The sequence below is a fragment of the Apteryx rowi genome, unplaced genomic scaffold, assembly GCF_003343035.1.
Source record: "Apteryx rowi isolate R43461 unplaced genomic scaffold, aptRow1 scaffold_444, whole genome shotgun sequence".
NCBI classification, from domain to species: Eukaryota; Metazoa; Chordata; class Aves; order Apterygiformes; family Apterygidae; genus Apteryx; species Apteryx rowi.
The window spans coordinates 516,269-781,257 of NW_020450699.1; the positions used below are offsets into that span (position 1 = coordinate 516,269).

Genomic DNA, 264,989 nt, shown 5'->3' on the forward strand with positions numbered 1-264,989 from the left:
CCTCCCAGATTTTCAACAGATTTTGTGAATGACATGTCAACCTCAAGTTGAACATCTTGACCAGAAAGACTTTGGTAACCATAATAGAGAATGACACATCATTTGAAAGGGAATAAGGAGAAGTGAAGGCACACTACAGAGTCCGCATTTGTAGCTGGAGTCCCAGGACTGCACACACACTAGAATAACAGTCCCCAAATTTAGATCTTCAATAGAAACAGATAGGGCTGATAAAAATTTTTTGTCAACAGTTCTAAACAGCAGAAGATATGACTGGCAGCAATAATCTCCAAAAAGATATTTGAATACTTGCTGACAGGACTCAAGGTACAGTTCACACTAGCCAATGCCTAGTACACACATGATTTTTTATATAAGACTTTGAACAACAACAAAATTCATTTTTTGGTGAAAACCATGACCTTGTGCACATAGGGGACAATTTTCAGCCTTGGTATCCTGATGACAATCTTTTGTTTGCTATCATTACTGATTCAGTTACCTGTGTGGGTGGCAATATTTCTTATGCTTGAAACTGAAGATGAGTTTTCTTTCCCCTAAAAAACTTTTCTTCTGATTACATATGAAAGTCCTCTGTCTCCATGAATCAGTAATAATATTGGACAAAATCAGATAAAATAGTGTCAAGATAAGTGACAATATGCATGTATACTTCTCAAATTTAGCAATTTATGGCCTTAACTTCAAAGTCTTAGAGACTTGTATCAGTAGCCAGGCTAAGCAAACTTGTGAAGTCATCTCCAGCTCCTCCAGAGATGCTACATCCTAATCAAGACTGTCATAGAGAGAAGGTTCAGCACTCAGTGGCAATCCTGTCAGCCTAGGCAGGAATATGTCTGTACAGATTTGGATCAAACAGGGGCTTCCCTGAACATTTTAAGAACCACTGTTAGGACACTGAAATGCAGCTGGTAGTTGCAGAATCTGGAGTGAACCACATGTGATCAAAAAACAGCTTTGATTTCTTAGTGTGATTTTTATAGGAATGTGTAGGACATACTAAGAAAGCTACCTTACTCTGATGCCTGAGAAGTCCCCAATTTGTAAAAGCAACATTTCAGGGTAGAGGTATCTCAGCCTGGATCCTACTGAACTACAACAGGAACTGGGTAGTGTAATGCAGGAAGAGTTAAGCTGTCTGCTCAGAAGCCTAGTTTCCAAAGAGAGTAGCAAAACTAAGGGAAGTTGGTCTTCAGAGTGGCTGGGAGTCTAAGATGTGAAGCTGATCAGTATGTCACAATAAAAAGTAGACAGAAAGTTCATGATCTGTTCTGAGTTTGCTGCACTTTCTCACTGCAGAAACAGGCCAGGCAATCAGAACGATGTTAGAAAACCACGAGTCAGAGCCACCTGTTCATCTTGGCAGGTAGACTGAGCCTAAATACTCGCAAGATAAAGGATGATTGTACATTGAGAGCATGTCTACTGAAAGATCTGTGACTCGCATACCTGGGGACTAAAAACAGCAACAATTTTAGAAATTCTTGTTGAAAATGTGTCCCCTATGAAACATATCTCATTGCCTCAAAGATCTAGACAGGAAGTTGGACTGCTCCAAAACTGAAATATTGGAGAGGAGAGGCCACATAAGCAACAGGGAAGAGTAAGCTAGTCAATGTGCTAGTTTCAGGAGCTGAGGCATGAAGCATTCATTCAAAGCTTTTTATCCAAGTACAGGAGACTAAGGAGACTGTCAAATCTGTAACATTTCTCATGGTTATATTCCTACTTGCAGTGCTAGGCCTCAACGCAGCATTTTGCAGTCATCAGTCAGACATTCTTTGAATGCATGGGAAAGATTAGCAGGCTCACAGGAGATGGCCTTGGTCATTTAGATCAAACGGAGTTCACCCATTTTTTGCAGGGTTCCGTTTATACCTCCAAAGGTTCATCTACCAAGTGCTGCTAAAATAAAATTCTCTCCTTTCTGTTCTACATTTGTTTGAAATTACATTAGCCAAGTCAATGTGGACTAAAATACCAACAGTATGCTGAAATCAGTTGCCCATTCAGCACCTTCAGGTTAAATGCAAACAGAACTGGTTCCCAGCTGTCCTAAAGCTTGATTATAATCAACAACTGCACAAAGAACATATGGTTAAGAGTAACTTCTGCGATGATTCTGGTGATATTGGTAGCAAGAATGAAATACACTTGCAAAGTTCCCCTCTGTAGCGTCCTCTGCCTGTAAGAGCACATTTTCCTTAGAAAGATCCATTTAGATCCCTTTCTCTTTCTCGAATGTCCAAACTGCCATAGCGACCAAAAAATGTTCCTTTTCCACACTTTATGTAAGAATTCCCTTCTTTTAGATTCGGACTTAGCCATGGTGACCCCCTGTCACTTCAGGATGAAACTGTAGTAATTATCTTTCTTAGATGTGAAATTTCTAAAAAGTACCCCAACCGAACATCCCTTCCAAGACCCTATGGCTGGTGAAAAGCACAACAGCCTAGTCCCTTTCTAATGTTCTCAGTGTCTCCATGAGAAACACAAAACTGAACTCTCATTCTCTCAGTTTTTATCTTCAAAGACTTCCCGAGAGTTGGCTGAAGGGCCATGAATGAAGGGACATTCTGAAATGTGACCCAAAGTCACCCTGCTGTCCTGTGGCAATGAAATTGCATTGGAACACAAACATGTTAAGGACATAGAGTTTGCTGAGGACTTCCTGGAAAATTGTTTGAAGGAAGTGTTACACTTATCTCCTCGCAGGAGTGTCAGAGAACCAAATGCAAACAAATAGCTCTGCAGTCCAGCATTTTCACTAAACACATTGCACCCATAACAATGTTGATTCTAACAATGAGGATGCAAAGTTTTGTCCCTAAAGATTAGATGGAAGAGGAGGAAAGAAAGAAAGAAAGAAAGAAAGAAAGAAAGAAAGAAAGAAAGAAAGAAAGAAAAGAAAGAGAAAAAAGAAGGAAGGAAGGAAGGAAGGAAAGAAAAAAGAAAGAAAGAAAGAAAGAAATGTTATGTTTCTTATGTTAGCTATCATCATGCAGAGAGATATGGTAATTATCTTTACCACATAAAGACTGGATAAGCTGAAGGATTAAAATGTGATTAATTGATCAGGGAATCAATCCACTTCTTAGGTAAAGTGAGTGAAGGTTTTATAGGCAAGCACTTAGTACTATATTTCAAACCACACTTATAAAGTGACTTGTACCTAGGACCAGAAGAGCTTTCTAGGAGTTATAAACTTTGAATGCATATGTATTATTCTCATCACTGGTCATGGGTGATTTCTGGCCATATTAAGAGAAGGGTATACATTTAGGTACATGTTTATAAAGGTGGGGCTTTTATAAATAATGATTTTAATGATATGTTTTTCAATGCAAGGAAAATAATATAATAGCCAGAGGTATTATAACTGTAATTTTCAAATCATGTTTGAACAAATCTCTTCTGCCAGTCTGGATTACTTCAGGCTTATAGCACATTCACTTCTGGACCAGCAAGTCATTTGGTCATAGCTGGTTTGCAGTGGTGAAAATGGATGCTGAACTTTCCAAGTGTTTCAGAATCTACATTTTCCCCTCTCATCTATTAAATTTTAATAATATCATTTTTGAGAAACTTTTGAATTCATTATGCATCAAAATAAACATAACTGTTTGGTTTTCATGTTTTTCTTCCATGCATTCTGAAATGCCTCAATCATATTTTTAAAATCATAATTCCTATTTGTTGATTGGGCATGATTTAGCACCATAATGAAATAATTATAAAGGACTCCATAAGGACCACATATGGGAAGTTACATCAAAAGACATAATATGGAATTCATAATAGCATATAAAAATATATATATTAGATCAAATAGACTCTTTTCCACGAGGCTTTTACTCTACCACTTACAGTGAATAGATAACATTGAAAGGCTCATTAAATGCTTGATCCTTGAGGCATTAGAAAGAAGTCTCCAAGCAAAAGATGAAGGCATTGCACATTCCCACGCCATAGGAGTAAGAAATCATTCTTCATAAAAATTGTGTAACAGTCATCAAACATTGGATTGTACTAGCATAAGGACATATTTATATTAATATCATAATTTTATTTGTAATGGCTTCTGTTTCAATTTCAGCTGAAGGAAGACTATTGAAAAAAATACCTGTAGTGTTACCTCTTCGTTGCCTCTACTTAAGTAGTGATACGATCTATGTGCATGGTTGTTCTCTACTCCCATGGCTTAGAACTGTTATAATTCTGGACACCTTGATTTGCCCCATGTTACTTTGTCTAATGTCTCTGGAAAGTGGATATTACCTTCAGTATTTCTTTTTTTTTCTCACCAGTTTCATTTATTTCATGCTACTGAAATTCTGGAAGGAAGCACTAGAGGTCTACCTTACAGTTTTGCCAGCACTATGATGGTGTGACTGGAATGATTTTCACGACCGAAAGGGAGTATTTCCTGCTTTGGAATACTGAAAAATAATTTGCATGTAAGATTGTTCATAACCCTACTGCTCATAAACATAGACCCAAAGAGCAAATACGAAATGAAACGGATTGTACCAATGTTTCCTTGACTCCCCAGGTTGCATAAGCCATCCCATCATTTTTAATTACACAGTCGTCATAGAGTAATTTCCAGGAGCAAATATATTGATTAAAAGCATTGTTTAATGGTGAAAAGGTGACAGATACATATAATATTTTCTAGGATGGCTTAGTACTTTGGATGCTAAGCTGGGACTAAAAATATCTTCATGCAATTCTTTGTTCTGCCATTGAATTTCAGTGCAATCTTGGGTGGCTCACTGAGCCTGCATCTGTAATTACCTGTTGGTCTCACATTTCACACTTGTGCACACGGGAGACCCCACCAGAGCACACCACAGATCCTGTGGGCCATCCCTCTGACTCCTTTCTGGGGAACTCAAGGTGTGCAGGAGATGCACACAGGTCTTCCCCAATATTAAGCTGCGATAGAGCTGGATCATGTCCACAAACTCAAAAGTTTGGAAACACTCCAAATTCCTATGTCTGGCATAGCCTGAGCTTATAATCATGTGTCACAGCACAGGAACAGCACATGCTAGCACTCATGCTAACTCCTGAACTCTAACACTTAGCCCAGGCTGCTACGCTTTTTCTCAGCACAATTAATGCACCTGAATGGAGGGTTTCATTCTACTGCTTCTGCTGGCCAAGCTACAGTACTCAGAGGAAGAAGCTTCAGTATTTTGTATGGTAATGTACAGTTTGCCTCTGCTTCAAATGCCTCTTTCTAAAATCTGACTATTATCATTTCTATACCTTATTAGATGTGAGAATATTATTATGGCCCTCTGATGCCATCTATGAAATATTGTGGCACTCCAAAACTGCTGTGGTAGTGATTCTTACCTAAGTACGTAATGTTGCCATAATTGATGTAGGATACAACATTATCTGTCAAGCATGTTTACACTCCATTTTAATCCAGTGCAAAGCATTTTTGCTTGAACTTGAAAAATCAAGACGATGATGTATTCCCCATTTCTCACTTCCTCCATGTTGTTAGCAAAGGCACCAGTCCATATCCAACCTGCCACCAATTACCAATCTTCTGTCGAATTCCAAACTTGCTTTGTAAGTTCTGCAACAAGAAGAGATCCCAAGGAAAGAATATTCTTTGCAGCAATAGTCAGAGAAGAACTACATACTATTCACTGAATAAAGTAGAAGATGAATATGCAAAACTAAATACAAAAAATATATGTGATCATAAAGCTAATGGCTAACACCAATTCTGTCATTTCTTAAGTGTTTAGCTTTGCAGTTCAGCAGTGTTTATGTTGAAGCTGTTATTTCTGTGTATTGTGCCAGCAACCTGAGACGTCAGTCAGGAATTGCATTGTGCTGTGTCTTATATGTACCTAAATATAGCCAGAGGGGACTGGAGCCCTAGAGAGCTGACAATCAACATACCTAAGGAGAAACAACAGACTAAGATAACACTTGTAGTAAGACCATTATTAAAAAAAAGCAGGAAGAGTCACGTCATACTAGTTGTCAAAATGGTTTGTAGGACTTGTGGCAGTGGTAAACTTTAAAGAGAAATTTAATATTGGGAGTTCATCTGACTCAGAAGATGTGGAAAGGCTCAAAGGCCAAACATGTTCAAGGGATCTTTTATGTGATAAGTAGTGAAAGCAGGATCATAAGCAGAGAAGAGGTTAAAATAAACAGCTGAAACAAACACACACAAAGTAGGCATAGCAGAGCTAAGCTATGTATTCAAGGAGAAGAGAAATGGTTTGTTATTGATATATAAGAGCATGGGATCTCATGGATCTTGCAAGCGTCTCCTTGTCACATGACTGTCACATAATGCAGGGAATATATTAATAAATACATAACAGCTATTTGATTGGCACCTGGGGTTTATTTTCTTTTGCTCCTCTTCTTCCTATTGTAAGACCGTTTTATAACCTGACTTCTCTGTGTGCAATGTATATTTGCATAGCATAGGTGATTTCAGCCAAAAATTACTGCCATAGTAAGGAAACTGGTGGTGACTTGGGGAGACTGAGCTGCTGCTGAATATTCCTAATGTTCTGAGACCCATTTTGAAATTTTGGCTGATCACAATTTGAGGAACACTGTGTAAAGGCAAACAAGCCAAGCTCTTCCTGCCTTTGCTCATGAAATAAGTTCTGTGTTCTGTATTCCCCACATCTTCTTAGTAATTCTTCTCAGTCTGTTCAAGTTAAATTAATTTTCTTGAACACAGATGACCAGAATTACTGCATTTTACCTTGTATAGTGGCACAAATACTACTTTACCCATTCACACTGATATGAAAATACATCAATGAGTAGCTGTCAATACCACTTTATTGTTACCAGGAATATATTTTCCACTGAATCCTAGGATTGCATTTGCTGCACTGGAAAGGTGACTCACTGTTGTTCTGTAATCAAATAGCACATTCAGGGTTTTTTCCATCTCTGGACACTGCCCATCATTAGATTTCTAATGGGATTCCCTTTTGTTCGTCCCAGTGATGAGGCTCTGAAGGGTTTCTGTAAATCTAAGAAAGTATGTGGACTGGCTGGGGGAAGGGAAGGGTTGCATCCTCTTCTCAGAATAGTCTTGCTGTGCCATGTATAGCTTCTCTGCAAAGCACATAGCAAGCTAAATATAAACTGAAAGAAGCTCGTACTGTTAATACTTTTCATGGTGTTGGATTTATAAAAGCATGCTACTCTATTGAAGAAACTTGTAAGCAAGGCAACAGCTGAGAGCATGGTAACTAAGCTGTACTGTAGAAATGAAGACTCTGAAGCACAAAGTTGGGGAGAATAAAATGGTGTTCGAGCTTGTGATGTTCTCCTACCCAAATACAGGCACTTGCTGGGGGGCAAGTGGACAAGCCTGGTCCTCCCAAGGTGGGGCTAGAAAAGGAGCAGGTGACTGAGGGCAGACAGCTTTGGATAGCTCTAGTAGATGTCTGTCAAAATACAAGCAAGAAAGCTACGGCTTTTAAACTCTTCAAAGCATGCCCTGGAGAGTATTGCAGAGTCTTATTAGCCAGCCTCAGAGACTACTGGAGAAAATATGTCTGCTAATGAGGATTTTTACTGTTAAGCATAACCTTAAAAACATGGTTTTTTAATATAATGTTATTCTAACATCAATCTACAATTTCAATAAATCATTTTACTTTTAAATCTTTATTGATTTAAACATAGCTCAGTGATTTGGCATGCCAGACATCCCACTCACTCAGGTATGGGGATCCATGGCACAAGGATGGACAAGCAAACTGCACTCTACTACTGAGCCGTGCAGTTGCTAAGAACTTCTTGGCCAACCCGTCACTGAGGACCAAAGACTTATCTGGAGGGTTATGGACAGATGAGTCTTTTAACATTAACCTGAGTCTTTTTTCCAAGAACTTTGGGGTCTCCATTTGGGGAACCCTTCTGGGTTCCCTGTATGCATGACCTTGTTTTTGCACTACTTAGTTTCATCTTCAAGCACATTCAGTGCTTCTCTATGATCTTCTGATCTCCCTAACTCCAGCAGTTTCTGTAAAATCCACCTCTTCCTGTCATACCTGCTGTCCTCTGCCATTAGCATATGATATGTGTCTAGTTCTTTTGTCTACTTTCTTTGTTTAGTCTCGGTTGAACTGTAAATGTTTTGGAGCAGGAAATTACCTACCAGTAAAGCACTTTTATGTCTTCACAAAGCCGTGTCTTCACAAAGCTTTTGAGTGTTTTTAATGCAAACAAATCTGTGGAAATATAAAGTTCTTTAACTGTCTGCATCTATGAAAGTAGCATTTAATTTTGAATAAAATTTGAAAGGAAAGAAATTTGTGTCATGGCATTCCAGCCACTTTACCTTCATTTTTATGCTACTAATTCAGGTAGTTATGCTCAGGAGAATATGTTTTGTTTTGGATTTTTTTTTTGCTATTTTACAAGCATCAATAATTCACTGCTCTTAAAGAATATCAAGTGATTTGTTTTTCATAGCGTTCATCAGTACAAGTCTGAAAACGCATTATCTCAGATGATAAAAAATTATTTACAGAGAAGCAGAATTTATTATTGTGCTCCTGACTGCAAATACATCAGAAGTTCTTTTAAATATGGAAACATTTACAGCAGCATATTACTATTCTCCCTCTTCATAGCCAGAATACTGCTTTGTGAATGACACTTTGACAGCACATCGCTTTTGTTATTCAATTGCTTTGAGTTCAGTACTCAAGTTAACCAGTAGCATTGTCCTGAATAGACCTCTTTCAGTTTTTAAAGTCTCTGCAGGAACTGCTTTGCAGAAAAAAAATCCCTATATTTTTTGCATAAACTTTCAGTGAAATCACTTTGACCTTTTATATGTTACATGAATCTATATTACCTAAAATATTCTCTATTATTACTGTTTTGCTCTCCCATGAGAGTGAAAGAGTTGATTCTCATACCCTGTTCCCCTCAGACCATTTCATTTAAATGAGTCAGACAAAGCATAAAGTATGTTCTTCAGTTCAATAGCTAATACATATTAATAAATTAAATACTGCCAGGGTGCATTTTCTCAGTCTGGGCCATTGGCATAGTCTGGTTATGATCATACTACATAATAATGCTCTGGTACCCAAAATAGCAAACAATTGTCAGTCAACAATACTTCCAGGACTGAGCTTATTCCTAAAACCCACCTGGGAAGTATTTGGGTTGGTACTAGTTGATCCAGACCAAAAACATAGTAGTGATCACTCTAGCAATTTCACCATTTAAACGATGCCTTGACACTGTTTGATTTTCCAGTTTAGACATAGACTACATGGCTGAAGTTTATGGATGCATTGAAACCAACAGCATAAACTTAATGGAATTCGGCAGGGCTGGGATGACAACTCACAAATGTAAGTCGATAACATAAATATAAGTCAACATCTATCACAAAATGCTCATGCTACCAGTTACTTACTATAGTGACTAATAGGTTTGGTTCAAACCTAATTAAACTGACACAAAGTCTTTCTACTAACTTCCACTGGATCGAAAGTAGGCCTTCAGAGTTTCAGTATGTTACCTGTCCACAACATGTCCATCCTCTGTTGTTCTCAAGGATATCTCTGGTCATCTTTAGGTTAGTCTGTTTGATCACTGGGCATCCTTCTGTTCTGCATGCAAAGTCATACTGCTCACGTGAGAGCTCCTCTTTCCACCTCTTTTTCATCTGCCTTTGGCTTTGCTTCTGATGCCTTTACAGATGGCTCATCAGTTGAAGTTTTCAAAATATTAGCTGGGGTTTCAGCCTTTGTTTGCACTGATAAATGGTTTACCAACTGCCATTTCAGAATTCTCCAGTAATACTATCATCCAGAGAATAGCAGTTTCTTTATTTAATACTTATCACAGAGGTTTATTTACCCAGATGATTCAAAATCAGGTGACAGTATTATAATGAAAGACAACTCCAACCCCAGCATTTGTCGTGTGAGTGATATAACGAATGTTTACGCTGGCAGTTAGAGAGCCCCAAAAGGGTGGGTTTAGGGAATGAAACAGTCGGTGCTGAGGAGTTAAAGTCAGTGCTATAGATGTTTTGGAGGTTTCATTTTGAGCTAGTGCTAGTCTGGTTGTGTGGACTGAATGTCCATTTGTGGTTGGAGCAAACTGAATGCACTACAGGATCTTCCAGTTTAATTTCATCCAAAGGAATTCAATTTGTGTGCTCCAAGACCACTCTGTGATGGCAAGTGGAGACAGTTGGGACATTCATTTCAAAGTGCACTCTGGTTCAAACTGAAATGCACCTGTAACACTATTATCTGGGTCAGAAAAAGGTCTGAGGATATTAGTAGAGATTTTATACAGACATTTGACAAATAGTGTCTGGAGCTGAATACAGACAATTCTAAAAACAAGCAAAAGCTTGTAACATTCACCTGAATGCCCAAGTGAACAAATACTCCTGCCTTGAAACACCATTACAAAGTAGAAGATGGGACACTGAAATCAAAACAGCAAAGAAGGAAGAGAGATTCTACAAAAAAGCAAAACATTAGACGAGAAGGAACGTAGATCTGAAGACCAGGAGCTGAGTCTTAAAAGTTCACATATGCTCTGTGTTAAATTATGGTTATGAAACACAGAGATTCAAACAATTTTTTTATAAAGAAACTGTTTCTCATGAGAATTTAATATAAATTTGTGCTTTATTGACTTAGTATATGTATAGCACTGCGGATTACATACAACAGATACAAAACAAAAATAACGAGTCGTTAGCGTCTGTGTCTTCCTTGATCCACTTAATTAGGAAACATCTGTGGTGTAGTCAGTGTTCTTCTCCATAATTGCTTAATGTGGGACAGGATGATATGATGCCAAAATATGTCTTTGAGAGATTTTAGCTCACCAATTTATTGTGCATGTGTTTTAAATAGCTTTAAAAGGTGCATTTTCATCATAGATCATAGAAAGCCACCAAAATATAAGATGTCAACTGCTTTATACTTCAAAAGACAGTCCTCTTCTTGATCTGTTTTGGTTTTTTTTTTAATAATTTTGTTAAGTGAAAATAAAGTTAAGGGATGGCTTACATAGACAAACCCAAGAATTTATTAAAATTAATAAGAGTGGAATTATTTTTCCTTCCTTCCTTTTTGTACCTAGATGTTGTAAAATGTGATTGTTAAATCTCCTGAGTCTGAGAAGAACCATGCTGTCTTAAAGAACAGGAATGTAGATTAGGATCATTTGAAAATTAACCCTGAATTTCATGATTTTTGTCTATTAAATCAGAAACTATATATTTTTAAAAATGCCTTGCTGCTGTGTATTTTTTCTAGTCAGGAAGAGAAATCTATGCAGTACTACTTAATAATGTCCAGCAGCACAAAAATTAAAATGTAGTGCATTTTTGTCTTTCTCTCTCATCCATATTAGTACAAGAGAATAAAAGCAAACCAGAAGGAAAACTTGCTTACGAAGACAAAATGTAAGGAACAAAATTATCAGTGAGTATCCAGACTTGGCCGAAAAATACTGTCAGAAATAAATCTTTTAAAAACAATGGTTTTATTTCTTCCCTATCAACAATTCTTGTTACATTACAAGTTGTTGTTTCATTTGTACTTTTAAGTTTTTAAAAAGTCTTTATAGAAGTTAAATATGCACCTATGACCTAAAATCCCTGTATAGCATGGCAGGTCAACTTTAGGATTTAACAGTCTGTTAGCATGTGTAATTTTGGTTGCCAGATAATTTCTTTGCTTTTATACTTGTTTTCAGCAGACAAAATATGTAGATTAAGGGAGAGTGTTAACCTTTCAGAAGGGAGGGACTGTGAGAATGAGCTTTTATTGCTGTTATTCTCCTCCTGTTTTCTTACAGGCTGGTCTCAAATGTTACTTCCTATCCTCAGTTCTTTATCTGTGGGCAAAATAATCCTCCAAAAAAATGAAGGGTAGTTTGACCTCTCATTTATCTGTGTTCACAAGACACTGTCACTAGACTGTTGAAAAGCTCCCAGAAAAGCGTAGGATGGTGTGGGGGGCAACGAAGGGGGGCAGAGGGAAAGGTGGAGATGGCAAAGAGAGGTAAGGAGTCAGTCAACAGGGCCTGTTAATTTTAAGCTATCTGTCTGGCTGGTTTTGTTTTGGGAGTATAGACTTTCTCACTGTTAAGCGAGCAAATTATTTTTCTTTTTGTCCGGCTTGGACTAGGGAATGATGAGGGCCCCCAGGAGAATAAATTAGAATTTGATGACTGTGGTAACAGACAGGCTGAAAAGTCAATGAGGTTGTTAAAATAAGCCTTTCCTCCCATGCATTGCCATACGTGCCAGCACCAAGTGTTCCTGACAGGAGTGAGAAAATAAGTGAGATAAAATTCCAATTAGATCAACTTAATTCAGTGGTGAAGGTGATGCTCTAAACACCCAGAAAAAGGGGTGAAAGTAAATACCAAAGTTGCCGTAAGACAAACTCCTGATATAATGTGTGGATGATGACATTAAAAAAATCTTCTTGGGTTTTTTACTTTTCCCCTGGTTCACAAGAAGCCACTTTTCTGACATGTTTTGTATTTACAGTCCCCTCAGATTTTAACAATGTTTTCAGCTTGTGCCAGAATTAATTTTGACAGAGTGACAACTTCTGGCACATATAATCAAACGCTACTGTAGGACCAGTAAAATGTTGTGAAGATGTCCAATATATTAGTCAGAAGAGTGTATAAAATTATATCAGTCCATGACAAAAAAGGTCATTGTGAATTTAAGTTAAAATTGGCTTAAATTATCTCTCAATTAAGGAGTGAGTCAATTAAAAAAATAGAAGATGACAAAGTTGGCCACATGAAATTTCACAAACATAGTTAGACAGATCTGATTTTTCTTTTATCAGCATCTTAGAGCTATTTCCCTTCCTCCAGCTACACTGAGCTTGTCTTATTAAGAATTAAAGGGACATGAATAGTTACTGTAGTGCAGGTTTTATTCTGTTTTTGTGAAAGACACCACATCCCACATAGCTAGAATTTCAACTCTTTTTACAGATAAAGAGCTTATCTGAGGCAAAAGTGGGCAGTGTAAATATTTTGTGGTGATATTCTGCTGGTAGAAAGGTCCAATAGAATATATTTAAGGTTAGTCTTTAAGCTTCTCATGCCTGAGTCTGAATCTTCAGCCCATAAATAAAGAAAAAACAAGACAAGAACACATGAGGTTTCTGTACATTATAAACAGGGTAGAGATTTAAAAAGTCTCTGAAAAAGGAAGAAAACCAGATGATTGCTCTCTATTGATTATGCTTACTGCACATTATTTCTGTTTTTATTAACCCAAGACTTCAGATTTTCTCCTGGTCTTCAGCAGGGGCCAAGAAGATAAGCTTCCCTCTCGCTTTCTAGGGGAGAGAGAACAGAAGCAGCCCCTGCTTCTTCCCCCTGGGGCTAATGACCTTCTTTTACAGAGTCAGGAACTGGCCATATTTCAGGTATGTTGGGCAGGGCATGCTTAATGATAATGACATTAAAAATCTCTTGGAGATCAGTTGGACAACTGAAAAGAAATTCTTTCCCCTTGCAAGTCCTTTGACCTTGTCAGTGGTTTTGGTTTCTCCTACTATTTTCCCATGGTATATTACAGCTTTGGATTTTTTTTTTCCTTTGGTCTTCTGTACTATTTGTCTTAAGTTATCAGATACTGTGAAGAGTGCTGTGTTCAGTGTTGTTTAAAGCAGCACAGATATCCTACAAATTTTTTGGATTGTATTGTTACCTGTGATTGTAAGAGTCTGGACTTAATGATCCCAGTGAGTCACATATGGGTCACTAGTTGTGTTCCTAAAAGTTTTTGATCAATTTTCAATAAGAATGGTGATACTGAACACAGAAGAGAGGCAAAATAGCTATGGGAAAGTGGAAAAGGAAATACAACAACTGAAGTGGAAACCAAAAGTCAAAGAGCTTAATGTATTTGAGTTGGGGGAACTAGATAATCTCCTTCTTGCAATACTGCATGAACTGACACATGAAATTGCAGGTCCAGCAGCAGAATTTTTCGATAAATCTGTTTTCAATAAATCAGGGAAGGTATAACTGGAAAACAGTCAACACAGGGTATACACTTAAGAAATAGAGAACAAAAAGTGATCTGGGCAACTACATGATGTGTTTGTCTACCTCAGTAATGTACAAGGCTCTAGAACATATTAAAAATGATTAAAAGTGTAGAAGTAAATGGAAACTAAAATGCATCCTGAATTTACCCTTCTTACACTTTAGTAAACAAATGCATCAACTTTCTTGGATAACTAATTTTCTGAGAGGAGGAGATCAAAATCAATCTCATTTCTCATTTCTTTAAGTCCCTTAAAGGATTTTGCATGACTTCATGTAAAGAATTTAATTAGTTAAGATGGAGACAGTTGGGATCCATTCAAGAACTGTCAGCCTTTACTGACATTCTTTATTCAAAAAGTCCTTATTCAAGACTTTGTTGAATGTTTCCACTAGTGATTTGACACAAAGTGTAGGAGTATGTAATGATAGTTACTAACAAAGTTAAAAAATGTTGTTAATACAAAGAAGGATAAGAATATCTTATGAAGGACTGAATAATCCTGAATGTATGAAAAATGCATATATAATTAATGTAGTATTACAACAGTGGACAGTCACATACTGATGGGCTAACAGGAATTTCTGCTATAATGTTGAACCAGCTGATTGAAACAAAACAGAAGGTGAGAGATCTTGGAGAATTAGCTGATCACAAAGTGAAAATTTGTCTGTAGTATCATGAAGCAAGGAAAAAAAAAGAAAAAACAAAAAAAMCAGCTGTAATCTTAAGCTGCATCTTGTGAAATATTTCCACTGGCCTGGTAATGCCATTCTCAGAGGGTTTTTTGAGTAGGGGGATCTCGGAAGGGCTTCCCAATCTTCTATAGCTGTGCACTGTTCTGCTTATCTGTGTTTAGTGAAGATTAATTCAAGCTGGAATGGGAGCAGAGAAAAGCTACTGGCAGATCAAAGTAATGGAGATTCAACTACATAAGAGGAGGCAAAAAAGGCTTGGCTTGCTTTTTAATGTAGGGAAATGAATGATAAACATAGAGAGAGAAGAGCTATGTAAGCTGAAGGATGTGGTTGGTACCAAAATAATTGGGTATAAAATGGCCAGTAATTCATGTAAGATGGAAGGTTCTTAATCAATGGAAGCTTTCTAGTTCAGTCTTTTTGTATTAACGGGTGAAAAAAACACCTTTGTGGTTTCAAGATGTAACTTGGTAAGTTTGTTAAGAAGATTAACATGCAATGTCTATATGTATTACCTGGAAACTGGAATGCACTATTTGCCCATCAGTCTTGTATTTCTTCAAACACTGGCCTAAAATCATAAGACCTTTAACTTAAAAAAAAAATAATGTGGTGACTTCTCATTTTCTTTTTTCTTTCTAGAGCTATTTTGTTCTCAGACTTTTCTTCCAAAGTCTGAGGGCTGCAATCCTACTTTATTTTCAGATAAAATTCTCGTTTCTCAAATACTAACAGTACTCCAGTGATAGGGCTTAAGAACTGTAAATCTGGCTCATAATAACATCTCAAAAACCAACCAGTTCTGCACTCTGTCAGAAGAGCTGAGAAGCTTCAGTAAGGCAGTTCTCCTCTGAGACCTTCTGATGACAAGGAGTAGACAACAACCAGCGCTTTATTATGCCGTGGCAGAAATCCCTGGCGTGCACACATCTGAACTCATGTGTCCTGTCCCATTTTCCCCTCCCCCATGTCAAGAAGGAAAACTAATGCAGACACAAGTAAATGTTTAGGGAAGGATGCTCAGGGATTTGGAATGGCATCCATACAAAGTACAACAAATCAGGCTAGGACTCTTCAGCCTGGAAGGATGTGATAGATATCTAGGAAGCATAGGGGAAGGTGAGCATGGAAAAATTGTTCACTGCTTCTTTCAGTAAGAGAAAAAAAATACCTCCCCCCCAAACACATCTATGGGATGTTAAATGAGGCTTGAATGTGAAAGGTACTACACGAAGGAGGCTGGTTTATGGATAATGCGGAGTTAAGGTGTGGAGCACCTTGCCTCAGGGTGCTGTTTGTCCTGGCTCCAAAAGTCTCTGAGCCGCATGTTTCTGGGGAGTAGCCAAGTGTCTTGGAGAAGTATGATTAAATCCTTGATCTGTTCTTAGGCTTTTCTAGGCTTTTGGCTACTGCCAGAGTCAGCTGGGCTAATGGAGTTTTGTTTTGATCTGATACTGCTATTCTTATATTAACTCTGATAAATGTTAGAAAGGGTAGTCCAGCTTTGGAGCTTGCAGAGGGAAACATATTCTTGTCCAATCCATGGCCAGTTTGTGTGCTAATATGACCACAGGGCATCTGCAAAGGTTGCGGTAGTTTTTACAGCGGATCTGCCACAGTTGGGCAAAGAAGAGCTGAACTGGAACTCCAGCTACACCATGACACAGGATAGCATCCACAGCTTTGGTATGACTGACTTATGTCAAACTGCACAAATTTCCCTCTCTAAATAGGCTAAAAGTCTTAGGGGCATGAAAGGAAATGACAAGTCATTTATCTTAACATTGATAAAAGCGATGCTTAATGTTTCATTTTCATAAGCAAAATTTTAGTCATGGCACAGTATCAATGGTTCACTGTCAAAACTACGCTGTGGATTAAGAGCAGTCTTGGGTCCGATGCCATTTAATATTTTCATTTGCTGCCTAGATGATGGAGTAGAAAGTATGCTTATTAGTTTTGTAGAAGACATCATACTTTGAGGCACAGTGAGTTCATTGAAGGATAGGATTGTATTTTTTAAGAACAGAGGACTAGAAGAGACCACAAGGGACAAGCAAAACCCCATTCAGAAGACCCAATTATGCATCACAAAAAATAGGGAGCATTTCCATTCTGACTGCCCCATAGGCAACCCGCTGAAGCACAAAACCAGCAGTACAATCTCTTCTCAAAATCATTTTGATAAATTTGGAAATTGGTCTGGAAAATACTGGAATGCAGTTGAACAGGGTCTAGACCAAAGACCAGCCAAGGTCTCTTCCTACCTCCACATATCATTCTATGTAAAAATGGCAATTTTTTACAAATGTGCTCACTGGAGTATTGTCACATTTGCTTCCTCCTCTGGCAAAATCAATTCTACTTGTTGCTTTTTCTCTCCCTCAAGCCCTGCAAGACCAAGTTAAGAGGGAGCTGCAGTGCAGCTAATTGTAAGAGACTGAACAAGATCCCGTTTGTCCTCCTGTTTCATCGCAAATCCCAGTCAGCTACTCCCAAGTAGCATCAGTTTTATTCGTGTGTCAGAGCAGGCTGAGCCTTTAACTGGTGATTATTCACAAGAAACAGAAGGCTTGGCTTGCATTTCAGAGAGCAGGATGCACTTCCAAGGCTTTGTAGGAAGACAAAAAAAATGAACTGTTTACTTGTAAGCTGAGCATACTTTATGTAGAAATTATGGGAAGAAAATCAGTGTGAAATCCTATGGAATGGTTTACAGAACAGAACCACAGTTTTGATTAATTAGGAGAAAGTTCACTGTATTTTTGCTTTATCCTCTGTAACAGCAACACTTTTATGGCTTTCTCAGTATTTTTAAATTTTAGACTTTATGATGTGCTCAGGATTGTTTTGGACATTTTGGTGTTCCTACTCATTATGGAGGAGGAATAGTTTTGATCTTCTTTATCTTCTTTTTCTTTTCATCTTCTCTGTATATCAAGCAATATAAAATAATGACTCAGTGGAAAGATTTATTTATCATATGTCTTCCCATAAATCCAATAAATGTAGTTATAAATGTATACGGAATTTTTGACTTTAAAAATGGCCATCATCTCCAGGAACTGTGAAAAGCACTTCATTAAGTGCCTTTAAGAAATTTCAAAAGCAGATGTGAAGTTTGTATCCTTGTTTTAGTGCTCAACCATTGGACACAGATTGCCACCCTTTTAGTTAAAATTATAGCCGTCAATTTATATAGAAAGTTTTCCTTTTTTGTTATACCATTTGCAGTTGCCAAAATGTACACCTGCTAGTTTGGGCTTGATCCTTGGAGTATAGAAGTTGATTTTCCATGCATGTTTAAAAATTATCAGCTTCAAGACCAAAACTAATCAGGCAACTCTTTTGGTTCCAGTGCACCAAGCCTTCATGGCTATCTGTTATACTACTGTCTTCAAGTGGGACATTTATCCAGCACAGAAATTGGGAGCTACTGTAAAACTGTTCTATCAATAGCAATGTTTGAAATATGTCCTTGGCCTTCTGCCATTCAAGCATTGCAAATTGTCATATTATATGTGACGGACTGATTATGATTTGTCCTTTTTATGACAGCAAAAAGTGTTTTTCCTCACCCTGGGGAAAAAAAAAAAAGCATTCAGCTACATTGAGCGATTGTTCTAATCCCATTTAGCTGTTGTTTTGCAAAAAGTTTGTTTTAACAGGCAGCTATAGAAGTCTCCCAAGATAGTATCCTATAACTGATGCAGGTCTTCCACAGTTAATACAATGTTACATATAAATGTTATAAAAATCCTATAATTACAGATTCTACCTGATGACTAATATTAATGAATGTTTTTGTCTATTAAGTGATAGGAAAATTAAAATACATGGTATGGTTATTGCCTGTGTTGGTGTGCTGAAAAGAAAAGGAGGCTCAGTGAGTGCTGCACAATACCTCACTTCACCTGTAAACGAACAACTGTAGTTGTCAGTGGTGGAAATGCTTATGGTGTGACAGATGAATGAATTATGGGAGTAACTCCAGTGGGAAAGTTTTGAACTATGGGGATAGCTGTGCTGGAGGCATATTTGGGTGTCCCCACTTGTGTATATGCCACATAGGCATCACTTCTTAGGCATGGTTATGTATAATATGGTTTCTGAACTGTATTATACGTGTTAGAAAATATACTTCTCTTTTCAGCAAGGGATAGACAACAACTATTCAAAAGATCCTAAAACAGAACTGGGAGATTATAAAAAAAGAGAAAAGAGCAACAGAGAAACTGCAGTCACAATCTCTCAGTCAAACAGAAAGAAAAAGCATCATTTTCTGCACTGGTTAACTAGTGAAACTGATAGCTAGTGATCCAGTAAAATAAATAGCCAGCTCAAAACCCATTACCCACCATTGTTAGCATGTAGCACAAAAAATAGTAGGTAAGTTGGAACAATATTAAAAATAGGCCCTTCAATTTTTTTTTAAAAAGCATCTGCTCAGGACCACATTTTTAAATAACTCATTGAATTAGCTAACCATACTTTTCCCTGACATCTTAATTAGCTAATTATGTCTCAATTATTCATTGTCCATAATCCACAGCTGCCTGTAAATTGAAACTCAGCAATTGTGGCTAATCACATATTCTGTAATGAATCCTGGGTCAGAGTCAATGGCACTCTGTTGCAAATTGAGCAGTATAAGAGTAATTTGCTCTATAACTAATACCTAATATTTTTATTCTAAAAAGTTTTCAGCATGTTTGTCACTTTTGAGAGCATTAAGATGGATTTCTTAGGGTCAGTTTTACAGGTGGCTCTTTATTTAGATTCATCTATAAGTATGTTCTATATCTATACAAATGGACATATTCATGTATGTGAGAAATATTGCAAAAATTGGCAAAAATGAGAAGGGAAATCTCATGGAAATTTGAGAACAGTACTAGTAATACTGAAAACAAAACATGTTGTTTAGCATGAAACTGTTGTAATTTAGACTTATAAGCTTTTGTCAACAACATGACTTTTTTTTAGTTCTTTAATTTATGAGCATGATATAAATACAGTACACTGTAATTAGTATATATAATATTTTGAGAATGCAAATCTAGCATGCCTCTATTTAGATTACCCTGAGCACTTCATTACCTGGTCATTTGTGAGCTACTAACAATTTTTCCCTTTCTGTGGCTTTTTGGAAACTTTCATTGTCTCACCAAGCTTCCTGTTACAATTTTTGGAGACTAAGCTTGATATTTGACTTACTTCCCCACTCTCCTTGACGTGCTAGGTATTGGACTGTAGCATGCAATGCACCTAATCACCTACCGCAGAGCCAAACGTGCTGTCACTCAGCTCTGAGCAACTGGAAGAAGAACCCCCAGTGTGACTCTCAAACTGCCGTGTGGCATCACTACCCATGTAACAGAGAAATGCTCAGAAACCTTGCTGTCATTTTTTAGCCTTGATATTTGGTCTGCCGCTGAAGAGGGGATTTGATGAGACAATGTGAGACAATTGTAGCAATCCTGCCAGCCCACTGGGGAAGCGCTCTTAGACACTGCTGCGTTTCTGACACTTGCTTTGCCTGCAGTCATCGGCTGAGGGATGCTTCAGTTGACGAGGCGCAGCCTGACCACGCGTAACCACAAGTCAGCGTAGCTTTCTGCTGCTGTCATTTGGAGCACTGTTTGTTAAACTCTTAATTGCAGTGTTGAAAAATGATAGAACTGTACCTAGAGACATACCATGTTCTACACAGAAAATTCGTTTGACCAAGCTTAAATGAAAGTACTTGTAAAGTATACTGCAGCTCATCTTTTAATAGTTTCTGTACAACAACATTTACATCTCATCTATTGTCTAAAAATAACTAACTTCACTCATTCATATCCTCTTACCACTGTTTACTCTTCCTGTCAAGAGTACAAACGCGGTTCTAATCAGTTTGGGTCCTTGTCTGCTTTGGAAAACGTATCAGGCTGAAAAGTGAGCTTTACAATAACCAGCCTGTTCTCTTTTGGAAGAAATCCCAGCTACCTGTATGAGGATATTTTAAGTGTTGATCAGGCCCATAGGGTGTCGATATGGCCTGGAGTGTAGTTCATTTCAGAGAGACGGTGATATAAAAGGTCTGTAAACTTACTGCATGGAAACTCTGCAATGCAATAGCCTTTCAGGTGATAGGGAGAAAAAGTTCCCCTCAAATGGAAAAAATTGCTTGTTCTTTTTCAGGGCAGGTGGTAGGGGATGCACTCAAGGAAATAAAAATGGCTTTTATTTACTTTTCCTATGCAGAAGATCTAAAGAAAAGTAGGCAACCATCAGACTTAATGAGCCTTGTTGAAGAGATGCATTCTGATGGAATTAATGCATCATTTATAAAGTACTTCATAGGAAAATGATACAGCAAATCACATATCACTTTGATGTCTTGCAACACTCCAGCTTATTAATATTTATGCAATGAATTCAGCAGTTACAAATGATAAAATCATGTATGTCAATGGCTGGAAGAACACAGTATGGGATCATCAGTGTGGACTGGTTACAAATAGAAGAGCTGGGCAGAATTAGTACAGAAGACATCAGGTTTCAGAATCTGAGTTCAAATCCTTGACTTGGACCCAAATAAATGCCACTCAGTGTGCTGGAGAGACAGCGCTCTCAAAGTCCCTGGCAAACTCTGCTCAGCTTTTGAATGCTGCTGCGCTCTCTGCTCAATCCAGCTGGGGCTAAAAAGCTCCAAATAGAGACGTATCAAGCCTGCTTTTGTCAGAAGCACAGGTAGTTGCAATGCAGTTCTGCCACAGAAGGAAACAAAGAACTAAATGGTGTCTTTGCACTAGATGTCATTTTGGTGAATGAGTACCCCTGGATTGCCAGTACAATTGCACAGGTGTAGCTGCATGGTCTTTATTTCCCAAGGTTACGTTGTCTTCTGTTCCTGCTTTCTGGGCCTTCTATTACATTGTAGGAAGATGAGAAATGGGTAAGATAGGCTGTAGGATGAGTGAATAAACATAGAGCTTCCCCTTTTGTAGTAGTCAGAGGAGTCTGTCATGTTGAGAGTATTTCTCAGCCAAGATGGAGAATACCTTTTTCTCAGTGAAAAAGTGTCACAGTGTACCACTTTTTTTTTAGTAGACATATCGGTGTTCTCTAAGTGTACCCAACTGCTTAGTCCATCTACTTTTAAGCCAATGTGGATGGGCTGGTCCTGATGCAAGGTCTATAGGTTACCATCAATTAGAGCTGTGTTCTTTAATCTTTCTCTTGAGACACACGGCTCTGGAGAGCTCAGACCTGGCCTCAGGTTTCTCTGGTCTTGTAGCAGCTCCTCTGAGCTCCATCTGCCTCTAGCAACCCTCACTCCTAGTTTATCATCTTCAAACGTAAGTTGGCCAGTAATGAACACAGCCTGATCCAAATAATTTCTTCACCATAGTCACCTTATTTGTAAAAAGGCACAAATGAATCAGAGGGCTCTGAAAAAGCGTACAAGTCCTGAGACAAAGCCATCTTTGACCTATTTTCCGTCTTTCTGTAATTAGCTTTTCAGGCTGGGCAAAGTTACCCTTTCTTTTTCTCTCCCGGCAAATTCTTATCAAGCAATGACGTGGTTTAAGTAGCACCTTTTAAATGTGGCCTCTCTCTCTCTCACTTCCCTAACTCGTCTTTCCATATATATGCTGACTGAGAACCCATATGTCTGTGAGCTGTACTGTTTGGTTCAGCAGTTAGACACAAGCAGACAATTCCCAACTGCTCTGGTGCCATTGCCATTTGCTGAAGCTCTGAGACATTCCTCCTGGTCCAAAAAGCTGTCAGAGGTTTTTCCCAGTGCCTTGCTTTGTCTTAAACTGGACATGAGTTCGCCACATAACAGAAAGAAGTGGAGTTTCTAATTGGACTCCAGGCATATCATAGAGGAAATCCAACATTGGGATGTGTCTGGATACACAATGCTTCCCTGACTTTTGTTCTTGAACCCACAGCTCTTCAACTCTATGCACTCAGACTCTTGTGTAAAACTTAGCTAGCACCAAATCTACTGGCAATCTCAGTCAAACAGCTTCCGAAACTCAGTTTTTAGTAGTACTGAATTGTTTCACCTGCATCAGGGATAGCTTAAGAAGGACTCTTCTGTCTCTTTGTTTTTATACTTTGCCTGAGGATAGAAAAATATTACCTTTTTCCTCCTCCACCAGTGAATATGGGAATTTATATCTTCCTTGGAAGCATCTAGTTGCTGTTGGAGACAGCTTGATAAACATTTCTTCATTTCCTGTGGTCTATACTACATTCCCTAGGAAAAAGGCGAAAGAAAGCTTTCATACTAAAAACTCTAGGTTATTCAGTACAAAAACACAGGGAGATGATTTTCCTTTGCCCCCCCCCCCCCTCCCTGGCAACCAGCTCTTCACTGATTTTGTCATTTTCTGTACCTCTGAGAAATTTTTTCTTTCAACAAGTTAAAAGCTCGCTTGGTTTGCCTGCATGCTCTAGTGAAAAGATAAATATGCCTTCTCTTTTTCCCTAGTATGTAGCATGACAGTAGACAAGATCATTGGGATTTATGTGAACAAATTTGGCTGGCTTCTAATATTGGATTATAAAATGTAATTCAGGATCACTAAGAGCAAATATATTTTTAAATCAGATTAAGAACATATTTTAGAAGGTCAAACATAAAAAGTGATTTTTGAAACTATTTTTTATGTTTTCCTACTTACAGTGTTTGCCATTTAAGAACAAGCAGTTAGTGTACAGAAATGAATTTATCTCATCATGAAATTACATTGCAGGAACAGGAAAACACTAAGATATAAAAAGTCTATAATCTGATACATTTTCTTTTAAAATACTTCTGCAGATTCTGTGTAACTAAGGGCATCTGCACAGAATCCTACTGATTTGGGACATAATATTACACTTCTTCACATAACCCCAGTTCAGGGAGAGTGTTTTAGCTTAAGCATAAATGTACTCTGTTTGATATAACTAGAACTTCTTATGTACTTATATACTTCTGCACACGTTTTTAGTGACTTGCACAGGATTTGAATTTCATCTAAAGCGTACCAGGGAAATACAATACACAATGCTCTGAAATGCCCGAAGTTCAGATTCTCTGAGCTGCCAAAAGATGGATCTAAAGATCTTCAAATGCAGGTAATGCTATGGATCTGTAGCCAGTTCAGACCTAAGAAACAATGGTAAAGCTCTTCTAACTGTTCTTTAGTGTTACACTGGGATATTGCCTGGAAACTATTTTCTCTGACTATTTTCTAATAAGGAATTCAGTTCAGAAGTGATTAGTGCAGAGGCTTGAGTAGAGGTAAATAGTGCTGAATGAGCAAAGCACTGCTCAGTAGGCCTGTCTCTTTCCCCACCGAGAACTTCTGGGTAAACCAAAGAGTACAAAAGAAATTTATTTCAGTATTCCTGACAAGAAGAAACAAGGCATGCCTGAATTGCTGTTGCCTGAGTCATATTACAGATATACTAGAGATACATTAGACACAATGTCCTGTGTGGAGATTAATGATGACTTGTACAAAGGGCTGTTCTCTCCAGTGCACATGAATATGCCTGGGATGCATGAATTCAGTGTGCTATTTGGTTCATCAGTATCCCTGCTAACAACTGCTTTTGTCAGGGAGTTTGACAAGGCTATTGATCTAATGTGCGGGTTATAGATGTTACTTGAAAGCACAGGCACAGCTTTGGCGTTTATAATTCCAAGGCAATGATCAATAATGGAAGATATATATCCAGTTTATGACAATTTCTTTTATTTCCTTGATATACGTCTTATTCCACTGCAACCAGGGAATTCTCTTTCAGCTCCCTATTTTGCTAGACTGCAGTACAGGAAAAATATTTCTAATGTGCATAATAGATCTAGGAACACCAGTAGAATGGAAAGACCATTGCTTAATATGTTTTAGATATTAAGAAATAAGTGATTGTATCTATTTAGAAGTGAGCTTTTTATAAGTTAATTTCAGCAAAGTCTGAATGAACATAGTTTACATAGAATGTCTTCATCATGTAATGTTTCACAGAAAGAGCTGGAAAGAAGTAAATGAGTGTCTTACAATGTAATACAGAAGTGTAACCTGCCATGCTATGACTAAGTGGAGAAGGATTTTGAGACCCTAGTTTCAAGCACTTGTGTTTAAAAGGTCTATTAAAAGCTCTTCACACTTCAGTAAACTTTACACATTGTGGTTTTCATTCATTTCCTGCTTGACAGGTTGAATGGGAATATGCAGTGCAGCTATTGGATGTTTACCTTTACACTTTATTTTTTCTTCAAACACAACATGTATTATTGGCTTTTATTAAGGCTTATAAGTTAGAAAAAATAGATCAGTAAAATTCAGGCAGCACATGAGTATGACACAGATCTCTGAATTCATTCAGAGGTAAAGTACATAAAACTGAGAGCTATTTTAAAATCTGTTTTATGTTAACAATAGCATTCCCAGACAACAGTCATTTGATTATTACATCCAGTTTCTTTCCTCTAAGTAATACAGTGGTTCTTCTTTCACAGAAATGCATCGTGGCATGACACTTCTCAGAACCAAATTGTTCTTTTGCTATTTTGGCTAAGAAAAGATTTTTTTCAGTTGAAAAAATCATTAAATAGTACACAGGTTCTCCCTGTAAGAAAGGAGTAAGTAAAAAAACTGCAGAGCTGAGAAATACATAATGTTTTCATTGTGTGTGAAACTGAATTATATGTTTCCTCTTCTTTGTATTTATGTATTTATTTTGTTTTCTGAGCAGAGACTGGTATATTTTTCAGTAAAAATTTTTACTGAGCTTTTTTAGAGAACTTGTTTCATCTCACTGAAGAATAGTAGTAATTACAAATTTACTTAGTAAATAGTGCATGTAATTGAATTCTGTTATGGCATTTAGAAGAGCTCATGAAGACAACAAATATTTCTGCAGGAAACCCTGGATGTGAAATCCAGTTTGTTTAAGTTTCAACCAACAGAGAATGGGACGCATCTATTTCTCTGTCAACTTTGCTGACATGTATACAGAACAGACATGATAGCATGACAATTGTACCAGATCACTCATGAGAAATGAGAAATGTGGGGGAAGAGGTGATAACAATTACAAAAAGGAAGTGCAGTGATTTAGATTTTTTTTCATTTGGTTTAAGTACTTTCTGGTTGTATGAGAAGATATAAAATTCTACTGAATAAGTTGAAATTTTCATGCTCCCTGTAGAAAATTTTGCTTACATAACAGAGGGCTTAAGTTGAAGAGGTCAATAAATATCGCAGGTACCTTTTCGAGAGGAGATTTTTACCTACTGTATAAAGGCAAACCTGTCACATAAAGCAGCTGTACCTTAATTTCACAGACACCACACATTCATTCAGCCATAGATGCAAATGGAAGGTTCCTTTCAAGTCACATAGATAAGAACGTCTTTACAACCTTAAGATGTATTTATTTCATAAATCTTACTCACACCTTTTCTCCAGCTCTTGCTTCTCACCTATTCTCCTGTACTGATCAGCAATGACCAGAAGCTGTTTCATAAGAAAAAAATAGAAGGCATCCACAATGAAAAATCTAGAAAATTATCTATTTTCAGAAGATTATTTTGGATTTAAACATTATTTTGTTAAGGGCAAGATGGAACTTTCCCAATATTTATTTTGGCTGTTTTATTTAATTAACGAAGCATGTTACCATGTTACCTGACACCAAAAAATACAACTCTTCCCACAGCCAGAATGGAATAAATGATGAAGAAATTGAACGTAAAATGAGAGTCACACTTGGGGCCAAACTCAGAGGCAATGTGTAAATTGGTGTAATCCACACATAGTTAAATTCATCTGTAGTGTCTTATATTGATGAAATCCCTACTCCAAAAAGAGGGATTAGGAAATATGAGGAAGCAAAAATTGAAGTGTGTGGGACTCACTGTCACTGAAGAATCCCCTGCCAATTTTTCCCTGTACAATGGCCTTTCTTTGTCAGGGCAGAACTGAGAGGAGTGGCATCAGACAACTCCCAACATCTGGCGTAGTGGCAGATGACACCCATGTTAGTATGTGGCCAGATTGGCCATGATGGATGTTGCTGCTTCCTGGGGCTTATAAAGGGACTACCAGGAACAGAGTGTGAAGCTAAGCAGCTCTGAGAATATTGCAACTTCTACTAAGACAAGACAGTCCCAGAAAATAGGTCAAGCTAAGGGTGTTTCAACTTCTCTGATATTATTATATTTACTTAGTTATGCATAATTTCCACTTTCCATATCATTGGCTGCTTTACAGTCTCCTGGTATTCAGCTCCCTTCATCTCATGGTGCTCCAGTCCACCTTGATATCCTTGCTGTTGGCCAGAGTCTAGGCCACAGCATCTCTTAGCTACGCTTTCACTCCACACAGAAGGCAAATTGCACAGGACGTCCCTGAGCAAAAGATTGAGCTTCAAGCATTTTATAGCTCCTGTTCAGATTCCCCTGTCCACTTACAGGAATAAAGCTGAGCTTACAGATTTTCCTATGTGTTCCAGTTGCTGGAAGGTAGGGAAGTAGGAGGTTAGGAACGATACCGCTTTTTCATCCCAGCCACCCTGTTTGCATTTTGGCAGAGACCTTCATTTGTATTGCAGTGCAGAGAACTGTCACTGTCTGCTCTAATCCCTTTTATTTTAAAGAAAGAATGAAGGACTTGACTTAAAGTCAAATTCCAGTGTCACCTCCAAGTATCAAAAAATTTCTCTTCCAACTACCAGCAAAGGGTGCCTGTGATTATTTCTGTATTTTTGCAGCAGAGTGCAATGAAATCTGTCTCTCTGGCTTTGACAAGCAATGCTCGTGGCAGCTTCTGCAATGAGACTATACCCTTGTCAGGTTACTCTCTTGGGAACTTTATGACCAATAGATGTTTACAATCACATAGGGCTCCTTTCTAAGACAGCACTTGATTTTTAATTCAGAATACATGGTACTTCTAGCCCCTAGAGTGGAGTCGAACAACAAATCCAATATGCGCATTTGTCAACTGACACTTACTCTCTTCCACTTTTTCACAAGGTGGTTGCTCCACATGTTCCCTTTGGGAGTTTGGCTTCATGCTTGCAGCAAAGACTCCTTGCTTTGCTGTGTAATTCTCAGTCCCATTCACTGCTGCCTCAAGTGCACAGAATTTGCCTTGTGATCTGATACTAATTCTAACTACTTCAGTGCTGACTATATATTGTTTTGTGCTTCATAACAAAAGAAGAACTCACTTACACAAAGTGACAGCATTTCCAATAGACAAATCATTCTAGCTGAAGGTTTAGAGATATAGTATCTCTATTAATAAAGTCACTAAAGAGGATCCTAAAGAAACCTTTTTCTCCCTAGGGTTCCAAATCCACAGATTATTGGTTACAAGGGAAAGAGCTGAAAATGGCAAGAACAAAATTCTTTCTGACTCTGGACTGAAAAAGCATATTCCTTAGCTCTGCCTGTAAGATACTCATCAGTGACTTTTCAGATCTGTGGGGAAACAATAACTTTAGATCTAAGAAGCATGAACACAGTCACTATAAGGACAGTCTTCTTAAACATATGCTGTAATCCTGAACAAATGTGTCTTCTACCCATCTCTCCCCTAGCTCAACTTTCATTTATACGCTACCAGATTTGTACACAGACATTTCAAGCATAATCACAAGCTGGCTAGTATAGCATATATGCTAACTAAATGTGTATACAGCTCTTGGACCACTGACACCGGAAAGGTGTTTGGCAGATTACATTTCTGTAGAACCCTATAGGATTAGAGTAACACTAAATGAAGTAGCTGCTTCCCTGATTTCTTGGGGCAGTTGTGTATGCATACTCCAATCAGATAAGTTATTCTCTATGCATCATGCTCAGTGAGAAAAGACTGGATTACATTTATCTCTTCAAGTTCTACACAACCCTGCTTTGCGAACGTTTTATCCGGGCAGGCTTTGATTGCCTTGTAATAAAATCAGAGTGAATTAAGTCAATGACCAGCTAATTTTACCAGGCTTGAATGCTTACATTTTCTCTCAGTAGACCAAAAGAGTAGATTTACATAGTATAACTGGGGTACTCTAATTCAAAATAATATAAACTACTGCAATATTTTGCATACACAGAAATCCATAATTGCTTTGGAGAAAAAAATGGAGAATCATGCATTTCATTTCTTATAAATGAAGTATTAAATGCATATACTATATACCTAGTATGCATAGTATGCATACACCTAGTATGGTATATACCATAATATAATATTAATTATATTCCTAACTAGCCAGTGCTGTGGCCAATATTTCGCTGCTTCCTTATCATGAAATGCCACCTGTAATTTCATTTGTCCTTGGCTTTATTTCTCAGCCTCTAACTTCTTCAAACAGTTGAAAGTGTGAAGTCTCCTTCAAACTCATGATGCTGAAGCTCAAGTCAAATTGCTTAGTCAGTGTGACATGACACAAACCACTAGGGAACAACCTTTGTTAGATCAAACCTTGCTTTCTTCAAAACCATGTCATGACTGCATATTCTACACAGACCGTCACTGCTGCTCCTTGCTGTACATTGTGACCTGATGCCACCTTTAAAACAAAAGTTATTTATCCCTTCTCCTCTTTGTTCTTTGAAATTAAAGACTTTTTTTTAATTTTGCTTAGATGGGTCTACTAATTTCTCTTCATGACTTTTATGTCATCCATGTATTGACCACCTGTCAATCTTTATGAAATGTATTGTACATGGGACCACTCTCTTTCCTAGAAAAGCAAACTTTCTAGGTGGCACTTCTGCCTATATCATAGTAGCGTTTTTCATCCAAATGTCTAAACAGAAATAATCACATGGATTTTGTTTACATTCTACCTACATTCGAATCATTGCTAACATCTGGAATATGGTAACACTCCCAAACAGAATCTCCAGGGAGAATTCCGTGCTTTTTCTAGGGCTGTCTTTCTCGGTGCAGTGCATCTCCTGATAGTGTGGAAAGTATACCCTCCCATTCCCATTAAGAACATATACCTAGCAAAAGAATATTAAGAAAAGCAAAAGCTTTCTTTTGAAAATATTAGTCTTTTATAGCTATACCGAAAGCTGAAAGACTTCCAAAGACTAAAAAAGGTTTTCTTAAAGCTGAAGTATTGCAAATTCTTCTGAATGACTCAGATCTTTTAAAAAAATTCAGGCAACTTTAATATGTGACAACTTTCTGAAACTTCAGCAAGTTATTTGAAGCAGGTCTCAGTTTCCTCCAGTTTGCTGACTATTGGGATATTTGAAACGTTTAGCTTCTTTCACTGAATTATTTTGCACACCGCAATCCAGATTCTGCAGTATCAACATCTCATCACAAAACAGAGGCAAAGCAGCACCAGGAAATAGCTAAAGCAAGAGAAGAAACAGATTTGTTTCATTTTGTACACATATTCCTTACTAATCAGTGATGATGGTAAAAAAAATCCAAAACAGTTACAAAAATTTACTAAAAATGTTTGGATAAAATATATTTCATATCTGTGAAGCTTTCCAAGGCTTTTAAGGTCTCATTATTAAATTTTGCCAAAACCTTAATTTCAGTCGGTTTAACTCCACTTGACTGATCCCTGAAAGTATTTTTCAAAGAACAGTTTCAGCAGATAGCCAACAATCAGACTTTGAAAGTAGCAGGAATTGTTAAGAAATCAGCATCTTTTCACAGTCTGAGATAGTGTTTCCTTGTCTTTAGAAATGCAGTTAACATCAGTGTTTAAACTTATTAATGATGAATACAGGGAGCGCTTTTATGAGTGTGTTGTGAACATGTGTACACAAGCCTACAAGTACAAATAATTTTGCGTGCAAAATGCCTTCTACCAGGCCTACAAGAACAAAATGCAATCCAGGCGATCTTTGCATTGCAAAGAATCTCACCATTTCAAAGCTCTGTACAGTCATGCACCCTTGTAGGGATACATGTGTAAATGACAGTTTGTACTTTTGTTAGCTCCCAAGGATAAGACAGAAACAATACAAGAGACACAACAGAGATAATATACACAGAACTGCCTTTACTCTTTTTAGCTTGTAATGCTAAAGATTGTAAAACTTAGAATATCGATTGCCTAATCTGCAAAAAAATAAATGTGATTTTACATAAGATATGGGATGATCAGACTCTTACCTTTCTGTTTGGAAAATCCAAAATGCACAATTTTCTCACAGCTGGAGGATCCTTCTCACAGCTGTGGAATGGAAATGTCATCATTGCATGATTTCTCTAGACTTCCTAGAGTTTTTTTATTTTATGTATGTATATCATGAAAGTAGTACATGTCCCTTGTCTGTCCCTCAACTTTCCTTAGAATATCACATGGCTACCATTAAATTAAACCAAGCTGTCTTCAGTTTGAAGCAAGGTAAAAATGGAGAGATATGAGCTTTAGTGTAAGAAAGAAAACACAGGGATTGAAAAGTGTTTAGCATAACTTACTGCCATGTTTGCATGTGTCAAAGAGTGCTAACAGATGGAAATTTTTTTCAATGTTTAAAGACTTTATTGTTCAGGAGGAAGGCATGAAATATTTCCGTGAAGATGTCAGGGGATAGCAGGATGGTCATTAATACCAGTGTTTGGAGTGGGAAGAAAAAGGCAGACTCAGGAACACTTGTAATGCTGCAGTGCAGACATGACCTGGAGAGCAGAGTGCTCTTACTGAAAAGCAACAGGGACTACTGTAGAAACAAGGTGCGAGAGTTAACTCCTTTTTTGCCACCTGGGTCTCTTCCATTTTAAATGTCTTTTACCTCAGTAGGACTGGGAGAAACCAGGGTGTCAACATCGAATACAGGGTCTGAAATATCACAACTGCAGGGAAGGAAACAAATGCTCAGTACCTGGCCAGCTAGTCCAGGGGTGAAGATACACCTGCTCCCACATCTTCTACTGGGCTCTCCTGAATACTAAAGATTTTAAAGAAACAAAGAGATTTACCAACTCTTTCTTCAATGCACCAAAGATAGGTGCAGTCAAGCAGAGTCTAGTATTAACATTTAAACATTGGGAAAGTTTCAGAAATGTGATCTTCAGGGAAGCTGTGTAGCCCAAGAAGCAGTTCCAAAATATCTTCAAGGTGTTCTGGCCTGGCAGACAGCTCCTGTGTGTGAAGTAGGAGTACACAACAACAAAGGCATGTTTTGGTCCTTAGATTAAATAACAGCAGTTACTTCAGCCAAAAGATCTACTTGACACATATACTAAAATATGAAACAGCATTAGTCATAGACTAACAGCCTGACAATTCTACCAAAAAGGAAAAGAAGGGGAAAAAGGTTTTATTCACATTCTACTGTTTTTTGACTTCTCTTACAGACCAGAAAACAGTGAGACATGATCATTTTAAGTTCTAATGAGAAAATGCTGTTTTTAAGGCACTGGCAATCAACTGTTTTGACGTCTGGTAGTTTTTATTATCAGACAGGTATTTCTTGTCTAGACCTTTGTATATGGGTTACAATGGAGCTCTCGTTAACATTATCTCTGAGTGCCTGCCAGTAATACTCTAAGAGACGTGAATGACATCTATCACACTTTTTTCTCTCATCATCTCCCCGGAGAGGAAATTGCTCATAAAGTAAAATTGTTTGGTCTGGTAGATTTTACTTCATCATATATACATGCCGCAATGTGCTTATGTTGAGTAGAAAAAGGTCAAAGAAATGATGGCTCTTAGCTTCTATGGGAGTTCATTTCACTGTCTGGCACCAGAGCCGAAAAACTCTTGTCTCCTGGAAAGACTTTTACCCTTGGGGTAAAGAGCTGTATTACAATTGAGGGTCTGCCAACAGCTTAAGTAGGAAACTACCTGTTTAGTAAGGCCCAACAATTCTTTCTTTTTTTAAATAGAAAAAAATTCCATGAGGATTTTTGCCTTTTGATCAAAGCATCAAAATGACTGGATTCAGAATGATGTGGTGAGATTTTACAACTTTTGTCCCAAATTGTTGTTTAACAACTTGATATTCATTTTGGTTTCCTCTTCACTCTTTTCCAGGACAAAAATGCATCTCCTAAACTGAAAAGACTGAAAGCACTAGAGAAGGGAAGAGTTTTAAGGTTCTAATAAAACAAAGCTGAACAGAAGAAGAAAAAAAAAGTGAATAAACACAACCACAATGGGTCTGCTTTTTGCACCTCTTTTCCTGCTGAGCAGTAGCTTACTTCAGCCTACTTCTATTAATTTACTTACAGCTACTGCACTATGTGAATAAAAATAGAATATTCATTTTCAGCACAAAGTATTTACAGAAATCTATAAATATGGATTTCATATGCTGTTAAGACAATTGTATATTATGTTGAAGAATTAATGAATCACCAAGATTAAGAGCAAAACAATAGAGCAGGTACTGGATCCAAAGTATTGCAACTGTGAAGAAATATTATTGGGATAGACAGACATTAGAGTAATTTTTCAGCTAGTAAAAACTGAGCAATTTCCAAACAATAAGGGAAAGAAAAAGTGTTAACAAGAAAATGTAAGTTAATCCAAGATGGTTGCAATTCATAGCAAATTAGAAGCAGGCAGCGCACACCTAATTCTCTCTCCATTCTTTATATTATTCCAAAACCAAAATTCCAGCCTCCTGAATGTGGGAAGCAGAATGGGGTAAGGAGAATTTGTCTAAATGAAGATATGCTCCTGTACCACCTTTGCTTCCTTCCTCACTTCTTACCTTGCAGTCAGCTTGGATAAGAAGTCTAACCACTGTGCTCTCTTCAGTGTGTGCCCTGTTTAGAAAGAACCTCCACAGTCAAAGCACAGGCTGATCAGGTCTGCTATACTATACTTATACCTCTCACCCCACACATGAAAAATATGGCAGAAGAGTCAGATTTGCTGAGCATGGGCAAAATAACTCTGTGAGACTGTGTGAGATACACGTTAATATGAATGCCATATAGAATCACTCCAGCGTCATAAGAGGTCTTCAATTAAAACTGTGAATCACCTAGATCTACTCTTTTCCCACTCTGGGAAGAGGTTCTTGCTTCGAAGGAATTATACGTTTCCTTTTTATGTATCTCTGAAAATTCATTTTGGAGAATACACACCAAAATAGAAATATATCAGAGGCACATGTAAAACTTGTTAAGAAAGCCTCCTTTTCTTCCAAATATTTCAGTGATTTATGTATTTATAATATTCACACCCAATTTAGACTTTAGGATATGTATTTCTGGATAAATACCAATATTTTACAACCACTGACTCTTAATGATTTTGGTATAGATCAGTTTAATGAAAGATTTAGAGGAAATGAAGTAACAAATATTTCATTTTTCTAAGACTTTAAGTTAGAGATATTTTCTTCATATATGCATGTATGTAATAGTATCACAGTGTCACTATGGACAAAATTGTACTAAGATCAGAGAGTGATCATAATTTCAGTTATATGTGTGATAGGAGTGATACTCCTATCAAAATCTGAGGCCATGTCATAACCAAGCGTAACAGACATATTGTGTTTGCTCAGGAGAAAAAAATAGATGAGCAGAGACTATTTCTGACTGATGTTCTAGGTATGTAAGAGGGGAGGAGGACAAGGACAAGAGACAGGAGAGAAACAAGACAGAAAAAAGTCCCCAAAACCACGGGAGGTATTTTTACCCTCTGTTTTGAGAGATGCCTAGTTAGTGAACATGGAAGGATGGCTCCAGGTGTTACTTCTGTAGCAAAATGAGACACCATCTACTCAGCATACTTAGTGGTTCAGTATACTGTTGACATGCTATTACCTTAGCATTAGGCTGTTTGGATGCTCTCAGGCACACCTGCATATAGTATCTGTAGGCTGCCTGCAAGCATTTCTGCAGTCATACCTGCTGCCTGGGTGTTGTCTGTGTAGACTGGAGGCGAGCAGAACTGGAAATATGCCACGGTTCTGGCTTCTTGGAGACTTCTCTTTAAGACTGGTGTTGACATAACCAGAGAGTCTGGTAACATGATCCTGAAAAAAAAATTCAAATCCCCTAGAGAAAGTATTTGTGTTGGGTGCTGACTGCCAAAAATTTGGTTTAAATGATAAGAGATTTTTAAAGTAAAAATAGATGGGCAAAATAACCTGAAATGAAAGCAAATCTACTTTTAAGACAAATTAATCTGAGACCAGAAAAGAAAAAGAGGAGGAATGTGTGTAAGTACCAGTAAAAGTGGCAGATATAGAGATACAAGTTCTTTGAGGTAATACTTCTTCCTGGGATGTCTCAAAAGCAGGGAGCAATAATAATGTTTAGCTGTCATAAAAAACCCCTCTATATCTGTCTTGTAATGTTCACAGTCTGCAAATCTTTCTACAATTGTGCAAGGAAAGTTATATTCTTAGCAGAGCAATGCTGCTTCATAGTCACCCAGGACCTACAGCCTGGCCCGTGAAACAACCTGGCGCACCTCTCTCCAAGCCTTGCTCCTGCTTGTGGGTTAGCAAAGATGAAGGGGTAGCATTTTCTGTCTTGTGATTTTAAGGCATGCAATTAACCTGCATCTGTTTACTGGATACACAACTGCTCCCATGAGAGTGAACTGTGCTCCTTTGAGGAGTGTAACAAATAAACAAAATGGACTGTCTAATCAACTAATTGCCCTAATGATACCCTCTAAGGCACAAACATTGGTGGGTTTGAGAGAGAGTTCCAATGTTGTTGACTTTCAATCATGTTACAAAGGCCATTTATTTACTCAGATTTCTTCTCAGAGAGGAGCTGAATGGACAGAATTATTTCCTCTAATCACGAAGGAGAGCTTTTGACATTTTGGTTAGCTTGGTTATATTTTATTACTCTGTAGCTTTTTTTTTCTTAGTGCACCTATAAAAATAATGCATTTTAAGATGTATTCCAACTCCCCAGCAAATAAATAATTTGTAAGATCTATGTTCACTTGTTCTGGGTTTAAAGAATTAGTTTGTAAGCAATACTCCAAAGAAGAATTAAATATTAATTCAATGAATTGTCTAATTTCAGATCAGTATAGTGTGTGGAGGACCGTATTGGCAGGACATTCCCTGAGCCAACATAAACTTGTATCTGGCTGTGTTCAAAAGGAGAACTGGAATACTCCCTGAAGGAAAAAAGACTAAATGTTAAAAAATGCATATTTAATTATGAAATTATTATCATACTACATTAAATAAAAGAACTTTTTTTCCAATCTTTGGTCACCCTTGACAAACTTTTTAAACAACACTAAACATAAAGTAAGCAATCCTCAGCAATTATCCATTGGTAACACTGCCGCAGCAGAGACATAAACCCAGAGAAATTATTACTTCACACTAGCAGAATAAACACCAGATTCCTACATCACCCTTCCTTCAAGTACTCACTAGCCTGCACAGGTCTAAAGATTGAAACTAGTCTCTTAAGGCATAAAACTAGAAACTAGCAGGCAGATCATAAAAGACAGATTGAGATGGTTAATGAGTGAAGAGACAGCTTAATAAGACAACTGCCAAAGGTGCACCTACACAAGCTGTTACTCTGTGTACCGCTCACTACCCGCATCCTTTGATAGGCTGTTGCAACATCTACATCTGGAAGATGCGGTACCACTTCCTGGCCATTCAAAGACAAAATACCCTTCCCACTTTTAATATCTCCCTACATTTATGCACAGAAATTATATCTGCTTTCTGACAACGACATAGTCTCCTCCAGTAAGATGTGATCACCCAATCATCCTACTAGTGGCATTTTTTTCAGCCAGAGATGATGAACATGGTAGACAGTATTACAGATCAAGTCTCATGATAATAATTTCCTCTCTTCTTCTGGTACATCCTGTGAGTGCACTTGCTTCTCATAGCTACAATAAGCAGCTCAGTCATCTAGCAAGTCAGTCACATACACTGATCCGTCTTCAGTTTATGAAAAAAAAGCAATGATGTAAACAAGGATATTATCCCCCAAATACCCTTAAGTTGTTTGTCCTTAGACAATCATTGTCACTTTCCTCTTATTTGAAGGGAATATGTCCTGTCAACTCTTCCTCTATCGAGCTTTAAAGCAGCTGTTTTTAATGGGACTGTTCACATGCTTGAAGTAGGCAAACACAGAACACTGGAGTAAATGGACTCTACCTCTCAGCAAGATCCGGACCTAGGACTCTCTCAGCTCCTTGTCATATTGTAATCATTTCCTTACTAGGTGCTAGGATGCAGTACCAAGCTGTATGCTTTCCCCTGCCATCGGTCTTACTCCTTTAGGATTGGGTCCATGTTCACTTTTGATTGCTTCTTTAGTGTTTTCCAATGAATAGCTGATTGTTTCCTCATCTGATGAACTATCCCATATGATTAAAGACTGGGTGATAAATCTGCCTTCCTGGTAAATGGCTGAGCTATCGGTTCATCCAACCAGCTGAACACAGATGCAGAGCCAGGAAAATGTGTCTGTTCTTGGTATAATGCTCCCCCAAACGTGTCTTATTTAGTAAAGAACTGGTAATTTATTAATGATCGCTGTTCATTTTCAGGGCTTATGTAACTCATCACAGAATCCTGAAGTATTATTCACAAATGCACATGAAAGAGAGCATAAATAAGGTCCTTAAATCCAGACTGGGACTAACTCATAGAGGGAGTCCCAAAACTTGATCTCATCAACATTTTTCAGATAATGTGGTGCGAATAAAACAATCCAAACCAGCTGGTTGTCATTGTTTTCAGGCAGTTAAAAACAAATAAAAAATTGAATGGAGGCTTGCTGTAGCTTTTGTAAATGGAGATTTTTCACAGAGTAGCACTCTGTATTAGAGGGTCTGTCTTTTGTGTAAGGAATTCAGTCATGATCTCTTCTGCCTATCCTTGATGGCTATCCAGCAGGGAATAAGTCTGGAATTTGTACTGAGCATTTGCTCAGAAATCCAGTGGCTTTCCCAACATTTCCTCTTTTACTAAAACAAGTTATAATGGCCAAGGTTATGCATAAGCTGTTAATGAGGTCATATAATAGTTGCTGTGTTACTTTCAGACATTACAGGAACCACAGTTCATTCTGTCCTTTTTATAATGCATTTTGTGATAGTTTAACTGTGAAGGCACTATGTCTGACCAAATTTTGCACAGGCATGAGAGAGTTATAAATTACCATAAACATTTGTTTGTAGTAGCAAAATACCGTATGCTGTTCTTTTCGTATAGGATCAGTTGCTTCTTTCAAGAAGTCCTCATGTCTAAAGTGATATATGCTTCATCATCCCTGTTTTTCTTAATTTGCTTATATTTACTTTTATTTACTTTTATTTTAGCATTTGCTGACTGTTCTATTCTAGCAGCAAGTCTTAAATGAAAATGTACAGTCCGAATATCCTGCGAAAGTCTTCACATGAGATGACACGTGTTGTATGGGGAAGCGCTAAAAAGTGGATGATTATTGTTGTTTATAATGTTATAATGGCCTCCATTCCAGAGGATCACAGGAGGTAAAAAGTTTTTTTTTTTTTTTTGCTTTCCAGGGAGGAGATTGCTAACCACTTCAACAATCTTACTGCCTTGTTCAACAACTTGGCACAAACTTCAAGGGGCTATTCCAGCTGCATCTGATCGACCCTTTCCATGAAGAATAGAGAGATGAAATACTCCCTCTAGGATTATGGGTGTCTTTGTCTTCTTTCATTCCTACTGGACGGCACAAGCTGCACTTCACACTGCCTGGTTTTCAAGCATGGAGAGAAAAGGTATGCGGTAATCTATGTATGAAAAGAACTTTTTTGGAACTAAGTGTTTTTATTATAGATGCAGAACAGAAAGATTTAGAAAGAAAAATAAGCAAATACTGTTCTTTTAAGTTATTTTGATCTGTATATCCAAGTATATCCAAGAGAAGCTTTATTTACCTGCATTTATAAACACATTGCTTTGAAAACAACAAAACTAAAGAAATATCCCCAAAATAATATGCCCAGTTGCCACAATCTGTATTTAGGTGTCACTTGAGCTAGACACAGCAAAGGTGTTTTCTGCTTTTTTACATAATTTCTCTCAAGACTCGCTAATGAGTCACATTCATTGCTCTTATTTGTATGTTTTATGACGACTGGTTCAGAGTTCATGTCATACAGAGGGACATACGTAAGCTCACAAATAAGCAGAGGCAGTGCAAATTGGCACCTGTCTGCCAGGAAAAGGCATGTTTGCATAGCATATATAAGTTTATTTACAGTCAACAAAGCAATAAGACCAGAGGTGTCCATTGACTTGAGTAGGATGCTCAAAAATACTTTTACATAATGAAACTGTGTCAGACCGAAGTTCATTTGCGTATGAGATGAGGTTAAGAAACATATTATTGTCTTAATTAAATCCATTAGCAGGACTGGAGGCTCAGAATGTCTGAAAGGCAAACTGGTGCCTAGCAGAAACCCTATTAAGAGGATTTCAAAGAAAGGTTTCTCCCCAGAACTGGATCAATTTTGTAGATGGCAAATCTTTCATTTTGGTATGATAAACTTATTTTGCTTTTATCTTAGGGACTCTCTGATGCTGAGGGAACTTTAGAGTGCTGATGAAGCACAGACATCCCTTTCTCTCAGAAAGGCAAATGCAGCAGAAATGCATATTAATTCTGACAGCTCTCAGGGGAACCATGAAGCCAGATAAGGCAGAAGGGCACCTCAGGATGTCAGAGTATTTCAGCAGTAAGCCTTCTCCACTGTCTTTAGTCTGATGACTGCTCACCTCCCTGTGTCTCCCATATCACTACCCTCTGCTCGCAGTACTCTTGGTTTTCTCTCATGGGCCCGTGTGTACTGCTTCCAGTGTGCTCCTGTCTTTCCTGTCTGCAATGCCTCCTGAGTCTACCATGACCTACTAGACCCATATTTTTGTGTCTCCTAAGATCAGTTTAATTACTTTGGTATCATTATGACTAGCACTACATCAAAATGTCTTTTTTCCATTGATTTCACTTATCTCAGGGTCATATCTTAAAAAAACAGTGGAAGAAGATATGGGGATTTAATCTGCGATGAAGAAGATAAAGAAAAGAAAGTGGTACTAGATAAGATTAAGATTTTGTTATTACTGTTTACTAATTGATCTAAGAGTCTGACCCAAACCTAGCTTTAGAAAAAAGGAGTTCATTCACTGAGTTCACCATGTTAAGATCAGACCTTAAAAACAAGATCTTTTTATTTTTTAGTCTACTATCATATCAATATGAAACCATTCAAAAAACAAATAAGCACTGAGTGTAACTGAGGTATTTCTTCGGAGTCATGTGAAACTAAAATCCAAGAAAGTCTAAACCTTTTTTGTTAGCAAAAGTTTCATGGTTAGCTTTAGAGCATGGCCAGCCTCTTAAATAACATGATTTATGATATGACAAAGTGTAATGTGGGTCCAGTAACATTTGAGATGCCATAGACATCAAAAAAAAAATCTAATGGGTTCTCTCTGGTAGCCTATTGACATTTACAACTACAGTAGGCTACTTAAAGCAAAATCTAAAAGTACTACATACTGTCAATTTACTACAGAAGGGGAGACAATTAATTACAATTAAGTTGTTCCTTCTAAGTTGCTTCATAAGACAAAATCCTCATACTAAAGATAGCACTCTAAGTTTCCTTTTAAATAGGATTACAAATATTTAATTTCAGAAAGCGCCAGAACAAATGTGATTTATCAAATGGGCACATTGCTGATCGGTTGATTTGACTCACATGTTTTCTTTTCTGAAAGAGAAGAGACTGAGGTAAGCCAATCAAACAACCAGTTGCCAGCAGGTGTCCTATACCCTTCAAGAAAACAGCCTGGACAATCAAGCTTTGTCTTAAGAGTTGCAAGACTGACTTTGATATGCTTCTAGTTGGAGGAAATTCCAGTGTCTACAGTCCAATATTGAGAATCAGAACTTTCTGAAAAAATGATTTTTGAATCACTGACAGTTAAAGGAAATAATTAAATTCAGCTTAACTAGAAAAAAGCATCATTATTATTTTTATATTACTTTTGTTTTGGTTCTTGCTGTGCAGTTTCTAGTTATATAATGTAACTTTTGTATTTCAGATCTGATTAAGCATACCCTCTGTCTGACAAAAGGAGAGTGTTTTTTTTCTGAGTCAAGGACTGCTGTTTTCAGACTAAGGACTAAAATAAGTTCTAAAAGAAAAGGAATTTATATTTGAAAAAACTGATATAATTAATTTAAGAAATGACAAATCAATGATATCAGACTTTTTTAAGAGGTAAAGTTGATATTCCTTCACTGCAGAAAATCCAATATACCAAGAAAATTTCAGGTGGTGCTAATTTTTGCTTGTTGAAAAAACAATTTTGTTATAAATTTTGGGCCAGTTCTACTAAAAATCTCCTCCTGAACAAACACAAATTAAGTAATCAAGGCAAGAAACTAATTATCCCAAATGATCACACTTTTGGGGAAGAAGGACAGTATTTGCTAATTATTAGATAATTTACACTTTTAAAAAGACACTCTAGTTCTGCCCAGTCATAAGCTGAAAGACAACATGGAACAGCTGATATGGGTTTTTTCTAAGGTCCATTTAACCTACAGAGTAGAAGGTAGGCACCTCAGAAAGATATATGATAGCTTGGTGTAAGAGGCCAGAGTGCAATTTATGATAATAAGAAATGTAACATGACTCAAGGTGGAACTAAATCCAAGAAGGCACCAATATCGTGAAACTTCTTCATAATTGGAAATAAGTGTCTTTGCCAAAGGACTGGGTTTATAGCCCTTTGCCAAACTCCTAAAATGTTTAAGTGTTTTTAGAACAAACTTGCTTGACAGAAAGATGCTCAGTTCTGAAAGCAGATGGAGGCAGTCTGGGTTAACGACCTGTGGGTCAGATTTAAAACACATTTATGAAGCCACATGTGGAGTCTTGTACTGCACTGTCCCCATTCTCTGGATAATGCAAAATTTCAATCTCTAAGCCTGTTAATTTGGCACTTTTCATGAATTTTATATTGACTTTAAAAAGGAAAAAAAGTAAGAGTAATAGAAACTTTTAGGCAATAAAAATAATTACAGTTCAAGCAAGAACTGTAAAGTCAGTTATTCCTTGGGAAACATGTCTCTGACCATTTAGGTTTTGGCTTTAAACCATATAGGTACTTTGCAAATTGTTCAAGCCTTTATGCACTGGGGCAATTTCAAATGAACCTATTTCCTCTGCTAAAACTAAAGAAAAAGGTCTTGGCAACAAACTAAAAGTTGTTGACACTTTCAGAAAAAAAGTGTCAGCAGCTATTTGAAGTAACTAGTAATTTTTTTTATATAAAGGGCTTACACTGCAGTTCCAAACATTTCCTATGCTTTATTCTCCAATAGAGCTATTTATAATGGGGATGTTTCAGACATTCAGTGCAGATTTTGTTATCGTGTTCACCCAGTTGCTCTGGAGAAGTGAAATTTTGCATCTTCTCCAAAGTCATCCATTGCTAACCTTAAATACTTAAACATTTCCTAGACAGTCTTAGCATTGTGTCAGCTCTAATGCCCCACTTAAAGACAGGAACATTTAAGCTATGATAAGCATAAGAGATATACAAGAAGCATGAGTGATGTAGTGACTCCATCTGAGATTACAGATGATTAAAAATAACAACTTGGATAAAACCTCAGGTAGACTGTCTTTAACGGACCTTTTCTTGTTGAAATCCCCAAACACTACATTACTTTCCTTCCTCCTAATGCTACTTTCCCTTTTTTGCAGTGATATTTGTCATCTAAATTATATTCTTTGAGAACTGGTATTTCCTATGCCTTTACATAGCATCCGTTAAAATTATCCAATTCCCTTGTATTACTTTCATAGTGCAAATTAAGTCTGACAAATAAGACACCGGCACATTTTCATCAGCTAGTCATTTTTACCATCTTGGAGTTATATAGTGATACGGGCTAGAAAACCCCTGAAACTCATTTCCACCTGAAATTACTGTAGTGTTGAATTGTAATACCCTTCAGCCTATTGAGGAAGCACTCCGCAGCCTAAAAGAGAGGCCTTCCCAAGTCTCTCTCTCTCTCTCTTTTTTTTTTTTTTTTTAACTGTATTTTGGTTAGCTAATCATATCTGGTTCCTCTTCGGCCTTCATGTCTTTGAGGAAACTTGAAAGATCATAGGTGTAATTCCAACAGGAATAAAGGAGTCCTAGTATCTTCATGGTATTTTATGTCATTCTAGATCTCAAAGAGGAGAGACCTGAATTTGATAATAGAGCACCAGAGAACTCCCCTGTGAGGTGTCAGATACTCAAATTAGATAAGCAATATAATTCTGTTGTTAATAGGGCTTTTTATAGATTTTTCTGCCTCTGCAATTATTCTCCAAAACATAAAGCGTATATTGTCCAAAATGGCACTTGATTTCTTGTCCTTTAAATTCCAAGAATCCTCTCCTGTTTAAGTGATTTTGTTTTCCAGATGCTTGGCCGTTTGCACATTTTTTGATGAAAATATACAGATGTTTGAAAATACAGTCTTGCTAACTGACAGTCACTTTCATGAACACTAAAATCGTGTTTGAGAAGAGTGGGTGTTTTTCATAGCTAACTTTTGCTGAATGCAATCTAGAAGTTGCTTTGGAACGGTGGATCTTGAAAGATACTACTTTCTTTTTCCTGTGCGCTTTTCTTTCTTGCTCTTTTTTGTTACTTCGGAACACTTAACAGCCTTTTGTACTTTAACCTTGGGTTTATACCTCCAGATAATGTTTTAAGTTTTCCTTCCCTTCACAACCATAACTAATAGCTGAAGCCAGTAAAAAGAGGAAATGGTAATTCAGCTCTATATAAACAGTAGATATTTTAATTAACATTTCCCTCTGAGGGAAAGAAGTGTTTTCACAGCCATCCAAACATCATTCTGTGGCCAGCTCACAATTCCACAGTTAAGTAGATATGACCTTCATGGGATAATGCAGACAGTATTTGAGAAAAGCTTAAACTGTGCTTTTATAAATCCCTTGCTAATTATGTATGTTTAATACCACATAGCATGAACAGAAAAAGGAAGAAATCTCTGTGAGAAGAATTATTGTCTGTATGGTAAACTGTTGTGAACTTCTTGTACTTTTTATAGGTCAATCACATAAAGGTTTTCTCTTGCTAGAGGGTGGATAGCTAATATTCTTTTATTGTTGTCTCGATGATATCAAGCAGAAAGGAGCTATACAAAGTGATGTTATGCAGTGAAATACAAAGATTTATTAAGTGGCCATGTATGAGAAACAGGAAGTAACAAAGCTTCATGAATATCAGAGATTTTGTTACATGACTGGAACACTTTCTGAACTTTGCTTTCTTTGGTTTCATCCAATATTGGATCTAGTGATCAGCTGAAAGAAACCTGGATAGAAATTACTGCACACACAATTATCTCAATATTTTCTGTTCCATTTGAAAATAATATTTCATTTTTATATGCTAAATTTACCAAAAAAATTGCTAAGGTACAGAAACTAATTTTCAGACAATAAAAGCAATTCTCAGTAATTGTGAAGCTAATCAAAGAGGTCATTATTATTGTGTGATTAGTTGTACAGTACAAATAGCAAGTAACAATTCAAAGCCTACAACTAGAGAAGAGACAAATTGACCAATTTCATTTGAAGTTGTGAACATTTTCTTACAGGTAATTTTTTGGGGGTAATTTTATTTGTCTGTGATGAGCTTGTGTTTATGTGACTCTACAACTCATAAAGAGTTGCATATAAAAAAACTCCTTTATAGGAAGGACTTACTTCTCCTTTTTCTGCATCTCCATCTGTTTTTCTCACCTGAATAGGAAAGATTGTGAAGATTACTCTTTCTTTTCATTCCCTTGGTTCTTAGACAGTTTTAGTGTCTCCTTTAGAGTTTAGCAAAAAACAATAGTAAAAAGCACAACCCCCCACCCCTCAACTTAGTGACATTTAATTTGTTTTATTTGGTGCTCAGTGGACGTTCTGAGCTTTCATGAAAAGTGACTTGCTACAGCTGAGTGGGTGAGTGAGCAAGACAGCAGGAAACTCTGTTTTTAAAATATGGGATGAAATACAGATCAAAGAATGTTTAGTATAATGTTAATATTTTAGTTTGAAGCATGCCAGGAATGGTTCTTTTGAGCTGTGGTTAGAAAGGAGGAGGAATCCAGAACCAGTTTAGCTAGGAGAAAAGAGGTTACCCATGAGCAGCAGAAAGACTGTAGAGAAGACAGGCATATATAAAAGATGGGCAGACCTGTTCAGATAAAATAACAGCGAACTTGAGCAGCCATCAGGCAAATTGTTGCTGTATCACATACCTCTCCACCGCTTTCCTTGGAAAGAGCAAAGAGCGGCTGACTAGTTGTTTCCAGAAAAAATCAAAATTCTTTGGTGAATTACAAAACCTAACCCATCTTACTGGGATGCACAACACAAGCAAGATTATGCAGCGGTTCATAGGAACAAGACCCCTGTTTCTGACTCTAGCTTGTATCAAATGCTGTCTGTAACAAAGGATCTTGTTAGCAATGAAATAAAATAGCTTTAAGGAATGTTTCTTCCTGTAGAAATTAGGCTAGAGTTTAGCATCTGTTCTCAAGCAGAAGTTCTATTTACTAGTGGGAAGGCTTGTCTTTTCCTAATTTTTTGTATTTAAGTCAGGAAGTCTTTCATCCACACTTTTCTTTTGAATTTTCTCAAACTTTTCACTTTACCAGTACCCTGTGGCGATAAGTTCTAGTGGATGACAATTTGAAATGTAGAAATTTAATTTTTTTCCTGATTCTGTTTTCTTTGATTTGCTTTAAAAGGATGCCCTTTCATTCCATGGAACTGGGAACTGGGTTGGCTCTGCGCCTCCGTTTAGCCATTAATGATTTTGAATCTCTAACTGAGCCTCTCCTATTTCTCTCCTTTCTAAAATAAAGACACCCCAGGCTTTTCAATCACTTCATATGGAAGTTTTTCTGCACCTCTGACCTCTTCTATCAGGTATCTCTATTAACACAGAATTATGGAATTGCAAGTTTAAACTAGAACTAAAATTTGTGCCTGACTTCTTGCTTCTGAAATGAAGCAAAAAGAATCCCAGATTGCTCAGTCATCTGTGTCCAAATTTTGTTGTTTGCTCACACATTTATTTACTAATTTTCCTCTTTTTTACTGAATCCAACAGCCTCTGTCCTGGGGTGGAATCCCCATTCCCATGCACAACCCAGCTCTGGGCAGATGTTATCAGGATAAACCTAATCTCAAGGGATGATTTTTTTCTTCCCCATATTATTTCTTAGCTGCCATAGCAGCATCGGTGTTTGACAGGTGACATAGGTGTTTTGTTGTTCTCCACTGCAAAGATTACCTGGAAGATCTGTCCAGGCATTGCTGCTTCTCCTCTCCTACCCCTGCCAGCATTTACCATTACAAATGAAAGTCCGTGTGTAATGCCTTTAATGTCCAACATTAGAATTTCCATATATATTATATATATATATAAATTAATATATATATTCCATATATTCATATATATATATACATGTACGTACATACACACACACATACACACACATATATATATATGCATATATTTGTCCTTTGGTAATTGAAGGATGAAACCTTATTCCGTGGAATCTCCTCCTTCTTGCCATGCTGCCAGCATCTTTGTATTTCACCCATTCGTTTAACATTAAAAAGTTAACATGTTAATTCTATAAATCAGGATGCATTATCATTTCTTTCTGCTAATATCATTAAGATGTTATATTCTTCTCTCACAGGAATCTTTTGAGGATTACTGAGTATAAAAAAAGCCACATTTTATTGGAAAATCCCTGAGCTGGAAGTGACTGGAAGCTAGGAGAATATTAGATTTATGGCTATCCTTTTATGCCTGTTCTTGGAGACAGGATACAGAGTGAGGTCTGACTAGATCTATCCAGATCTAACTTTAGTCTGAGCTAGATGGTTTGAGAATGACTGTTATTACGTCTGTTCAGATCTGTGTCATATTTCCCTATATTTTATAGAAAGCCAGTTAATATCAAGTTAGGGGCCAGCAGGGGAGGGAGATAAAAAATGTTCAGATGAACTTGATGAGTCAAAGGGTATGTCTTGAGGTGTGCAATCCAAAGAGTAGGAAATTTCAGCACCACAAAATCCACCTTCTAGCAAAATGCACCTCTGCGAGACGTATTAGCCTCCCTTAGCATACTGGTAACTCAATTAATCAGTTTGTTTTGAACATGAGCCTCAACCACTGCACACTGACCACTCACCAGACCTTGCAAGCCCTTTTTTGGCTTAGGTATGGTTCCTCATAGCTCCGTTCAGCCACACAGGCACACTGGCTTTTAGTAAATGTCTTTGGAGACAACGTGACAGGAAAGGTAGGAACATAGCTTATCTGAGGAATTTCTTGACCACAGTTATATTACTCAGACAAAATAACAGATCCTTACAGATCTTTGCAAAGGAGCAAGAGGTCAAGAAGCCCTTTTCCCTAGGCTGACATCTCCCCTTTGTGAATTTTGCCGTCTTGTACATGGCAACAGAGAGACCCTCTAAGTACTTCTTGTCTGAAGATACTGTCATTACCTTTTTTGTCATGTTGTCAGCTCTCTTTGGGCTGCCATGTAGCTAGTCCATTTTTAAATGGGAATGGACTGGTAACTGAAAGAGGATCCAAGGCCATTATCTTAGGTTGTTGTCAAATACCCTGGACAGGGCAGCAGGCTAGAATACAGTGGAAAAAACTCATTGCAGAAGTTAGTCATAATTTCAGTACATAATTCAAAACGGAAGTCCTAAGCCACAGGGGTGTTTACAAGACAAAATGGAGGTTACAATTCAATGTAGATATAACCTGCACTGTTGTAACGAGCAATGTATTTTCTCAGTTCCTTGAGGACTGAGTCCAAATTTTTCTAAAATACCAGTCAGATTTTCCTTTGACCTAGTGCCTTGCGGATCCAGTCAGTAATGTTAACTGAATATCACCTAGAAAATCTCAGCCCAGCAAGTTTATAAGAAGCACAGTGCTAGCAATTTTCTCCAACGTGAGTGACAGGGACAGCATTCTTGCAGCAAAGGAAAAATGGACATGTTTCACTGCATAGCCAAGATTTTATTTTTTCCCTAATGTCTGCCAAATCATTCAAAACAAAAGGAGGCAGCTGACAGGACTTCAAAAGGAGTTTTGTGGATGAAGTAACTCAAGCTGCACTACTTTACCTGGCTAAGCTCTGGGAGACCAACAAAGATAAAACATATAGCTTTTGGGTCAGCCAGGAATCTCTGTGCAAAATTACAGATGGAAGGTTGCCTGGTCATTGTAATGTAACAAGATATTCAAAAATGATAAAATGGAAAGTACACTGACCTTTGATTTTGTACGCACATTTCTTTAAGAGGTAAATCAAAAGTGTGCTTTAGAAATGAGAAGGAATATCTTAGAGCAGAGCAGAAGAATACACATTCCACATGAATTTTTCCTTGTATAAAATCTGGTTATCAATTTCTTGTGCATTTTGTTCAGCCAATAGTTATTCTTAAGTACCGAAACTAACATCTTAAAAAACCAAGTATCTACGTAATTAAGAACAGATGTGGCTGGTTTCTTTTTCTCAATGCAAAATTTTGAAATTTGATTGTATTCTGTTTTGAACCAAAAAGAGATCTCTGAATGTTTTGAGGCAAAACTTAGGTACTCCCTAATGGACTAAATATGCTCTAAGTGAAGTGTGATGGTAAAATATGAATTGGTTCTGGTGGCATTTAGCCATAATCTATAGCCAGGTAAAAGGAGCAAAATCATTAAGACTAAAAAACGGATGAACTTGGAATGCTCCTGGTAATGTGTCGCCATGGACTACCATTTGGGGCAATGTCTCAGGAGAAGCAAGGATTTAGAGGAAGAAGCCTGAAAGGGATATTATTCCAACTGCAGAAATGACAGAGGACAGCACATGAAACAGTTATTGACAGAAGAGAGAGATTCAAATGCCAGAGCATAAATATAATGCTGACAGGGCCATATTAGGGCAGACTCTTATAAGCAGGAAGGAGAAACTTAAATTTAATTGACAGGTAGAAAGAGCTACTAGAAGAAGTCAAAAGAAAATGTTTTGGAGCAGCAAGATATCGGAAAAGTGATAGTTACTATTACATTTTGGCTGTCTTCTAACAGATGAGGGAAAGCTCCAGGGCCAGAGAAGTTGCAGTAGCAATGCACACGTGCCTATATCTACACACATGCATACTGTGAGCGTACACATGCATACACACACATTTCTTACTTTTCATATTGTCACCTGTGGTCAATTTGATAGCAGTGTTGCAGTACTAATAACGAAAAGCCTCTTGTTACCAAGTCTGCAAACTAGGCCATCTGTAGTTGATTTCTACTAGATGATATTTCTGTGCAAAAATGCTGAGGTGAAGCTATAAAATCAGTTAATCTTATTTATAAATTCTGCTGTGTCATATCTGTAATCTGCAAAAACAGCCCAGATGAGCATTGTAATGAAGTAACAGATCATTTTCTCATCATAAATAAATGTTAACTCATCCAGCACCAAAACTACTTCAAACTTGTTTTATTCTTATGTCTCTTAGAAATGGAATGAACAAACCAAGGATCATAAAATTCTGTCTCAGAATTATGCCCATAACATAATGTGCTCTGCCATATTAAGCAGACTGCCCATAGTGCCTATGTAACTTCTTCAGATTTAGTAATGAACAGTTACTTTTTTGACTGGTTCCTCTGAAAAAATGGTATGCTGAAAAATATACTTTTATTGATAACCTTGCCTATAGGCTCCTTTAGCGCCACATAAATTTTGCGATTGTATAGGATTATTTGACAACAGGAGTTTTCTGCTGAATCACAGTGAGAAGATGATCAGGCTGGTACTGGAAAATAAAATGCTAAAAAAGGCTTTATAAGATTTATGAAAGGAAAGACTACACCGACAGAGAACTCTCTACGTGTCCTTCAACTAGTAGGACAAACTGTGTCAAGATACTTAGTATCTTTCCCACTTGCCTGGGAATAGGACTGGTGGGTCTAATTCATTCAGTAAATCCTCAGCTCTTTGTTGTGTATAGCACTGCAGTCTCTGATGATATAACTGAAATACAGGAAGAGTCAACTGTCAGGGACATTGACTTAGAGGTATTTTACACTCCCTTAAATAGAGATTGAGCACATGGACTCAGAGTTGATTGAAATGAAAATGGAAAACTCTGCAGCTCTTAACATTTTTTTCAAGCACATTTTTTCCAGGGGTGACCTCTTGGGACAAGTGAGAGGTTTTTTTAAAGCAGTATTTTTTAAAGCTGGCATTCTGCCAGCTCCAGAGATGGTTTTCAGAGTCACAGGAAGAAGCTGGTAGGATGTCGGGAAATATTTGGTGAAGCTCACGGGGCTGTACTACAGCAGGTGCTGTGCCTGGGAAGCAAGAGTGACAGACAAGAATCTTTGCACATCTGAGCCAGATCGGAATTAGAGATTTACTATTATTCATCAGCAGCCTGTCAATGTTAAGATGGGGAAAAAAAGTTATACGAGCTATTTTCATCTAATGGTGTTTTTGAAACAAGTCAAAACTCACATAAAACTGTTTCAAATATCAGATTAACTTCTAGCCACAGACTAGAACAGAAATTATGGAGGAAAGTACACACTTCTTCAGAAGGGAATACCTTCACAGACTAAATGCAGATACCTGCTTTGCACATGTTCTCATGCAATAATCGTTATTGAATTATATTTATTGGAAGAATACAAATATGTCTAAAAGTTTCACAAGATGTTTATTCTTTAGCTTCAGAGAATGAAGAAGGTTTAGAAGTATTTTGAGAAGGCAAGAACAGATTAGAAAGCCTAAGGGTGTCTTAGATTTTGTTTAATGGATGCTGTTTGTTATCCATTCTAAACTTTTCACAGGGCATTGCTGTGATCAAAGTCCATAGAGAGGTACCCTTGCTCTGTCAGGGGCTGTGAGCAGTGTAGGTAGCAATGAACAGCTTCTGCACGAACCCTCTCCCTGATCCCTGTGTCCCAGCCGGCACCCTGTTCTGCCTCCTCTCGACTGTTAGCTCTACCCTGGGTCACTGGCTACAGGAGCTGCAGTCACTACAGCTTAGACAGACCCTGCTGACAAATTAAGCCTTATAGAAGATAAAGGATAGGACCAGTATAGCAAATATATTTTTGCAGTGACTAAGGAATCTATTGACATGATGCTCATAGGACTTAATTTTCCAGCATAAATGCTTGCCTTGAAAAGAGTCCAAAAAAGCATCTCAGATACTTGAGAGTATTGGTCTCTGCATTCTCAGATAGAAAAGAGAATACTTTAAAAGAAGGTCAACACATCTGACATGCTCTGTTTCTCTGGGCTTTGGGAAGTAGGTCTGTCATGACACTTTTACAAGGGGGATGAGGATTCATTTTGGACATGCTTTAAATCTAAATATCTCCAGCCTTTTTGTGTATGCTCTCCTGAGAATTAAGTGGTCCATTGAAGTACTGCAGCACTAAACTGGGGTAGGAGAGTGGAAAATCAAGCTCCTTGTTGTAAAAGGGTGACACTGATAGTCAAGGCAATATCATGTATAAATTACGTGTGAGTTATATGTGACCAAGTGCTCTACAGAATGATTTAACTTATTGAGAGACAATGATCCCTCCAAAGTCCTGTAAGTCAGGAAATAGCTATAGCTCAGCTTCCCTCCCAAGGTATCAGAGGAAAACCATGTCTGTGGGAGCTGGGGAAAGGGAATATTTCTTGACTTTACAGCCAGTGTTCACTGAAGTATGTTGGTCCCCAGTATGGGGAATTTTTTCTGTCTTATTTTTGGACAGCATCAATTTATTTTACTGTTATAAATGTCCAACCTTCATGAAAAAGATATTGCTCAGTGCTTACAGTAACAACTCTACCAATAAGCCTGATACAAGCAAATGTTTTTAGCAAGAGAGTGATAGTTGTAACTTTGATCTCCACTGGAGACTCTAAAAACAAATTCCTTAGATTTCAGTTTTACTGGCAGTCTGGCATATCACTGCCATAAGCATTAGGACAAAGAGAAAAGATTTTTTATATGTCTGCATATAGAAGGATATTAATTATATATAATGAGTTGAGACTGCCTGCAGTGCAACTGTGGTTCTTTTAACGAGTATTGTTTTCCAACGGCTGAAATAAAATGTCAAGAGTGCTGGAGATTTGCAATTGCAAAAGCTATACAAGTTATTTATAAAAACAAATCAACTGTAAAAACATATTTGCTTAACATTTCTGGCTTGCAGAAATGCCAGCCATGGTGCAGCCATACACTGAATTTCTTAGTAAAGCATCCATCCTCATCACTGGTATAACCTCCTAAAAGTAATGTATACGCAGTATAGTTGGTGAAGATCAGATTTCTCTCTTCTGTAGCTGGAGAATGTCTCTGTATTTTCTAAAAAAGTACATCCAGCAATAACAACATTGCTGATGTCTGTGAAGGGGTACGTTAGGGGGTGGTAAGCCAGAGGATTCCCTGAAGGTATCATGAAGATGATCAGGATAAAATAGCTTTTGGAGATAAACCCATTTTGATCATTCCAAATTTCACTCAGACCAAATGAGCTCATCTGAAATTACGTAACTTAATGCAAGCTAGCCTGTGTCTGAAAAATGTCAACAAGATAAACCTTGATGTAGAAATAAATCATTTAACTATTGTGTGACACTCAAACTCTGAGAGTGGAGGCTGCGGGCCGCGAAGGAGAGGCAGGAAGCCCTGCGGGGATCGGGAATTGGCTCGGCGCTTACCGCTCAGCGAGATTTGCCCACATTTGGGTGACTGGGGCTGTGTCACCTCCCTGGCAGCCCCCGGTGCTGTGTGTCCCGCCCCGATGCCAGGCTCAGGCTCGCGCCTCGCTGCCCTGCCAGCCTGCCAAGAACTGAGTTTACCTGCTCTTCCTTCATCGTTACACCACTGTTTCAGAAAAAGCCTGAGATTTCTCTCCGAGCTGCAGCAATCTCTCCTGGCRATGTTGTGCATTTTGTAGGCTGAATTGAGCCTGTTCTAAGTGTAGTTTTTATACATCTCATAAGGAATTTCCATGCAAAAAAAAAAAAAAAAAAAGCCATGATGTTAGTTTGTAATTATTAATTATCCAAATGAAAATGAACTTGAAATAACATTTATTATGAGGACAAGAGAGAGGCTGGGAAGGAAGAGGAGCACTGAGGGATTTTTAAAGAATTGAAAGAATTTATTTTCACTGTTGAGGAAATTAAATGTTTCTGCTTTATTTTGGTATGTTTATTTGTTCTTCTCCCAGTAAGTCACCAACAGATAGTTTATGAAGTTAGCCACAGCTCAACACTGTGTTTGTTAGGGAATATTTTTGTTTCAGCATGGATAATACATTAGAAGTGCAGTAAATATTTTAAACTTAGAACTGCAACAGATACAGTAAATCACATGTTGTTTGTGTGCTGGGACAGGAATCCTGGGAGCTGCACTGCCCATGGCAAGCTCACCTTGGGACAATTTCCGAGAGCATCTTCCACTTTTACAAGGCTCCTCTGTTTTTCTTTGTGTTTCTCCTCTGACATGTAGATTGCAGTACTGGCCGATAGGTAAGTCTGGACAGATTTTAGGCACTTGACTTGTGCCAGACTTAATAGGAGAATGAATAAAAGTAAGGTGCTGGGGTCAATAGTCAGTGGAAAGCAAAAGACAAATCCTGAATGTGACTCTTTCCCACAGATCTTGTTCTCAAGGTGGTTATCTGCCTCCAAAGGTTATACAGGGATACTGTGCCCTAATGCAGACACTTCAGTGTGACATCCTCACTTAGGTGAGGTCTATCCTGGCTTTTTTGGCTCAGTGTCCTTTTTCTCTCTGGAAAGTGATTTTTTTTTTTTTCTTGGTTACTTTTCAGCTGAGTTCGTAAACTCAGTTGCTGTAGCTATTACAGAAATATTAGCTGGTTACTGGCAGGATGGGAAGTGGCCCACAGTCATGTGTGGGAGGGATGTGGTCGTCTTTAAGATGTGGTTCACAAAATGGAAAAGTTTACTCAAAGGGAGTTGTCTCCGTTCTACTCTTTTTTGAACAGGTGCCCACATTACAAACACCACCACAATTGGCTGTGTTAGCAGAGAGGTAAACAAATTGGCTATTCCCAGCTATTCTTTCCAAATATCCTTTTACTCTAAAATGTCACAGTGCTGTGCAATGAGAACAATTCAGTAAGGTGGTGGCCTGCCTGTACTGTCACCTGTTCCATGCATAAATCAGGTCCTCACTTCCCTCTCTTTTTGATAGCGTACTTGCTAAGAATTTTAATATTTCCTTCATTTTCTGTATCAAAACCCTTTCTGTAGGCTAAAAATCATTTTTCTTCTTTAAACTCCTTTCTTATCTTTTTGCCTTTTAGCTCATAACAATTAAGAAATGTTTATGGAAAGGCATCTCATCACTAAGTTTTTTTATGACCATTCTGTTTGCCATAATTGTGTCGCACCAAGGGGAGAGGGGAAAGAGGGAACAGTTCTGTGACAAAGACAATTTAATATAGTCATAGCTGTGTAAAGCAGAGCTTGGTAGGAATAAGCACCTCAGAGCTTAAGTGCGTTACTTAATTAAGTTATTAGCAAAACTTTTTAGTAATCTGTAGACCCTGGAAATGAAATAACTGTAAAAAAAGAGCAGAGCATGATCTTTTTTTTTCCCCCTCCAACTCAAAGAAATAATGATCTCCTCTCACTGCTATTCACACACTGAAACTGGAAGTTTCACCCCAGTTTGCTTTCAGGGCTTTTCCCCTGCATTAATCCTAGCCTAGAATTACTGTCTTCATTAATCTGAGCATAATGTTTGTGCAATTTGTGTTGAAATTGGTTACAATTCACATGCATATAGATGAACAGATTTAAGAGTGCAGTTCAATAGGACCCTGTACTTTTGAGTGGTTTACAGAGTGGAAAACATCTTATCTTACTTTTCTGGATAGCTGACCTCAAATGCAAAAGTATTTTCTGGTCATTTGGAGTGCATCCACTCCTACAGTAGAACAGCCTTATATATGTTCATAGCTGGTGCTGATGCCATAAGTATCTAAAGTAGTATTGCTTATCTTTCTTGCAAGAGACAGACATGTCTTAACTGTGAAGGCCATGTATCTTCATATTTCCCTTACTCCAACTAAATTCTGCTCCAATTGTTCTAATTTTGCGTCTGTTGTTATACACATTGCTGAAACACATGAGGTTCAGTGATGCTTTTGGGCTGGCCATGCCCGCCTTTATATTTTTCTCAACAAACACAGCCAGTGCTGTCACACAGATGACACTGTAGCTAGATAAGCATGGGGAACAGAAAAGCAGCTGGCTGAAAATCAGAACTGGCATGATACTATCTAAAGAGGAATGAACTATGAGGAATTTGCCAGGGTGCTGGCCTACCTCCCATTGTAGGTATCAGCTTTCCTGCTGTTAAGGTGGTGTCCAGATTCATGTTGGTCTTTCAGATTCAGAAATTATAGTAACAGTAATAAATGTCTCTCATAATCTCCTAAAGGCCAGGTTCCACTGCCATTTTCTGGACAGATATTTATTCATCTCCAGGTTGAATTATTGCAATGCATTCTGTCTCAGATACGGAAGGTAAAACTAATAAAACTAGTTTATGGAAGGTAGAGCTAATACAGATAAGCCTGGAGTGAACACATCACTCCCATGACAGTACTTTGCAAGTTTTCCTTTCTATTGCTTCTTCAAGCTACGGTTGTGGAAAATATCTTATTGACTTTATTGAATATTAGTTAGCACTTTTTAGGACAATTCAAATAAAAATTTTACCCACTCAATTAAAACAAAACACATTTAATATTTAAACTTTATTTAACATTTAAAATGTGTTTAACATTTAAAATACTTTATTTTCTTAATATAGAGTACAACATATACATTTCATAAGTGTTACCAAGTGTACATGACATTACAGCTATGTGGCAAACGGAGACAGGATATTAGACATAAACACAAAAGTCACACAGCACCGGAAAGAACTGCCAGACACAGCTCTAGCCAGAGAAAGGAATCAGCTGATACTGAAAACAACTGCTGAACCCAGTATCAATATACATTTCAGGCATGAGTAGAATTTTTGGTCATGTGAAAGCAGATGATGATGTAATATATTGGAGAAGAAGGCATCAACGACAAATTAAAGACACCTCAGAGATGTGCCAGTTAAGCTTAGATCACAATAAATCAAAAAATATCCTTGAGGAAGTCAAAAGAGATTGGATTACCTGTACTTCTAAAATGGAGTTCTGGAGGCTAGTAGATGCCAAGCAGGAAAACAAGAAAACATAAAATTAAAATACTGCAACAAAGGTGCCAACGCACCTAGGGAGGCTGTATACAGCTGTCTGGTTTTCAAGAACACACATTTGAGCAGCACATAGTTTCTTGTTTCAAGACAGGCATCGAAGTAGCAATTCTGATACATTAGCAGACATACAGATTGAGGATGTCAATAAATGCAGCAGTCTTTCCATGAGAAGTATTTCTTAAATGTGGCACATTGATTAATATGTTAATTAAATGCTAATGTAAGAAGCAACAGTGATCGAGGTCTTGTCTGTCTCCCATACCCACCATCTCTGTAGCTGGCAGAGCACCCTACAGTACATACTGTTCAAACTGAGAGAAGGATTTTTCTGGCATAGTTACACTGCCTCCCTGAGTGATGTAAGTTAAGCCAATACAAGCTCTCCCCTTTTGGCAAAGCTGCGTCCACACTGGGAGTTCTGCAAACATAGCAATATCTGCTGGAGACATGAATTTTTCACTCCTTGAGCTGACATAGCTGTGTTGGCAAAACATTACGGTTTAGAGCAGCCCTAAAAACCTACATTTATTGCCACATCCTCAGCCACTTGTGAAGCATTAAAAATCTTCTAAATCCTTGACATTCTGATAATGGTTATACATTGCAGATAGAAATTCTTAGAGGTATAGTGTTTTATGTTGTTTAAAAATGCACTGCACCTTAATTCTTAGTGATTTCTGTCATTAAGGTGTCTAGTATCTATGCTGGTTGTACCCAAGCATTTGGAATATTTATAAAAGATGTAAATAACAAAATACAGTTTGACTGCTCTATAGAAGCATGACACTTCAAGTGACAGACCGCCTCTTCTGTCAGAGTGCAATCTGGTTTTCCCAGGCTCAGGCTGAATAGGGTTGAAGGACTGTGTATACAGCCACGGTTCCTGGAACTAGAAGGACTCTCATGCTAGAATTGTGTATGAGTCCTCCTTTTCAGGGTTATGGTCAGTGAACGACTACAGTGAACAAAAGATGGGATTTTTCAAAAGAAAACATTTTTACTTTAAGTGATCTCATTAAATTAAACAAAGTAATGCTTTGTTTTTAAAACAGCCATGGTGATATTTGTACAAAGCTTAGGTAGGCCTAATATGGTTAGACACCTTCAGTTTGGAAAAAGTGCGACCTATTTCCTTGCAGTCTCTAGGTTTCTCTGATCTTTTAGTCCCTATGGTTCATCACTCCCACTTTCCACAGAACACCATGAGGAGAGAGATAAATGTGAATGTCTGCGTTCGTGTTTCTTCTTCTGCTGCAGCCAAGGCAGCCTAAGAAGTTACCACCGACTTGCTCCGTCTGTAAGATAAGAGGTGCCTGAGAGTGTTTTCCGGCCCATTTCAGCCAGAAAGAGACAGGTCAGCAAAAATTCGCTGTTCAAATAGGCTTTAGGTAAGCCGGTTCATTTTAAGCACCAATCCTACCAATAGCTCAGCCAGAGAATCAGGAGTAGAAGGGCGCGCGTGACCTCTAGGAAGAGGGTGGTGACAAGTAGCTGACTGAGGGCTGCATGTGGGAACTACTTGTAATGGCACAACAGCAGCCAGAGGAGACTGTATGACTACAGTCCTGGTCAATATTCCTGGCCACTTGCTAATGGGCTTGATCTGACTGGAAATCTTCTAGACTCCTCGCTTGAAAACTGCCTGCCTGGAACAATGTAACAACGGGGGGAAAAAAAGATGGAATTTCTAACATTCATGACATATTGCATATCCCTCACACAAAGAAGAGAAAGCAAGAAAATTTATTAATCAAAAGGAATAAAGTAAGGGGAAATGTAGGCAGAATATTAAAAAGCATCCCTGCCAGTGAAATCCATTAGCCTTGAAGTAATCTCCTAAGGGAACTGAAGACATTCCCATCACTTGGGATATTTAAAACTAGGTTAGACAAAACACTAGGAAGTGTACAATGGGGGACAATCTAGAATCAGCAGGGAGAGGGATTAAATAGTCTTAATAAGCCTTTAACATAGATTCTGTGATTTCAGTGCCAAGAATTCACAGCTCCCCCCTGCTCTCTCCTCCCTGCAGCTGCCTTAACAGGAGATTATGAAATCACTATAAACGTGGGCAATTAACTATTCTAATAGAATTTGGTAATGTAATGATGAAACGCTATTCTTGCTCTAAGTCTCAACTCAGAAGTCCTCTACAGTGGATTTAAGATGACTTTTAGTAGAACTTTCCCTGTATTACAGTTTTGCGCTAGAGAGACTTAGCAAGATTACTTTGCATTTCTAATAATTGGCTTGTGTTTGAGACAGTGATTTTACTCGTTTTAGTTTAGCCTATCTTTTCTTCCTCAAATTTCAAAATTCTTAAATTGTTTATCTAAAACTTCCAGCATTTACTTTTGCATTTACTCACTCATTATTATTATTCCATATTCTTCTAAATCTGTAGTCTTCTGAGAGTGGAGAAGAGCCAAGGGGTTAGTCTCAGCGAGGTCAATAGATAAAAGGTGTACTTTGCGGGAGAGAGAGAAATTAGTACTTACATCTCAGTTCTGTAAATGTTAGGTTGTTGCTGAAGTATTCTGATCAACAATGTATTGTTTATACATATTGTCTAAGAAGAACTTATCGTTTCATAAATAGCAGTGTTTGCTGTGATCTCTGTAATTTTTCACATTTTCCTGGTGAGCTGAGTTGATAGCGTGTCCTTAGGTGCAGAGAGCTGCTTGAATCACGCTCACATGGGAACAGTGGGTACTCTATTTAGTTTCACTGGGGCAAAAGCCAGTACACTGTGGTTTAGAAAGGTCTTGCCAGTGGAGATAGCCCAGTGAAGCCATGCCTCATGGTGTAAAAGTGACTTGTGGTTGACACAGCCTTTGAAATCATGTCAGTTTAAGCTCTGATGGAATTTGTATGAGGAATTGCTTTCTATGTGCAATTGCAAATAGCTTAAGTCACTTTGTAAAAGAATGAGGTTTGAAAAACATGTTTTATTCTGTGGTTTCTTTGTGTAATCTTGCATGATAAATATTGTGCCTGTAGATCTGCTGCTAGTCAGTTTTGTCTAACAAATTCTTTATGTAACACTTGACCCTTACTTGAATGTAAGACTGTCTTCAGAGAGCAAGAAATTCATAGCTAGAATAAGAAACTTACACTGAAAAATGTTGTTGAAGTCAGAAAAATGATGATTTATAAATGACTTCTTAACAGAGAGGTTTTTGCTGTTCTGTGGGGTTACAGGTGCTAACTTGAATGGCAGATGTAGCACTGAAGAATGAATATAATGATAGGAAAGTGAAGCGGGCTCCATTTTCTCTTTTACACACAAATGGTGCTTACAGGGACAGATTGTGTTCTGTACCATTGTTTTCAATAGGACTGAGCAGATTGTTACCTGCAAAATCTTTAAATGGTACACTCATAAATCTAGAAGAACTCCCCCCATAATTTCATAATCTAGATTGAATTTTCAGGATGTAACATAATTAGAAAGAAAGCTCTTATGCTTGGTAATTGATTTTTTTAATGTCTTGAGAATTAATTTTAACTGGGAAAGTTTACAGTAGCATTTTTACAAATGAAGTAAATAACTATATAATACTGTAGGGGATGGATTCTGACATACCTATCCATCTTAAGAGGAATCATTCTTCAGTTTTTTTCTTCAATTTTAATATAACTTTTTGGATGGCAAAGCTTTCCTCAAAGATTGTAAGAATCTTATTCTATATTACTTGTCAATATTTTTATTATTATTGATCTGACATAAAAAAAGGTCATTAAATTTAGAACAAGGATGAATTTAGCCTTTAAACTGCATCTATAACAATATGATTACCAGTCTGTTTTTCCCTTGGTCTTAAAATTTGGTATAAGTTGATATATTGGTATGAGTACTTACTTTTGTTTTTAACTTTCTGCATCCTATTCCCTTGACAAAGAGAAAAAAGAACACATAGGTTATAGTTATACTAGTAAATTTAAGAGAGCCAGATCATGTTCTTTGGCACTGAAGATGCTGGCACAGAGCATCCCACATCTACCCTATTAAATCACTTTCTGAACGGAGTGGCCACCTGCAAACTGCTTGTTCCTAGACTGTGCTAATTCCCAGGCTCTGGCTAACTGTTAGGTGAATTCAAGCTGCCCCAGGTTGAAAGCAGTGCAAGGACTGTTCTTACTGTTTAACAGTATAGATTTGTGTGTATCACTGTATGTGGCTTTTTCCATGTTCATACTGGATTATGAACATACACCAAGTCTTTAGGAGCATATGAGAGATGAAACCTAAAGCTCTTTTTCTTAATTTTTTTCTCTTGGTGTTTCAAGAAAACTCCTAAAAATAAAATAAAAAGTTAAGCTAAAACATACTGATGTTTTTAGCAACATGTTTGATATATAAAAAATTATTACAAAGAGACATACAGTCATAACCTCTACCTTCCACTGAAATAAGTTACAAAACTGCAAATGCGTTGATAGAAGCATAATAATTTTTTATGTAATTAGGTTGTCCTGTATCTGTTTAGGTCTTGGCCACGCAGGCAGAGCACTTTCTACTTGCCTTAATAAAACGGAAGCTTTCTTCCCCCAGACACAGTAATTCCTGGAGAATATAAATCAGTGCTCAACAGCAATTGAAGTTTCTCTCCTCTAAATTCAGTGAATTTAATAAATATTGACCCTTGAGAAAATATTTTATGTCTCAATGGTATTTGTTTGTCCTAAGGCCCACTAACACTTTTTGCCATTGTAGAGATTCAAAGACTACACAAAGATTTTGGGTAGCTTGGAATCCCTCCTCACTGGGAGATACATGCCTGCCCATACATGCCTTTCCCATACCTACAGCACAGAGCTGTTACATCCCCCACTAATACCACTACTACTATCACGCCATTACATAGTGTAGTACTTTACTTATGGAAACTGATGCTTTTGTAGTGCAAGTCAGGATCAGGCCTTTAAAAAACATCTCTTCATGTTTAAAAAATGTAGTGACATGAACTGAAATGGGTTTCAAAAGAGTTCACTGGTTCCTATTTTAAATGAAATGTGGTTTATCATTTCACTGTCTTATATTGTTATTTTAGCTGGTGATAATAAAGTACTTCTAGCTCATAATTGTACAGTCTAGGCCATAATTTTCCCTGATACTTAAGACAAAGGCAGACACACCTTGAATGTCTTCTGGAGAAGAGCACTACTGTTGGCATAGCTATGCAAGTCTTTGGGAATTCCCATAAGCTCAGGTGGCTCCAGGGGATGATGAAGAACCTGCCCAGGCACATGCCTATTTCTGTTGGATGGTTTTGCTTACAAAGCTGAGATCCCAAAACATCCATCTGGAAAGGGCACTGAAAGCTTAAGGAACCACAAACAGTGTTCCTGATCATTCTGGGAGAAACTGTCTAGGGCAACTTGGTAAGACTCCAGCTCATGTTTGTATTTCTTTAACACCTTTTGTTTAAAATGCTGACTGATTAACTAGGCAATAAAAAATCAGCTGGGGTATTCTAAGAAATTGCCTAGGTATTTAATTTGGATCACTTAATCACATAGCAAACCGATGAACTCAGTCAAGGAAATAAGGTAATAATTAAAGTGGGAAAAATACTTATCAAAATGAAGCATTTCTTTTATTATTATTATTAAAAGTCCATTGTAAACTTATGAAGTGTTTGGAGAGTAACTGGACTGATCATAGCTATATTCACACATGAAAGATCTTCAAACTGCATGTGTCAGTGAGGTGGTAAAAAAAATCATCCTCCATTACAGGAAATCTTATCTTGAAGAAGTAGCCTGTGGTGCCCAAATCAATAAGGCTGCTTTGGGCATCATGCATTTCCTGTTTAATATTACATATCCAGTTGCTCATATATGAGAATTTTAGCATGACAGGATAGGTTAGGTCTGTCTTGATGGGACTATGCAAAGTATGGGCCTGAGCTGAGGGACTCTGAAGGTGCACTGCACTGTGCCTGTACTTGCGTCCTTGACTGACCTCTGGCTCACGGCTGTTCAGTTTACAAGCAAAGCTTATTTTGCCCTTTCAGCCCTGCAAACCCTGTCTGGGAGCTAAGAAACAACCTCATACATCTCTTGCTCTGTATTCTTATGCAGCCCAAATTGCGATCATATTTTATTTTCAGATCATATACTCTGTCACATTTGCACAACACAGTTACCCTCAATAGGATTTATACTGATGTCGCCATCAAAACTTTGGCCTTCAGTTGGAGTGGTTTAGATCCTTTTTCTGTTTTGAACATTTTCTTGCATTACTAGTATTTAAGTTTAAGAAGACTCCAAATGTTTTCCAACTGAGCATATATATATTTATATACATGTGTTTGCATTTGTGCAGAAGCAAGCTCTAAGTGTTAAGAGAGTTATCTGTTTGCTTTTTCAGGGTGTGAGATTAAAATGTCAGTGTTTGACAGCATATGCCATGGGGTTACCTCAGTTATGTCCGATTTCAGCAGCCGCAGACAGCTGTAGCATCTTAATTCCACCACCTGAGTAATTGCCAGTAGACAGAGCTGGTTTCATAATGAATGTTTCCAGCTTAGGTATGATGCTATATTGTTAAATTATCTGGCAATCTATCCATCTGTGCCATTTGTGCTTAAGGCACAAGGGTGAGGGTTTTGATATCATCACATGGATTTGCCTTTACTCTTATTGCAGTTGATGAGAGCATTACCCATGGCTCTGGAAAAGCAGTGTTCAGCAGTGCTGCTCACAGAAGTCACATCTGGGGATTTGCTGTTCTACATATTCTAGAAGGAAAAATGTCTTGACCTATGCATAACTTTCTTGTGCTTAATTTGTCTGATGGCAAATGTCACATGTTTAATTCAGGCCCTGTAAACAGCAAGCTCTTTAATAGCTAACATTTTCACTGACAACACAGTCACTGAGCTTAGACAGATGATCACTGCTGCTGTAGAGCTAAGTCCTTAAATATTACCAAACTAATACCCTTGTATGGTCACACTGGATGCAGATTAGTGAAAGCCATAATCCTATTTAATTTAACACAGTCCCAGGGATTTTCCTCTATAAAGAATTTGGTCACATGCATACTACATAATATTTTGCATAGTTCTTAAATATATGGCCCCTCACTAGGAGCAGGGCTGTCTGCCAGGTTTAGTGGCACTTATTAAATCCCATTGTACTCTAGACCACAGTCCAAATGCAGGTATTTGCTACAAAAAGCTCCACGGTTAGTTAGAATTTGCTGTGGCTCTGAGCTATATCACAACTCAGTCTCTCAACCCCTCTATTTCTCTCTCCTCCACGGAGGTTATTCCTCAGTAAAGTTAAGATGACTGGGGACTACAATTAATTTTATTCACTGTGTAGTCCAGCCAAGTCTCTGTCATCTAAGAACTCAGATGTATAAAACCTGGCCATACATGAACTGTCACAGAGTCTGGGATCTGTAGTTAGGCAACTCAGCTCTGAGTCATAGAAAAGGCCTGATTTTTATGCACTGAGCACAGTTAAATCCATTTGCCTTCAATATAATGTGATATCTTTGACACACCAGCAGATTAGGCCCCGAGAATTATGGCTCCTCTGTGTCCAATCTCTCCATCCACTGGAAAAAGGAGACTTTGGCCCTCTCTCAAGGACTTTTAGCTAATGCCATTGCCTATCATGGACCAGCTGCAGACTGCAAGGACAACAGCCTGATGTGTCATAGGTACATTGCAGGTACCTGCACAGGGCACATGCAGGTACAGCTCTGTCTGGGAGATCCTAGGCAAAAGTATGGGAGGCTATTGGAAAGTAGGTGACTGAAAACAGTGTGTGGCCAGCTATGTATTCAAACCACAAAAAGTCAAATCCCCACACTGAATTGACATGAGGCTTTATCATCTACTCAGAAACTGCATTTCTGAACACAGTGTCACTCCAGCTAATGTTTCAGGGCTCCCAGTTCAAGTTTATGTCTGTTATGCAATGTTTGGAGCATTTTATAGTCTTTCAGTGTTAATTGCAGAGAAATGATGGTGAAATATTGGTCAATTTGCTTTCTTAAAAATAGAATGACTTTGAGTTAGTGAAACAGTTTCAGACAGGATGGAATCTGCTACCTCCATTTTCCTGACAATTTCCAGAAACCGTTTTGCTCTTCAGGAAATATTTGGAATGTTGGGGGAAATATGTAGCCTGGGTTGATTTTGTGCATGTTACTAAGACACATGGTATTAGGCCTGGTTCCCTGACTAACCAAGGATTTCAGAAGAGTCTACGGAAATTAATCTGAGTCATAGTTTTCTACCCATCATTTTTAGCCAGTTATTGAAGCAAACACAAATTTGTTTGCGAGGGGCAGTGACAGGGAGTGGCTCTGTTCCTGCTTCTGAAAGTGTCTAGACAAGATGATTAAGTGAGTTTCGTGAGTGTGGCCCTGCTCTCCTCAAGAGTACTTGCTAGAGAAAAGTGGTTCAGCCACCCGTATAACCACAGAAACTTCTTCTCTATACCATGCTGGAGACGAAGCCTTCCTCCAGGAAGTGGAGAGAGTGTTTTGGGTTGATTAGGTTTCCACTTGTTATTTTCAGTAACTTAGGCACCACCTGAATGGCTGCTGGCTTAATGCACACAGTAATTATTTGTATTATTACTACTATTCCTATTAATAATAGTGTTTATTCCAAAGTGCCTCAGGAACAAGCTAAGGTAAACTTCATTTTGCTAGGTGCTCTGCAACTTTGGGCTGCCATTCAAGAACAAAATAAATCCGGCTTCAGGGCTCCCACTACTGGATCAAAAGCACCAAAGCCGCATGAGGCAAAATGCTGATGCAGTATGAACTAATTCTGCAAATTCAACTTTTTTTTTTTTTTTTTTAATGTTGGTAAGTTAGCTTTATAGTGGCTGGCTTTATGCCAGGTTCAGTATCGTCTTCCCCCAGTCATCTAACATTGCACCAAATCAACTACAGTCTATTTTCTCAGTGCTGGCATAGAGTCAGCACAAACCCCAGATCATGTGCTCCAGAAGAGCAATTGCGTGACTTCTTCTCAGTCAGATCTTTACAGCTCATGAATCTGGTGTTTGTTTGCATGGGAACATGATCTAAGAAGATCCAGTGGTTCTCTCCTGAAGAGCTTGCTGGCTACACAGACAAGAGAACAGTCAGGAAAGAGATTTAATGAAAAGGCAAAGTGGGCAGAAATATGACAAAAAAGCTAAGTCATTTGGGGGAGTGGCAGAGAGGAAGAAGTGAAATATTGCAAAGGGAATACGCAAATGGAAAGGAGAGAGAAGGTGAGGACACGGAAAAGCAAGAAGAAATAAGAAAAGGGATGGGGATGGGGAAGCTGTCAAGAAACTCGTCTGAAAAAGAGGAGTGGAAAGAAACAGGCAATCAGAAGGGAACTGGAAAGCCTCATCACAGCTGTGGCAAGGGGCTGAACACTGCATAGTCCCTGCTTGGGCTGCTTCTGCTTCTCTCTGCATTTGGCCACAGCTCTTTGCTTCTCCTCTCTGGGTTTCCCCTGATGCATTCCTGGAAGAGGACCCAGAGGACATGGACTGAATCCTCTTTCTCCCAGCCAGTAGAGGAGCCTCACCAGGCCAGGGAATGGCCTCTGCCACACCCAGAACTGTAGTTCTTCCTTTGATCTCCTCTTCTTCTTGCTGGACTTTGCTGGTTCTTACAAACCCTCCTCTAAAGTTTGATGGTCATGAGGAGGGCATAAAGGACAGTGGCTGCTTGAAGCATCTGCTCGTTACAGAAGGACGGACTCTGACACATTAGCAGAAATGCAGGACTTGATGACATTTAGCTTTTGTTACAAATATTTACATGTGCAGTTAGGACATATCGAGTTTACTGCATGTGGTCATGCATAGCAAAGTTTGACTTATTTATTGTGTGCTTTCACATGTCATACACCTTTAATAAGAGTGGAGCTTGGACTGGCTTAATTTTTTTTCCATTGGTGGTTCCTGCATGCAAATTAGAAGAACTGTTATTGCTTTGGCTTATCTAGTGTCACACCATGAAGAAAATATTGGCAGTTATAATTATTATTACTTCCTCCAGCTCCTTCAATCTGATTATTATAGTTTGGATTAGTGATGTGTTTTGGCTACTGTGTCAAGATCTGACATTAATCTTTTTTCAGTATTTCATGGGAAAACTAGAAGGCAGTGATGGGTATGTATCTACATACTGAAATCTATTACAGTCAATTCTAAATGGATATGGTATCAGCTGATATCAAGATTATTAGGCACTATCTGACAACTCTGTTACCTGCAGTACTGGTCTTATGCCCTGTTCTGGGCTTCTCTTCTTTTACCTCCTTCCCCTACTTCCTCCCCCAGACAGGGTTGTGCTGCTTGTGTAGCTGTGGTTCTCCAGGCACAGGGAGAGGACAGGACCATTCACCAGGCTCTTCCCTGCGCCTTCCCCCTGGTGCAGTGCAGCAAACTAGAGCTGCCACAAACCTGAGGGATGTGGGCTGCAAAAGCAAGATTCAAAGGCCCCATCAACCCCTTCTTCTTCAGGACTGAAAGCAGTGTTCCTTACAAGTGTTGTGAAACTACTCTGAATATCTGTGTTGGGAAGCATTCAGATAGTACAGCCTGTCTCAACCAGAGGGCACATTTTCCTGCACACTTTTTTCTTTTTTCTCCAGCCAATCTGCTGATGTCTGTATAACTTTTAGTGAGTTTAGGCCTGCTGCCCCTGTTTCACAAGCAAAAACTTCTGTTGATGGCTTCCTCGGTATTTTCATTTGACATTTTTTAGCTTGCAAAATGTCTCTACACACAAAATACTGAGGTGATACACATTGCACAGGGAAAAATGTGAGTCTTGAATTATTCTGGAAAACAAACTGAGGAGCTGGATCATGGGGAAAGGGGAGGAAAGAAGAAGGGATAGGGCAAACAAATCACTATATATCGATCACACAGTTGAAGCATCTCAGATTTACTATCAATAAGAGAAAGCAGAGATCTAATTTAGAAACCCCTCAAAATCTTTTTGAGTCAGTCTAAAAGTCTGAGGTAAGTAGACCCGAAAAGAACAATCTTTTTACAAATAAATATTAAATTATTTTCTACATATTACAAAATACACAAAATATTACTCTGAAAATAATATCATGGGAACTTGTGAACTAATAGCAGGATCAGTAGTCATATTCTTTGTTTCTTTCAATTTAAATGTCTCAGTACGTAAATGTTTCTCTACCTTAACAAAAGGATCTGCTTTACTGAAAATAATAACAAAATGTTAGTTGCAACTGGCATGATCTGACTCCTCCATAATTTTATTTATTCTGTACTGTTAAGGAAATTATGAAATTAATATTCTTTGAAATATGTGATTTATTTTGTATTTTCTAAACACCATTTTTATAACCCCACTTCTACTGGAAATGAAACAAAAACCCCCAAAGCCTAAAACTGAAGGAGATCTGCAAATTAAGAATGAGCTTAGAGGAAATGACCGTGACTGGGTTATCTGTCATTGTGAGATATATATAGATATATATATAGATATATAGATATATATTTTTTTTATCCCTGCCATCATCAAGATTTACATGGCTTTAGGGAAGTTCCTATCACTGACTCCTTCTGGTTGCTGAGGAGCTTGTTTTACATTATGACCTTTTACCTTCACTGAGCTCCAGTGAGAGTTTTCAGAGCTGTGGACCTGAATTTTTAATTCTGTTGGCTTCCTTCCAGCGCCCTCCAACCCTCCCTTTCACATTTTCTTCTAGAAAGCCTATTTTCTTAAATCAAGCTTAGATTCAAATGTGTAGCAAAACGTGCTTGCAGAGCTGAAGATGCTCGCAAAGCAACATGTGGGTGCCTGGGGCACAGAGGGTGCTGGGTGCGGGAGGGCAGGTGAGCCGCCAGGCTCCCGCAGTGAGGCGCGATGCGATGCGATGCGATGCAATGCGATGCGATGCGATGCTCGGCTTGGCTCTGTGGGGCAGCCGCCGAGGGGGAGCACAGGGAAGGCAGGCGGAGGACTCCCCTCTCCCTCCTCAGCTGCTGCAACAGAGCCTCTGAGCACATACAGTCTTCACAGATTTGAAAAGGAAAACTTTTCGTCTACGTAAGATACAAACTGGGAAACACATTTCTTTACAAGTGCTAGAAAATGAGTGCCACCCACCACACACCTTATGTCCCTAAACTGAGCTAAATTGAAGCCAGACGTTTATTTGCTTCTGAAGACTCCATCAAGTTATGTTTTAGGTCCTCTCCCCAGTCCTTTAGCCTCTCGAAAGATAGACATGTAGATAAAAGAGCAACCTCAAACCAATACAAAGCAACAGCAGCCAAACAAGAGCCTTTAAAAAGAAAAATCCAGCTCTGCAACTCTTCCTACAAACAATTTCCTCTCCCAGTTGCAAATTTCTCCTGCTAAAAACATTTCCCAGGAAGAGGCAGAGGAGACAGGGAGACAGACAGAATGTGAGTAATCCTACACGCTCTGATAGCAGAGAAATTTCACTGAAGCGTTCCCGGCATCTCTCAGGTGTACAAATGATCATGTGAAACACCTCTAATTTGCCTGCTTGCATATCCAAATTCATAATTCAGGCTGGTTCAGCATCTACACCTGCTTCTTGAACATCACTGATGTGGTGCTGGGTTTGCTCTGTGAATAGGCTCATTAGTGTACAATTATTTGATAACATGATTAACATTAAACAGATATACTGTTTCTTAAGAACGGCCTATTACTCGCTATTACCCATTACTGAATGTACATTTTCCTGTCAAATTCAGCCCACTAGCTTGTCTATATTAGGCATATACTGTCAGGTCTAAGAACCAAAAATTGCTGTGAATTATACTTTGAAACACTAGTTCGGTTGAAACTATTCCAGATACCTTCACTGAGGTCAAACTTAACCCCGTCTTTGCAATTGCTCCCAAAGGTGTCATCATTTCTTCAGAGGGAGATAAATGAAAATAATGACCCCTTATAAGATCAGGAAGATTGGATGAATCGGAAGAAAATGTACTTCCTCACCAATTCCCATCTCTGTAGAAACTCTTCAGCTCTGCTCTGTCTTTTATATATCTGTTTTATATATCTGTTGTTGTACATGCAACACAGTTTTCCAATAATAGACAGTGAAGTCTGACGCCTGCATTGTCTCAGAGAGGGGTATCTTGAAGAGCAGAATTTAAGGATAAAAAGAGAACTTTGCCAAGTATTTAGCATTGCCTCCCCCAGCTTTCAAATTCTTCCCATTGCTTTTCAGGTTCCTAAGAAAATTTCTTATGAGAATCATCAGTATTTGCTGCCAGGGTACCCACAACTCTGATGATGCTTTTGTCAACTATTTTTGCTTCAAAGGATGCAGTGTCATTGAAAGACTAATGCGCACTACCAGTATCACAATTCGTGTCACTTTTTAGGAAGAAAAGAAATCATCAGGAGCACACAATGAGATTCTAATTGAAACATAAGGCTTTGTTTTCAATTTTATTTAATAGTTTAGGCATGGAGAGATGTGCTTTTTCAGCAGTTCAGCTAAGCAGACAAAAATAGAAATTTTTTTAGTCAACAAATATTTGAGGGAACATATTCACTGATCATTGTAAGAAAGGGAGTAAAGTAAACATTAGCATGCAAAGTTATTTTGCTAATAAGAATAAATTGATAGATTTACAGACTGTAAATTCTGGAGAGAACATTTGATTATCTAGATAGACATGTAAATCAAAGCCATTAAATTTCACAGTATTAACTCTAAACAGAAAAGAACTAGACAAAAAAAGTCAGTAAAGCATCTGAAACAAAAGATGTAATTCAGGTTGACAGAAACTTTACAGCTTTGGGTCAGATTTAGTTTCTTTAAGTTTTAAAAAAGAAGAAAACAACTAAAACTGAAGTGACATTTTCACCAGAATTTCAGCTTTGAAGAAGTGTTCTGTATTTTGGTTTATCCATGGAACCAACTGGTCTGTTTTCTTTGTTCTAGATTTAGTCTGTAACACACAGTTGGCAAAACCACACCTTGTTGAAAACAGTCAGTTTTGACATGAGGATTTCAAACAACAAAAATTTCTGAAACTTTGGAAATACTAGTTTGTTTTAGTGGTTAATCACTCATTCTGTGTGAAGAGTCAAATTGCTTAATTTCTCATATAAATTTATCTGGCTTCACCTTTCAACCTTTATCATGCCTTTCTTGTCTAAATTAAAGGGCTCTCTATTTTCTTCTCACAAAGGCACTTGTACATTGTAGTCAGGTGACTTTCAGTTTTATTTTTAATGGACTAAATCTGCTGAAGTATCTAAGTCTCTCGTGATTCTCTTGAATATTTTTTGACTCTATTTTTTAACAGCTCCAATTTTTTCACTATATCTGTATTTCTAATTTCTCTTTAGAGAAAGATGAAATCATCACTCATTTTTCCTGCATTTATACATTCAAGGGTTGCATTAACCCTTTTGCCACAGGACCGTAGTGGAAGCTTATGTTCCATTGCTTGCCCACTTTGACCCTAAATTATTTCAGAGAGGTTGCTTTTCAAGATACTATTCTAAAGTATGTCCTCAGTTTCTAAGTCTTCAATAGCCAAAACTCATATCAATTTTGCCTGAATAAGCTTGGCTTATCAAGCAATTGAAACATATGTTCTGTCTGCCAATATTGGTGTTATCTGCAAATTTTATCTGCAGTACTTTTTATGTCTAAATTATTAATTGAAATATTAATTGGAATTAGGCTTCATGTTAACTTGACCAGAAGCACTGCCATTCAGTGAGTATTCTTCATCAATAAGATGGTCTCTCTTTTAGCAAGAAAGTTACATACTCACATTTTTTATACATGTATATATAATGCTGATATGTCTGCTGCTGCTGCTGCTGCTGCTGTATCCACTCCCCAACTCTCCTTGTTCCTTCACCAGACTATCCCTTGCTCTCTGATTCACTGCTCATGTTTTCCTCAGTTTCTTCCCTCCTCCACAAACTCTCCCTCTCTGCCACATTTTTAACACCAATTCTCTTACCTTTTTCTCTTGATGGCATTTTCAGATACCTTCTCTGACATAAAGTTCTAATTACAATATAGAAATAATATTGCTAGGATGGAAGAAGAAAAGTTGTCAGTGCGCCAATCTTGCACTTCACCTAGAAATGCTTTCTCCTCGGCCCAGAGCCCCAGTATTGAGCAATTTGGGCTGTATTGACTCCAAGAAGAAAGAATTACTGTCTGACAACTGTACTACTTCCTTTATTAGCATCCAAAGTAGAGCTGGGATTTAGCTAACCAAGTTTAACTATCTCCTTTTGCAGCCACTGGAAAAAATAGTAATTTCTAAGGTGCAATTATTATCATGCCTATGTTCTGTTGTCACACTTAAATACCTGAAATACAGAGTCCTTGAAGAATCTATGCCTTTGCCTGAATAACATGTGGGCAGAGTTACAATGATTTCTCTGTCTCTGCTCTGTCATTATTTCAGCATAATGAAAAACATGGAGAGAGCTGGGGTTTGTACAGTGTAGCGGAATTGTTCTTTTTGCATTTGCACAAAGGATTTTTTTTCCTACTCTCTCTGTTACACTGAAATAGCTAGGTAGCTATGCCATGTTACACTTATTGGACACAAAATAAAGGATCCTGAGGCATTCTTTGTGCATTCAGTATCTCCAAACCAGAAAGTGTATCCAGTTTTTCCCAGCAGCAAATCCTGTGAATTTGTACATCTCGTAGAGTTTCTCTCTGGGTGATTCTATAATACAGGGCAATGTGTCATACTTTTTTCCTCTGTGATTTATGAACAGCGCTTGATAGAAAGTATTATAAGTCTAATGTTAATCTTTATAGTAGTCTACTTGGCTACCTTCTCTCTCCTCTTGCCTACATAACCTTTTAACACTAGAAAATGCCTCTTGCAGGAGCTCTCAGAAAGCAATGCACCAAAGTCTATATTGTACGTAAGGCTGCCTGCACACATTAATAAGGAATTTGCCACTACCGTTAAAACTCCTTGTTCTCATTCTTTTTTTCTGCTTAGAGGGCTCAGGGGCCAATAGATGTTATCATTTAAGCCCATTCATCCTTTGCACCATCCCTCTGCACACTCAATGAATTTATGTTAACACCAGCTTTGTTATTTCTCTTGCACAGCTCCAGGTCAGCCATGGCACTCCTGGCTTCCTGGAACAAACATGGAATTTGCCACTTCTACATAAAAAATACTGACTTGGATACAGGATTGTGAGCCTGCATTAGAAAACAATATTTTCTGAATCGCTTCTACTCTAAAATGCAGCTTGATATTTACTTCTCTATTCCACCTTCTCTTTTCATTCCCTGCTTTATTTACTCCATGATATAATATTGATATTTATTTTGTCAAGAAGTGTTCATAGTAATCAAAGTCCCTTCATCCCTACCATGCTTCTATGTAGATAACCTGTAAGATCATCCTTTAAATCAGTGTTTCTTAAACAGTGGGGGACAACCATAAGTGTGAAAGGGAACTGGAAGAAGCCAGCATACTCACAGAACTGGAAAGTACTCCTCATTAGGGAAAGGGGGAAAAATGGGAGGATTTGGGAGGAGAGCCCAAGGCCACATAATCCCAGAAATGCTTGGATTGTGTCTCTGATTTAGGCTTGTGCGTCTAAGGTTCTTCAGAGACTTCTAGGTGGGTATCCAGTTGGGTCAAAATCTCTGGGAAAAGTCAGTTTTAAGAGAGTTCATCTGACTAGAGAGCGAACCACAGGGTGTAGCTGTGTGCAAAGCCAGGGAGCTGAACTTGGAAAGTGTGAAGGGCACTCTCCTGATCTGGAGCAGTTGAGCAAAATTGGCAACTGACAGTAGCCATAACTCTAAGTAGCTATTTAAATACTAGTTTTATGGGTGATTTTTTTTTTCTAGTTCTATTTTTCTCCTATTACCTAATAGCAAATAAATGCTAATCTTTCTTTCCTAGGACCACTTTCCCTTTACGAAAAGAATAAGGTAAAGGTGACACAGCTGCTGGACTTTTCAATAAAAGCAACCAGTTTTTTGAGGGGGAGTTTTGAACTGCTGAACCTAGACTTATGTAAGAATGTATGTAATTGTTGCCACAGAGATGGACTTTGTGGCTAGGACAAAAGAGATGGAAAGAGCTGGTGATATTCTTATCCATGTCAAAGCACATCCAAGTGCCTTGCATGATTCTAAGCTAGATTTAGGAAAGTTATTAGGAGCTTTGATTGGGGATCAGAAGCAGTAGATGATATTTCCATCCCAAATGTCCTCAATGGAAAGGATTTTATTGTGAACTCAGCACAATGCTATAAAAAATTAACACTTCTCTCATTTTTTTCAGCAACTTGTTCTTCTTCTCTACTTTACTAGTAAAGGGTTTACTTGCTTTCCAATTTAAGATATCTTCAAATGCTTTTAAGCCTCTAGAGACAGATCAAACGGTAACCATATATTGGTCTTTCCTCAGCTGATTCCTGTCACTGTCCTTTCCTCAAACAGCTACTTCTGCACTCTTCAGGCCAGCTTTCATATATATAGCAGGCAGTTGCCAGAAGACAATTTCTCTAGGGGAACCTCATCTACAGTAGTTCAGCTACTTTGCAAAGAAAGCTTCTCTTAGGTGCCTTTTCAAGATATTTAGAAAGAAGAAAGATTTGTTTTGAAGAATCCATAATTTCATCAGTTTCTTTCAATTCCTACTTTTCAGAAAATAGTTATTAAGAGCTCACAGTTATATATATGATTATTTTTCCAGGAAAGTATTTAGCACTGGGTCGATTATGTCTTTTGAAATATTTATCTTTAAAATGGTGGCAATGCACAGTCAAGGCTTGCTCTGATTACATTACCAAAAACTATTACTTTTTTCCACTAACACTTGAAGTGGAAATCCTTCTATTGATTGGCCAGGCATTTATACAATTTGTTAATGATTTTCTTAAGGGACACATTGGTGGTATTGATTTACAGCTGAGGAGAGGAAGAGGTTCATTACTCTGTTTAAACATGAGTGCCAGAAAGATGATCGTTAAAGGTACAAAAGGTTGGTTAAACACAGCTTCTTCATGACAGGATTTCTTGTATGTTACTTCTCCCAGAAAACCAAACTAAATGCTACATGCCCAATTTCCCCTGTGTTTTCTTTCACCATGACAACTAGCTAAATGTGACCTTGACTTGTAAAACCATGTGTTGCCATATGCAGTAAAAGAGAGTGAAAGATGAAAAATTCCTCATCATTTTTTCTCCCAAAGGAAAGGTAGGAGAATTAAATGATTTCCTGTACCTTTGGACAGTGTGGTAGGAAGAATTTATTTAATTAAAAATAAGACAGAAAGAAAAGAGGTGCATTTATGTTTAAGGCATGAAAAGTCAAAGTCAATGTGAGGCATATTTTACTAGAGTAGTTGTTAGGATTGTTCAAAACTTTCCAAACACTTTCCACTGATACTGTTTTTCTATGGAAAATAACTTTTTCAACAAAATTTTTGTGTCTGAAGTATTTGCTTTTTATAAAATGCCTCCCCATCTCTCTCTTTTTTTAAAAGGTTCTCAAGTAAACAGTTAGAATCTATTTTCCAAATCAGGTTCACTGGAACTGCTGTTCAAGTCTCTTGTGTTCCCCATGAACCAGGTTTCAGCTAGATGTCACCACCTGTGAGTGATCTTAGGGACCCCCAAGATTCAAAATGTGTGGGAAGAAGGGAAGGAAGAAAGAAAAAAAACTTTGGATTTGGGGCTGAACTTAACTAAAAATGGAAAATTTTAAGTTTTTGTACAGCATTTCATTAAGGAAAGCTTGCAAGAAGAGGAGAGTCAATGAAGGGGGAGTGTAAGAAAGCTGAAGGTTGGTAACTTYCCATTTTTTTTCCAAAGAGCTTACCAGTTAGGTCATTCTTCCAGAACTGGAGAGCTAGAATCAATTTTCTGACCTGCCTGAGGATTTTAACATATATCTCCAATTTTCTAGAATAATGTCCCAGCCATCAAGTATTAGAGATGGGATAATCATCCCATCTCTCTCTTCAGCTGGAAATTTTCCACCTTGCTAAAACAATTATGCTTCTCATATGGGGTGCTCTGTGGAAAGCATCCCTCCATTGTCCTTATGAAACCATCCTTTATAATACCAAAGAACACATTTCTGACGCAAGGTAAGAGTGACTCACGTTTTTCTTGCGTCAGAAAAGTACTCTGTTATTCTGTTACCCAAATCTGGCCAATTTTTAAGCCTTTTTGAATTGTTTGGGCACCTTCAATTGAAAGTGTTTAAGATTTTGGCAGCTCTGTTTCCAAAGGATCTTTTTACATTTGAGTTGGATGTGTCCTGTAATTGCAGTAAGCTATATTGGGCTGTCCAGGCAATCAAATCTGGTTTTGCTGTGTCCTTAAGGATCTCCTGCCAGGTCCTGGCAACATGGAAAAAGAAGGTGTTGTATTTGAATGCAAAAGAAACAGGACTTGTACGTCTGTGCAGCAACAGAAAAACAAGAAAGAAATGGTAACAAGAATTAAAGTGGGAGAATGACTGGTTGGAAGACTATTGCAACAGGATTTGGGGCAAGAAGGGGATTTGAGCCTAAGGTAGCTGAGCCTGACTGGGGTGCAGGGTAGATAAGATGGTGGGGAATAGACAGAGGTCTGTACATGCCCCATCATATCTTTCTCCAGAAATGAAGAAAAGATCACAAGGCTTCTGAGTATCACTTCTTTGTGGGCAGCATATAGCTCTTAAACCCCATGGCATGGCTACCCATACTCCAGCTAGTGCAGACCCCCATAGCAACATGTGTTTTTTCATACCCACAGATATTAGATGGGGATGACCAGCATGGATGTTGATATGAAAACAGAAGGAAGGCCTTCCATTTTCATTTTAAGGAATTTTGTGAGTAAATTCCCAAGATGTTTACCTTTTAAATAACAGCTTGGAAGAAAATAATGTTGCAAAACTATGAACAGAAAGATGAAAAATGCCAGAAGGTAGTTTGCCTGTACGACTTCCCTCACGCACCCTATGCTGCCACCACGCCTGTACATTCCCATCCCTTTCTGAATCTGCGGGTTCACAGGGGCACCCAGGGGGAGTCAAACTGTCTAATTTCAAGTATCCCATTGAGGTGTCCAGAGCTGCTTTTTGGAGGTGTTTAGCTCTCTTCCTTGACTCCATAGGAGCTTGATTCCCAGATGTAAGGCAGATGTTTAAGTGTGAATGCATCCAGATGATCCCCACTCCGGTGTTTTCCCACAGGACATCACCCTCACTATATAGGGAAGCTAGATCTCTTCTGAGAAAAAATCAAAGCTATCTTACAAGGAGACTGTTTGTGACTCTTTTGTCTGCTGAGGGGAAATTGGGCAGGGATGGCAAGAAAGGGAAAAAGAACCTTGTGGCTAAGTTTTGGGTTGCTCTATGATTTGTGGCAATTCACTCAAGCCAAACTTTTCTCAGATGGTCACTCATTTTTGGCATGCCTTTCTGGAGGCATGTGGCCAGATTTGTAAGAGACAGAAGTGCTTGCTTCTGAATCTGAAGTAAACAAAGTTACCCATGCTTTGAATAGATGAAGCTGTTATTAATGTGAAGTACTTTCAAAAATATCAGGTCCTGGTTTAAATTACATGCCCAAAATAATTTTGGCCCTTTAACCTTCAGTTCCCCACTGTAAAATAATTATAGTACTTGCCTTTTGCAATGTGTCCCTGTCCTCAGAAACATGCTGTAAAAATAAATTCATTTTATTCACAAAGCCCTTAGATACAGTACTGTGAGTAGAGCCATGAAAAAGTTCATGGGGAATTTAATAACTCTGTCTTCAGAGCAGGATATGAATTGTATATAGTAAATAAGGCCTGCAGGTGCAAATACTGCATATTTGCTCATTATTTGAACTCTGCGCATCCTGTGCATTGAATAAGGAGGTTTCTAGGAGGAATGGAGAAAAAGTAGTATGCATATTCACACAGGCTGAATTACATGATTTTACTTTTGCTGTTTCTCAGCTTCTGAATACTTGCCTTGCTACCTCTCATGCACTTTTAAGATATATTTAACATGCAATTAAAGCAGTATTCTTCAAATCAGCAGGAGGTTTCCTTTGCATGTAGCTCCCAAATTGCTTCTGGCTATATCTGTGTTTTGATTCAGATCAGATTCTAGGCAGCTGAAAAGGGTCCATAAATATACGTTCCTCAGAGCGGGCCTTTTCAGTGCTTCCCCATCTTGATGTCAGGGAATCTCAGCTGCTGTCAGTAAGAAAACCTGTGCTGATAACAAAACCTTATTGTATTTTTTGGCACTTATAGATACATTTCCCCATAGAACTGACTGCTTTAGTTAACATAAAAATGGATTTCTGAAAGTCACTTTTTTAACCCTCCCTCCATTTTTTTCTTTGAGCATTTAAAATTATTATATTCACTCCAAAACTTAACTTGAAAGCTTCCATTTGGAGTGTCCTCTTGCTTATGAGTTATGGTGACCATCTTGGATTTCTTCATCATGAATATGTTATGATTCACGATACATCCTGTCACCTGAAATAGAAGACCTACCTTAAACCTCTTAAAACATAGCAAAGAAATAAAACACATATACTGAATGAATCTGTCAAAAAAATAGCTATCATAACATGAGATGTTATTTCATGTCATCCTTTTCTACCTTCTTTTTATTTAGATAGTCATCTTTGCATTCTCTATACACCTATAAAATGGATGGTACTGAAAAATGAGGTTGAGTACAGTTTGCTTTCACTTGTACTGCTTGTTTTACTTCTTTTAAAAATAAAAGTCAAAGATATATTTCCCTTTGCTCCCTGAAAAGGCAAGGAGAAGCTCTCCATAGAAATTACTGTAGCTGGTATGATCAGGTGAATTGCCTACCTGTCACAGGGGTAGCCAGAATGACTGGGGGTCACCCAGGCTGGGGATAGTACAGAACCAGCAAAAAATGTAGTCAGGTTTTAAACAGTTCAGGTTTGAAAAGACTAGCTTCCAGTACTACTTCTTATCTGGGGTATTCAAATCAACCAATGCAGGCGGGTTTTCTAGAAACAGATGTATCACGTCATGTATCATCACACATGCACCTCTTTGCTAAAGATGAAGGAAGCTCTGTTAAACCTGGACTTCTGATTGATATGAACCAAGCCTACCAAAGCAAAAAAAAAATCTTCCTCCTGAAATCCCTTTTTCTGGAGTGAGCCATTTCAGAAGTCTTCACGAATAACCATCTGTAGTACAGATGCTACAAGTTAAAGATCAAGTGGTGGACTTAATGATGAATTTCACTTTTATGTTTAGATTTGTATGACCAGGTCTCATTCTCTAGTGGATTTTTATGATTCTATTTTCCTCTTAAAAATATAAGAGAGAAATGCTCGCTGACCCTTAAATGTAGCAGTGCGAGTACACCACTATAATTAATACCGTGGTCTACTCCCTCTTTTTTTATTTTCAGTGTACAAGTCCTGGGGAGTTTGCAGATTGATTCAATTGCAAAGTTAGATTCCCACTGCGATCCCAGTTTGCAAATCGCCAGGCCTTTCTGCCTGTCCTGCTAGACAAGGAACAATGGGTGCTAATTAAAACCCTGCTTAAAAGGTTCCCCTTTACTTCAGCGTTTGAGGCTTTCAGGGGGCATACGGGGAAGGATGCCTTGTTCTGTTTATGCATATGCAAGCACTTAGTGAGCTAAGTGGCTGACTGCGGGTCGAGAAAACACTACAAAAGCCTGGTGCTTATAGGAAAGGGATGGATTTCAACCTGATGAGGTTAGTTAACAGACTAGACTGAAGGGGGCCCAGCTGTGTTTGTTGCCAAAATTTGAGGTACATTTCAAAATAGGGCTTGCTTTTTTTCATCATTTGCTTATACTGAAACATTCAGGTCTCTCTGTCATCATGTATTAAAACAAACCGTTCTTTTAAAGTGCAAGGATAAAAAGTAGTACAGTTTCCTTTATCTGTCCCTATAAGATTAATATTTTAAACAACTGGTGTTGGTAATCATCTGGGCTGCCTGTGCCAAGATGCATATGTGCAATAAAATTACTTTTCTACTTCAAGAAGTTTGTTTCTTGAGCCATTACCTTTTTTAAAAATGAAAAATATCACATTAGACCTTTCTGCTGCTCAGTGGATACTGAGGATTATGCAGACTTCTGCAGCTTCCCAGGAGGAAAAAGAGAACTGAACTATACCTCAAAGCTATATTTGTAAATGTATACTAAAATTATCTGCCTAAATTGTTCAGCACCAGGATACGGGAAATAAAGAGCTAGCTTCATTATGTCAAGCAAATTCAATATGCTTTGGTTTCCAGCAAGAGCAAAGAGCAGAAAACACAGCACTGCAAATAAATATCAATAAGCCACACAGGTTTTTGTTTGATGTCATTTGTAACTGACAACTTGATCAATCTTAAATTGAATAGTGTCTTAGAAATAGGAGAGTAATAGGAGCAGACTCTGTCTCATGTTTTCTGTTGAATAGCAGTTCATTTGGTGGCATTCACAAACCAGGCCTAGTCCTCATAAGCTGTTTTTCTTGTAAAACCATCTCACCCACTGAGGTAGCAGAAAATGCATCGTATGTCATTGACAGTGAATGGTCAAAACTCACAGATAACCTCCTAGTTTGACAAGTATTATTCTAAACCTTTTTTCGTCAATTTCTATGAAGAATGTGCTTGTGCTGAAATCAAGAGTGCTTTGCGTATAACTCACCACCAAAAAAAGAATATTAATTTTTGATCTACAAACATTGTCTAACGGGTGAGCTATACAGCTATTTTAATTAAAGAACCAATAAGATATTGAACCAATAAGATAAGCCATATGCTGTAATAATTAGTAATGCTTAATAGAGCTACTTGTATGCTGAAGGCTGCTCAAGAGACGAAAGATGTGTAGGATCAGGGCATATGGCCTTTGTTGTTAGCTGCACACACCGAGGAATACAGACAGCTAAGCAGCCTCCTACTCTTCCTCTGTCACTCAGTGGCTGTTTACACTGTGATTCCTGCTGAGGGGAGAAGGAGACTGCTCTGCTCTGCTCTGCTCTCCTCTCCTCTCCCTCCCCTTTGTTTTGTTTTGTTTTGTTTTAATTCTTTGTACAAGTGTTAGAGGAGAGAGAGTGTTTTGGAGAAACCTGGCTGTGCCGCATGCATGCTCCTTCCCCATTTACCAGGTAGGATAGTTGGCCAGGCAGAAAGGGACAAGTACCTAGAGCAAAGTAAAGAAGACCCTGACACAGTGTGGCCTCCAAACTGCCCTTCTCATGGGCACAGCTTAAGGCATATGAATGACAAAGCGAGGTGGCTCTGACAAAACAGCAGTTCCAAGCAGAGATTACGAGTTGGTTTGCAGACCAACTGGAGGACCACTAAGTCAGTGAAATGTTTTGCAAGGCTGTTTCACTCTGAAGGAGCATGACTGTAATGTAACTGCACCACTTTCCAGACCTGAGCTCAAACCTGCACGCACCTCTCAACCTTGTTGGGAAGATGAGACAGTAATTCCCTGAGGAACCCCTCTGTAAAATGCTCCTTCCCTCAGGTAGCAATGACTGTTCTGCAGCGGTCTTTGAATATGGAGACAGACCTCTTGAACAGGCATCTGTATTTAGAGAAAGCCACTTTAGAAAATTAAGATGACATGTGAACACCTCTGCCAGGGTGTTACTGTCTCATTCACTGGAGCTTTTTCAGGGACGTCCGTTTGCTAGAAAGTAGGAACTGAAATAATCAAATCTGAGGGCCATAAAAACTTTTGCTAGATGTCTGTTAACAAATTAGTGAAGAGCCTTTTACCTGGTCACAGGAGAAAGTGGTGATTTCTCAGTTGCTGTGGCTACAGGGGCATAAATGCAAAAAAAGATTAGCAAAACCCTGTTAGAGGATAATTCTTGAAAAGAGGTACACTAACAAATGACTTCTCACTTTTCTGTCAACACAGTCCAGTCTTACCTTGCTTTCTTCTTTGATAGCTAAATATCATGAAGGCACTCACTTCAGTTAGAAAGCTTGCAGTCATTATGAGCTTGCTGTAAAGGAGATGTACATCTCAGCGTCATGTGTTTTCCACTCTCATTGCCTCACTGCTCATCTTCATGTCTGCTGCTGCCACTGACACCTCAGGAAATGTCTATGCCAGCTCAGGGCTTGCAATTCTCACCAGATAAATAGGTCTGAATGGTCTAATTCACCCTGGTCCATTTATCTCCATCTTTCTGAAGGATCATACCACCTGTTTCTCAGCTTGATACTAGCTAGCCAGAAGCAGATTAGAAGATTTTCACTGGAATATACTACTGATTCTAGCAAGACCTCCTGGGAAATGAAATCAGGGATCCTGAGAGACTTCAGTAAACTACACTCCACCGTAATAATGGAAAAGTGTATACTGCATCACATCTGTACTGTGATCTTCATAAGGATACTGTGTGAGATGGTAGCAAGAAAAGGATTTGCACTGTTTTCACAGGTATTTCACCCAAAGCAGTTGGCTTGCCTTGACAAGTAGGTCCCAATCACAAGCAACGTACCTTTATGTGTCAAAAAATGAGCTAACTCTGTTCAGTTATATATACTCCTTCTCTGCTTTCTACAATGTATAAATAGGYCTAGTGTAAACTTGAGCAATTAGATTCTGGAACAAACTTCCAGTAAGAGTAAGGGTGGGAAGGGAGAGTGTAGAGGAGAAGATTTTCTGATTTTAGAGACAGAAGACGCATGAAGCAATTTCATGATCTGTGAGTAAGTGACTAAGCTGATGATGCAGGAACTTGCTTCCAGACAAATGTAGTGCATGAATCTGGTGAAGGAAAATTAACCAGCTGTTAGCCTTAGGTAAATCCAGTCTGATCTAAGGAGGATGTTTAAACTTCATTGCACGATTGGCAGCATTTTTTTATTAAGATGCTGCACATAGCCTTTAAATTACTGAATTCTCAACTTTTGTGAAATTTTCCAACAAATGATAGTGTTTCTCTCATAAGCAAATCTCTGTTGGCCTAAGGACAGTAGTTCCAGGTTAGTTGCCAAATCATTTTCTTTTCTGACACCTAATCTATAGAGCTGCTGAGCTTCAATCTTGAATGAAGGGCACGGGTGCCACAATTAACATAATCACGTGCAAATCAATTTCTTCTTATCTCCAGTTCTACCCATTACAACTTAATATTAATGCCACCTGTGAGACTGGCAGGGGGGTTGTGTCTGCCCTTGCACGGGAGAACTTGCACCGTCCAGAATCCTACAGAAGAGCTGTTCAGGTGTCCGGAGGGACCTTCCTCTCGTGGCGATTTTCTCTGGCACTGTGAATCGGTGTGACTACTTAGATTGCTTGGTGGCAGAAAGGTCAAGAATGTATGTGGCCTTCTGAGCATCGAGGCAGCACTGCAGCATTTCTGAGTCGAGCTCTGACAATGCATGTGCTTTATTGTGTGCTCAGGCATAAGCCTTTCCCAAAACTCTAATGAACTAAAAGCCTGTGATTACTGTAGTACATGTTTTAAGCCAGATCTGTCTAATTCAAGCAGGTTGTTAGATAACCTACCACTTAACCCAGCCCTTTCCCCCAATGGAGTCTAGCCAGGAGCTAGATACACTGCATGTTATTTGAAGATGGCTTGGAAATGTCCTGAGTGTAATCAAAGGCAACCTCTTCAGCTTTATTCTGCTGAGTGTGCTTCACTAGAGAGGCGAGCTTTCCCTGACATTTGCATGCTCTCTGTTCTCAGGGAAGGATCTGAGAAAAATCTTGTAAGGGTCTATATACCAATGGGAAAGTATTTATCGTCATTTCACTCTCTGTTATTAACCTTTCCCAGTTGCCATGGAAAGAATTCAGAACTCCCAGCAACCAGTGTTTTGGTGGGTGATGGTGGTGTGCTGCAACGTGTATTTGTTTACATTTCAGATGGCCTTTGGAAGCCTATGCCTGTCCATTTTTAAGAACCCAAGAGAGAATTTAAAGTATTTATTCTAAAATTTGCTACAGCAGTGCAGAAGAGAAGGGCTTTTGCAGTGGAACAAACCCTGATACCATTTTGTGGCTTTAAATGTGTTTCTCAAAGCATATGTGGGTGAAACTTCCAGCAAGGAGTGACAGTACATGGTGGATGTAGATTGAATAGGTGAACAATTGTAATAAATTTACATTTCCCACACTGATTAGGAGCATCTTTTCAGCATGTTGTGAAGAAATATTTTCAGAAACACTGCCACTTAATTTGGATGTGATTTAAATACAATTAAGTAGATTCTACTGGTTTTGGTAACAAAGTGCAGGAAATATGCACACAAAAAAAGCAGTGGAATTGTACAACTTGCTGACAGTGGAGATTTCAGGTACCCATACCTTATCTTGAATTCTATTGTTTCCTGCTCTGGGACACCTTATAAAATGTATCAGAGAGCACTGATAATCCAAGTACATTTATATGTCATGGTGAGACAGATGTCTGTGCCTAAAATATCTGTAGTCCTTTGTGTAGTGTCAGTTTGTTCAAAAGTGACGGCAGTATTAGTTTTACTAAAATATCAAGAACCGTCGTCTAAAACTGGTAGCAAGTGCTCAGTCTGAAAAAAATCTAATAAAAAATAGCAAAAAAGCTGCTCGCAGTTCCCTTTCAGTGCTAAGGACTTTGGCACTGTGCATACAGAATATAAATAAACCACTGTGATCAACACCTGAGAGCTTACAAATGTCTGAAATGCATGGTGACAATTTGCAGAACTTCTGCATTGCTCCCTCATGCCTACTCACAAACTATTTGCATAATCTGGAACTTGTTAGGTGATACCATATACCACTGTTTGCTGCTCTCCGCTGATCTTGCACAGTGTAATAATAAACACTGCAAGGAATGCTGCAGTTTAAACAGCGGAGTGGCAAAGACGTGCAGCTCTGCCTTACATTTTGCAAGAGTTTGCCTGCTAAACTGCCTCGCCTTGAACTGCCTTAGCCACCTGGTAAACCCATGCCCGCTTCTCAGCTATGTCTTGCATCTTAATAGTCCACTGTTTTGAGCCAGATTTGCGGTACCCTTTGTTCCATGTGACTGGGTGTCTGTATTACTGTAGTTCTATCACTTGGGATTTGTTTGCTGCGGGAAACTCTCTCTGGAAAACTGAATACGTTGGGCTCAGTTCACCTTGGCTATAACACTATGGATTTCAAGCATATTTGGCGGCCAGATTCCCCTGAAGCTGTTTGCAGCAGGCAGATGGAAAGTCCATAGAAGTCTCTGGACCTCGTTCAGAACTGACCTGAATGATTGTCACACATCAGGTGTGGCAGATCATTAAAAGATTTTTAAGTGTTTCCAAGCTGTTCACCAATTTATCACACAGTTTGCATGCAAAAGAAGTGTAAGTTGCCTACTGAAGGAAAAGAATAGTAAAAAGAACAGACAAGGTCCTGTTCACTTTTTACCTTCCTCTCTCTTTTTGCTTCTTTCCTGCTCTTTTCCCCTTCTGCACCGTTCCCTGCACATACTCCCTTCACATATCCCTCCCATCATTAATTCCTACACAGTCTAAAACACTTCTGAGTCCTATTTCAATTCTGGTGTTCAGTGTGAGATTTGAGTCCCAATGATTTATGCCAGTGCTGAATTTTGTCCCCATAGCATACCAAATTGCTTTTGCACACACGTGGAATGCCAAATCGGTGTACAGGCATACTACTTTGTAGCTACTTCATTACTCATTTACACTTGGCATGCAATTTATAAAGTTATTTATGTCACTGACAAGTCTGGACCATTTTATAAATTTAATTCTGGGCAAAGCCGGATGGTTTAGAGGTTTGGCAGCGGATACAGTACCTACCCCCTATAGATTATCAGCTGAAATTCTAATGAAGTCATTAAACCAAACTTAACCAAAATTTATTGCTGTGTGATGCTGTGTAAAGGTAGGGTTGGTCTCCTCCCAGGTCCCCATATACATGTGTCAACACCACAGTTCACTCTGATGAGCATCCTTCCTGTCTGTGTAAGCTCCAGAGCCAGAGATTTAAGCAGGGATGGAGACTGAAGTCTTTGTGCTGTCTTCAGGTTATTGCAGGTTGATAAACAAATTAGTCCTGCTTCTGCTGCTGCTGTAGCTGCCTTCTGTTTTCTGGGACTGTCAATCTGGCATCTTCCACAAGCATGTTGTTTTTATAATAAACATTTGACTCTAGTCTCTCTCTGTATATAGGTGTGTGGGTGTACACACACACACACACACACACACACACACACATATATATTTCTCTAGCTTTTAGGGAAATTTGAGAGTTAACGGGGCTTTAATCTGAGTAGGGATTACAAAATTTTGACCCTGCTGGGATCTTTGTCCTAGATTTCAGCCTTGGCAGGTGGAACCCTCTGTAACCAAATGACATTTTAGTGGCTAGCTGGTGAATCAAATATCTTGTTTTATGTTTTCCTTTTTGGTCTGGATGAGTTTATATGGGCTTCTGAAGTATTTGGGAAAGTTGCATGAGCTTCACCGTGCCACTGCACCTCTCTGGAGCCAAAGAAGTTGCTTTCCTCATTGAGAAATCTCACTTCAAAGGAAGTTAGAATGTAATTAAAATTACTGTTTCAGATGGCTTTTATTTCTAAATGTCTGCCTCACTCAGAAAATCTGAGTTTGTCCTGTTTTGTGGTATTTCTGATTTATTTTTACCGGTTAGAGGGCTCTTGGTTTTCTGCACATACCGTACTTGTGTCCACTTTCTTCACAAAAAAAATTGGAGTGACCTCCAGTTTTATTTCAGTTTGAGTAAAGAAAAAAAGAATGTAAAAAGATACTGGATCTCTGCCATTACAATGAAAAACATCTGTTAAAGCCTTTGCAAGCATAAATTTTTCTTACTATGGGCATGACAATTAAAATTTCAGATTCTTTTTCCTAGTTATTTTTTAAAGCTGTATTTCAGTTTTGTAATCTGAAGAATGAAAGGTAGAATCCTGTTGCTCTTTGGTGCTGCTGTAAAGCAGAGACGACCAAATCGTATTCCAGGCAGAACCTGCTGGTGGTCCAGCGAGCTGGATGAGCATGCAGTGCTGGCTCCTTTACTCTATTTCCCACAGTTAAATTACGTTAAATATTTTCCTACTGCTGTTTATCCATGTAAGCAGCTAAACAAAGTACTATGGAGGTATTATAGAGTCCCATATCAGAGGCGGAGTGGCTTATATGACCGTGAATATGAAAGACAGACAGTCTGAGCCAAATCTCTTTTAAAATTACTATTCATATTTCAACAAATCTACCATATCTAAGGAATGCAAGGACACTGAATTCCTACAGCCAAGGTTAGTTTTGGCATTCTGGGTATAAATGCATATTATGCAGTCTTGCTGGGATACCGATCTGTTTTGGGATCTCTGGTGGAGTCAGGACTTGCCCTTGTCTGAGTCATAACAGTGGATTGGAAGAGGCAGGAATGGCTGGATCTGGAAAGGGTGACAGCCTTTCCTCTCTTCCTGGGAGGGCAGGTTCCTGTGGCAGGAGGCCCAAGGAGACTAAACAGGCTTCCCAAGCAAGTCTCCTCACTGTCTTCCCTCAAAAAATTTTCGATGAGGAATCAGGAAAACATTCTTTCCCGCAATGATTCACATAACACAGATTTCTTAAATGTAGAACTTTTATATAATTGTGCTAATGGAACTCCTCACTGTGATTTATTTTAGGGAATTCCTGCAGATTTAGCAAGTAAAGTGAACTGTGGAGAATGAGTCCTCTGTATATTTCTTTCAAACTAAAAAAGTATCTTCTACAGAAAATTATGGCCCTGTTTCTTTAATCTTCCAAACCCGTATCTAATCTAAAGGCATAAATCACTTTCCAAGATACAGTAAATTTAATGGGTGTGTTATGCTGCCTCAAACATTTAGCTAATGAATCTGGTCATGGACTTTCTTAACAATGTTTGATAGAAATTGTAAATGATGCCTATTTTTATTGGAGTGAAGTAACATTTAAGCATAGGTAATATAGATGATAAACTTGCAACACTAGCAAACTGGAAAACACATGGGAGGGGTATGTGTGCCAATTCAAATACAGCTTTATTAAATGCACCTGATTTTAAGCTACTTTTTAGTATTCCATTTAGCAGTTTAATGAGAACCAGTTATAACATAGTTTTTTCTGGGTTCAGAATTCAGCAAGCTACACGACTGATGTGCATATCGATTTAGACAGGCAGCATTAGAAAAATACAATGAAGGCCTTTACTGTAAGTAAATACAGGACATCTATGTGACCTTCTAAACCAACCCATCATTTACACAATCTGCTGAAAACATTGAAGCAGAAGCTATCAGTGTTTTCTTGAGACCTTTTAGCACAAAGACTATATCATGAATTAAAGAGCTCAAGCTGTTGAGTATAAGGACTCTGGTATTACAGCTAAAGAATGGTACCTAGCCGTGTCCATTCTTACATTAACATCTGCAGCCATTGAAATGGCCACTTGCTCCTGAAGGCAGGGAAGCGATCTATTATGGACACGATGCAGTGTCCTCTTTCAGCTGCTGTTTTGCTGAAGTGCCAGGTGCAAAAGATGTGCTCATAAAGAGACTATAGAAGAGGGTAATGGTCACATCAATTACAAACTGATAATTGCTCACTCAGTATTTCCTCCATATTCAGCTACAAGCTGTTTCAGTAATTATTTTCCTGTTCTTTATTTCTATTAATATTGGGGGCTGTTTCCCTCCTTTACAGCTCTAGCCCTCTATCGAAATCCTAGAAGAGTAACATATAGCATTAGCTTTAGAGTGCATGATTAATGTAATCACAATCTTAGCTCTGGAAGGAGTCCATCCTCTAGTTTACGTTAGCTGTTAGATGACCTAAATTTTTCTCCTCTCCTCTCTCCCCCAATCAGGTGGTAAAAGCCAGTTAGGTGCTTTTACTTTTTTATTATTATTATCATTATGATTTTGCTAAGTCTGGTATGAGAAAGGAATTGACTGCAGGCCATTAACCACATTCTCAGTAATCTTACAGTTTTGAGTTCTGCTTTCAGATGCACAAGGATGATGAGGGTCACAGAGCACCATACATCTTGCTAAATTAGCTACTGCATCTGTAACTACTGATTTATACAGTTTACAATACAGCAATTCAGAAAGATATTCACAAAAGCCTGCAAACATCTTGATTTTTTTGTTAATTGCAATTCATCATCTGTTTTGTTCAGCTGATATATTATGGAGATTTACACCTTTGTGTATGAAGTAATCTGATGATTACTTTGTAAAGATAGGCAATGTACAAGCATCGAATTTCATTATATATCATGCCTTTACTCATGTAAGAAATTTTGGCTTAAATCAGAATTTCAAGAACAAACCCAAGTTAACTATATTTTCTTTAGCCTTCAAAAATGCAGATTCTGCTTTAAAAAAATTTTATACAGAATTAAATTCCATGGCTGAAGATATACAAGTTAGTAAAATAGACTATAAGGAACAAAACCTGAAATTCCCCTTTCTCCAAGCAGAAAAAAGTGAACTATTTGAAGAGGCCAATTATGGAAGCTGAGATCAATATAACATTAAAAATCAGTTAGGGCAAAATGCCAGATGATGACAGATTATCATATGAATTAGATCTTTGCTAGAAGGAACAATTATCACAGCACCTGGTAGAAGCTTTCTGTTGTTATTTCAGAGAAAATCTCCTCTTATCAATGAACAAAAACCTCAATAATATTGACTAAAGAAAAAAAAAAACTCAGGCAGATTCCCTACTGTGGTAAAGAAGTTGCAGAGCAGTGTAACAGATAAAATGCCCACTAAAATGTGGCAGATTGCAGGTGGTTAGCAATGAGATGAAACTGATCAAATTATTTTTAACAGATTTTCTAGAATATGAGACTCCTCATAGTTATCCGCAAAGTTGGTGATACTCATGAGCCCAGAGCAATTTTCTTGATAGCTGCAAGGAGGCTTTGTCTGGCAATATTTATATATTACCATGGAAAGATTTGTGATGAGGATTAGATTCAGCAAGAGAATTAAAATACAAGGCAAAACCCCCAAAACACCTGGAATCGGGAATGATTCCCTCCCATACATCTGTGTGTAATTAGAAATAAAAGGCAAGGTTTTCTGGCGTTTTTGTTTGTGCCATTGGAACCTGGAATGACTAAATTCGGGAATACACCCAACGTATGCGCTGGACTCCCCCTCTGCAAATGTGTGCTCATTGTTTTATTTCTAACCTCAGAAAACTGAAAGCTAACCTACGCTGGTGATCTGAGGCAGGCTAATCTGTCTAATCCTGTGTTTCAGTGTCATTCAACCACGAACAAAATTTATTGTGTGAATCACTTGTCATTTTGATGAGCGTTATTAAATTTACTCTGACCTTCTCAGAGTAAAGGCCGAGACTACCCAAACCAAAATAAAAGTGGCTCCCTTTTCCACACCATGCACTCTCAAATACCTGCTGCATCTCCCAGTGGGCACCTCCGCGCCTCCCCTCTCTCTTTCTCTCTCTCCCTTTGCGCTGTTGGCTGATGGGTGCTTCTTGCTCGTCCCATTTCGAAGGGTTGGTGCGGAGAGGGGTGAGCTGGCTCGCACGCCTGCCAGCAACCAGCACTCATTCCTCTTTATTTCAGTTTGGTGCTGTGCAGAAATCCTGATCTTCATTTCCCTGTGAGGAGAAGAGTGCATACAAGCATACACAGAAAATTAGTCTACGTTTTCTTGCAGCTGTTGCACCAAAATAGAGGGTCGGGAGCATAATAGTTGCCTTGGTGCTGCGGTGCTGCAGCCTGCTACGAGGAGCCGGGCTGCATGGCAATACCAGCACCTGGCTGCTGCACCATGTGAATGCCCAAACTGGAAACGCCAGGTCTCATCCATCCCACAAAGGACATTAAAAGCACGGTCGCCTTCCTGGGCTCTGGGCTGTTCTCCCCCCATTCATGGCTGAAATACGAACTATAATAACACCCAGACAACATAGGGGACTACTTTCAGTAATATTGTGCATGACAACACTTGGGAGCACAGATAAACTAGGGAAGAGAAGGGTTTTTAACCGCTAGGCCTAGTTATAGTGAGAGTGTACTATATTGTTCTGTTTTTTCCTGAACTTTTAACCTCATTCTACCTCTAGCCATGCTCAAAATGACAGCCACTGAAAAGGGGAATACTTTCCATTCCTTTATTTTTGTAAATATACAAATAAGCACATATATTTAAGCTGCCATACTCTTTCTTACTGCTTTGTGCTTTCATACCACTGACTGACTCCATCTTTCCGGCCAATATGGTGAGCTACATGAGTAAAAGAAAGATTGTTTCAAGGCAAGGCACTTTATTGTAGGACAGATGCCAAAAGAAAGCAAGAAAACACTTAGATTATTTTAATGGACCATGGTTTTACTGATGCTTTCAGCTTTGTGCTAACATATGGGGTATTATAAGCTAAGTCATCCAATTGTATGTACTCATATTTCCGAAAAAGAAAACATTTTAAGGAGTATAACCTCTTTATGTTACCGGAGAAGGCTATTCACTTTCCAGTTCACTTCTTGCTGATTTGTGGATATTAAAAATGAAAAGCCAAAAATGGTTCTCAAATCTGTCAGTGAGATCCACATCAGTGCTATCTGTCAGTGCTGCCCACTCAGCCTGTGCTTCCTCCAGGTGACTTGCCAGTGGGTCAGAGCCACTTTGACAGCTCTATAATGGGTGGAAGGTGTGGTGACAGGCAGTGCAAAAGTGCCCAACTCATCGACAGGATCTCCAAATATCCAGTGGGGCTTGAAACCCAGAGCTGTGCAAGGGCAGGAGGGCTGTCTAACACGGGTAAGGCACTCTTGCATGAAATGGCTCCTTTAGGCAAAATCATAGGATACCTGAAGACCCCGGGTGCCCATGCATTTATGCATCCCATTTATGGATTGCCTGGCTGTGCAGAAAGCACTGAAATCACTTTGAAGCAGGTTATCAGACTTATCCATCATATTGTTCCGACTGAGAGTTAAGTGGCAATCTTTTAACACTCCTCTAACAAATCCTCTAACAAAAGATTTCTAAATTAATTTTTTTCCGTTTGGGATTTTCTCCTCGTAAGTATGTATCTACAGCACTATATGACATATTTTAAATGGAATAAAATTAACTTTATTGATTTTTACATGTTCAAGCACTTTCTTTTACAAAGCACTTCATAGCTCTGCAAGGAACACAACGAAAAAGATAATCATTTTTGATTTACACTATGCAAGAGCAGGGTTAACTATGGCTTATAGCAAAGCTTTTCTAGAGGTAGGTTTGGAATTTATGAGAACATGCCTTTTAATCTGGTACCTAGACTACACTTTTGCCTTCTGCCTTTGTGCAGTCAAGTACACAATCAGGAGTTTAGATATTACACAGGTTTAGATTTCCTGCTTTACCACAGACTCAGGTTAATCACCAGTTTTTCCATGCACTGATTTCTCAAATGTTATTCAACATCGGTGGTAATCATTTCAAATTTCTGGAGTTAAAAATGGTAGATAGTTGTGAGTCCATCAAATTCTATAACTATGACACTGGGAGTTAACAGAAAAGGGACTAGAAAGACTTGGTGTGTTCAGGAGACTTAGAACTGAATGTTGACATAATTCATCTCACGTTTGGGTTTAAAAATCTACAATGTTTTGTCTAGATACTATTATTGTTCCATGGAGTCGCTGTGAAATACCTAGTGACTTTAGAGGGAACAGTGAGAAAAGGAATTTTTGTTACTTCCTGGGCACTCTGCAGTTAACTTTAGCTACCAGCTCCTTATTGAAACTGAGATTTTGTCTTGGTTAAGGAGATGGAGCATAAGGTACATAAAATCCAGTGGGGGATATGATGCCATTGCAGTTGATGCATCTCGCAGAGGCAGACTCGAAGGTACAGAGTAAGATGACATAACTTCTCACTGTGACTAAAGGGGGAAAGTCCTGCTCACCCTTCTCAATCTCCCTCCTTGCCCACTCTTGGCTGCATTTTCCCACGCTTCCTTTTACCACCCTCTTCCACGAACCAGTTCAACTCCCTAAGCTGACAAGAAAATCAGCAAAGAAATGAATAATTCTATTTTAGTGAGTTAAATCTCTCAGCTCATGATCCCTGCCAAAAGGGGACACACGTGAGAGGAAGGCAGGAGACGAGGAAGGGAAAGAGGGACAGGCACAGAAGGTGGCAGGGATGGGTGAAGAAAGGGGAAAAGCAGGAAGGGGTGTTCACTTAGTGTGTGAAACTGCAGCCTGCATGTGTGCTGGCAGCAGCAAAGCGCAACAGCGCAGCACTCTGCCCAGGTTAATTGACCTGAAAAAAAGTCTCTTAGAAAATCTGCCACTATGTTGGGAATATTTATACTTTAATAATAACAGGTCTTTTGTCAAAAAGTAGAGTTATTTGGATCTGTGACAAAGAAAAAAGGAAATTTTGATTAGTCCTCTGACAGGATGTGGGTGTTTATTTGAGTGAGACATATTTCTGCTTTTAAAGAATTGTATGATACTCTTCTTGCTATGCTATAGATTAAGACAGTCATTTTTAACTCTTTTTGAAACTACCACATTCTCTTTTTCACCTTCTGACTTAAAGATGGTCCCTGGCAGAGACTGGAAGGGGGAAAACTTGTGAACTGCATGATATAGGTGGATACAGAAAAGTGTAAATGTCCAGCTGACACTCCACAAGTGTGATGCAGATGTTTCAAATCATATGTATGTCCCAGGAACGTGTATTGGAAAATCAGCAACCAGAGTGTGAAGTCCTGGATAGAGGGATTATACAGACATCCTTATGGTCTAGTCACTATATCTTAAAAATTACATATATTATTTCAGTCACTTTTAAAAATGCTTTGCTTGTTTTCTTATACCATTAGGTATATACAAAACGATTGTGTGGTGTTCCTTTCCAGGTCCTAATTTTTAGCTATTAACAAGGTTTATATGCAGAGATAAAATACCACAGGATCTTAAGGGTTCATTTTGAGGGTTTCAGGTTAAACAGGCATAGGATCTTTTTTTTCCATAGACCTGGTGGGTGAAAACTATGACTAGCTACCACCATAATCTGCGCAGAAGACTGGCTGCCTTTTCCTACAGTGATACTCAGACAGCAGTACACAAGTGCTAAACCACTTTCAGTCCTGCCTTTTACTTACTGTCCACGATGCAATCAGAGGTATGCATTTATAACGGAGCTAGAGTTAATCTCAGGTCGTGATAGTAATGGAGTACTGCTGGCAGCAGCTAAATAGGAGAAGTCCTGGTGTCTCATTGCTGTGGTAAGTACCCTCCCCCTCTCACCAGTGACTTTAAGCATATTTGGTATTCTGCAGTCAAACCTCCAGCTGCAGTGCAGATGTAGCCTTAGACAAGCCTGTTTAATGTCCTGCCTCCCCCGTCCTGGTAATGTTTTCTGTGCACAGTTTGCACGGGAGTGGGATCCTAACCGACCAATCGTCCTCAGCATTTCCCTGGATGCCTCTGAGCTCACATGCTGCTGGGAAACCTGGAGACACTTCGGAGCCTTTGGAGCATCTCAGCCCTAAAACGGGGTAAGGCGTAAGTGCAGAGGCAGCTGGGAGGAGGCTCCCGCCGCTCTCTGTGGGGTGGAGCAGAAAGGGTAGGTAGTCTGGGCCTTTTCCCATTCCCCAGCATCTGCCTACCCAGTTTAGCTGAAGAAAACCTAGCGGCAGAAGGACTGAGGAAACTGGATAGCTGTTACTGGGACCATGGTAGCCAGCTGATTTAGTGAAGGGAGGAACAAGATACATTTATTTGAACTCATATTGGTAAAACCCCATTATGGGACTGTAACGTCAGTTGTGTCATCAATAGATGGAAAACCACAGCTGAGACTCAGCTCTCTGGGGTTAGAGCCAAGAGACGCTCCTATAACAACGCTCCAGGGGGATTGAGTTATTGTAGTGAGAGGCAGCCCTAGCTATGCTTTCCCTGTTATTCAGCAGGGACAGCCTCCCTTCGCCAGCCGTGCCCCTCCGGGCAGGCTGGCACTGCTCTTTGCGCCCTCCTCACTCCACTTGAGTACCTGCAAAGGACAAGCCATTTTATGGAGGTCTCCAGGGTCGTAAGTCCTGCGCATTAGGGTAAGCATAACTAAGTCCCTGAACTCAGCTTTAGAACTCTATATATTGCAGATTGGATACTTGCCAAGGTATAAAAATTCAGTGCCAAGGAAGTGTTAAATTACAGATAAATCCTTTGTAGACCTCTGTGACTCCAGGCCTCACTTGGAAGTGTGGAGGCCTTGAGTGCTCTCTTCAGGGACATGTCCATCAGACAACCTACCAGAAGGAGGGGAAGCTAGCATTTGCAAAAAATATGACTGGTGTATTTTTCTGGGACATAGGATTCATACGCTCCTTTGTGAGTTTTAAATTAGTAGGAATGCCCAAGTGCTTCCTTTTATGAGAAGGGTTTTCTGACAAGAGCGTTGCTGACCCATGTGCAGCTATGAATAGTTTGACTGAATAATACTGTGATGTATAGAACAGCTGATGACTCTTCTGTGTGCAATGATCTTTAAATGAGCAGCAAGAGCCTGGGAAGAATAAAATAATTCCTCCAAGACGTGCACTTAATCTCACTTTGAAATTAAATCAGAAGCCCAAACAAATGTGCTGACTAATGTTTATGAACAATCTGTCTAGGATAGATGACCAGCTGGTCTAAGTTGGTCTTCATTTAACTGTATGACAGAACAAAAGCTACTATGGTTGGAATACTTAAAATTGTAAGGGTCCAATACTTCCCAGACATTTTCTTTTTTTTCCCTGAGCATACCCCTTTACTAATTAACAAAGTCCAGCTTTATAAGTGGAGCAATACCGAAAAAGTACCAATAAAATTTTTAAAGCTCTCTAAAACATTTTAATACCTTATTTCATGTGGCATATACAGAGTTATGATGGTTTGTAAGGTATAAAGTTTTTTATTAGCACTCCATTAGGAAGACAGCATAACTCAGTCATTGCTTTGCTACTCTCATTTAATGCACATCACCACAGCATTTGACTAGCATACTTATCACAAATTGAAGTCAGTAAAATTTTTGATTCAGCAGCCCATTACGCCTATATACACACTTACACAAAGAGAGACTTAACTACAGACTAATTTAGGGAATTAGTGGTCAGTTATAAGATATAGCATAAACACACCAACTTTTCTTTAAAATAAGCTGTATTACTTCCCAAAGCTTCTAGATTTCACAATGTTTTCTCCAGAGCATGTACAGTACAAAAGTTATAAAGTGACTTGTGCTTTAACATCTTGTTACGAAGCAAATGGTACAACTGATATAGAAGGTATAAAATTCATTTTCTCCCTCTCCCAGCATCTGGAGAGTTTCACTGCAAATAAGCAACACAGGACTAATAGGTTTCCCCTTACAAATGCATTACAAACACTGATGACTGTAGTATAGTATAGTTTTTTCTTACAATACAAAATTCTGGTATTCTATGATAAACTTGAAGCTTGGTGTTCTTTTTGGTGGCATCAGCAGAACACAAATAAAAACTAAAAAAAAAAACAAAAGAAAACATGCTTAAAAGGAGCTGATTAAAACCCCATATACAGGAATTTGTGAAACAAGGATTTCATTTTAGGTCTTCAGACTTGTAAGGAGTAAAGACTCTTTTCTGTGCTATTAAGATGCTAAAGAATTATTTAAAGTGTTCTATTACTCTAAGTCTGTATCACTTATGTTTGCAGAAGGCGTACTTCTCAACGCTGGGTGTGGCACAGAAATATTTTCTTGTCTGTGAAAATTTGCTGAGTCTACATTAGAACAAACAAAAGATCTTCTGGAAATGTTTTTATGGAAATGTGAGAAACGCCTGCTGGTTACATCATTTACCTGAAAACTAGAACACTAGATTAAAAATTGCTTTGCTGTCCAATTTGAAAAGGGGATGTGAACAATACATTGGAGAAATGTGATAACCACTGGGGCTATAAAATCAGCCTCGCTTTTGCTCAATGTTTATTTATTTATACAAAGTAGAATAGTCCCAATAAGAGACTAAAAACTTGGCAACAGAGAATAAGAATGTATTCCTCACCATCTTTTTGAAAACCTATCTACAAATGGCTAAAGTACATATCTCTGAAAATTTCATGAGTTGCCAAAAATTCTCCATCCTCATGCAGCTCTGATAGGTCAGCTGGGTGGAGTGTGCTACTTCCCAAGGCTGCAAGAGAGGCACAGGTCTTCTCTGGAATTACTAGACTTGCAAAAGGACTGTGTATCAGCTTTTTGGCCATAAAATAGGAGAAGAAGGAAGAAACAACCTGACTGAATTGCAGAGGGTTGCAGATTTTGAGAGAGGCAGGAATAAACATGCAAACCAAGTATGTGGATAAATGAGGTCTATAGGAGTCAAAGGAGACTAGGATGGATTAGAAGTAGAAGAAGAATAATTTTAACAGTGAAAAAGCTATAAGCATTCCACCACTTTCTAGGAAATAAATAACCATCAGAATGTATGTCTATTCTTTGCCTTTTAGTAGCAGGTCTGCACAGGACATAATATCCTACTGCTCTTCGTTTCTCTCAAGAAGTTAGGAATCCTAATCAGCTATGAACCTCTTTTAGGGAATGACAGTGTGTCATCAGTTTTTCAGTTTCCTTTTTCTTTTAAAAACGGACAAAAAATGGAAGCAGATGTTACTACAAGAGTTGAAACCACATAAATTCTCAGGTCAATGACTCAACCAGAATGATGTTAATCTGTGAAACTTGAATTTGGTGTTCTCTTGTGTATCCAGAGCTATAGCCTTAAACTTGTATGTGACCTACGCCTTATTAAATACCTTAATTTAAGGACTTCTAAGTGCTTTGAATACTTGATCATGGAATCTAAGTGTTCTTTTAACTTCCTTTAACTTTCTTTTTTGAAAAAATCAAAGTACAAAATATATTTCAAAGAACCAGTTCTTCATCAGCAGTTAATAGCCCAGTTCTGCTGCACATACGCAGGCAAAATCCTCATGGAAGTCAGTGTCTGCATTCAGAGAGTTCCTTTTCACTGGATTGCTTTAAATAAGTTTAGAATTACTCTCCTAGAGAGTATATAGCTCAAATTAAATTGTTACAGCAGCTAGGTTTGAGGGGCTACTGCCAGGGGACCTGTGGGATTTATGACTGGGTGGGTCCGTCAAAGTGATATGGTCTGGGAAGCTGAAGGAAGCCAGGGTAGGTCTGGGAGAAAACTTGAGGTAAGGAAGGAAAGTTGGGTGCTATTGTGGTGATTTAGATTCTATGCAAAAATGGCCCTGGACTTATATTTCTAGAAAACTTCACATTGTGTAGAAATGACTGCACATCCTATATATTCTGTGTTGGGCAGAAACCCTATGGAAATGCTCACGGACAGATTATCATGACTCCAGCAAGACAACTATTTGCCATTGCTTAGCAAAGAGCAATATAGGACTTCATTCTCCAGCCAGCCTGTGGGCCACAGGTTGTCATCCCTTTAACTAAGGGTACAAAGAGGGACCCTTAAAAGGGGTGGACGTGTATCCTGCTCTCTTCAGCTGTGCTCCATGGACACAAACGTCTTGCAGTGAAGCAGGATATAACTGGAATTTGCAATGCACTCAGCAGGGAGAATTTAGCTGCAGCCTGCTAAGATATGACTATGCTATGACTGCCTGTAGCTATCTGCTCTCTGTGTCTGCTGGAAATAGCTTCTCCCCAAGTTCAGCACTTGGATATAAGATTATCAGGATAACAAATGGTGAATTAGTTTTTAATTCAGCATACTAGTCCAAGTCAGTGATGAAAGCGAGCTTGCCCAAACCTACTGGACTGTGAGTTGGGCATGTGCCCTTTGTAGTTTCTGTAGTTGCGGGAGGTTGCCCACGGCAGCTGCCTGTGCTGCCAGCTCTCTACCTTTGCCCTGGAAATGCCTGGGTGGAGGAGGCAGTTTCATCTCTCCTTCAAGGCAGTAACTCCTAGGGTAAAATATATATTCCCCTGCAGGTCTTTGCTAGACAATTCTGTGGATTTCAAGTGTGTTTCACTCAGCAAGCTGTATTTATTTCACACCATAGTACGAAAGCCATGCTTAAAATATGAGGACCGATATTCACTTCTACTGTAGGCAATGGCTCTTTGACAGTTTACACAGAACTATTTTTAAAGAGAATCAATTCAAGTAACAGATGAACAAAAGCAGTGTTATATATTCATTAAAATAACATTATAGTCTTTGTTAACTTTTTCATACCTCTGTGAAATCTAAAATCCTCTGAAAGTAAGTTTGCATATGATCATTATTATTTCCTAGAAAAACATGAGACCAGTGTGAATATCCAAATGGCATTATTCATATATCTAATATACATTATCATATATAATACATATCAGTATATGTATTTTTAAAAACCTGTGTCCATTGTATAACTATTCCCAAGTGACTGTATTTGAAAGCACTGTTTTCATAAGGACCAACTCTCAGTTCAGTTACTTCTTCAACGCTTGAGATGTAGGACTACTTTGGGAAGACAGTATAGGATAAACACTTTCAGTCAGATGGATTAGACAGCATCTTAATGGTAAATCACCTTTGGTGTTGGTAGTATCAGATGCTCTAAAGCAGAAATCACTGAGGAAGCATTTACATCGTAGCAACTGTATCAGTTGTGAATTTGTATAACAGGTACTTTCAAAGTCTTATAATTATTTTTATGATATGCTTGTCTTTTTGGCTTGCGCTTTTTTGGTTTGCTTCAACTCATTGTGGCAATGCTTTTGTTGAAGTTAACTGCGGACTGAGACTTGTGCTGTGCAATATAGAACTACTTTGCTTTTCCCCTTTGTGAAAACATGCATCTCTTATTCCACTTCATTGACAGCTTCCTGAATTTGAGCACTTGTCTTTTCAGGCATGTAAATGGCTGTCCTTGCCTTATTAATGCAATGACATGAATATCCCTGGAGGAGTAAGGAAAAGCTTAAATATTAAAATGGCTCCTCCTTGGGGCTGAAGGTGCTTGTGTCATTCATTTATTTGTTGGTGTTGTGTGCATGTGGTAAAAAGGAGATTTAATAAAGACTGCAAGCTGCTGAGTGTACATGAATCTACGTATTCATATAAAATGAAATATTTCTATACTTTTAGTATGAGTTTAGTGTTGAATCAGAGGTTAGAGATGATCTATTATTCACTGGCAGGAAAGGACATATTTCTGCTTAAGAAAACAGCTTTCAGTATGCTTGTAACAGGCTATCCACAGAAACTTTGCCTTTGCTGTCATCTCAGTTCACATTCCTGGTAACAAAAAAGAAGGAAAAATTATAAATATTTTTACAATGTCAGTTTATTATTTGCTAAGTGGCTAAGCTGCATAACCTGAGAATTACCATATTCACAGGTATTTTTCCATTTAACATTCTTCTGTGAAGAAGCAAAGATCTGGTTTTGTTTTATTTATTTTAATTACCTCATAAGCAGAAAACAGCTCTGAATGTTCAGACCAACTACTGAATTGTAAGTGTTCATTATTTTCTAAAACAGGATGAAAGTTATCAAGACACCTATAATATTGTATAGGATATACTATTGTATATTGACACCACAGTTGTACGTGAGATTCATTTTCTCTACTCATGTTTCCTTTTGTGTTTAATTTTTCCCCAGCCCTAGGAGAATTGTCTTGTCCCTGAATCTGCTGTTTTATCTGGTGTCTCATTGGGCACAGACATGTTTCTTTTCTCTGGGCTTTGCACCAACAGATTCTCCTCTCTACAACCTGTAATCTCTAGATGGACTGCAGGATAAGGAGGAATTAAGTGAGGAGTTGAGCAAAAATGGACAGCAGCTTATTCTCCTATGAGAAGAAAGATCAAGCTGCTATCAAAATGCTGCCTTATGTTGAAAACTGTAACTGGTGTCCCTCTCACTTGCAAGTAAGGAAAAGTTGTGGAGGAAGGGTACAAATATCACACTCCTTTTCCAAAAAGCATATCAAAGATCTAAAAAAACCAATTTCTTTTGCATTTTAAGCATCTAAGCAAAGCTGTTCAGCTTGCCATGCTGAATGCAACAGCTGATAGGATTTAATATTTAGATAGGATAAGAGTTTAAGATAGGATAAGATTTAATTTACTTTAGCAAATGCTTATAGCTAAGCAAGCAATGCTAAAGTTGGACTTAAATGTTTTGCTTTACTGCCCATGTCTTTGCTGAAAGTGTATATCTATCATCTTGCCTGAAAGCTCAAAGGATGAATTGTGCTTGTGTAGATCCCAGGTCACTTTTGTGACCTGGTTGGTATAATGCTTCTGGATGACCTCTGATACCCTATGCCGGGATCTGTCCTCAACCTCCACTTCTCACATTGCCATAAAGCTGCTACATGGAAACTCTTCTTTTTTGCATTCCAGTGATCTCTGGTAAGAAACCAAACAAAATTCTCAAGGCCTTTCCAGGTTTATACAATTTGAAGCCAACCAACAATCCTACGTATTGCATTCTTCTCAGCTTCCTCTGCACTGAATGCAGTAAATTGCACAGAATAAAGCAGAATCTGAGACTGTCTAAAGGAAGTCTCCCAAAAGGTGCCACTCATGTTCTTTGTGACATGAGGAGATGATGATTCATTATTTCCTTGGTAGTGAGTTTCAGCAGTTAATTATTTCAGCTCAAAAACCATGTGTGTACCTCCTTGCTAATTTGAGTGTCTCCAGCTTCAGCCTCCAGCACTGGTCCCAGCTATGCTAGGAAACTGAAGGAGCTCTTTCTTCCTGGTGAACTCCTGATGAAAAATTGGCCAGTACCTTCTTAGCCTTCTTCTTAATGAACTAAGCAGATTAAGTTCCTTAAGTTTCTCCCTGCAAGCCATTTTCTCTGACCCTTGATTTACTTACACAACTTTTTCTGTATGTAAATGTCCTTTCTGAAAAGATCGCCTTCCGGGCACTTACTCAAATTTTACTACAATTAGTAATAATCACGGATGAATGTGTTAAACTCACCAATGGTTTTGAGTGTTTCATGCTTTGGGTGCTCTACTTGAGAGACTGGAAGGGGCCTTGAGCTTATGGAAATACTTGCTTCTCCTTTTGAAAGATGTGAAACTTACTGACATACAGCATCACTGAAATGCCGTTACCTCTGCTACTGATAATAGCAATCAAAAAGTGCCTTGTTGCATAAACAATAAAAGACCAGGGAAGAAACAGATATTTTGGCTATAAATATCAGGGCAAATAATGGTTTCTGTTAAAGATCCCATGGTACTTTTCATATTCACAGAGACCAGACCTTATTTTTTAAGCCTGCATCTGAAAGACCCAAACACAGCAATCATGGATGCATGTAATTTTTTTCCCCTCCTCCTGCTTGATCCCAAATTTAAATCATAATGCTGAACTCGTGACGTCACTCTCAATCATTTCCACATGGCTTCACTTGTATGATCAAAAAGAAGGTGAAACTCTCTTGTGTCAGCCAGAAAGCTGATTTTGGGGATAGCAAGATGAAATTCCTAGTAATGACAAGAAGACTTCAAAGAAACCTGCAGGTAGAGTACCATTCTTTTTCAGTAAATATTTGTTCTGCCTCAAATTTGCCACATTGGTAGAAGTTCATTTTTACAGGGACTGTGCTGGTAAGGAGATCTCAAGTCTCTGGTTTCTGAGGGAACCAAAACATTTGGTTCCCTCAGAAAATCATCCCTGAATTTAAAATTCACAGAGTGAATTCTAGAAAATTAACCTTAGTTACAAGCAGGGTAAGATAACAGCACGTTGGGTTACCCAGCCTCATACTTCCATTTTCTCTGGTACATTAGTTTTCTAAAGGTAGCATCTTGGCTCTGATCGACTGAAAGGGCAAAGGTTACTGAATGTGAGGCTGTGGCTGCTGGAAAAGAGAACAACTATTACAATGGTGGGGAAAGGCAGGCCACCAGCGCTAAACACAGAGAGATGTGGGAAACTGGCAAGTAGGAAGAGGATGTCATTTTCTGAGAAACCAGGATATGAGCTCTGTGTTCAAGCATTTCTATTTAAGGTATAAGAATTACAAATATCACAGGAGATATTTGATACTAAGATGAGGAAATATGCGTCAGGACATTTAGTTATAAGTCTTTGTTTTTGCACGGGCTGCTTTTGTTCAAAGAAGTAACAATGGAAAATAGGGGATTTGAAAAAAAAGCTGCAGCATTTCCCAAACTATTTTTCCCGTGCCCCTCGCGCAAGTGAACTCTACCATTCATGACCCTTCTCTTCCCCTTTCCTCCCAAACTCATACAGCATATAACAATCAAAATTATAGCCACTCATCTCTGCTTGCAGCCCTGTCAGTACCTCTTGCACTCCCCCCTTCTTTCCCAGAGGGTGAGTCTTAGTTTGGGAACTGCTATTTCCACTGGATTTCAGTTCCTGGCAATTTATTTGTTAAATACTTTGACGAAAAGGGAGCTGTTCCCCAGAGACTGTGATTCTAATTCTGCTGTGTGGCATGGGTGTGAATTCAGAGCAATTTCCCGGGCCATATACCAGCATTGTCATGCTGGACTTGTCCCTAAATCTATAAATCTGAGAAACCCTCTACAAAGTATTTTTAAAGTGTAGCACCTTGCTCTTCTGCCCCAGAGGTTAGCTTCACTCTTTGATTAGCAAAATGTATCTATGTTCCTTTCTGTTCTGCTGCAGCTCCAATATGTTCTCCCTATTCCGCTTTGCCACTGTCCTTTATTAATTCAGATGCTTTTCCTTCATGTTTCATTAGTTCTATGTCTTAAGGAAGTTAATTAAGCACTACTTGGGGGACAAAGCCACAATTTTCACTGCATTTTCTGGAAATGCACAGGCATGAATTGGATAACTCTTCTACACCAGGGTCTTTCCCAAAGCTAGTTCTTGTCCCTGCTTTTCACTTACACTAGATTTTTGGCTCATCAGAGACACTGACTTACTTGCCTGAGTGAGTGACTGCAAATCTCCTGGAAGCCATTTGCTAATCTCTTAGAAGGCAGAGGGCACAGCAATGCTCAGCACTGTTGAAAAACAGGCCAATTGTTTATCTATCCAAATATGGATTTCCATGCCTCATTTGGGGCATTTGACTTTGAATGTTTCTGCCCCATAATACCAGGTAATTAAAACAAATAGATGATTTCATGTGAAATTCTGCTCTTTTGTTCAAAGATTGTCCGAGTTACTCGGTCACCTCCTCTCTAAACCAATGTATCCTTCTCCCAGAATTCTGTTTATTATTTCAGGGTTAAAGCACAGGCATTTAAAACAAGGAGAACAATAGCAAAATGGTCTGGGGAGAGTGTGAAAGTGAGAGGAAACAATTAAAGTTGTGATTGCAGTGGTAACATTAGACATGTGGCACTTGCCTGGCCTGTGCTCATTCTATCAGTGCAGGAATTTGACCTGCCTGGGGTACAACTGGGACAGGCGTCCTGTTCCTCACACCAAAGTATGTCTAAGATCTGTTTAGCTTCCTTGCCACACACAGAAGTTAGGAGAAATTGCTTGGTGTCATGTGGCCCTTCTCACCTAGGGCACCACACACAATTTCCCACTTGTGGCAATAGGTCAATTAGGATTACGCAGGGAGACGTTTTTGCCTGAAACCTGAGAGAGCTGCTGCTAGTTGTTGGGGGTAGTTCTATCACGAACGAAATGTGTCCGCAGTTCCAACTCCATGCATGCAAGAGAGTTTTCGGCGTATCTTTCCCGCAGTAACATTTGGTGCACGAAGCAGCTCATCTCGGTGTGCACACCCCACACCGGTTGTGTGCACAGCCAGCCGTGTGTCAGAGCACAGGGATGCAAATTGGCTCAGCAAAGACCGTGGAGGAGACGTCCATCAGCATCCCTGTCAGGCCAGTACTTGAACTTGCAGTGAGATGTAGGTGATTTCTAAATCTGTTTCCAAGACTGCTTGGAATATAAAAAAAGACCTTGACAGAACTGCACAGAAATATGATCTGTTGTAAAACCACAGCGGTTTTCTTCTTCCTAGAAAGGTTTTGTAATGTGTTTGAATTTGCCACCTTGCTATCTTTGGCTGTAATTGCTAATCCTTCAATGTCCTTAACAGGTGTCCTTGATACTCTGAATTAGCTAATATTTTTGGAAGGTTTTAATTTTTATTCATGATTACACAATAAATAGATCGTGAGATATTTTTCATGTCAGTATGATTAAAATGCTTAATCCCCTCAGAGAAATTTGCAGTGATTTAAACTACTGTTAGAATTCAGGTTTAAGATTTAGGAGAGTAAAAAAAAAAAAAAGAAAAGAAAATTTAAGAAGCAGCAAATTTTCCAGCAAGGTAGTTTACTCTTCAAAAATATTGGGACAGATTCTCTGCAGAGGGAACTCTGTGCAAGTGCTATATCGATATGGGGGAACGGCTTCCGCATTCTTAAAACTGGGGTACTCCTCGGAGTAAGTTAACAGGCAAGCAGAGGTTTTCCAAGCAGCTGAAAGGTCTCTGTTAGCTTCTGTCTCTTATTTCCCCATCCCAGTTTTGGGAAATTGTGGTGTTAGTGCTTCTCCCATTTTCCTGGATTTTGTGTCAGATGCAGGAAGGTAGGAAGTAGATCTGAGGCTGATCAGCCAGGCAGTGGAGGGCCCCTTCCTGGCTTTAGGGACAACTGAGAGACTGCATGTGTTCAGGAAAGGTCAGAGTGGTCCAGTTCTCACACAGTGGACAACAACTGAGGCTTAAATCAGGTTAGGAAGCATTCTCAGCAGTGAGTGCTGCTTTTGCAAAATTATCTATCTGAATTAAACTGTGAGAAAACAGTCTTCAAGAAACACACAAAAAAATCTTATGTGAAGGGCCTTTTCTGGGAAGTCTGTAGTGTCACTCTTCTGGTGAAAATAATGAACTTCAGAAAATGCAATCCTTGCATAAATAAGATGAAATAACTTAATCAATACATTATATTCATAAAAGCATTCTTTCAATGGTCATTATATCAACTCTCTCAACATTTTTCAAGATTTTCCTGACTTTTTACCAATGAATATATTGTGGAGCTGATATATGCTCATGTCTTGATCTAATGATTAATGAGCATTATTAATTAAACATTTTTAATTTTCGTAGGTGAGGTTCAAATTTAGGCCCATGTTCTTCAAAAATATTATTGATATGAATTTTTTTTTCACAATATATACTATATTATAAAATGTGTATGAGCATATTTCTCAGGGAATTTATATGGTCTAAACGAAGGTCACTGTGATTATTAACATTCAAAATATAAGGTACTCTGTTCTTGATATAATTTTATTTTTATTATTTGGTTATCTTGAGATAGTGAATGAAATTCCAGAGTCACAAAGGAAGTCAATACACTCCCACATATATGGGAGTTAGATTTCTCTTTGGACTTTTACCGATATTTTCAAATCTGAGTGATCTGTGAAGAGTATCGTAATTGTTAGAATGACTTGCTAAGTTATACGTACAGTGTTATTATATCAAAGTGTGAGTTGAAGAATGAGATCACCCACAGGTACCACAGTATTTAGAATTGGGTATTGCAACTGTATTTTTCTCTTGGTTTGAAATCTGCCCCCCTATTAAGTCTTTCTTTAACTATTCTGCTGAATGTTATGAAGGGCAAGGCCATGATGGATGGATAGAATGATCATAGACTGAGTTTTGAATTAAAATCCACAGTGTGCTCTGTTTCTGATCATCTTTAAATTCTTTTGAAGGAATGATCATTATAACTGTGCTTAATCTGTTTTCAAAACAGACTGTGAAACAGCCATTGTGCATGCACCTTCTGTTTTTATAACTTCTGTTCTCTGATATTGTAATTGATGCAAGTGGGTGCAATTAAATCTTTATTTGGAAACCTGCACCAAAGCAAGTCATTCAGAAAAAAAGCCACCAAAGTACTTTGACTCTAGATTCTCACACATATTTGCACTTACAATCAAAGCTTTTGTTCTGTTAAACTAACAAGGGCTGTTTAGCATAAGAAAGAGTTAACACAAGCTGTTTTAGGTTGTGCTAATTTCAGGAGTAACACTCAAATTGGAAAAATCTACATGAAACTAAGCTCTCTCCATTAAAGATGACTGATTTTAATTTTAATAAGTAACTGACCACAAGTAGAAAGGTTTATTGCTAAAAATGACTAATAATGTGTCAAAAACTACTGTCATTCAATCAAATACCTCTCTCCTAATTTTCTTAAATTAAAGAAAGATGACAAGAGAACAGATCAGATCTCTAGCTTAAACTACTTCTAAAATAGTAGACAAACTCCATTACTTTGGCTTGGTGGTTTTTTTACTTCTGAAGATGAGACAGGCAGTGATCAAGATCTGTAGTTAGCTTTAATGTGTTGTTTATTAGCATATCTTTATTATTAGTGCTGTGACATGGCTATTGATCAATTATATTATTATGTATGATTCAGGTACTGCTGATCTCTTAAGACTTACATGCAGATTAATTTGCATGAAAGAATATTTTGTAGAAGGATAAGCTTGATTCATTGCAGTGAAACTTTCTGTCTGTTTGGTCCAACTATGGGGTTAGGCTGTAAAAGCACAAAGCTAAGTTAAGGCTGTCAGCTGCTTCTGGAAAGACTACAGGGTCAAAGGTTTTTATTTTTGCTCAGAGATACTGGATTAGCTCTCAGCTAAAAAGGAAAATCTTAAATGCAGCAAAAGACAAGTCAAAAAGACAAAAGACAACTTTTCTTCTCAGAAATTTCAGGTAGACCATTTTACCACCTATAAAGCAAAGTCATGATAACAAGGCAAATCATGATGTGTAGGCGGGTTTAAAAACCCTTTCTTGCATTTACGTGGAAGATACCATGTTGGCCTTCTGGGCACACAAAGAAAGGGGACTTCAAAGGACACCCGTGGACAGAATGTGTCTCCAGCACAAGTCAAGGCTATTTATGGTGCTCCCATGTCAGGCTATCTTCATGACAGGAAAGGTCAATCTCCCCAAATCTCCAAAGCAGCTATGGCCAAGACAATAATCACAGTCTGAGTCTGCTTTGGACACTGTGAGGCAAACGAACTCAACTCCGCCAAAAACTTCTTTATTGCTCATGAGAGGGGTTTAAATAGCATCTGGGATAGTATCTAATAAAAGTGCTTGTCTTCTGATGATTCCCTCTTGAGGTAATTCAGCATCTCAGTGACAAGTCTGATCTACTTTAGTAGGACAATTACCCACTATTAGAGTACTTTCTGTCATTATAGCCATGCTTCAGCAGAAGATAGTTGTAAGGTTTCTCCAGTCTGACTTGCCTGGAGTGTGTGTGAGTTCCAAAATGTGATTTTAAGATCAGCTTAAGGCCATTTAAGATGAGACTGCCTCTGAAAGGAGAAGTCCTTTCTTCCTTTTCTCCCTTGGCTATACAGTTCTGTCCCTTGTCTTGTGTCAGCACTAGCAAGTCCATAACTACAAAAAAAGGAAAAAATAAGAAAAAAAAAAAGGTCAGCTAATGTTTATGTAAAGAAGTCAGCAGGAGAAACACCTGGAGAAGCAGGGCAGGGGAAAAGGCTCGATTGTCTCTTCTTTTGGCAACCTGTTTTAAGCCGAATGTGAACCTGCACTCTAAAGCTGCATCTGCAGTAGGAGCAAAGCTGCTATATACCTTTCTGGAGCTGGGAATTGGAACTGCATGTCCGACCATTGCCTTTACTGCAAATCTGTCACAAATTCTGGATTTTTTTCAGTATAAAAATGACTCTCTGATAATATACAGTTTGAAGAAAATGTTAGAAAGGCCTTGGATTTATTCATGCGTAGAATGAAAACAAATTTTGAAACTACCAGAACTAGTTGCAAAATGGCATTTCTGACCTCTTTTTAGAACTATGTACAGCCTTGGAAGCAGAATATGCCAGCTATAAAAAATATTCCAAATTCCAGATTCCCTAGGACTATACAGAAGTGAGAATGGCTCTGCTTTTTATACTACTCTAACTAAGGCTTTTACATGGTTCTACGTTCCCACTGATGGGTACCACAGTGAAGGGAGAGGAAAAATGTTTTTCCCTCCCTTCAACCAAATGTGGAATTTAGATAAAAACAAAATAAAAGTCAGGCAAATATTACAACTTTGTGCTACAGACCTTTTAAAATTCTGCTTCATTGACACAAACTTGGAAAAGATTCAGTGCCCTAAATTACCATTGAGAGTAAACAATAATTATGTTTGCTATAAGAGGAGAATTTGGGTAAGTGTCAGACTAAGGAGAGCAGAAGGAACTTTCTGTTAGGAGTTTCCCATTGCTACTGCAGTAGGTTTTGCTTTGGCAGAGAGCAGAGAGATGAAGAGAAGTGAAGGAAGGGCTACTCAGCCCCATGGCACCATCAGGCACAGCAAACTCTTTTCCAGAAAGGCTTCCAATCTGCCCCTTTCAATCCTGCCCCTTTCCTCTCCTCTGTGTCCCTTTCTCTTTAGTGGTAACAGCCTGGGAAGTGACAAGGGACTGCTTAAGTAGAGACAGGGAGCATGACTTCTGTGTTAAAGGGTGGTGGAGGAGAGCTATAGGTAGCTATAAAGAAAGGGGGAAGCCATGAGGATGGGGAACAAGACCCTTCTATTCCAAAAAAGTTGAAGAGAAAGAGCAGCAAGGAGCAGAGACCTCTGTGCGCAGAGAGCCTTTCAGAAATGCTGCAGCCAGCAGGCTCAGCAGCCCAGCGTCCTTTGTCAGACACACCGTTTTTACCAAAACCTCCCTGAAATGCATCTCACTCTGCTAGAACCCCCTTACCCCAATTACCTCCCTAAAACCTCTCAATAACCCCTCCTAAACCTCTCCCCACTGTTGAAGACCCTCCAATTCCTTGTAGCCTCTTCTTCACCAAGAGCTGCTCAACTTCCCTGTTGACTCCCCTCAGCTTCTTTTACTCTCTCAGAATTTGACTAATGCCTCCTTGTTCCCCAAAGTACCATGGCATTTTCCATCATTTCTCCCCCAGATTTTCTGCCACTACTACAACACTGAATCTTGCCTACCCTTTCTTCATCCTTGGGACAGCACAATTACATTTGGTCAATACTGGAGAGCCAACTGCTGCTCTGACAGACCTAGTAGATGCCTGCATGGCAACCCTCATACCTCCCTAAAACTGGCTCTGCTTCGAAAGAAATGACATCTCTCTTCTTTTTATCACTGAAGATCCCCATCAGCATTAGTACTGGACTAGCACCTGTTGTTAGGACTTTTTATATATACAATGGGATTGTTCTGACCTGCGATGTGAACATGGTGTCTTCCAGCAGCTCTCCACCCCAAGGTAACTGTTCCCCCTCAGCCTTTTCCAATACAGTATTTCAGTTTTTACACTGTACTCACTTTTTCAACTTTCTCTACAATGAGATTTTTTACTGACACCAGAAGTGAGCAATAGAGGTTTTCAGGAGGTGAACTAGAGGTTTTGACAATGGAATGTCCTTTATTTAGGTCTAGCAACAAGAATTTAGCTGTAGAATTATATATATAATTCTATACACTGATATCTATACATGTCTATACATTCTTATTTAGGGCTGGATCTTGGTGTTGAAGCCATTCCCATGTGTAGGAGAAGGTACCAGCTGCACCTCAGACAATACCAGGAAAACCTGGCTCTAAAAACACATTCTCCCATATAGTGGGAGAATGTGACTACCACCTTAGCACTGTTTTTATCAGCTGGGGCTGTATTCTGACCTTTTGTATATGTCTACCTTAGGTGTTATGACTGCTTCAGGGCTTATGGTCAATAGGTTCTTGAGTGAGACTGTCGGCCATCCCAGCTGCCATCAGTCTGCCTGTTTAGTTGTAGGTGCTTATGTGAGGTGCCAGCTCCCCAGAGACTAATTGCCTGAGCAGGTGCACTCTGAAGTTAATTACATATAAGAAGTGGCCTAACCATATTGGCCCTTTTTCTTAAAGGGGACTAAAGAAGTGTGACTGAACAGTCCCTGCTACCATATAAAACAGCTCTAAAGGGGTTTCACTGCAATGTGTCTGGTCCTTCTGCTCCCAAACATTCTCAGCATTATGTTTGAGACAAGAACACAAAGGGGTTAATTCAAATATTTTCCCCAAGTGTTTTGGGATTTGCTTGATGTTTTGTTGTTATAAAAATAAAAGGGCAACAGGGGCTATTGGTTCCTTGACTTGCTAGGAAAAAATGAATCTGTATGTTAAACTATGTGTATTCCCACGCTCTGTCCAGAAAAACATCATGAACATAACTGTTTTTTTAGGCAAGTGATACCTTGACTATATGCAGTGTTAGAGGCATACTCAAAGAGGGAAATGGTAAGATTGAACCTTCATAATAAAAGTTTTACTGAGTTTGGTAAGTTTAACATAGCAGTCATTCAAGTCCTTCATTCTTTGTCACTGCAGTTTTTTCAAGCTGGAAGTTTTGAGAGATTGAGAGCAAAGATGAGAATTATGTAAGAGGAAGGGACTTAAGGATAACCATTGGTCCCGAGTTTACTAACAATTAACACTAAAAGCCTGTGAGACATTCTAGATTCTCAGATGCTGGCATTTTTTCAATTTTTGTTAAGTATTGGATGGTTTACCTCAAAATTTTACTGTAATGAAATTGAACTCTGTCCAAAAATGTGAAGTCAGCACAAATTATGAGAGCACATTGCTCAGTGAGTTCTCACACTTTAAAGCCTTATAGACTCCATATATACTCTCCCCTTTGCACTTTCCCTACTGGTGAACCTGGGATCACCTACCTTGTGCTGACTGGTTTACGTCTGTTGGTTTTCCTGCCTTTATTTGCTTCTATTTTCCAAGTGTGTGGTGTGTCAAGCTCTTTCCAGACTCACCGATCACTTGTTTACTGCGCTGCAGTTGAATTTTTGGCCAACTGGCAGCCGAGAAGAGAAGAACCACAGTTCTCAGTGCATTAAATCGTCATATTAGGCTCTAGCTTGGAAAAACTTTTGCTGGCTATGTTTTCTTTTTCCCTAAGCATGACATGACAAATATGTGGGGTTTTCATTTGTTGTTTTTTTTTCTTCTTCTTTTTTATTTTGGGATATTAAAAAAAAAATTTAACTAAGACAAATTTAACCAGGTCTCCTGCTAGGGTGGGAAATTTGGCCTTTTTTTATTATTGAAATGGCCTTGCTTGGTGCTAAATTACTATGCAACCACTAATAAGGGAGCTACCTTAGAAGAAACAGTAATTGAAGAGAAAAACTATTTTGGAGTGGGATGTAAGTAAAGCAACACAAATTTGGGACTGACAATCATTGCAACCATTAATCTTCTTCTGGGCTGAGTGATAGTGATGACAACAATCTGACAAATCGTAAAGCCCTGTGATAAATTGAGTCAATTATGAACTTTTGTCTGCCTCACCTGCACTCTATCCACTCTTCTAGTTATCCCTCAGGGAGACTACTTCTAGTACTGCAGTCCTGAGATAAATTGTAGTTGGGTTTAACTTCCATACCATCCAGTTCTGTTTCAGGAAAGCTAGAGGAGGGCAAGAAAGTTTCCTTTAAAAATTAAAGAAGGCTGTACTCTTCCACCCCACAACAGCTGGGAACAGGCAGGTAATCATGAGTCTGGAACTGCACGCCTAACATATTTCTAAAGCAGTCCTTCGTACCTATCATATGTATGGATTCATACTGGCAAAGTACATGCTATATTTCAAAATACATTTTATTACTGGAGAAAATATAAAAAAATGTTCTGGGATGCTTAAACTAGCAGGCACACTTCTAGGATACAGAATCCTGCTCTTTCCTGTGCTCACTCTATATGTGACCCACTGAATCTTTCACTGTTTTTTGCACGGTAGCCTTATCATATTTTTACACAGACCAGTCATTGTTAGAATATTATGTTTGGGTGAATGGGTTTGAAGAATGGTTTTAGGTGAAAGTTCTGGTCTTTAACTGCCACCCAAGCCTCTCAGAGTTTATTATGTGTACTGTGAGAGCCCAGTGAAGCAATTCAGGGGACTGAAGTGGAGAAATGCCAGACTCTTGAATCTTGCTTGGCCTTGGGCATGGGCATTCAGCACAGGGGAATGCACCAAGGTGCCTGGGGAATGCTTTTAAAAAGCCATGAATCTGTGGAATTTAGGTGAGTCCAGGTTAGAAAACAGCTGAGCAGGCTTTTGCACAGATGATAATTTCGGACTTAGCACCCAAATTTTGCATGAGCCCCTGTCTGGGTTTGGAATGCCTACATATGGAGAAAAGTAAAATTAACTGCCGATTTCAGTAGCAGCTGCTGTATCCTCAATACTTTTGATCAGACCATTTTTACTTAGGTTCCTAAATATGGATTTATGAGCTAACCTATTAAAATCTTGGCCGAAGTTCTTAAAGGAATTCACCTCTCTTATACTACATGGAATGGGGCCCGAAAACTACCAGTGGCTAAATTCTGATAAGAGAGTAAGAACAGCTGCACCCCATTAAATCATGGATGTGCTAGGCATCTCCGACAGTGGCCAATAGTAGGTGCCTGGGTAGAGTATAAGAATAGGACAAGCATAAAATGATATTTGTCCAGAATCCTGCCCAAGCAATTAAGGGATCCGCTGCACCAGAAGCTATGTATTTGTACTTAATTGCTATGAGTAGATTTTCTTTTTTTGAACTTGCCCAAACACTTGAGTGCGTGTAAATTTTTGTCCTCCACAGCACCCTGTGGCAAGGAGCTCCCCGGCTTAAGTATGCACTGTGCAAAGAAACACCTCTTTACGTGCTTTCTTGAACCTGCCTTTCGTCAGGTTCGTTAGAGAGGAACATTGGTTGGTCATTCCCTGCTCACCTTTCGTCACTCAGGATTTTACAGACCTTTTATTCTGTCTCATCAGTACCAACATGAGCTCCTGTGTGTGTATGTTTTAGGCTAGAATTTGACCTTGGACTTGTCGGTGCAGTTTTATCTGTGTTGTAATAAACAGTAGAACCTCTTCTCTTCTTATATAAAAACTTCCAGATCTGACTGAATTCTGCGTGGACTTCAAGAGATTCAAGGAAATCAGAAGCGGATCCTGTTTGTATCAGCAGTGGAGGTAGATGGAGGTTGCTGCACGAACCATGAAAAATGCCGTTTAATTACTTTCGAGAGCTGCGAACGTGGGAGTTGAGAATTACCCAAGGTTCATGAGCAGAGAAGCACGTGCACGTGTGTGAATGTGTGCATATGTCTGCGCAGACACACAAAACTCAACTGCCAAGGCCATCTGTGCTGGAGGAAAGGTAGTGAGTTCAGCCTAGACAAAGATGAGTGAAGCTCAGCACCCTGGCTTCAAGGCGGCTCGTTGGTTACCATGGAAACTAATTGGCGCTAATAAGTAAGGGACATGTTAACTGTGGGAACAAAACAGGAGTGACTATTTCTCAATATCACAATTACCTACAATTAATCTTTCATATTAGGATTGTCTTGAGTTACTTCCAGTAATGCATTATTCATGTTGTTACGAGCCTTATCTGAGTGGGGTCAGGCTGACCCTAGTAGGAGTTCACAGTTTCGAGAGTCAATTTGAGAACGTGTTTTATGATGCATTATTTTAGCAGTATTTCAGGTACAGCTCTTCCCGCGCAGCTTTCATGTCAGCTTTTAAAACCTAAACTCTTTGCAGATGGCAGGCTGCATAGAGGAGAAGCAGCGGAAAAGTCTGCTATAAACTGTCACAGCAAACTAAATCTGGCTGCAGTCATAAGAGTAGCGGTTAAATTACCCTGCAACATCAGCAGCAGCTTTTATGTGAAAACATGATCGTGCACAATGTTTGAGGGCTATTGCTAATGTTGGCTTTGGAGATGAAAGTTTGTATTCCAAGTGGTTCAATAGTCTTTGAAGATAGGTGTGTGCACGCACGTGTCCGTGAACAAAACACACAATTAGGGGTCATTTTAACCATGTCAATTATACACTATTTTGATCTAATAAACATCAGCAGAGACATGCATGATTTATGCAGGCATAAAAAATAACAGAATTGGGCCTGTACATTATATGAATGCTCAATATCTCATTTATGTATATTTATATACAGATAAAATGTATGTCATTGTATATAAACACTACATTAAAAATCATACTGCACGTAATTGCCTTTCATGTTGCTTAGAAGTATCTAGAGTTTAAATCATATTTAGTTTACATCTTATCTCACCAATATAAAATAGTAGAGTCTTGAGCTGAGCAACAGTTTAGGCAATGATTCAGTACACAGTACACATTCATGTAGCACATTTTTGTGACTTTTTGATATTCCACATCTCTGACTGCATTTTTAATGAAGAGTTATTAATACAAAAATGGTAAAAAGTAATGCAGTAATGGTAAAAAGAGAATGCAAACTAGTTTCATAATGTCTCCAGGGCTTTCCAAATGTGTGAGATTATCCACCCTGTTTACAGACCACAGTCTACTAGAATAAGACACAGTCAAGCCAAACCCTTGCCTTGAAGCAATAATTGGCATGTTAAGAATTTTATGATGCCCCAGGGATAGTAGTTGCATCTCTACTTCACCACATAGTGCTGTCGAAAATATTTATATTTAGTGGTTTGTTTATCAGGAATTAGCAGATTAGGAAGTAGTGTATTAGTGAATAATCAAAATCTGTTAAAGCAGTTTCAATTTAATAGGCTGAAACAGACACCATATAATCATTTTTGGGAAGAATTTGTGCAAATGTAATCATGACTATTGTGTTTCTTCCTTTTTTCTTCCTCCTACAGGTCAGCTCTGATGGGCACAAATCACAGTTTTTTAATCTCACGTTTTGTTAAGTATTCAGTTTGCCACTAGTGATTCTGAAATAGCCTTGTGCAAGGTATTAAAGAACAAGCAAGCCAAATCAACGTTTCAGGGCTTTCATATGGCTTTTATATCTGGGTAGAGTGTGTCTTTTCACAATTGCAAACCTTTCTTCAAGATGCATGTTAACACTTTCAGAGTAACTTTTAATGTCAAAACGACGTTCCTCCTTTTTAGTTCAAAGAAAATACATCTGTCATAACGTGAAATGTAGATTTAATGCAAGTGTCAAGTCAGGCACTTGTTAACGAGGTAACAGCCCTTGAGTTTTTAAGTCTTTCTTCCAAACTATCCTATTTCAGGGAGGGGAAAGGAAAGAACTGTTTCTTTGGCACTTAGCAACTTTTTCTGTGTCGCTTATCTATCTTTCCTGGACATCTGTAAATTAGTGAATTTTTCCTGGCAGTGTCCCTGAAAGGGAGGAAGGTGTGATAATCCTTGCTTTGTAGCTGCGGGAAACTGAGGAACAGACTAAGACACAGCCCAGAGCTGCCGAGGCACTGTCCCGAGCGCCCGGCCCCCGGGGCTGGGGGATGCGCGGCTGCCGAGTCCCGACGGGGAGGGACAGCGAGTCCTTAAACTTTCTGGCTACATCCCGCAAGAAAGTGCGGGGGCGGAGGCGGGGGGGAGGAGCGGCGGTGCAGGAAGCGGGGAAAGCAGCGGGCTGGCGGCAGCGTTTCTCGGGGGGCTGCCGGGAGGGGGCCGCGGGGAGCCGGGCGCGGGAAGAGCCCGGCGCGGAGCCCCCGGCGCGGAGCCCGGGCGCGGCGGCCGGAGCTGTCGCAGCAGCCCCGCGGGCGCGCAGGGGCTGCAGCAGCTACGGTGCAGGCTATGAGCGTGCCGCTCGGCATGCCTAGGGGCGCATTTATTTGCACTTGAGTCGGGGGAAGAGCAGTCTTGTGGTAAGGGCTTGCAGATATTAAGGTAAAAGTATAAATATTTTCCCTTTGAATCCCCCCCTCTTCTCCCCACCCCCCGCTCTTTTCCTTCTGCCTTTCCCCCAGGGAAGGCTGGAAGCAGCCACGGGGTAATCGGGGCATGGGGGAGCGTTGGGATTTCGAGATGCAAATGTCACATTGCAGTGCAAACGACTCCCACATTAGCACTTTATCAGGATCTCAAGCAGCATCTTTTATCTCTTTCAGAAAAGCGTCTCTCAGAGGAGATTGCCCTCAATAGACCTGCCATAAAAAAGATTTTAGTGTTGCTCTTGTGCTTCTGTGCATCCCACTGGGGGGGGGGGGGGGGTCGCAGTGGTCCCTTGGGAATACTAGGAGTTGTGAGAAGTAACACAACTGGCCACCAGAGTAATCCACTCCCTCTACCTTCCCGCTAGTACCTCCCCCTTCTGCTCTTTTTTTCAATAGCAGCTCTTTCTCAAAATCTCAGGTTACTTTGCTAAAGAGTTCTCAACCCTATAGTTTCTGCCCTTGTCTCTGCCTCCAGCTCCTTAAGAGCCACCCAGCCCCAGCGATTGGATTGGGCAGCCCGTCTTGACACACCACTGTGCTGAGTGCTTGAGGACGTGTTTCAACAGATGGTTGGGGTTAGTGTGTGTCATCACACTCGAGTGGGGATTAGGGGAGAGAGGCAGCCTCGCTGGAGCTGTGTGGTCTTCCCCAAGTGCGAGCCGCAAGCGAAAGAAGAACTACCTAGCTTTGCGGGAGAAGACGGCGGAATCCTTCCCGGCAGCTCAGAGGGAAAAACAAACCCCCACAGTTTGTTCAGGTAAAGTAAAAGGCACCTCATGCTTCTGTCTCTCTCCCTCCTTCTTTTTCCTTCACGGTTTTCAGAGGAATGCTAGCACAGCACACTTGTCAAAGCCAGTTGCTGCTGCCTTATCAATGCTGCTATTGTATGGCTGACAGATAACAGCGACCATAGCCTGATGCTTGGCTGTCTTCATAGAGCTAACACTCTTAATGCAGTTAAGGTCACGCTTTTGAAGGTGTAGATTAGAAAATCTCCTCTGGAGCAGCCTATCTTCCCATTTCATGTGCCCCTCTACTGCTCTCGCTCGCACGCACTGCTCTCTCCTCGCTCGCACACACGTGCTGAAAGCCCCGGGAAGGGAGAAGTGGCAGTGATATGATGTTTGTTGCTGTTTCTGGGGGGATAAATGCTTCCGTATTTAAACAGGCTTTTGCAAACTGTGTGGTCGGGCGGGCGGAGAAATCGCAGCAGAGTGTTTCTTCGATTTTGCCGAAGATGCTCGGGCAGTGTGTAGCCGGTCTGTGGCTCAGCTGTGAAGCAAACCCGAATGTTTTGAAAGTACATTTGGGATGTCTGTAAAGTTTGAAGACTCCTTTACAGAAACCTGGCTGGGCTTCTGATGATCGGTATAGAGACGGTTTGGCTTACACATGGGCTTAAAGTTAAGAGAAAGTCCGAAATGTAGTAAAAAGCAGCATGCAATGTAATGCTGCTCCTGCAGCTGCAGCAGAGCAGATGGATGTAATTCATTTGCAGATCTGTTTGTGAAAGTTTTACAAGTCATTGGAAACTAAGTAGCATCACTATAATGGATCATTAAAGTCTCACTATATTTGTAGATTCTAAACAAGCGATCTGAAGTGTTAATTAAATGTGAGGAAAATTTAATGTTTAGGAAGGAAGAGGGGCAGAAATGTAATTAGAATTTAGTTATTGCAAGCTCTCTGTTATCATTTTCATTAATTTGACTATTAAGTTCATTGATGTCTGGAGCAGGGGAGCCCAGCAAATTAGCTAGAAAGTCGGAAATGTTATCATTACTTAGAGTAAGTTAGGTTATCAGAGAATTAAAATGTTCTCATTGTTTTACTCTTAAATTATTTAGATGGGGAAACTAGAGGGCAGGATATATGTTCCTTTTTTAATAAATCATTTTACTGTGTATATATCTTGTGCAGAATAACAAAATGATTTGTTTCTTTCACACTACACCAGATCTTCACACTAACTCCCACATACCTGTGGTGCTTTTGAATTATTGGTCTCCTACTTGTGAAAGAAATCTAACACTGTCCTCACCATTTACAGGTGAGATATGCTATAAATAATACTGTATATTATCTGTTTGGAAATAATATCTGTTTAGTAGTCTGAGCAAGAGGATTTATGGCTGGTGCTTTGTGATTTTGGCATTCAGCTGTGTAACAATGCCCATAAAACCATGTTTCAAGTTGCACATACATTTTTGCCTCAAAGCAACTTTTTGTTAACCTTTTTTTTTTTTTTTTTTTTTTCCTGGGTTTTTTTTTTTTTTGAGCAGGCTCTTTGGCCCCTTTACAGGTTATTCTCAGTTTGTATTTTCAAACACACTCTTCAGCAAGAATGTGTCCTCATAACTGACCCACAGTAATTTCAAACAGAGAATTAGCTAAATCCCTAATAAGATTGCATGACCAGACGAAGACTTATGTGAATAAATTGGACCTTTTTGATTTTTCTCTCAGTCCACTCTCTCTCACTGTAAAAAGTGATGGAAACTTTTACAAGCTTAAATAATGAAAAACAAAACCAAAAAAGCCCCACTCTGATCATGTGTTAAAGCATTGTATGCCTTGTATATTGGACTTCTCCTCTTCACTCTTCCCACTGTGTACCGTGAGAAGCCCAGTGCACCAGCTTCAGCACACAAAGGTTTAGTCCTCTAACAAAGATAAGGTGCAGCAATATGTAACATTGTAAGATGTACAATCTGTTGCTGTCACAGCCTAACTGAAACATGGTCCTCTCCATGGGTATTGTCAGATCACTGATCAGATGATCTATAAGAAAATATATTTTTAAGAAACTGCATAGCTAAATACACATGCCCATCTTGTTATTAATTTACTAGAAAAAAACGAGTTTGTCTAGCACTGCCAGAAAATCTTGCTGAGAACCTAGGAACAGAAAATCATGTTTTCCCTTCCTTTATAATGATGGGGCTGTTTAAAAGACAATGCCCACAGGACAGTCCAGCTTCTTGTCAAAATGTAATCTACTGTTCCAGATGGTAAACATTCAAAGACATATTTATGGTGACTTCTACATACCTTCCTTTGACATTGTTTTTTTTTTTCCTGAGAGCACTTGTGCTGAGTACACACATGAAGTTCCCATTAGCATCCTAGCAGCTGTGAAAGCGTTCAGAAATCACAAAGATGTTCCTCATAGTGAGAGAAAAATGAGGAAAATAAAAATGAGGAAAATAAAATGAGGAAAAGATCTGAGACCAGTACAACTTCGGTAGATATGTGATATGCTCAAGGTAAAAAATTCCAGAGGTATAAAAAGATCCATAAACTGCTGCATGAAAGCTGTGATACATTTTTGCTGTGGCTAATTCATCTTTGCTTGATATGGAATGCTGAACATACCAGGCATGTCTGTACTATCTACTGTGTTTGTGATGTGAGGGAATCTGCACTGCACAAAATCTGGTGGGTTTCTTCTGCTCTCATATTTTCCTCCCCTCAGCTAGAGAGGACTGGGTCAGATACTGATTGCCTTCATAGAGTTGTTTTCAAAGTGTCACTTTTTTTTTTCTCTCACTGCTCCGAGCACTGAGACGGAGCCCAAGAAATTTTTTTCCAGCCCGAATGTGTTCTGCCCTGAATTGTCTTAATTATGTGTCAGTTTATTGCTTGTCAGGGGCTTCCTCTTCTTAGCACTTTATAATCGAGGTGGGTGAGCTTGTTCCATCATAATATGCAACTTTAATTCCTTCTGCATGACATGTCTCCTTGGCCTTCATTGATTTTTGAGTCAGTTTCAGAGGAAAAAGAATTAATTATGATTGGCATAATTTCACATTTAAAAAAATTGATAAATTTCCAAATGTCATGTACATACACTTTCAAAAAGTAGGCTAAATCAAAAGGTCATTAGGGAAAGAATCCGTATAAGAAACCTGAGTTGTCCTAGAGGTGGCAAGTATCAATGTGAAAACTATTATAACCGCTCTCATTCCAGTCAAGAACTGATAAAAGCAGACTATTAAAAATGTTGTGATGCTGGGGAGAGTGCTTTCAAACGTGGAAGAAATTATAAAACCCACACTCAGTGGAAGTTAGACAGCTATGGAAAAAATTATTCTGAAAGATTTGCAAATTCTGTTCTGACTAGATCACTTCATTGCATACTATTTTGACAGTTTGCAGTTTATTATCTAGTTGTGTTTGACTTAAATACTGCTCTCTATGTTATATGTTCATGCAGTATCAGGAGTTTGAGTGTTGTGTAATGGCAGGACTTATTCTTATCCAAGCAAGGCTGGACACTTGTCACAGATGTCATGGGAGTCATGGGTTTCATGATTTTCTTAGCTTTTAAAAGGGCTTTGGGGGATTTGTGTTTGAGTGGGAAGGCAGACTGATGTGATAACAATTGAGAAAGCCTCTGAGTGCCTCGAGAGCGGCAGAGTTCAACAGAGAACGAGAGTCCCGTGACAACTCTGTGGTGACACAGAAAGAATCCAATTAGTGGCTACTCCTGCTGCTGATACCAGATTTCTCCCCAAATTTTTCCACCATTACCACCCTCATTGTAATCCCATCCATACTGATAATGGGATAAAAAGTGTGTTTTCCGAATGCCTGTTTAAATTTTAACTGCTGTGTTGGGACATTTGAGGATATTAAGTTAGAAGGCATTGAATAGCACTGCTCACAGAGATGATACACATCACCCACTGGTTGTCTTTTTCATACATTTTCCTAACACCTCCATCACAGGCACTAATGGTGCAGGGGAAGGGGTGTATGTACCAAGTGAATATGCCATTGATATAGTGAGTATTCTACTAAGTCACATAGCTTTCCCTGTGACTCAGTTACCTGTAGACATCATCCATACATACATGTCCGTTACATATATGTAAAGCAGGAGGGGAAGGAAGTGGGACTATTCCCTCTTGCTGTGCCCTGGTAGTAGCAGCAAGGCAGCCTACTTCCCCCTTTAACAACAAAATCTAAATCATTGCTCTGCCTTCACAGCTGTATCAGCAGCCCCCTAATATTCCCTCCGCCTTCCTTTTTTTTTTTTTTTTTCCATCTTTCACTATTCTTGTTCCAGCACTAATTCTCAGCCAGATTTCACTACCATTTCAGTGTGATCAGAGGGTAGTAACTCTCCTGTTGTTGTTGTCAATTAGTGCATGCACTAAAATACAAAGGTTCTTACGGCCTTCACCAGTTCTGCCTCAGAATGCAAGAAATGCAAGACAGTAATATATGAATTGCCAAACCAGACACTTTTTATCCTAGCTGAATTATTTTAGCATATTTTAGCTATGTCAAGGTAACCCTTTTCTGAGCCCCGTAAGATCCTTGCCTTAATATCTCCAATTCTTGCTCAAAAAATATTTTTAACAAGTGAATTTAATTCCTTTTTATTTTTTTTGGTGTCTTCAGATTTTTTTCTGTGAAAAATAATACTTGATTCATCTTCTGTTTTATGCACTGCAGACAACAGTTTTGGTATCAGTAATCTCCCAGAAATTACATTTCCACTCTCAGAATCTGCTTAAAGAGTTTGGTAAGCTTTTGTTACTGTGTGTGCTTTATTAAACCTGGAGCTCTGAGCTTTCCAAGCCTTAACCATCACTAGTGATTTGGTTACAGGGAAACATTTTTGTATGGTTGACCTTTTCACCCAAGAGTTCTTCATGACTTTCTTAAAATTTTGCTTTGAGTTATTTCATAGCACAAATTATAACTGCCATTGACTATAATTCTACCTTGTAAATTTTAGAGGCCCCTACAAAGTTGGTAATATTGGTGGAATGCTGAACAAAAGTCATTTTTATCACCAGTTTTGTCACAAGCTAGTATGACACTACTACAGTCATATTCTGGAAGCTTGCTAGATATGGCGCTGTACTATGGAAATGAGAACTATTTCATATATTAGGCCAGAATACTCCACAGAATATTTCAGGGAGTTTCTAAATGAAAGCTACCCACCAAAAGTCAACAGTTTTCTGTTCTTAAAAAAAAAAAAATCATTCCTGATGCTGTCGGGGTGTAATTATGGCACTTTATGCTGCCATTTCTCTTTGTGATGTGACTGTAATCCATCTTAGCAAGGAGAGGAGCTGCTCTACAGCAGCTGTATTTTTGTGGTGCTTCCCAGGAGATGGAGTCCTTTTGGAAAGCACACAGAGAAAACGGGGAAACCTTTGGCACATGAGTTCTGGAGAATAAATGTAACAGGGAGCTGAAAATAGGGTTTGTTTTTCTCAAAAGCATCCATAAAAACAGAATAGTGGTCTGTTCCAGTATTGTAATTGCGATGTGCCAAGATGTTCATTATTGTACCGTGTGTACTGTTTTGTCTGTTTTTACTTAAAAAAGAGAAAAACATGTTAACAAGCCCATGAATGTCTGCAGAACTGCCAACTCTCCTGACTTTTATCAGTAGTCTCATGATATTTAGCCTCCTTTTTGAAGCTTCAAGTGTTGGAGTCAAGATATTATGTGAGAAGCTTAGCTCTCTCCTTTCTGTTTTTTTTTAAACCTAATCCTCATGGTTGCTGAGGAAGCTGAGATGTGTGTAGCTCCAGAAGCATGAAAGAAACTAACAGAAATCCCAAATCTCACTGTATGTCAACACATGGATACTCTGTGATATGGTGGGTTTGTGTATGTTAGGCCTGGAAATTAAAAAAAAAAAAAATCATTGTTTTTCCTGAGGTTTACTGTAATCACACCTCTCCTCCCCCTGGAATTTCTGCTCATTTGTCTGATATCTTCCATTATGTAAAGAGGTTTTATTGTGCCGGAGGGTGCGGTTGCTTGACACAGCTAAGCCAGTAGAATAGCTCCCTGCCCTGGAAAGAGAGGTTTTTGAAACTCCCATCCTCCATCTCCTGCTGTGTGTTTCTGTCTCCTCCCTTGCACCCAGTCCAGCTCCTGAAGGATCTCCTGGTGTGCTGGATGAGCTCACCAACGCAGCGGAAAGCTGGTTTTGCTGCCAGTTTAGTGAGTTGATTCAGCCCACCAAGCGGGCAGCTAGCTCAGTGCAGAGCTGGTGCAAGGGAAGTGGTGGGATCCTGTGGCCTGGCAGGAGGGGCAGAAACGTGACCACCCCTTCGGGGGGTATATGTGGGAAGGTCACTTAGCTGCCTGGTGAAACCTCCTGCCAGGAACCAGGGCACCGTGCACGTCAGTGGGGGGATGTGTGATAACAGACACGTGACTGGGCCAGTGTCATGATGAGCAAAAGGCTAAATGCGTGTGGTTTTAACAAAAGCATATCCATTTTTATGCAGAGAATTGCTGCAGGGTGACTCAGAGTTTGGAAAGAGCCTGCTTACTGTTTCTGACATTTTAAATAAACAAAAAAGCTTTGGAGAGAAGATGTGTGGGGGAGAAAAGAGGAAAGAAACACAAGTGCATGCCTAGCTGCTGCTATAAAAAGATGAATGAGATTCTGAGGGTGGCATCCAGTCTGCATAGCCAAGGCACTTAAGCTGTCCTGAATATTAAATACTTATGAAGCAGCTACCTAAAGGTAGTACCCATGTTCTTTATCTAATCAATGAAGGGCTTTCCTCCGAAAGCCTCCAGGCATTTCAGTTAGGCAGACAGGATTTCCTTTTAGAAACCTTCAAAGACACTTGCCTCTTTCAGTTGAACACATACGGGATGGAGCTTATCCACTTACTTTTTAAGGATTGCTAAAGTGCTTATGCTGGAGGGACTTGAGTTTCTTGGTTGGCCTACAGATGAGCAATGCTATGGATAAACATTGTCTTTATTTGAATAGCTTTGATGTTATTCTTGCACATCACTTTAAGGTATCTCCTACACTTTCCACAGAAGAAAGCATAAGGCAGGTCTTCCATTTGAACAGCAGGTGCTGTGATTCACTTGAAGAGGCTAGTGTGCTCGTTTTAGATTAAATGTGATTGAGGTGCTAACCATACAAATGGAACACAGTACCCATTTAAAGTGTCATCAGCTTCAGTACGGGGTTACAGTGACAAGAGAAATGCCTAGCCTATTCATTCAAAATCATCTGAGTTATGGCAAGATGTTTTGAAAATGCTGTCGTTAATTGAACGAATGTCTCCAAAGGCTGAGGGGTGGGTGAAATTTAGGGGGACAGAGGTGCTGTAGGGACTTACAAGCAGGAAGAGGTAGTGAGGAATAAGGGAAGATTGTACAGGTGTGAGAGGTTGGACTACAGTTGGAAGAAGGACAAAAAAAAAATTAGAAGGTTCAATACCATATGTTTCTGGATTTAGCTATGCTAAATCTTTTGAGGATTACCTCCCACTGACTTGGCTGCCTCAGGGCATGCCAGTCACAAATTAGAGAACAGTAGTGCAATAATAAACTGAACATGCCATAAATAATCAGCACAGGATACATTTTAGCCATCACTTTTTCCAAGGACTGAAAAAAAGCCAATGATAGTAGATTTTAGAATAATATTTTGGTTTTGGTGGCTTATTAGCAATAAAGAAATATGCGTTAAGTCAACCTTTGCAGTCATTTTAGCAGAGATTCCCTTGGTGTCTTTTGCTATTTTATTGAAAAGAATAGTTCTAATACCTGGATTCCTGAATGTGTCCCTAATATGACACGTGAATTTACCCTGGATTGTTATGATGTATTTAACATCTAAAGGCAATTCAAGAACTGAGATTGTATCACTGTCTGGTTGCCATTTTGTAGGATTTACGGAGACCATTATCATAGAGCAATAAAAATGTTCTGAAGTTAACCCAAGTTTACCTGCCAGGCATTCCTGTAGTTTCTTTTAAGTGGGTGGAGAGGCAGCATTTCTTATCTCACTATAAACCTGAGTCCATTGCTGGCACATAGGCTCATAGAGGAAGGCTTCCTGTGGTCTACTGCTCTGCAAACTCGGCTCAAAAGGCTGCTGAGTTAGTTCTATGATCTTTTTTCTCCTGCATATGGAGAATTTCTCATAAGCACGAATCTTCTGAAGTGAGGAAGGGTAAAATGATGAGAAGTTGGGAGATGTGTGGTCAGGGATCGCTAGACTCCTCAAAAAAATAACAAGTTAATTCAACATAGGAAGATGAACAACCACAAAGAAGTGTTGAAACAGCTATGTCCCTTTTTTAGCTCTTCTCCATTCCTTCCAGTTCACATCCTATTTTCCCCTTTCATTAACTTTGTGTAAAAGCTTTTCCTTTATATGAATGCAAGACTTTTTGCCTTGCACCTCAGAAACTTGTGAGGGGTCTGAGGTGCAGTATAACTGTATCTTAAGAGATAGGTCTGTGTTACAAATAGTCATTTTTGGTCGTTGGTACCTTTCAGTCTGTTTTTCTCTTGGAAGAAAGGTAAAAATGATGTCCATCAAATCCTTTGAGTCCTTTGGAATGGAGAACATGCCACCATGGGCTGGAAAACCCATGTAAAATAAGGGCATGGGTAGCTAGCACTGAGCTCCACACTGTCTTGGACAAGGGTGTTGTGTGGCCATATGCTGACATTGTCTATTTTTAGGACCCCTGTCTTCCCTGTGTCTAAGCCTGAAGATTTCACTGCTCTTCCTGGCAGCTGTACAGCATGAGCAGTGTGAGAAGACCATGTGTGTCTCTCCTTCTGTGTGCAGAGTAAGAATCCCTGACTGTTGTCAGAAACCCACAGGGTTATTTGAGAGGAGTGTGTGTCGAGGAGCTTGAATGCATCTGTGTGTGGTGAGTGAGCTCTGCAACCATACTCAGAAGTAAATCTAGCACACTGCTGATTTTCTGCTGGTTCTCCCTTTGGGCACTGGTTCAAGCGTAGTGTGGATAAAGCTGGTTATTACATACTCTGTGCTGTTTACGGAGGTCATTGACACAAGAGCATCAGCAGCTCCAGGTGGAATGGGTTAAGGTGCTACTGCTCTGACCCATCCAATTCACTCCTCTGTTGGAGATTACTAATGGTAATGCATGCACACACCTCAGGAGCTCCAGTGCAAAGTCTGACACACTAGAGTAAGTTTTTACATTGCCACAGGAATAATATTTGCCCATCAGTCAGAGACCGTTCAGGTGATGAGCAATGGTGATTCAGCAGTTCTATATTACTGCACTATTACAGCTCTATACCAAAGCCTTAACTGTGACACCAGTGCTGCTGTGATAGTGGAAAAGAGACACAGACACATGTAGCACCAGTGTGTTGAATCTGGTAGCTGTCTGAACTATTCAGTTTTTTCAGTAGCCAGCTAGCTACAGCTGGCCAAAACTGCCACTTTTTCCCCTCCTGCAATAAAAGAATGTGCTGGGCTTTTCAGTTTGGAATTGGCTCAGTGACTCATATGTTTATGGGTCTGGGGCTTTTTTTTTTGAAGTCATACCTTACCGTGAAACAACTCATCTTTAGAAAAAGTATTGCAGTGAATTTGGATAGGAGCCTAGCACAGGGCAGCGCAGATCTTCAGGAATGCCTCACTCCACTGTTCCAGACACCTTGCTGAGTCACAGCTGGTGTGAAACGAGGAGCCCAGGTCTCTGCCCTTATCTTCAAAGCTCTGCGTGGGCCACGCTCATTGTTTGAAGAAGTTCTTTGCCTCGCTTCATCATGAATCACCTACGCTACCCTCCACAGGAACAAAGTTACTGTACAGCTGAGGGTGAAAATTCAGGTGGGCAGTAAGCTGCTATTCTGACACCATAGTTACAGACATCACAAATGAGTCTGGGTGGATAAGGAACTTCTAAAAGAAACGAAGTAGGAGTCTGAATCGTGGCTGATAGATCTACCTGAGGAAGGTAGACCAGATTTGGCAGGTGGAGGATAGAAAGAAAACACATTCTCTCCCTAAGTGGCATGTCGGTGTGCTTCTTGCACGTATCTGTTGATCCATCCACATATCAGTCTGCTCAGAGGTGTCCTTCTCTCTTCTTCCAGGAGAAATCCTGAGCACACTATGGCATAATCAAACACTTCCAAGAATCATGGCATTTACCAGATATCATATTTTACTGGCCAATATCTACCTTTTAGTTGCTGTCATGGACATAGGGAGGGAGTAATGTAAAAGAGGAGGCTGATCTGTGTGCTTAGCAGTTTGGAACTGACATAGCTGGAGAGCTTCATTTCTGGCTTACTCTTTTAGTAGAGCTGGAAGAAAATTCTCACTTCCTTAGAAGCCTCATGTAAAACAAAAATCTTTTACTGTGGTTAAAGCTACATATGCCCTGGGAATGGTTCAGCTTAAAGTATGTGTACATGGAAGTATATGGGGTATAAGTACATGGGATAGAAGATTGCCTCGGGCACCATGTATTGTATAATTTGCTAAGTCTAAAGGTATTATTTCTCCTTTGCTGTCTCTCATGCGTCCCTCCTGTTCTTCCCTATTTTGTATGCAGTACATGAACTGTTATTCATTTATGCCTTTACCTTTTAGTCTTCCTACTTTAAGACCTTGTGTTCAATGCTGTCAGGAAGCCATTTTAAATGCAAGTGTAAAGTAATGTTCTAAAAGTTCTAATGAAAGACAAAAGAATGTGAGCTTAATCTTTCTCATAGGAAGTTTTGTTCTGTTCTGCTCTGTGCTCTGCTTAAACACGTTGGCCTTTTTTGACCTTTTCCTTGATGAAGGTTAAGCGGGAAATATCTTGGCTACAGCCTTTCCAGTTTAACCAAAAATATTTTCCATAGTTCATGTTTACTTTCCCTGCTGTGGACATTCATCTTTCCTAAATCGAAAGTATTAAACTGGATTTTTAGCAAGAAATGAATAGCCAGTGGCAATGAAGAAGTATGAAGCCTTGCCCTCTCATGTCTTCAGGTCTATTTTGCTGCTAGTGAGGGTGCTAGTCCCCATCCTTGGAGTGTACTCTTCAAAATATTTGGGCAGTCTCCCTGTGAAAGAGTTTCAGAGAAGGAAGGATCTATGATGGCAAGACACTGCTGCCTTTAGAGGGAAGGCTGTCCTGTTCTTCAGTTGTCACACTCCTGAGAGGAGAAGACCTAGGTATGAACCTTTCTCTTGCCCTCAGTGCCAGAAGTACCCATTGCAGAAGTATCCATTTTATTCTGGGATGTCTCCATTTGTTATTCCACAGCAAATGGTACTTGATGGAGCTTTGTTATGAGAGACACCACAACATGCAGAGACAGTGGAAAGAGCTGATTGTGCAGTGCAGGAAAAGAACCAGCCATTCTTTAACCTCAAATTTCATTTTAGTTTAGTTCTCATTTTAATCAAGCCACTTCTTCCCCCCACAATACACAATCACATGATTAACATTATGTTCCCTTATAAATAGTCTCAATAGGGATGCTCAAGTCACTTCTCTATCCCTCCATCAAGAATAAAGAAATTTGCCCATCTGCTGCCTTTGTCACAGAATTCCTGTGGAGAGAAGACTTCATTTTTGTGTGCTCTGAACCAGACTCCTCACAAATGTATTAAATTTATTTAATATAGTCACAGAATGATCACAAGAAAATTCAGATTGGAAGGGACTTCAGGAGGCCTCTCATCCAACCTCCTGCTCAAAGCAGGCTCAGCTGTGAGACCAGATCAGGTTGCTCAGGGCTTTACCGAGTCAGATCTTAAAGACCCTCAAGGACATAGGCTGCACAACCTTTGGGGCAACCTGTTCCAGTAATTGACTGTTCTCACAGGGAAGAAATTTCTCCTTATAGCTATTTTGACTCTTTCTTGTTTCAACTTACGTCCCTTATCTCTTGCCTTCCCATCATACACCACTGCAAAGAGCCTGGCTCTGTCTCTTTGATGACCTCTTTCTAGGTCCTGGCAGGCTGCTGTTAGGTCTTTCCTGAAACCATCTCTCCTCCAGGGTGAACAAGCCCAGGTCTCTCAGCCTCTCCTCACAGGCCATGTGCTCCAACCCCCAACCATCTTGGTGGCTCTCTGTTGAACTTGTTCCAGTTTATCACTGTCTTTCTGGTACTGTGGGACCCAAAACTGGACACAGTAGTCTAGATGCCACCTAATGAGTGCTGAGCAAAGGGACATAATCACTTCCCTCAATGTACTGGCTATGCTGCTGTTGATACAGTCAGGATGCCATTGGCCTTCTTGGCTGCCAGGGCATACTGCGGGCTCAGGTTCAGCTTACTGTCTGACAGTAAGGTTGTCCTCAGCAGAGCTGCCCCCCAGTCAGTCCAATGCAGCCTTTATCATTTAAAGGGTTCTCTCTTCTCAGGTGCAGGACTTGGCACTTGTCGTTGTTGAATTTCATAAAGTTCTGCTGGCCCATTCCTTCAGCTTGTCTAGGTCCTTATGAATAGCAGCCCTCCCTTGATGATATCCACTGCTCCTGGTGTCATCTTTCAACTTGATTATAGTCTTTTATATTTCGCTTGTTTAAAGACAGTTGCTTTTTTGCTTAAAACACTTAGTGAACTCAAGCCAAAGTTTAAGGTTTTTTGCTTTGAATCAAGTTTTATTCTTGATTTTTGTCATAAGCTTGAGTTCTTAGTGGCTCTGAGTGGCCTGGGCATTTATAAAAAACAGTATACTGCAACCCTCCATTCCAGCTAGTAATTTGTTCCCGATGTATGCAGTTGTTCCTAACTCACCTTTAAATAGTTCATCCAGGACAAACAGGGCAAACATTTCTCCAAAATATATTCACATGTGATGGTCTCCTTCCTGTTACTGGCCAGTCTAGGTCTGTTGCACCAGACATATTTAAGAAACCTCTTTCAATTTCAGTGGTTTCTGTGCAGCCCAACTAAACATAGTGTTGAAGACTACTGTTTAAGCCATATTAGCTAAAACCATGCAAGGTTTTTTTGAGTTTAGGCTTTATTTTTAGTTATGCATTTTTATTGCCCTTCTCAGAAGTTTGAGACTACTTTAACTGAACTTCATGACTCAAGAAATAGATCTCTTTCAAAGGACTATGGCTCAGGACTATGGTCTGGAGCCGTGAACCCCTTTAGGACTTTGCAGCTCTTCTAGTCAGCAGTGTTGTTTCCCCTGACTTCCTTACTGCTCTTTAGCAGCATTGGCAGTGTTTCCTTCCCTCATCTTCATGTTGCTTGAAGTTCCTCCTATAACTTCATTTTTGGTTCTCAGCAGTGGTGGTTCTTGTATGTTTCTGTAATTTAAGAACTCTTAATTAAAACAATCCAATTTTAGTTCAATGTGCATGTCTTGTTGATGCATGTATTGTCCTTATAAAGCTATTTTTAAATTATATTCTCTCTCAAGATAAAAGCCAGAGCTTTTCAATTTCAATTCATGAACTTAAAACAAAATCCAGAGTGACCCTAGTTTAGTGATTATTCTAGGTAGTTCTATTTCCCAGGCAGCCTGTCTGATTTCCTTCTGGTTGAGTTTACTTATACCTACTCTCTTAAAAAGCTCCCTGTTGTCTAAAATTAAGAATTTTATGAATGGCACTGGCCATTTAATTTATTCAATGCCAAGTATTTAATTAGGAATGCATCACTTCTACCGGCCTCCAGTAGTTATTTGAAAACAAAATTTTAATTTCTTCTGTGGCAGTTTTGGGGCAAAATATCTGAATCACTTCTTTTAGTGAGAAAGTTGTTTGGCATGTAAGAGGTTAAAGAGAGTGGGACCAAGAACATCCTGGGTTTTGCTCTGAGGTCAACTGCTGTCTAACATATTATGCAAGTGATGTAAGTGATGTGACCTCCTGCACCATTCAGCCACTTCTGGAATATTTAGAGCAGAACATCCTTCCTGAAGTTTGGTTCGCATCTGAGCTGTCTTTGTAAGAGCTCCTCAAGGTAAGGGAATAAGCAGAAAGAAACTTTCATGGATTTTTAGAGGGATGAGGCAAAAGAAAAAAATTGCTTTTGATGCTTGTTTTAAGGTTTAGCATTGAAAATACTAAAAGTAACCTAAACTTCAGTAACCTTTACCTCTTAAACCTGCTTGCTATCCTGCTGTTTTTGACTCACTGAACTGAGTTGCCATGAAGCCAGGCCCGATTCAGTTTTTATTCACCCTTCTTCACTCATTCATCATCTTGTACTCTCTCATTGGTAACCAATATGTGATAGCAGTGGTCACCACAAACCTGCTTAGCTATTAGATGTGAAGATGCTACTCTTTCTGTCTGCAGAAAGGCCTTGTGTACAAAGGCAGTTACTGACTTTTTAAATCATTGCAAACCTGCTTATATAGATGCATTAAAACTGGCTCAGCATTCCTTAAATAACTGCAAAACTGCACCCACATCAACCTGTAGCTTTGCAGTTACCATACTCCCCTAGAAGAGATGTATGTGTGACCTCTCTCAGCAAGGAGGTCTCATTTCTTTCGCAGTGCTCTTTCAGCCATGAGAGCTTTGACCATATAACAATTGAACATGTCCTAGTACCTCCACAAGAGAATGAGTCCTCCACTCCTGAACAGGATGATGTCAGAATTACCCCTCCCAGCTGTTGCCTCAGCCCTGCTCCAGGAGATTAGAAGCCCCATTGAAAATATGAATGCAAAATGTGCTCTGTAGCAATTCCTCATGGCTATTCCAATCCATAGCTTGCATTTAGATTTAAATTGAAGTAGCCATTTTAAAATGGTAGTTAATATGCCAGGCTATGAATGAGAGGCAGTGGAGAGCTCTCCCATTGGGACATACCTCCCATCTGCTTTCTCCGTTAGAGGGACAGTAGCCTTGGGTAGAGGTTTGGATCACAGAAGACTGAACAGCTGGAAGAACTAACTTCTTCAGTTAACACAGCATAAAATGCCAAAAATCATGAATCAAGGCCTTGAGTTTTACTGTCATCTTAGTATCATGCTATCCTGTAAAACATAATGTTAAGGGAAGAGTGCTGATACCAATCTACCAGCAGTTAGGCTACAGGAAAATTTAGCAATATTCAATACAAAAGTTGAGTTTTTAAAAGTTTTTTTAAGATCTAAAGTTGCTTTTTCAATTATGAGCTTTCATAGATCTCCATATTGCTGGAGAAACTCAAAAGATATGTATTGAAAAAACTCTCCCTGGAAGAGGAGAGTTAATATAGCTGAAGCTTGACTCTAATGTAATTTAGACTTTGTGAGTAGGACATGGAAAAATATTGTGTTAGTAAAAAGCTAGTTCCACCATCATGTTTTAATAAGGAAGTGAATTCTTGTTCTGTGTGTGTGTTGCGAAGGGGAGGGGGTGACAACAGAAGTTAATCCCTGTATCCTTAGTGTTAGAATATTTAAGTTAGTTTTCACTCTTTTGGAAATATTTCAGTTCAGAAATTATCTTTTTTTCAGTTCATGATAAGGAAAGCCACTGGTATAACAAGTTACACAGATATGGGAGAGGCTATGCAACCTATAGAACATAGCCAATTCATAAATACTTTTGCCTCCATCTTTAACCCTGCTATGCAACATGGTAATATGGGGTTTCAACAAAACAGGACTTTTTTTTTTTTCCTGGGGAACATAACTTTTTAGTATTCTGTATTATATGATGTATTGAGGATGTAAAATGTCTCTGATTAGACTGACAAGTCACCTTTTGTCTGATAAAAATAAATCCCAAATGCACACTGTGCAACAGTGTTGCTTAAGGACAATGGTGTAATAGATACAAATTCATCCCATAATTCCTTTAACCTCAGTAAACATGTTGCAAATGTTCAGTGTCTATTGTGGTAACATAAAGCAAAAGTCTTAATTAGTCTAAACAAAACAAATACATAGAAGAGGTTTTAAGTATGTTTTCAATTTCATAAAAAGCTTCATGTGAATTTGCCTTAATTTTTTTTTCACATCTTGATTCAGACATAGGCAGATGTATTCATATGTATGTGTTTTCCCCAAAGCACTGAGAAAAATGTCATGTGAGAATTATCTTTTCCATTCACAGTCATGCTGCTATTTGGTCACATTTCAATCCACTGCAAGAAAAAAAAAAGGTAGGGGGAATTGAAAGCATGACAGATCTGTTTGAGCGAGTTCAAACTTCAATGGTCCTGCAGCCCTTAACAGAAGGCAGAGCTCTGCTGTGTCTATGGAATGGTTCCACGTTTCTCCAGAAAAACACTCCAAAACACAATAACAGTTTAACAGCACAGCACAAGAGACTTATTGCTTATAATACTTTTTTTCTCCTGTCTTCTTCAAATAAAATTGTGCGATCTCCAAATCAGAGAGGCAAACTAGTAGTCTTCCTTGCCTTTTAAATGCTTTAGCTTCCTAAATTGTTCCTTAAGTATTTAAATTAAGGTCATCTTGCTTTTTGGTTCATTAATTGTAGTGACATTGTTCTTTGTGTTCAGAGGGTGAAAAGCAATAGTCAGTTTTCAAGTCACAGTGACTTTGTTATTTAAAGTGCTGAAATATAGGAAAAGTCTGCTTTATTAAACCACTGGGTTATTTTTCTGTCTCAAGCAACCTTGTCTGTAGTCTGTGTTTCTCAATGAACAGCAGACTTTATCTGGCTGCTGAAAAAACAAATCTACCAGAACAGTGAGGCAAAGGGAGATGCTGGTACTTTATCACCTAAGAAAGCACATACATAATTGGGGGATCATTAACCCTCATCAAGTCACATCTAAAGAAATTTCCTGCTCCATCTACCCCCTTCATGTATTTTGAGGATCAGCTTACATTTTAAGTCTATGTTGGGCCTGCTGGTGTACCCCAAATATCTAAACTGAGATAGATGTCCTTTTAAATGCAAAGTATTTTTTTTCTTCTCCCGCAATTGCATGTTAGAAACACAGTTAAGAATACTTTATAGTCATAGGAGCCCTAACAGTTTGTATGAAAGAGTCATTTTTGAAGAATAAGTGCCTGTTAGGCTCAGTCTATTTCAAGAAGACTCTGTCACCTTTTTGCTATTTCTCAGATCCATTATATTTACTTTCACTTTCCCGAGAGATTAATTCCATTGGAATAATAATGGCAATATTCCCAAAGTAAAGTTCTATTCAGTATTAGTACACTTACAGAAACAAATCTTTTGGTGAAGTCAAAGTAGGAATAATTGCAATCTGAATGTAAAGTGGATTGCTGTGTCAGAGCTGAATTGGATCTTTTCTTTTTTTTCTAAGAGTGTTTATGATATTTTTCTTGCCCACAACGTAGGCTTTGTTTTGCTTTTATTTTACTTCACTTAAGAGTCAAATTTTTAGTTCAGGTTTCTACCTATAATCTAGAAAGTAGAATTTGCCCTTTGTTCTTTTCAAATGTAAGAGCTGTGTCCAGTTTTGTCACTAGCTAGCTAAAGGACTTGGAAGCAGGCTTTAATTCTATATCCAGTGTATCCAGTGTGTTTTTACAATGTAGCAAAATAATGTGTCAGGACAACATATTTTTCCAAATGAATGATCAAATAATATGGCAATATTTCAGTCATATCCACCAAAATCATGATGAAAAATTCAATGAGCAGAGTCTATTGTCTAGGGGGAAATATATATATATATATAGAGAGAGAGAGTTTAGTTTTAAGTTTAATTTAAGGTTTTGGCTCATGATTGGTAAAAGCAGTATTTCACACCTTTCAAAAAGATGATACCAAGAAGTTTTCTTCTGCACTGTTTCCCCCAGAAATAAGGGCTAGAGGGGGTGCTGACATTTTATCCCTCTGATGCTGAATTACCTCTTCCATGTCCAGCATATTGAAGATGGAAGTTCTTTTAACAAGGAGTCTTTAGCAGCATGTGAAACAAATCCTTTAGAAATTAGCCTCCTGAGATAATCCCACTGCATTATGAAAATCTAGAGGCATGTGAGATCAGTTTTAACCATCATCAGTGTTTTTCAAATAGAAATAGATGTTTTTCTGGTCTGCATAGACTGATCCACTGGCTTTTTAGACAATAGCCATTTCCACTGTTTATGCCAATGCTGCCACATGAGTGGTGAAGTCACTAATATTCATGAGTTGCCGGCATTTGGTGCCTTTTTACTACTCATCTTCTGAATCTATTATGAGCAAGGCTAGACAGCATGATAACGGTGCCAGACAGTGGGAGAGCTTTGTGCGTGCTAGAGCTCCCTTATGTGTCAATAATGGAGCTGTATTTCTGAGAAATATTAGGATATTTCCTTTCAGAAATACTTGCCTACTAAAGGCAATGAGAAATGTAAGGCCATAGGAGAATTGAGAACTGTTACATAAAGTGTGGTTGCTCAGACTGCTCTGCAATCATCCCTATAGATGGTCCAGCAAAAAGGGATTGGATAACTGGAACTGGATTCTCCTGTCCATTTATTGGCGTTTGCAAAGTTAAGCACCAAAATATTTTCCAGTGTTGTCTTCAGTAAATTACAATTGCAAACAATCATCTTGTTTTTGCAACCTATATGTATAGGATATTTAAACCCCAGAAATGCAGAAGCACTTTATGGACAGAAAGCACTACATTCTCCAGCAGAATTAAGTTATTTCTGGGTGCAATGGGAAGCTGCTGTTTACTGACAGTCTTTATATGGGACTGGTTTGAGGAAGTCATGAACATTGTCTCTGGCTAAATCCATAGAATGATGTGCGTCTAAGATTTTCATCTTGTCTGAAAGACCTCCCTTCTGGCATCAAGCTGAGTGCATAAGTTCAGGACTGACTCAGAGACTGAGCTCTGCCTCTCCAGTGATTCACACACAACCCTCCCTGCAGTTCCCTGGATCTTGGAGGTTTTGCAGCTGTGTTTCTTCTGTGAGCTCAGATAAGATCATTGCAGCCCCAGGTCATGAATAACAGCCAGGTATTGCCACTTCTGGAATGATTCTCTATCACCAATACATCCCAGTTGTGGAAATATCCCCACACGTAGTATGTCCTCCTATGTCTTATTGGGTATTTATAGCAGGGATTTCTCTTGCTCTCACACACACCCCTACAATCCCCCAGATTCCCAAACAATAGGCAGTCCAGCAGTATCTAAATACCTGCTGTTCAAAGGCAGAACTGTAAATACTAGCCTTGCATTATGGTATGCTGTAAGCCTTTCTCACTGTGTGACACTGTTAAGTCTCAATCCTTACCACAGGCTGGAAATACATTGTGACAAGGCTCCTGGATAAGGTTGCATGGAGAATCTAGATAGTAAGTGGTGCACAGAAACCTAAAGAAGAAAAATGAAAGAAAGAAGAAAAAGAAAATGCTCCTGCAATTTCTTTGAACACAGCAGCATTTAAAGAAAATAATGGATCAGTTTTCAGTAGAACAAAATTATGGAATAGCATCCTTTCTAATGTTAAGTCATAAATGAAGTCCTTTGTGCACCTACTGGAAAGTATTGTATTTTCATACACTCATGAATGTGGAAAACAGAGATCTGGAAACTTTGACAATAGTAGCTACCATCTCCATGTGTCTTTTTCCGCTCTGTAATAGCTAGTTCATTGCCCACTGAAGTAAATGGAAAGATTCCCATTGATTCCCAGGGTACTGGAGTCATTCTTCTGTATATTGTCAAATGACTTATTTCACCATCACTATGCTGAACCAGCCCATCGTTTTTACTCTTTTGGATGTGTAGATAAGTAGGTTCCTAAAGCCAGTGTTCTACTCTGTTCAGTGCTATAAGTGATTCTTGATTTCACCTTACCATGTGGATGTGAAACTAGCATCTTCAGTGCAGTGGTGAGCAAGAAAGAAAAGGTAAAAAATGAATGTATCTGTCAGAGATATTTTAAACAGGGAAAAAAAAGAGCTTTTGTTGTACATGTGCAGTCAGCTTATTGATTGTGAACAGGGAAGATCTGAGGGTTGGTTTTTTTTTTAGATATCTTCCCCCTGTTTCATTTGCTGATCTAAACATTTTTTCTTCATTAGCTTATTTTCATCTAGATAATCCGTTTTCATTATTTTCTCTGCTATTACATTTCTTGGCCATTACAAAACACTTTCCTTCCAAAAGTTATTTGCCCAATTTGTTTCCCATAACAACAACAATAATAGAAAAAAATACTCTTTTTTATATCAAGTTTAGGGCCAAAATCTGTCCTTTGGTAGTTACATGCTGTCACCCTTTCATTGGGATTTACACTCACGTTCCTGAGGATAAAAATCTGGCCTTTGCATTATGACCCTCCTCTCCGTGTAGCTACAACAACTAACTGTCACAAAACATAGTAAGACCTTATTCATGTTTCAAAACTGAGAGAACAATTTGATTAACTGTCTTTTAGTATAGCTATCCCTTCTTCAGATCCTCTCAGATTGTAGCTGATGGCTAATCTTTCATTGAGTTGTGTGCTTGAGACTTGGTCTAGCTAATACAGTAAGTGAAAAACAGCGTCACAAGTGAACAGAAGTCACACTTGTGACTTCTTGCCCTTTCATTATATCACAGATTTTGCTGGGGGGAAAATTGCTTGTAGCACTACTGTGCATTCAAACAACTCCTGTGGGTAGAGGCATGCTGCACTCACCCATCCCTGGTGCTAGTCACCTAGGAGATATTTCTCTCAAAAGGTCAGCAGAGCATAGCTGGCTCCTATGTTGTGGTCAAAGGCAAGCTTATGTGGCTGTTGGGACAGATAAATTGTGTTTGAGAGTTTGTTCTTAAATCTTAATGCTTGGACCAAACAAATATGCATGCCTGAGAAGAGAGTATTGAGGGTGTCCACAGAGAAGGTCTAGTCCTCATTAGCTGTATATGACTTCATGTGATGTTAGTGGGGAGCAAAATGGTTCTATGGTAGCTAGTGAGAATCATAAAGAAAACCTTCAGTCTGACTATCCTATTACATCATAGCTTAAAAATTGAAAACTGACCAGGAAAAAGTACATTATTAAAAGCTGGAGAGAACCAGTCTTTTAAAGAAGGAGAGCCAAAACACATATTAGGTAATAGAACAGTAATAATATTTTTCACCTCCCCAGTTATTTCAATACCTGTGTATTTTTGTTGCACATTAAAACTGTTCAGTTCAGATTCTGAGCTTAAATTTTCAAGACGAAGTCCCAGAAGACCTATTGGTTTTCACAGCCACTAGCAACCTGAAAACCTTAGAGCACATTGGTTTATTTTTTAATTTATTAGGAAGCGGGCCTAACTGAACATACTGGCTGGAATCTAAATAGGTCTTACTGAATTTCTGCTTTGCACCTGAAGAAGCAGGTTTAGAAAGCTACTGCCCTCTGCAGAATCTGTACACTATCAATATGACCTTCTGAAGAAAGGACTTAAGAACAAGAAAGATAACTGTTGATAAATTAAGAAAACTTCATTAGCTATATACTTTGATGTAACCCTGCCCTGGTGGAATTAGAGGCAATGTTCCCAGTGAGACTTATGGGAAAGGTCTAAATCCATTACTCTATGCACTATCTTTCTTATTGCGTTGGGATATATTCCTAGAAATCATATATATATAAATGAAAGCTATTTATTTTTTCCTTTTAAAGATATCACTAAATTTTTTAATAGAAATTGTTAAAACTTTTATTGTTTTATTTATTACAGTAAGAAAAGACTGAACTGTGGAAGAGTGGGAAAACAATGACAATATTTCTTTCCTGCATAAGAAAAAGGTAAGAATTAGAGGACTGTAATATTGCAAGTACTTATTTTTAGCGTAATAATAACTATGAGGTAATTTGTTAAGTTCCCAAATACTGGCTACTTTTTATTTAAACTTATCCAGACCTTCACAGTCTTGGCAGCCTAAAAGCCGGTGCTTTAAATTCAGAACTCTTTCTGATTAACTGACACAGTGAGTCATCAGCCAGACACTGTATGTGCCACTGTGCTGACCTGTTCTTCATTAGAGAAGCAAAGGTTACATTTTGTTTTGTAGCAGTATATTGGAGATATATGTATTTCAGGTTCCTTGATTTACCCTATCTCCATTTTGGGCTTGTTCGAGGGAGGTTTCTTTCATTTTCTTTTCTCCCACTCCATTCCCTGGAGTCTATAAGTGCCCCAGCTTTCACTGGGATTTCAATTTTTTGGCCTCAGGTGCCCAGCTGTGCATGAAATAATGCTCCCCATATGTATTCATTGGTCCCAGTACTGGTGTCTGTCCAAGTCAACAGTTTTCCTATAAGGTTGGTTTTGACCTTTCAGAAGTTCTCAAATGAAGAATCTAATTGGGTTCATTAACCTCAAAACAGACATGCTTAGTTGCCAGGGTTGTAAAAAAATTGCTGTAAGAAACAGCAAAGAATGCCTGTTCCAAAAACAAAGTGAAAATGCAGAGCTGTGCAAGAGCTCAGGCGCAGCAGGCAACGGGCCTTTGGCTGGGCCCTTTCCAGCATGGTGCTGTGCCAGGTGGACAGAGAGCATGAGGAAGGGGAGCGGACGGGCTGGCGCCCAAAGGCACGAAAGTCTAGAGAGAAACCTTTGGGACGACATGTGGCTTGGGCAGGAAGCCCCTTGCCCGGTGGTTTTAGGCTCCCATGTGCAATGATGCCGTAGCTGCTGGCTGCTGGGGTAGTGGCACCCAACAGCATTAGCAGCAGGGTGACTGCGTGGGGAGCCAGACAACACAACTGACCCATCTGAAAACAGAGCTGGATTTTGGTATGATTTTAGGTGGTGGGATTAATACCTGCTTGGATGGGTTCCTTCACCCAGCTGCCCTCAGTGACGGGAGCGCGAGTGCTGGCACGAGTGAGTGGCAGGAACGCACAGGCAGGGTGGCAGGAGAGGAGGGCACATCTCTCTGGTCAGCAGCTGCCCTTTAATCCAGGTTATGGGAAGGTGAAACTGCTACCCATGCCAGTAGTATTTCCTGCGCTTGTGAAAATAAACAAAACTTTCTCCTGGCTGGAGTCACCTATGAGATCCTGCATCTTAATTAGCTGCTCAGGTCGGAAGAGGGAAAGCAGATATGAACTGATTCCTGTCAAAGGAAGAAGACAAATGAGAAGTTTAGATTAACACAAGAGATACTGGTAGTTACATTTTAGTTGCCTAAAGACAAAACGGACTGATTTGTGATAGCTTCTAGATGATTTGAGTCATCAGCCAGATGACCTCATTTTACGAAGAATAAATAATTGAACTACCAATTATAAAAGCTAAGACAATTATCTCCAAAACTGACAATTCTATGAAAATATTACAAGTATTCTCAGAAAACATCCTGACAACTTACAGAACTTAGTGGAGATGGATATCTTGCTATTTGAGCCATCCATTAGAACTTTAACCTGGAGAAGTAAAAACTTTGTCAGCCAAACAGTAAGATTAAACTATGCTTAACTTGAAGAGAGACAAGTCTGTTAAATTCTATAGATTTTCCCACAGGGAATACAGAAGCAAATCACTTCCATTTAATTTTGACAGCTAAATAAGATACAGGTTATCAATTTTATACATTTATTTTACAATGATCAGTAGAAATAAAGCTTGTATACAGAGTTCTGGTGTTATGGTGAGTTTTTGCTGAAGGGGAGTGCTATTTCTTTATGAATCCTACAGTCTGTAGAATAGCAAAATTCTACTGTATATTAAAATATAAACAGCAACATGTTATTTATTTAATAATTGGGCTTAATTTCTACTTACCAACAAATGTTTTTGCTAGTGTTCTAGAAGGTTTGCCATAAGTCTTCTCAGGTGTCTTAAGGCACTGGAAAAACAGATACACATTGGTAGGTACTTAAGTAATGAACAGAACACAGGGAAGTCAGGAGCTTTAAAAATTAATGTATGCTCTCTAAGGTTTCATTTATTTAACTATGGTAACTTGCTGATTTGTAAGCAAGGTAATTAGATATGGATTAATTTGGTTCTGCAAGGTGATTCAGCAGGGTAAAGAGGAATGGATGAGTTTAGTTTTGCAAACAAATTCTAAATCCAGTATGAACAGAGCTTGTGTTACAACTGAAGTGTGTGATTCCTAGCAGCTATAAGTATTAACATGTTTTCCTTCTTTTGCAGGTTTCGCTAATAATAAATTCACTGAGCAAGACTTACAGACTTCTGTCCAATGCTATGAAAATTAACCAAGGCACATTAACTGCAGGAAATCTTCAAAGGTACAAAAATAAAATGCTTACCCAGTAATTAATTAAACCAAACAAGCCATCAGCATGTGCTACATAGCCTAAGTATTATGTTAGGTCAATAATTAAGCTGTAGTAAATCTTCTGGAGGTTCCATCCTGCCAAACTTTAAAGGCTCAAGACTAACCCAAGGACCCTTTACACTTCAGCGATCCAGTAAATGGTTATACAGATATCTGCTCAATCCGAATTTTGCTAGCATTAACTTTCTATTTTTCAAGACAACCAGAATTTGTATATGTTGTGATTATCCTGTGAACAAAATGAGTGCCTTTCTGGAGCCTATAAAAATAAATATTTTATAGGCTTGAGTTATGTCAAGATAAAAAGCACACTTTTCCTGCAGGGAAAGATATACATTGAGCAAAAAGTAAAGGTCTGGAATTTTCTCTTGTTTAAGTGAACATGACGATTATAAAAACTAGAAGCTAATCTGGCTGCATGCAGCTGGTCATGGCAGAGAAAAGCACTATGCAAGCTGTCTTGGGTGACTCTGCCAAAGCAATTCCAAAATGATCTGTACTAGTTTTGTTCAAGGCCTGGCTGACTTTTAGGTGGAATTAGGCAGTCACAGCAAGTTGTGTGGTGGCCTTGTGGTGTGGGAATTATGGCACTAGGCTAAGAGTATCAAATCATATGTCTCAACTTAACAAATAAAAATATAAAGCCACATGACAGATCATAGAGCAGGAAGCTTAAAATGTTCTGAGATTTGCTCTTCCCTCATCCATAGTATTTTCTGTCACCTTATTTACATAAAATATTTCTGGCTGAATAATTTGCAACTGTATGTGATTTAATAGCAGGTGTATGTGTGGCAGGGGCAAATTTGGATTTAAAATTAAGACATTACTAGAAATGAAAGACAGCTGGTATACTCAAAGTTTACTTCACATGTGTGAGTCTGTGTATAAAATTCTGTTTGGAACCAGTTAATATTTGATATGTTAACTCACAGTGTATTTTAATTTTAGAAAATTTAAATTACCAGATCTTCAGAAAGAATATAAGATTTTTCAACCAATTAGAGTATTCACAAGGTTTATTATTCTTTAAAAGAGGTATGCCTTTGTAATGAATATCCTACAACTTCTTCCATTAGGATAGGGTTCATGGTTTTATTTTGTTTTTTAGAAATCTAAGTAGCAGTATTTTAAAATTATGTGGCCAGAGGGATTTATGTAAAAATCTAGTTAGCTCTCTTGCATAACACATGCCAAAGTATGCTCCTGTTTGAAATGGGACATATCTTTGGGAACAAAAAGCAATTTTGTTTTAAAATTACCAGTGATGAATATCATCACAGGTAATTTTGCAGGATTTAATCTCAATTGCTATTGAAACTGCAGTTTGAATGAGTCTAACTATGATTTCTAGTCATCTGATATTGTTTGACCTTTCCCTTATGAGATTGAAAATCTGTCTTTTTCTCCATTTCTGTTCTCTGGATATGTATTTATAGACTTAGATCAAGTCAGCCCTTAATCCATTGCTGAACTGAACAGCCTGAGTCGTAGAGTCTGTGACTATAAAACACACTTTTTGGTCCTTTGGCCATCTTGCTAATTCTTCTCTGCATCTGCTCCAACTTAACAAAATTTTGAGTAGTTGTTTTAAAGTATGGGCAAGATGTTAAAGAGCCTCATTTCCTCTCATTCCCTTCCTTATGGTAGGCTTCATTGTCCATGAGGCCGTGCTGGGCGTCAGCATGATCTTAATAACGTATTAGGAGTTTGTGTTTATCTGACTGCCTTCATCTCTGCTAAGTCCTTCTCAGAGCCATTGCTTCCAGAGTGACAGTATATTCGTGCAGGTATGGTCTGCCCCCTTATTGTCCCTCCACCTGTGTGACTATATATTGATCCTGTATAAAGCATGTATTTTTTGTCCGCATACAACTTACCAAGAGATCCAGGCTGTCCAATACCATTGATGTAGTTATTGTCTCCTGCTCCAGATCTGTGTTATCTGCCAAATTTTTCTCAAAATATATTTTTTCTGGATTGCTGTTAAAGATGTTAACTAGAGCGGGGCCAAGAAAATGCATGTCTTAGATTCCCCCAGAACTGGAAGTTACAAAGTAACATGAGTTAGACTAGTGATCCTGCTTTTGTTGGAGAAAATGAATTGAATTATTATTTGAAGTGCCTTGCAGTTCTATTCAATGAAATGATAAGTGATCATTTTGATGGTGTTCCTAGTCTACCAAAGGCAGGAAGAACAAATAATCTTATGAAGAACTTTGTATTGGAAGATTTCCAAGCAATTTATGTAGTTCCAAAGGTTAATTTTTTTTTAGAAGTGGCTTGGACATTGTTTATCTAACCTGAGACTTTTGAGGTTCACTCTTCATTGACTACATCATACATTGTTGTAGAGAAATTTTTCAAAAAATTTTATAAACATCCTTTTTCTCTGCAGATTTAGGGTCATGATAGCTCATACAAATGAAACTATCTTATATGCTAACTGTGAGGTATGCATAAATGTAATTCCTATTTGTCAACATTAGGAATGTCTTCAGAATATTTATGAAATAAAGTGTTATCACTTTCACCATGGATTAAATAGTTGGAAAGTGCCAAGAAAAATGAAAAGGCAGCCTTTTGACCTAAAGCTTAAAAATCATGTCTCTTATGTATATAATCTATTAATGACACTTGCAGTGCAAAGACTTTTCTGGCGCATTATCCACTGACATTCCAAAAGCCAACTTCAGCTAATTAAGTCAAATAGAACTTAACCCTTGGGGTCAGATTTTTTTAGAAATGCAATTTCATTAGTGCATATACACATATCCCAGCTCCAGCTCCAAACAGACTTTTGTATTCCAGCTTATTCTGAGACATGTAAGAGTTTGAAACACCCATTTCACTAAATCTGAAAGGAACATGATCTTGAAACAAGAACTGAAGAGACTCGCATTAAGGCATTTCACTCCAAGTTACAGAGCTTGGGAGAGTGAGTCTGTGTGAGGGTTCTATAGGTCAAGAGTTCTGACCTGACCAGTGGTGTCTACAACCAAGAAACCTAGCAATAACTAGGTAGATGTTCAGATGGGTCTCTCAGAATAACTCGGTGAATCCCCACAGGCAGTAGATTCATTAGGAGAGGCTAGGAAGCCAGGGAACATGGACATACTGCAAATGTAAATGGCAATTTTTTACAGTTTGCTACATCACTGTTCATCTTACTGTATGCATGCTGAGGCCACTGTGACCGATCTGTCAGCTGTAGGTATTGCTGAACATCCTGCTAGAAGGCCTACAGCAGAAATATCATCTTTTTGTAGGGTTCCTCCTTCTATGCTGTGATACTTCCTTGTTAATAGTTGTCTAGATGAGATATGGCCAAGTCATGCTGAATCAACAGCCTTTCTCTAGCCAGGATCTTGTCAAGGGTTTTCATCTCCTTGTCTGGAGGCTTTTTCTTTCTCTCCCTCTAAAAGGCTATAAGGAAATACCTACCAAAAAAAGGCAAGTCCTATGGGAAAAATCCTCTAACATAGAGGTACATCTCTGTGTTGCATACACACAAACATTCAGGCATGCACCCATTTCTGCTGAGAGATATATGCTAAACTCTTTCTTTCTGCACCTCTCCCAAGTGAACTCTGCTGTCGGTGACCTCAGTTCTTAGTCCATTAGCATATTCCACTTTTGGAAACGAAATTCATTCATTTTCAACTCTTTTTTTCCTCTCATACTGTCAAGTTTCTCAGTTTGGAAAACAGGATTATAAGGAAGGGGATTATTAGCTGCAAGATACATTTTTTCCCCCCATAAATACATATGGGTAAATGTCTTTTAATTACAACAGATATAGCAGATGAAATGAGATGGAGACCCAGCTTTGCCCCTTCACTTCCTCTTTATTCCCCGGCTGTCTTGCCCACAGCACACTTCTGTCCTGGTCTGGGAGAAGAGCTTCCTGCTTTGTTTTCCTTTAGCCATCAGCATCTCACACAAAAACTATTTCTATGTTTTTCTCTATACACCATTAATTAAGGTCCAGAGGGAATTTTTTACAGCACGTCAACACAGTAGAGTCTGTGAACTTGGCTTTTTCCTTTAGAAGATGAGGCTGAAGATTATCACTTTTAGTATCTCCATAACCTACCACATGTCATTTATATGAAGCAACAGACGCTTGCCTTTGTTGCTGCTCACCTTCATTATATCAGTTCACACCACTAGAGCTCCAAAGGAGAAGTATGGTTTTTTTCCCTTCATTTTCTCTTGCTACTTAGTAGAAGGGATTTTCAGCTGCTGATCAGGCTGCTTTAGTTCTTTCCTTACTGGCATATTTGTCTGCGCTGCACACCTTAATAAGGAACACACAGTCAGAAGTTAGGTGTTCCGCATGCTGAGAGCGTACTCAGGAACAGAAAGGTGGAAAAGAGAAAAATAGATCCTAAAAACTTTTCTTCTGGACTGTGCCAAACTGAAGGCAGGAATTTTTGTCTAGCTGTACTCTTAGGATTTCAAGGTCAAGCTTTCAAAACCGGTCTTTGGGAGTATTTATGAACCTTTTCCCACATTTAGGTGGTTGTTTTTTCCCATAAGAGCCAAGACACTTCCCTCCTAACCAATACTGGTTGTATTATCCTGCCTTAGTAGAGAATTGGTACTATTCAAGGGCATCAGAATAAGACGAAGGTAGTCCAATAAAAATACCTTTAATATTGCTTGTAAGGAATGTTTATAAAGTGGATTTTGTAAGAGAATCATGTGTGACATTATTTCCTCTACCTCTTCCAAATATTTCCATTCAAATGGATGTTTAAGAAGAATGCAGATTTTTTTCAGCCACATGCTTCTACCAACAGTAACTTGATCCAGAAGTATCTTACTATTTTTCTAGCAAAAATGCAAAATGTCTTTATTAGGAAGTAGACCTATAGCATCATTAAGATTGTAATGATATAGCCAGGGAATGGAAAAAAAGGAATCCTAGAAAGACAACTCCTCCCTGGCTTTATGTATTGAGATCAGAATGACAAAAGTAAAACAGCTAAACCAAAACCATACAGACAGAACTCCCTAATGTGACATCAGTGGTGACGGAGATACAGTAATATTAAAACTGCAAATGTTTTTTGAGTTAAGTATACGGATAAGATTAACATTTCTTCATACAGGACTTTTTTGGTCATCATAAGAAAAAATAACTTATCTGCAACTGCTTAAATCTGCCTTTAGTGAGAAAAGTACTTGGACAATGTTTACATATGTATATGTGTTATTGACATAGCAATGAAGCAGCTTATTGAATCAGGGCCAAGAAACATTAATAGGAAAACTTTTGAGCATTTGTTGTTGCCTTGCAGATTTACAGATCTTAGACAATATTTCTTTGCTCTTTGTTGCCCCTATTGCCTCCTCAATCTCTTCTCAGAAGGAAGATGGAAACAGCCTATTTTCTGTGTCATGCTACAACCTGATAAGTTTTGAGTTTGACAAGCAATCAGATTATGTACCAGTTAAGTGTAGGCTATCTCCTAAAGAAATGTTGGAAGTGAGGACAGTATGACTTCTGGGGAAAATATCAACCATGTTTTATATGTTATTCCTCATTAGGAAGAAAAATGAATGGGTTTCCAGTCAATTTTGCAGTTATTGATATATTGGAGTGTGTATAGGTCAGAAATGAAGCGTATATGAGATATTCTTTAAGTAAGCCATCACCCCACCCTCAGCCCCTTTGGTGTTACACTGCAGTGAGAAAGATGCTTAGTTTATTAACCTAGTATTTAGAAGAATTGAGTCTCAGCTCCTCGCTCCAGTCAAGACTTCCTGTGTGACAGTGCTAAAGTCCACAGGCAAAGGATTGCTACACCAGCTCACAGGCCAATTGCAGAGATAAATGTATTTGAGATTGTGGAGCACTTGGATAATGCAGCAACAGGACGCTCATAAATGCCATTGAAAAATCCCAGGCTTCATGCCCCAGAAGCTACCTGTCCCACAGTGGTCATGTTTATCTTTAGAAACTGATCCTGGAAGTTGCAGGCCGCCCTGCTTCCCACTAAAGGCATTCGCAGACCCTTAGACTATCAGGTCCAGAGCTTCTATAGGATTTTGAAATCCTTTGAGATGTAAATTAAGACAGTTAAGGTAATAAAATACAACCACTGATTAACAAAGCAAGACCTTATAGCCATTAATTCTATATTTATAGGTAGCCAGACATGACTGAGTGACAGTGTTCAACCATGCAACAAATTGAAAACAAATAGAGATATAATGACACAGTAATTGTAACTGAAATGAAAACATTCTTCACCAGCATTTTTAGATTCTTACACATACACATTAACTTTCTCTTTTAGGTAGAAGGCCTTCCCTATAGCTTTTCACAACTTAAATAGTATCAGATGAAGAAATTATGCACACTGTGCATTCCTGAATATTTCAAACTATGCATAAGTATGGCTATCGTCAGAATACCGGAAGAAAATGAGCGAATATAGTCTTTCTATGAAAACGTGGACCTTGAATTTGGGTTGTGATTTAGGTGAATATGTAAATACCCCAACCAATGGCACAGAAGTAGTGAAGAGCATTTGCAGATCCTCATGCTAAGGGTATACTTAATATTCTCAAAGGGTTATATTCTTTTGTTATGCTCAGAACAAACACAGTGGAAGACCTTTACACCTCAAGGCAAAGAAGGTGACACAGAGCTGAAGATCTAGCATAATGCTGAAATACAATGGTGCAAAGACATAAAAACTAACTCAAAGAAGGTGTGCCCTGTAACAGAGAGCACAGGGATGCTTATTAGGTGTTTGTTGGAAGAAAAGATGATGGAAGAGAGATGAGTGGGTCTGTTTCATTCCAGGAACATTCTGCAGGTTGAGCTGCTCTTATAGGGGTTTCAGATTTTTGAGAAGGTTCTGGTGATTTTTATTAAAATGCAGCCCTACCATAAGACCAATATCATGAGGTACCCATGTCTTCTGTGATTCGATGATTATTACAGTGAATGTATTAAAGTTACAAGCATGTAGCTGTGCTGCCCAGCAGGCAATTTTGCAAACTTAGCTTCCAGCTTATAAATCATTAGTACTAAAGGCATAAAGGCTACATTAGACATTTACCTTTAGGAAAGATTTACAGGCTAGGAACTTCAGGTGCCCTGTATACATACATACATACATTTTATATTTATATATATAAAGAGTAACTACTCTTTAGATTATCATCACTATAATATCTGAACAACCCGCTGACCTGGAGGATTTGCCCTAGTGTGTCTGACTAGAATGTCATTAACTATTGAGTTATTAAACAAGGTGACATAAAATCCTGTTTAATATTTTTGCATAATTGTTCAGAAAGAGTTAACAGAAAACAAAAAGGACTAAAATGTTCTGTTTTGTTGTTGAAGTAGTTCTGAAGTTTTTTATTTATATATTAAGAAAAGATTTGTTGAATAAGAAGGTACCACTTTGCAAACCGACTTTTCAGTGCAGGACAATAGTTTCTGTGTATTCTTGATAAGTATGTTTGATAGCAACAAAATACTGTCATATATCAATTTTGAAATGCAAACTTAAAATTTGTGTGCATTCTGTTTGAGTGGCTATATAAGAGACTTCTAGCTATTATGTTACACATTTGATTTTTTTTCTTCTTTTTGCAGCACTTGTGTCTTATAAATAGATATCAACAAAGAAATACATTTTAAAATAGCAATATACTTCACTATATAACAAAAATAAGAAGGATCATTTCACCCATCATTTAAGTGCAGACATTTCAGGGACATGGGACTTTATTGGTGCTAGCAAACTAAACAAGAGCTGAGTGAAGAGTAGAATAATTTGTGCTGTTAAAACCCCAGAGAAAAGGTAAGCAGGACTGAATGCAGCTACCTAACTAACATTTCTGGTATATATCTTAGAGGTGTTTATTTTAAATAATGGGTATTTTCTTAAGCTGTATGAACTCGAATGCTGTTTCTATAAAGGGAGATGTTTGACCTGCTTCAAGCTATAAAAGAAGATTTGTGATTCTCCTAAGTCCACATGCCCTAGATTAATGTTAGTGTCAAACTGATTCTACGTTAAGCTCATTTAATGTACCTTTGGGCTATAAGATGTTACTTTGCCAGCAGCAAGGGTCACATGTTTTCAGGTACTGACAGTGCAAGTAATGACAAGTTGTTTCTGTGTTTGAGCGGATCAGGGTCTTTTAGCATTCATTCAACGAATCTGGCAAACTGTAGCCTCTGCCTGAGAGGGCTCCGTTCCTTTGAGCATGCAGCAGAGGGAATTATTAAACCTCTGGCTCTGAAATCTATAGCTGCATTTAGTTCAGGCCTCCCAAAGGAATTTTTATGCCTTTAGCTAAATAGCAAACAATTTTGAAGCTGACTACCAAGGTAGCAGATTTCTTATTGATGATAAAAGAAACAGAAAAGTTCATTTATATAATTATATTTATTGCTTTTAATGCATGTTTTGATTGAGCATGTTTCGGTATGGTAGGTCAAACTAGCCTTACTGCTGCAGTTAGGAAAAAACAATAGTCTCTGTGAAACTTTGCAAGTATGTTTCCTAAGATCTGATCGAATAGCTGAAACTCAGGAATGGAGCTGAAATGCACTGTTTTGCTGTGTACTTTATGGGTTGTTGAGTGACATAAGCAAGTCATGTAACAATATCAAGATTTACACAATGTTGTGAGTCATCTTTAACAGGTAATTAGAAAGTGCATTAAGCTGCTCATGTGGGAGCCTGACATTTCCCAAAGATTCACCAACTAAGCATGGTTTCTCCTGTACATTTTGGTGGTGAAGAAAGAGGTTTTGTTCTCATAGCAGAAGCCAACAAGGGGAGTTAAACATTGTGATGCTGTGGGAACAGAATTTGGTATGTAAAATCAGACACCAACATTCTGTGTGGGAGGTTTTGTGGGATCTGAGAAAAGGGAAATGGAAGCCGCTTCCAGGGGATGACAAAAAGATAGATACCCTAGGTGTCTCTCTCTTGCACAAACTGTGAAACAGATACTCCGAGCCTGGAGTCATGTCCTCAATTTCAGTGCTTCCTCCCAGACTGTTTATGCTTACAGCCCAAAATTGTCATTTGAAAAAAAGCAGGAAGGTCTCAAGAATGCCAGCATCTGTCCTCCCATCAGGTGATCTGACCTGCAGAATCTGGTCCCTCTCCTCCTCCTGAGCACATGGAGCTTGCCTGGGGCAGCTTTTCCAGGAGAGTCACATTGAAGGTTTTGCCAGCCTAGCCTGGTGACTGAGGAGCTCTCCTGGGGAGGAGCTGTAGCTCCAAACGTCAGCAGGAGGAGGAGGCAGGCTTGAAGCTCAGATCTCCAGTTTCCTGACGGATTCCCGCTATCTTATGAATTTTCCATGGCCAAGGCACACCTTGCAAATTGAGCTCCTCTGGAGACTTATGCCTGTTTTGAATCTCCCAAGCATCTTTAGCTAAAAGGCAGGATCTTAGGTAGTTAGTGCGACAAAGACAGGGTGGTAACTAAGCAGGCCCCGAACCCTAAGCCTCCAAGGAACTGCAGGTGTCTCAGGCTCTTAAGCACGATAGGTAAGGATTATTTTAATTGCTTTTCTAAAATTAAGCTCCTAAGTTTCTCTGGAAGGGCACCAATGTGATTTGTTGCATGTTTGCTGAAGAGCACATTGGTTCATGCTACAGTGACCTGGATATTGTAGAGTTTGTTCATTTTTTTGCATGTGTGTCACGGTTCCCAGAGGTGTCCATGCAGGGGTTTAACTCGACCTGATTAGCTTAATCAGCACAGACTTGTGCATGGACATGCCTTTCTCACCTCTGTACCATTTTGTATCACTGGCTCCCTTATCCCTTTCCTCTCATTACATTTTTCCTCTTCAAAGGTTCCCCAACTTTAAACACTTTCCCAAACATTTTCTCTTTTTATTCTCAAGTTCTCAGATGCATCCTTATTGCTTATTACAGGAGATGAGATGATGTGGTGGGATGATCTGGAAATCTAGCAGTTTGCCCCCAACCTCTTCACAGCAAAATCTGGGATTTGGACAGCTTCCTTAGCACAGCTGAGCAGAAGGAGGGGAAAAGAGGGCACTGTAGAGTATGACAGAGTATTAGGCTTCAGGAGAAAGCAAACAAGCATTACAGGGCAAAACTGTGCCAGTCTTTTCCTCATGACAGAACTGGGTACTCAGGCACAGCTTCCCCAAAGCATAAGGAAAAGAAATAAGGGAATATTTTTAGTGTGGCAAGTGATGTCTTATGTCAACATCATTCTTCCAAAGGCAACAGTATTACATTGGCTTATGTTGTTAAAATTCAGGATTATGATTGATGCTTCTGAATACAAGTATAATTCTTTCCTTCCAACTGCAGATTATAGGACATTAACATGCTTTCTCTTTCCTTGTGAGGAAATAAGCATACTGAGTTTCGAATACGTATGTAAGAAAGGAAAATAACACAGGTATGTGTGTGCATATGGGGTTATAGGTATAGACAGATATAGGTGTATAGATGTATAGATATGGATGTATAGATATAGATGGATATAGATATAGATATAGATATAGATATATCTCCACATTTGTTTTGTTGTGGTGATTGTTGATGCCCCCAGACACAAGCTGATAAATCATAAGAATTTAAGAAAGCCTCCCAAATGTGATCAAGCTTTCATCCTCTTTGCCATTCTCTGTACTTTTTGCAGTTGTACTATAACCCTTTGAGGTAGGGGAGCATCTCCAGGGAGATTTTAGTCTGTGCATGTACAGTAGTTAGATTACTTCTGAAAACTCTTTCAATTTTGTGCTTTTCAATACATTTTCAGTAACAGGGGTGAGGTAATACCTTATAAATTACACCAATTATGTGTTCTACTAGGTAGGATTCAGAGACTTAGATTTAGGTGTCAGTGAATATCTGAGCTGCCATTATAGGCAAGTGTTCTCATCAATACAGCCAGTGGGGCCTGGAGAGCTGGGCAGGCATCTGCGCCTGGTCAGCCAAAGAGCTTTCCAGATTGCACAGATTGTATAGGCTAGACCCCCTCATACTGTAATGGGAGCTTAGATACCTACCTCACGCGGTGACACCTACTTTCTGACATTTAAATCTAGGTGTCTACGATAAGGAGGTGAATCCCACCCAGGGTAATTATTTAAGTAGATGAAGATGTATGTGTGAAATACAGACTGTGACTGGATTAAAAGTGCTGTGATTTGAACTTGAATAAATTCCAACCTATTCCATTAGGTGACCCCCAGATATAATTAAAATCCAGTGTATGGTTAACCTACTTTTACATGCATTTACCTACCACAAAAGGAATATATATGCCTGGATTCATGAGGTCAGTAATTCTTTCTAGAGTATCTTTCCCATGATTAAGATATTCAGGGCGCTCGGTAACCATTTAGTAATTCTAACTACCATTAAGCATTACATAAGTTAATTACACTTATTCAGGTCCAATGAAAATATTAAAACCAGAAGTTAGAGAGCTGGTCCAGTACAGTCTGAACAATTCCAAATAATGATTATTACAATAAAGTAAGAGCACTCATCACCTTCAGAAGTTGTTTAGCAATATGCAGAGTAGAGTCCTCAGGGTTATGTTCATATCTTTAGAGAGGTTCAGCCTAATATTTCAGAAGCACTGATAAGTCTTCAAAATGGACCTGAAGTGATTCATAGATTTTTGTGCTTGATCCTGTGCATGAAGGTGAATTTGACTCTAAGTAATAAAATTTCTTCTTCTAAATAAGAGATTCAGTCTTGGGTTTTTTTGTGCAAAACCAGTTGCTGACAGCTTAGAAATAAAAAATAGTTTGAATTTGTAGATTTAGAGCTCTCAAATTCTTTTGTCTCAACACTACTTCACTAGATATGTTGGTTGTGCACCCATTCAGAAGCAAATACAGTCAGCACTTGATTATCCATGTGTTGCAGATTATTCATGCCACAGATATTAGCTGAAGCTCAGAGCCATATGAATGTGGCTATGCTGCTTCCAGGAGCATCTCAACTCCATAATCAGTACAGCTGCTTTTGCATTACACAGAGCTGGAGTTAATAAGCCCATATGAATCTTATCTGGCTCCATGGTAAGCCGGTTCCCTGGGAAACACAGAGGAGCATTTGATGCTATCAATCTGTATCCAGCTGGGCTTTATTAATTTGGGCTCAAAGCTGGGTCGGCCAAGCCCATAGTAGAGCTGGCATTGGTGGCAACCCTGTGGCTGGCAGGTGGAAAGGAGGGAAGCGAAGCAGTTGCCTCTGCACCGTGATCCCTTTTGGTAGAAAAGGAATTTGGGATTTATTAGTGGAGGCACAGTGCCACAAGATTACAGACAGCTTGTTCAGTTTTATGTCTTAACGAACAAGTCTTTCTGAAGCGCTAGGAGGAGCAGCATGGAGCCACCCAAGCATCCTTGACTTGGGTATGAGTGCTGGTGGGGGGGACTTGATGGCTCATCCATGTCACACAACTGAGGTACCACAGCCACTAAAGCATCTCCTGAGGCTGTTTCTGTGTTTCAGGTGCAAGTGAGAGCCCTGTGTTGATTCTGCACACAGCTGTGGGACTGTCTTTATCATCCCTTCTTGTCTAAATATTCCCACTGCATTCAGTCAGGGCAGTCCATGTATTCCAAAAATGACTTTTGGTATGTATAGATTGAGGGTTTTTTAATGCTTAGTTAGGTTTAGAAGAGAAATGTTTTTAAGTTGTCAATAAGGGACTGATTTTAAGGATGTGTACTCATCTCTAAACTGTACTTTACATTGATTCTAAACTGACATTGGCACCATGGACTGGGCAGCTCTTGTAAGCCTACAGCATGAAATAATTCTCCAGCTCTGATTATTTGATTTTCTCTCAATTACTGACATACATGCACTTTTCTCATATAAGACACATTTTTGCTAGAGTAATCTTGAAAGCCTAGCCTCAGATTTATTAAAATTGTAGTGGTTTATGATAGCTGTGAAAGTTGCTGTAGTTGCAGGATGCTGTTTCCATAGATGATGGAGGCACTTCTGAATGAGGTTGTCCTTAGACACAGTCACTGACTGGCCTTGATTTTTGCCTTCCTGTCAAAAAGTAGGATTGCAGAGAATTCTGGACAATAAACCTTTGGGATATTCCCCCAGATTCTTTATGACTGTATATTCATTTCTTTATTTTTAATTTACTTTCAAAAGTCCAATTTCAAAGAGTGTGGGTTCTGAAACTATGATGTTAACTTATGTAGAAATGAAATCCAGAAATCTCAAGCATGCTGTTAGACAATGGAAAACTAAGGTCCATGGACAGACTGAAACATAATTAGAGAAAACATAACACGAAAAGCATCTCTATTGTGCCGAAAAAAGGTCTCCATGGGTTGCAAATATTTTTCGTTTCTCTAGAAACTTATCATCAAAAAATTTCTAAATAAAATATAAACTAATTAAGCCTCACAATTTGAAAAGTAGATAAGAGCTATATTGAGATCATTTTCTTTATCACTGGATTACAACTTGATCCATCTGTGATTGACATTTGACAGCATATAGCCTGTTAGGCCAGATGGTGACAATCGTATATGGAAAGTATTTCTAGATTGTAATTGTAGACAAGTTTCTAACCAAAATTTCCCAGACATTTAGTGTAAACATAGTGACAAAATTAAGGAACTGTCTAAGCTTAAAAAGAAACTACTGTTGGTATTGTCTGCTAATTGCACTGGGAACTCCCATAAATACAGGTAGCTGTAACCATGTCTAGCTATTTGCCTGGGCAACTCCCTTAATCTTTTCTTATCAAAACAAGGACCAAAGACATGCTATGAGGAACAGATTCTAAAAGCTCTGTGGAGCCAAAAAATCTGTTGCCTGTGACCCTAGAGAAAACTGCACTAAGGACATTTGGTAAGACTTCCATTTGCTTGTATTTCTTTGAGCCTTGTCTTTCTGTTAAAAGTGTTGAATTATTTGAGCTATGTCAATAATTGCCCAAGTTTGTCTACATGATCTAAGTCATTTAAGGAATTACTTATGAAAAGAGTGAATTTGATGAGTGTATTAGTTAAACTAATTAATCATCAGTTAATCATGGCCTTGTATCTAGACAAGCAACAGCCTTGCAATATGCAGTGCCTCAGGGCAATAAGTAGAGAATACTACAGCTCACATGAAGCGTTGGAAGTATTTCTTTTTAATCTCACTTGTGCTAGCCTGTAGGCACATTATAAATTCATTAAAATGAAAAACTATCTATTCTTTACAACCTCTGTCCTTCCAACAGTGCAATCCAGCTTCTCAAATACTGTATTCTTCAAACGAATTTCCTCACCCTGTAGAAAACCTGTCTGGGAAAACCCAGACTGAAGAAATACCTCTGCCACACACATTGCCCATTCTCTGTTTTATAAATTTGCATCTTTCCCAAAAACTTCAGTAACTTTTAAGTGTGTCTGACAGGTAAATTAATCTATTGTCGGACAGCCCAAGAGGTAAAGCTAGTTCTTTTCCAGCTAACATTCACTTTCAAACTAATGGGCCAGTCTTCAAGGTGTCCCTGTTTCAGAATTACAGGTCAGGAAAAGAGATGGTCTGTTGGGTACAATGTGCAGAACCATTTCTTTGTAGATGGAAATTAGTGATTGTAACTCCACCCAGAAGCAACCAACCAGTACAACTTCTGTTGGATCACCATTTCTGTTCTTTGTACAGGCTAATGTTTTGTACCAGCTTGGGTGCCTCGGCGTGTTTCTAACAACTCATAACCACGCTTGCTGTATTACTGTAGTTGAGTGTTGAGGGGAGAAAGTCTTTGATGTTGAGAGTGGGTTTTTAATCCAAGAGGAATGGTGTCACTGTTTTTATAACACAAAGCTTAAAAAATGCCTTTGTGGTCTCTGCTGTTATTTTCACCTCTAAGGATCTAACTCAAGGGCGGTTCAGCATACCTGGCTTTCACACAGCAGACCTGTGACTCACTACCCTTAGTCTGCTTCCAGCACCTCCCTGCCTGGGGAACTCCTTTCAGTTCACCTGAGTGCCCTTACAGTGCAACTGAGTGAAACCATCTCAGCTACTTCCGTAGCTGCTTTCTGCTGCGCTTGTCAGTTCTAATCGAATTGTACCAGAATTAACAGGGCTAAAAGCAGGACAGTAACTAGGAATTAAGATGGTGATAATGCCAGCATGGTTGAATGTACTAATCATAAAAAAAATAATAAAATTTCACTGCTCTAATGGAAGCTTGTTTGCTCTACTCTACTCCTTCACATGCTCAGTTCAAGAGTGAAGAAATGTCTCTTTCTCAGAGGATGATTCAGTTCTTTCATGCCATAGCCTTAGGCAAAATTCCTCAGCACCGCTGTATTTTGCTGTGAGAATATTTGTGTTCTGAAGCCAAGCTCAAATGTTCAGTCACTTTGGCTATTTGAAGAAATCAATTGTTTAACATTTCAAGTGACTCTTAACAAAGTCCGCTTCTAAACAAAAACACTCCTAGTTAATTCTTAAGTTTACTTTGCTAGGCCAACCAGGCTGAACTCTTGAACAACCCAGGAGTAGGTGCAGTAATATGAAAGTACATTAGAAACACATGGCTATATTTACATTAAGTAAATTAACTGCATAGAAGGCCCTGCATTAGCAGGGTGTGCTAAGGCACTTTAGGCCATTATGCGATGCAAAGCTACAGTAGCAATGCTAGTGTTTCCAGTCTTGCCAGCACACAGCAGGAGGATAGCAGGTCTCAGTTGTCTTGGAGAAGAAACGATTCTACTTGTCTCCCTCTTCTCCCCTTCTGCCTTATTAAAATGAGAACAAGAACAGGAGCCTCACCAAAACCCTTACTGGAGGCAGTGGGAGCTGAGGAGAGTCTCTCGTGCAGGAAGGACCTACCAGCTCCCTCTCGGTGAGGAGGGCAGAAAGTAGAGGGGAGCTGGTGAGAGGGCTGAAATTTCATGGGTCTGTGGCTTTTCAGATAGGTCCCCACCCTTGCATACATGGGATTAGTTTATTGGAAAAAAAAAAAGAGAAACATAGAATTGCAAGCTTGTAATTCTATCAAAATGAAAACCATGCTTCAGAAACATATAGCTGGCTTGGCTCAGTAGATAGGAGTGTTCCCTACTCCTACCCTCTGTCTTTAAAGGAGGCACTGGGGAGCATGGATTAGATGATTAAATCAAATCAACTGACTAATTACATTAAAACAGTAAGTTGGATAAAATTATTGGGTTTTGCTTTATGGTATTGTGAAGGCAAATTCCCTGCACAGCTTCACACATTAAGTAGGAAAGACTCTTATTTAATGGGACTTGGCCACAGGAGCTGTGCAGAGGATCAGAGCCAGAAATAGCAGTCAGAAAGAAATGATACTACAAAGTGCAGCAGTATTCCCTCACAGTTCTGCCAAATTTGTTAATTTATTTTAATTATTTTTTTAAGCACTACATAATACCTTGTTTTAGTGGTGGTAACCTGCCCAAACTAGCAGCCTACGTGGTGCTGAAGTCATGTTTTGATAAGCATCAATATTCTAAATCAACTCATTGTGCAAAGGTACAAGAGCCAAACAAAAAGTAATACTGTCAGAATTAGTGAAGTTTGGTCATCTGTTCTCCAGCAAGGTTGTAAACACAGATGAGTGTGGTACCCTTCCCATTGTGTGTCATCCAAACTCTGTCTCCTTCAGCCTTGACGAATAGACATTTCTAGCATTGCCAGCTCTTTCTGCTTTATCAGACGTCTCACTTTTGGCACTGTATGATTCTGGGAAAACTTATATCTCATTTGAAAGGAAAAAGAAATGTTCTTTAGGACTCACGTTTGCCAAAAAAACTTTCAGAATGTACAAGCATAAAGGCTAAGAGGCCAAAAGATAAATAACATGAACACAGCATTTTTTTAAAATATCATTATTTCGAAACCAGTTTCTTGATTTATCTTGGGGCTTGACTCATGCCTTTTTTATTTAATCCTTGGTGTTGGCAGGAGTAGAATCTCCCTTTTTTTTCAAAGGCTCTGCTGATTTCTGCTCTTCAGTAACTTGAACACCTCTGTCATTTTCATCTGCGTCGATTGCCTTCTTTCTTTAATGCTACTACTACTATTGAAATAAGTGAGAGTTTTGCCAATAACTTCAGAATGGAGCTTAACAAAAATATCTTTTGGGAAATTGAAGCAAAGAGTTAGTCCTTCAGACTATTTCAGACTGGACCAGCATGCTATTGTGCAGCATGATTAAACCATTGTTATGCTTTATTCCCCCTGTATAAACATAACTGTGGTATAAAAATCTTTTTGATGTCTAGGATAGTGTATGGCATCACAGAAAAATTAAGGAGGTCTCCTAAGCTGATTAAATAAAACCAACAAGAGTCACAGGAGGGAAGGGAGGAGGGAAAACACTCGCTCGCCTGATCTGAGATGTTTGCAAAAGCTGCAGCAATTCTCCACCAGTTGAAGACTGAAGTTTCCCTGGTGGACTGATGACCTTTGATGTGATAATTGCTGGCTTTCCTGAAACTCCAAAAGAAAGTATGTATAGTAGGTTTAGAAGAAAAAGGGATAAATATTAATGAAGCATTGGATTTTCATTCAAGAGCAGCGGCAGCCAAGTAGTTAAACACTCTTTTTCATCCCATGAAGCAGGATAAAAACTCAGATCCCTGTAATATTTGCCACATATTCTACATACCTTAGTCTCCTAGCAGTTTTATAGAGTGCTATGCATTTCTGTGGGGAAGAGAGCTTATTCTAATGTTGAAAAGTGTATTCATTTTGTTAGGTTTTCCTTCTGTTGAAACTGTTATATAAAATTTCATTTAAAATGTTGTTTTAAGGTACTTGCAGTATTTACCCCCAGTGTAACACATACATACGTGTAAGAGCATTAATTTTCCATTATGGTGGCCTTAGAAGTTGTATTCTTCAGGTCAGGCTGAAAGGTGAAAATATTATCCTCCTTTTGACATGATCCATGCAAAGGCTGAATATCTTCTTATCCTTTACCTGAATCCGGATCGATCCTAAGTTAATGCTTTTAAGAATACTCTTGCACACACTTCACCATCTGCTTCATCATAGAAAATAACAGGTGAATGTGCTACAGTTAGTATGCAGTTCCCTTGCTCGCTTACAAGCTGGATGAAAGCAAAAATGTTTACAGAGCTTTCCGTAACTGTCCGGAACAATCCTCAGTGCTACACAAACCCAGCAAAACTTAGCCTGTAGCTTACCATAGAGGGTTTTTTTTAAACAGAGACACAAGTGTTTTATTTACATGTTGATGAAGTTACTTTCTTCTGGAGTTAGTGGTTGCTTTAGTTAGCAAGTGAAAAGACACTTAGAGTTTGCCAAAAGGCTTACCAACTCCAGTCAGATGTTAATTTGCATGTCTGTCCTGACTTCAAAAAGATTAAGTATTAGCCTTTTGTCTAGCATGTCAGCTGTACTGTACTGTTATCTTGAAGTATTTTAAAGCCAAATAAAATTGAGATTTTCAAACTGATTAGATGGTGTGACTGCAAAGGCATTTTTGTATTCAAGAAATGTCTTTGTTAAGACGGCCGTCATATCTGACCTGCTCCCTAGGTCAATAAAGCTGAAGAGCTCTTGGTCTCTTGCAGAAGGAACTCATGGTGGCCTAAGACTGGACCCATTTTCATATGCATACACTTACTGCCAGCCCAGCAACATACATGTTTTCTTCAAATGATGAATATGGCATCAAATGAGATATACGGTTTCTCTGGAAAACATCCTTTTAAAGCTGACTGAAATGGGAGTTTAAATATCAAAAGACTAGCAGAAAGAAAGGGAATGATCAAACAACTAGACTACTTTGTGATTTACATGGGTTATTTTGCTGACGATTAAGTTAAAAAAAAAAACTGCTGAGACCAGGAGTAAGTAATTACACACTGAGGAAACTCTCCTACTTACTGGCTTATTAGTAGTATTCATAAATTGAGAGACCCTCCACAGGGGAATCACTGCTAATTCCTTATAGCCAACAGCTTTCATTTGCTTACATTATAAAATTTTCTTGGAGGAAGGGAAAAATGCAGGAAATATTCACAACTTGTATAATCACTAAGCATCAGAGAATTCAGGGAACATTTGTAAATAAGGAAGGCTACATGCTTATTAAGGGATGTATCACATCTTCAGCTGTGAACAACCTTTCCTAAAAGGCTGGTTAATAAGAAGAATATGCAAGATAACCATTGGTTATTGCAAGATACAGAATAATTCCCAATAGCAGTAGGGAGATACTTCATTGTCAGCACAGCTGACAGTAGCAGTAACAGTTGACTATGGAAGTAGAGAAAATCTTGATTACTACATCACAAAAGTTTCCATTTACTGAAGTTTCAGTCTGTTACTTATATAGAAAACACTTTGAAAAGTGACACTTAACAATATTTTCTCACCATGCTAGTAATAGCTAGTTTCCCCCATCAGTAACACAGCTTAATTCTTGCTAAGGAGCCTTGCCCCTATGCTGACAGTCATCGGAAGCTCCCTTTCTGCTGCTAGAGTGGGGGAAAGGTGTTAGAGGGTAAATTAGGTTCAGACCTCAGTTTTTATTGTTGAATTCAAAAACCATTCCAGTAATGACTGAGAGAGAAGAGCATTTTACCTGTTTCTGGCCTATGCCAGCAATGAACCAAACCATCCATGGATGGTGACTACTGTTAAACCTTTCAGATGCCAGCAAGTGCTGCTCTTTAAGGCACAAGTGGTTTGTGAGGATTTTCTTTCTGTGGAAACGTCATCTAGGGACCATCTAGGTAACAAAGTATCAGGATACTAACTTGAATAGTAGCCTGAATATGGTATCAGCAAGCTAATCTGTTGGCACAACTATGCTAACTTTGCAGTCATTTTAGATGTGCTGCACTTGTTACAATGGATGACATGCCCAATTAACACATGATGTGTCTACCACTATAGTCTATATATATGTAGCAGCAAGTGATATGTCATACTCTAGTCCCCACTGATATTGTCACTGCTCAAGTCTGAATCCCCCACAGATTATGCAATTTAAGTGCCCTATGTCTTCAAAGAGATAGAAGGCTTGGCATTGAGGAGTGTTTAAACTTAGAATGTCTCACTGGTACATATTTATATTTGGCAAAGAGTCAGAACTCAGATGAATACTGTAACATGAACCAATCTGATAATTTTTTTGGTAAATAAGTAAATATAAGTAAACCTTTGCCAGTTCCCTCATTTAGTTCCTAAGGCATAGATTAATTGAAGAAATACAGTCTGTCTTATATTCCTGCAGTATAGAACAACAAGTGAAAACATGGTTATACTTTGAACAGTGACCCAAAAACAGCACTCCAGGCTTATCATCACTCTTAATTTCCAAATAATGTGTACTCAGTTTACAAGTAAAGAGATGAATTAACTCTAAGGCAGCCGTAGCTCAGATGTGAGGCTGATGGATGGAAACAAGCCAGGAATACATCTTTGAGGAGGCTTACCTGGATCATTGAGGACCCAGGCTCACGGTCCAGCCGAGCATGACATGTCATCATCCATAATAAATTACAGAATGGTGTTAGTTTTGGAAAGTTCTTCTGGCATAGCATCTTCAACTTTAGTACCCCAGGTTTTTAAGGAAGGCCTTGTACTTACGACTGTTGTCATTTAATATTGCAGGGATCTATATCTGAGACACAACTTTCATTAAGGGTAGAGCTGGCCACAGGATGACAATTCAGATTTAGAGGCTTCAGATTGTATTTTCATTTCACACTGCAATGAAAACAAAACCCTTCCAGTGGTTTTGGGGTTTTCTTCCACAACATGAAATCATGTTGAAATTCATTTTCAGATTGAAAAGTTAAGTGTTTTGGTCTGATCCTCTGCCTGGGAGTAAGCAGAAAGCTTATGCTACCCTGAGTTGCACTTTCTTTGTTTTAGTTTCAATGCTATCATCTCTTTGATACCAGTGATATCTAACTAGCTAATTGTTGGCACAGTGAACTGAAGAGCTTAGATGAAAGATGTTTTGTAAGAGAATAGAAAAAAATTTTTGAGAGTATTACACCCAACATATATTTTACAAACAGAGAAAGACACATTAAAAATTTGTCCAAAACTCCTATTATGCAGGATATTTCCATAACATACGGCATAAGGAGTAGTTTTTCAGCAATAAGCCTTAGGCAGGTATTAGATACTAACTTGTGACATTTATCACCCTGTCTAGGAGATGCATATGATTCACACTAGTCAGTCAGTTGCCTTGGTTTTAAGCAATTTCACGCTAAAAAGAAAATGTATTAGCAAAAGTTCTTTGCTCTTTGGTTACGGTTATTTGCTTCCTAAGATTGCCTTCCCACTGTGTCCTCACCTGTAAGCTAAAACCTGTATCTTTTGGCTGTTACAATTGATATATATTTTGTCTAGACTGCCGAACTGCATATTAAACCACAGAAGGTAGAACAGAAAATTTATAAAAAATAGACCTCTCATTATCGTACTGATATAGGTGATGACTTGTGACATGCTCTATTCCACTTTCTCTCCATTCCTTTTTGTTTTGTTTTGTTTACCCACTTCCCCATAGAATAGCCAATTCTGTTGATTTATCAGGAGCAATTTCCTGGTGAAATGTATGGGCCTATCATAACAGAGATTGCCCATGTGTGTTTAGGGCAACTCTTCTGCATTTATAGCTTATGGGGTTTGATTTTCATTCAGATGCACAGACATTTTTTCATGTGGATCCTGAGTATCTCATTTGCAACTGATCCTGCTGTTTCCCATGAGTCAGGCCCTGGGGGTGCTCCCAGCCCGCCCTGTCCCTGCCCACCCCTGGCCTCCCCCACCCCCAGACCGGCCCTGCCCCACTGGCAGCCCCCCAGCACCGGGGAGCCCCTGGCCTTGGCAATGTGGTTATTGGTGTTACCTGAAACATGGGAGGATTTCATTTGCAGATACATAAAAATTATGTTAGAGAACATAGGAAACACATGCCAATGCTCAGACATTTTGCTGTATCTGCTTCCCAGCTTTGTTCCGTGACAAACTGAATATGTAACTCAGTATTATAATAAAGACCTAGTTTTAGGAGAGAAAATCATGCAATGAATTGTGAAAGGGTCTTGCAAATACTTGCAATGTTAAGATAAATGCCTGTTGACCAGAGGTCAACAGTTTTAAATGTAGGAGATAATGGAAACATAATCTGGTGCTATATGATACGTTAACATAATGCATTTTTCATTTCAGATCCTTTCTTTCTCTTTATATCCTGCAATGTTTGGTATATTTTTGTCTGAATTTTAATGTGTTTATAATCTCAAAGATGCTTTACCCATTAGGGAAGAGGCAAGTTTCTAGAAGCCTGCAGTAAAATGGAGAAATAAGAAGGTGGGGTAATAGTAGCAAGCAACTGAGCAGCAGATTGTGATATGTGCTATATTGGTTCTGTCATCCCTGTCCTGCAGGTCTGGGTAGTGGATTTAGGATACATAATCTGTTTGAAAACACTGTGCTGTTAAAGAAAATGCTACGGAGAGTAAGGAGTTTTGTAAAAGCAAATTACAAAATGGATAAAACACRGAGCAGAGATGGGAAAATGTTATTGCATTTTCAGGGTATCCTCCTTTCTATAGCTTAGAACAACAAAAACGGAGTATGCGATTTTTTTCAAACAGTGTTCATGCTTTTTTGGGGTGAGTAAGTTACAATTTCCTGACATGCATCATGACACTACACACAAATAATAGGGCATTTGCAGTCTGGAGGTTTTTGTATGCTAATATTCAATGTTGGCTTCCTTTACCACAAAGTAAAACATTTGGGCAGAAAATAAGGAGAAATGTGCCATGACCTTCTTGTAGAGTTTTTCTGAATATTCCGTCCGACAGGTAGTGTTTGCTTTTCACGAAAAGCCCTGAAAAGCACCCCTACTCTTGGAGGATGCCACGGGAGGTTATCTGAAGCCTGTGCTAGTCTATGAAACCTGTGGCTCTCAATCTCACAGTGTATCTATTATTAAGAGCTTATGATCAGCTCTGCCTACACAAGCAATGCTTTGGGAAAGATTCTGCAGGAACAAATACAAGCTAATAACTTCATTCCTACTACAGAAAAACTCTGAGAAAACTCCAGGAACTCATCATGATGTTAATAGATCATAATGATATCTTCAGGAATAATCTGTTTTTATGATATATTTTAAAGTGGTAAGAAATAATACAAATCTATAGAATTTACCATATGTAGAACTCATTATGATTAGCCTTTATTTCCAGGAGACTTTTCCTGGAAAACTACTTTACAGTGGTTATAAACCTTTTGTCAAAATTCCCAAATTAAAATCTATAAATAAATAAATTTTGCAAATGCAATGCCATTGTTAATAGAGGTCTTGATAACACTGGATGCCTCTAGCAGCACTTCTTCAAGAAGTAGTTCATGAAACAATAGTGGTTACAAGTGCTATAGTCCTCATGTTATTGATGGGGAAACTGAGAGCAGGGAGATGAAGGTTTTATAGATCACCTGGGAAACTGATGGAGGATAAAGAATGTGGTCCTGTACTTCTGTACTTTTTAATTTAGGGACTGGAAAAAAACTTAAATAATAACATAAGAGAAAAAATGGAATATTTAATTACAGAGCTCTAAGTGTTTAACTTCTAACTTTTCTCAGTCACTGAAAGATCCTTGGAAAATTATCATTTTTCATTCTTTGGAGCACAGCATCTAGAGGTTTGCAATCTTCTAAGAAACTAATAATCAACCTGAACAGTATTTTCAGGAACAATTGGAACTTGTTGACAGTGATAAAAAATTTGTATTTTAAAGCAGTAACAGCTTCACATAGCAAGACAGAGGATGTAGCATTTAAGCTGCCTGCATTTAGACTTTAAAATCAGCCATATGGAACAGAGGAGTTCCCACTGGAAAAACATTCGTTTAGCTCCTGATAAATTACTCATTTTGCTTGTTTATTTTAAAGGACAACATACACAGGAATGTATTCATTGCACATGAATTAGCTCCTATATTATGAGTGTGCAGTGTGGTTAGCGTGAAACATTTACACCACCCAACTCATCAGAAACCAGTCAGATCATTTGTTTCATTCCAGCTGTGCTCTTCACATCTACATGAAGCCTGGCAGGGAGAGGATTTCAAATCTCTTTTTTTCTTATATATAAAGTTACATTTCTTTTTCAAATCCTGATTGCTTTAATCGCTCTGTTTTTATTAACAACAAAGGTAAAATGATTAAGTCTAAATTGCTTTTCCTTTCTTCTGAAGCAATGGCCACTGGAATAGTTGGAAAACTTCTGTCCAGTTCAAAGGACTTTGGATCAGGCCTGAAATCTTGGATAATTCCCATGACTGAGGAGCAAAATTTAGCCTTTAACATTTAAGATTTTTGAATGTGGGAAATAATTTCAGAGATTTTTTAGAAACTGTGTACAGTGATGAGATAAGTGGAATGGGAATCCCAGAAGCCAAAAAGGAAGAGTCTTAGACTTGTGGGTAATGAGAGACATGGATGTTGTTCAGTGGTACTACTGTATGCTAAGATCTAGGAACTGCTTTGGTACCCCTTTCCTTCGGAGAACAGCCTACTAGTCTATTGCTGCCTCAGGATTTTGGTAAGCCTATAACTGTGGCAAAACCAGCATTGTTTATGGCGCTAATCATTTCTGGTCCTGGGAGCAACAAAAAAATTCAGAAATAATCAGAAATGGAAAAATCATGTTTTGAGAAAGAGTCAACACAACTATTTGAGAATCTTCATCGATTCATTCACGTTACAAGCAAAGGCTCAGTGAAATTTTTGTTTTGCTTAATTCAGCTTACTTCTCCCTAATAGAGATACTTCTTTAAATTAATATTTGTCTCAGCTTTTGTTAGACAGCTCCTAGAATACTTCAACCAGTTTGGGGGCCCCAATACCAAAAAGAGATTAACAAACTGGACAAAGGTCAGTGGAAGGCCACCAGGATGATCAGGGACTGGAGCACTTGTTCTGTGAGTAGGGAGTGCAGGAGCTGGGCTTGTTCACCCTGGAGAAGAGATGGTTTCAGGGGGAGACAACAGCAGCCGCCTGGTACCTACAGGGAAGTCATTGAGAAGACAGCCCAGTTCTTTGCAGTAGTGCATGACAGAAAAACAAGAGACAACAGAAATAAATGGAAACAAAAGAGGTTCAGACGGGATATAAGGGCATTTTTTTTTACCCTGAGGACAGTCAAGCAGTGGAAAAGGTGTCAGAGAAGTTGTGCAGTCTCCCTGCTTGGGGGATTTCAAGACCCAAAGCCCTGAGCAACCTGGTCTGACCTCACAGCTGAGCCTGCTAAGGACAAAGAATTGGGTTCTGTCTCTGCTGGTCTAAGCATTCCTGAATCAGGCCATTGATGTAGGAGAGAAATGCAGTTTGTGAGACACTTTTCAAGTAAGAACATCTCTCCTACATTTAGGAAAAAAAACATCCAGTAAAGCAAGCATTGATGATATCCCAACAATAATTACTGCAAACGTCCCAAATTCCTTCCTAAACTAAATAAAGAAAAGCAGTCCCTTGACTTTCTGCCTCCTCTCCATTACCTGGGAGTGATTTTTGATGCAGCCTGGTCCTTTCCCTTCCTGATCCATTCTGTACTATTTAGAAGGTTCTACCTAATTGTTATCAATTTCCATTTCTGTCTTGCTTCTCCAAACATAATGCACAATCAGGTGCTGGGGCATAAACTTGTCTGCCTGCTCCATCACTGCTATAGAAAATAATTCATTCTGGTGCCGTGTCAGGCATCTTAGAGTCTTGGCTGAGGAGCAGGCTTACAATTAACTATCTGCAAAGATGATGTAAAAATCACATCTCTTTATTGTTATATAGGAACTTTTCTTAGTAAGAAGTGCATTGGGGAAAAAAAAATACATGCTTGAATGTATTCGGCTTTCATGCTTTAAAACTGCTCTCTCATCTACAGAACCCAGGACTGTGAAATTGAAAGTACCTGTACATGCACTTGAAAGATAAGGAAAGTCTTTCTGCAGGCATTTTCAATTGGAAAATGAAGACACTTGTATACCTCCTAGCCTTTTAAAATGTTTTCTGAGATAAAGCTATTCACAGAATAATTTCAATAAGTCATTCTTGAGTCTCTTAGATCTCAGACTGAAGTTTATTTTCAAACAGTTCTTTGAGAACAGATTTCCAGAATTCGGGCCTGGTGAATTGATATTCTTTGGACAGATAAGCTGTATATGGTACATTCAGTACTTGAACATGCAAGTCTAACTCTTTAATTTCAGGCTTTTTGGGTAGGAATATTAATTTTCAGATGAAATTCAGCATCCAGATGCTTCATACATTTTGGTCTTTCCTCATGTACCAGTGATGTTTAGTTTATTTTAAAGTGTTCAGAAAAGATCTTAAAGCATCTTTGTGCCAGGGATTTATTGTAGAACCTGCAGGAGGCTGGTTTAAGGAGATGAGAAGTCCTGTTGAATCCATCAGAAATGTTTATTTTGCATAACAGGACACATGTATCAGGGCCTAAATAAGGACTTGGATGCCTGCCTTGAAAAATTTGGCATTCAAATCCATCCATCATATTCCTTGACTATATTTCTGGTCATTCGCAAGCAAAAACTTTTTCAACTGGTAGGACGTGGCAACTAGGATGATGCTGATCCTTTTCCTGGCATGAGTTTAAGGCCATGTGGAGACGCCTTTCCGAGCTTCCTAGTGGAAACTATGTCAGCGGCAGGTCACTGCAAGATTCCCCCCTAAGCGTTTGCAGGTGTGCCTCCCCGCGGGGACTGCAGGACCGCGAGGTGACAGGATGAGAGGGACTGGAAGGGTTATATGATAGCAGGCAGAAGTCCCCTGCTTTTTGGAGCTTGGGCTGTACCTTGTCCCCCCACAGGTAATGCAACTCAGCGAATGCTGAGGGCCTCCTGATTGCAAAGGCAATTAAAAATAAGATTGATACCAAGGGTGATGTGCTGCTCAGCAGTGCCTCAGGTCAGTGCAACTTCCTCGCTGACTAGTCTTTATGGAAAAGGATTTGAAGCATCTGTTTTTTGTAACAGATTGTTTTGTTTGGTCTGGCTGTCTGTTTACTATTATCAGTAGGCTGATTTCTCTATACTATAGGTTTCTCAGGGAGGATACTTGTTTTAAAACACATTTCTTGATCTGCCAAGGTGCTTTTACATGTACATCGATGAAGGTAAAATTTATACTGTGTCAGGACTGGAAAAGCTGCTTGACAAAGAGAAGCAACCTCACAAGGAAAATCTTGCTTAAAGGAAAGTACTTTGAGGGCCTGATCCACTGATTCTATCTCAGTAGTCCTATAAAATTCAGCTTGAATTTATTGAGAGTAAAATTCATTTGAATATAATGGGATTACTCCAAGAAACAAAATTTATTAGTCTTGGTCTCTAAACCTGGAAGTGAAGGAGAAAGTCAGCAGTTACCATATGCAGCCTGTAGTGTATGTACGTGTCCACGAGCACACTCATTGTGCGCGTAAACACACCATGTCCTGATGCTCTAAATAAATTCCCTTTCTGTACTGTAGTGTGATAGAGTAAGCACTTACAGGAGCTGCCCAGCTATCCTGCTTAGCCAGTGGATGGCATCTACCTAAATTCCTGTGGTGTTTTAGAAACATCCGTCCTTCTGTGTTGTAGCTAAAAACCCATCTGAGATCCTTTCCCAGGGGTACAAGTGGTGCTAGCTGTTTAAACACATATGCATATGTATATGATTAGAGAGCTGTGCCTCTTCTTAACATCAGTTCCTCATGCTTCAGTCCTTCAGTCCTGCCACTTCCCGTCTCTCTCGTCAGCGAGGAGAGCAGCGAGAGCCACAGCATTAGCCCGGTCCCTGCCAGACCAGGGCCCCGGACATGCACTCTGACATCACTCTGACATCACCTACATGATGTCACTGCCTACTGGAACTGTCCATATGATAATGGCGGCGGGTACAATATGATAAGGAGACTGGTTTGTTCTCTGTCTTCTGTCTCTATATAGGCAGATGCATAAATAGTCTGTGCTAAAGATGATGTATTCGTATTCAAGTTAATCATGTCCATTTATTTAGAAAAACAGACTGTTTACCAAAAAAAGGCCAAAAAAACCCTCCTTCAAGCAGAGTTGCAGTTCTTCGAGGAGAAATGCATATACTTAATGAGCAAGTCATTAAATTTCTCTGTTTTCTTAGCTAAAGGAGATGTGAGAAGCTGTGCTCTTGCGCAGTTTCTCCAACCTGTAGACTTAAAGAAGAATTTATAGAAATGCACAAACTGTGTCGCTGTTGTTCACCACTGTGATATGATCTCCCAGCTCAAGACTACTTACTGGATCACTGAACCCTCAGTATGTTATTGTACAGTATGTTTTAATAATGTCCCCACACTGTTGAAGTGAGCAGGGATATAGCAAAGATATGTGGTTTTAAAAAGGAATTTGAAAATTATGTTAAATTCCTTCATACACAAAGGTCGCTCTTTATTGTTGAAAAATACTTGGAGTGTTTTGCCAATTATATTACCTGGTAGCTGGAAAGCATACTTTCTTTAAAGATAAAAAAATCTGATATCAGAAGCCTGTTTGGACCCTAGTGCACATCTAATTATCTTTCTTGGTCTTAATTATTTAGCAAGTGCTAATAAACTGCACGTATCATGGCACTCATGTTTAATAAGCATATAAATTTAATTAATTTTTTTCCCTCTCTTTGAAGACTCACAGACATGGAATTCAATCATGAGCCAATGGCATTATAACTTCCAATATAACATCAGGTTTTAATAAGCCTCCTGTTTGCTGCACACATGTGCTTAAGACTGCCTGGAAACCAAATCAGTAGAGAAAAGGGATTACTTTAGATTACTTTGAAATGTGCATTGTTTGAAATGGCCTCTGGTGACCAGCTTTCATGAATGACTGGTTTTACTTGTGGGGCACATCATCTGGCTCAATTATACCAGTCTCCTTTGTATGACAAGTGCACTTGGTTGTGCTGAAATATGAAATTTTAAAACAAAGTAAATAAGATGAGGAGGAAATAAATTTAGGAAACAGCATATTATTAGAAGCTTGTAACTTAATGATAGGCACTCTTCTTGCTGATAAATAAGCTAGAATTTTCCTTTAAAATGTTTCACTGAGTTGAGGTTGATATAAAAATATTATGTTTGATTTTCTTTAATGTTTGGTTCAACTATATTTATGGGCATTAAAATAAAAGAAACATTGTTCTTTTTCCAAGGCAGATAATTTTTTCTACAGAATTTCTTTTAAAATGGTATTGGAATTTGGTGTTCTACTCTGACATATGAAGTGTTGGAAACTTTTACCTGCTAAGAATATTCCTTAACCTGCACAAAGTTATAAAAGTAGGTTAAAAAGTGTGCATTATCCTTTCAAGTCACTGCAGGCTTTTTCCTCTCCTGTCTGTAGCTGTTTGTGAAATTACAATGCAAAAACTTAATATAAGGTTATGATTCTCCCTGCCAGCAATTACTTTAAATTATAGTTACTTTAAATTAATCTAGCCTGAGGCACTGATGATGCGTCATTATAATATACAGATTATGTTTGGAAGGTGAGTAGATAACTGATTGATTAGTAAAGTGTATTGGAAATCCAATAGATAATGATTAGATTAAACCTGGATAGGAACTACAGTCTTTGTGTTCACTATAAATCCTATACTTTACTACTTAGATTAGTGGATTAACCTTTAAGAAGAGACAGTAGATCTTGCTTTTTCCTGACTTCTGCTGAACTGTAAATGTATTTCCCACGGCTGCAGGTTTAATATTCCCACAGGAAAGTAATCTGCAGATTTACACTGTTGTGCCTCGTAGTCTGAGATTTCTGCGTTTTTCTTTTAAAGAAAAGATAGAAGTGGAAGACATGAGAAAAGCATTAACATTACTAAACTCAAAACAGTAATCTGTCAACAGCTCTTTTCACTTAAGTGGTTTACTATATTAGTGAAGTTGAGAGTTGTTATTCTTGTTGTTGTTGTGGAGTGTTACAACCGTCTAGTTGTCAAGGCCAAATGATTTAAGAAGAGATTTAAGACTTCTGAATTCCTGGCTTGCTTCGGTGCAAATGAACCTCTATCCTCCCCTGATCTTTCTTTATTATGTAATTTCAAACTGTTTGCACAATTTGTCAGGGAATAACTAATTTCATGATTTTACTTGGATCTCTAACTGCACAGCTGTTATGGTTCAGGTTAGGTGAGACTTTAAGAGGTCTAGCCACCCTTTGACGTAAACATCAAAGAGTCACAGAAGTTGTACATGTGTGGTTGAGAAAAGAATTCAACCCCTTTCACCTTGGAGTTTCTACGTATGCAAAATGTTCTGAGTACAACAGCACTACTAGATGGATACATTTCACTTTAAAGCAAAGAACTGAAAATGGTAGGCATAAACCACTGATTCTGGCCTTCCTTGGGGCACTGGTGGGTGAAGCCACCACTAACCAACATGGTGCCAATGAGCAATTTCCATCTCTCTAGGCAGACTGTCAGATTTTTGAAACTCAGCTAATTATCCACCACAAAGTCATAATTATAAAACACTGTCAACAGCATTGATCCCCTACACTGCTTTTTATGAATTACCAGACTTCTTGTCCCTTGCCGTTCTGCTTTTATATGGACATTCTGATTTTAAAGAAACAGAGAATACTGGGGTCATATTCCTATCAAAAATGTTCATCAAAGCTATAACTGTTACCTCAGCTAGTCATAGGTGAAATACCTAGAATGGTAGTGCTCCTTATGCTTGGGGTCAGGAGGGAATGTCCATTTTCTTGTGATTATTGATGTTTGGGGTTTGGTTTGTTTGAGGTATTTTGCCTATTTCTTTATCAGAGAATCCTATGAGAAGAAATGAAGCAACTTATCACTCGCAGTGACAAGACCTTTTGCTTATTTTCTGTGCTTTTGGTAATTTATGTGCAAATTCATAGCACTTGTCAGCCAGGCTCAGAAATGTCCTAAGCATCAAACCCTTCATTTATTGAATAAAGCTTAGCTGCATACAACTGTGCCAGTTTTTGTAGGCAGGGAAATTTAATTCCAGAGAAATAATCAGTAGGATGATAGTAATGGGGAAGAGAACACCTAATCGCAAAAATGCCACTACATTAGGAGCTTCTTGGTTTAGGATTCCTGGTGAACCTTGCTCACATTCTGACTTGGCCAGACACAGTTATTGCTAACACCAGAGGAAATGAAAGCTGAATTCTGGTTCTAGAGCTCCACAATCACAGTCCACATTATTATTATTGTTTCCTTAATTGGCCAGAGCTGATCCATCTTTATCTGGATAGAAAGGCCACTAGAACAGCAGGTCTTAACCTATCATTTTGGATAATATGCTGTTGTCACTGTTCATGCTCATAAGAAAACATGAACATTGTGGCACAGAAGACAAAATTGTCTGCCCTTTGTTAACAGTGGGTTGGGAACTACTGATCTGGGGTATTGCATAGCCCATAGTATTGGGGGCAGACATTTGTCCAATATCCTTACTCATTATACTTGCATTTTATTTCAGATTTACAAGCAAGAAAGAAATCCATGCAAGTAAGCCCGATTCCCTTTGCAGGGTTACATCAAAGCCATATTATTTACAGAATAATAAATATGAAGAAGTGCCTAGATCTTTAAAGTTTATAAGGACGAAATATGCTTAGGGATACTCAGTGGTCACGTTTGACAAACAAAGTGTATGATTCTGGACGGATTTTTATTGGCCAAACACAAAACAACATTTTGAGGGCACATGCTAAAGAATGGAGATACAAAAACAGTGTGGATTTTCAAAGGGAAAATGCTCTTTTCAAAAACTGGTTGCATTTTGTTGTTTTCCTAATTAAACACTCAAAGCCAAAGCACCAAAAGAATCATAAAACACTTCCTGGCCAAAACAAATATAAATTTTAAAGATAATTTCAAAAGATATTATTCTATCTTTCCTTTTTCCTCCTGGTCACTGAAAGATATTCTATTAAGAGACCTAGAAATAAGGTCTCTCTAGTTTTTATTCTACATCACAAGAAGTGGCACTGTAACCCTTCTGTGCAGTGCCCTGCCAATGTAATTCAAGTTTCACGGGTAATTAATTCTCCATGCCAACGAGTCCTTGAACTGTCTGTTATAATACTAGCAGCATAGAACCTGCTAAAGAACCAAGTTTTCAGTTTTTATCCCATGAAGGGTGAGTACAAACTATGAATTTGTGTTCCTCTGAAAAAAAGAATGACTGTAAAGAAAAAATTACATCCAGATGAGGAAAAGTAGTCTCTTTGGATTTCCTACTCCTATAGTTTCATTTATTTACTGACAACATTTCAGTTGTCATAGGTACGTTCTATAGGGAAAATCTCTCAAACTTTCCAAATATTATATAGAGAAGTTATGATCACTATTTGTTTACTCTTCTGGAGAGAAGCAGTTTGTAGTACAGCCTTAATTTCTGAACGCTGCACAAAAAATTTTAAGTTTACTTCCCCATGTGAATTAAAAAAGGTTCCTTTTAAAAATTTCTCCTATTTTTTCCTATTTCTTAAGACAAATTACAGTGTCTGTAAGGATACTTGTAGACTACCAGAGAATATCCAACACATACATTGCAGCCTTGTCTTCCCTATCAAGCTTGTATTTTGACAGTTTTCTTCTTTACTTCATTTCCTTCCAGCACTGGGAAACAGGCTATAAGAGGACAAGTTCACAAGGATCATTTTTTAATAAAGATTTGTCTTATGAAAAATGAAATAGTTACGAACAATGAAAGGCAGCATAATTGTGCTCTTGTGTGAGAACTGTTGAATAAAACTTGGATAATTAATTTTAAACATTTAGATCAGTTCTGGTATTTTCCTTTCCCCATCAAGGGGAAAAAAAGTTAGATAGGGCAACTTCCTTAGAAAAGGACTGTCTAAGGTGGACCTGACCTGCTAAAGGAAAGTTAAAGCAAAAGGATTTTTTAAAAACTAACTAACATAGCCCAAAGAGGAAGAAATGAAGAATACTTATTAATGCTAGTTTGGATTAGTGTAAATTTTTTTTCCACTGAGGTGTAATTGTCAGGAACTTGCAGTTTCATATTGTGGGGGATTATTCAAACACATTGGTGCCAATGTTTGCTCAGTGCAGTCAGGATGACTGCACTTTCTGGGTCAACACTGTCTGAAAAAGTTTGCTGTACAGTACAACTGATGTAAGAAACTAAACACTGAGTCTCACTTCACATATCCCTTCGTGCTTTGTGAGGTGAGTCAAAGTTTTGCTATTTAAAGATCAGACATTTAGAGAAATCATATTTTTTGCTTTTGCACCAAAAGCATGTGGTGTCTGGTGTCTGTCAGAAGAATGCCTACTTCTTCAGTAATCCTGTTCTTCAGTGCTTTTGTCAGCTTTTATGTGAGTTAGAACAAATAGGTGGAAATTGAAGTATTTTTAAAAATCAATCCAGACTAATTACAGACTTCCAGTCTGCTTACCTGAATGTCGTGTAATCACTGAAATGGCATTTAACTTTAAATGCTGATCCCCTGTATGGGCTTTGCAGTGCTGCAGCGCTGGTCGGAGGCTGGAATGCTTGTTGGTGCAGAGACAATGCAAGACAGGATTTCTCTGCAGCAGACCCTGGGATTTTTGTTTTAAAGACATTCACACTCTTCTGGTGTAATTACAGCCTGCCAGAGTGAGGAGCATGAAACTGTTTAGCTTGTGAAGCTTAAAATAAAAGGTGTATGTGAAAACAAGAACAAGATCCTTTTTCTAGCAGTCCAGCACCAAGTCCCTTCCCCTCCCACTCCTATGCTTCCTTCCCCTTGAAATTTAGGGCACCTTCCTATTGATGTATTTTCAGGTGAGTGATGGGGCCCTTTTCTCCTTCTGTGTTGCTCTTATTAAAGTATTTCTGTTTATTCATCTGTTACTAGTTAATGTTGCATGTCTAAATATGAGGGCATAAGTGTGGGAACTCAGGTCTTCTAACGAATTATGCTCCAGTCTAATTATGTAATGTGCACCCCAGTTCCCAGGCAGACTTTCCTATATGCAGACATCTTGAGCTATTTGGGTCTTGGGTTTGGGTGGTTTTGTGCTTTTTTTTGTTTTTAAACTGATCAGTGTCTCCATGTTTTATCCACAGTCCCAAAATAAAAATAGAAGGAATGTGTTTGGCAGGTTAATACCCTGGAGGAAGCAGGCATGACTCTGTGGTTTCTTTCCCACCCCCTCCCTTTTTGCCCCCAGATATTCCTTCCCTCCCCTTGTGTAACATGATGGTTTTGCAGAGCTTCAGTCAGTAATGCAAAAAATGTTAAAGCGTAAGTGGCTACCCCTTCCTCCCCAGGCCAATCCGTCATTTTCAGTTGCAAGTTTCAATCTGCTGCAGCAAAGCAAAGCCTCTGCGCTTGCATCAGGTCCTACAAAAGCGAGGCTGTTTGACTGACAGGCACCGATAACGTTCTAACATACTGATCCGAGTCTGGCAAAGGAGTTTTGAGGACGAGGCTTTGCCAGGGGTACTGTGCATTATGGATGAGGCACTCGGTTCCACCGCTGATTGATGGGGGGACAGTTACGCTCTTTCACAATGCTGGGTAAGATCATCTGGACTGTCACTTCATATGAGCTTTCTTGTCAGTGGGAAGATGACTTTTCACATAGTGATCCAGTGCAGTTTGCAAATGACAGCCACGCTCTCCTCTCTGCATTGTAAGGGTTTAGTTGCTCGTGCAGGTGAGTTAACCTAAAATAGCTTTATCTCTTTCCAGGTGCCATACACTGGAATTAACTCTTCTCAGAATTCAGGGTGTCTATAAATGGTGGAGAAGCACCTGTGTTTGATGACATGACATATATGTCCTTTTTCTCTAGCAGCCAAGATGCCAGCTAACCACTGCATAGATATGGTATTAAATTAAGCAGGTGAGCTGGGGTGAATGCACATTTTTCTACTCTTCTCTTTCAGGGCAAAGCAAGAAGCTGTAATGAACAGTTCTGGGGACTCTGAAGCACAGTCACCGCTCTGAGGTCTTTGACAAGCCTTCTGCTTTCTCCTCCCTATAGGGTTCCTCCTACAGATGTGCTGAGCACATCGTCGGCGTCCCAGCAGTTCTGTACTGCGCCCAGGTACTGAATGTAAGGAGCGTGCTGCATGAGCAGTGGGGGGTGGGAAAAGGAGCACTGCGAGGTGCATACCACAAGTCGTGTCTATGCAAAATGCAAGCACTGGCATGACCTCGAGCCAAAATTAACTGAGAAAGTATAGTTGCAGAACGACCGAGTTCATTCTTAGAAAATGACTGTATAAAGCTCTTTTTCGACAATACGGCTTTTAGTCATGTTACATGTCACATGTCAGGTTTGGCTTTTCTAAATATCATCCTTGCCCTGTGTGAGTGAAAGCTGATTTACTGTTTGAACAGATTTTCTTTTCCTCCCTGCAGGTCTTGAAAACTAGAGTTCAGGAACTTCTGGATCAGTCTGTTCATTGAAATATTGGACACACTATGAAGTCTTCCTGCTTTGCACTCATTTTGGCAGTACTCAGTACTGAATGGCTAACAAGTCATTGTTCCACTGTCAAATCACCGAGGTTCAGAGGACGTGTGCAGCAGGAGCGCAAAAATATCAGACCAAATATTATACTTGTACTCACAGACGATCAAGATGTGGAGCTTGGTGAGAAATAATTGTTATTTGCTACTTCATTTGCTCACTTGTGTCTTTCAGTAATTTCTGCTATGTAAATAGTGCTTTACTTTCAGAGAATGTGTCTGTCCTGAAACAGTATCCGCATGTGGGACAGGTTTGGAAAATAAATTAATGGAAATTGTTTGATAGCATTCATCTGATTTAATGACAGATTTTAGGTAATATTTGCTTACCAAAATTCACCATAAAAGGCTTTAATGACCACCATAAAATGGTTTAATAGCACATGCAAGTACATACAAAGTTAAAAATTTTGCATCAAGACCTCTTATTAATGTTTTTTAACTTTGTGATTTTCTGTAGCATTTAAAAACTTGATCCTTATAAAGCTAACCTTTCCCTTGATGCTGTGCAGATGAGTATCTGTATTCTCCACATAGCTGTCACATGCATGTGTGTCATCTGACATGTTTACACACACAGACAAACTGGCCTGCAGGATATAAGCTTAACATTTATATCCATTATTAAGGTGTTTAAAATCCATCTGTTTTAAAATTATGCTGTATATATATGTGTGTGTATGTGTGTGTGTGTGTGTATATGTATGTATATATAAATACATATACATACAAAAGTAAGATAGTTTTGTTTTCACACGTATATTAAATAAGTGAGCACAGCCTGGACGTACAAGCCAGAAGTGATTTTCACATGTTTTTCTCAGTGTGGAAAAAGTTAAAACACTTGAATGATGTTCCAGAAGGCTTTTGAATGTTTTTCATTAAGTAAGTTAGAAAGATCTTAATGATGGTTATGCATGTAACTGTTTTTTTGGTTCACTGCCTGAAGTGAAAAATTAAGAAGAGAAAGAGGATTATCTTAGGTTACCCCCAAGCAAATATTTAAATTTGGGGTGGGGGTAGGGAAGAGGAGACCAAAAAGGTGAAAAAATGGCAAATCAATTCTCAGTGTTTTTAATGAAAGATATGATTTTAATAAAAGCAATGTGAATATCTAATCAAAATGCCATATAAAATTGAAAAATCAAAATCCTTCATTCCAGAAAAGCTGCAACAAAATCATTCATTTACTTTAAAAACACATAATTTTGGCCAGAAAAGGTGTAGACAAAAACATGGCCTAGATCTAATAGCAACTCCAGCAGTTCTTTTGTTATTAGCATTTTTGCATTGTCGTGATGTGATAATAATTTACACAGCCCTGTCAAGGTTGTGAGAATACAGTTAATAAAGTGTGTTTCCAGTTTGAGGGTTAATCCTCCTATGTGGCAGTTTTCTCACTGAGCTCCCCGAGCAAGCCTTTGGATCTGAGCACATCTTATCTATTTTGTTTCTCACTCTTTCAAGCGTCTGCTCTGTTTAGCCACGCTGCATAATGAATGGCCACTCTGCTTCTATTTTTGGCCTAAAATACAGCTATTACAGTAGGAATGTATTTCGTCTTGATGCAGCCGGTTTGAAAATGTCTTTAAAAGGGTCAAGTCATGTCTTCCTTTTTTTGCGGTCAGAAAGCGCCCGCGTTCTCCAGGGCAGCGCGGTAGGTAGGTCAGCAGACGCACCTCTCAGAACAACGTTAGCAACTGGCTCTCTCCAGTCCTGCGAGAGGGGTTTGCAAGTGGTGAAAGAACAGGAAGGATGTGGCAAGCCACTTTGTTCGCATTGTGGAGCCTCACTCTTTGAAGGCGGCACTGGCGGTTCACAGAGTGCTCTGGCTCCTGTTAGTAACCAGCTGAGCAAGAGCCTGGACGTATATGCATTCCCACTGCATTGAAGGATGATTCAGGTTTCCCTTTTTCATAGATCATTTCACAGGAAACAGGATTCAGCCCTGAGACTTACTGTATTGGATTATTCGCATGTTGACTAATAAATCATTCCATTCATTTGAAATGTAAAGCCACACTCTTTTCCACGAGTGGATTATCGCCTCGCCCTTTATTGAATCCTGAGGAAAAAAGTTTCCCAAAGGTCAGTGGGAAACAACGCTTTGTGCCACAGAATAAAGTTCAGGCTTTGTTATCCAAAAATCATAAAATTGAAAGTCTTTTAATATGGATTATTTGGTATTGTATTCCCAGCATGAGCATTTCTAAAAGCTGTTCTAAATGAATGCTTAAACATAAAAGCAGACAAGGCACATTGTAGACTTCAATCAGGAAAGATTTGTCTCCAGAGCATGTATAAGTATTGAACCAAAATAGTCAGCTGCCTTGAGTGCAAATGACATATAGGGGAGATATCCAAAGTAAAATTTCCAAAAAGCAAGGAGCTTGCATTTAGTCAGTGCTCAAAGAATGGGAGTATGCACATCTTCATATGGATCTGCATCATCCCACCAGAGTTTTGCATTCTAAATGCAAATAGAAGTTTGGCAGGAATTGCTCCCTCACACAACTTATCAGATAAAACCCACACACTGCTCCACAACTCCATTTCAGTTCCCATATAGGCTAGGAGATAACGTGGCACAGAGGAAAGATACTACTGATTGGCTGATGGATTGTAATTTATGCAGTATGAAGCAACCTGGTCTGCTGCTTTTAAAAGAACTCAGCAGGAACTTGGGTCCAGAAGTTTGAAAATGATCAGTTAAATTGTGCCTCTGAGCACTCTCTAGCTCCCACCAAGCTTCTGAAGGTGGAAAAATAACTGCCCAACCCGGAGGCAAACTGACATCTTGCTCAAGGCAAAGCACCAGCTCCCAGGACCCAGAACTGCACAGGGGCCAGGAGCTACTGTATCTCTGGAGACAATATAGTGCTTCTGCTCAGGGCAGTGGCCCCAGCTCCCAGAGGTCAGGTCTGTACACCATTCAAGCATCAGGAAGGAGTACAGATACTTCCGACTTTTTGATCACTCTTTAAACACTTCCCCTATCCCCCAGCTTCTCTGTTACTTCTTCCTCCCATGTACTTGCACACGTCAGTCTCTCAAGCCATTGGCCACCCACTCATTCTCATAATCCCCACTGTGAGTAATATCTTGTATAATGTTAGAAATGAGTCAAAACTAATAAATTCGTTGGTATTTCTAGTATTTCTAACATATCCTTTGAGACTTGCAGTGGTGGGAAAAGGTTAAAAAGATCCAAAAGAAGTAAATAAATGAGAAGATTACTTTTTATGTACACTTGTATTTACAGCCTAATGCACCAGCCCATGAAATCCGTATAAACTGTTCACAGAGTACAACAGCAGGTGAAGAGTCCATAGCATCATCTGGCCCCATATCAAGCATAATTTGCCTGGTTTGCTCTTCATCTTCACTAAAACTTTCAAAGCACAAAAAAAGGACAGGCTGAAAAAATGGGAATATGGTCCGAGAATTGAGAGTCCATCAGCTCACTAGGATTTTGCACAGACCCCAAGTAAAGGCAATGTAGCTTTATGGTGGCCATCCCACTACAGAGATGTTCACCTAAGATGCAGCTGGATGAAAATCCATAGCAACTGTAAGACTTTTTATGAAACCTTGGTTACCAAATATTTTTCTCAATATATGAGGAGAATGAACTGAGAGGTCATACTGAATTTCTTGTCTGACAAAACTTGCTAATTTCTGTGGCCATACTGGCCGTTCCCAGTTATCTGGTTCCCCTCAGGTCCTCCCCAATTGCCAATGTAGAACGTGAGTGTCCTGCTGTCAGGCAGCACCTGAGAACGTGTGCCCTGAAGACTGTGTGCCAGATGGTAAAGCACACAAGCTGTGAGGAGAGCTACAGACAGCAAAAGATTATAACTTATATCAGCAAGTTTTATCTCCTACTTGTGTTTTGTATTCAAAATAAGGAAGTTTCACCTGCTTTGAAGTGTCTATTCCAGGATTTCCAGAGGGCGTAAATCTATTATCAGTGTCAGTAAGTGCATACCTGGAGGAAAAACTTACTCATAAACAGCAGGTTTGCAAGAACAGAGGGCTGACCAAGCACAGGAATGAGGAAGTGCTCTAACAGCTATTCATTTATAATGCATAGAGGCAGGAAAGCGCACATCAGCTCGGCTGCTGTTACTGTGCATTAGCGTACCACTACCGTGCACTTTCCACCTGAGGACCTGCAAGCACTTTACAGCTGGGCTCTCAGTATAATAAACTGTGACATTTCAAAAATGGGAGAGCCGTGGCAAAAAAAAAAAAAAAAGCCAGCCTGGGGTCCAACACAAAGACATGTAGAGATCTTTCATTTGACTTTTATTCAACAGCCTAGTCAAACACCCCTGCAGATACAAATGGAAGATCCTTTGTGTTTATGAGGCTCTCGGTTACCCTGCTACTTCACTGTATCTCTAAACACATGCTTTTTTCTGTATTGTGTCCAGCAAAGCATCTTCCTAACGGCCTTTTGCTCTGCAGAGCTCTAAAAGCAGGTGCTCTGCACTTAGAAAAGAGGAACGGTGAAGGAGGAGGAGTCCAGAACGATGATGACTTCATGGTATTAAGTATATCGTTAAAGATATTAAATGTATCTTGAAAGACAGAGATATTGGTACTGAAGCAGGAAACACTGAGGAACTAAATGCCTCTTCCGTTTCCTATCAAGTGATTTTGATGCAAAAGATATCACATTCAGCACAGACTCATTAGCCCAAAAACAGAACAGAGCATGCTTAACTTTAACTAAGAGTATAATTTGTAAGTTTTTAATGCTTACACCTATCCTTGAAACTTCTTGGCAATTTTTTGGTTTTACAGCCATATTTTTCATGGTTTTGAAACTTCTTTTTTAATTTATCTACTCTCTTTTCAAGTGACCCAAACAAAACCACCAAGAAAATTTCTTATTGCATCAATGAAATTAAATTTAAACAAACTGCTGTCAACTGTGCAAAATGAATTGTAAAACCAAAGAAAAAAAGAAAGCAGGATTCCAGAAACTTCTTTTTACAGTCAAAATTGTACAAGTATTTGAATTCACAGATATGTTTTCTGAGTGCATACTCACATGTCCATAGTTTACATTCACCCTTCAGTCGCTTCTCTGGATAACAGAAGAACAAAATTTGGCAGCTGTCAGCAAGTATTGACAGACCCTATCAGGATCTGCTGAGTCTTTATGCAATCAGAAATCTACAGCCCCTATGTGTCTTACCTTTTTGTCCGTAAAGATGTCTTAAAGGATGCAAAAAAATACCTTTGTTCTTTAAACTGAATCAATGCTTAGGTGAAATGCAAGAGGTTCTTGAGAAGGGTGCCAAATTTTGGCAATATTTTTGCATACAGATTCATCCCCCAAAGCTGATTCTGAACACAGTGCTTTAGTATTGGAGCCAGACATGCTAATCCTGTGTCCAGAGAAACTTTCCTCTAGAAAGATCATTATGGAATTTTGTCTTTCTCTCTCTCTTATTTTTTCTTTTTCTTTTTTTTCAAGACTCTCTCTTGGCCTCAGATAAGTATATACTTACATCACTGCTTACTTCTTGCTTGCAAATCTAATGTGGAAACCTAATATGCTGCTAATTACTATAAGAGATTATGTATCGCTGGAAAGCAATGCTTTTAAAAATCTTTATAAATAGTCCACCTGTGAGAAGTTCCAGCATCAATGGAGATCAACTTACATAATTTAGGGTTACTCACATGAGTAAAGAACTGTAAGAATTCATCTGTCAGAGATGGAGTAAATATTAAAGATTATTATCTGATAAAAGAGAAGGAATTGTAACGGACTTCATTAGGAATCTCAGAATGTTACATATTTTACTGGCACATTGACTAATGATGCAGTTTGTATAATATATTATTTTTCTACACAGTGTTTGAAGAGCTACTGACCTATAAAATTGATACAGCTCTAAAGCTTTAACATTGTATTTCTAGACTAGCTTGCACTTTAACTTTGTACTGAAGCCTGAGAAAAAAGAACTCAGTTTTTCTGGAATCCTGAAAAGAAATTTTGGCAATATAATACAGAAAGTTTACTTTTTTTCCTAAAATTACCTAAGCAAAGGAGTAGTTCAGACTGATGTCTGAGGAGAAGCTAAACACTGATACTTTTAACAGCATAACAGCAGCCAATATATTACAACTATTTTTTGCAGTACGGGGGTGATCAGTTCCTCTTATTGCAGGATCCTTGCAAGTGATGAATAAGACCAGACGGATTATGGAGAATGGAGGGGCCTCTTTTATCAATGCATTTGTAACCACCCCGATGTGCTGTCCGTCACGTTCCTCCATGCTGACCGGGAAGTACGTGCACAACCACAACGTATACACCAACAACGAAAACTGCTCATCTGCCTCGTGGCAGGCTACTCACGAACCACGTACCTTTGCTGTGTATCTCAATAACACTGGGTACAGAACAGGTAGGAGACAAATCAACAGCAGTTCTTTGTTTAAGACAAAGATGATGGATATTCAGTAATGGGTCTTGAATCTCTGCCTAAAATGAAGGGACTGTCATCTCAGATTGGGATTACAGAGCAGAGGTTTAGTGGTTCAGTGCAGGAGGGCAGTACTGCCTGCTGCTCCAGATCTACAGCTGATGGACACGAAAGGAAACTCACTTGTAACGGAGCGGCATATTTTCATGCTTGGATGTCCCAGGTGGGAAATAAACTGCTGGGCAGTTACACCTAGTGAGAAAGAGGTGCATTTTCATGGCATTGTGGGTCTGAACTGGCAGTCCCAGCTGTGATTATGGTCAGTATTATGGCCTGTTTGTGGACATTTGCTAACAGTTATGGGAAAAGATGTCAGGGCCAGGCTGGAGACTGGTGCCAAAGACCTCACAGGAGTGAAGTGCCTGTCATGGGAATGAAACAAGGTGCATGCTATAATTTAAACTTTGCCATGGGGCGATATTTCATTTGCATTTTCTGAGAATGAATAGAAACATGCCTTTAAGAAGGATTGTTCTGCTGAGCACCAGTAAGATCTGATCTTTTTCTTGTAAATTCCTGGTGGTTTTCTGTAGTCAGGAGATCCCTTTCCTGTCTACAAAGAACTCTTCTTATTCCTCTCGTCTGTGCTTCAGCTCAATGTAAAACCTGATTCATTTATGCATCACCTATCTCTTAAAATTCAATCTGTAGACACATTAGGCTCCAGCCTGACTCCCCCTCCTTAAGGTACAGGAGTTGTGCAAGGTCATCAGGGTGCAATTCGTTCAGAAACGTCATTTGGCTACAAAGACTCTCCTTTACAGGACCAACGAGGCACAGATCTCGGTGCCAACTGCATACCTTACAATGTAATTGGCAGCAAAGAAATTTGTCTCTATCAATGGCTTAGGCACAAGAACACATTGCTTTCAAAACATATAGCAGTTGAATGTCTCCATGCTGTCTGCTTATCCTAATTCTCTTAATGCTGCTATATGCAATGCCTTAAATCTATCTGCCTGTTCACCATCTTTTCTTTACCACTCAGACAACTCACTCTTTTTCCTTCTGTCTCTGCATCTGTAGTTATGGAGAGCTTCTGCATCCTGTTTAAAAAACAAAACCAAACAAATATTTACTCTCTTTGGACCTGATGTTGACACTGTCACATGCACTAAATAGTACTTCAGTCTCTATTAAGCTGATTTCATGGCTAGTAAAGGTGCTGAAGTTCCTCTAAAATATAAGCTTCATTTCTTGGCTTATGTCTCAGAAATCCTTTCTACTTGTTTGATGAGTGCTTCATGTGGGACCCTTTCTTGTTCTTAAAAAATATAGTATCTTACTGACTTATAATCTAACACTTGTGCAACTGAATGCCTCCTGTGTAAACTAGACAGCTGTGATGGACTTTGTTGTCACTAGCCCTCTGCCCTTCTGGGAGTAAACACTGCTTTGGATATATTTTCTGCTCTGCCATATATTATGAAGGCACATGGAGTTGTCTACTAAATGCGGACTTGGCCCTATTAAATGGCAAAGAAAAAGAGTACAAAGAAAAGGGAAATGAAAAATCACTTTTCAAAGGCAGGCTGAGGGATCATTAGTCCTAAAACTATCAGGGTAGCTGAGTTTCAGTAAAGAGCAGGAAGGAGAAAAAGGAAATGGAAACAAATGAAAATCCTTGTATGAAACTCCATTTCTGCTAAAAGTACATTGTTTAACCCTATAATAATATGGTCCTAAAGAATTTATCCATTTATTCTTTGTAAGATAAGCCTACCTTCCAATTATCCCACAATTACTTTTTGAAGTGGCAGCTTAATTACCACCACAGCTTATAATACATTTTCCAAGGACATTGTTTCCTCATTAAAAAGTCATCAGAAGTCCACTAAACAACTAATAATCTGCATTTCACAGCTAGAAGGTTTAGTAAAATTTAATGACTCAAAGAATACCTGGAAGTGGTGGAGGGGGAACTGGGAAGAGAGGGTGGCTACGTGCTACATGGGCTAGTTGTGACTCTGTGCTGATGTTGTGGACAGAATAGGTACCTCTTCTTATGGTGCTTGTTTCACCCTGTGAATTTTTATAGGTTTTGAAAGGAAATCAATATCCTCTTCAATGTGAAACTATGGCATAGAAAGAAAAAGTGAGTGACCCAAGGCCTCTCAACAGCTTGGTGGCAGTCCTGATAAGGGACTAGTCCAGAGAGCCCCAGTCCAATATACTAGTCGAGACCCATGTGCAATGCCTTGAACCTGATTCTCTGTTCTAAATGAGGAGGATTTAACTCTCACTTTTTGCATAGGGCCAAATTATTATATAAGCCAGTGGAAATAAGGCGGGGGGAGAGAGAGATGTTTATATAAGGTCCTTAATTCTGTTGACTCCAGATAGTTTCCAGCATCTATAAAGTATCTGCTGTCTAAACCTGCTGCAGTCTTAACTAAATCCTCTATTCTGCAATTGATCACATGTGGGCAGACTGCTTACGAGGAGGGTCCTGCTAAAGCCGCTAGGACTCCAAGCAAGCACAGCAGACCATTTAAAGAGAGGCCTGAAATGTGCTGTAATAAACTGCAGTCATAATTAGAGCCCACTGGGAAAACCTGACAAAAAACAGAATGTTTTCTTTCTGTTCTACTCTTAAGTGAACTACAGGAGATGTTGCATTTCATGGAAACATCCCTTTTTTTTAAAGTAATATGCCAGTGCTAAATCATAGGCAGGAACTGTGCTGGGTGGGAAGGGGCAGATAACATTCAGAAACAACACAACACAACACTGCCAAACCAAAATCACTTTTGATTCTAATTCAAAAAAAAAAAAAAAAAAAGCCCTCCAAAAAACCAAGGCAATTAAGGATGTTGCAGTGTTTACAGTTTCCTTTATTCATAAGCTCTAAGCTAATGCAGCAGTGAGTCAACTGCACAGACTCCTGATTTTGAAAGTCCACAAAATTGGGACTATTAAACTAGGATTTGAAGATTTCCAACTAACGGTAGGAAATACCAAGGGAAGATACACAAAATAGGTAAAAAGAGAAAACAAACCAACTCTGGAGAGCTTCAGGGAGATGAGACATTTGTTTTCATCACATAGGCTCCGTCCGCTCATGTTGGGAGGGGAGAGGGACAATCTGTAATTATTTTAAAATTTTGTGGAAATTATGAGAAAAGCTTGAGAGGTTTTCTTTCACCTTGTGGTTTCTAATGTCAGTAGACATCCCTTCAGCTACTTAGATTTGAATATTTTATTCATATGATTATTAGATGCAGGAGTTAGGGGTTTTGCCTAGTGCTTTCCAATGTATTGGTTGGTTATTTGCTGTTCTTTCAATACTCCCTGTAGCGCTGTTGTTGTTTTTTCAACTTTCTCCTTTCTGTCCCAGCCCTTCAATACGTAGTCTTGCCTCTCAGATCTGCCCTTCGGTATTGTCAGTTCCCACTGACACTCACCTACACAAATCCCAATGGAAAATCCAGGAGTAAACTACATGAACCTTGGCTTCCCCAATAGGAAAGGGGAATTGTGCTACATCTTAATAACTGAGCAGTAAATTAGCATTTTTTTACTATTTTAGAAGAGATGGTCATGGCAGCAGCATAGCCAATATACAGCAAACATAAATGTAACAACCATTTTATTGTTAAATAGCATGTTGCACTTCCTATGCTATAGTACTTTATATTTTTACCAGCTGAAGTTTTATCCCTTTGCATATGTGACCAGAAATGTAAGTCTAAAATTCGCACCCTGACTTAACATGGACATGCATTCAGAGCCCTCTCTGCTTAATGCTACTTTATAAAATAATTACCTTCTAATCCTCACTCTTTTTAGCCCTTCACAGGCAGGGGACCTGTGGAAAAGAGAACAGGAGTCTGCTATGGCTCAGCAGCCATTGACAGACTTGCAGGACATGACAAAGTTAGGACCAGATTCTCCCATTGTGGAATGCCACTTGAAAAAACAAAGATCACCAAATTCCAATTTATCCAATATTTGCTTAGATTTTTTTTATTGTTCTTTGGGAAGACATATTTCGCAATATTTTATTCCTTGCTCAGAAGGATCAATCAGTTAGAATAACATCAGAATTCTTGCAAAGCTGATGTCATTCTCAGTCTTTCATGGGGCAGAAATGACAAAAATATCAACATGGAGCAACATGAATATTAATTTATAAATACTAGCTTTTGTAAAACTCAAAACTCAAGAAGTGACTGGACATCTAGTTGTCACTATGTGGCATGTTTTGACATTGGTCACAGACTTCTGTGTGGTGATAAACAGAGCCGGTTACTTGCTGGACATCTAGCTAATAACAGTTCACGCTGGCTTCTGATGCATGCTGGTTGACATCTGTCAGTTATGGGTATTTTTCTTAGCATAATGAACAAAGAACTAATAACATGACAAGATCACAAGAGGCAAGAGACTGAAAGCTAAGCAGTTTGGGGAAGGAGTATTTAAATTGTACACCACTCCTTTTTGACACATTTGAACCAGCTAATCTTTCATAAAAAGTGCAGAAACTACCCCTTTTGAAGGTGTAATTAGACAATACATCTCCTCTGCAGGCAAAGCCTCCAGTGTTTCCTGTTCACAGCCTTACAGTAAAGTTCACTGCCAGCACACACTATTTTTAATCTGGATCATTTCAGTGACCTGATTTGTAGCCTGCCTCACACTCCATTGCAAAACTGAGAGGGTGGCAGAATATGATATAGGGGTGGGAATGAGTAGGCAGGGAGTGAGTCCTGTTTTTCAGAATATTTCTAAAGTAAAAATAAATAAAGAGAGAACCCCAGGCTTTCAAGTTCTTTCTTTATCAATATAAAAGAGGGGCACCAAACAATTTAACTTATAAAAAAATTAAATAATTCCAAAATATGCCTGTACACCTCACTTTTCAGAGTAAAATTGCACTTTCAGCCAAATTGAGAAATGTATAAATAAGAATGAAATATGCTGAATTCAAATATGCTATATTCAATATAATTCAATATGCTATATTCAATATATGAATAGTCCAGAAAAAAGTGAAATATGAAAGAGGTAAAAGGCTAAAAAGGATAAGGAGAGGGATTTTCTAGCTCTATGGTATTGTTTGAAGTTAAACTTTTTTTTGGATTCTATCCAGAACCTCATTAAAAACCACAGCATGTTTGTCTACTTATGCTTAAAACAGAATTCTGTGCTTTTAAATATTGCACAGAAAACCTTACACTAAAAGAATATTATTAAGGTTACACATTCAAGCACTCCACTTAGGAAAATCTGGGTAGAACATTGCCTGTGAAACTATTTCGTCCCTCTTCTTCTTCTTCTGGCCTAATGATTGTCTTTCACTACATGATCACAAATCACTTTCCTGGGAGTAAAATTTCCTAAATTTAAGAAGAGGAGGATAGACCCATTCTATCAAATGGCATAACATTAGCATCCACGCAGGTCAGCAGAAAGGATGGGGGTCTCAGACCTCCTCTATAAAACCCTACTACTTTCTAATTCAGTAACCAACCAGAGCACTTGATTGTTTATTGCTTGTATCTAGGAAGGAGTTTGTTTATCAGCTATGTTTTCAGCTGTTTGCTGAAAGGAAGGTACTAATGAGAGCCAGGAGCCCTTTCCAGGCACTGTTTTGTCCTTACCACTGTCCAAAAGTGTCTTTTCTTCTGCACGTCTGGCTCCTTTCATCCTACACCATCAGGAGGAGCACTCTCCACTCCTCAGTTTTCTCATCCCAGTTTTCTTGCCCTGCAGGACCTTGTCTCAGCCTCTGCTATGAGCCTCGTCCCCAGTCTGTCTGCCGTCAAGCCATTCCCACCCTCCTTCGCAGCCCACAGCCGGTCAGTCCTGACAGCCACATCCTGTTCCCACAGGTTACCATCAGCAATCTCCTTTCCCAGCCTGCTCAGCAGATCTGTTTTGCCCACCCCTTGTCTGGTCCATCACCTTCTTTCCCCTTTCTGTACTCTGTCGATCCGTCCCTTGGTCGACATTTCCCACCCGGGGCGCCCAGGCTAATGATGCTTTCATCCCTCTCTCTCCTCTCGCGAGTCCCTGCCAGTCCCTTATCCAGCCACCTCATCCCCTCCGCATTGCCATCAGCCTTCCCCCATGTACTAACACACCCACAGGTGGAGTAAAGGGGTCATCGGCAAAGGGAATCAAGAGCCCCGTGTGCCCAGATCTCCAGCACATGCAAACTGCAGGGTTTTTTCAAAACTGAGCAGAATTTGGACAGGTTTTCACAAGGATAATAAAAGATGCCTCCTTGACAGAGAGTCCGTCATGTCTTTGACAGATTTCATGCTCTCATTGCAAAGCATGGGAGCACTTTCAAATGAAAGCTTACATATTTTTTTTCAGACTCTAAACATAATTTTTTTTCCATTACCATGGTTCTCAAAGATGGCTACTGTTAGGGCTAAGAAGTTTCAAAAATTCCGCCTGAGGCAGACATCCAGTGTGGAAAATTTCAGTCCAAGTTTGAGAGAGTTATAAGCAACTGAAAATAGGGTCTTATAATGAGAAGTGTCAGACAACATCAGTAATGGAAAGTGCTACCAGCCTGGCCTATAATACAAGCTTTGTTAAAGGCATCACCCAGGCTAATGATTGGTGTATCAAGTTATAGGCTAATGCCTTTTGCAACTGCTGAGTTATAAAATCTTTAATGTTCTTTTTGGTTACAATGATAACACTGACAGCAACTGGGAAAGACCCACAAAACTGTAGAAAAAAGTAGAAAACCTGAGGTTTTCTACTGTGGTTAAGTTACAAGACTGGGAACTAAGAAATCTAAATACTATTCTTGGCAATGCCAGAGATTTCCTTTGCGATTTTAGCTAGCTGAAAGTTAATCTCTTGGTGCCTCAGTTTCCTCGCTGTTTTTTTGGGACAGTGCTTATTTAATTTCCCAAGGAGTGCTAGAATACTAGACTGACTATTTGCAGTTTAATGAAGTGATACCCTAATGCTTTGTAATCTTTCAACAGAAGGGAAAAATCAAGCTTCCCAGTTTTGAGTCTATCACTTGCATAATAGGAAGAAAGCAAGGAGAAATTTACTGGAATAATCCCAGAGTTGCAGTTTTGTTGGACTCTGTCCGCAAAAGCACTGAATCACTGTGTGTCGGCACTGAAATGTCATATAAACAGTGCTTTGCAACTCCTGTAAATGGTTTCCTGATTTTGTTAAAGGAAGTGGGCTGCCTACTTAAAGCTCTTGTCTGGGTCACAGTGACTAAACCTCATTGCAGCATGCCTTTTTAAAGGTTTGGTTTTGTTTTAAATCAGAAACATTCCCATAAGCTTTAACAAACAACTGGGGTATAGAACATAATATACGTCCTTTGACCCATGGCAGTGTAGAGATGCCTCTCTAGTGGATGTAGCACAGTTCACCTGTATGCTGATCCACTAATGCTGAGCGCAAGGGACCTGCTCTATTATGCAACACAGTAAAAGTTAGTCAGAAATGCTTGTAGTACGTGCTGGTAAAAGTGTGCTGGGAATGGCAAGAAGTCGAATCACATTAAGTTATAAAAATCCTGCCTTCAAACTCCATGGATAACCTGGGTTAAATTCTCCTTGTCTTGCACCATGTGCAGCTCCCTGGATCTCTCAGTCCAGTTCAGGACTCATTAGCTAATTGCTAAAGGGAAAATAGCAACCTGTATTAAGGAATCTATTTATATTAGATACCAGACATGTATATTCTGCAGTCACTCCTGAGACGCATAGATGTCTGTATAACTGTTCACCATGCCATGTGCTGTTGTTTGCACAAACTTAATTGAACATACACAGACTGCAATTACTCTGATATACTAAGCTACTCTACATCTGATTAAAAAATAACAATGCGTCCTGGGAACAGTTAGCAAAAGTGCCAAAATGCAGATAAAAACTGTCTTATTAACATGCAAAAATCGGCATTTATCTTTTCTGTTATCCCTGTGGGGGCCATTACACACAATAATGAAAAGATGTCCCTTGAAATGGCATAGCTTTTTAATGAGGCTTTTACTCACTGAGTCATAATCTCTGTTTTATTAATTACAAACAGAAATGGCTTCCTAAGCCCCATAACAGCTGAGTGCAAGTGGCTTCTAAAGTCACTTGTATACTGCCAGGGGCTATATCTCAGTCAGTCAGTGCTGACACTTGGGCAATTCAGCAAGTGTCAAACTACAGCCAAGTTAAGGATGTGGGTTGACTCTATAAGCATGCAAGTATGCAAGGGTCCAGGGAGAACATTTGCATGTTGCGGTGTCAGTTCCTGGGCAGTTCTGTGATATATACCATATTACTTTAATTATTTACAATCCTTTGGCTAACAAAAAACATACAGAAGACACATAGTGCCGACTTGCTGACTGGGATTTTGCCCCGTGGGTACTACTGTGCTTTCCTTTTACTCTAGCACTTGTCTTCACACAGAGTGTGAAGAAGCAGACACTAACTGCTGGCACAGTGCTCCAGCTCTGACTCACTTGCCCTATCCCATAGTCAGTGCTCAGAAAATGCTGTGGTGAACTCCTGTGTTTTAGTAAAAACCTGTCTTTTTCCTTCATGTGTCTAATTACTCATATCCTCCTGAGCTTTTGACCAATAAACCACCTTTGGTTAAAGCAATTTGGCAAATGTGATCCATTATCAAGACTACTGCTGCTTCTACCAGGATTCGGGGGTTTACCGTACCTTTGACATGGGAACGGCTTTAATCCACAACAGGGTGAAACATCTATTTCTGCAAACCGTCACTCAAGGAGCTGCTTAAAACTTGACAGCTCTGAGATTATATTTATGATAAAATACTAAATCATGCCAGCACAAAGGTGAATGGTTCAGGCTGTCAATCCAAATTCTAATAACACAGCAAAATATGGGGCTTGGGGGGCCAAGGGGGAGCTAAGAAAACATTATTAAAGTTGCAAAATTAAATAATCTACAGCAAGGAAATTCCAGAATGATTTGGCCCCCACCAGCTCCAAGCCTCCCTTTCCTTTTTTTAAATTCAGCTTATCTCTTTCTGTCCCTCTGCTCCAGGTCTTTTCATCTCTGCATTTTATGCTGGAGGCTTTCTCTCAGGTAATGCCAGAATATCAGCAGAGAAGCAGGATACAGAGAGGCTGATTGCTCTTTGTTTTATTGCCAAAACTGAAATTGTAAGGACTTTGTCAGGCCCATAAAATAACACCCTATGGTGGCATTAAACTGAGAAGCTTTAGCAAGTCTTTCCTGAGCATCTGTGTACTGCAGTTTTTCAGAGGTTTACAGCTTGGCCATTTTGGGATAGATTTACACAGCCACCTCTGTTATTTACAGAGGCACTACATCAAAACCCAGAGACACTAGAGCTTCTTATAGAGAAGCTTGCCAATGATTTTTAAAATGGGCAAACCCATTTATTTTTCCCTAGCCTTTTTCTTGGAAATTGCTGAACTGTTTGGCTAAAATGTTCCATACAGCAAAATTCAGCCTGAGTCAGATACTCAGCATGGAAACTATCATCACTAATGCTTTAAGTTTGGCAAAACTATAAATAACAGAGTTCAGGTCTCAGTATTAGTCAATTATAATTATAGGTGGGGCTATCAAACCAGTCTACATGATAAATTGCCATAACTTCTATTTTAGAGCTTGCGATTCTCTGATCATTGTGGGTGGCAGGTTGGCATTCAAGTCCTTTACAGGAGCACATGGAGGTTTCCCAAGGTCACGCAGTAGTTACTGGTGGAGCTGGTATGGCCTTCAGGAGACCCGACATCAGATCTCCCCTACAGCCACAGGACAGTCCTATATTTGCTTGGCTCAGCAATGCTTTCTCTCTCTTGGTCACATTACTCTCCCATACTTCTCTTCACCGTTGTCTCTCTTTGACTTCCTTCCCTTCCCTTTCTATGGCTTCTCTTACCACAGTATTTCAGCCTTTACTCTTACACTTTCCTTGCACATCTGATACCCTGAGAGTTTCTCATGCTTTGGCTGGCTTACAGAGGTGAGATACGGTTTCCTCTCCATAAGGCAACAGTGCTGGGCACACATTCCCTCCCCACAGTCACCCTCTTCACCTCAAGCTTCTTGACTTCCACTTGGCATCAGGAGAAAAGAGGAGAGCGACCAAGTTGCTTTCTTAATAGCTGTGGGAGGAGGAGCTGAAAGTCTTGCCTAGTGTCTGTAGAACTTGTTTATAAGTCACATTTCACGTGGTGTAGAAAAGTAACATTTTATATGACTGTAACCTCTGGTTAGTGACAGTTGGCAGTTAGATGACTGGGTTGCGCTGTATTTATGTTGCCTCAAGCAAGTTTAAACTATGAACATTTTGATTTTTCCACCAGTTTTCCCAGGAAGGAGTTCACCATACCCACATCAGTCAGATCTGAATTATTTTAGCCCTTCCACAAATGTGCTTTTTTGGTTAGATAGAATGTGTCTAGGTTGAATGTGAGGTTTTCCAAAGTGACATCATTTCCGAGTGGGAAACAAGTAAGGTTGTTTGACGTGGGTCTCGAAACGTAGCAGAGGCAGGGAGGCTGGCTAGGATGCAGAGGAGCCCTCTCTGCAGGAAGTTTTGGCTGGGGGAGTGGAGGCTGGCAGCAAGGGCAGGGGCCGGGCACTGCAGGAGGTGCAGGTGGGCCAGGCAGGTGCTCTGCAGGGGAGCTCTGTCCCTGCAAAGGGATCTTCCTGTTGTTTGCTCCTCTCCTGTGGTGTCTCATTTTGCCAATACAGGGAATGCCTTCGTTCTGACTGCTTGGGACATAGGTGACAAAAGTGCTGGCACTGGTGACTCTCCAGGGACTTGAACACCTCAAAAAACAAAAAATGCAAACAGTGAGGTTACTCAGACACCCAAGTGTCCAGCATTGCCAGGTCTGAGCCAGAGCTAAGAAGACCCTAATAACCCAAGTTGTAGACCCAGGCAAGTGTTTTGTCACCACATTTCCCGGTGTCCAAGTAGTGGAAATGCAGCCCAGAGACATCCAGACTGACTTTATTACCCAGGCCAAACCTATACATAAGCAACTAAACAGCTTTCATAGCCCAGCTGGCTCTAGAAGCAATACAGCTGCATTTGCGGCGTTAATCCACTCTTCCAAAGCCAGTTGGCCAGCTTTTGGTGTCTGTGTGTCTCTGGCATGAGTAATTCACAACTCCCAGAGAGTTGGGAGTTTACTGTATTGTGGGATTAGTTATTCTCTTTCTACTTCCTTCCAGAAGAAGTGGCAAGAGCACTTGCAAACACTCTTAGGCCTGATGGCAAACTCTGAAAATTTCAGTCTGAATGAGTTCTGATTTGTCGCTTGGAGCTAATGTAAAAATACATTTCTTTTCGTAGACCAAAGAGAGGTAGTTTACCTGCAAGTCTTGGTTCTTCTTTAGCTTTGCCTTAGAGAAGCCGTGGTAACAGAGCAGGGCAGGGATTCCATCCTTATCTTCCCAAAGGGAGCCCAGCAGGACAGAGATGCAGAGTTCCCAGGCCTGTTATCAGACCAGGAAATGTAGCCATGTTGTCAAGCCCAAACTTCCAAAAGTTAGAAGCCAAGCTCCGAGACATCATAGGTCTTGCTTAAAACCACAAGAGGTTTTCCTCAGACATTTCCTCTGGGGATGGAGTTTTTATTCCATTGTCAAGTGGAAACTTGTGGAAACAGAAGGAGCATACTCATTCTAAAGAAAAAATGAAAAATCTCATGTGAGCATTTGACTCCAAAAGCTGCAGATTAAGTAAAAATCTTAAAGTCATGAAGGCTTTTAATTCTAATAAAAACTCTGGAAATCATCTATGTTAATAGATATAAAAAAACCTTCTTTGCTAAAGCAGCTCCAGCTCATTCTAACACATATTCTTATCTTCATTCATGCATGCTTTTTACTCAAACTAAAGGACTCAGATTGCAAAGCCTCATGTGTGTGTGTTCTTTTTTTTTTTTTTTTTTTTACCTTCACAGCTTTTTTTGGGAAATACCTCAATGAATACAATGGCAGCTACATCCCTCCTGGGTGGAGAGAGTGGGTTGGATTAGTGAAGAACTCCCGCTTCTATAATTACACCATTTCTCGCAATGGTAACAAAGAGAAGCATGGATTTGATTATGCAAAGGTATTTTCCAGACACATAAATGCTGCATCATTAATCCATATGAAAATCACTTTCAGATAATTAATTAACCAGACAATTAATTAATTAATTAACCAGCTACAACCAAGAAATTGAGTTGTCACTTTCTCTTCGGGGCTTTTCAGATCAATTTCTGTGTAAAAATTTTAACTGTGTAACAGAAAAAAGTTCCCAAGGGTTCTTTAATGCAGTCTATTGTTTCTTCCCTCCCTTTCTCTCTCTACTAGAAAGTGTTGGTTCCAAGGAAGCAGCAAATAATAAATAAAGGCCCTTCTTGAAAATAACTGGGTGCCTTGTACTACTGAACGTTAGCTGAGCGTTGTCAGTTATTACCCACATAAGAAACCTTAGTTAGTTAATGTTGTTTTCCATTATACAGAGCAAAAAAAATGTGTGTCTGTGGTGTCAGACTCCAGATATGACTATGAGAATAGATAAGTGCAAGAACATGGCCGTTGGAAAACTTCAGAGCTTGTTTGTGCTCCTGACAAAGTTTGGAAAATATGCCAAGGTGACCTGCCCACTGCCATGAAGTTTCTCAGAAATGCAGATCGCAGACTTTCCAGCCTGCAAAAAGCAATCTGGAATTTCCTCAGAATGTAGCTCACAGAAGATGATACAGATGTTGCAGCTGTGGTTTCTGACCCATGTAATGAGATTTTATTGGAAGCTCACAATGCCTGTTTCTGATTTCCCCACCCATAGAAATTACATGATACTGATTACATATTTATATAGAGTAAAAAAAAAAAAAAGAAAATAAAACATATTGGTTAGTTATACATTCCTTACACACCCTGCGTATGTAGCAAGAGTAAACAAGGAAGTAGGAGGGGAAGGGATGCTTTGGGAGAGCAGTCATCCAGACTGCTGGATTGCATTTGAACAGGCCACAAAACCAGAAATTATCAGAATCCCAGTGCCTCGAGACTGTTACCTCTTCTGCAAACCCAAAGGTCGCTCACTGCCTCTTCAGCTTCATTGCAGAGATTTTAACAGCCAGGGCTACGGTGTTTGCTCCAAGGGCAGCACGGGAGAGGGGAAGGGGAAAGGAGGGGGCAGGGGAGCAAGAAGGTCACAGCTGGCCGGCTTGTCCCAGCACTGCCATGTGACACAGACCTTGTCCCTCAGGCTCTGCTTTTGCAGCTGTTTGGGGCCTTGAATCCACAACATATGATTAGTCATGCCTGGAAGTGCTTGAAATTACAAACACCGTCTCAGCACTTTCTCAATGAAGCTCACACCAGACCTCCAGGCCAACAGTGAATGCTCCAAGGTGGCAGGTGGTTTAATTTAGGTTTTCATCTTTTTTTCTTAGTTCTATTTCCTCCTTTCCCCTTGTAGGCTTCCATTTGCCACCTTGGCTGTGGGTTAAGCCAGTTTATTAGCAAGTCACAACCTTAATCTCAGCAGCTGCCCTGTTTAAAGTTGTACAATTAAAAGAACAGAGCCTGCAGGAATTCAACTGCTCCCTGCATTTATGGTTGCAATTTCTCTGATAAAGATTTTTGTAATATGTTGAGTGTTGTAGATTTCACCCAGTTTGTACCTATGTAAGAGTATATTTGGAACAAAGAGCACACAATAAGCGGAAATGGAAAGCTATCATAAGTGTGAATGATTTTTTGCAGTTAGGAGGCATTACTCTGTGAAAGTGTTTTATCAATGAAGTTTAAGAAGTGTACCTGTGTCAGTACAATCTGTCATTTCAACTGTTACTTAGCATTATGCTGTAAATTCTGGCAATTGTATTTATTTAATGCGATCTGTTGTATCTGACTTGCAAAATACCATCTCATTTTATGTGGTATTGCCTTCTTAAGAAAGTAATTACTGCTCAGTCTTCCCTGTGCTCTTTAGAATCATAAGTCTCTTTGATGGTATATTGCTTTAACGAAGACTTGAAAATAAGGTAATAACATGATAGTTATGTGATCTAATTAATAATGCACTTTGTAACTTTTGTTTTGTGTTAAATGTATGTTATAGGACTACTTCACAGACCTAATCACTAATGAGAGCATTAATTACTTCAGAACGTCTAAGAGGATATATCCCCATAGGCCCATAATGATGGTCATCAGCCACGCTGCTCCCCACGGCCCGGAGGATTCTGCACCGCAGTTTTCCGAGCTCTATCCCAATGCTTCACAGCATATGTAAGTGAAAACCATGCACTGCCAAAACAGCTCCTTATATTTGCTTTTTGTGAGGTATTTGTTTATGAAAAGGTTACAGGAACAGAGAATTCAAATATAAGAAACCCATACTGAATGGTGAATTTTGGCTTGTATATTTTGCTGTGCTTGTTCCTTTTGGAAAGGAGAATGACAGCCTTGACCATTATTAAAACAGAGAGAAGCTCTTTTTCTCCCGGGAAGTCGAGGGAGATTAAAAGGTCAGTATTTGGCTTTGTAAAGGCAGCTTCTTACAATACCCTGAAAATATGTAGATACAGGTCAGGATCTGTTGGAAAGATATTACTTCTGTCATGTTCCTCTAAGACATATGTTTCCTGGGCTCTAAGTAAGCAAATGCACCGAGAGTAAAAACAACTTTTTGTAGCTTTTGAGTGCACCAGATTTGTTTACAGACTAGATACTGGCAGATTCCCAAAGAGCCTATCAATCTGCATTTTTAAATAACATGCTTAATCTTTGCTGGTTATTATAGTGCTATAATAAAAAACTTGTCATTTTGTCTGTAAAACTGAGGCCAACTTCAGGTAAAAAGTAGACAATAGTCCTGGATTCTACATCTTGCTCTATGCCTTGGATGTTCTGTGTCCTTTTTCTCATAGGGAGGTGTTAGGGAAACTTCCCACTGCCCATCCGTCTATCATGGGTATGTGGACCAGTCTTCCCATTCATGATTTAACAATGCCTTTGTGCCTCCTAACACATAGAAAAAACTTAATGAAAATATATTAGCTGGATTCTACTTTAATTTCCCCCCTAAAAATAAGGAGAAATCAGCTCCATCACGCTGTGGAAAAGCTCTGTGGTCTACAAATTGCATTTTGGACACACTGCACTTGCTCACACTCGAGTACGTTATTTGTAGTCATATTAACTAGCTTAAAATTGCAAGGAGTAGCAGTTATCATGCATAAACTGATCACTAGTTGGGGCCAGAAAGAAATTTGCTATATACGGTACATGGTTAAATATCTGTTAGTCTATAATTTTTTTGTCCTGCTATTGACTGGTACTTTCAACATATGCTACTTTCCCTGACCTTATATTGTTAACTATGTCTTTCTTATCGTATGTTCTCTACGTTCCCACATTCCCGAGATGCTAGACTTTGCAACTAATGCAAACCAGTCATCAATGTTTCCTAGTTATTAGGTATTTGGAGTAATTCCTACCTGTATACAGAAGTGATGGGATTGTTACTTTAGCCTGTAAATATTTGCTTGAATAGCAAACTGGTTCTTGCATAATCATCCTGAAGAATTAAAATTGCCTTATTTTGTCCAAGGTAAAGTTAGATAGACTTAACATAAAAACTGCCATTCTGGGCTGTATGAAGATCTTGCTAATTCAGTACCCTGAGTAATGAGCTCCAGTAGGAAGCAGCAGGGAATGCTTAAGAAAAAGTCAAGAGATGTTCCTTTTGCCTGCTCTTCCAGCTTCTGGAAATCATTGGTTTAGGTGAAGCAGCTAGGCCGTTGTGTCCCATTTTCTTTTGGTCGGTGTGATTTCTTTTTGAAGTCTCTTGGCCCTTGGCAGCCACATCGCCCTGTGGCAACAAGTTCCACTGTTTCAGTCTGTGCTGTGTGCTCAAAGCACTGCCTTTTCTTTAAACCTGTGGCTTGCTTGTATCACTGGGTATTCCCTCCTTCCTGTTCTGTGAGAAATAAGGAATAGTTACTACATCGAATTTAATAGACCTCTCCCATATCTTCTTTCAGTCACCTCTTTTTGTAGCAAGAGAGTTTTAATCTATTAGCTCTCGTTCTAGTCAACAGATTGCTCGCCATTTAATGGGACAGATTGTCTAGCCTTGGGCAAGCTATTCTGTTTGCTGGGGACAATTCATCAGAGAGGAGGGTAGGCTTCATACTGCGTCAGCTTAGCTGTGGGGGCTGTGTCTGAAGAAAAGCACTGAATCATCATGTCTTGCCCTACCTCTCCCCAGGCCAATGCAACTCATTTTAGGCTTCATGCTAGCTGTCTTCTGATAAAACAGTGCTTGTAGGAACTTGCTTCAGTTTATCATGCACCTGACACTTTCTACTACTTGGTGTGTTCAGCCCCCTTTTTTCTAGCTTGTGCTGCTAGAACCAATGGATTCAGTTAGTCTCCAAAAATTTAAAAACCTCTCAATTTTATAAAGGTTGCATGTCACCTGGAAAAATCAAGTTAAGATTCTTGTTATCTATTTGTGGACTTATTTTCCTTGTGTAAATTGCTTTTCATTTGCATGGACTCCTGAAATCTAAATACCCTGCTCTGGTAAGCTAGTTGTGAAGTAACCCAGAATATGAGAATCAGCTGTGCCTCTTCCCATCTTCTGATGTTGTTGGTTTCTTGGCAACCTTCTTGCAAAGGGTTTCTTCTCTAGTTACCTCGAGAGAGACTTGGGAGATTGTTTTGTGTTTCTTGTTGCAGTGACTGACTGCATAGGTTGCAGTCTGCATAGAGTTCAGTCTGCAGACTAAGAAATAAGACAAATTGAAGACAAACTGCCAAACTGGGTGGCTGAAGCCACCAAATAACTGATTTCTCTAGCAAAAACATTAGCAACATGCTCTGACTAAAAGATACAAGAAGTTAAGTTCTCACAGAAATATTTGGTGCTCTGTGTGAAAACAGTGCGAGAACAATAAAATCTCTCCTGCCAAGGTTTGTGTAACTTGAACGTTTAACCCTTAGGTTTTCTTCCTTGGTGGTCAAGCACCATTTGAATCTCTTTTTCTGACCTTGGGTGACAGCCATCTGACCTTGGATTTTGTTTTTAAAAATGCAGTTGCTATATCATGTTACTGTAACGCCTACCTCCAACAAAGAAGGGAAACCAGGTCAAAAGCTGCTTGCTGGCTTTACAAACTGAGACGGAAGGTTATACCTACAAACCAAGAATTAAGATAGCCTGTCAACCACATGCGAGAGGAAGTTTTACTTAAAAGGACAGTAGCTGAAGCAGAGCCTTAAATTATGTGGCATTCTTTGCTGGTAAAATGTCTATCATTTGATTGAAATACTGCCTTTATAAATTAAAAAAAAATAAAATAATGGAAGTTTGACTAGAAAAAGTTTTCCACTTGCATGTATGCAGAGGAAAGTCACTACTGAAGGAAATACTGCACTTCAAGGAGAGTTCTCCCCTCAGTATCTCAAATGTTAGTGCCTGGGTGTCTTGTTTCCCCACTTTCAAATGGATGCAGCAGGATAGTCCATAATATTCATGAAAAATACATCAAAGCCAAAAAGAAAAGGAAGACTTACATCCCATTGTTACCTTATAATGCTTTCCTCTTCAGTACAGACAGCCTTCTGGAGTGGCATGAAAAGTCTTACAAAAACAAGAAAAATAATGAGGCGTTCACAGTTTAATCATTAATTTTAAATGATCCCTGTTAATTCTCAAAAGCTCCAGTTTAATGTGAAACACAAACTATATCATGCTGGAAGCAATAGACACTCTCTAAGTGTCCATGCTCTGTCCCACCCTCCCCAACTCTCCTCTCTTTAGGATGGTTCCTATTTCTGGCAGTTAAAAGTATTTCCGAAAGTTTAGTTGCTGGCTCCTGGCTATCAGCACAATGAGTGACATAATTTCTGAAAATAAATCATGCCAATACAGCTACACTAGCTATGCCCAAAGGTTATTTCCATGGAAGACACTGGGACTGGAGAAGATGTACTGAATGATAGCAACACATCAATGCTGGAAGATTTTTGCTGTGATAATGAACATCATATGTGGGGGTTGCTAGACCTTTGGAAACGCTGTTCTTAAATATGAAGTTGTGACACAAAAGATGGCTCTCGAGGTTTCCCTGGCAGCAGTTATGGTAGAAGCTTGTTCCATCACGCAACAGAGTAGGAAAGCTTTGACTTAAAGGGTGCTCTAATGAAAGCCTGAATTCTCAGTTACACTTATGGCCTCTGGCACTTTAGCTTCCCTTTACCTTGCAGTGTGAAACAGTCTTAGGGGAACTGTGAATCAGGCCTAAACTGTTTATAAGCTGTGAAATAAACAAACGTTAGAAGCAAAAATCTGCAGGAGGCAGGGTTACTGAAGAATGTGAAAACTGGAAATCTGAAACACTTCTTGCTGTGCAGAGTAAAAGATGCTTAGGCTGGCAGGAGGACTGACAACTAGGTTTTACGATTACCTAGAAGCAGTCCTATTATAAGGCTAAATATCTTAGATGAAACAGTTAGAAATGGTCCCAGAGATCAGAAAGGTTCCCAAGATAATGTGATAAAAGGGAAACGGTCCTTGGGGTATGAGATATAAGTTGGACATTCGGGGTGCCCGCTAGTCAGTGAAGCTGAGTCTCAAACATCTTCCAGTTATGATGGTTTTTCCTATAATGTGGACATTTACCCATTAGAGGGGGATCATACATTTGCATCTTGACGTGTCTGTGTCTCTCGTCACTGCTAGCCCAAGACCTACTTGGATTGGTGACTTAAAGACAAATGATCAGAATCATGCATCTCACACATCATTAGAGGTGTGACTTTAAACAGAAGAAATAGTGTGATATAGAAATACAACAATCAGATTTCGTTACAAGAGGAACTTCTACAGCAACAACAAATGCTTTTTTTTTTCTGAAATAGAAAGACATTATATTTAATGGATAACAACTTTTTTTCTATTTTATCTTGAAGAATACCAGTTATGTTACACTTTAGGAGTCAAACTTTCATATGTCACATCTCCAGCTACATAAATAGTCTTGGTTTTAAAGGAATCCACTTTTAAAAGGCAACAAAAGTAGATCCAGAAACAGAATGAGGAAAGTCAACTTTGTCTTAATACCAGCTATGCCATCAGTCTAGTGTTCTCAACTCTTAAGCTTGCCCAAAACCGTGACTGCCTGCTTTCCAAGAATAGTGTCTAAACCTGGAAGTCCACATTCCCTGGAAACAAATGATTCAGTTCCTTTCATTATTTAATCTTTTTCTGAAGAAACATCACCACTTATGCAATGTTTGCTACTCATATTATTTTAATACAGGTGCCAGTTTTGTACTGATATGGATTTTTCACAATGAGTTTTAACATAGGTATTATTTTAAAATGTTGTTGACTTTTATTTTTATTAAAGGAAGATGGTCCTAAGTCATATAAGTACTGTATTATTTTCACTATCTGGAGGACTCCCAATCCAAATAGAAGATTAGCCAAACACTTTTGGGATGAATACCCCTGGGAATTCTATGGAAGCATTCACAATCAACATTTCAGGCAGCATTTTTGTGAACATAATTTTGTTTTTGTTGGATAAAAACAGAAAGGAATCAGGAGACTGCAAACAGGGGCAAATGCAGATTTTTAGTATGAACCATTTAACAAATACTTGTATATGCATTTGTTTCTTTCCATATTAATGCATCTGTAATGGAAATGTATATATTTAGATCAAACTTTTAGAAAATAAATGTTAATTTAAAATAGCACTGATTTCTGGGAGCTCTTAAAAACATGTATAATTTTTTTTTCCATGCAGATACCACAACTGTGTAAACAGCATTAACCATGTTGAATCTCCTATTTTCTTCTTGAAACTGTAAAATATCTTTTTGTGAAAATGGTTTGCGGAAGGGCTTTATTGCATTTATTTTGTTGAATGTCACACAAAAGACAATTCAGTTACTAGGAGAAGTTAGTATAATTCATTTCTGAATGCTCTGCTGTTTGAGGACCCCATTTTAATATGTCCTCAAGTACAAGCAACTGTTGCTTTTTTTTTTAATTTCTTGTCTAACCTAGAGTTAGTGAGGTACCTTAGAAGTTAAATAAGATACATTCTTTACATTGAACTTTAAGTGCTAACAGAACTGAAATCACAGAAGTCATCCCTTTCCTGAGGAAATTGTAATCTAAGCATAGAGAAGGCTAATTTATCATTTTGGTTTTGCAAATGTACACATGGGATGACTGGTCTGTAAATTTATGCACTAGGTAAATGCGTACAAGATCTCGGGATTTTCTTGGGATACAAGATTTCTCATTCAGAGAAGGCGATTATGAGAAAGTGCCTGACCAGATTCAGCATTTGTTATTTTTAACAATTTTGGGAATTTTTTGTTGGCTAAACTGGGGGAATCAATTTGGAATTTTATGAATCTGACATCTTCCAATGGCCTACACAATGCCACAACAAATCTAACATGGAGTCTCCACACAGCATGTTTTGCATAGTATGTTCTAGACAAACGTAAGTGAACAACTGAGGGGTCCAAATTTGCCCAAGCTAGTACCGCCTACATGAATGACCAACAGTATACCTTTTTAATAGAGTAGTCATTTGCTCTTTCAGTCCTTATCCTCTCTTAATATTGATGTAGTACATTGCTGATAACTTTGAACCTACCTAAATGAAGGAGAGTATTTTTTCATGTTGTCTATTTTTGTAAAATGTAAAATGAACCCTCACTTAGTCTCTGGACACACATTCAGAAGTTAAAATGCTCTGCTATTTGCTGACCAACTGGCATGAATGACCTTGAAATCAGAAACTCTACTCTGAGGTAGCACCTGAGCCATGCAGCTGCAGTCCAGCAAAGACCAATGGACAAGGGAGCAGTAGCTCCTTATCAGACTTGGAGGCCATGGACAACCTGAAAATAATTAAGGTGCCTGACACTGTCTGCTAATCATGGATCAACAAATGTGCTATAGACAAGTTAGGCTCTGCGGCAGAGCCAAGGACATAGAAGACACCAGACATCTCTTCAAACCAATATTCCCAGTGCTGAGAGGAATCATAGCAATGTGGATATCTGAATTTCTTTACAGCAGTACTTTTCGATACAAAGCAAAAGCCTTTCCCCAAAATGGAGGAGTAGGAACAGTGACAGATTTTTCTGTGGTGACTTTCAAAGGCTTATAATTGCTGAACATTTAGTTGATATGTCCAACTGCTTCAAGACAAAAGCATTGTAATAAAAGGTTATCACTGATATGGAAGAGGTCTCTCCTTTTGGAAAGGTGCTCAGAAATCAGCAGTATTATTCCCAGTATTCACCTGTGTAAATAAGGTAGACAGACCTGAGGGCAATGTCAGATCTACAGTCTGGAGCTTTGTGCCTGGCAAGCAGTGCTGTGCTGGTGGCTTTCTGTAAGGAACTCAAACAAGGATATAGAGGCAACACAGACAAGCCGTGGGGCTTTCTGATCTCTCTCTCTTTCTTCCCTATTACTCTTTCTTCTCCATTTAGGACCCACCTCTTTCACATTTCTCTATTAGCCCCTGGCATTAGATATTGCAGAAAAAGTACTGTTCCTTGAATTGTCTGGGAGAAAGATTCTGCTCACTCTCTGGCTACTGCATTTCTCACCCAGAAATTCAAAATGCATTTGGAAAGTGTCTGTGAAAGGTTTTAGCTGCACTGCTAAACCTTTGAGTGCTGCTTTTAAAGCCTATCCATTATGTGGAGGAGGCTTCTGACAACGGCCTGGGAACATGAGACCTGCGACTGTTTCAGCAGCTGGCTCTCCTTCCTGGCACAGACATGGGCTGTCACTGCGCTGCCAACTGAGCAGGGCTCACAGTCACCTCATCCCTCTGCAGCAGGGGCACTCAAGAGTTGCTGGGGTGGGGGGGTGGGGGTGGGAAGCAGCGTTTTGCTGGAAAATGCTGATTCATCAAAACTGAGCCCTTTCATAGGAGAATAGCTAGTTTGACAAACTTCCGAAGAAACAGAGGAAGGTTTCCACTGGAAGTTTTCTTGTTTTCTGACAGCCTGCCTAATACCTAATAGGTGACCAAGCTCCCAAGATCTACTTCTTTCAGGTTTCTAGCTCTGCTCTTCCATCTGCCAGGGCTGCTGGATAGCCAAGAAGCTAGGGGCTTGTGCTCCTGGGCTCAGTTTCATTAAATTTGAGACAACATAGAGATTCCTTTTAAAAAATTAGGCTTCTTCTACCATGGGAAATGTCAAAAATCTGATTTTATACACTGAAATAAAAGAATTCCCTGCAGAAAAGGAATTCTACATTAAGGTTGTCTTTGCTTAGTAGAGAGCTAAACTTTCTGTCCTTCTTAGTCACAGTGAAAATGTTGACAAATCCTACATCATCATCTCACTTCTATTTTCCCTTGATACTTGTGGTTAAGTAGATTAGTCAGAGCTAGCTGTATGTTCTAGAGACGTACATTCCAAATTCTGCCTAAATTCTCAATAATGCTCTCCAGATAAATTGCAGACTCCATTAGTTTATTATAATGGACTATCAGATTCTGCAAATGGTAGGGAAGGAAAGTGGTCATACATTGTTGAAACAATTACAGGATATGGATTTTGTTCAGTTTCTCTTCACCTTTTAGTTGCCATGCATACCAGGTATAAAAGCAGGATTAATGGAGAGCTTTTGTACCATGCATATGTCTGTGGCAAATTTACATGCAAATTTCTTGCAATGCTTTTCCTTCAGAGGTGATACATCTGGGAAGATATTCTTGTTTCTTATATCCTTTTAAAATTCACAAGCTCTGGTTAGATCACCTCTTAAATCTTCTTCTGTCTTTCCTTTGATGTTTGTGCAAACTTTTAACGAAAACATTGTTCTCTGATTCAGCAGGACTCTGTGCCGTACTCCTCCTTTGTACTAGTATTGGTAGCAATATTAGTTCCACACTTTTGTCACAGGTCATGTTATTCTGGTAATGCATTGTGCTTTATATTCCACATAGGAAAATAATACCTGCCCAGGATTTAGTGTATAAATAAGCATGATTTTGGTATAGGTGGAACTGCATAAGTGTTTACCATGTTGCTCAGAATATGGTGCAAAGCTTCTGCTGTACTTCACTTGTGGGATCTCTATTTCATAAACACACTTGTCAGGGAGCAGCAGGAGGGGCTGCTCTGCAGGGGGCAGTGAGTGGGAGCTGAGGGTGACACCAGGCTATGCCGGCACCAATGGATGCCGTCCTGCCATGCCCTACGCAGAGAGCAGGGCTGGGCTGGTGATGGCCACCAGGGTCAACCTCAGCCCGGGGTCACAGATGAGTCTGTAGGGATGGGGCAGGTCCGTCAGCGAGGCATGTGGCTGGGCACAGGCATCGCTGCAACGTAGCTCCGGTGAGGACCACAGCAAGCGATGGAGCTCAAACACAGTCTGGAGTGAATGGGGACCGGCCACAGCACTTTCTCACCCAGCTCTCTCATTCAAGGCCACAAAATTGCAGTAGGGACCATGAGCACAGGCAGCCAGGCTCCTGGGGGTGACAGCGCTCAGGATCCTGACAATGCTTGTATTTGGTTTTGGAGACTGGGAAGAAAAATAAATCAGAGCTTTCACTCTTTGGGGCATCTTAAAAACTGGTAACTGGAGCTGTTCTTACCTTAGTACTGACTGCTACACTTCTTTATCCCATGGGCAAATAACTTTCTTATTAATCTCATTATACTTGTGTTAATATAGGGGTAATGTCCCCACTGGAAGCATCAGGCCAATTCACATTAATACTAATTGGAAATAATCATCTTTGATCTCCAGTTTCCGTTATCTTTTCAGTTCTCTTTATAGGATGCTTTATGAAGTGGTTAGAGTTTTTGTCTGATTCAGACAAGCATGTTTTAGGATTACAAATTATTTTAAGAAATATATTTTGACATATCCCAAATATCAGCATCAATTTGGTAGTGGTCTTTGAGCCAAAAGGAAAGCTCAAAAAGCAGGTGGTTTTGAGGAAGTGATGAATGAACCAACGGCCTTTGGAAGCCGCTGAAGTGAAGTTTATTGATATTTTAGGCTAGGAATAGAAGATATCATGTGGAATATGTGATTTAACTGATTATTGGAGGAATTCCTATGTTCCTCTAATGCCTGTGATACTACATAATTTCTCAGTTCCTTTCTTTTCCTCCCAGCACCCCCAGCTATAACTATGCACCAAACATGGATAAGCACTGGATCATGCAGTACACTGGACCCATGCTGCCTATCCACATGGAGTTTACAAATGTCTTGCAACGCAAAAGACTTCAGACCCTGATGTCAGTTGATGACTCTATGGAAAGAGTAAGTTCAAGAAACTACTGTGAATATGTTCTTATTAGTCTGTAACAAAACTAATGTATTGAGAAACTGAATCATTCCTCACCTTCACCAACCACAGACTGGAGAATGCCCCTGACTGTGATGAATTACTCCATATATCCCCAGTACACATAAATTCTCTGTAATGTTGTGCCAAGCTCCTTGCAGTTTTTTCAAAGCTTGTTGCTTTCAACTGGTGGGTGAATAAAGTTGTTTTTTTATTTAAAAAAAAAAAGGGAAAAATCACTGGGCCTAATATAAAGCCTGGCATTAAGAGAAGATGCATCACCTGCTTGTACACATGGATACATACAGGGGCACACATGACAACTCCTATTCATTTCCCACACTCCCTTCACAGTTCATCTTTCAGCTGAAATTTGGGTACTGGCAAATCACAGCAACACTGACCAAAAACTCAGGTGTCTGTCTGCTAGTGTTTGCAGGAGTTAGGCGATGCAGTGTACAGCTAATTATAGGTAACATGATACATGAAGTATTAGGTGTAGTTTGCCTGACTTTTTGTTCAAAAATCAAGCTCCATGACCAAAGATCTTTCCCCAGAGAGATTTCTTTAAACTTTAATAAAAATTTACAGCCTTTTCCCAAGTCCGCAATGGTAGGGAATGAGAAAGCTGTAGACTAACAGAGTAAATAAAATCTGAGTAACATTTGCTCTAAAGCTGTAGCAGATTTTTTCCCAAACTACATTTGAGTTTACACCGACTTTTGGACGTACTAATGCAACTACCTGAGTAGTACCATACTTTTCTGTTAACATTTTCTGGACCCTCTCTCTTTCCCCAGAACAAATTCAATTCACATTTGACAGAGAGGAATTTTCAAGCTGAAGTTTTTAACTGCACAGTTAAGGCACTATGTAGAAATGTCTATCTCCAGAATGTCTATTTCAGTAACTTCATTGATGGCATGTTTGGTTCTGTTTACCTAAGGCAGTAAAATGATAGTTATACACAATTATGCACAAAACATGTTTTGCTACATTTAATTCAGAGTTTCTCCTATGCTATATTTCAGTTATACCAAATGCTTGTGGAGACGGGAGAACTGGAGAATACCTACGTTATTTACACTGCTGACCATGGTTACCACATTGGGCAGTTTGGACTGGTCAAGGGGAAGTCAATGCCATATGACTTTGATATTCGAGTTCCTTTCTTTATTCGTGGTCCAAGTGTAGAGCCGGGATCAGTGTACGTTCGCTTGTGTCCATAGCACAGCTGGTGAACCTAATGCAAAATGTTTCTAAGCACATGTAGTTGTCACTGTATAGCTTCATTTCATAAAGGATGCCCTATTATTGCAGAGCAATGACTCTTAAAAAAAGGCATGTCTTTCACTTAACATATTGTTAATAAGTTATAATGTAGATGAGAAAATTGTATAATGTATAGCCCAGTGTGGTTAGGCTTTGGGCTTTGCTTTTAAAAAGTAGGTGATCATCTTTACTGCTCACCTTCTGGTTTAGCAGAATGGATGGCTTCAGGCCCTCATTGTGAGCAACCTGAGAATAGTGAGGCTACTGCACCTCCTTGTTTTATTGTGCTTAGCTTTTTCTTTGTGATGATATTCTACGGTCCTGGTCTGTCATTCTCAAAGTCATAGCCCTCAAAGGGGAATTTCCAAACTTAGCACTTCTGTAGAGCTATACATCTTCAAAGCCCTTATAAATATTAATTACCATTCTAATTCCAAGAGAATGTGAGGACTTGCATATTGAACACGTAATACAACTATGACCTTTTCTGTTGATTTGCAGAGTGCCTCAGATAGTTCTGAATATTGACCTTGCTCCAACAATTCTGGATATTGCAGGACTTGACACGCCTCCAGATATGGATGGCAAATCTGTCCTAAAACTTCTGGACTTAGAGAGACCAGGAAACAGGTGGGTCACAGCATTTTTTTAGCCAGTTCAGAAGCAAACACCTGAGTAAATCAACAACTGAGTGGAAAAGAGATTCTGTGAAAATGAGCTATGTCAGGCCGACCACTGCAGCTTTCACTTTTGAAGACTGTCTTAAATAGCACATCTGTAAAATAACATGTTCATATAAGCAGAGGGGTGGTTTTTTTTAAAAAAAATTGTTGACACTAGCAGTGCTATACATAGGCAACAGCAGTAAATATTATTATTTTGCTTTTAGGTTTCGAACAAACAAGAAGACCAAAATTTGGCGTGACACATTTCTGGTGGAAAGAGGGTAATTGTTAGGGGTGAGAGAGTTGGGGGACAGCCTGCCTGCTGGGAACACTCTTGTGCATGCTTTCCTTTCCGCTCTCTCCCCTTTCTTTTTACAGTCAGTGAAGTTGTAAATTTTGAAAGCAAACTTACAAGTCTGACTTACTTCCTACTTTCCCACCACTGGCTATGCAAGCTGCTATCCTTCCAAATCCCTTCCTCAAAAGAAATTTGAAAGCATGCTTTTCTGGCAACTTTTCTAGTCTATATCTCCTACTTCTCTCACATTTACTTGTGACCACTCATGTCATCAGCTCTCTCATTTTCTTTCCAGTTTTATCGCTCTGTTTCAAAACCAACTGTGCAATATTCTCTTACCAATTGGTTTTGTATTTTCTAACTCAGTTGGGAAGCATTCTTCATTTTTGTTCTAGCTAAGAAAAGGCTTATGCATAAATGAGATTTATGACTGTAGCTGCTCCTCTTTTCTATTATACCACTTTAGTCTCTCTCGTCTTGCCAATTACCACAGTGAAAATTTTCTCTGGGTAAAAATTTTTCAGCAGTTTCCCTGTGGCACTTACAGCTTTTACAGATTATGGAAATCTTGTGTATCATACTACAAAATAATACCTATAAGACACATTGTGATATATTTGGTATAGCCACTTTAGTGCTAAATTGGTGTGGAAGCCCTGTAGTCTTTTCTGCTGGGCTTTTCAGCAAGGCTAATACTGCTTCAGCCCATCTTGCCTCGTGAAAGAACATGCACTTAAGTATGAATAGTGCTGAACTCTGTTAATTAGACTTTTTTCAGTAGACCTTATTTCTCTTTTCGTAATTGCCAGCATTTCAGCTGAATCTTTCCTTCGCTACGTGAACTTCTGTCATTAAAGATCACTAGCAGAAATCTGGGGATTTTTTCTCTACAAGACATCATTAAATCTTCAAGTAGCTTTACTTTTCCGGTTAAATTCATCACCTCTGGAGTTTAGAAGGATGTAAATAAAATACTCAACTTTATTTTTTTTAAAGCAAATTTCTACGCAAGAAGGAGGAACCCAACAAAAACACTCAGCAATCTAATCAACTACCAAAATATGAGAGAGTAAAAGAATTATGCCAGCAAGCAAGATACCAAACAGCCTGTGAACAACCAGGACAGGTAAGCCACAGACAATTGCAGTGCTGTATGTGCCACAGTGAAATAAGTATCTTTCACAAGAGGTAAAAAGAATTTGAAGAAAATGGCACCTGAAATATAGCTAATTATATAGTTAATTATATAGCTGAAATATAGCTAATTAATATAGATATTATTCTGAATACCTTCAGAGCAAGGAAGACCCAGACACAAATTACTCTAAGCAAAAGTCCAATTTAAGACCTTGGAGGGCTGGTCCTTAGTGCACTGCCTCCAATACAGGGCTTATGGTAAAACTCCTCCATTCAAAAGTAACATTACATGACTACTTTCTTTTATTCAGTGTGTTGCCAAATATACAAGATAGTTCAATAAGAATTATGAATTAAGATGACTACTACTAACTACTTAAGAATTAAGAATACTACTTCTTAGTAGTAAAAACTGGCATTCAGTGGACTAATTCAGAATTACTGAACCAAACTGGTTAGGCATATGGTTAAGCATTATTTCACCTGCTGGAGCGAACAACTGGACAACACACTTAGCGATCACCATGGTTTATTATTTATTGAAACACATATAATAGAAATGTCCTATTGTTCAGAAGGTGTTTCTATATAAGGTCACAGTAAGAATCAGGTGCTGATACCTATATAGAAGCGTTACTTTGTCTTCTCATGGTCTTTTTTGATTTCAGTAAAAGGCCAGATTCTGATAAAAAGGTCTAACTGACTGCTCACAAAAAGAAGTTATTACATACCTGAATAGTGTAATTATAGCTGCAGCTCGGCAGTGCTTTTATGAGGGGGTACTAAACTCAGAAAAAACTAGTCGGACCCCAAATTCTGTCTAACTGGTTCCGAATTAATACTATACCTATAGTAATGATACCAAGGTGAATTTGCTGAGGAGCTGCAGCCCTTCCCAGTACCAGTGCCCGGCACAGGCGCAGGCCGGGTGGCAGGCAGCGGCTCGCAGCCCACCCGGCCGCCCTCCCTCTCCTTCCCCCCACGCATCCCCCAAGAAGTGCTAGGAGATTTCTCCCAGTCACACACCAGTGCATTTCCCTCAGATGTTTGGTCCAGCCACTGCAGCCGGCTGTAGGCCTGGCGTCGAAATATTGGTAAACTGTTTTGAATGGGAATATAAAGCCTTACTGTGCTCAGTTCCCATCCATAACCACCCAGGGTGCTTTATCCAAAGCTGGTAGAGCTCTGTAAAGCAAACAGGAGGGCACTCGGGAGAGCTTGTTCGCTTAGAGCAATGCTCCTTTCCTACCTTGTTCCTTGTCATTCATAAGGGCATAGCGTTACAGTAAATCTTAGTTAATCCCATATTGGACAGGAATATGTTTTGGCTGGCACATCATCATTTAGATCCTTTGCCACAGTTCTCACCTCACACATGCTCGTTAAATATAGCCACTTTTAAAAGGATATACACAATGTCACAGTCTCACCCAAGGGCAAAGTTTTCAGGAGTTCAAGCACTGCCATTGTAAACAGAGATTACATCTGAAAAACTGAATATTTTTGTAAAAACTAAAGGGGATCAATTGAGTCATTTAGACTGTTAGACGCTAAAATGTTTAGTTTTTAAACACCAAAATATTTTCTTTGCAATTATTTCTTATATTTATTAGCTCTTATGCCATAATCCAGGTTTAGAATAACTTTACTTTTCCACATGTGAATAGAAAAGGTTAAGTGTCCTGACCAGATATCGCACCTGAAGCACTAGGAAACATTGCTCACAGTGCTACTCCCAGTCTGCTGTGGTAGATTTGTCTTTCCAGCTGATATTGGTGAATCACCTTTGATCAAAAGGTGGGGGCAAGGCGTTGAGCCAGACATAGCTTACAACAGTGATAGCATTTGGCACTGGCTCTCCCACCTACACATTCCCCCTGTGTCCTCCAAATGAAGAAGATCCTTTGGTTCCCTAGAGCCCAGCAGCCAGCCCTTACTGCTCAATGAAGGATGGGGCTGAACCAAATTTTTAAGACAAATTTTCAGTCCTAACTATCAGTGTATATTTTATTTTCTTAAACAAAGAGACTAAAATTGGCCCTGGTACTTCTAACATCCTGAAGGCTTCAGGAATACAGAAGCTAAACACACCTACGGAAACTTTAGTCAAACAAAGCATCACTGGAAGTGTTAACTCATCCTCTCTGCTCATGCAGCCTGTGAGGTACGAACTCTGCTTCTCACACCCCATTCACTTCAGTTCTAACCTTACTAAGCAAGAGCAAATTCTCTTTAACACAGGACACTCACAGGGATGTCAATATAAAATAGGAGTGGTGTGAATTTAAGGAGCAACAGTGGAATAACATAAACTTCACTGAGGCATTTTAGTGTGAAATAAGTGTCCACAGGCTTTTTTTCCACATAGAAAAGCCTTAAAGAAAACTAAAATTTAATGGACGAAATCATGTTAGTTTAACACATATGATATTCCATCAGCCAGTATGAGGGATCATAGTTTAATATGAGGTTGTTCCAGCAGATTTCATCTGGCCATCTTGCATCTCTTGGAAAAGAGAAACAGATCGTATTTTTATACGTTTCTTAATTTCAATTTGTTCTGGTCTTTTGGAATTACAGAATCACAGAATCACAGAATGGTTGAGGTTGGAAGGGACCTCTGGAGATCATCTAGTCCTATCCCCCTGCTCAAGCAGGGTCACCTAGAGCACATTGCACAGGATTGTGTCCAGGCGGGTTTTGAATATCTCCAGAGAAGGAGACTCCACAACCTCTCTGGGCAACCTGCTCCAGTGCTCTGTCACCCTCACAGTGAAGAAGTATTTCCTCATGTTCAGATGGAAGCGTCTGTGTTTCAGTTTGTGCCCGTTGCCTCGCGTCCTGTCGCTGGGCACCACTGAAAAGAGTCTGGTCCCATCCTCTCGACACCCTCCCTTCAGATACTTGTACACATTGATAAGATCTCCTCTCAGCCTTCTCTTCTCCAGGCTAAACAGGCCCAGCTCTCTCAGCCTTTCCTCATAAGAGAGATGCTCCAGTCCCCTAATCATCTTTGTAGCCCTTCGCTGGACTCGCTCCAGTAGTGCCACATCCCTCTTGTACTGGGGAGCCCAGAACTGGACTGGATTAGTATCTTTAATTTAAATTACATAAGTGCATATTTATAGAAAACATAATTTTATTTTATGATGGCTTATAATAAATCCTAAATTAACCCTAATCGATTACAGTTACAATCATTTAAATTAAAGTCACCATAGAACATGTGATTGCCAACAGATTTTTAAAGAATGAAGTTACTGGTCTGTGGGAAGTTGCAGCTAAGTGCCTAGAACTAAGAATAAGCATGAGGTGAATTAATACACTGATACTGCCTTGCATATTTAGAACATGTTCTTCATTTTAATTTACTTTAGTTCAGTATCTGGTTCATCTGAAATGGAGAACACAGCTGGGAGCTGAAAAAGAAGAAAAATTGTTTTTTCATGTTCTAAAATGAGGTGTGATCCTGAGATGTACTAGTTCCAAAATCTCAAAGGATGTGGTATTCAGAAAAATAATTATTTCTTCAACTTATTTTCTTTGTTTAATAAGTAACTATCAAATGCAAAAATAAATTTGGCATAGTTAAAACAATTATTTAATTAATGAAATCAGTTTCAAAACTTCAAATTTCTGTCTGCCTTAAGTGGTTTGCAGTTTTTGATATTTCATTGATACATATTTCCCCATTCAATTTTACTGCAATGAGATACACATTATAGAAATATTTATTCATCTGCATCATCTATTTTTTTCCATGCTTTTGTTTTAAAATGGGAAACAATTCATGCAAACTTTTAATTAAATTTTGTTAATTTTGCTGTAGAGCAAAAATAATAGCATGTGAACAAATGTTTCTCTGGATTAATATAACCTTATCTTGACACAAATCTCCTCTCAGATTTCCAGTGAAACAAGCTAAGAGGAGAATACATTTAGTTCAGGAGGTTTAGAGGCAAGCTGCTCAAATCCTCTGGCAGGTTATTTTTGTTGAACTCACTCCATCTTCTTACCCATGAAATCTTCTGGATACTTAGCAAATATCAAACAAGAGCAAGTTAACTGTGTTTTCATTTATACTTTTTCTTTCTCTCTTCCCTTACATAAGCCCGTAATTAATGGCTTCAGTTAATTCATCAGTATTTATTCTTTTTTGCTCCAGTTGTCTGAGTCATAGGAATTTTCTTGAGCAATCATTTTGACTTCTGGGACTGAACACTGTTTCCCAGATAGCAGTTACCTTTTGAGGTCTTGTGACTGATAGGCCTGGTGTCTCTGCTACACTATTCAATCCATTATTTATAATCGGTTTCAATTCCATAGCAAAGCATACATTTTCATCCTCTTAAAAAAGTTGCACAAACACAACTTGATTTTAAGATTTTCCCAGCACGTGCTCACACACACACACACACATACACACACACACACACACACAATCCCTCCTCCCGAAAGGAGGACCGTGAAGCTCCGTGTTTAAAAATTCAGCTTTTAGGTTGGATGACTCAGCAAGCAAACCCAGACACGGGGCTGTTTATTTTATGGGCATACATCCCCTGCCATCTGCTCCGCGCTGCCTGCCAGCGTGGGAACAGCAAAGGGCTGAAACTTGTAAGAAGCAGTCGCCCGCTGCCAGCTGAACCGAGCACTGGCAGCAGGCAGCACGGAAAAATGCTTTGCGCTACGTGTGTTGGTACAGCTTGCGTGCCCATGAACTCACATGGAGCTAGCTAGGTATAGCGCCGTAGCCACCAGCCCCCCTTCTGTTCCTTTTTTTAATGCACCTCAGCTCTAGAGATGCAGAATATTATATTTCCTCCTGAGGAAGTGTATCCCCAAACTGCCCTAAAGAAACATTGCAGATTTGGCTCTGTTCTGAAGATATGCCTGAAGACCGTACATTGAGATTTTAGTTAGATTAGGTCTGAATGTGTTTTATAATCATTTAAGGCTTTACATGTAGTCACTACAGACATGCTGCTGATTCTGAGCATCAGCTCTGCAGTAAATGTGCAAGACTCTTCTGGCTCTGATCCAAAAAGCATGTTATGTTGTCTATACATATCTCTTATTTCTTATGTACACTTTGCCATTTTAAAATCTAGTGAAAATTTTTTAATTTTATTGTTCATATCACTTTTATCACATTATCATATCAGCATTCAGTCAAAAACCTATCCATTTGTAATGCTAAAAAAACACTTGCCATCAATCAACTTACAGATAATATTGTAAAGGAAATTAGAATGTGGCTTATCAGGTGTAGTCTGGTTTGGCTCAAGTATCTATGTTCTCGTAAAATAAATATCATAGACCATACATTTGCAAAGGCCAACTTTATGAGCAGCTGCAGAGTATGAATAAAAACACATAAGCCGGTAAGAGCTGGGTAGAAGTGTCAGATGGCTAGCCAGAAAGTGACAGCCAGACCCCAAGCACCCACTCAAACCCAACTAAAATTATGATACAGCATGTAAGCATCACTCACTGATCCTCCCGGTTTCAGAGCAGCCCCCTGATGACTGCAGGACTAGAAAGGCACCAAGGCTGCGCGTACGAGGGAATGTTACCCTATGGCTATTCCATATGCTGCCTGCCTCCTCGGCTTGTCCTTCTCCATTTTATATCATATGGCATCTATTCAAACAGAGTTACTTACAGCATTCCTAAAGTGAGGTATTAGCAGCCCGGTCCGTGTAGATTACTGGAAGAAAGGAAAATATTTTTATTCTTAGTAGTAGCAACATTCATTCGTGTTTAAAGCAGTGACAGCTGATCTTATGAAGCCTTCCACCAGAACTTCAGTTCAAGGCTGGCTCTTCTTTGCCATCTGCTCGTTGGCACCATCTTTTCTTAATCATAATTTAGTAGAGTGCCTATACACAGGCTTAGTTTCATACATATGTGTACAGGACCACTCATGTGCTTAAAACCAAGTACATACTTCAGTGCTTCCTTGAACAACTCTTGTAGCTATTGGCAACTTTAGATCTTGCAGATTCATCCTTCATAGCTGACAGAAACATCATCTGCAACTCCGTTGCTCAAGAATTCATAGGAATTGCCAGAAATCATTATATTCTTGGTTAACATACCATCCTTATGACTTACAACCACATGAAGGTAAGTTCCTTTATCTCCAAAGATAATCCTTCAAAGCATGGAATTTCATATTTCAGCCTAAATATTTCATATTTCAGCCTAAATATTTAAGTTTCCTATTCAACAGAGGGCAGCTTTTTCCAGATTTGACAATTCTTTAAATTTAAGCAGTTCTTAATATGAAGCACCAGTTCTGTTCTGGATAAAATGCAGAGATGTTCCAGTCTGGGAAGATCTTCATTTCACCAGTATCATCCCTTCCAAAACATGACTGTGTTCAGCATTATTAGTGTCATCTTAACAGTATTCCCTAACACACAGATTTTTTTGGTAGAATGGCACCTTTCTGAAGCAATTTTATACACCAAAATTGTTTAGACAGAAAACATAGCATAAGCAAGGATCATTTTTAGCACTGTCTGTAATACTCCTTTGTGGTTCTCTTTCTGCAGAGTTTCCATACTAATGTATCCAGTTTAATATAGTATAAATTAAGTTTGCTTCACCCATTAGGAATCTGATTATTGGTATTCCTTTTTATAACTGAATGGCTAAATTTATCATTGAGTGTCATTGACTCCTGTTTATTTGCACCTGAGAGCAGATGTTTATTGGATGATCAGAGAAGTGTATTACGTTGAGTTGTAAGTACAGACAAGCTAATAGATTTGGTAGGGAATGCGATGGAGGTGACATATTTGATGTCTCAACCTAAGTGCCTACACTTCTAGAACTGACAATACAGTCCATGCATTTTTTATAAACTAGAGAACAGCTATAACTATGACATTTAAAATCAATCATGCCTATACGTCAAGAACACGAAATTGTACAGTCTGAAAACTTACAAGGCAATTTTCCCTTTCTTCCATTTCTTAAGCACTGTGAAGTAGCTTGAAATTGGCAATTTTAATCCAGTTCTTTCTGTTATTCAATGATTAATTTCTTCATTCCTTTTTTCCTTCAGTTCTGTCCCTGCGTGTACTAACTGTGTGTTTTTCTTAAGTCCCTGCATACATTCCCCCTATATTACATTAATTTTTATGTGACAAACTGCTTCCCTATCATCTGTTGAATCACTAACCTGTTGCACTTTCAGGAACACTTCCTCAGGGGTATGGCTGTTTTTGAATATATTAACATCAGTAAAATTTGGAACTGTGAGTGATTTAATAGAAGTTGGTCCAACTATGAAGGAGAGTTGCACAGTCTGGGACCTGCCCTTTTGGGTGGTGTCAACCTAGTTCTAAACTCAAGGAGGTGAATTTTCTTCCACAAAAGTGAAGCAATTTCAAATTTCCTGAGTGGACCTGGCACGCTGTCCTTGTGAAACAGCTGCACTTTGCTTGCAGCCTTCAAATAACATCACAATATAACAACACAAATTAGTATTTCCAGGGGCACTTAGAAGCCTCAGTCAGGACCCGGGTTCATGTCTGTGGTGTGGGAATGCATAGAGGCCATGGCCTGTAAAACATTTCCCAGGATTCAGGTCTGGTTCAGCAGAAATAAACTGTTGCTGATCTGCACTATTTACCATAGCCAACTAATTACAGAGCACTTTTCACTATGCTCCATGACAGGGCCTCTTTGAACAGCACAGAGAAAGCAAGAACAGTCCTTATTCCAGTAGCACAACCCAAAACCAGACACCCTGGCCAGTATTATCACATCAGGTCCCCTGATACGCTGCCAGTTCTGGTGATCGCTAGCAGAGGAAAGTGGTACGCACGTACAGCCTACTACAGTATTTTCATCTGAACCATTTTTTAACTGAAATCATACCTTTCTAAACAAGAAAAAAAGGAAATTAGAGCTTAAAGATATGTTCAAATTCATAAAGTTTTCCTTTTCATGCTTTGTCTTAACATCCCCTAGGCTGAGTAACAATATGCAAAGTTAGTCGTAAAGGCAACCATTACTAAAATGGAAAAGCAGCTGTAAAAATATTGCAGCTGTGTTATATTTCCAGTTGCATGTTTTTTAAGGACTTCATAGCTTTGTGATAAAATCTGACAAGATATTTAACGCTAAAGTGTCTACTGCAAATGCAGCATAATTACATTTCATAGAAACCTTTAGCTTGCCTACTGTCGAAACACCTTTCATGAACTGTCTAATTGATTTCCCCTGTATATGAGGCAGCAGCAGCTCTCTCAAAGCTGTCACAGTCTATTAACTAAACAATGTTGATTTGAAATCCTGCATGAGTGGGTATTTACAGTGCAGCAGACCACAATGATTCATGCCGAATGTATATTTTTTATGCATTAATTATTATCAGTAATGAAATAGACTTATTTAATTTTAGGGCTGTGGCACAAAGTGCTTAATACCTGGAAACTGCAACCCTAAGGTAGTTACCAAGTCATTTGCTGTTGTCTGCCTTGTTCCAGTTAGCCATAAGTTGCTACTGGAGCTGTGCTGGCTGCAGCATAAAGCAAAGTGACCAAGTGCAAATGATATCCTTTTAATCAGCTCATTTGCTCCCCCTTGCATTTGAAATGACTTTATGAGAGTAAGCTTCTACCCCCAGGTGAAAATGCATCATACCTTTAAACCTCAGTTTTGGCAGAGGTCAGAGCAGCCAAGTGATGCTTGGCTCTGTTTGCCTTTGCCTCTCCGCTGCTGAGGGGCCGGGGCAGTGGCAGGTGCTGGGCTCAGGGCTCAGCAAAGCCCCTTACGGTGGTGCGGTTACTCTGGCTTTCAGGCATGGGATTTCAGGACCCAGTTGATGTTGGGTATTAAGGTTGCTCTTCCCCTTTTGCTTCCTCTGTGGCGTTGAATTGAGGCAGAAGGAAAAGATGAGTGGAGGGGAGCTGAGGTGAGATTGAAATAATTGCTGGAGGGTGGGCGATGAAATGAGATGAAAGAAGGGAAAGATGAGTCAATGACAGGAAAAAAGGCTGATACAGGTTGTGTTTCACAACATGACTGATACCATCTTGTTGCAGCCCAATGGCAGAGTCCTGCTTTTTATCTCCCTTTGCTTTTTATTTTTTTGTTCTGAGTTAGTCCTTTCTCCTCTTAGTGAGGGAGAGAAAAAATCAGCCCGGGGGTCCCAAAGTCAGCCTGCAGCCAGACACAGGGTGAGGATGGGACTGTCCCTTATTCCTATGGCAACAGCGAACTGTTAGATCACCTTAGGTGTCTTGTGAAACATCACCAGGGGAAGGAAAATAAACAGGGGGAAAACAAGGAAGCATATATAACTTAAAATTTAATGAAGATACATTTAGTTTGTGTATATGCCAATGTTTTCTTTTCTTGATGGAGAGATTGGGGACCCAGAAACCTAACCTAATAAGTCTTAGATTTCCAAGAGCAGTTTGGCATTCATAGTGGGAAGGAAGGTAGAAAATGGAGGTGGGGAAGGGGCAGTACATCAGTCAGAATGTTCTTTTATGTGCATTAATGCATTTTATAGATCTTAAGATGAGAAGAGAGACCATTATGACTTACCGCATAATGCATGTTCAGTTCATGATTGCATGGGCAGGGATTCAGGAAAGTTAGGCTAAAAATTCCATTTTAGAACTCTAAGGCATCTTTATAATGATACTTTTTAAAGTAAAAACAAAAAAAAAAAGAGGAACTGAATCACATTTAATCTCTGTTTTAAATAGAGAACTGTTATTGGTTCATGCTAGACACAGACAATCTTGTTTCAGTGTTGGTCATAATACTGTTAGAAAATGATCTAAATGACTATTTAGATAGTCAAAACTTCAAATGACTATTGAAGCCACTTTGAGAACTGTTAGTACCTGTTGCTATAATTAATGTTAGACCAAGAAAATGCTTATTTTACTTTAGAATAGTACTTTTGAGTATCATTAAAAGCTAGTGCCATAAATGTGTATGTGTAACATACCCAGTAAACACAAGAAATCAGTGCTTATCCTGTAAGCAACTTCTCTCACCACTATAGGAAAAGTGCACATGCTATTGCAGAATTAAATCTAGCAAAGTGTTATAGCTCTCAGATACCTCTACTTGTTGATGCTTACACAGAAAGTCTGGACATGAGTATGATTTCTCAGAATACAGTTTACTGTTTTGTGATCAAAGTCATGCCAATACACAGGCAAAATCTCTGAATGTAGGACCCGTCTTTTAGATCAGATTAGGCTAGAGTGTGCTCTTACTGTGCTGTGGGTCAGTCTGTATTTCAGTGTTTAACAGAGAGGTGCTACACGCCAGAAAGCCCAAAACAGTTAGCTTAGTAGGGGTGTATGTATATTCCACATAATATAGTTTCCCTCACCTCTTCTGCATTCCTTAAAGTGAATGCTGTGTATAAGTCAGGAATTGTTTTTTGTTGTATGCTACCACAGCAACTACTGCTTCAGGTTATCAGGTCACCAGATCTACCTTAGGTATTTTTCTTCATACTTCAGCTAGCTTGACAGCACAACAAAACCAGACCACAGCAGCCTTTAGTTAATGGGAGAGACTTACTCCAATGTATCTGCTCTGGTATTAGTTTCTATTTCAAAAATCACGGTGGGTACTCCATTAGGACCAGTACCTATTTAGCTGTCCTACTATTATTAATGAGGAAAGAGAAAATTATGCAATTCCTTCATGGGAATGAGAAAAGCACACCATACAGGCAAAGTTAGCTAAAGCTGGAACTAAAGGGTCCCAGTTACCAATAGCGTTACTGAGTTGAGTTCTCTGCCCTACCCAGCAGTACTTAATTGCTTTGTATACGAAGTCTGGTCATTGTGGCTAGGCATTTCTAATTGTATTAAAATTATAAATGAACACAGCTATTTCTAGTTCTCCCTTTTGTTATTCAGACTACAACTGACTTTAAAATCTTCACAGGCTGCTTAGGCTGGGTGCCGTGCTGTGAGCGCCAGCTACCATTCAGAAGCCGTATATGGCAAGCTTTAAGCATGGGCAAAGGAGCTCTGAGCTGTCAGCACCTATCCATGTAAAACCCAACATTTCCTTTCAGCTTTTTTAAGACAGTTCAGCGTGGAAAGGAAATTAAAGCCTCAGCCACTTTCTCATTTGAAATGTGAAGACAGTGGGATCCTCTGGAAAAATCCACCGAGAATCTTCCAATTGGGTTCAGTGATGTTGCTAATCGAGTCAGACAGACATTGTGCAGGCAAGCTGCGGGAAACTCAGTTTCCTCTCACCCTCCCTCCTTTGCTCTGATATTCAGCACAAATACAAAGCCATTTACAGGTACTCCTTCCAGCCTGCACCTTTTTTATCCCCAGCCTGACACAAACAGAAAAACTGCGTAGCCAGAAGAGTTTCTCTCTGCTAATTTATTTCTTGGCTATCTCTACGGTTCTTCCCCTCTCGCTTTTCTGGAAGTATTTAACATGCTGATTACACCTGTTGGGTATAGTGAGGGTGGCTGGGCGTAGTATGTTTTTGCTGTTATTATGGTTTCATGCTTCTTTCTTCTCAAATAAAATATAAAAAAACAGCAGTGTTTGCGTTTCTGAGTGGCATGGTTTGTGGGGGCACATGGCCTCTGGTAAGGAACTAAGTTCCCTGCTGTTAATGCTTTCTGTATTTTTGTATAAATCGTACCAGCAATTTGTCCTTCTCTTTTCCAAGAAACCCTGCAATTGTCCTGATCTCAGCTCTTCTTCATCTGTGGGGATTTTTTTCTTTTCCCCTGAATCATGCTAGAAATTCCAAGTCACAGAACAAAGAAACAATGTTTGTTTTTTCAAAGAAAAAAAAAAGAGTTGGTGAAAATGGCCCTGACAGCTGTACTCTATGGCTCGGTAAATTAAGATTTTTTACGTGCTTCTTTCACGGATGTGTTTAGTCTAGATGCTCTTGATTTATATATCTTTTTTGGCTGGGTTGTATTTTTTTTATGCAGATTTGCAGTGATTTCATTCAAGCTTATGTTTGCCTAGATGAGAGAGATGTTGAGAAGAATGCAAGTAAATTTAGTCCCCTAAAAGGTTTCCCTTCTCTGTTCGTTACTTAAGGAATTATTTAGTTTTTAAAGAAATTTTCCTCTCATGTTTTACAAGCCATCTGAAAGTAGCAGGAGTTTGGAGCTCTGTTGGGAAATCATCTTTGTTTTCTGCTCTCACAGAAGTGGCAGTGCACAGAGGATGCTTCTGGCAAACTTCGCATTCACAAGTGTAAAGTATCTAGTGACATACTTGCCATCAGAAAAAGAACCCGCAGCATACACTCCCGGGGATACAGCAGCAAAGACAAAGACTGCAACTGCGGAGACGCTGACTACCGAACCAGCAGGACCCAAAGAAAAAATCAAAGACAGTTCTTGAGAAACCCTAATGCACAAAGTAAGTGTGTCTTGGGTGCTCCAAAGAATGGAGGGAAATGGCTGGTGGAGGGTTGGTGTACTGCTATCCTCTTGTTTTCACCTCTGTGTATAGTGAATGAATGCACCTGTAATTGGCAGTCAGGCTCTACATAATTGCCTCTGTAATAATATTAGCAAAACTTATCCTTTATATCACAGTAAGGAATATTCTTTAGGCAAGTCGTGGTGATGATGCTTTGGTGCCACCTATAGTGCTGATCAGAGATAAAACCTGGTGAGGAATCAGTGCCCTTATTTGCTAAGATAGCCAGAGTAAGTGTTCTTGAATCATTAACACTGAATTTAAATGTTGTTTTATCAGATCCCAAAGATATCTTTCGCATGAGGCATGTAAATGCTCTGACTCCTGTCAGAATGAGATGTTGCTGCAGCTTTCAAGCAAGCCTGTCCCAAGAAGCCGGAAAGGGAACAAGTTAGATTGTAGTGTCCTCTAGTGGCGTGTGAGCTGAAGGAATGCACAAGTAGGCTTTAAGACAGCAGTATCTGGATTTATCCCGGCTAAGGGAACAGCAGCCTATTTAAAGAAGCTTCTTCACAGGAACAAGTATTTTCACCTCTCTGCCCCGTGGTGAAAGTGAAGCTCTACAACAGTCAAAGCAGATCTGGATCTCAGGGGCTTCACTCAAGAGCAGGCTATATGCTCCTGTTATCTACGCAGAAAACTAGGTTCTGCATGAAATAGAGACAGGCCATTATAACAGGGAGCTTGTGTAGTTGTATGAGAAATATAAAAATTAAAAGATGCTGCACAGATGTCTGTGAAATATGAAAATAATGGCAGTATAATTCAAAATATTTCCTGATTTAAATCCTCCCCCACTCTGTACATGAACAAGAATCCCTGGTATTCTTTGTACATCAACCACAATGTTGTCTGTCTTGAATTGTCTCACTGTTCAGACTAAACGCTGCCTTGACATAATTTCTTCCACTTGTTTAATATGACCTAAGGAACTTTGTAGTATTTGCACACTGACCTCTGCCAGAAAGTCCATGTCACAGACTGCTGAGGTGATTCTTAAGCTGGCAATGTATCCCCAGGTGATATATTCAGGGAGAGATACCTGCTGTGTACCTTGGAAAGAAAAGGTGCTACCAGAGAACCAGCAAGAGCTGAATGGGGGGGATTGGGGCTGGGAGGAAGTGACTTGGTGGGAGAAGGCTAGGAAAGAGGAAAGGGGCAAACAGTATGGAAAACATCTGAAGCAGGGGAATCAGAAAGGGTCTGTTTGTTATGCTTTTCTCCTTTACAGGTGTTCTTACTCTTCTCTTCTCCTCCTCTTCCTCCCCTAAATCCCCTTAGTGCTCATCCAAGCAGAGCAGAGAGAGACTCATGATGATAAAACATTGTTTGAGGGGAAGTCTAGTTCAGACCTCAGTTTTTAGATAACACCAAGATAAGATTCTAAAATATTCCAGACTCTTTCAGCCACTTGCTTAATAAGTACTATCATAACAGACCATAACTGTGCCAGAATTTGTCCTATCTGATCCTATGACTCTTTCTGCATTGATTAAAGAGTCATAAGCTTATAAATCAGAAAGATGCTTTGAAGCTGTGGTTTCTCTTCAGAAAGGTGAATGTATTCAGTGACTGACTGGTATGCCTTTTTTTCACCTGACAGAGTCATCCACTGAAACAGTTTAGAAGGATAGGGTGGTTTGAATGAAATTTTAAATGAGACTCACTCTTTGCACTGCTAAATGATTCTTGCAGGAAAGGTTCAGTATAAGTCTCTCAAAGAAACTAACAGAAAAACTGTGATAGACTCTGCACTATCTGTCAAAGGCAGTACCTGCTCAGAGCTCTCATTTTATTCTGCTACAATACTTATTATTAGTTGTTAGGTTACAAAGGTATGCTCAGCATAGACATAAGTAATGGACACTGATGCCCTGCAATAGCTTTCTGCAAGCTGATTTGTGCAATCTAGGCCTTTGTGTGTTTTTTTGTGTTTAGGCAAAATGCACGTTGGTGTGGTGTTGACTATCAGTTTTATCAGCTTGATTCGAGACAAGTATATTTGGCAAAAGAGGTAGAATGTGTAAGGTCTTTCAGGCTGAGCCCAAACAGGTATTCTTATACATAGCATAAGAAACCCTCAAAGAGTTAATTGTCTTAGCTAATTTCAGTCATATTCAGCTGTACTTGCAAAACTCCAAAACAATAACTAAAAGACCTGTAACCCTACTAAACTCAGAGCTTTCCACAGGTTGTCAGAGTCCAATACTCTCTGACCAGGGTCTTTTAGATATTCTGCACATGGAGGGTATAATGTTTCACATCAAAATTTATTTCTTTGATATTTGATGTTACATGGGCTTTTTGATTTAGCAGAGTGATACAGAAATATACTGAGATCACAATACAAGTGTAAGTTACACTTAGCAAAATAAAGCAATTGCAATATACAGTTCAATCACAATACCAGTGTAATTCCTGTTACTGGTCTTTATAATATGCTCACCATCACGACGCTGGGCATCCCTGGTCGCTGGGAAGGAATATATGAGTTGAGGCCAGCTCAAACCTGTTGTTCTCTTCGAAATTCTTTTGTTAACTGTTCAGTTTTTATACTCTGCATTGGGCTCAGCCACGTATACACTTTCCCCCCCATGCTGGTCTCGCCAACTCAGGGAGACATTCACACTCTTTTGATGAATTCAGGGGGAAACATTTACACCAGCTGATCCATTCAACTGAGGTGTAGTGAGTTGATCCATTCAACTGACATAGCGGTTTATCTAAAACAAAGGCCACCCTCTGGTCACCTTTGTGTTGAGCTAAAGTCAGCTTTCTGTGCAACAGCTGTGGTCGGACAAACACCCTACATTATCCTTGAGCTTCACAGGCTCATTGCCCTTGCCCATCTCCTCTGAGCCTTCTCCCATTGTAGGGGTTTATTGGTCGGTCACATAGGTAGAAGTGATCAGATGAATCTCCTCTTTCTAGTTCTACAATGCAGCAAGTTTTTGGAGATCTATGGCTTACATACATAGATACAGAGGATGTCTGGTTGTTTCAGTATATATACACATATATATACACTGATATATGATGGACTCTTGCCCTTTTTAGTGCCTAGCTTTAAGAAAGAAAAGGTATTATCATCCCTTTGAAACATCATTATTATTCTAAAGCATAATAAGTCAAACTTCTTCTGACTTATGCCAATTTACAGGTGGAGATCTTGTAGCACAACACTGACTTACCAAAAAATCATTAAATCAATCTTTGTAGAGCCAGGGAAAAATAAGTTGCATTTTTACTGAACAGCGTCCTTGCTCTTTGGAATATGCTGTGTGTTCATGGCATGAATCATGTCCCCATGACATATGTATATGCATATGTATATGCAACCGTGAATATTTCTTTCTTTCTGTTAGAATACAAACCACGATTTGTTCACACTCGCCAAACCCGGTCCTTGTCTGTGGAATTTGAAGGTGAAATATATGACATAAATCTGGAAGAGGAAGAACTGCAGGTGTTGAAGACCAAAAGTATCACCAAGCGTCACAATGCTGAAAATGAGGAAGAAGCAGAGGAAACTGATGGTGCTCCTGGTGGCTCAATGATAGCTGATGGCACTGATGCTATAAGTCAACCTAACTCTGTCAGAGTGACACACAAGTACAATTCTTTTTTCTATTTTTTCTTAGTCTTCTTCATTTTCTAGTTATATTTTATCTCTTTACTTTTTTTCTGATTTTATATTTTCAATATATAAGAACTTAATTCTTTTGTCACAGATGATTTTAGATACAGCTGAGTTGTACTTGTTATTAAGTGGAATCATTTCACTTAAATACCTATATCTAAAAGTGAGGAATCTAGTTTATGTTTTATCTCTGAGGAGGAGTAGGCATCTCCAGAGGGAAATTCATCCTCCATATCTAAATATGTGTCTTATCATGGATTAATCACCCATTGAGGTTGACACTGCTGCTGTTCTTTATAACATCTATGCTATTAGCTTAGCATAGAGGCCTAAATTTTAGATGACTGAAATCAGGAGAAATTAAACCCATTCTAAATGAGGACAGAATAGATCAGTTACTCCATCTGTCTTAAAATTTAGTTGTTTGCAGACACTAATGTTACCTAAGATACTTTAGACCTGTTTATTGCTGAAGAGACCAATGATCATTTTTCCATCCTAAAAGATGCTGAGATGTCACCTTTTATCCCTACTCTAAATATGAATGAAAAGGCAAAAATCTGAAAATATTTTTAGTTTTAAAAAAGTGATATGATTCATCTGAAAAGTCTCTGGAAACAGTCAATAAAAATCTTATATTTTAACTTTTTATCTTGTTTAAGATAGAAATAACATTTCTCATTCTTTTCAGAAACATCAAGGAAAACATAAATGTTAATTTTGAATATGTAAAAATTATTAACATCGATTATTTCCAAGTGTGGAGTTAAGAAAGTCTTAAATGGCTTTCTGAAAAAGTGATTATTTCTCAATAAATAGTTTTGTCTTTTAATGAATAAAGCGTTGCTTTCAAAATTCCAGTCCTGTGACTGAGAATTAAACATAATCGGAGAAGATGGGAGGAGATAAACTCCTGAGTCTTCCTTATATACTATTCTTCTCAAAAATTAGAGGAAGGATTGTGATGAAGCAGGGCTGTGTAAAGAGGGGAAGGGATGTGTCTATAAAATTGGAATTGTCTGTAATTAAGTAAATTATGTATGTTCACATGGAGACTTTGAAAAGCTGGTAATCTGCTAGACTTTCCCTCTCGGTCGACCTCATTGGCCTTCCAAGTGGTTTTTTTTTTTTATTTTGCTAGAGCTGTTTTTCTGAACACTGCTGTGATTTTTCTTTTGTCATTGTAACCACTTTATTATTTGAGTGCTCTCTTTTTTTCACCTCTTATTTGAAATCTTTTCCCTAACTTTGATCTTTATTGATCTGTGTTGATTTATATTGATCTTTACCTCACAGACTTTATGTTCCATTCTTAACTATTTTGTGTGCATGGAAGATGAGTCCCATTCATGTGGCAAGAACATATTTCTCAGCGGTTGGTGGTTAAATGAGCAATGGCAAGTTTGGTTAACAAGAGGCTTTGAATTCTGAGCAGATTTTTATTTCAGTTTCATTTCTGATTGGATTAAAAATCTCCGACATGGTATTGTCATTGCATTTTTGCTTAGCAGGCAGACAGTGCCTGCTGTAGATGAGGGATTTTTTTTTTTTTTTTTGATTTTGGTGAGAAAACAGATTGAAGCAATTATGAATAATGTTAAATCAACATGAGACATTGTAAGTCTATTCATTTCTTAACAAAGTTTGATGAAGAAATAATAAAGAATGTTGGAATAAAGAGAAATGGAAGGCAATTGGGAAGCCACTGATCTTCTCTTTTCTATTTGTTAAATTTATATCTACAGATGTTTTATTCTTCCAAATGACACTATTCACTGTGAGAGGGAACTGTACCAATCAGCCAGAGCCTGGAAGGACCACAAGGCTTACATTGATAAGGAGGTAAGAGGCATTTTAAAATCTGTTCCAAGTGAAGTCTCTGCACTGCTAGCTTTTCAAAGAATAATTCTGACTCAGAAATATTCACTGTAGATCGAAGCTCTGCAAGATAAAATTAAGAATTTGAGGGAAGTTAGAGGACACCTGAAAAGAAGAAAACCAGATGAATGTGACTGTAGTAAACAGAGGTAAGACATGACCTTCAGCATTGCAAGCTACATTGGCTGATTAGGTTTATATATTTTTCAAGTTTTTTGAGATGGAAAAGAAAGAACATTAGTTCTATTGGTATTTACTACTGCTGTAGGCTTAGAGGGTACTCATGACTAAGGCTGGCCTATTCGGCTGTCATCCCCAGTCAGGGGAAGGAAAGAAACTGAGTCTAAATGTTTGTACTCTGAATCCATCTCTGGAGAAACTCTTGAGTCTGTTGACTTGAGAAGAAATCAAAGTTAGCCATTCAAAGACATTGAAGTGTCAGGGTGTGTATCCTAATTCAGGGGAGCTGAATGAAAGGAGAGCCAGATCCAAATTTTAATTAGATCCATTTTAAGAGTGGAAGCTATTACAAATCAAAGGAAGATGCATGTTACAAGTCAAAGGAAGATGCATGTATGAATTTTAAGATGTTGAGGTGATTTGTTTGTATTCTGCTAACATATTTGACCCCCCCCTTTTGTTTTACTACAATCTGGCATAGGATCACTCACACACATATAACTTCTTTAAATTAAGTGAAAGTGGTAAGTTATTCTATATAATTCTTTAAGATAAATGTCAAGAAATGCATATTTCTGTTTTTGTGTTGAAAATGAATTGTTTCAAGACTTGATGACACTCAACCTTCTTAATAATTTTGCCTATAGCTTTTACAACAAAGAGAAAGGGGTGAAGGCCCAAGAGAAAATCAAGAGCCACGTTCATCCATTCAAGTAAGAATGCTATTCTCCTTTCACTCTCTCAGCTAGCTTTTTGTGACTGTAGAAATACAGGAACTTTTTTTTTTCGTGGTGGGGGGAGGGAGGAGATGAGGGAAAGCTGTTACAAGAAACCTTCAATAGTTTTGAACAGATACGTGAAATTTTATGAATAATATTTAAAAAAACTATTGATTGAAATGGAAGGAATTAATCATTTCAGAAACAAATTGACTTAGCTATGGTTAAAAAAAGCTAAATGCATCAGTGCATCATTTCTCAAATTTACTAAAGAGAACATCCTGTCAGAAGTGCAGGGGTGGAAGCTGAGCTAGAAGAGTCAGCCTGCTGCTGAAGGACATAGTTCCCACCATCTAACCTTTAAAAAACTCAGGTAGATGTAAAAATTGCTAATGCTGCTGCTAACTGGATCGAAACCTTTCCCTGGCAGTTATGCCTTCCTTTCTCTCTGAACAGAGAAGCAGCACAGGAAGTAGATGGCAAACTGCAGCTGTTCAAAGAGAATCGTAGGAGGAAGAAGGAACGAAAGGGGAAAAAGCGCCAGAAGAAAGGAGATGAATGTAGTCTTCCTGGACTGACATGTTTTACCCATGATAACAACCACTGGCAAACAGCCCCGTTCTGGAACTGTAAGTCTCCTGTCTTACTTCCACATGCCAACATGAATTAGGTTCATATTTGCTGTGTAATATAGTTCCCTCTTCATGCAATCAATCAGAACATTATTTTGAAAAATTGGCACTTAACAGTGCTGCTTCTTTAATTCTGAAGTATTAAGGAAGAATTGCACTTGTATGTGCTCAGAATTGTTGCATTACTTATTTATATGAAATTATCACAAGAAGCTGTGCGTTAAACACTGCAGAAACAAATGGGAGGATTTGTCTATTAAAACCTAGACTGTCATAACCAGCTATTGAGATTTCTGTCATCTCTTGGAGATCAAGATGGATGAATATTTCACAAGAATTGTAATAGGGTTCCAGCCTGGCAAGGCAGGGAGGGTAAGGAAGGGAAAGCCAGTACATCCGTTCTTTCCCCATCTGTGTCCATGTTGATTTATATATGCCTGTATAATGAAATTAGTCAAATTCTGACCAGTGCATGTGTCAGCAGAACTACGTATCTGTGGTAGCATGAGGTAGAATTAGTACACTAAAATTAGATGATTCCTATATCCCATACCCATTCTCCTTTGGTCAACATGTCCTGAAATAAGAGAATTGATCTTCTCATTTTGCTCTAAGATACTACTAATAAAGTTATCTACAGGAGTTCTATCACTGTTATACATTGTATACAACTGTCTGAAAAATTCTAAGCCTGGTTGCAGAACAAAGGACTATTCTCTAAAAAGACTGAACAAAACCCCTTACTTCATTTCCATTACGTTAAATCAAATTCTTTTGGTATTTTAATGTTAACTACAGAACTGCTGGTTCTTTGGAGATTGAAGGCTTTCAAAGGATAGTCATCCAGGACAGATGACAAGGACAGATACTCCTTAAATGTAAATTGTTGGAGCTCTGCAAAATTCAGTGAAATTATGATACTTTGTCCAGGCTGCAGATCTAATGTAGGTCTCGCAACAGTAGAGCAGGAATAAAAAATAAAGTCTTGAAATAGTAATCCTGCATGTTTACCATAAGAAATTAGTTCTGTAAATATTTTGACTAATTCCATAACTGTTAGAGCTCAAAGGCCATGCAGGTGATATTGCAGAGGAGTTTATTTGAACTTTGAACCTTCCACAAATGCTTTAAACTTTCTGCAAATCCATTTTTGTCCTATGAGAAATGCTTCATCAGATTAATGTTTTTTCACTGAAATCAAATTGTAAAATCTAGTTCAAAAGCTAATGTGTCTATCTGAATTAAATCCTTTTCCTGTTTCCTCCTTTGTCATCTTGTGTTTATAGATGAGAGATTTATGACCAAAGATTTTGTCTCTAATCATTTTTGTGGCTTGACCTTTAATACTGCATGGAGTCACAAACTTCAGCACATAAAAGGTTTACTTTAATTTTGGCATTTTGATTTGAAAGTGTATCATAGACAACTTTGCTTATTGTGAAGAGAATACAGATACTATCCCTTATGAATTCTCCCCATTATTCCCATTTTTGAAAGAATGTAAAAATCACAACTGTGGAATGCACACCTAGTGCATAAGAATAAATCATTGTAACTAGAAATATTTTAAGATCCTTTAAACTTCACGTATATAGATAATCATCCTTTCTGGGACATGCCTCAACATTTCTAGGTATTCAGCATTAACAACAGCTTTGTCATTATCCTGAAACTTTGCTGGCAGACAAGGAAAAGTGGTTGAAAACTTTCCCTGCAAAAAATTCAAGATTCACTGGTGATTAATCTTATCTAATATGCTGATATTTGACTCATTTTTTTCAGTGTATAAGCAGAAAATTAACTAGGAGTAAATATTTATTTGGAGAAAGATGTTGTCTGCCAGTGATAATCTGTTCTGGTTGTACTATCACTTCTGCTAATACGCTTTTTACATTTTAAAATGTTCCTAGAGCAGTTTAATTGCTGTCTTTAAAACAAAAATCAAGCAGATAGTGGCTTACTCCCTTCTAACTGTGGAATAACAAACAGTTATGAAAAGCAATCTCATATTACTGTGCATTCTGACAATGCTCCAGCAATAGCAGTTGAGTAAAAAAATGTCCATCTGACACAGTCCATAACTGAAAGAGGAGCTAATGTATTGTTGATTTAGATTACACAGATACTAAAAAGGGCCCAATACTGGTGGACCTATACTAGTTTTATGAGGTTTGTTCAATATATTAACACTATTACAGAAAGCTGTTGTACTAATTCATTAAAAATCTAGGGCAACATTAATTATTGGAATTAAAGAAACAGTCTTCTAAAGTAAAACTTTGTTAACACTTTGTTTAAAAATTAGTTTTCTTACAATCTTTTCTGCTGGCAGAACAAGATTACAAACAATCTTAAAAATATTATGTTGGGAAAAAGTTTGGAGAACTGTTCTCGACACATGGCCTATTAAAATCAAATCTTCTAATATTTGTGTTCTAAACTACCAATCATCTCCTGTTATTCTGTCAGCTAAGCAATAGTTAGTTTACTTTTTTTCAACAATAGCGACATTGTTTAGTCTTCATGTAATAACCCTACAAATGTGTTATTAAATCTTTGGTGTTAAAAGAGCCATAAAAGATTCTACCAACATGTTATTACCCAGTCTTGTACATCTCAGTCCAGCAGATTTATTGCAAGGCTTCATTGCCTTACTGCTGCATAATGAAGTGTCTCTTTTATGTGTCAAAGGCAAGTTATTGCAGACAATGTCTTATTTCCATTTTCGGATAGATATCTAAGATGCTTAATTAGTGGTACCAGTACAATTGCCATCAGGAATGTCAAAGTTGGTGATAAAGTGACCTGTGGTCACTTTAGCTGCGAGTAAATTTTGAGAAGCATCTAACCTCTCTGGCCTCAGTGACTGGATAACATTATAGTACCCAGAACATGATCTCAAATAAAAGACACTTTAGAGATGAAGTAGCCCTGAGTCCAGATGGCTCAGTTTCAGCCACTTGGAAGTCACTCAGTACTTTTAAGGTTTCTCTCATTCTTTGTCTCATTGTGGCCAAATTCTTTAGGCATCAAGCAGTAGTCTCAGGGTATGATCTAGGGGAGCTACCATCTTATTTTGCTGTGAAGTTTTTACACTGTCCTGATGCTGAACTCAGAGGGAGTTACCTTCTTTTCAGTTCCACCACAGAGCTCTGACATATTCTCCTATGATCTCTTCTGTAGCTTGTAATGCACCAGGGACACCATACAACACAGTCTTTTAGAGATCAGGCTCCTTTATAATGTAAAGACTGCAAAGTCCATGTGGAAATTACCAGAGTATTCTGCTAACACCTTTGCTGAAAAGAAACTACAAGAGGCTAGTTTGCTACATATTTCAAAATCCTATTTTTGCACAAAATACTCTATAAAGACTGAATAAAGTATATTTTTGAGCAGATGATAAGCATTACCCTAAAATATGTATCTACATTTCATCAGGTGAATAGCTCTCTATATTCCACTAACTGTATTGACTAGATCTTCATTTCCTCTAATGAGGGCTTAGACATTTACCTTACATGTGACACCTGAAAATAGGTGTCTACTGTCTGGAGTGGAATCCCACTCTAGGTTTCCTCAGATTGAAAAGTGAAAACAGTGGGGAATCCGGTTACAATGCCTAGGATTGTGCTACAAAGGTTTGCCTGAGTGCCTCAGTTTCCCTCTTATTTGCCTAGCAAATAAATAAAATAAAGGATTGCAGTTCAAAATAAGGTCTAGGTGGTTACCTTAAGGAAATCTCAACCCAGTAAGGAACAGTTGCTCAAAAGGTGACATAGTATTACCCACTGTGGCTATCGCTGGTCTTCCTTCCCATCTTGCTTCTTCCCTCTTCCCTGCATTCAAGCTGCCAGGCAAGCTCCCTGCTTGCAAACCTATCTCTTCATTGCCAGTTGTCTCACTCCTTCATTCCCATATGGTGCCTCAACTCTTTCTTGACTGCCGTGTCATTTCCATCTCACTTATTATTCCAATTAACAATTCGATCTTCCTCTGTAGTGCTTACAGTTCTGTAGTTTTCCATTGTACTGGCTTCTTGTAGGCTCTGCTAGGTTAAGGTTACTTACTGTTGCTGGAAATGGTGCCTTGATATATAGTAAGCAATTCCATGCAGTCTTAAGGATCAGGATTCATTGTTGTCTTACAAGGTCTGAATTCTACTAATTCCCAATAAATCATATATAAATCAGAAAAAAATATGTCTCATTACAGTATTTAATATCTTCTGCTTTCTTTAAATGGAGACTTGTGAAAATTGTGTGTAGCAATATTTATTTATTCAGTGTTTTTGATAAGAATCTAACTGGTCATTATTAAACTAGAAGAATTTTAGAGAAATTTGATGTAAAATTCAAATACATGAAGATTATAGAAGTTTCACTAGTAGAAGAAAAAAGCATATTATTTTTTATCTAAAACTAATAACTTGTTTCTCTAATTACAGTGGGCTCTTTTTGTGCTTGCACAAGCTCAAATAACAACACTTACTGGTGTTTGCGAACAGTTAATGACACCCACAATTTTCTCTTTTGTGAGTTTGCGACTGGCTTCTTAGAGTATTTTGATATGAACACTGATCCTTACCAGGTAAATCCCTTTCCCTGTTACAAGCTATTGTATGCTAAACTCCTCTAGTTTTTTAGGTTTTTTTTTGTTAATAAGTACTTTTTTCCCTCCATTCCTTTTTCTCAGCTGACGAATACAGTACATACAGTGGAAAGAGGCGTTTTGAATCAATTACACATACAACTAATGGAGCTGCGAAGTTGTCAAGGTTACAAGCAGTGCAATCCAAGGCCTAAGGGACTTGAAACAGGTACAAGAAAAATAGAGTGTTTATTTTCATTTTATTAGGTTATTTTCATCTCCTTAAGTACTAATTGGATCCATGAGGTCTCGCTCTCTTAAGCATTGCTCTTAATTTGCAATGATCCATATACATCATCCTGCATAACTGCATGACCAGAAAGCTTCTTTGCAAGTTTGCACAGGTTATTCTAGACAGATATTGATGATAAAGAACATTTGACAGAAATTCCGAAGAGATTTTCTTATTCATAGTCATAACTCTTTTCTCTCTTACAGGTTTTATTCTATTTTAGTCTTTGCTTCCCAGTAGCAGATGCAGTATTAAATCTTGTGTTTATTCTGATTGCTGTCCATCTATGTGAACAGCCTCGGGTTCTACACTACAACTGAGACTTAACATTGCAGACTGCTAATCATCACTAGTCCCCTCTGTTTTTGATGAAAGCAATATTTTTTACAAGAATCTCAGAATATAAAAATAGGTGGTATTTATATTTCATAAGCCTGGAATTTGCTGCACTTCATTCTGGTTGACTGAACAATGAAATTTTTACAGGAATATTCCATTCTACGTATTTTATGTTATTGCACCTTTGTGTCTCTTCCTTTGTCCACAAAGATTACTCTTTTTTACTATATCTAGTTGTTTTGGGTTTTTTTGTTTTTTTTTTTGAAAAACTGTGTTTTTTCAGTTCTTTTATATAAAACTTCCAGGAAATCTTTGTTGGACTGCAGCTCTGTCTTTATTTAACACAGTACATTTCTTTTTAGGAATTAGATGCTGTGCATGGAAAACTACATTGTGAATGGTTTTACAAGTTCTAAACACTAACAAAAGTTACTCTTGTATTTTCCTATATCAGGAAGTAAAGATGGAGGAAGCTATGATCCACACAGGTATCCACACTTTTTTATTCTCCTCAGCAGCTTCTTTCCAAATAATTGCATGATTCCAGTCCATTTCAACTAATGTCTGTATCCTGCCATGTTGCACACAGCACAGCTTTTGATGCATGCATTTTCTAACTACTCTACACTGAACTTGGCCATTGTTTTTTAGCTCCACCATTCTGCATTTAACTTAGCTCATTGTCACAGCAAGAGTTCATACAGCTCATATTCCATGCCTGTATTTCTCAGATGTTTACATGGGGAAAATGACACAAAAAGAATCATTTCTTTTGGGTTGTTTTCCCGCTGTTGGGTTTGTTTTTTTTCTGTTTTTATTTAGGAAGACTGTACAGCTACTTTTTAAATGTAAAACAAATGTAAAACTTTCTGAGGTATATGCATCCAAAGAGCCTGATCAAACCTACAGAGGTAAATTAAAGTCTTCTCACTGGCTTTAGGAAATGTTGGCACATGCTGCTTTAAGCAAAAACAGGACTTAGTTTGAGCAGCATGTGCTCAGAAGCCAGCAGGAGACAGTTTACTGTAAGTGTGGCAGAAACACAAGGCTCCTTTGGGTAGGGGGGATGATGCTTTCAGATCAGCTTACACATGCAGAAAACTGTACCCAAATATTTTTTAAAAAGTCCCTAATATTTGATCTGAGGAAGAGCAACAGGTGAGATTTGTTAGTATCTAGTGCTTGAACCCGGGTATACATGAAAGATTGCTGTTTGTAAGTATATTTACCTTATGTACATGTTTATCATGCTGACCCCAGTTACTGCTGCTGGTGGAGGAACCAGTCAAACATAAAGCAAATGCCTGAAGAGACTGAAGAAACTGAGGTCTTAACAGTACTGTACTTGCTGTTTAGTCAGCAATGCTTGTATGAAGGGGTAGAAAACAAATTAGAGGCCTCTCAAGTGTCATATTTAAGCTTGATATCCTCTTGCTATATATACAGTTTTATACATTTTCATCTCCATGCACTTTGGTGGAGAAGCTCCTGAAATACATCATTTGCCTGAGACGTAAATTGGGCCCAGAGAGTATACAGTTCTATATAAAACTTTTTTTTTCACAGGGACATCTGAAAAGAACCTTATTGTTAGCTCCCAGCAGCCAGGAAACCATTGAGATAATGTATTTCAGTGTTTTATATGATAAGCTGGGTTTTTTGTTATATCCCAGGTGTTTGCATTGTTTGCTACAGCCTGGTAAAAACTGTTTACTGCAATGATAGAATATAATTCTTGCAATTATGCTTTTAAGTCTTTCATTAGAAGAGTTCCTTGTAAGCATTCCTAATTTTAACTATACATCTAACTGAAATGGCATTTTTGAATTGTAGGATTGCATGAAATAATAGAGCACACACATCTTTAAATTATACCCTGTTACGCTGTTTAGTAATGAAAACATTTTAACCTTTGATGTCAAGTCAATAAAGAATATTCCACTGAAACAAGTGACAGGTATAGTATAACTCAAGTGATATTGCTGTGTGCCGTTCCATTCCAGATGCCAGCTTCTCAATGTGCACGGGTGCCTGGGTACAACATTTTGCTTCAAGCCCCATCCTGGGGAAAAAAAATTTTTTCTAAAACCAAAAATTAAAAAAACGAAAAAGAATCATTTCTTAGCAATCATAAAAAGGATGTCTTAAATGATCCATTTCTTGAAATCTGCATAGAAGCCAATGGAATAAGAAGGGGAAAAGCCCTATGCTGCGAAGTCATCTGAAATATTCCTTAGGCTTCCTTCAGATTGCTTAGTACCTCAGCTCAGACCTGTGTCCAGTCAAAATTTCCTGAGTTAGGACAGCACTAAAGGCATTGTAAGTACAATATTGGGACAACAGGCCTGTATGAAAACAGCACAGTGCTGTTTGCTTAGTACATAGGAAGAAATCCTTACCGGGGAAGAATGCGTGTCACTCATGTTCTTTGATGGACAGCCCATGACTCTGCAAGCAGGGTGACAACAGGGTGTGTGAGCTACATACGTCTCTCTCCTCTCCTGCTTGGCTGGGATTTTTCAAAGCCACCAGGGAGCTGATTGTACCTTCTTGTCTTCAGTCTCAGTGGCAATATATCCAAATCCCTTGTTAGCTTTGAGACAACCCAGATGACATCATGGGATTCTGGGGTACAATAATTGGAGAATGAAGTTAAACTAGTACTTGGTTAAAAAAAAAATCTGAAAATGTCTTATTGTGAATAGTTAACAACAATTTTTCTCTCTCTGGTGTATGATGTAGCTGACAGATTGCCAAAATATTGATAGGGGAAACCACTGCCATGCAGTTACGCATATGCAACTCATCTGCACTTTCCTTTTCCATATTTTTTATAATGAGATTTCTTACAGGGGAAAACCTTTTCTTTACTTCCCCCTTACCTCTCTATACTTTGATTTCAGTGTGAAACTTTTCACACTTACTGTAAATTGTGGCATAAAGCTGTGAAGTGACCTGCTCAGACAAACTATAGTCAGCTTTAGCGCTTTAGGACATTGCTTTCCTACCTGTTTATATGCACAAAAGTTATCTGTACTCCTTGTGTTTAAACAAATGATTTTTTTCTGCTTGACATGAAGATCACAGGCTAATTTCCAGTGCCTTCCCAGCTGTGAAATTTCTCAGTCATCAATGGTCAAAGTGGGACTGCAGAAACACAGTGTGCCCACTGGAGGGGAAAAGAAGATCCAGCATGCAGGGCTGCGTAGCTCTGCTTCAGGCTTTGCTTAGAAATGCAGCAAACTTTGCCAGTCTCACTTCCCTGCAACGCAGTCCTGTCCCTCTGCTGCTGAGGCTGGCAGGAAAGCCTGCTCTCCTGGCCGGTCCCGGGACCCCTGGCACCACCACAGCTGGCCCAGCTTGCCCCAGTGTCCTGCTGCCAGTGCCAACCCAGGGCCCAAACCTGCTTTTCTGGCCCTGGCTTTGCTCCACATTGCCTGAGTACACCCCATCCCATTGGTCAAACAGCAGCGCTCGTTTCAGTTTCTGCCATCAGGTTTGCATGTACAGAAAGTGCTGGTGTTTCTCAAGTACGAGTCTTGATAAATTCATATTAGGCCACTAATTGTTCTTATAGCAGTTTGTTTTCCTATACCGGCTCTGATCTGGCAATGACAAAATTTATGAAACTATCAATACAAATAACAGAGCAAAGTATAAATATTTTAGCATTTGTAGTGTTACTATCTGAGCAGGTTTGGTGGCCAGTTTCCTCAAAAGTACATCTTAGGGTAGTAAGATTTATTTCTTGAAACCTCTGCTGTATTGGATTTTTTTTTTTCAGGAAGAAATTTATGTATAATTTGATGTATGAAGATGGCTGGCATGTTGCCATTCCATGATTTTCATTTCTGATGTCTTCAGAAAAGAAAAATAGCAAGACTTTCTTTTTCATCTGTCCTCCCAGATCCAAAATGCATGTGCAGTTTCCTGTAATAGGGGGTTTGCCAAGTATTTGCCAAGCCATTCTAAGATACAAAACCATACTTCTAAGGAAAATAAATATTTTTAGAACTTGTTTTAAGAAAGCAAGATATTTACATTTTTACATTTTAAAGTATTTACAGTTGTTATCTTAAGTGAGGGAATATCAATTAATATCAAACACTCAGGTGTTTCCACATACAGAAAGTGGCCCAACCTTTACCAACTCTTGTGGGAGCAGAATAAAGCCCCTCATCGTAAGAAAATCTCAAGATTTTTCTGACCAAGATAATATTTCTCTTGGACAAATTCTTTTCACTATGAAATCCAAAGCTAGTTATGAAGCAAAGAATATAAACTAAGATGTCATTCCTTCTGTTTTACTTGAACAAGGAGAAATAACAAGTTAAAAAACAAATTGATGGAGTTGCCCAGAATCCACTGTAGGGGTGAAGGATCCAGCATAAATAGATATTTATACTCAAATCAGGCAGTTGGACTATAGGCACTTGAACTTCCAAGGTAATTGGTACTATCCTACCTGCCAGTATAATCTCAGAAAAATAATAAGTCATTTCACTGAATTAATTACTAAATATTGCCTACAAGATTGTCAGTGAAAACCAGTTTGTCATTTTCCCTGAAATGCTTTTCCATTACCTGATTAGTTTTACCTTGGAGTCCACTTTGTGGGTAAAATCTTTGGATTGAACACAGTCTGCTCAGTGAATTAAATGAAATAGTGGTGTCCATCAGTGTTACTTGTCAATATAAAATGGGCTTTTCACTGCATTTAATAATCTGGGTCACTGTAGTCACTTTTACAAATGGAAATTGGTTTCCTTCATGTCTCTATTTTTTTCTGGGTATGATCAATATAAAATCCAACTCCACTGCTATTTACAGAATCACATCTGTGCTCTTTATTCAGACATATTTGACAAATCTGTTAGCTATCTTCTTTGAAAGCCTTAAAAAAAACCAACAAAAATAATCTTTAGGAGATACTATATCTGTGTATATTTTAACAATATTTTAGACAGTGGTGCAGTTCTATAAATTAATTCACACTAAGCTTTTACAGTGCTATTTCTTCTACATGCTCCATGAAAATTGAAATTAATGTTTATGAAATAAATAAAAATTACCTTTGACTATCATTTATTAAAGGCAATTATGTCTTGTACACCTGATAGAAAAATGTAACTAACTGGTTGATTTGTATACCATATCTCTCAAGCTGTCTATACACCAGATTTCTATGGGCTTTGTTTAAGTTCTGGTCACTAATGGCTCTCAGAATTAGTCCTATCTTTTATACTTAACTGTTGTTTGTCTACTGCATATTTTGGCAGAGCATTCATGAAAGGCAAAGGTTTATCTCTGAATGTCATCACAAAGTCCCTTTAGGCCAGATTCTGCTCTTACTTACACCCGCTCAGCCCAGGGATGTAGCTGGAGCCAGCTTTGTAGCAGGAGCTGGGAGCTGGGAATGCACCTGAGGCCAGATGATGGAAAGATGATGGAAATGTGGAATATTTTACTATTTGAGCTACATATGTTATGAGTAGTAGGGCTTTTCAGCACATTGGAATAGAAACACACATGGAAGCTTTACTTGCACTTTTAAGCTGGTGTTCACCATTAGACTTTATTCTTTCTTTTAACAGAGGACAGTTATGGGATGGATGGGAAGGCTAACCTGCCAAATTTCGCTGGTGACATCAACTGGCAAGGCCTGGAAGACTTGTACAGTGTGAATGAAAGTGTATATGAATACAGATACAACTATAGACTTAGTCTGGCTGACTGGACTAATTACTTGAAGGATGTAGCTAGAATGTTTGCACTGCTGAACAGTTACTATGAGCAAAACAAAACGGACAAGACCAACACTGCTCAAAACAATGGGGATGTGGACGAATCATCTACACCATTTACCTTGGCGGAAATGACTTCAGCTGAGGAATCGAGCGGCCTGACTGCAGAAGAGTTGCCGCTTATTGTGCCAACGGACTTTGCAGCCCTAGCTTTGAGCACAGCGATTTTACGTCAAGAGAGGAAACTTGAATTAAACAATGCTATTCCTGAGAAAAGTACTTTGAATGATGCACACTGGAGAAATCATCATCAAGTTGAAAAATGGATGGAGGATAAAGAATCAGACCGTTTTGATATGGATTTCAGTGGAAACGGTTTGGTAGAGTTGGAGTCCAGGCATAGCTTCATTCTACAACCCATCAGCATTCTTCAGAAAGACACCCATCAGGACAGTGACGCTACAGAAGATATATTTGAAGATCAGATGTATCTTCCTGCGAGGTCTGATGACCCCATTGTTCATCAGGCTGTCAATGTATCCATTAGGAATTCATCTATCAGTACCCAGGAAACAGGAACTATTTTGAAAAACATGGAACAGAGTCTTGCAGGGAAGATGTCATCAATCCCAAATGTAGAAGGCAGTGCCTCATCTCCACTCTCCTTGGATTAGATCAAGTTGTAAACCATTAAATAAGTTCTCCTTATTTTTTATTAGCAAACTAATAAAAGTAATCATGACAACTGACATTCCATGTTTATTGTAGATACATTTTGCAGCTAAATTGAGCCCAATTCAGTATCTGTGTGTGTGTGTGTGTGTGTGTGTGTGTTCATTGTATTCACACACACATGCTTTCACAGTAATTCTCCAAACCAGGAAACAAGATTTCCAGTTTTTAATAAAAAGAAACAGTGTTAACTTTCTAATGCAGTAGCACATTCTCCGCAAGCTAAAAATTATTTCCTTGAAGAGGATTTTCAAGTTACTTTTTCTGTTTCCAAATGATCCCACCATGAATGAATGTTTCAGTCCACCCAGTCTGTCTGCATAATGTATTTTTGATAAATTATTTTAACCACTGGAATTTCTTAATGTCATGCTTTCAAGCAAAATGATGTTGCACTTTTAAAATCTGTATGCCATACCATTTATGAATCTAATACTTTATATATTCTTAGTTTGCTCATTGTCTAATGTAATTATGAAACCAATAAATAGATTGACAGGAAAGAGATAATCAGCATGGATTGTGGAAACAGATTGTTTGAATAATATTTTAGCAAAAATATTGCATGTTTTGTTACTTTGATTTAATTAAATTTATTCTCAGAAAGGTATGGCTAATGATTGTTAACTGTAGGAGGATTTGTTTAAATTGGATTGTTTCCCTATATATTGATACTGTCAGTATTAAAAATCCATGAGTTTTTTTTTTTTTAATTGATACTGGTAGAAAGGTTTACATCAGTACATGTATCACCACATTCTATTTTTTTTTAGCCTGAACAATGTCTTGAAAGCATTATTATCATTTTGAGACTTAAATTCTTTTTGTTTTGCTTTGTTTTGTTTTGAGCAGGCATTAAAGGGAAAGGTAAAATCATATTAGATTTACATTATTCTAGATAAAACTGGCACATGAAGTCAAAAATAGTAGTTTAGATAATTTTTGTTGTATTGTTCAAATTTCTTTCTTAAACTTTACCAAACATTAAATTTTATAAAGTATAATACAAAAATGACTTTGAAAATCTGTACTAGTAGAAACTTAATATCTTCCCTTGCTTTTCTTTTTTAATTTGTAAGTAATTAGCACAACAACAACAAAAGAGAATTACCTCAAACAGATGTAATTCCATCATGTCCAATTCACAGGAATGTTTCCTATCTATTACATGTTATTTAGTATAGGGAGTATTTTTTGGCTATTGCAAGCACTGCAGGTTAAACTTACATTCATCGCTTTGTATTTTAATTTGAACTTTTTAAAAAGGAGATTCTTTCAGTAGAACTTTAATAATTTTAAGAAGCAGTCTTTTTGATGGACTCTGTAAATATGTTAAAATTAACTAGCTGTTTATCTGATGTATGTGTCATGGGCTGATTGATAGAACAAACGTATTTATGGTCATGAATGATGCTATTTGTACAAAGATTTCAAGTTACTAGGATACTGTGTTTTTAAATCTTGTATAATATTTCTGTGATACTTTTATAGAACAATTCTGGCTTCAGGAAAGTCTAGAAGCAATATTTCTTGAAATAAAAAGTGTTTTACTTTACCTGCTTCAGAGAAGTCCAGATGATCTAGTTTTCCAAGTAATTAAGAATTATTTTTAAAATATGTTAACAGTTTCACTTGCAGTTTTAAGAATCCATCCACGGTTAAAGCAATGGGTAACGAAATGGCACACTACATTCTGTTAGTTATAAATTATTCCTGGAGATTGTGAATAATATATATTTTTGGTTTAAAATATGCTGTGATTTTTTTTAATCCCAAGTCATCTGATCTTTCCTTCCTTGAAGCAAATGCACCAAGTTACACAATTCGAGGTTCACAGTAGTAAAGCAACGTTACATGGTGCCTTCCCTAGGTTTGCCATTTTTCCCTCCTCCATACAAAGACCCCTCTATTACAGCAAAGTGCAGAAGATTGGATGGACATACAGGGCTTAACCAGAGCGGCCTATGGAGCCCTTGTCAGGAGGAGTCCTTTCTTGGGTAAAAGTGAGCATTCACAAAACAGACCTTAGGTTTATTAAAGATAAACTCTTTCCCTTACTTACTGTCTATGTTTCTTCAGTGTCCTGGGAATAAAATTAGCTTCATAGGCTAAAATCAGCCTTGAAGCCATGCTTCCTTCCTTTACACAGTCCTTGGACACTGATGTTCCTGCAAACATGAAATTAGAGCTGACATTTCTAGCAATCAAGAAAGGGGGCCAGTGAAGAACTTAGGTGCTCAAAAAACAGTCCCTGCAATGCTAGATAGACTCCTGAGAGATGCCTGTCCCAGGAAAGCACACTGGCAAACAGGAGAAGTTTTTCAAAACAGCCAAGGTTTTGAACAACAACAGGCTGAGCAGGCTGAGTTAGGAAGGTCAGGAGGACTTTAAAGACAAAGGCAAACTTTAAGTAAGGTCCTATACAGCTGCCTCACACAGATGTCTTTGTGCAGAGAATTAATCTAGCACCAACCAGGTGTCCTCCGTAGGTGCATTTCTTTGAAAGAACTGAACCAAACAAGGTGTTGTCTTCTCTCTTAACAGTCAGGCAGAGATACAGGAGGGAAAGGTGTTGTCCATCCATTCTCTCCATTGGTGCTTCCTCCTTACCGGACAGCTTAAAGTACTTACTCAGAAATGGAAGATGTGAGTTCAAGTCCTCCTCATCTTGAAAGAGTTCAACTTTCCTTCTTCCAGGATGGGGCCCTGTCCTCCACATTGCCTGATAGTTTAAGTCGGAGCTGTTTTTTACAGCTCTTACAGCAATGTCTAAATGCAGGGCAAGAGGGAAGGGGGCGGAGCCTCATTCTGTCCTAACCTAAGAGGTTAGGACTTTTATCAGGGAGTGATGTTGTTCTGATCCTTGCTTTCTGCAAACATACAGTGCATCAAATATAAAAGCAGCCCAAAGAGAAGGGGCCAAAAGCTGCCTATTGTTCTCCTAAGCGGTGTGTTACACAGCCTCCTGCTGTCCCAATTCATTTTGCATTTCATAGTGTACCGTGCTTCTTGTCCCATAGCTGAGGAACACCAGTTTGTTAGCAGCATGGTCTGACTGTCAGGAAGCTCTTACAGGCATTAGATAGTCATAGACTGAGGAAGGATATGAATGCCTAAAGCTGACTTCATGGGCAAGTGCTTCTAGCAGCAGGCAAGGAGTACCTTCACTTATTTTGATCTGCAAAGTAATAGGTCTGACTTTTATTTGAAGGACAGTGCATAGTTATCTGCTTTCAGGGCCCAGAGCTATGGATGGGAGGTTATCATCTGAGTTGTTTCCTCTGGGATTTAAAAGAAGGCAGCCAGGCCTGCCCTAACACCTTGGGATGTGTGAGACACTTTCTGAGACCTCCCACCAACTCAAAGCCCTCAAGAAAAGTGAAGGTGGGTAGTGCTTCATTTCCATAACTTTCTTAATTTTAGACATGAGTCAGTTGCTGTTACGAGTAGGTAACTCCTGTTGTGCCTGAAGCATTAATGCACACAAACAGCTATTTTAAAGGCTCTTGGAAAACATCTGGATCATAGTGTCATCCCTGAGTTTAGCCATCTCTAAGCCTATGTGACAGCTGAGTGGAGGGTTTTTCAGAGAACAGGTTTAGGCATAGATGCCTCCCCTCCCCCAAAACTTTATCTATATCTCATTATAGATGCCTGCAGCTTTGTCTACGTTAACAGTCACTGAAACACAATAGGAGAGGATCTGTGTGGTGAAACAGTTGGGGCCAAGAAGCCAAGAGCTACACTAGTGAAGTTCTCAGGGGATTTACTCAGGATTGGTCTTGCGGCCTGAGCACCCATGGGTGGTTGGTGCCTACCAGGTATGATGCTGTAAGAAAACCTCCTTGCTGAGTTTCAGCAAACAGCAATACAGTTTGTGTGCTCTGACACCGCTCTGCAGTGAAAACCAAAGTGCAGTAAGTGGGGCACAAGCTAGAGAGTCACTTCAAAAACATACATCACATCCGAACAGGTGCGATCACAGCCTGTCTTGGACCTGCCTGGGGTAATTTTACTCCCGATCAGGCAGCAGATGTCAGTGCAGAGCCACACAACTGTGCCTCTGCTGTGGCCCTTGCACCACCCCACAGTGCTTTTAGGTCCTGCCAAGGTAACCCATTTATTCAGTTTTAAATTAGCAACAATATTCTTGATGTGCTAGAAATCTATTGATGATAATGTCATCCACAGCATATTTGAGTTAACAGCTCAAGTCTTGGATGCTAATGACATTAAAGGGAATCTGCAAAATGTCTTTTACATGGTTATATTTATTTGAAATGAAAATGGAGAAGTCTTACTTTGAATCTGGAAGTCAAGCAGGATCTGGATCCCAAAGATTTGTCTGCTGCCTTCGTGAACAGCAGTTCTGCTGTACTGCGTTTCCTCCCTCGCTGTGAACATCAGCTGAAGCTGTGCCGCTGGCTGAGGACTCGGATCTGCTAGGTGCTATGCACAGTGCCTTAGTTTCTGACTTCAGCCTGAAACTAAAGGCACTTAGATACTTCATAAAGACAAGCTGTGTCTTGGACTCACAGCAGTCACATGACTAAGCAGTGAGGAAGTTTCATAGAAAGAAGCCACAGATCATTCAGCAGTGAAACATGTAATACAGGGCAAAGTACTTTAAGTATGAAGGCTCAATAATGCAACATGTCTTGAAAAAGATTTTCAACTTCAGCCTACTCTTTTAAAGACCAGGCTGCCTTGGGACAGACTTTTCATCCATGGATACATCTATACTACCAAATAAAAGTGGGGCCAGAACTCTAAAAACAAGTTGCATGAACTAGCTCGCATCCACACTGATAGACCAGACTGGCTACCCCCACATTATATAGCACTCTTGAACCTTCTTGGCTTCAGGCCCTGGCCCTCATTTACTGAGTCATGTGGATGGTAGGTACTCTTGTACCCTGTGTATTTTTCCAAATATGTCAGTATCTAGTTCATACAAATTTGTATTTCTTAGAATGTAATTAATGAGTATGTAATTAACCAAACAGTGCTAGAGGAAAGTGTGGAATTTTACAGTTTATTTCAGTGAGATCAATACTTAGCTGTGATTCAGCAGTCACTGAATTCAGGGGAAAGATGTGTTTTTGTCTAATTGAGCACCGAAAAGTCCATCCAAATATTTCATCACCCAATCCAGGCTGATTGCACACTCACCCAGGCACCATTTTTTCCCCTTTTCCTTTTTTTGTTAGAAATAAAACACACTTGATATGCTATTTTTTATTTTCAAATATCAAGTATTCAAGAGTTTGTTTTGTAAACACATGTTTACAACAGATGCTGACAATAGATTTCATTAAACAATGTATTATACAGCTTTAAAATTACTCTAAGCTCTGCTGAGAAATAAATATCAATTAAAAATCCCCATAAAGGAGCCTAAAGTATGCAAAAAAACGCATAAACCAATTAGTCTCTTTTTAGCACAGCACAGCACCCACGCGCTCATAGTCATACATACTCTACAAATTTCCTTAATACTCTACACATTTGCTTAATGATGAATTTTTTAAAACTGAACAGTTACAGGCAGTGTGCCCACTCCATGTTCCTAGCATACTACCCACATTAATTTGTTGCTGTTCTGTTTAAATCATTTGGTAGAGGTATGCACTGCAGCCAAGGACAAAACTCCCATTTGCTCCAGCAGGGCAAAGAGCAGGCCTTTACAAGGAAAGCCTTCACTGAAATATGTATCACAGTGATTCCAAATTCACTTTTGTATAGAAATTCAGTTCAGGATGATTTTGTACAACTTTTTATTTTGAAATTTCCCTTCACAAAGCGCTGTTTCCAAACACCTTTGTTAAAGAGGTAAAATTTCTGACCTATCAGTCTGAGGTGTACCTCTTAGTGCTATGTAGACCATGAATGCCTCCTCTGAATGAGCAGTCCAGACACAACAACACAAAATAATTTCCTTTCAGAATTCTAAATGTGAGGGCGATATTTTGTCTCCTATTTGTTAAAACCAAAAACATCAGTTTTAAATCCTGGCTTACTTGAAAGTTGGCTGATTTGGCCTTTTTCCATTGTTGGAGCTAGAATTTGCTCTTATTCTACCCCCTTCCTTTTGGTATCTCATGGAAGAATATTAATATTTCAAATTTGAATCCTCAATTTATTTCAAACACTTCCTGATGTAAGTAGGAGTTGCTTGGGTAAGAAGCCCCAGAATTTAGCCCAGTGTTTCTCTTCATTCCTATAAAATCTATTTTCAGTGTCTGTTTAAGCAAAGCCACTAAATAAAGTAACATTCTACAGAAAGATGAATACATCCTACGTTAGATTTCTGTGGCCTATATAGCGTCTACTTTAGTTGTTAGTGCTGGGCCAAATCCTGTACTGCTTTCTGAAATGACTTTCCCACAGAAGGGCTAGTTAGGAATTGGTGCACTAGGAATTATGAACACTGTCTTTGCTGGAACAGTTCCAGACTTCAACAATAAAAGCACATGCAGTTGCATCATTGACATGCCTTGAATATGTCATTTAAGTCATAGTGAATACATCACAAAATACTTCAGTGAGCACCACAGTGTTGTTTAGCCATTTGTTAAAAGCTTATCGAGCTGGCTCATTCTTCTTTGAGCTGAACAATGTTTTGGATACTTTTTGTAGTCCTTCGTGAATTCCACAGCTTTCCACCCATTCTATATCATGAACAAAATCTTATTACAGGATAACATTGTGACAACTGGCTTGAGATAGAAAAAAAACAGAAAACAAACTATACAGAATGGATAATGCAATAATCAGAACAGTAGAATTGAACCTGAATGAATAAGCATCTAAACACTTGAAAATGAGAAAAGTTTGGAGCTACTTTGAACTTACAGAATTAGGCCTGTGGTCAAAAGGCTTGCTTAAATCAATAGAAAATAGCTTATCTGAAAGATTGGAGGCTTATGGGTTTCTGCTAAAAACTACAGTTATTAACAGTATATGAATATGGATATTATCAGCTGTCCTCTTTAATTAATATACTACGTTCTATGGAAAGGATGGGGAAAATTTCCTTGCTGAGGACCAAGCAGGCTTTCAAACCTTTGGCCACATGGTAACATGTATTAGTGAGATTCAATAACAAGGTAGGGAAAAAGAATCCTGTGAACTCTGGCTACACCCTGTCCCCAAGCTGAAGCTTCCCCATCCCTAGTCTATGATAATATTTACATTTAACCTTTTAGAATTGTTATACAGAAAACAAATGTTATAAGAAAAAAACCCCTAATTCTATACCAAAAAATGAATCTACCATCATGATGAGGACTATCCATCTTCTAAATACTTTAAAGGATAAAAATACATAAAATCTAGTCCAATATGTGAGGAACCTGAAATATGTTAATACAGGTTTTCCTACAACTGGCAAACACTGTCCAAAGCTACCCAATTCATATTCCAGTCCAGGTAAATCTCTGTTATCAGGTGTTTTGACCAACTGGAGAGCAGTGGAGAGAAGTCACAAGTAGATCACTTCATCTGTGGGAACCCAAACAATGCAACATGACTTTCCCTAGTGCCATTATAAAAAAGATGTTATTGAGAAAACAGAGAAGGATAAACTTGTTAAGGAAGTAGTTTTTCATCAGGCTATGAAAACAGCAGTACTAACCAGTGAACAGAGTACAAAAGCTTAACAAGCACTTGATATCACTTACTTCACATACATTTGCTAAAGTGCCAGCTTGTCAGGGTCCAATCCAATGTACTGGGCCAGTTCTTCAGTCTCATCATTATACTGATGAGGCTGATAATCTGGCACCAAAATAGCAGTAAGACACTTTGGACCTATTTATCACCAGTTTTATATCAATATACCACCAGCAAAATCTGTGGTATTACACACAGAAAGTGTAGTAAGGCAGCAGTAAGTCAGGCATTTGGGGGAAAAACATGCAAGATCAGTACAGAAGGTGCTGAACCTCCTCCCAGCCAAGCTCCCTGGAGTTACATGGAGCAGACAGTGCTGTCTGCGCTGTCCACATGAGTGGGATACTGAAAATGTGTCATCTGAACATCTAGGTCCCAGTTCTGTGAAAGGGCACAATTTGAATCTACAGCACTACTTCAGCAATTTCATAGGCTTTAAGGCCAGAAGGATGTCCTTATCTAAACCATCCTCCCGTATAACTCCTAGATTTTCAGCCAGAAATTCATAAAACACATGAATGGCTGGAAGAACTAAAATGTGTCTTTGGGTATGTCCAGAAAATATTTGAATGCAGAATTGATAGTTATCTGAGATGATCAGACACTAGCCAGCTCTGGCTGGATTAGATGACATTTTACTGTAGTTAGCACAGCTCTGAACCTACCCTAGCTGGATTTGCTGAGAAGTCAGCTCATTTAGCATTAGTCCTCTAAAAGTCAGACATCCAGACTAAATGTGCTTTTGGGCAAAGGAACTCCTTTCTGAATGTATGTGAGCTTCAGTCCAATACTTAACTGCATGCATTATTTTTAAGTGCATCACTTAAATGTATAAGCTTACACACATATTTAAGTGTTCTGCAGGATCAGGGCCATGATGGATGAATACTTAATGCTATGAAATGTATGAGGAGATTTGTGCCCCTGCTTCACTTAGAACACAGCAAGCTCTGAAGAACTGCACGTCAGTACCTGCATTTTTAAACATACTGTGGCTGGTCAAAGAATTGAAAGCTTCCAGTTAAATATAAATTGCACCATAATATTCTACAGATATAGAGAGCTACGTTGTAACTGCTCAAGCTATACTGAAAGAATATAAAATGCCACCAATTCCAAATTATACCATATTATATCTAATCTGTGCATGGGGAAAAGAGGACCAAAATGCAGGACTTTGCCTAGACTTCATAAATATGGTGTCCCACTCTTCAGATATTCTTGACAAGACCACAACCCCTGAAAGCTCTACGCACCACTTTCCTGATGGTGCTGCACTCATAAGCACCCAAGACCATGGGTCCCTTTCTGAAATTTTCCCTTTTTGGAGGAAAGAAGGAATGAATGGGAGACTAAACAGGGATGAAGGTCTGTTCAGCCAGGTCCATGCATTGGGGCCACTTCTCATGTCCTTCACTCTAAATCATGAATACCTGGTGTAAGAGGAAAATAGGCTGTCCTTGTGATGACATGATGGCTCTTTGTGGACTTGTAATTAATCTCTAGATGTCGTTGCTCCACATTATCCCTGGCTGGTTAACTGGAGGTAGAAAACTTGGTTTTGCTACTAGTAACAGACCGTTGGAGAACAGGAGCCCTGCTTTATCTTTCTTGTGCTTGTTGATAACCTAGCTTTAGTGCTTGGGGGTGGGGAGGGAAGGTGGCAGAAGTTATGATGAGATTAAACTGAAACCAGAATGACTTCAGGATCTTGGTTTCTACAGTCTATGGTCAGATTGTTTCATGGCAGGATGACAGCATGATTACCTTCACTGGATGATAGATAAAGATGCTTTTTTCTTGTGAGGCAGTCTACCACCAAGCACTGATGGTGAGTTCTCATAAGGATGCACAAAACTTCTCTTTTGACTCTGCTTCCTCCAGGAATTATAACCTCAAAAACTAGTAGGTGTTTTCAGCAGGTCTTAGTTCATATTTCAGTCAATGTTGACAATGTTGGAGATACTATAGAAAGTTCATGTGTTTTCCCCTGCCTGCCTTTATTGGCTCAAATTAGACTGTTGTAGCTTATTCATAAGAAAGCCTCCTTTAGGAACCAGTCAAAAATTAGCCAGAGTCTGAGTTTTCTTTCCTTCAGAGGATGCTGACATAATTAAATGATCTTGTAGGAATTTATTTATAATGTCATAATTATGTATAACAAAAAATACTGGAGAATTTTTATATTTATGTTTTGCATATAATTTTGAAGTCAAAATTAAAAGGCTATAGAAAGTATGCAAACAAGACTTTTTCAGTATTTCTGGAGTGAATATCTTTCCCTCTACATTCCAGTTTCTCAGTCATTTTAAGAAAGAATGTTTTTTAGAATTTGAAGCATGAGGATTTCCAGAAAAATAGAAATTCTCAATTCTGACCACCTCTGAATTCCCTTGAAACTAGCTCAGAACTGCAGCAGTTGCAGAGCTGCCACTTTTTTTACTCTTATCCTCTGTGACCAGTGTTAGTTCCTGAAGATCCAACAAGCCTCATCTGCTCCCACTTTTTATTCCTATAGAGCAGAAGTTCACAGAAAGCATGCAAGAGAACAGAAACAGGACAGATGACTCAATTCCAGCCTTTTACGATTCTCTACATGATCTATTTCTGAGGTATTGGAAAAGATTGTCTCTCTTCACATCATCCTCTGTTGATTAAAATGGGTTGGTTTCTTACCCTCTCTCCTACCACTTTGCCTCAAATTTTGCCAGGGCAGGAATTTCTTGGTGCAAGCAGCATCCCAGACTCTAGCAGAAGGAGCCATTTTTATCATCTGCTCTGATCTGCAATAGCCAAAGAAAGGTACCCAGTGCTTTTGAACCAAGGAAATTTAATCTTGGGGAGAAGAAGCATAGAAGCTATGTCCCAAACTGCACACACTGATTGGGGATGTTATTGGGCCTAGCAGCAACCCAAAAATAAAAAATACTCAGGCTTGTCTCCAAAAAGCTATTAATAGCTAAAGAATAGCAGGAGGTGACTTAAAGTGCTACACTTCTCATTAATGTCAATAATATTCTTCCATGTTACAGTAGGGATAAAAGCTAGAAACATCTGTGAATTTGCAGCCACAGAGAGTGGAAGTCACATAAATGAATGGAGACACTCTGTGACAAACAGTCACCATCTCAAGCAGGCTCTGAGACCAGTGTGGTGGGTAACTTCACATACCAGTCAGTGATGGAAGGCAGCTGGCAAAGGAGGAGGAGGGGGAACTCTGTTCTTCCCAGGTCAAATCCATGGATGCCAAAGAGAGTTTTGCCATTAACTTCAACAGAAACAGGACTTGGGTCCATGTATTGTTTGATGAACTTACATATTGTAAATTTAAAAAAAAAACAACAACAAAATCGTTCTTACATTGCCAAAGCCTCCCAAATATTTTTTACTCTGTTCAAAAATACATAGAAGTTCTACTCTCCTACTTATTTTTATGCAAGCTCCCCACATGGCAAAATCCAGGCCTTCCCATCATTGAATCCTCTAAAAATAATTAAATTCATTTCTGAAATTTCTAAGATCTTCCCTGCAAGGCAAGATACAGCTCTGACTTCTTAGTGTCCACCTGAAATCATTCTCCGCCCTTTGAGACATCATTAGTACATCATAAGAAGGGGACTACAAAGCCTCCAGGGTAAGATATGAAATGCTACGTACATTTGATTAAAAAGTCTCAATGTCTCCAGGGGAGAAAACACACGATAGTAAGCTGGAATAAGCAAAGGCTACATCACGTCTCCTGGGTCCATGCTTGGAGACAATCTCTATTCCTAGCTCATTTCCTGGAAGGGTGGACAGCAGTCTCAGACTTTGCCTTCAAAGAAAGCTTTAAATGAAGCTGAGAAAAGTAGTAAAGGCAGCCACACATGGGACAAATGATAAAACTACTTGAAGAGAAATCCATCTGTCCATCAGAAAATGCAACACCACACCTGATGGGAGTGCAATGCTGTTCAGAAACACGAGCGGGCACCGAGGGAGGGAAGCGGGGCAACATCCCTGTGGCTCACTGCCAGCACCCTGGAGGGTATGGTGCTCAGGAGGTGAGACAGGTGGAGCTGGGGTAGGAATGGAGGTAATCTAGCAGTCTGAGACAGCCCTCACTAGTCTTGGCCACACTCTCCTTCATGCTGGCAGGAAGCACACTGCAGCGGCAGTGCCAAGAAACAAGGGGAAAGCTCTGGGCTATGCACTGCTGAGTGCAAACCTGTTTCCAGCACCCTTGAATCATTTCTCAGCTAAGGCCTGCCAGCAAGCTGTGCCGTCTCGCCTCCCTCCCTGCACCTTCCGCTATTGGCAAGAGGCTGCAAAGCCCCAAACAGCAGGTGACTCACAAAAAGAAGCCATTAGCGCTCTCTTGAGATTTTTCCCCTAAGCTGAACTAGACCGGCATGCATTTTTGAAGTACAGCCAAACACTTCCTATCAAGCTATAATTGGATTTTTTCTTCTTCAGGAAAAGTATGGATTTGGCGTTAGCAATGGTCACCCAAATAACTGCTTATATCATTACAGAAATATGCACCTATCTGTTATGGTGTGTGTGTATGATTCCTACATCTTCATGTTCTTACAAATTAATACAGAAGTTTTTTACTCCAAGCATTACACTTTTCAAGCCTGTGTATTTGTTAAGAATTACTGCATCTTATCAAATGAAAATTAATGCATGTTTTAACAGGATAAAGATATTATGTCTCAATATTTGCTAACATTACCTGATGCATAACTTTCGTATGGCTTAACACGTTATTAACAGTACTTTAAACCTTATGTTCTTTTTTGATCTACTGCGTATGTCTGAAAACAGCCTCTTTCAAATTGAGTTGCAGTAACGTTTTTTAAAAGCAAACTTTAAACTTAATTTGCTGCACATACAATTATCCAAGTAAGTTGCATAGTTTAAACAAGTTCAGTTGTGCTTTGTAGCAGAACTCACAGTAATTTCTCATCTCTTAAAAATATGATTTGTGGATGTGAAGTTATGATACATTTAAGCATTTTTGTGAAGTCTAGACATCAATGATATGAATTTTTTTCACTCTTTCACTGAGTTTTGCTGTTCATAATACCTCACCCTTACATTGATATTAGATCAGAGCATGGACATTTAATGGACACACCCGAAATAATTACAAAGAGAAGTAAGAACTTGGGTCGGTTTGAGGTATCCAGCCCTCAGAAACATACTATGGGTGTTTGCATTAAGCTTTGTTGGTTTTATCATGTGTTACATTTAGATTAAAAATAGAAGGCACAGGTGTTTCACAAGGCGCCGTATCTGAGTCAACCAACAAAACTAAATATTACATTACCAAGCCAGGGGTCTACATGTCAGCAGTGACTTCTTCCAATGCATTTTCATTTGAGGAATTTATTGCTTCTGAAAAAGGGCCAGGGTATGTCTGTGCTATGCAATTCATTCCTTGTGCCACACTGATGTCTCCACACTGTTCTCCACGACAGCTGAAGGTAGGGCAGGATCTAGCCCGTGCATAGTTTTGCTGAGGTCCAGCTTGGCCTACCATCTCACTCACAGTGTTCACTGGCAAAGACCTCCACCTCTGTCTCTGCAGTTGCTCTTCTTTATACTTAATGGAGTACCAGGCCAAAAAAATAAAAAAGAATCCTACAAACTTGAGACCAGCTGCCAATCCAAAGTAGACAAAACGAAACGAGGTGACATCGTATTCCCAACAAGATCCTTGTACGCCACAGTCCTGTTGCCAAAGCATGCATGTGGTATCAATAACAGCCCCAAAATAAATTGGAGTGGGAATGTAGGCTGAAATAAAAATAGCAACAAAAATAATGTGTTAGCATACAGTGGAAGACTTCTAAAGAAACTACATGCCTTAGTCAAGCAGGTGTAGGTCAAGAAGTTTTGAGAGGATTTCTACTCCACTGTTCTCCCCTATATTGTGAAAAGTGGAAGACTGGTCTGCTGATCTGCCCAACAATGCTATTTATCCCACACACCATACCAACGATGTGAAAGAATTCAAACAACAAATACAATGCAACGCCACCTTACAATAGTCAATGCCTCAATCTGGGGTCCCCAGGCACTTCTGCATGAACTACATGTTGCCCAAAATAAACTGCAGTGTTGCTCTCAGGAAATAAAATGAGGCAGAGGAACAAAATATGATGTTATTTCCAGAGCACTGGTTATTGAAAATCATTACCTGTGAGCTGGGAAAGATGGGGGTTGCTGCTACAGATTAAGGCAAAAAATTAAAGCCCCAAAGAACATAAAACGTAATTCTCTTACTGAAGATGGATGGAAGAAATGGGAGAACTATTATTTTTAAATTGTTCTTTCAAAGAAATCTTCCTCAGAAATAGACTTTAAGGCTGCCACAAATGTTGCTAGCCTGTTAAATGCTCCTGCTTTCCCTGGAAATATGACATATTTAAGACAAGTCAAAAGAGGCCTTTCTCAAAGAAAACTTCCTCCTTACTGACCAGGTGCAACTATATGGGCTTTCCCTCTTGTTCTTGTTTATAATAATCATTGCATGCCCTGCTCACATTTTTTGTTGTAGCTGAACACCTGGAGTGCTCTTTATAGGCAGGATTTTATAAGTTCAAAAGCTTGAAAGAAATGACTTTGTGTAAAAAAAAATTTAACAAGCATTCTTTTTGCTTTGAAACATTTGAAATTAAACCTTAAGATACAATTGCTTCTTATTTTAGAAAAGTGAACAGCTACTGCTATTGCTGAAAGCAAAAAGATATATCTGCTTCTTTTAAAAAAAAACTTATAAGATGATAATTAGTAACTATATTAATATGTGCAATAGATACATAGGGTGAGCGCTGGTACTACATCATCTTTTCCAAGTAACCCTTGTTCCTGTCCTTGAATATGCAATACTATGTTCAGGAGAAGAACAAAATTGAAGATATACTTACTGTTGCTATGGACAATATTTAAAAGAACTTTACTGTTCTTACTGTGTTATCTAGATGGATCAGAAAATTATCAAACTTTTTTTTTTATAAGAAAATGTTAATTTGTCAAAAAACTAATCATTTATTGGGAAAATGACTATTTCGACATATCTCTTTTTTAAAGGATTTTTAAACAAAATATCTCTTTCTGAGACAAAGACGTTGTCACAAAAAGTCAGTAATAAAAATTAAGATTAAATACAAATCTCAGTTACAAAGTTCAGAAGCTATTAATTTTATGTTCCTAATGACAATCAGTGGCAGATTTATGAAATTTCAATACTTTCATAGCACATTTAAGCAAAACGTGGTGAATCTTTTGGAAACATAGGGATTTATATGAATGCTTCAGTAACCGCAAGACTTACCAAGAGTTCGTAATAAAACAAACTGCATTCCTAGTGCAAAGGGCCGTTCCCCATCTTCCACAGACCTAGCAAGCAAAAACAAAAGTCCTTTGAAGAAAGTCATAACGGATAATCATTGTGGTAAGTTTTAGCCTGACCTCCTGGCTTTTCTTCTGAGCTATAATAAATCTCCATCTCAATTTCTTCCATTTAGCCTCTAATATTGTTAAGTCTTATTGCTAGGAGAAAATAGCCAAATCCTCCTGTCCCTGTTTAATCAAAATCTCGGTCCTGTCTTTGGATCATTTTTTGCCTACATAAGGCCTGAAGAATTTGATCTAAAACTATTATGGAAATTGGAGAATAGACCTAAAATGTTCATGTTTTCTCATAATAATTTCTTTTTTTTATATATAATCTTGTGCTTTATTTTCTTAATCTTTTTCAGACCAGTGATCCTACTCTAAATGGAGAATTAAGTTGCTGAAAGCTGGAATCTATCTCTGAATTTAACAGATCTCTGCTTAGTATAAGCATGTCAGAATTGTATTAGGAAACATATCAGGGATTTACTAAAATTGCTGCAGTTCCATCATGGAATATTACTAGTTTGTACCCAGTCCTTTGAGAGCCTGACATTTTTCCCCTTGAAGCTAATGGAGGACACCTCCATTACCTTGGCTGAAAAGGAACAGCATTCCAAGAGACTGCTTGGATGCTTATTATTACAAGTAGGCAACTTGTAGTGACAACAGATTATGAGATAATGAACAGACAAACAGATGACATTCAGTGACTGAAAGGTCATGGTTGCAGAGTCAAGCACTCACTCAGAAATTGAGAAATCAGAGAAATAATTTGGGCCACAAAACTTGGATGGATGCACTGTACATGATATGGGACCCATCTGGTTTTCACTGAACATTGTAAAAACCTCCTCTGAAGATTTTCCTTAAGGATGTCAATATTGTAAGGTTCACTTCAGTATTAATATCTGCCGATTGAAATTTACCTTTTTATAATTACCCTGTGCAATGACAATAGAAGACACTACCTTTCCATACAAAGACTGCACCTTTTTCTATCCCTAAACGACCATGACAATAACACTACTACAGCATATTACATAACAATTTCAAAATTCTTTTGAAGAAAAAAGGGAAGGCTCAACAACAGGCATGTGGCAGGAATGAACAATTTTAAGAAACAGAAAAGGATAATTGAAAAATGGCCTCTCTTGATTGAACTATGAATGAGTCAAATATTAACTTTTTCTCATTTGGATTTGAAAATCCAAACCATCACCCTAAGGAGGTTGAACATTTCTTCAGGAGTAATCATTTTTTTACATCATGCTTTTACATATCCTCTCTTTACATTGTCTGGGAATTGCTGGTCATTTCTCGTTTCCTAAAGCGCATTATCATGTTATATATTCCTTATAAAGGTCAGCCCTACTCTAATCACCTTTAAGAGATACATAAGCTTGATGGAATTAAGCTGCATTAGGCCAGACTCTGTGACATAGACTCTAGAGTGATTGTAGGCACAGTATAAATATCTAAATAAACATATAACTAAACTCTTACCTGAGTGTCACTATGATTGCTGATGGCTGGGCACATGCTGTTATAAGGGTAACTATGAAAAGAAATATTAGGAATGGGATAAGGGTATTGCAGGTTCGATCACACTTCCCAGAAACAGCATAACCATTTTCATTCAGGTAGGTTTTGACAATGACCAGTCTAAGCTGACTGCGCTGGCCCACCGTCGGTGGAGTAATAACTTGGCGACTTTGGACACAGGCACATTCTGTATAATTTCTTACCTAGGGAAAGTGAAAAAGAGAAACACTGAACATTTCTGTATGAAAGCTTCTGTGAGAAAGACATTGTGCAAAGACTTTGTATGACAGTCTCATGTAGTTTTCTCATCGGGAATCAAATACTACTTCTCAGTCAGCAGTCTTCTGCCTCCAGCATTATTATCCCAAGTACAGACAAGTACAGTTTTGAAGTTTGCTTTCATAAAACCCAGGAACCACGCGCACTAAGCTACGTAACTTAAGCTACATCTTAAGGTTGCAAATTAAAACACTCAGACATTAGGAAATATCTGAATTAAGACTGCTTGTCAACTTTAATTTATACCTCTGTACGTGCTTGTGTTATCGCATAGCCTTACGTTTTTCCCATAGGATTTTGCTGAACATCTTAATGAACCATCCATTGCTCCAGTATTTTACCTTCCATTTTCAAAATGTGGCTCCAGGTACTTTTTCCTCACACTAATCATATTCCACTACAAAGACAGAATGACTCATATTTCATATGGATTTTTCTATGGCACTCATCATTATTCTTTATCTCTTTCAAAAAGATTAATTTATCTTCAGAACAGTTACGAGATGAGACAGTGATGTTGTTATCTCTATTTTGTAGCTAAGTAACTGAAACACAGATCAAAACTTTCACAAACATGGGTAGCAAATTTGAGACAACTGGGACCCCTTTTTTCCAGTTTATTTTTCATTATATACAACTTAATATATTCTAAACACAACTTTTCCTGCCTTCAGATACAGATTTTGGCACTCAGTCCTTCTACAAATGACACTTCTCGTTATTGCTCATGTCAATCATCCAGAATAAAAAGAACACAAATGTAATGACCAACTGGGAGATGTTTGGTTTAACTGACTTGCCTAACATCACTTAGGAACAGAGGCACTGACAGAATCCAATTTCCCAAGGCAGCACTCAGCTGCCAAATATCAGCTGAGTATCTGCTTTCTTCCTAAGATCCCTCATCTTATTCTGTTTATTGCTTCCAAATAGGTATCCTACAGTCTTCTTTCCTACATAATCTTGATTCATCACCAGAGGAACCAAGGCTGTGCACTAAATGAGACAGAAGTCTTATGCAGAAGAAATGCTAGAGTGTAGCAATGTATATACACAACAGGTATGAACTGTACACAGGCATTCTCTTCTCCTACTTCCAACTTTTGAGGTGGTTAACTTGGAAAACATTATACATTATAAACTAAAATCCAAATGTTATAGGTTAGCAACATTCATTTTGTGTGTTATAAAGCGATACAAACTTACTTTTGTAGTTTCCAAAAGTACTCCCCATAAAACATTATTTAATGAAGAAATGTATTTGCAAATCAATGTCAGCCCTACTTTATTCACCATTAGTTGCTGAGTTAAAACTTCAGGCCAAATCATAATAAGAAATACTATGTTTCAAAATTCATAGTGAAAAGTAAATATTCCCAAACTACTTCACTATTAAATAAATTACTAGTACCAGTTTGATATCTGGTGAAATGTAGAAAAGATCAAACCTATGGCCTCGGTCCAACAAAGTGCAAGTAAAATTTACATAGATACTGAAAGTTAACCAGATAGTCACAGGCTTTTTGCAATTGGGCCAAAGCAATTTTCTACCAAAAACTAGCAAGGTACTCTGAAAAAAAAACCTATAAATGAAACTAATTTGTTCTAAATGGAATCATATATGAATCTTCATTTTTAGAACATTATCTTGTTAAAAATAAGAAAGCACAGCTCTGAAACGAACATTCTCATGTTTCACAGGTTGGCTCAGGACTGCAAATTAGGAGATGAATACATTATAAATAAGCTTTCTGGAAAGTACAATCAAATCCTGAGAAAATCAATGTTTATATTGTTTCCTGTCCCTCTTACTTATTCTTTTTTAAAAGACAGTTCTATAACAGAAGAATTTAACAGTTTGTCTTTTGTACGAAGTAAGCATAACCATAATGACATTAAGGTCAGATTCCACCTTTCCACTGTTTTCCTGTGCCCAGTCCTGGAAATTGCCACATTTCCGTGGTGTGATTTTAACAGTGGAATGCCCTTCCCCAGTACATCGTAACTGGAAGACTTGGTTGTAACAGGCAGTATATTTCAAGAAAAAAAGTGGATTATTAACATCCTTTAATTTCTGATTACTTGAGTTCAAGGACAATCATTTAGCCTTGAAGAGGTTTACAGAGAATGTCAAAACTATTTCATAAGAGCAGAATAAAAAACAGTCCGTATTTAGCCACGCAAACAAAAGACCTACCGATACACTGGTGGAGGTGGAAGAGCCACTTATGCTAAATGACAAGCCTGGCACAAACACTAATGGCTTTAAACAGGCCATAACTAAATTTAAACAGGAATTTAAAACACTTCCAACTATCAGAAGAGTAAGTTCTTCCTTCCAGTCAGAGAGGGAACAAAAAAAAGAAACGTGACTGCTCTTAAGATTAACACTGATGCATTTGTGAAAGGATGGCATGTTAGCCTATGTTGGCAAAAAGCCGGATGAGGTGACAGTGATTCAAGGTCCCCTTTCCAAGTCTTACAGGAATAGCGGACATGCAGCCCACTGATGTGGGGGCTTCAGGTTCTGTGTCAGAAACGCTGCCTCGCCCCTCCCCATGGCACACTTTGCACTCACTTGGTTGGAGGACTTGCTTGGTATAAATGCATTTGTGCCTGAGATTTCTACATAACTGAAAGGGGGGAGAGGTTGCAGAACAGCAATATTACCAGCCTTTCGAAACACAGAAAGACTCAGGCCCGAGTCAGCTGCAGAGCAACCTCTCTGAAGCTCAGGAGGAGGGAGGTTTGCTACAGAAACCGTGTTCTTTGATCTGCCATCGGTCCTGATGGGCTACTAACTACTCGTGGACTGCGTGTGGGTGGGTGTGGGAAGCACTTACCCCTGTGCTATGGTTTCCACCACTGATGCAGCCCGCTAGGCAAGGATTAAAATATGTTATTCCATCTGATCCACAGACAGGCTCGTACTCATGAATCTTACATCCACAGTTAACATTACAGCTCCCAGTCAGATTCCTGTGGGCCATGGCAAGAGTGGGACTGAAGAAAGGAAAAAGAACATGCTAGTAGAGCAAGCACAGATGTCCTGCTGTTCAGAGGGAGAAAACATCCTACTCATTAATTTTGGAATTGATATTTGATTATTAGAGGAAAAACAGCATTAACTCTAGGTTATGTATACAATTTAAAAAATATAAAAGAATGTCCCAGGCATTGCTATTGTCAGCTAATAACACAATACAAAAATAATTCCAAAGTTTAAATCTTGGATCATATTTGCCAACATAATAGTTGTATTTTTCTCCCTGATTTTTCTTTTAATAGTTAAGACACCACTATTTTACGTGTCTATCCTAAGCTGCAGGGATTTGTTGGTTATTACTAGTGTAGGGCCCAGTGATGAGATGTAAGCATTATGTGAACTACTGTGAGGCCTTGCCTCTCACATACCAACAACTGTTCAGAAAACTTAATGCATTTATAGGTACTTCTGAAATATATAGGAATCTCTCTAGATTTAGAACACTATGCTAGTACTAAACCGTATGTAAAAGAACCACAGCTCCACCCCCCTGGACCATTCCCCCAAATCCTGCCAAAGCCCAACTTTCTGAGTCCTTCCCAGAAGGGTTTTGCTGTACACTCAGAAGGTCGATCTGTGGGAGAATGGTTAAGCGAGAGAGGGCATGATCTCTTAGAAGTGAGCAATCCTGCCTTCAGAATGAAGGGAGGATCCCACGGCTATGTGAACTGTCCTTGAGCATTCCTAGACCATTACAAAAGGGGAAGGCAAGTAGTGGTAAACAAGTCAAGGAGGGGGCCGACAAGCCCCTCCACGTGAACAGCAACTTTGCACCAATCATATATCTGCTTTAGGCGCGTGGACAGAAGCTGTAAACCAATCATACAGCTATTGCTAGTGCATGCTTATTGCTTGTCTATATATACTCTGTGTAAGCTCTAATAAAGAGAGAACGACCATACTCATATTGAGACTCATCGTTACTTCGGGTCCGTCCCCCCACTCCAACACGATCTATTTTGGACTAAAGGGAATTTCAAAACCGAGGAACATGCACACACTGAAAAGTTGCTGGTTTACCAGATCACAACTGCAACAGCATGAAAATTCTTATTTTTCACTGGCAAGTGCCATGCCAAACTGCACACATCTTCACTGTGGAATGGAGGGCTGTATGTACAATGGCACCAACCCAACCAAGCAAGCCCTACGCCTCAGCTCAGGACATCCGTATGAGCTGACTGGCTCATATGGAGAGGCCTGCATGGAGCAGTGCATGACTGCAGGTCACTCCAGGCCTCTCCCCATACCCCCTCTCCTCCAGCTAATGCCTCTGCACAGCACTTCTGTGTGCTGACTAGAGACTAGGTCACTCAGAAGCAGTCGCAGGGTCTCCAGGTGGCACTGCTTTGGGTGTGAGGCATGGGAGCTTCCAGCTCCTACGACAGAATCCACACTTAACATTCCGAATGGCAAATGGCACCAGTGCAAATCACCAAGTACTGGTGTGCAATTCAAGCCAAGAACGGGGATTTTACAAACAATCCCACTGGGGCTCAGCTTTACTATGCCAAGGGTACCACTGCAGCTCAAACCAGAGGTGACAAAGCCCTTAGTAACGGCACAGTCCGTATCTCTAAGATCCCAGGCTCTTCATCAGATGAGGTTGGAAGAAAACATACTGAACAAATGCTGTTCAGGTACTTGTAGAAGGAAATCAGCTCTGGTTAAAACTGACTGCCCCCTATCACAGTCATAGGTTTTGATATAGGTTGACTAAATTGGACAGTCACCTACTTACCCAGTTGCTGCCTTGCCACATCACTTCAGCTCTGACCAAAAGAAGTTTCACTTCACTTATAAATGCCCAGCTCTGGGCAGAGACACAAAAGAAGACATTCAGCTACTCCCTGTGCTGAAGGAAATACAGACACGACACTGAACTTTTAACTTTCTTGGATATGGTGAGGACTTGGAGTACAAAACAAAGGAGGAAACATTTCAGCAGAGACAAAACCAGCCTCACCGAAAGAAAAAAACAGTAAAAAATCCTATATAACTCTATGTATAAATTATGATCATAGAGCAACAAAGAAAGCTAAAATGAAAGAGCAAAAGGAAGATGAAAGGATGCTAGATTGTTTCTCCCCAAAGTAAAAACAGACTGACATAAGCAGACCCAACTTAACAGAGCTGACACCATGGGATGCAAGATGTCCAATCTGCGTTATCTAGAAGCTCCTCATTAATGAGAAAGTAGGTGATGAGTAAATGTTTTTTTTTTCCTGCCAAATAACTTTTTTGAAAAGTCACTTAGTTTTAATGTGCATACTTTCTTGAAAAGTATGCCAGCTAACAGAGGCAGCGAACAGAAGCAGCAGTTTGCACAGCAGTGTTTGGGCTCTGACTAGAACTTGAGGATCTTGTTGGAAGTTGTGGGCTTCCTGAGGACCCCCAAGGAACTAGAAGGTGATTGCTGTGAACAGGAAAGGGGAAGCTAGGCAAGGGCAACTGCAGGAGGCCTTGACTTCTCCTGGGAAAAGCTCGTGGGAAAAGCTCTAGCTAGGAGTGGCTGCTGCTAACGAGCTCTCTGGGTTGCCCCTGACCAGAGGGAGTTGGGGCCTTTGATCCCAGTGGCCCTTGATTAGGGTGGTCAAGCACCCTGGGAGTCAGTGCTAGGGAGAGGCCTATATAAGAGCCAGGCCTAGAGCGCAGCTAACAGAGGCAGCGAACAGACGCAGCAGTTTGTGCAGCAGTTCGTGCAGAAGGGTGCGCGAAGGGACGCGTGAAGGGACCTTCGTTTATGTTCCCTGTGGTGTAGGTTTCCTCAAGTATGGTTGTGACACACCGCACAGCGCGTTCCCCAGTGGCTGTTGGAGCTGCTGTGTCAGAGGCTGGGACCCAGACCGACCCTCTGACAGTAGATGYAGCCCTACAGGTCTCAGGCTGCAGGGAGTGCTTGGGGCCTCTCCGGGAGGCCTGGGCTGGCAGCCAGCTCTCCTGCAGGAGCTGTGCTGCTGTTGGCGAGTTGTGTCGTCAGGTAAGGGAGTTACAGGAGGAGGTCAGTAGGCTGCGCAGCATCCGGGAAGCAGAGCAAGAGATAGACAGGGTATTCTCGGAGACTGTGCAGCTTCGGGAGTCCCAACCCCTCACAGCAGTGGAGTTGCCGGAGGGCTCTGTGCCATGTGAAACGGTACATCATAACATCGTAGAAGAAGGCTGGAAACTGGTCACTGCT

At 39.0% G+C, this 264,989-nt stretch overlaps 2 protein-coding genes across 2 annotated transcripts; one reads left to right on the forward strand and one right to left on the reverse strand.

Moving 5' to 3' along the window:
• The first annotated feature begins 116,390 nt into the window (after positions 1 to 116,390).
• Positions 116,391 to 243,441, forward strand: SULF1 (sulfatase 1). The gene is made up of 24 exons (XM_026076956.1): positions 116,391 to 116,710; positions 135,597 to 135,600; positions 138,310 to 138,377; positions 140,734 to 140,831; positions 175,877 to 176,037; positions 176,355 to 176,589; positions 182,654 to 182,893; positions 194,886 to 195,037; positions 197,045 to 197,214; positions 207,121 to 207,271; positions 208,328 to 208,503; positions 209,070 to 209,198; positions 209,458 to 209,514; positions 210,528 to 210,657; positions 222,856 to 223,072; positions 226,501 to 226,747; positions 228,521 to 228,617; positions 228,708 to 228,802; positions 229,481 to 229,546; positions 230,009 to 230,181; positions 234,632 to 234,774; positions 234,880 to 235,003; positions 235,860 to 235,893; positions 241,000 to 243,441. Exons 6-24 carry the CDS (start codon positions 176,418 to 176,420, stop codon positions 241,028 to 241,030), a joined length of 2,604 nt encoding a protein of 867 aa, XP_025932741.1. The 5' UTR covers positions 116,391 to 116,710; positions 135,597 to 135,600; positions 138,310 to 138,377; positions 140,734 to 140,831; positions 175,877 to 176,037; positions 176,355 to 176,417; the 3' UTR covers positions 241,031 to 243,441.
• An 11,440-nt stretch (positions 243,442 to 254,881) lies between these two features.
• Positions 254,882 to 261,768, reverse strand: LOC112971489 (solute carrier organic anion transporter family member 5A1-like; the record flags this gene model as incomplete). Its single annotated transcript, XM_026076955.1, has 4 exons — positions 254,882 to 255,339; positions 256,880 to 256,944; positions 258,448 to 258,689; positions 261,609 to 261,768. Coding segments are annotated over 4 exons (925 nt in total), but the record flags the coding sequence as incomplete, so codon positions are not given.
• Between the last annotated feature and the right edge of the window lie 3,221 nt (positions 261,769 to 264,989).

Bases quoted from the DNA above. Each gene is read 5' to 3' on its own strand.
- SULF1 (XM_026076956.1), top strand. From the start codon at position 176,418: ATGAAGTCTTCCTGCTTTGCACTCATTTTGGCAGTACTCAGTACTGAA. The intron at 176,590-182,653 runs GTGAGAAATAAT...CTCTTATTGCAG, and splicing joins CGATCAAGATGTGGAGCTTG to GATCCTTGCAAGTGATGAAT. The intron at 229,547-230,008 runs GTAAGAATGCTA...CTCTCTGAACAG, and splicing joins AGCCACGTTCATCCATTCAA to AGAAGCAGCACAGGAAGTAG.